The sequence below is a fragment of the Vipera ursinii genome (assembly GCF_947247035.1).
Source record: "Vipera ursinii genome assembly, chromosome: 2".
In the NCBI taxonomy this organism is placed as follows: Eukaryota; Metazoa; Chordata; class Lepidosauria; order Squamata; family Viperidae; genus Vipera; species Vipera ursinii.
The window spans coordinates 252,396,033-252,684,390 of record NC_139513.1 but is presented as its reverse complement, the minus strand read 5'-3'; the positions used below and the strand labels follow the sequence as shown (position 1 = coordinate 252,684,390).

The 288,358-nt window shown below is 38.9% G+C and overlaps 4 protein-coding genes across 12 annotated transcripts; 3 read left to right on the top strand and 1 right to left on the bottom strand.

Annotated features, from left to right (window-relative positions):
• Window positions 1-75,042: 75,042 nt before the first annotated feature.
• CAST (calpastatin) lies at window positions 75,043-152,426 on the top strand. 7 transcript variants are annotated; one of them, XR_014491443.1, is made up of 34 exons: window positions 75,043-75,483; window positions 89,809-89,868; window positions 98,047-98,118; window positions 111,898-111,951; window positions 118,340-118,405; window positions 120,167-120,217; window positions 122,303-122,359; window positions 122,448-122,564; window positions 124,020-124,127; window positions 124,206-124,268; window positions 125,577-125,675; window positions 128,268-128,348; window positions 128,436-128,489; window positions 130,117-130,215; window positions 130,455-130,547; window positions 132,181-132,282; window positions 133,002-133,085; window positions 135,404-135,451; window positions 136,377-136,481; window positions 137,317-137,418; window positions 137,888-137,989; window positions 138,936-139,037; window positions 139,666-139,749; window positions 141,524-141,571; window positions 141,775-141,858; window positions 142,765-142,872; window positions 143,405-143,506; window positions 144,593-144,685; window positions 145,393-145,446; window positions 146,219-146,311; window positions 146,856-147,022; window positions 148,773-148,847; window positions 149,993-150,053; window positions 151,078-152,426. XR_014491443.1 is itself a non-coding variant. In XM_083354555.1 (33 exons), the coding sequence occupies exons 1-32, from the start codon at window positions 75,433-75,435 to the stop codon at window positions 150,041-150,043; spliced, it is 2,562 nt and encodes an 853-aa protein (XP_083210681.1). In that variant the 5' UTR covers window positions 75,046-75,432; the 3' UTR covers window positions 150,044-150,053; window positions 151,078-152,426. The 7 variants fall into 7 exon arrangements, 6 of the variants coding, with proteins under 6 accessions (XP_083210681.1, XP_083210682.1, XP_083210684.1 ...); XM_083354555.1 differs by lacking the exon at window positions 146,856-147,022 and having other exon boundaries at window positions 75,046-75,483; XM_083354556.1 differs by lacking the exons at window positions 118,340-118,405; window positions 146,856-147,022 and having other exon boundaries at window positions 75,047-75,483.
• Window positions 148,891-192,951, bottom strand: ERAP1 (endoplasmic reticulum aminopeptidase 1). Of its 2 annotated transcripts, none has more exons than XM_083354553.1 (20): window positions 192,817-192,951; window positions 188,398-188,938; window positions 186,823-186,961; window positions 186,157-186,291; window positions 185,533-185,653; window positions 184,665-184,819; window positions 183,799-183,912; window positions 182,534-182,665; window positions 181,578-181,709; window positions 181,395-181,469; window positions 179,888-180,042; window positions 178,816-178,895; window positions 172,635-172,818; window positions 171,747-171,903; window positions 164,769-164,953; window positions 164,425-164,586; window positions 161,373-161,513; window positions 161,185-161,266; window positions 158,692-158,883; window positions 148,891-150,020 (listed from the first exon to the last, which is right to left on the bottom strand). In XM_083354553.1, exons 2-19 carry the CDS (start codon window positions 188,856-188,858, stop codon window positions 158,734-158,736), a joined length of 2,760 nt encoding a protein of 919 aa, XP_083210679.1. In that variant the 5' UTR covers window positions 188,859-188,938; window positions 192,817-192,951; the 3' UTR covers window positions 148,891-150,020; window positions 158,692-158,733. The 2 variants fall into 2 exon arrangements, with proteins under 2 accessions (XP_083210679.1, XP_083210680.1); XM_083354554.1 differs by lacking the exon at window positions 192,817-192,951 and adding an exon at window positions 191,908-192,129.
• A 7,074-nt stretch (window positions 192,952-200,025) lies between these two features.
• LNPEP (leucyl and cystinyl aminopeptidase) lies at window positions 200,026-267,029 on the top strand. 2 transcript variants are annotated; one of them, XM_083354545.1, is made up of 18 exons: window positions 200,026-200,712; window positions 225,498-226,338; window positions 228,023-228,161; window positions 231,851-231,982; window positions 232,745-232,865; window positions 235,421-235,575; window positions 236,483-236,596; window positions 238,347-238,478; window positions 239,372-239,503; window positions 243,344-243,504; window positions 245,735-245,823; window positions 249,654-249,840; window positions 251,560-251,716; window positions 252,806-252,990; window positions 256,732-256,893; window positions 258,353-258,493; window positions 259,579-259,660; window positions 260,770-267,029. In XM_083354545.1, the coding sequence occupies exons 2-18, from the start codon at window positions 225,521-225,523 to the stop codon at window positions 260,899-260,901; spliced, it is 3,039 nt and encodes a 1,012-aa protein (XP_083210671.1). In that variant the 5' UTR covers window positions 200,026-200,712; window positions 225,498-225,520; the 3' UTR covers window positions 260,902-267,029. The 2 variants fall into 2 exon arrangements, with proteins under 2 accessions (XP_083210671.1, XP_083210670.1); XM_083354544.1 differs by lacking the exon at window positions 200,026-200,712 and adding an exon at window positions 214,714-215,392.
• Window positions 267,030-278,057: 11,028 nt separating this feature from the next.
• Window positions 278,058-287,876, top strand: LOC310633463 (2'-5'-oligoadenylate synthase 1A-like; the record flags this gene model as incomplete). The annotated part of the gene is made up of 8 exons (XM_083351169.1): window positions 278,058-278,222; window positions 281,523-281,709; window positions 283,302-283,492; window positions 285,898-286,058; window positions 286,182-286,306; window positions 286,514-286,703; window positions 287,083-287,292; window positions 287,720-287,876. 8 exons carry the CDS (start codon window positions 278,058-278,060, stop codon window positions 287,874-287,876), a joined length of 1,386 nt encoding a protein of 461 aa, XP_083207295.1.
• Window positions 287,877-288,358: the final 482 nt, after the last annotated feature.

Here is a 288,358-nt window from a genome sequence, read left to right as displayed (position 1 = left end):
CCAAAGCACCAGAGGGCAGGACAAGAAACAATGGTTGGAAACTGAACAAAGAGATAAGCAACCTAGAATTAAGGAGAAGCTTCCTGACAATGAGGACAATTAACCAGTGGAACAGCTTGCCTCCAGAAATCGTGGGTGCTCCATCATTGGAGATTTTTAAGAAGAGGCTTGTGTGAGATGGTATAGATCCTCCTGCTTGAGCAGGGAGCTGGACTAGAAGACCTCCAAGATCCCTTCCAGCTCTATTCTATTCTAAATTTAAGGAAAGTTGTTGAGAAGGCAGTCAAACTGCAATTTTGAAGGTGAATGGAAAGTAAACAGTCTTAAACTCTTGCTATTGGGTTTCAGGCTGGAACATATGCTGAGACTGCACTGATTGTGTTTTTCAATAATCCTGCAATGGATTTAGGATGGAGAAGTGCATCACTTCTAGCCCTCTTTGAGCTCTCAGCCAACTTAAACATAATATTTTTGATGAAGAGGGCTGGGGCGAAGAGACATGGTGTGGCCGCCTTTCTCTATTATTTCTTCCAGTTGATATTGGGGTGTGTGTGTGTGTGTGTGTGTGTGTGAAAGCTGTAGCCCTAAGGCCCATGTTTTATGGGGACATGCCTTAGGATTCACTATTTCCTCACTTATGTTTAACATCTACATGATGCACCATTGAGGTTATCGGTTGGTAGAGAATCGAGTATCATCAGTTTACATCTCTGTATACATTTCTGCCCTTGTCTAACCAAGTAAGACTGTCTTGGTTCTCTACCAATGTGTAGATGTTCTGGAGGTCTGCATGAGGAAAGCAGACTCTCTTACTGCTAATAAGATGGAGTGCTGTAGGTTTTCATTTTCCTAGGATCCAATTCTGGAGGTTTTCATCTTTGGTTCTGGGTAGGACTGAACTCTCCTCTCAGAGCTGGTTTGTAATTTGGGGACCCTCTCGACTCCTGGCTCCTACATGAAGATCAGTGGGGCCTTTCTGCAAGTTTATATTGTACACCCATTGCATCTTCTAGTTCAGGAAATTCAGTTTGTGATTACTCATATCTTAGCCACTAACCTGTTGGATTTCTATAATGCACTCTACATAGGACTATCTTTGAAGATCAATTGGAAACTTCAGCTGGTTCAAAATATAGTGTGAGAGATAGCAATGGGTGTGTCCAATATGGAACTGGGATACTTGGGAGATTGCCTCTCCCTGGCATGTTTGCCTGTGGCACAAGGTAAATATGCTCCAGATTCCCTCTCTGAAACAATGTCACTTAATGGAATTTATGGGTCACTCTTCTCTGCCCTTTGGAATGAACTTTAGCCCCTTATGTTTGAATTGTTCTGAACTTATTGCAAAAGCTGCAAAGACTTGGCTTTTAGATTAACCAGTTCTGTGATATGTATGTTTTTATTGCCAGTCTTAATTGCATGTTGACTCTATTTTATTTTGTTGGGAATATTTTTGGTTTTTGAATTTTCCTCTTTTTTATTTTTCTTTTTGTATGCTGCTGACAGTTACAAAGTGTGAGATAAGCAGCCTTACAAATCTTATAAATAAATAAGAACAAAAGTCTGCACTGAACTAGAGCACACTTAGAAACAATGAACAGAACATACTTGATTTTCATTCCAGCTATCAACAAGCAAGTGACAACATCTGGGTGACTCTTGTCTAGATCAAAAGTCTAAACAGGTTGGGATTAGTAAGCGCTTAGATAGGTGGTCCGGGGAATATAAGTACATTAGAGGAGGGAAGGAAAGCACAGGGCAGGATACTAAACTACAGCAAGAGAACTTATAAAAATGTAGATCCAATGCAGTATCCAGATTCCATAAATATATGCTGTAGGAATTATATGGCTGGATAGAATAAGAAATTTCTGTGTTATGTATTGATTCTAACTTATAATAGTTCTCGTACACAGGATTTCTGTTTTTAGTAGTTGTAAAAGATAGTGCAGTAAGATGATCCTGATTGGGGCATGGTGGCTAAGTGGGGCCATTATCTGTAATGTTATGTAAAATGTTTGTTTTTTCAGACAAACCCATTGATAGCTTTATTACTGAAAACAGATTCTGAAGAAAATCAATGGGTACATTTAAGCTTGGTATTTAGGAAACTGGTTAAGACTATAATTTCATATAGTAAATGGGAGAAAATATCTATCCAGATATCTTGTCCAGATATTTGGCATTGTATTGGAACATGACATAGGTTTTTTTTAAAAATTGTACTTGTAATGATTTGTATTGCTTTTTCTACTTCATTGTTTTGATTGTTTGTTTCCTTCCTGCATATAATACCTTATAGCACAGGTCTGCAACCCGCGGCTCCAGAGCCGCATGCGGCTCCCAGTCCTCTGCTATGTGTAGTCCAAAAAAAAAAAAAGTGGGACTAAAAAAGTTCAACCAATCAATTCAAATATGCAGGGTAGGTGCATATCTCGCCTTGGCTCCACTCTTCAGTCAAACCCTGTTCTGCGCATGTGTGCATGTATGCGCATGCACACACATTTTTTTGCGGCTCCCAGTTTTTCCTTTTGTGAGGGAACCGGTTCCGAGTGGCTCTTTCACTGTTTCAGGTTGCTGACCCCTGCCTTATAGGGTTCAGAGTATGACAAAGGGTTAATAATAGGTATGGTTTTGTTTCTGTTTGTTCTTAAAATAAATCTCCACATATTCCTGTTTAACTTTATATTTGTGGGTACAAGCCAATGTTTATGTCCACTCCTATTCATCTAACAATCTGGAGCTCTGCAAGGAAAAAAATATCAATGCTGTTTAAAAATAAAAGATATGAAAGAATTTATCAAATAAATTCTTTAAGGTACTTAGTTTGAATATACTCAATTGATATCAGCCATTGTCTAATTATTTTATGACAATATTAGTTTGGTAACTAATAATTATAATTCTATAACTAATTATATAATATTGGTAGTGAACTCTGAGAGTTGCTATGCCAACACAACAGGAACCAGCTCAGGTGCAGCTTAAGATTTTGCTTTTGTCTGCTTGACTGATCAAGTTGGAGACATTGTAGGTTTTGTTTGTAAAATAACCTTGTTCTAATCTTGTTAAAATCTAACTTTGATCTATAAGCAGTGAAAAATCACACTGTTGTTAATATGAAAACCATTTGTCGTGTATGAGTAACAGGTATCTATTTAAGAAGTTGGTAGTATTTTAGTCCACAAGCAATATTATCTAGTTTTTTTATAGCTGGATGTAGAAACCATAATCCACATAGCAACAATGGTTAAAAGCAAGCAAAATGATTTTTATCGTATAAGCGGTATCCTCACATTTTTGGGTCTTAAGGAACAGATCAACCTATGCTGTGCCATGTGCTAAGATAGTATTGTATAGTAGAACACATTTGATTGCAGCATAATTCAGGTTGTTCTGGTCAATATCAAATGCTCATTAAAGGCCATGAAAATTCTGGAAGGTTACTTATTCTCCATCAATTATACAATGGTATAAATTGCTCAGCTCTCAATTTATATTTGAAGAAGCATTTTAGAGCCTGGGATCCATTTGGAAATGTTCTTGGAAATATGGATGGCATAAATTCTTGTACGTAATTCTTCCTTTTTTTCTCTATGCTTAAGTGAAATGACTAGATGCAATGTTTTAATTTACATTAAATGCTGTATGGAGGCTTAATTTTTGTATAGTACAAAAGCGCACAGGTTCAGTCAGCTTCAGATAGGTTTCATGCCATATGCAAGAGCTATAGTTAAAAAGCAGGCAGGCTAGAGGTAACTTTAGGAGATTGTTTTGAGAGTTTTAAAGGGAGGCTTCAGCACGTTGTCCTTCTTAGCAACTCCCCTCTTGATTCTGCTGGATGGTTTCATAAATATGATCTCTTTAGCCAGCTTTCTAGCTTGATTTCCCCCCCACCCACTTATATAAAGTGCAGCATGCACCAAGCTTTTAAGTTGCCCTGTTTCCCATCCTCTGGATTAAAAACAGCCCTTATTCTCCTCCCCCCTTCCCCCCCCACTCATGCCTACCTGTAACACAGCTTCCCCTCAGAGGCTGCACAGTGTTACAGACAATCCTAGCTGCAGCAGAAAATGACACTGTCATGCCAACATTATTGGTTTTGGTTGGAATTTATGTGCACCCTGGTACGTAGCTTTCCTAACAATTCATATTTTTGACCTTTTTCTGTGGGCAGATCAATAGACCAATGTACACAGCACATGCTGAAAGCAGGAAGGTGGGGGACAGTATTTTCTTCCTCTTTTGCATGGAGTGGGGTATCTGTGTGAAGAAATTTTCATTTCTCCCAGAGCTGTTATGCCCCCCCAGAGCTCTCCTATTGGTCATCTGAAGGGGAGCCTTAATTGGCTCCTAGCATCCCTGCTTGTCTCAAATGCTGTGCTCAGCAAGAGTGGGATGATAACCAAGCCTAACTTCAGACAGCAATCAGCCAAATGATTTTAGCATTTCCAGAGCATTCTGCAAAACCTATGATTTCTGCCACGCTTACTCCCAGAAGTATCTTGTTTGACCTTCACCCTCATCTGCTACCTACACACTCCCAATTTTGAAGAAAAATTCTTCAAGGGTACTTCCAGAACTTGTATTATGTGTAAATACTGATAATCTGACAAATGATCAATTATTTCAATTAATTATATTTATGATGTGTTACCTATCATGATCCATATCTATTGTCCTTGAGAATTCTTAGGCATATTGGCCCTCTGACCAAGGCTGAAAGAAGCTGATATTCAGCTTCTCTGGACCAACCAATACCAATTTTCTTGTCCTTAGTCTTTTTTACAGACTTATCCATGCTATATCTGCAAAGTAAACAGAAAAGTATTTCATCTTCCAATGGAGATCAGGTTAGCCTTCTCCCTGATGGCATTCAGGAACATGTTGTAGGTTTTACAGCTATATATTTCTATTAAGTTTTCAATATCTTTTATTCTTTTAAGTCTCTTTTTTTCTTTTGTTATTATTTTGTGTACTGGTTTTGTGATTTTATGATCCAGTTATTAAATGCTATTTTAAACATACCATGCATATTTTAATATTTTTTTGTATATTATTGAATTAAATTCTTAATACATTCTAGTCATAATGGTTTCAGAATTATAACGATAGAGTCACTTTTCCAAGCTAAAGGCCAATTATTAACTGAGATTTTTTTTTTTAAAAAAAAAAGTTGGTTTGATGTTTCATATTTAATAAAAAATACAACACTTTTTTTTTTCAAAAAAACCCCTTTGGTAGTGGTAATTTATGTAAATTATTTCACCATATATAGCAGAGCTTTTCAACCTGTAATATGCCTATCACTGGTGATACTTTGGCACCTGGCAGGTGGTACGCATGCAACAGGTTGAAAAGTACTGTAAAAAGCAAAAGTGTAAAAAAAGTGTAAAAGTAGATGAGCTGAAGTGGCAGCAGCACCAGAGCTGGGGGAGAGTCAGTGTGTGGCTACAGCGTGTGGCACTACAGTGCAGCTACAGTGCAGCGATAGTGTGCGGCTACAGCTGATCAGCGCTTCTGAAGGCCTTGGGGGTGGCTAGCAGCCACATGCAGTCTTCGGGCTAGAGTTTCAGCTGGAGCTGTGGTATTGCTGAGACCCCAGGATCGACACACAGCTCCAGCTGATTGGTGCTTCCAATGCACCCAGAAGAAAAAAAGGAGGAGGGGGGAGAGAAGAGAGGATATAAAAGGAGGAGAGAAGAGAGGATATAAAAGGAAGAGTAAAACCGATACTTTTTTCCTTTTTTATGTTTTGTAGCATTTTATTAGACTATAGAATAAAATACAAAAATACAAAAGGAAGCAGTAAGACATAGTGGGGAGGAAAAAGAGAAAGAAAAGTGAGGAAGAGAAGGGAAAAAGAAAAAAAAGGCATTGATTTCCGACTTCCAGTGTTGCTGTAGAATAAAGCATTAACACTGAACATCAACTTTTTACTTTTCCTTAATATTATAAAATAGCCATTTCTATAACAACAAATCAATCTAATCAGTAAGACCCAAAATTCTCCCTCCTTTTTTTTTAAGTCATCAAGTTTTTGACACCTTGCTAAGCACTGGTGGTACGTGAATATTGTCATGTCCTAAAAGTGGTACAATCTGTGAAAAGGCTGAAAAGCCCTGATCTGTAGAATCACTCCAGCTACACTTAGTTTGACTGGGTCCCTGAATAACTCTTTCCAAAGCTGAGTGCCTTTGATCAGGGACTTAGGAGAAGTCCTCACCTTCCAAATTAATTGGAGGTTAAGACAAGGAAGCTGAGATGTGTAAGCAATCACAAAGATTATAGGAAACACCTGTTTTTACTTCAATGACTACCTGCAGACTAATTGCGTGTGTTTATTTGGAAAGATAATAATTGCTCAGATAATAGTGCATAACACATTTTCACTCGTACTGCAGACAAACATTAAGAATGGCTAAGCGTACCTAAATTGATGAAACACAAACATCTCCTCCCATCTGTCCCGGCAATTGAGTAGAGATCTAATGACACCATACATTATTGCCTTTGTGCATTGCGAGCTAACAGGAAGCAGCTGGAGAGTCACCTCAAATTTTCCATTTCTAGCAATCTACAGTTGTTTACTTTAACCCCCAGATTAATTCAACTACAAGTCAGAAGCAGACTGATATGGAAAGCAGAGGAAATATGTATTCTTTTGGGAAAGGGCAATGTTCATTCAAGGGTATTGGTTATGTGATGTCTTATTATATTTCTGTCTCTCTAGCTTAAAATGCTGTTCAGGTACTGTCTAAAAATAGCAAGATTGCAAGCATCTTTTTAGAGCTCAGGCATCCTGGATGCTCTCTATATTTAGTTAGTAGTTATAGTGAACATAACCTTTTCTACTTCTGTGTTGGTTGATTGGTGGGCATAGGCCTAGACTCACAAAGGAGAGGTACAAAAAGTTTGGCTTAATTAGTTTTGAATAAGGGAGGCTATTTGTATTACAGTAAACGTGGTTCTGCTTGACTGTGATTGTTTTGGCAGGAGATTTGAGATCAGAGCAGAGTGAATGGGAAGGCATATTTCTGAGTATGGTGGAAGACACATGTTTCCTCTTAAGAAATATCTCTGTGGCTTCTTAGTTTTGGATGTCACCCCCATCCCCCCTAAGGGATTTGGACATGTGAGTTCTTTCATAACATTTTAAGGAAACAAAATTAAATCTTTCATATATCTTGGAGTGACATTTGTGACATTACATTTAGCTCTGTTCTAATTTTTATTATAAAACAAATGCCACCAGTATTGAATGAGCATAAAAGGAACTATTTTATTAGATTCCTTTATAACTCGTTTTTATTTATTCAGAATGAAAGGAAGAAGAAGTTCCTCAAGTAGCAAATTACATTCTATGATTGCCATTTTAGTTTTCCAGGAAGGTCATCCCTGTACTGGGAAATTTAAGCTCTCTGTTCTAAAGAAAGAAAACATTGTTGCAATATAGGTACCAATGTATATATTTTTAACTTTGATTTTCACTATTAATCTGTAACTTTTAATTTGTTCTTAACTCTGTTTTTAATCTGTATTTTATTCAGGTGTTTATATTATATTATAATCACAGCATCATTTAGGTAAGATAGGCAGTGAAGAAATAAATAAAATAGAATGTTGAGGCCTTACATATTTAGGAGAGATTCCACTGGTTTCTCTTTAATTAACAATTTTCATAATTGGTAGATATGTTCCCCTTATTAAAAGAAAGGATTGACTATTCTTTTATTCTACTTCAATTTCATTCATATCCAAACATAGATATTAACAGGTGAAATAAAATGGGTAGATTCATATGGTGGTGTGTCCATAGGGTGGGCTCAAAATGGGCAAAATAATAATAATAATTGTACAAGTGTTTTTTCTCAATAGCTATACCTCATCTTTCACCTCCTCACAGCTCTGGGGAGACAGCACTGCAACCCAAGCCCTGTCCTTTGGATTGGTGTGAGCCTCTGAGGCTTATAGAAAATGGTCAGGGTTTCAATAGCAATCCATTTCCCCCATTTTGCCCAGTTTGAGCCCCTTGGGGATGCCACTGAATTGATTTTCCTTATTTTACACTTCTTTGTTGCTTTGTGTCCTAACTGAAGGCCATGGCCAATTATATTATGAAATCAGCGTGGAAGGAGCTGAATTTTTTAAAAAAAGTGGAAGGGGGTAACTAGGAAGATTTTAAAGGGTAAATGCAGATATTTTAAGCCACACAGATGTTTAAAACAGTGGTTTTGTCCCTTAACTCATCAATTTTGAAAAGTCCATCTGATGTATGGGGGCTTATGTTTGAGTGCCTTAATCCTTTGCAAAGTTTTATTTTACCTTAAACCCCTTTCTCCAAACACCAAAATACTAACAAATATTAAATTATTATAAAGACAAAGGTATAGTTATTGAGAAAAAACTTAAAATGTTTGGTGTTATTTCTGAGTTAAATTACTGAAGAAAGTTTGGCTTCAGTAGGATTTACTTCAGTCAAGACTCATATGATTATGTTATTACTTGGCCATATAATTCCTACATACGTTATAAATGTAAATATATATTATACACTTATTTTTTTATAAAAATACATTTACAAAGCTATAAATTTATAAAATAAATGCACAAACCTCTAGAACTCTATATTTCTAACCAACAGTGGAAAACACTTAATATAAAACAAATTACTATAAAACAAATATATGGGAGTTCTTTATAATTGGTAATGGACTCTAAGGTCATAATCATTTTATTTAATTTGCCTTCAGTCTTTTAATTGCCCTTTTCTTCTTTGAAAATAACTTTGTTAGCCAATGAGATTTTTCTAGGCTGGTTTCCACCAATTAATTATTTGGTCTTTTGTTCAGAATGTTTGCTACCTGGCCCTTTGCAAAGAACTCTATTTAGTGTACTCTTGCATTTAGTTCCGCTACAGATGAGCCTTGATTCCTGCTCCAGGAAACAATCCTGTTCTAATGTTTACTGTTCAAATACCTTGATTATATGCTTTGAAGATGACTCCAGTTATGTTCATGTAACTTTATTTGGAAAAAAATCAGACTCAGAGTACTGTGATTTTAGAAAGTCAATGTGAAAGCATCGTGCCTATCATTTCAGGTTTTAGACATTATGTTATCTTCTTAAATAGAAAAAAACATAAATTCAAGACATCTTTAATTGCATCAGATATACTTTCTATATTTTTCTTATTCCTACCTTTGGTTTCAGAAGTAAATGTAGCTATCTTTTTAATATAAACACAAAATTAGCCTGTTGTGATTTTTAATTTGCTGTACAATGATAAGCAGATTCCTACTCAATGAGACTTATTTATATTAATTTACACTAGTTTGTTTTAAGAACAACCCTAACAGAATTTTATCATTTCAGGAAACTGCTGGCATATGTAAGATATTTGAAAGCTGTTACATATTATGCATTCCCTTCATGTGAAAGCCTACTCTGGCAAGGTACAAATAACTGATGTCATTTTCTACATGCAAGAGTTTTACATAACCCGCAGTTTACTACATATGTTCCCCAGTGAAGTAGATGTGAATGATAATATCAAACACTTTATTTCAAGTGTTTACAATAGTGCTTTCTTCATCATTAGGGTAGCCAAATATTTTAGTTGTTTAATAGAGCTGGAAGGGACTGAAATGACCATCTACACTAGAGTAACACTTTGTCCTCAGAACCTGAATTGTTATTTCATTAAGCCAAATAAAACTCTTTTTAACCCCAGTTGTCATTTTCTCACAGATCCTTGTTTCTAGACTACAGAGGGGAAAGGGGGAAAGGCAAGGGTGAATCAAAACTTAATCATTATTCCAGTTTATCCTAGTCTTTTTGATTGAGCTGTTGATTATGTCTTATCAAGTTGTTGTCAATTCTTAGTGACTTAGTGACCAATAGATTGATTTTCTCCATGAAGATCTATCTGTAACTTGGTCTTTTGAGTCTTCCAATGGTGCACTCACTGCTGTTATAATTGAGTCTATCCATCTGTTGCTGGTTGTCCTCTTCTTCTCTTTCCTTCCACTTTCCCCAGCATTACAGCCTTCTTTAGTGAGCTGTGTTTTTGTATAAAGTAGGATAATTTGAACCCAGCCATTTGTGCCTTTCATGAAAACTCTGGGTTGATTTGTTTGATAATCCATTTGTTTGTTTTCTTGGCTATCCATGGTATTCCCTGAGTTTCAGAAGCACAAATACTATTTCTATTCTGCTTCTTCAAAATCTTTGTGCACAATGGTGTACCAAGTGCACTTCACACCTAAAACAGAGACTTTTTTTTAACAGCCTCCTCCTCTGTCCTTGCTGCACATTGTTGACTACCAAATGATTGGCATGTGGACAGCAGAAATGGTCCTCCACAGGGCTTTTTTTCTAAAAAAAAAAAGGTGCCGGAACTCTCATCTCATTAATCTTTTATTTATATAATTTTATTTATATATTTATTTATATAATTAAACAATTATATATTCAATTCTTAACATACATTTAATTTATTGTATTTAAGGCAAATGTTCATAGAAAATTCCAAACTTTTGTCCAATTCTCGTCTGGCAAATCTTCTTGACTCCTTTCCTTGCTCTTAGTATCTATGGCCGAATGTCGTCCTCTGAGTAACCACAGATCAACGTACTTTGAAGGATTGAAAAGTCTCAGAGGTGGTCCGACAAGTTTGATGAACAAAAGTGCTGAAATTGTCTTAGTCTTTAACGGAGCTCTTGTTGGGGTGGCAATTAGATTCATCTGTGAAAACCCACATTCACATTCACTTGAAGAAATAGGAATGGTATTCAGAGTCCGTATCAAATGCAACAGTTTTTCTGGATATGTCTTTTCAAGAATGTATTCATGGAATCCACGAATCATTTCTCTTTCATTTAGTTGCAGTCTGATTGATAAGTTTCTAATTTCCACTTCTCCAAATGTCAGTTGAGTATTAACATCTTCAGGCCAATGTTTTTGATCAATTACGCGAGACCAATATGCCAACTCATCATCTTTGCTATCAAGTAATCTTTTTTCAATTGACTCTTTCAATTTTGTATAAAGTATACTTGGGTCAATGGGAGGATCCTTTTTTGAATCTCTTTTGTGAAGTAAAACTCCATGAAAGCGAAGATCACTTACAGCAGCAACAGCACATTTATAATAGGGCCCAAAGTTCTCTCTTCTTTCTTCAAAAACTTGTCCCAGTATTTTGATTTTCTTATTTGCCTTATACAAGTCAATGTTGTGGTCCTGTAGATCCAAACTTAAATCTGACAATTCTTGGAGAGCGTCACACATCAATCCTAGGTCCAATAAAAATTCTGTAGATGTTATTTTTCTTTTCAAGCCATCGTAAGTGCATTTATCATTTTTATCTCTTGTAGGATCACACATTGCTTGTTCAAAATGATACACAAGGGTTTCAAAATTATTCCATACAACCAAAACTGTATGCAAACTAGATGACACCCATCGGGTACTTAAAATTCTTCCAATTTTCAGGAGCTCAGTCCCCAGTAATTCTGCACATGTATGCAATTCTCTGCTATTCTTTGGTGAAGCATGGTATATGACATACCGTTTATCAATAAATGATTGGAATCTATTTATTCCTGAAGTTTCCTTGGCAGCATCACCTACTGATAATTCTAGTCTGTGATTAGCACAATGCCAAACTATAATAGAAGGAAAACGTTCTGACAGCAATTTTTTCACTCCACTTTTACATCCCATCATCACAGCGGTGCCATTGCATGCCAGAGAAATCAAATATTTTTTCAAATAATCTTCTGTCATCCCATAAAAGTAAAGACATTGGAGTAAGGAATCAAATATTCCTTCTGCTGTTACTTTTTCAAGTTCTACCAAGTCCAAAAACAAATTTACTGGTGAATTCATCCCCATACCTTCGATACAGCATCGAACAAATACTATGAGGGTAGTTTTTTTGCTTATTGTGGTTGATTCATCAATTATCAATGAAATTTTATTATTGGATCAAACAATTTCTTTAACCACAGTTTTCCTCATTTCTTCACTTATATGATTAACAATATATAATCTTAAAGGGCTTGCCATTGTGATAGAAGATTGCTACCACTGCTCCAGGAATTGGCTAACTTAAATATGCATAGCATAACTAGATTTATTATTGCTGCTAAAGCTATGGATTATGGATTGACATTTCCCATGGATTGTCTTCTGTCCATGGGAGGGAAGCTTGGTAGATTCTAAATTTCATAATTTTAGTTATTCCTTTGTGGAATAACTTGACACAGGGTATATATGAGAACAAGCAGCAAAGGTCTTTAAAAACATGTTTCTCACATATTTATATTTTTGAATCATAAATATTAAATCTTTTTTCTTTCCAATGATCCAAACTAATGCTTTAGAAATATAATTTCCAGTTTTAGCTACAGTAAACAAGCAAATTACACTAAAGCTAAATTTAATGTTACTTGTTAAAGATATTTACTATATTTTAGAATTAGTATTCTTTCAGTCACAATCTTATTCCTATTCAATTTGGCTGATTTTAAAATGTGATGTAAAATCATAAGCACATAAAAAGAAAACAGCAGAAACAGCTGCAAATTAACTCAACAGTTCTATGCTTAGCAACATTTCCATTTAATCAAAGTCCTTGCTCTTTCCAAATCTATTTCAGGGTTTACTTTCAATATACACAAACAATGGGAAATGAGTTTCTGGGCTGGTTCAAATTTTTTACACATTCCAAAAATTTCAGGTAATGTATCTGTTCCATATAAATATAAAAGCATGATAGGCTCTGTATTTGTACAATGGCCAATTATCTCAGTGTGGAGAAACGTGGATAACTACAAACAGAAGTTGCAAGCCCCCTCCTTGACTTCAGAGTCATCCTGGTGAGATAGTCAGCTTATAAATTTAATAAATAACATATTTTTTTTCAAATGCCCCTATCAGGAATTGAATTTGAATGAAGTTTCAGAAAAGCAAATGTTCTGTGCTGGTGGTACTAAGCTCCCAAAGATCTAGCATGGGATAAATGAATTCTTCCTAATAAAAATAACTTCCTGCCTTTTTCTAATCATCATTTCTTCCCTACAGCAATTTGAAAAGTAAAACAAAGTGAAACAAACCACTACTCCCCCCACGCAGGGAAAATTTCCTTCAGCCATACTTGGATATCCTATTTGCAAATAATATCTTACATACCTAGTTGAGATGGTGCAGCTGGGGAGCAGGGAGGAGTGCAAAATTCCTGTCTTCGCTGCAAATTGCCTGTGCAAAATTTGCCTGCCGGGTCTTTTGGCAAGCTCAGCAGCAATTCCTATTGGCTTCCAAAAGCCAATAGCATAGCTGACTCAGGAATTCTGGGAGTTGAAGTCCATGAGTCATAAAAGAGCAAAGCCTGCAATAGGCTTAAGCCAACAGCAGCACAGCTTGTGCAAAAGCTTTTTTTTTTTTTTTGCAAAAAAAAGGTGCCAGAACACCGTTCTGAGCGTTCTATGAGAAAAAAAGCCCTGGTCCTCCAGACAGCTGCTTCATCATTCCCAAGAAAAGGCACTCTTATTGCTTGCACCTGAGGTGGACTACCATCCCTCCTTTGGTACACACAGTGCTTTTTTTGTAAAAGAAAAAGGTGCCGGAACTCACACATGTCATACAACCCGCCTTGCCTACCCTACAAGGTTCCATTCAAAAAAGGTGCCGGAACTCCGTTCTGAGCATTCTATGAGAAAAAAAGCCCTGGGTACACAACTGCTCACACAGGAACAATCTGAGAGCAATCTAAGAACAATTGTTTAAACAATCCCATTTTTTTCATAAATAAAAAATATATTACTATATATAAAAGCTCATTTTACTGGATTAACTACTGGACAATGCTTTAGATTTGATTCTTAAAAAAGTGCTTTGAGCACATAGGGCGTACCCATAATATTTTAAGTAAACTCTTTAAAGTAGCTATGTCTTCTCCTAGACATAGGGTGGTGGTGCTGCCAGTAATTCTGGAAAAAGATATAGTTACTTTAAAACAGGGGTCTCCAACCTTGGCCACTTTAAGGCATGTGAGAATTAAAGTCCACAAGTCTTAAAGTGGTCAAGGTTGGTGATCCCTGCTTTAAAGGGTTACAGACCTGTGCTACATTTTAAGTATTAAAAATTAGGAGTCCAAAGCACCTTTTTTGGAACTGAATATAGCTGTCTAGCTCTACTAACTACTATTTTCTTACTTCATGAAGAAAGGAGTTATTTACAGGAAAAATGGCACTATTGCACAGCAAAAGGAGCCAGCAACCCCTCGCAACTTGATAGAGCCCCATTCCCTTATACTGAATGTTTCAAACAAACTCACTTTAAAGAAAGTTGCATTTGGTAAACACCATGAGTCATTTATTTTTGCATTCTTGAAAGTGCATTTGAAAAGGAGAAAATCAATTTGCTACTTCGTTATGGTTAATTTCTATAGTACATTTTAGCATTCAAATGCTTTCACAATTCTCATCCTATTAGTCTTCACAGCAACATGAGTTACAAGAAAAATAAAGGGACATTGCCAAGGTTGTTGCCTCAGCTTCATCACTTTTCTTTAGCTTTTCACTATAAGCTTAATAAATCAAATAACTAATTTTGACCCTAAGGCCAGAAGACAACAATATAAACCTAAAGAGTAATTTAATACACATATATGCATATTTTTTTTCTTCCATTCAGTCATGTCTGATTCTCAGAGACTGCCCAGATGAATCCCTGTTGTTTTCTTAGCAAGGTTATTTTCAAAAGTGCTTTGCCACTGCCTCCTTCCTAGGACTGAGAGAAAGTGACTGGCCCAAGGTCACCTAGCTGGCTTTGTGTTTAAGGCAGAGCTAGAACTCATGTCTCCCAGTTTCTAGCCTGATGCCTTAATCATGAAACCAAACTGGCTCTCATACATATACGTATACGTATACATATACATATACATATGTAGGCATACATATCAGTTAATACATTGTAATAACAATAACAATAACAACAATAGTAAGTTTTATTAGTATTATTTATTATATACCAGAACCATGGGATTATACATGTCCCTTGCTATGTTACGCTCTAGCTTTGTCTTGCAAGTGAAAATCTGAAAGATGGTATGGTTCTTCTTCATTATAACCAGGCCTATCGTTTTATTTCAGAGTCTAAAGGGTAAGTGTTTTCTTTAAATTCTAAAGTCACAACAATTGATGTGATACATACATAGAAACTCACAATTATATGTAACTCAAATTATAAGTATTAATGTTTAAAAAACAATTGCCTATTCTCACACCCCTTACAAAAGTTCAAAATAACAGCAATGAATTATGCATATACACTATAATTTTGTGTTGTCCTTGGACAGGTAATTTCATTGTATTTATCAATATATCATTGTCTGATTTGAAGAGCTGTTTGTGAACAATCCTTAGAATCCTACTTCTGGAATATAAATGTAGCTTCACTGTCAAGCCATAGAACCTCAGCAAGTAAGTTCTGATGTCCCTGACCTTTTCTGATTGCAGGTTGCATCGAGGTATGTGTTTTATATTGTGTAGGTGGAATCTCCCAGAAAACTTGAAAAGGGTTGTCAGTAGGATACATGTTCCAGCTACAGTCTTGCATAACTGGTATAATCCAAATGTTGATTAGTTTTATAAGAAGTACCATTATGAATTAGTCTAAAGACCCATCTCATCTAGCATTCTGTTTTCTATCACAGGGCTTTTCAACCAGTGGTACGGCTATCATCTGTGGTACATTGGCACCTAGCAGGTGGTACACGACCATCCTAGAAAAGTGGTAGTGGGGGAGGGGAATGAGCTGAACCGGTGGTAGCACTGCACAAGCCTGACCGAGAGATGGCTGGAGCTGCAGGGCTGTCAGGGCTCAGTGGAAACACCAAGATCAGTGCCAGGCTCCAGCTGGAGCTCGGCACTGATCCTGGCGCTTCTACTGAGCCTAGGAGAAGTGCTGATCAGCTGGAATGTTGTAGCATCTCCAGGGTCTTGTGATTTACATTCAGATGCTTGGCAACTGATTCATATTTATGATGGTCACAGTGTCCAAGCACCCAGCAGGGGGGGGAATAAAAACCAAACAACACCCCACACCCACTGCCAATCCTCAGAACAATGAAAACCTCGGATAGGAGGAAGAGCGCCGCTGGGCAGGCAGGCAGGTGTCTTGCTCGGCTGTGGCTTGGGGGGCACTTTTTTCAGTGCCATTGTAACTTCAAACAGTCACTAAGCAAACTGTTGTAAGTCAAGGACTACCTGTACTTCATAACTTTTTACCTTTTTTTTGGTCATCAAGTTTTTGACACCTTGCTAGGCGACTGGTGGTACTTGGATGTTGCCATATCCTAAAAGTGGTACAATGGGTGAAAAAGTTGAAAAGCCCTGTTCTGTCATGTCTAGACAGGTGCCTATGGAAATTTCACCAACAGATTATGACTGTTGGAGCTGAGACCCAGCATATCCAAGGGCAAATATGTTACTTGTAGTCCTCGACATATGACTGTTTTTGAGGCCAGAATTATGATGGTAAGTCATGATGGTTGTTCAGCCAGTCATGATGTGACCACACCTGATTTTACCACCTTTTTGATGATCATTAAGTAAAAGCAGTGAACATAAAACAAATGCCATGTCATTAAATGAACATTGTGATCATTAAGCAAACTCATTGCTCACTATGGGTCATTTTTTGCCAGAAATCAGAAGTAAATGCCAGTTTCTGGCTGAAATGTTATAAATCACAGTCATGTCACCATGGAAGTCTGCAAATGATTGTAAATGTGGGCCAGTTGCTGAACACACAAGATGCAGGAGGGAGGGGGCGACTGTCAGAATTTTGAAACTGGGTTATAAGTTGGAGTTCATTATAATTTTGAAAGTTTGCAAGGTGACAGGTTGTAAGCCCAGGACTACATGTACTTATGTCAATAACCAACAGATGCCCAGCTTCAAGACTCAAAGTGAAAATAACAACAATAGGAAGGAATGGGAGAAAACATATTGGAATTAAATTAGAGTGGGTATAAAAAGAAAATTGTACATTCACGTTCAACTGTTTTGTGGTCTTACTAGTGGGCATAAATATTTTTATTTTGCTTGGCCGTATTATGCAGCAGAGAGCCTAAAACCAAGTACAGGTAGCCCTTGTCTTATGACAATAGAGGTGCCTGCCCATTACAGTTGAAAGTCAGAATTGTCATTAAGCAATATAACCACATGAATGCCTCACTTAATGACCCCTACCCCTGCTCTTCTTGATGTGGTCATCAAGCAACCACACAGATTGTTAAATGGATCACAGGGTGCCTCATGGATAGGGGAGGCCCTGGGAGGCCTAGTACAGACCTATGCCCACATCTTTCAGACCTCCCAAACTCTTCCCCACCCCTGAGGCATCCCACACTGCATTTTCTGCCTCTCAGAGCCCCACAAGCCTTGGGCCTACTTTCTTACCCCAACAGTCCTACTCTAGCATGTCCTGTTTGTCCCATGGTTATGAAATGCATTGCTGGTATAGCTGATATGTGGATGTTATTGCATGTCTTGCTGGTATTATTTCCCATGTGCTATTGCATTTGGAAAAATTACGGCTCTTACGGTGTTGCTTCATATATGGAAATTATTCTATGTGATTCTTGAGAATGGGAAACCCAGAAGAAGCAAAAGAAAGCCAGAAGATAATTGTGAAGATACCCTTTAGTTGAAATACCATGGCTCTGTAATAATGACCACAATGTTAAATTTAACATAATCCTTCCTGAAGTCTGATTTGGGTTTCATCAGAAACAATTCTAAAGCTTTAAGCAAATAACACTTCACAAAAATTAATTATTTGATTTGGTGAACAATGTTGTGCGAGTTAATGAACTGAATTCCAGTCTGTTGAATGACTCAGTGGGGAAAAAAAGTGTGCTTTAATGTTGGCTACTTATTAAAGCTTTATATAAAAGCTATTCTTCCTGGTTGCTACCATGGTCTAATTTCTTTCTAAAGCAATATAATTAGCACTATAGAAGGACTGACCTTTCTGAAAATCTTTTTTTAAAAAAAAATTCATGCAAACTTTGATACTCAAAGCACACTGGAACACTGCAGAGGACTGCTGTTAAGAAAGAAATCTAGGGTAGGTGTATTGATTGTTGTTACAGAGAAGACGAAGTAGCACTTATGTCATCATCTAATGGAGGATTCTATAGAATCCATGTATTATTCTCTTACATTTGCTGAGCCTTTCGGAGGCTTATTGACTTCCGTCTTACACTGGGTAATGTAGACAGGAAATCAATCAAAGTCTATGTGATGTATCACTCACACTGAAAGCACCTCACTGAAAGTATGTCTAAGATGTACTTTTCTAAGTTTCATGGACTTTCCTTCAATAGTGGCAAACTGGGTTTCCCCAGGACAGAAATGAAAAGATCCAGAAACCTGACAGATCTACTCTGGGCTTTATTACAATCACACACAAACTCTGTGTGATTGTGTGTTTTGTGTGTGTGTGTGTGTGTGTGTGTGTGTGTGCGCGCACACACACACACACACACAAACATATATCTATACCTATATCTATCTATCTATCTATCTATCTATCTATCTATCTATCTATCTATCTATCTATCTATCTATATCAGGGATGTCAAACTGCTGGCCTGCGGGCTGGTTGCATGCAAAAAAAGTAACAATATGTCATGACACAACATGAGACGTGGCGAGTTTGACACCCATAAGAACCTCACTTTTAATCACTTTGGATATTACTTTACCCAAAGAAAAAAACAGAGAGAGCAATAAAACAACTATATACAGAACATTCTGCCTTCTCCTAATGGACTTGGGGAACCCAGGGTGATATGGAGCCTATCAAATGGTTGGTCTGATGGTTGTCACCAGGGGACTGAGGATTTATTGGGTTTTGTATTTTGGAGTTATTTTTATAAGCCCCTTGGAGTTACTGTGAATGTGTTGGACGGCTATATACATTTTCTTAATAAGTAATAATGACAATAAAGTAAACATTGGTACATATCCCCAGGCTCATTAGGAGAACCCTGTCTTCGAGGCTTTTTAAAAGAGTGTCGAAGTGGGGTCCAATCTTGTATCTGTAGGGATGATGTTCGATAGGGAGGAAGCCACCACAGAGAAGGCTTTTTTGGTCCCACTAGATGGACCTCCTTTAGAGAGGGAGGTCTTCTATTCACTTGCAGAAATGGAAGAAAAAACTGCCCGCCAAGTGGAATGGAAACAGACGCTCAGTTCTCAGCTGTCTCAGTTATATTTGTAAGTGTGTTTTCCTCCCTATATTAATGAATTGGATATTTTGCATATTTTGGACAGAACTGTAACATGACCAGAAGGACAAAGACCATTTCACACCAAGGCTCATACCACAAACATTAATATCTTCTATAATTCAATAATCTTAAAATATTTTATTTCAGTTAAAATGCAAATAAAACTTATTTTTTCAACCCCAGCATAGGTGGTTGTGAAACTGTGTCAAATAATTTGATGTATTTCTACCTCACTGAATCTCAGATCTGTTATCTTGGTGCCATCAGAAAAGCTGAAACTGTACTTATGACAGATCCACACAACTACATGAAAACAGGCAATAGAGTCAGAGCAACAACCAGTTCCTTAATCAGCATCTGCTTCCAAACTTGTTTGGTCTCCAGAATTATTCCAACTGTATAAATCCTAAATCCATATGCACCAATACATAGGCTTACCAGAGGAAAACATTGAAAAGAATTGTTAGTCATAGATAAGGCTTTGTAAAACTGCAGTGGGATAACAAAGATTCATGGAAATATGAGAATATTTATGTAAAAATCAGTGACCTTGAACACTGGTAACATTAAGATTTTGCAATGCATGAACACTCATAGAATAGTTCAATATAATCTATTATTATCTTAGCAGAAAATGTGAGCTGGGTACATGAATAATAAAGCATAATTCAATGATGGTCGGCACAGCCTGCACAATACATTTTTTGCTTTTAGGAAAACATTGAACAATGACAATATAGAGTTGGGAATTGTGACCAGTCACCTTAGACAAGAGAAGATACTTGTGTCTTGCCCTGAGCAATAAGAGCTTCAAAACAAGAATTATGAGAACATAGTCGTATCTATTGATTTTAAACACTGATGAAAATCCATATTTTTGACACAGGTAACATGGTCGGTTCTATATTGCAGTGAAACAGCATCTTCCCTCTGTGTGTAAATTCCTTAAACTAGAGAGGGATCTCTCATATCTTCCCAATGCTTCAGCCAAGCATCATCTGTAGGTTCAATTTATGTTTCAGGTGTAGCTAGATACAGCCAATACAAAATTCAAAAGCAAAATTCAAAAGCAGATATAAATATGGGGCACTTCATGTTGCATAGATAGATTAATATATAAATGTATAAATTTCAGCTTGATAGAAAGCTTCAGAGAAATAGCTGATGGGTGGCCAATAAATTTAAGTGTGTGTGTGTTTGCAATTATTAAAGACTCTTAATAAAAATACAAAGCTTCAATTAGTTCTGTTATTCTCAGAGTGCATGGGGAATCTTTGTAAAAAAAACATTGCTTCCTTATCTAGTATTACCAAAATGATTAAAGCAGAGAAGATAGCAGTTCACCTGAGAAATACAGAAGCTCTGCATCTTCAAAGAAATCTAATTCCCTTTTATTTAAGTGAAAGCTTCGTGTAGAGTTTTTTCTAACTGAAATGATGGGCGCCAATTGTCATAATAGCTATTGGCAAAGATGACCAATGTTAGTTATTAAACTGTGATCCATGTGGCATCTATATAGCAATGATTTACAGAGACTTGCATATAGATTTTCCCTTCGTAAGAATATGAAATAAACAGAGTTGCTGCCATTTGTTGCACATAGGCACTTCTGCACCTGACTTTATTTGCAATACAAAGAAATCACATCTCTCTCTCTCCACTTATTATTGTATTATAGCTATTAATGCACATTATAGTCTAATTGACTCTGTGCTACCATATTGGCACATACTGGTTTCTCTCATATTATGCAATGTTATAAAAGCGCTCTGCATAGTTTATTAGAATATAGTTATGATCCCATTTGTACTTCTATGACATCCAATGAGATTGCCAAATATTTCTATTCTCCAGGTGGCTACAGGCAGAAGTATTTTTTTTTAATTCCATTTATATCCCGCCCTTCTCCGAAGACTCAGGGCGGCTTACAAGCTTAGCAGTAGCCTTCATTCTATGTATATGCCTGCTTATTAGGGCTTTCGCGGCATTATTACAAAGTCAGCTTATTGCCCCCAACAATCTGGGTCCTCATTTTACCTACCTCGGAAGGATGGAAGGCTGAGTCAACCTTGAGCCTGGTGGGATGCGAACCTGCACTAATTGCAGGCAGCTGGTGTTACTTAAGGAAGCATTAGCCCACTGCTCCACCAAGGCTATTGATGATTACACAATTGTGCAGCATTAATTCTCTACTAATTTGTGTTGCCAATGTATGATCTGCTGTTTAAATGTCTTCCAGTAAATATGTCAGGGATAAGAGTAAGAAGGACTACTAAGAACATGAATCAGAACTATGCTGTACTCTCTTCAGTCTTCTTTTTATATGGGAGTAGAGAGGATTTAAAGCCAGCAAAGCCGAAAACTTTATTGAAATCAGAGAAGTGGTTTGGTTTGGTTTGTTTTCTTCAAATTGAACTTGAGTACTGATGATGTAATGGATATCTTCATGTACTTTCTTGGCCAAAACTGGTTTACTATTACTTTCTCCTAGGATACTTTTCCAAACTTCTAGTCCAGCTTCTGTCTTAAGACTTCCTACTGATTTTATTCCAGTGTTAACAAAATCATTCAAAACAACATTGTCATTGTCATTGTCATCATGCTCATCTTCATCGTGAACAGCACTATGCACTAAAATGCTAGTTCATTAAAGGTAAAGGTTCCCCCGCACATGCGTGCTAGTTGTTTCCGACTCCAGGGGCCGGTGCTCATCTCCGTTTCAAAGCCGAAGAGCCAGCGCTTGTCCGAGGACGTCTCCGTGGTCATGTGGCCAGCATGACTAGATGCCAAAGGCGCACGGAATGCTGTTACCTTCCCACCGTAGTGGTCCCTATTTTTCTACTTGCATTTTTACATGCTTTCGAACTGCTAGGTTGGCAGAAGCTGGGACGAGTAACAGGCGCTCACTCTGTTACGCGGCACTCAGGATTCGACCCGCCAAACTGCCAACCTTCAGATCGACAAGTTCAGCATCCTAACCCACTGAGCCACCGCGTTCATTAGGCTAATTTAAATCTTGGATTTTAATAGTACATTTTGTAGAAATGTAGAAAGAATATTATCACATTTGTAATTGGATGTGGGAGAAAACTCCTCAGAACACCATGGATAGCCATGAAAACAAACAAATGAATCATCAAACAAATCAAACCAGAATTCTCATTTAGGAAACAAATCATCAATCTTAAATTATCTTATTTTTGACACATGATGCAAAACCCCAGATCTCTGGAGAAATGCTGGGAAAAGTGGAAGGAAAGAGGAAAAGAGGATAAATAACAGCCAAGGTGGATGGAATTAGTCACAGTACTAATGAGTGCATTGTTGGAAAACATTAAAGATTAGGTTAGGGACAGACTTAATGGAGAAAATCTATGCTTGTGGTCACTAAGAAATTGACAAGAACTTGAAGGGACATAAATAATTTAAACTGAAATGTGCTATTAAATGTACAAAAGTAAGCCAGTATTTAAATAGAAATACAGTTACATTCAATACCTTTGACACTGATGTCCTGAGATCCAATGCAAACTAAAGGCTTATCTAATATATAATTGGCTTCTGTTTTTCAAAAATTTAATTGGATTGTGTATAAGATTAGTACACATTTTTGTAAGAGCATCCTGAAAGGTTCAAAAAAGTCTAGATGCTGAGTGTTCCTGAAACTACAGCTATTTTAAAATGTATGCAATGTACTTTAAAAGGGGCAAGGCTGTGTTGACATAATCACACCTGACATCTTGACTTTTTTGACACCATCGATCACACTAGCTTGCTTGCTTGCTTGCTTGCCTGCTTGCTTGGTTGCTTTCTTTCTTTCTTTCTTTCTTTCTTTCTTTCTTTCTTTCTTTCTTTCTTTCTTTCTTTCTTTCTTTTTCTCTCTCTCTCTCTCTCTTTCTCTCTCTCTCTTTCTTTCTTTCTTTCTTTCTTTCTTTCTTTCTTTCTTTCTTTCTTTCTTTCTATTAATTGGCTGTCCAACTCTGTCCATTTCTTGAATTCCCTTTTATTTATAGCCTTTTAAGTCAGTGGACACACTAAATTCTCATTTCTCATTGAAAAAATAGTCACTGAGTCTAAGGTTCAGAAGTTACTATTTAGATATCCCCTATCTTGAGTGCTATCAGTAGCACTTACAACTCAGAGTTTCTTGAATTATAGTTGATCTGTGAGAATCAATATAGTTCCTCGGATCAGCATATATTTAAGTAATAAGGTAGTTAAGTAGGTATAGTTATTTGTAAACTGCCAAGAATCACCTAAGATAGTGAGGTTGGAAATGTATAAATTGTATTTATAAATAAACATAAAGTAAAAAATAAGTGCTTGTCTAAAATCATGGCTGTCACTACTTCTGCTCCTAATAGCCGTGGAATTATTTTGTAATTTTAGAATTAAAAGTGCAGTGAAGCAACCAAAACTCCAAAAGGATAAGACAGATTTAAAAAGGTATGTTGACATCCTTTCTCTCAAGCTGATTCTCCACTTCTCTGTTGACTGAATAGCAGTCCTGCATAGAACTTCTTTGCCTCATGTTTTCCCTCTGTAATTCCTAGTATAATGATACTAACCCCTTCATGGATTACTTCCTTGTCGGGGCGAAGGGGCTTGCGTAATTCAATGAAGCTATGAGCTATGCCGTGCAGGGCCACCCAAGACGGAAAGGTCATAGCAGAGAGTTCTGACAAAACATGATCCACTGGAGAAGGAAATGGCAAACCACTCCAGTATCTTTGCCAAGAAAACCCTATGAACAGTACCAAAAGGCAAAACGATATGACGCTGGAAGATGAGCCCCTCAGGTCGGAAGGCGTCCAATATGCTACTGGGGAAGAGCAGAGGGCTAGTACTAGTAGCACCAGAAAGAATGAAGCGACTGGGCCAAAGCCGAAAGGACGCTCAGCTGTGGATGTGTCTGGTGGTGAAAGGAAAGTCCGATGCTGTAAAGATTTTTTCTCCATAGGAACCTGGAATGTAAGATCCATGAATCAAGGAAAGCTGGATGTGGTCAAACAAGAGATGACAAGACTAAACATCGACATCTTAGGTATCAGCGAACTAAAATGGACAGGAATGGGTGAATTTAATTCAGATGACCATCAGGTATACTACTGCGGGCAAGAATCCCTCAGAAGAAATGGAGTAGCCTTCACAGTCAATAAAAGAGTAGGAAAAGCAATACTGGGATACAATCCTCAAAATGACAGAATGATCTCAGTTCGAATCCAAGGCAAACCATTCAATATCACCGTAGTCCAAGTCTATGCCCCGACCACCAGTGCTGAAGAGGATGAAATTAACCAGTTCTATGAAGCCCTACAGCACCTTATAGAACTAACACCAAAAAATGATGTCCTTATCATCATGGGGGATTGGAATGCTAAAGTAGGAAGCCAAAAGATAACCAGAATAACAGGCAAGTTTGGCCTTGGAGTACAAAATGAAGCAGGGCACAGGCTGATAGAATTTTGTCAAGAGAATACGATGGTGATAACAAACACTCTTTTCCAACAACCCAAGAGACGGCTCTACACATGGACATCACCAGATGGTCAACACAGAAATCAGATTGACTATATGCTCTGCAGCCAAAGATGGAGAAGCTCTATACAGTCAGTAAAAACAAGACCAGGAGCTGACTGTGGCTCAGACCATGAGCTTCTCCTTGCAAAGTTTAGGCTTAAATTAAAGAAAGTAGGGAAAAGCACTAGGCCAGTCAGGTATGAATTAAATCATATCCCTGTTCAATATACATTAGAGGTGACAAATAGATTTAAGGAATTAGATCTGATAGACAAAGTGCCTGAAGAACTATGGACAGAGGTTTGCAACATTGTACAACAGGTAGCAACCAAAATCATCCCAAAGAAAAAGAAATGCAAGAAAGCAAAATGGCTGTCTGAGGAAGCTTTGCAAATAGCTGAGGAAAGGAGGGAAGCGAAAGGCAAGGGAGAAAAAGAAAGATATGCCCAATTAAATGTAGAATTCCAAAGAATAGCTAGAAGAGATAAGAATGCCTTCTTAAATGAACAATGCAAAGAAATAGAAGAAAACAATAGAATAGGGAGGACCAGAGATCTTTTCAAGAAAATTGGAGAGATGAAAGGAACGTTTCATGCAAAAATGGGCATGATAAAGGACCAAAATGGCAGGGACCTAACAGAGGCAGAAGAGATTAAGAAGAGGTGGCAAAATTACACAGAAGAACTATATAAGAATGAGCTTAACGTCCCTGATAATCACAATGAGGTGGTCACTGACCTCGAGCCAGACATCTTAGAATGTGAAGTGAAGTGGGCCTTAAAAAAGCTGAGCAACAACAAAGCTAGTGGAGGTGACAGTATTCCAGCTGAGCTATTCAAAATCTTAAAAGATGATGCAGTAAAAGTGCTACACTCAATTTGCCAGCAAATTTGGAAAACTCAACAGTGGCCACACGATTGGAAAAGATCAGTTTACATTCCAATTCCAAAGAAAGGCAGTGCCAAAGAATGTTCAAACTATCGCACCATTTCACTCATTTCTCATGCTAGTAAAGTTATGCTTAAAATCCTACAAGCTAGACTTCAGCAGTATGTGGATCGAGAACTACCAGAAGTACAGGCAGGATTTCGAAGAGGCAAAGGAACTAGAGATCAAATTGCCAACATACGCTGGATCATGGAGAAAGCTAGAGAGTTCTAGAAAAACATCTACTTCTGCTTCATTGACTATGCTAAAGCCTTTGATTGTGTGGATCATAACAAACTGTGGCAAGTCCTTAAAGAGATGGGTGTACCAGACCATCTTATTTGTCTCTTGAGAAACCTATATGCGGACCAAGAAGCAACAGTGAGAACTGGACACGGAACCACTGATTGGTTCAAAATTGGGAAAGGAGTCCGGCAAGGCTGTATACTGTCGCCTTGCCTATTTAACTTATATGCAGAGCACATCATGAGAAAGGCAGGGCTAGATGAATCAAAAGTTGGAATCAAGATTGCCGGAAGAAACATCAACAACCTAAGATATGCAGATGATACCACTCTAATGGCAGAAAGTGAAGAGGAACTAAAGAGCCTCTTGTTGCGAGTGAAGAAGGAGAGTGCAAAACTTGGGTTGAAACTAAACATTAAGAAAACCAAGATCATGGCATCTGGCCCTCTCAATTCCTGGCAAATAGATGGGGAAGAAATGGAGGTAGTGACAGATTTTATTTTCCTGGGCTCCAAGATCACTGCAGATGGGGACTTTAGCCAAGAAATTAAAAGACGCTTGCTCCTCGGGAGGAAAGCAATGGCAAATCTAGACAGCACACTAAAAAACAGAGACATCAACCTGTCAACAAAAATGCGTATAGTCAAGGCTATGGTCTTCCCAGTTGCAATGTATGGCAGTGAAAGTTGGACCATAAGAAAGGCTGAGCGCCAAAGAATTGAAGCCTTTGAACTATGGTGCTGGAGAAGACTCCTGCGAGTCCCTTGGACTGCAAGGCGATCAAACCGGTCAGTCCTAGAGGAGATCAACCCTGACTGCTCTTTAGAAGGCCAGATCCTGAAGCTAAAACTCAAATACTTTGGCCACCTAATGAGAAGGAAGGACTCACTGGAGAAGAGCCTAATGCTGGGAAAGATTGAGGGCAATAGAAGAAGGGGACGACAGAGAATGAGGTGTGTTGCACTGAGCGGTTGATCAGGGTTCTGGCCTCAACTCTTAGAGCCCCGTAACAGGGGTGAGAATTTAGAGGGACCCTCGCAAGGGTGAACACCTTGAATATGGAAGGATCTTGCCCTTTGCCACCGACCCAGTGTGCCGGACGTTCCGACGGTCACACTTGGGAACTGCGATGGTTTAGAGGCAGAGTCCTAGGACAAACTGAGGCACCAATACAAGTTTGGTCAAGGTGAGAGAGCACAGATTGCCCGGGGTAGATGTTTTTTTCCCCCGAACAGCTCCGGACACCCTCCTTTTATTAGGCTGTTTCATTTGGGAGGGGGAAAGTACACATGAGGAATTAACATATGTGAGGTCAAAGGAAAAACATAACTCATTGCATACATCTGCTAATGAAGAGAGCAAAGGTCATCACAGGAAACAATAAAGCATAGCTTATCATATTACAAATGCTAACAGAGAATACAAGGGTTGTCATCAGTCAAGAAGGCATATCTTAACTTGAAAGGCATGACTTGAAAGGCATGACTTGAAACATAACTTGAAACATAACTTGAAACATGGACAATTATAAAAGACAAGTCTTTGTTATAAATGAAGCAGAGGACAAAGGTTTATCACAGGAATGCAGACTTAAATGGGGGAAGGCAGAGGCCCCATCTTGAAGCAAGGACAACTATGAACAAGTGTAAAGAGATTTATCACTACAACTCAAGAATGCAAAACTGTATAACTTTTAATATAGAAATTAAAAGGGTCTTTTGGATAACTACAGAGGTGGCTGGATGGAGTCACTGAAGCAGTAGGAGTGAGCTTAAATGGACTCCAGAAGATGGTAGAGGACAGGAAGGCCTGGAGGAACGTTGTCCATAGGGTCGCGATGGGTCGGACACGACTTCGCAACTAACAACAACAATGATACTAATGTGCTTTGAGCTCTTGAAATCTAGCACTGTATTTGACATTAAATATTATAGGAAACTATTCCATTAGGTTTAATATGCACCAAATTATATACTGTGGATACTTCACTCACAAAGTTTTTGTAGGCCTGGTAATATTGGAACAGTGTGACCCTGATATGGCATTTGAGATCCTGCTGTTATTATTAATACTACAAAAATAAATATGATGGTCTCTCTATTTCAATAACGGGAAAGAGCTGAGTAATTGAATTAAGTTACGTAAAAAAACTGACATATTTAGTACTCCGGTTGTGTCACAATGGTCTCTGTCTTTGCTGATGATTAGTGCATTGATGTGAGCTGAAATGGACATCATGAACCAAGGAAGAAGCCAGTAAGACAAAAGGTGTTGTGACTCAGGGCCAGCCTGTGGGTCCGGCAGCCGGCTCAGATGTATCGGATGACTCAGATGAGGGGGAGGAGGAGTGTGTGGGAGACGAACTGGCTGATGATGGCTTGGAGGCTTGGCAGAGCTCCCAGCCGGGGCCCTCTTCTCAGCTGCGTGAGCCCGATAGTGCGGAGGATGATGACCCACAGCTGGCCCTGTTCAAGGACGCCCGACGCAGGAGGCAGTCGAGCAGGACCAAGCAGAGAAAGGCTGCGGGTCTCCTCGGGAGGAGGCAGAGGGAGGCCACGCCCTGAACTCTAAATAAAAGGAGTGTTTGGGGAAGGGCTGGTTGCTGAAAGCAACCCTTCCGTTTGAGGATTCAAGTTCCAGTGTTTTGTTTCTTGTTCTGTTGTTCGTGTAATAAATCTTGGCAGACGCTTTGCAGCCTCAGACGCTCTCCAGTCTCTACTGTTTGAACAGGGGTTTGCCTTATTACAAGGCCGGTAGTTGGCTGGTTCAGAACAGTTTGCTTTCAGCCTCCCACCCCTTACTACTACGATGGAGCAGCTTCGTGCCGAGAATGCTCAGCTCACCCAGCAACTCACTTTGCTGGCAGCTCAGGTGGCTCAACTGCAAGCTCAGGTACATGCTGCACCCCCACCCAGGAGGAAATGTCAGATAGCTATGCCGGATAAATTTGCTGGCAATCCAGAACTGTTTCCTGCCTTCCTGGGACAATGCCAGCTTTTTATCAGCGTGAGAGCAGCTGATTTCCCCACTGACCGAGATAAGGTGGGATTCGTGTTGAGCCTTCTGTCGGGGGATGCAGCTCGTTGGGGCACGCCTCTGCTGGCACAGCCTAGCCCTTTGTTGGATAACTTTGGGGGGTTTTGTGACCATATGCGCCTCATGTACGAGGACCCGATTAAGGCGCAGACTGCCACCCGACACCTGAAAGCTTTGAGGCAGGGTCAGCGCCCCCTACAGGCCTATATCAGCGATTTCCGGCTGCTTAGCCAGGATTCCGCCTGGAATGAGGCTGCGCTCGTGGATGCCTTCCAGGATGGCTTGTCGGAGGAGATGTTGGATGAGCTGGCCCGCGTGGACATTCCCTCAGACCTGAATGGGCTGATCCATCTTTGTCTGCGGATCGATGCCCGGCTGCAGCAGCGAAAGAGTCGCCGTGCCACCCCACAGACCCCTGCCGCTCCTGTTGAGCGTGAGCCCCCAGTCCAGAGGGAGGAGCCAATGGAGCTGGGTGCCGCCAGGTCCCGTCTATCGGTGACGGAAATGGACAGACGACGATCGGGGGGGTTGTGTTTTTACTGTGGGGACCCTGGACATTTGGCTGCTTCTTGCCCAAAGAAGCGTCAGCGGGCATCAGTGACCAAGCCTGCCCCGAGAAAGTCCCCTGCTTTGCTGTCGGGAAACGGCCCGAGCCCGATCTAGACGGTGTGATAGATTGGGCGACCCACAACGACCACGCCGATCGACGCCGTTCCGACGGTGCCTGTGAACCTCCACGGCATTTGATTTTGGAGGCACGTCTGATCCTTCCTGGCAAGCCAGAGGGGATTCCGGTCCATGCCTTAATTGACTCTGAGGCTACCACTAACTTTATGGACTCGGCCTTCGTGGCCAAATGGGCTGTTCCCCAGTGTCTGGTGGATCCGCCCATGCTAGTGGAGACTATTGATGGTCGAGTGCTCCTGTCCGGGCCTATTACGGCCGCCACGCAACCAGTGTGTATGGCCATCAGTTCCCATGTGGAGGCCATCCAGTTCTACATCACTTCGGATCTGCACTTCCCCGTGGTCTTGGGACTGGCGTGGCTCCGGGTGCATGATCCACAGATCTATTGGTCTCAGAACTTGGTCACCTTCCCAAGTTTGCAGTGCGTGGACCACACCCGCCATATCTGTGCCGGCCAGGTGGAGGGTTCCCCAGGGGTTTCCTTGCCTCCCGAACTGTCCGACTTTGCTGACGTGTTCAGCGAGTCAGAGGCGGACCAATTACCCCCGCACAGGCCCTACGACTGCTCCATTGATCTAGTCCCTGATGCGCCTCTCCCAGTGGGGCGTTTGTACTCCATGTCGGAGCCCGAGTTGGCTGCATTGCGGGACTTCCTGACAAAGAACTTGGCTCGTGGTTTCATCCGGCCCTCGTCCTCGCCAGTGTCTGCGCCCGTGCTCTTCATCAAAAAGAAGTCGGGCGAGTTATGGCTTTGCTGTGACTACCGGAAACTCAACACCATCACGGTGCGTAACCGTTACCCGCTGCCCCTCATCCCCGAGCTCTTGGACCGACTCCGGGAGGCTAAGATCTTCACGAAACTGGACCTGCGGGGAGCTTACAACCTCGTCAGGGTTCGGCCGGGTGATGAGTGGAAGACGGCGTTTGGTACTCGCTATGGACATTTCGAGTACACGGTGATGCCGTTTGGCCTGACCAACGCCCCCGCTGTGTTTCAGCATTTTATGAACGACATCTTTCGAGATCTGTTGGACCAGTTTGTCGTGATTTACCTGGACGACATCCTGATTTACTCCCCGTCGCGTGAAGCGCATCATCAGCATCTCCGTCAGGTCCTGCAGCGCCTCCGGAAACATCGGCTGTTTGCCAAGTTGGAGAAGTGCCAGTTCAACCAGGTGACCATCGATTTCCTGGGTCACCGCATTTCTCCTGAGGGCATCGCCATGGAGCCGAGTAAAGTCGAGTCGTTGCAGAGTTGGCAACCCCCGCGTCGCGTGAAGGATGTTCAGCGACTCCTTGGATTTGCCAACTACTATCGAACATTCATTCCTGGCTTTGCTGCCTTGACAGCCCCCCTCACCCGGCTCCTGCAGAAGAAGACTCGGTTCCAGTGGAACGCCCCCGAACAATAGGCGTTCCAGGCTTTGAAGGACGCCTTCATGAAGGAGCCCATCTTGAAACATCCTGACCCGCAGCGGCCGTTTGTCGTGGAGGCGGACGCCTCCGACATTGCCATTGGGGCCGTGTTACTCCAGGCAGCGACGCCCAACGGTACCCTTTTCCCTTGCGTGTATCACTCTCGGAAATTGAACCCCTCGGAGCGCAACTATACCATCTGGGAGAAGGAGCTGCTGGCCATCAAGGCGGCGTTCGAGGCTTGGAGGCATCATCTGGAGGGGGCGCGGCATCAAATCGAGGTCCGGACAGACCACAAGAATCTGGAAAGCCTGCAGACCGCTCGGAATTTGAACCAACGCCAGATCCGGTGGTCCCTCTTCTTTGTGAGGTTTGACTTCCGGGTGCGGTACATACCAAGCGGGCACAACCAGAGAGCGGATGCTCTGTCCAGGAAGCCCGAGTACACCCGAGTGGAAGACAAGCTTCCGCCCAGGACAGTGATCCCCGTCGAGTCTTTTGCTGCGGTGCGGGAGCCGGTGGATATACGGGCTCGGATCTGGGAGGCGCAGCAGCAGGAGGCGTGGGTGGCTCAGCGGAAGGAAGAGGTGGGGCCAGATTCACCTTGGTCGGTCACGGATGGACTCCTGTATTATCGTGACCGGCTCTATGTTCCAGGAGGGCCACTCAGGGGACTCGTCCTCAGCCAGTGTCATGATAACCCGGCTGCGGGGCATTTTGGCCTGTTCAAGACTCTGAACCTGGTCTCCCGTACCTTCTGGTGGCCCCGAGTCCGACACGACGTCCAGTCTTATGTCACCTCCTGCATTCCATGCAGGCAGTCCAAGTCAGTGACAGGGGCCCCGCCTGGTTTACTGCAGCCTTTGCCAACACCCAAGAGACCCTGGGGGGCTGTGTCCATGGACTTTCTGACAGATCTACCCCCATCCTCCGGCTTCACGACAGTGTTTGTGGTGGTGGACATGTTGACCAAGATGGCGCACTTCATCCCCTGTCGCGGCTGTTCCGGCTGCACGGCCTTCCCGATAGGGTCGTCTCCGATAGGGGGGCCCAGTTTACAGCCCGCTTTTGGCAGGAGTTGATGCGGGCGTTGGACATTAAGGTTTGCCTCTCGTCCGCGCATCATCCTCAGACCGACGGGGGTACCGAGAAGGTCATCGGCATCTTAGAGCAGTATCTGCGCTGCTACGTTAACCTGCAGCAGGACAATTGGGTGGACTATTTGGCCATAGCCGAGTTTGCCTTTAACAACTCGCAGCACACCTCCACGCAGATGACACCGTTCTTGGCCAACGTGGGTTATCACCCCCGGTTTTTCCCCCTTTCTCCCGTGGACTCACCGGAGCCGGCAGCGAACGAATTCATGGCGGAGTTACAGGCGATCCATCGGTTGGTGCGACGGCAGCTGGAGAAGGCCAAGGCCGACTACAAGAGGTTCGCCGATCGGTCGAGAAGGGATACGCCTCCACTATCGGTGGGGGATCGGGTCTGGCTGTCCACCAGGAACCTACCATCCACTCGGCCGGCGAGGAAGCTGGACCACCGTTACCTTGGACCGTTCCCAGTCGAGGCCGTCATCAATCCGGTCGCCTATCGTTTAACTCTGCCACGTTCCCTGCGCGTGCACCCCGTCTTCCATCGGTCCTTGTTGGTCCCCGAACAACCGGCTTGTCCACTTCGCCAAGCGGAACCTCCCCCATCAGGACCTCGTGATGGAGGCAGCACCCCCGAGTACGAGGTCACCAGCATCCGGGATTCCCGCTGGCTGAAAGGTCGCTTCCAGTACCTGATCGAGTGGAAAGGGTACGGGCCGGAGGACTTCACATGGGAAGACGCGACCGCCGTTCATGCCCCTGCATTGGTGACTGCTTTTCACGAACAATTCCCATCCCGACCGCATCCGGATCGGCAGCCCCGGGGGAAGGGCCCTGCGGTGCGGGATAGTGTTGTGACTCAGGGCCAGCCTGTGGGTCCGGCAGCCGGCTCAGATGTATCGGATGACTCAGATGAGGGGGAGGAGGAGTGTGTGGGAGACGAACTGGCTGATGATGGCTTGGAGGCTTGGCAGAGCTCCCAGCCGGGGCCCTCTTCTCAGCTGCGTGAGCCCGATAGTGCGGAGGATGATGACCCACAGCTGGCCCTGTTCAAGGACACCCGACGCAGGAGGCAGTCGAGCAGGACCAAGCAGAGAAAGGCTGCGGGTCTCCTCGGGAGGAGGCAGAGGGAGGCCACGCCCTGAACTCTAAATAAAAGGAGTGTTTGGGGAAGGGCTGGTTGCTGAAAGCAACCCTTCCGTTTGAGGATTCAAGTTCCAGTGTTTTGTTTCTTGTTCTGTTGTTCGTGTAATAAATCTTGGCAGACGCTTTGCAGCCTCAGACGCTCTCCAGTCTCTACTGTTTGAACAGGGGTTTGCCTTATTACAAGGCCGGTAGTTGGCTGGTTCAGAACAAAAGGTAAACATGATTTAATTGTAATGGTGGATAAGTATCAAGTTTTAACAAAGTTGGTAGAAGTTTTAACCTATGTTGATAGAAGATATATGCATTTATGCCCTCACACAAACACAGAAATATTATTGTATAGTTAGGCATTTTATCTATAAATGTCTAAATATACAATCTATAGTTTTGATTGACACAAAACCAGAGTTTGCTGTTAGTTTTTGAGTAAATAAAGTTGACTTAGAAATTATAAAACATTACCCACTGTCTTCCTTTTGGGCAGGTGGTGGTTGTCCAGCTTTTGGTTTATAATATCATATGAAATTACCAGAGTTGACTTTTCAGTTAAGGCCAGATAACAGCTAGCATTGGACTGCTTTAGATTACTTTCCCTTGATTGAGGTTTTTTCCCCTACATAAATTAATTTCGGAGTCTTTTCAGCCTTTTCCTAAAGTCAATCTCTATAAAGTTATTGGCTAATATGGATTCTAATTACAACGATATCTCAATAATACATTTGTAATCCTTCCCTTTGGACTATGATAGTGATACCATATTAGCTACATAAGGCCCACTCACTATTAATACAAAGCAATGCAGTTTTGAGTTTGAAATTAGAATGTTTATTTAAAGATTTTAAAATTAAGCCAGTTGTTGTTGTTAGCTGCGAAGTCGTGTCCGACCCATCGCGACCCTATGGACAACATTCCTCCAGGCCTTCCTGTCCTCTACCATCTTCTGGAGTCCATTTAAGCTCACGCCTACTGCTTCAGTGACTCCATCCAGCCACCTGATTCTCTGTCGTCCCATTCTTCTATTGCCCTCGATCTTTCCCAGCATTAGGCTCTTCTCCAGTGAGTCCTTCCTTCTCATTAGGTGGCCAAAGTATTTGAGTTTTAGCTTCAGGATCTGGCCTTCTAAAGAGCAGTCGGGATTGATCTCCTCTAGGACTGACCGGTTTGATCGCCTTGCAGTCCAAGGGACTCGCAGGAGTCTTCTCTAGCACCATAGGAAAAGCTAAATATATCTTACTAACTGCCAAGACAGAATGCTCCTTGACAATATTATTACAGTACATCAAGTTATAATATAACTCATAAGGCCAAAAATAATGACTACTCTTCCTGGCACTGAAGAATGTTTTTTTTAAACAATCAGCCAATTTCTACCCAATATTATTGTTTGCTATTGAAGATGACCTCCCTTGAAAAACAAACAAACACACAGACCCAAACTATTTTGTACTTACTGCTGGGAAAATGTCCTCTAGATAGGTTTTCCAGTTTTGTTTACAAAATATGGTTTTTCTGCTTCTGTTGCCTCAAGCACTTGGATGATTTTGTTTCCAGGCCTTCTCCCAAGCCAGCTCCTACATTTTGACTATTTCACAGCAGCATAAATACCCTCTCTGCTGAATCAGGGAATAGCCACAAACATTTTCCAGAATTTTCAACAGTGATTCTGCTAATGAAAATTGTTTGCCAGCCTAGGCTGCAAAATAATACAAGAAGTCCTCAACTTATGACTACAATTGGGACCATAATTTCGATCATTAAGTCAATATGGCTGTAAAGTGAGTTATTAATCGACTGAATCTGTCTTCATGACAATCTTTCTCATGGTCATTAAGTGAATCACACAGTCATTAAGCGAATCATGTGGTCATTAAACAAACCTGGCTTTCCAATTGACTTCCCTTGTCAAAAGCCAGTGGGAAGGTCATAAAATGTGATCATGCGACAACAAGACACTGCAACAGTTGTAAACGAGAGCCAGTTCCAAGCACCCAAATTGCAATCCTGTGATTGTGAGGGTGTTGTGAGGTCACAACTTTGAGGACAGGTTGTAATTCATTTTTTTAACAGCTGCCATAATTTCAAACTGAAAATGGACACAAGTCAAGGATTACTTGTATTAAAATTTCATCAAACCATCATGAGAAGCAGCTGAGGCATAAAATAATGTCGGTTTTAATTTTTAATTAGGTAAATATAGATAAATATAATTCATACAAATAAAAGCAATTTAGGGATCAACCCATAATTCTTTGTCTTAGGACCCCTTCCCACTTTTAAAAAAATAAAGAAACAGTAGTCTAGCATATAGAATTTCCTGATGTGAAACCTGGTAAAACTCCTCCTCCTCCTCCTCCTCCTCCTCCTCCTCCTCCTCCTCTTCCTCCTCCTCCTCCTCTTCCTCCTCCTCCTCCTCCTCCTCCTTCTCCTCCTCCTCCTCTCACTAAAAATAAAAGGATTTCACCCCAATTACCTTGAGAGGCCAGGGAAACGATGAAACAGTATGGCTGGACTTTTGTGAACTTTCTGAAAGAAAGGGCATACAAATTGGATAAATAAATAAATATTCCCCAGGTTTGTTTTAATAAATCTAAGAAATCCCTACCCTTTTGGATGCTCATATTGCCTTAACAGACAATTATGGAGAATTATACTAATAAAGCTTTAGGGTATTCTGTATGAATACTGATGACTGGGAAGGAACCATGAGACTAGAATTATGAATAAATTGCAGTTGTCCAACCTTATCAGACTAGAAACTCCATCATTCCCAGCCTTGCAGTTATGATTAGGATACTTGGGGGAAATGGGGCTTTTAATTCCAGACATATATACGCAGCACTAGGCAGAAAGACTGGGTTAGGTGTAAAATATTGCTTTCACAGTCAGCAGTTGAGGACGTGATCCAAGGTTTATGGCAGTGATTATCTTCCTTCTTGCTGACGTAAATTTGCCTTCTGGCAAATTCAAGTTGTGCCTCAACATGCTCTTAATGAGGCATGAGTCAGAGTAACTGATGATCTCTCTCTTTCCATAAGGGTTCACAGTAATAGGAGTGGGAAAATATGGAAGCTTCTGTTCCAAGAATTTGTGAAAATAGGAACAAAGAATATTTCATTCTTTCTCTGGAAGGTTTAACATCAAATGCTTTTCAATAAATATGGCTTCTCTTAGAGACAAGTGATTGTCTCCTTCTGATGAGTTAATGCAGGATGGCCATTCCAGTTCTTTTAAAAATTGTCTCGCGATCAGAGTGTCTGAAAGGAGCCCTGTCTGATAAAAGCTCTGTGCCTTGTTTTATGGTGTGACATCTATTACATGTTATTCTTTTAATGCAAAGTGTACTTTAATCACCAAAAAGTGCATGCATTTATAGAAAATGTAACTCTTTAACTATTCCAAATGCATTATAAATACAACCTATAGCTTCGTCCAACTCAAGAACCAAGAGCTTTGCTGGCTGAGGGATTCTGGGAGTTGAAGTCCCCAAGTCTTAAAGTTGCCAAGGTTGAGGACCCCTGGTCTAAATCTTTGGGGTGCATCAAGGTTTTTGTAATCTGTTTTTGTAACATGGTATAACCTATACACATCGGTGAGAACTGGACATGGAACCACTGATTGGTTCAAAATTGGGAAAGGAGTCTGGCAAGGCTGCATACTGTCACCCTGCCTATTTAACTTATATGCAGAGCACATCATAAGAAGGGCAGGGATAGATGAATCAAAAGTTGGAATTAAGATTGCCAGGAGAAATATCAACAACCTACAGTAAGATATGCAGATGATACCACTCTAATGGCAGAAAGTGAAGAGGAACTAAAGAGCCTTTTGATGCCGGTGAAGAAGGAGGGTGCAAAAGTGGGCTTGAAACTCAACATTAGGAAAACCAAGATCACAGCATCCAGCCCTCTCAATTCCTGGCAAATAGGGGGGGGGGGAGAAATGGAAGTAGTGACAGATTTTATTTTCTTGGGCTCCAAGATCACCGCAGATGGGGACGGCAGCCTAGAAATTGAAAGATGCTTGCTCCTGGGAAGGAAAGCTATGGCAAATCTAGACAGCATACTAAAAAGCGGAGACATCACCCTGCCAACAAAAGTGCGTATAGTCAAGGCCATGGTTTTCCCATTTGCAATGCATGGCTGTGAAAGTTGGACCATAAGAAAGGCTGAGTGACAAAGAATTGAGGACTTTGAACTATGGTGCTGGAGAAGACTCCTGTGAGTCCCTTGGACTGCAAGGCATTCAGACTGGTCGGTCCTAGAGGAGATCAACCCTGACTGCTCTTTAGAAGGCAAGATCCTGAAGTTGAAACTCAGATACTTTGGCCACCTAATGAGAAGGAAGGACTCACTGGAGAAGAGCCTAATGCTGGGAAAGATTGAGGGCAATAGAAGAAGGGGACGACAGAGAATGAGGTGGCTGGATGGAGTCACTGAAGCAGTAGGCATGAGCTTAAATGGACTCTAGAACATGGCAGAGGACAAGAAGGCCTGGAGGAACATTGTTCATGGGGTCACAATGGGTCGGACACAACTTAGCAACTGACAACAACATACACACCTTAAAATTATTTTATTTATTAGATTTTTATCCTGCCTTCATTACTTTATAATACTCTCCCCTCATCCTATTTTTCCCCTCAAAAACAACCCTGTGAGGTGGTTGGGTTGAGACAGAGTGGCTGGCTCAAAGTCACTCAGTTGGCTTTTATGTCTAAAATGGGACTAGAATTCCTGGTTTCTGGGCCAGCACTTTTAACTACTGCACTGCACCAAACTGGCTTAATGGTTGTTACAATGTTTTATTAACTGCACTGAGTATTTTAATAAAATTGGGTTTACACAAGATGGGGGCTCCTCTTTTTTCCCATATTTTCATTTGGTCACTTTTGTATGTGAGCTAAATGCTACACTTTAATATTTTTTTTAAGTTTGAAAACCACAGTTTTAATACATTTCCAATCAGTCTAGCAAGAGCCTTGTAATATGGTAGAAAATGGCGCCACCCAATGGTTACTATACTAGCAATATCACTTCTTACACTATTTTATATTTACTACAAAAATGCTAGAGTTCAAATGTGGAATCCCAGCCAATAACGTGAACAACTGTAGCCAACATGTAGCCCTTGATAGGTCCATGTCCACACGGAAAGAGATATGCAGTGGGGTACTGTGCTGGGATCAGTGCTCCTCAACATCTTCCTACATGTTTTAGCTGAGGGAATAGAAAGGATACTCACAAAATTTGTAGATATAAAACTGGGCATATTGCTAGGCAGGCTCAAAATTCAAAAGGATTTTGAGAGGCTTGAATAGTGAGCCTGACACAACAAAATGCTGTTCAGTCATGAGAAATGTAAAGTCCTGTACTTTGGAAGAAGAAAGAATCAAATGCCCAGCTGCAAGTTAGGTGGTACCTGCTTAGCAGTGGTAATTGCAAGAAGGATCTTGGTAGACCATAAATCAGGGGTGTCAAACTGCCAGGCTGCTGGCTGGATGCATCATGGCGAAACCGCGCCCACCCCATTGCCGGCAATGGAAAAAAAGTCACGATACGTTGCGACATGTCACGTGACATTGTGAGTTTGACACCCCTGCCATAGATTAAACCAATGTTCCAAAACAGCCAATGTAGCTTGGGGTGACATCAACAAAGCATCATAGGAAGTTATTGCCTCTTGCTATGATGCACTAGTCAGACCACACCTGGAAAATCTGGAATAAATCATCCTAATTGTATTTATATGTGTTGCAGTTTATTGCTTTTTAAAATGCTGTTTTCAACTATTGTTAACCACCCAGAGTTCTGAAGCTGAGACGGGTGGTCATATAAATTTAAATAATAAATATAGTTCAGTTCTGTTCACCACAGTATAAAAAAGGAAGAATACAAAAGAATGCAGAGAAAAACAACCAGGATGGTAAAGGGCTTGGAGGTGAAATCTTTGAAAGAATGGTTAAAGAAACTTGGTATATTTAGTTTCATAGAATTTTGCAGCTGGAAGAGACCTTGGAGTCCTTATGCCATTATCCTAGATAAAAAGAGGCAGCTAAGGATAGATGACAGAAATCTTCCAATAGATGTAGGGAGGTTACAGGGAAGGAAATATGGATGCATTGTCAATGGTACCTGATGGAAACACAAAAACCAAACAATGGAAGCGTTAACAGAGTCAGAACCAAACTTTAAAATAAAGAGGAATTTCCAGACTTTGGTATAGCTATTTGTTTACGATGGCATGTAGATTACTGCACTGGGCAGAGATTTAGACTGAGCTTGTCGATCCGAAGGTCAGCAGTTTGGCGGGTCGAATCCCGAGTGCCGCATAGCAGAGTGAGCGCCTGTTACTCGTCCCAGCTTCTGCCCACCTAGCAGTTCGAAAGCACGTAAAAATGCAAGTAGGAAAATAGGGACCACTACGGCGGGAAGGTAACAGCGCTCCGTGCGCCTTTGGCGTCTAGTCATGCCGGCCACATGACCACGGAGACGTCCTCGGACAAGCGCTGGCTCTTCGGCTTTGAAACGGAGATGAGCACCGCCCCCTAGAGTTGGAAACGACTAGCACGCATGTGCGGGGGAACCTTTACCTTTACCTTTAATGTCCTCCAAGATTTTATTTATTTATTTATTTATTTATTTATTTATTTTATTTGTATACTGCCCTTCTCCCGAAGGACTCAGGGCGGTGAACAGGGCAGTACATGTTAAAAGACAAAATACAAAAATTAAAAGAGATCAGTTCCAACACTATGATTCTACTATTTTTTTTTCCAAATAGATTTTGGAATATTCACTTGAAAAAAGTATTTATACCAAGCTATATACGGTCTTGTGCCCATATTAAAATATTTCTATTGCCCTTGGCAGTTATGCCAAATTACAGTTGGTTAAACTGTATTATTCCTCAGTAATATTTGATTTTTAGGGATATTATCTTACTTTGCCACTGTAATGAATTTTTAAAGGTATATTTTCTGAGATCCATTTCTGGAATCTTGTAATTTTTAACAGGAATTCTTTTTCCGTTTCCCTTCTGCTATCTTGGAATAAAACTATCTAACTTTTCAACTGTCTGGCATTTAAACTATAACATTTTTCATTGTAAATATATATTTTTATTTATTCTTTTCCTCCTTCATGCTCATTGGCAGTTTAGAATTGTACTTGTTCCCAGTGCCTTGAATAATAATAATAATAATAATAATAATAATAATAATAATAATAATAATAATAATAATAACAATAATAATAATAACAATAATAATAATAATAATAGTGATGATGATGCCTGTAAGCAAGAACTGGTGGGATCATAAAATAGAGAAAGTCATAGAAAATGATAAAGTTAAACTGCTCTGGGACTTCAGAATTCAAACAGACAATCACCTGCAACATAACACCCCAGACTTAACGATAAGAAAGACAAAAAAGTCTGGATAGTGGACGTGGCAGTGCCTGGAGACAGCAGAATAGACAAGAAAGAACTGGAGAAGATAACAAAATACAAAGACGTACAAACAGAAATAGAAAGACTGTGGCAAAGGCAAGCAAGGGTAGTACCAATAGTAATAGGTGCCTTGGGTGCAGTCCCAAAACAACTGGAGCACCACTTGAACACCATTGGCATTGACAAATTCGCCATTAGTCAATTGCAAAAGGCAGCCTTACTAGGAAGTGCTTCCATCCTACGACGATATCTATAATACCATCAAACATCGACATCTGTCTATCCCAGGTCCTTGGTAAGGACTCGATAGGTAGACAAAAATGCCAAATCCAGTCTGAACATCTGGCTGACTGTGCGATGAACAATAATAACAACAACAGCAACAACAACAACAAGTTGGAAGGGAACTTGGAGTTCATCTAGTCCAACCCCCTGCTCAGGCAGGAAACCCTATACCATTTCAGAGAAATGGCTGTCCAGTCTCTTGTTAAAAACTTCCAGTGTTGGAGCATTCACCACTTCTGGAGGCAGGTTGTTCCACTGGTTAATTGTTCTAACTGTCAGGAAGTTTCTCCTTAGTTCTAGGTTGCTTCTCTCCTTGACTAGTTTCCATCCGTTGCTTCTTGTCCTGCTTTCAGGCTCTTTGGAGAATAGCTTGACTCCCTCTTCTTTGTGGCAGCCCCTGAGACATTGGAACACTGCTATCATGTCCCCCCTCGTCCTTCTCTTAATAAACTACACATACCCAATTCCAGCAACCGTTTCTTGTAAGTTTTAGCCTCCAGTCCCCTGGTCATCTTTGTTGCTCTTCTCTGTACTCTTTATAGAGTCTCAACGTCTTTTTTACATCGTGGTGACCAAAACTGAATGTAGTATTCCAAGTGTGGCCTTACCAAGGTATTGTAAAGTGGTATTAACACTTCACGTAATCTTGATTCTATCCCTCTGTTAATGCAGCCTAGCACTGTGTTGACTTTTTCCCCAGCCACAGCATAATGCTGTAGTTCAAGTAGTTCGAACTAGTTAATTTAATTTAATTTAATTTAATTTAATTTAATAATTTGATTTCTATACCGCCCTTCTCCCGAAGGACTCAGGGCGGTGAACAGGGCAATACACAATAAAAATCGAATACAAAAATTAAAAAACCATTAAACATCATGCCCATAAGAGGTACCAAATAAACAATTGCCCCATAAATAAGAGGCACCAGCTGCACATTTAGATGTGAAGCAGAGGGCAAAGTTCACTCTAGAAAAGGAGGGAGAGCAGACAAAAAAAATTAAAGGGAAAAAAGAGGAATTTGAAAATACAGCTTATTTAGTAGAGTAGGAATGTAGTGCCGCAGGAGGAAAACCATTTCTGTTTCCAGGCGTGTTGGAGAAACACCGGAAAGAAGAGCGTCAGAGAAACACAGGAAATGTAAAAAAAAAAAAAGTTCCATAATGTCAGCAAACAAAAATGAAAATTTTATTAAATCTGGGGGATGTTTACAAATGGAAGAAATCTAATACAATTTTGCGCAAAGCTTATTTCACCAAATGAAAGACAAGTAAACATGAAAAATAGGAGCAGCAACCCAGACAGTGAGTGTTGATAGACAGGACAGGTAATTGTAAAAGGCTGTCTCCTGCAGTGAAAATCTTTTTTTCCCTGGAGATGGGGTAACAATGGGGAGAAAACTGTCATCTGCTATTCATTGTCTGAAGAGAAGACTGGGAGGGACGGTATGTTTCCAGCATTGCATCCTCCCTTAGATGGGTCCTTATATTTCCAGTAAAGAAAACTAGGGATGTGTTAATATATTGCAAATTGTTGTTCTGTACCAGCCTGCTACCGGCCCTGCAGAAAAGGCAGGGACAACCCCTTTTACAAGAAGGCAAGAGGCTGGAACTAAGCCTGCCAAATTTATTAACATAAAAACATAAAACAGAGCAAACAGAGCAAAGAGAGCAAACACAAACCATGAAACAGGAGCTATTCAAACGGTTGCCTTCAGCAAACCAGCCCTCCCACACATTCCCCTTTTAAACAGTTCAGGGTGTGGCTTCTCTCTGCCTCCTTCCGAGGTGCCCCATTGCCTTCCTCTGTTTACTCCTGATTGACTGCCTCCTGCGTCGGGCGTCCTTGAACAGGGCCAGCTGTGGGTCATCTTCATCCACGCTGTCAGGCCCACACAGCTGGGTCTGCGTCGTGACCAGATGGGAGGGGCCTGGCTGAGGGCTCTGTGGAGCCTCAATATTATTCTCAGCAAGCTCTCCAACACCCCCTCCTCCTCCTCTGAATTGTCCGACCCAACTGCCGAACCCACAGGCTGACCCTGAATCACAACAATTGTTGCCCCCTGGTCTATCACTAAAAATCTGATTGATTTTCAGACAGTTGAAGCAGAAATAAACACAGTTACCTCTTTTTTTTTTACTACAAGCCATTTTCTCATCAACAAACTCAGATTCGATGATGATGAGTTACTTTTGCCTAATAATGGGCAATAATGTTTTTTTTAATGATTTAGATAAAAGTTTCCCTGTCCAGACATATCCAACTCTTGGGAGCAGTGCTCATCTCCATTCCTTGGCTGAGGGAACTAGCATTGTCCAAAGACATTTTCAAGGGTCATGTAGGCCTATAATATTAATTATATTTTTGGAGGGGTTAGAATGTCAACAAAATTAATTTTACTAGATATCATGCACAGCAAAGACCTCAATTTATAGCTCAAAAAATCCTATACACAAGTAGTAGGGCAGCTCACTTCAATACATGGAAAGGAAATGCAAATTAATGAATGGCACACAGCAGTTCCAAATGCAAGGGCACCCTCACCCTACAGTATTACCTATAATTCTGTGACTGAAGTGGGGAAAATGAAGTGACATAATGTAATATAGCATTGTGTCAAAAATACTGTAAAGCCAGCAAAATTGCATCGCATGTTCATTGCATGGCAACCTCATTCTTTAGTTTTGCAGCTCTTGAAAGATGTCAGCACTGTGAAGTTTATCAAAGCATGTTGGGCTATTAAGAGTTACAAATTGTGTAAGCTCAACATATTTTAAAAATCCTCAAGAGAATACCACAGACAAATACCATGTTTTAGCGACATTTATATCTTAATGGCAAAAACACTGATTTTAGTAGCAAATTATGGAGAGACATTTTGGGGCTGTGAAAAGACAAGCTCAGGTGCATCGACACGCATGGGTGGCCATTGCTGCTTAAAGTTAAAAAAATATTCACACCTCATTGCCTCTTTGTTCCTGTGATTGTTGGTTGACATTTAATTATAATCACTTTTGTATGGATTGATCTTATTAATTATCAGCAATAACTAGATTTTTTCCCAGCTCAAAATTGCAACAGAGTGAAGCAATTATATGAAGAGATACTGAGAGTATAAAGGATATTTAATGGCAAAGCATACAAGAAGTCTGATATAGACTTCCAGGTGGCAAGGCTCCGTTGATGGCGGCTGTTCTGGGCGTCAGCCCCGCTGTTTTCCGTAGAGCCGCTAAAAACAGCGACGATCAGCTGTTTAGCAGCTCAGAAACCTGCTCCTTGGGAGAAGAGGAGGGGGTGAGCGCTTAGGTAGGAGTAGAGCTCCCCTAGATCACCAGAGTTTAAACTCTGGTGGTTGAAGGGTGTGAGCCCCCCCGAAGCCTGAGTTTGCTCCGGACTCTGGGACGCCTCTGCTCCAAGGCTTTGGAGCAGAGCAGGACACTGCAACCATCCCTGCCATCGATAATTAACTGTGGAATTACTTGGATGCAGGCAGAGCTGTGCAGGAGAATGCTGTAATAGCAAGTATCTGAACTTTAACTCAGAGTATTTTGAGAGAAAAAGTTGCAAGCGGTGTGGAAAGTGAAAGCACGCAATAGAAATAAATGGGTGCTAAGATGGCTTCTAAAGCGACCAAAGTTCCTAGAAGTGTGGGTGCTTCACCAGTTCAGCACTCTTCATTACAGGCTTTGATGCCTCCTCCTGTGGCACCCGCACCTGCACCCGCACCGGCTTTAACAATAAAAGATTTGCAGGATGCTTTACAGGATGCTTTAAAAATGCAATCTCAACAAATAGCTGGACTTATTGAGGAGAAGAATACTGAAATAAGGGCAGACATTTTGGCTGCATTTCAAGGGCTTGCAATTTGTATTGAGTGTCTGGATGAGCGTGTGGAAGAGCTCAGTCAAAATAATATGAGATTAGATGCTAAAATGCTGGATGCTGAAAATGTGATGGAAAAGATTGATGATGATGTAGTGATGTTACAATACCGAGACATGGAATTTGCTGTGAGGATCAGGGGTTTAAAAGAAGATCCTAAGGAAGATTTGAAAGAATTACTGGCACAGGCCCTTGAACAGGTTTTGGAGCGTCCAGCAGAAGATATTATGGGGGATATAGACAAAATATTTCATGTTAACTCTTGGATTGCAAGACAAAGAAAGCTACCTAGAGATGTGGTGGTTTACTTTACAAAGAGAGCAATTAGAAATGTGGTTATTCAAGCCTTCTACAACAATAGATTTACAGTTGCTGAGCAAGAAGTTTTAATTCTGAAAGAGATTCCTCCAAGGATTTTAAGGAAAAGAAAAGAATTTGCTTTTTTGGAAGAAGAATTAAGGAAACGGCAGATTCAGTTTACATGGGAGATTCCAGTAGGGATGGTGGTGATGTACACAGGCATGAGATATCGTCTTAATACAGTTTTGCAGGCACGAGATTTTTATGCTAATATTTTGAAGGCAGGCCCTCCGCCATCTTCAGAATTTAAAGGAAGGAATGGTGAAGGAGAACATCAGCCACGAATGGAGAGTATACAAGGAGCAGAAGGAGTTACTTTGCAGAAGGATAAAGAATCCCAGCAAACTACAGGTGTGGATCAGACCCAGGCACCAATGGAAGAGGTTAGAGAACAAAGAATGACACGGGCTGCAATCAGACGAATGAGACAAGAACAAGAACAACAGAAAGTTACAATTACATCTCAAAAACCTACTTACAGTGAAGCAGTGGGAGGAGCGAAACTGAAGAGAGTGCAGGTGGTTTTGGAAGAGGCGCTCCGAAAGCTTCAGGTCGCAAAAGATGGCGACAAAGTTTCTAACTTGGAATGTTAATGGATTAAATTCCCTGCACAAGAGAAAGAAAGTATTTCAGTATTTAAAACAATTTAGAAATGATGTTATTTGTTTACAGGAAATGCATATTCAAGCAGCTGATCAAAAGTATTTGATAAACTTTAGGCTGGGTACACAGTTTATTGCCTCTGCTCCTGACAAGAGAGTGGCTTGTCCTCCAATGATATCACTGTAGAAGGAATGGCAGAATGTGGGTGGAGTGAAAAGGGGGATCAATCTAGAATCCCTATGTAGCCATAAGAGAACTAAGTCTAATCCCCCCTTTAGTGCAATTGACCCTTATCTAACTCTAGATAAAAGCAGAAATCTAAGCAGGTGCTGAGTTAGTTGAGAAGATTTCTGCACATAGCCTTTTAGCAATAAATTAATTAACCTCCATATATGGACCTGATCTTTTATGCCTGGCAATCATTCTCTTTATGTGTGGGTAGTGAGATCTCTAGAATGTAAAGATTTATTTTATTTATTTTATTTTATTAGATTTATATACCGCCCTTTCCCGAAGGACTCAGGGCGGTTTACAGGGTATTTAAAACAAGTAATACAAAAGTTAAAAACAATTTAAAAAATTACATCAATCCCTGAAAAAAAGTAAAAACCCCAATTAAAATTAAAATTAAAATTAAAATTAAAATTCTCAGCCTGGGCCAGAGAGCTTGAAGAGCCAGGTCTTCAGGTCCCGGCGGAATGAACGGAGGTCGGGGGCAGTCCTGAGCTCCATGGGCAGCTGGTTCCAGAGGGCAGGTGCACCCACTGAGAACGCTGTCCCCCTGGGTGTTATCCGCCGGCAATCTTTTACCGGCGGCACCCTGAGCAGACCCTCCCTGTGGGAGCGCACTGGACGAAGGGAACTTGATGCTGGCAGCAGGTGTTCTTTCAAATATCCCGGACCCAAGCCATTAAGGGCTTTATAGGTCATCACCAGCACCTTGAATCTCACCCGGAGGGCAACTGGGAGCCAATGCAGCTTGCGGAGTAGAGGTGTTACATGGGAGTATCGGGAAACCCCCATCACAACTCGCACGGCCGCATTCTGCACCAGCTGAAGCCTCCGAATGGTCCTCAAGGGCAGCCCCATGTAGAGAGCGTTGCAGTAGTCTAAACGGGAGGTCACGAGCGCATGAGTGACTGTGCGTAGGGCATCTTGGTCCAGGTAGGGTCGCAACTGGCGCACCAGGCGAACCTGGGCAAAACCCCCCTGGGCACGGCTCTATTTCAGTTAGTTCCTAATGAAATGAATTCATCCATAATTACCTGTTGAAGAATTTATTTAGAAAATATCACCATATGAAAGCACTGAAAGCTATAAACACATCATAACTACTTTTACAATTTGTACTTCCATATTCAGAAGCTGTGAGGGAAACCTATATAATCAGGGTCATCTATATTTCCCTCTTAGACTACCTCTTGCTCAGACAGATAGTTTGATGGGAAAACTTTCAATGTAATGAATTTGTCATAAAATATCTTATTTCCTTTCTGCCCCTCCAATCTCTGAAGTTTTTTCAATGAGAACATCCATTGCTCATCAAAAAAGCCTTATTGATTTGCATTTAACATTGTTTGAATACCATCTTTAAAGATCAAAGGGTTTTTCCACCCCCACTTTTTAAGCTCAGAACTGAATAGAATTTACAAGATGCAGCTTAACTTCAATCCCTCTTCATAGACACTTTCCTACACATTCCTTGACAGCAAGCTATATGCCTTGTGATTGACAGGCACATTATTATAGTCAACCATAATTTGTAAATAATCCCTGATGACTCTTGTCCTCGGACCACAGGACAAATCCTTGGATCACAGCAGACCTACTTGCTTCTCTTTGGATCAAACAGTCATGCAAACATCTCTCCCTGCTCCTGTATTCTGTGACTATATAGACAGCTGTCTAATTATCTTACTATGATTGTGTGCAGTTTTGGCATAACGTCATGAGCTTCTGGCTATGTTAACTCAGAAACAATAGATCTGAGAAGGTGAGAAAAAGGAGGTGCAGAATCACAGGAAGTTTGTACCCAAATGCACTGTTGCTTCGAAAACACCCAGGATATTTCCAATGTCCTTTCCAATAATAATTTTAAAAAGTCCAACTTGTTGTCACAAAGTATATAGGAAGAAAGACATCGTGTAAGATTGAGGGGAAAAAATAAAGATAACCTTTTAGTTTGATTTTTGGTGACTACATGGACATATTTCTTGGCAACAACAGAATAAGCAAACAAGCAAATGTTTTTTGGGTCACATGTGTATTGCCATTATTAGTCCCATAGTCATGCCAAGGTATTAAACCTCCCTCTATCAAGTCTGGAAGACAGCTACAAAGAATTAAAAATATTTAATCTATTTATAAGTAGAGCTGAATAATTGGAAAACTGGAGACTAAAACATATGAAGAACAGCTGCAGGAATTGGGTTTGGCTAGTCTAAAGTAAAGAAGAAACAGGGGTGGCATGATAGCAGTATTCCAGTTTTTGAGGGCTGCCACAAAGAAGAGGGGGTCAATTCCACTGCTTCTTGCCAACCTTCAATATTTGGGATGAATATGACAACACCACAGGGATAAAGAGCAATATCCCTAAGTTATTTAAGACTAATTTTCTTGTCATAATTCAAAACTGATAAGAGATACAATCTGACAAATGTATAGCATGATTTAATACATAACCACTCTATTACCTTTCAGCAAAAGCCACAAAAATCTACTATTATGAATTAAAACATTAAGAGTGTCACAGAAGGTTAGTCCAGCTATAGATCACCTTTTCACTTTTCAGAAGTGACTCAGCTAGTAACTATGACAACAGCCCACTAGCATCATCATATTCGCTGCAGCCTAGTTTCTGCTGGAGAAGTAAACCAGTGTTTGGGCTATACTATTTCATACTGTGGGTAGGGTCTCACATACTGAGTTATTCCTTTACATAAAAAAAATTTGGAACATATTTTTATTGAATGATTGCTGTGGAAAATTCAAATTGAAAATTGTCAAGGCAGTTAAAATATTCAAATTGTAAACAGTATTTTGTAACATAAGTTCCGAAGGTGGCTATATTAAAAAGAAGGCATTCAACCAAATATTGTTTCTCCTTGAACTGTCATTCAAGCCAAGTGCCTAAAATGCAGGCTAGTTTAATGGATTTCCGATGGAACAACAGGAGAAATACACTTACTAAAGAAGGTTCACTTAGAAGCTGCCAGTTGTACTCACAGAACCTACAAATATGGACTAAGATCTCAACTTCTGAGCATGGGAAAGTTGATAGGAAAGAATACATGGAATCAAGGCAGACACAAGTGGCTATAATTAGCATCACATATATAGCGACACCATATAATATAACATCCCTATCTCTCTGTTTTGAGAGGTGAAAGGAAGGTAGATTATGCATTTGTTGTTGTTGTTGTCCGATTCTTCACGACTTCATGCATCACACCATGCCAGGCCTCCCTGTCCTCCACTGTCTACCCAAAAGCAAATAGTAGGACACAGTGGGGAGGAAAAAGGGTGGAAAAGTGAGGGAGAGAAGGGAAAAAGAACAGAGTTTCTCTGTTGCAGTAGAAGGAAGCATTAACATTGAACCTCAACTTTTTACTGTTCCATAATATTATAAACTATAGGGACGCGGTGGCTCAGTGGGTTAGGACGCTGAGCTTGTCGATCAGAAGGTCGGCAGTTTGGCGGGTCGAATCCCGAGCGCCGCGTAACAGAGTGAGCGCCTGTTACTTGTCCCAGCTTCTGCCAACCTAGCAGTTCGAAAGCACGTAAAAATGCAAGTAGAAAAATAGGGACCACACCGGTGGGAAGGTAACAGCGTTCTGTGCGCCTTTGGCGTCTAGTCATGCCGGCCTCATGACCACGGAGACGTCCTTGGACAAGCACTGGCTCTTCAGCTTTGAAACGGAGATGAGCACCGGCCCCTAGAGTCGGAAACGACTAGCACGAATGTGCGGGGGAACCTTTACCTTTACCTTTAATATTATAAACTAATCATTTCTATAGCAACAAATGAATCTAATCAGTAAAACCCAAAATCCCCCCCTTTTTTTAGTGATCAAGTTTTTGACACCTTGCTAAGCACTGGTGGTACTTGAATATTGTCATGTCCTAAAAGTGGTACAATCTGTGAAAAGTTTGAAAAGCCCTGATCTAGGGTGCAAAGTTCATTTTTCAGTAGGGGGTTTGAACTCCATTGAGGAGTCCCAATAAGGATGAAACTGATTGCATGGTGCCTCCTGGTGTTTAATATAACCTTAAGGTACTTAGTTTCTGAAATTTTTGAGCAGGAATATACAACAGAATGCCTTCTAAATGTTTTGTAAATGTTGTAAATGTTTTTCTCATAGTCCTTTGTCATTGGGCTTTTTGGTTAGAAATGGTAGAGATTATATTTAGTGCGTGGCACATAGCTTTAGGTTTTAAATGCTAGAAACAACATCTTGAATTAGATTTGGAAGCAAAACAACAAATTAAATAAAATAGGTGGAATATTTTCTAGCAACTAGGATTTGTGAACTGGGGCTGCCAAATTTGGGTTTCATCATCCAAATGACTACTAGGTGACACAAAGAGTAAGAATCATCTGGAGTTTTGTATCTCTTATAGAGTAACTCTAGAAATTTTGCATGAGTTAAGTTTCCAATGCTTTTCATCATATGCTATGTGAAGACAAACAACCCCCGAAAGCTATTAGCATTATCAACAACATAGTTTGACCAATAACAAAGTGTTCAAAAATTTGAGGAAGTATCACTAAATGTAAAGATGGTTGGGTGATTTGTCATTTAGTTATGCAACACTTTGTCTTTAGCTCAGTGACAACTTCCTTAGAAAAGAGGAATGAAGTTTTCCTGTGTTGCTACTATAAATGTCTGTGTCAGTGTAACCTGTCTGACCTTTATGTGGAAACCACAATTGTGTTGGGTTGGGTCATAAAAGTCACCATTCTAGCAGATATTTTGGATCTAATACATTATACTCAATCATTGTTTTTTAGAAACCAGAATTCTGCTAGTTAATAAAATAAATGAACAGTTTGTGTTTCAAGTAAAATGTAATAGAACCATAAAATTGCAATGAGATCATAGAAGTGATAGAGGTATGTTGAGGGTTTTTTTAAAAAAAACAACACAGTGCAATAAAATGTTGCCGTATTCAAGGAAACTGATTCATACTGTTGTAATAAAATATGTCCGAACTGCCCAGATACTTCACCAAATAAGGAATTACACAATACCAGCTCTTTGATATTCCTATTTCTGAAAATAAATATTTTACTCTTAAAAAAGCTACTCAGGGAGAATAAAAGCACACAGACACAAAAAAATCCTAGTCCTACCTTTATAGTATTGCCTTACTGGCTCGGAATTAATGAAAGCTAGACTAGATGACAAGCTAGAGGAGCCTTATATTAAACAGTCCTGAGTTCTAATGATTTTCCAAACAAAATCTCTTCCAATTCCTACAGAACTGATTTTCATCTATCCTGTTGCCAAACATTCCACCAACATAGGGAACAGACACCAAGAGGTGGTTTGTTTCCCTCCTGTGTCAGTGAGTAATAAAAAGAACTGCCACCTTTAACTTTGAATTCTTGTGTAGCATTTATTTATATTGTTAAACACCGTAGATAGACCCAGTACAGTTTAAAGTACTAAACTGCTACATGAACCAAACAACTGCTTGCAACTACTTACTTGCTTTTGTCTTCAGGGATACAATCTTTATTCTGCTTTTCTCCTCTCCAGCTCCTCCAACATCGTTGTCCTCTTGAGTTAGATCTCTAAATTGTGTCTCATCTTCATCTCACAGATAGGATATTCTTCTATTCTGCTCTGCTCTTCTCTGCCCTTCCTGCTTCCACCTTTTCTCTCCCCTGCCCCCTGTATCTTAAAGGTAAAGTTTCCCCCACACATGCATGCTAGTCATTTCCGACTCTAGGGGCCGATGCTCATCTCCGTTTCAAAGCCGAAGAGCCAGCGCTTGTCCAAGGATGTCTCCATGGTCATGTGGCGGGCATGACTAGACGCCAAAGGCACACGGAACGCTGTTACCTTCCCACCGTAGTGGTCCCTATTTTTCTACTTGCATTTTTAGGTGCTTTTGAACTGCTAGGTATCTTAAAGGCTAGGGCTAATTATGCAATAATCTGAAGCCAGTAGGTTTGGGGTGGGTTTGCTGTTGTGGCCTGGTACCCATTTTCCAATTGAAGAAATACACTACGAGAGCCACCTATTTAGCAGTTTCACAAAATTCACCAGGACTACATCTTCCACCTTTGAATTGTTGAAGAGTAATTTAAACTCTTTAAACAACAAAAAGGAACCACCAGAGGGCCTCAGAAACTATCATTTCACTTTATTAAAACAAGTTTTGGATTATCTCCTCTGGATGAAAGATTTCATTTCCTTTTCCTCTTCTTGATCCAGCTACTTCCACAATGAAGATGTTTTTTGTTATTTTTCTTTGTTATACAGTGCCATATTATTTACAGGTAGATCTACTAGACTTGCTAAAGAGGATAGGCTTTATGAAAAGGTGCTCACAGAGAAGAAAATGAAGACAAATGGGTAGTGGATTATGTAACAGCAAGAAAATGACATGAGGGACAGAAAGAATTATATTTTTTAAAATGTTAGAAATGGGGAGAGGGTGGAAGTTCTCATTCTAAATATTTCTGTTAGCACATCAGCTTAGAATATTCTAATAATTGCACAATGAACCTGTGTAACATTTGTAGTAAAGTATTTACATTTGGGAACAAAAAAGAGCAAGATTTTGGATATAATTTTCTAATGAAATGTAAATTAATACAGAGGACAATGAAATGTACAGTGAAGGGAGGCTTGTGACTAAATAAGGATATTCCCTAAGATTCAAAGATGCTGATGAGAGTAGATGAAAAGGAATAGTAGAATTCCCAGGCAAAAGGGACCGGAATTTTATCTGATTACAAAATTAGTACTTCTGTATTGCTGATCTCCAGAAGACCACTAGTGGGCAGCAAACCAACTGGAAACATAACTAGGCAAAGATACAGGAGTTTCTGATATATGCTACATTATTTAAAATAATGTAACTGTCAAAGTTATTATGAAAGCATTCTAAGGACTACTGTATGATAAATGCAAGCTCTGTTTAAAGTGAAATCAGTGTTCAAATTCTTGCACCTTTTCCTCTCACCCACATAGCTGCTCTCCACATTTTTTTTGCACAGGAGAAGTGGTTTTCATCTTTCTTTGTGTAGATAATAGCTCAATCTGGATTAGGCCTGTTTGGTTCCGATTGTATTGAGTCTTAGAAATGAGCAACTGGCTAAAGGTATGTGAAAGCGGAAGCTAAGCAAGGTCTGGGTGATATTGGGTGGCAGACCACCAAGGCACATCGGATTATTGGTTAGACTTGTGTGAGATACACAATAAATGTACATGTTGTAATTTTCCATTTCTGTTTAAGGAATAGGCATGTAGAGGCATTTAGCTAAGGTACACTGACTCGAAGCGTACTTTTAGAATAGTGCACACTATTTATGAATGTCACACAGTTGATGAATGACATATTATTCAATTTATATAAGGTTTATTCTTTATTCAAACTACCTAAAGTTAGTATTTTAAAGTATAACTATGAACTACAATGCAGCCATATTTAACCTTGCTAAAGTGATGACATACACAACTTTTGGTTTGAAGGAGGCATTAGTTACATTGTATAGATAGGCAAGGGAACAGGGTTGAAACATTTGTATTATCCAGCTTAGACAAACAGGCTGAATGTCATGAACATGTAAAGGGAAGGATAAAGGTAAAACAAAGGAGAATTATTAACTGTACAGCTGCAGTGTCTAATAATTTTACTAGGCAGTCGGAAAGCTTGTGACCAAACCAGTGATGGGATTCAAATATGTGAACAACCGGTTCTTTGTGTGGATGCCGCTTCCAGAAGTCCATTCTGGGCCTGGGCAACAAAAAATTAGCTACTGGTTCTGCTGAAGTGGTGTGAACCAACTGAATCCCACCACTGGACCAGACTGGACCTATGAACTGGGTCTGGAAAAGAAGGATTGACGTATTCTATGAGATAGGGTATAAAAGTTTATGCTGAAATGATTCAAGTGTGGCCCTTTACTTGTCCACCAGCCTTTGCAAATGCTTCAATAAAACTTGTTTTGTTTTCCAACACCCTTGGAGTTGAATTTTTATTCCTCACACGTGTAATTTGTAAAGAGTGGGCCAGACAGATGCGGTGGTGAAACAATTATGCAACATCATTTTAAAAAATTATATTTTCATAGGTGGCTGAGTGCATTGGGGGAGTATGTGGCAACATATATGATATAATGACATAACAGAAACATTCTTCATGCATGTTGGATATTTTATCCTCATTTATCAATTATATTTTTGTGGCACAGAATAAAGGAGGGATGACGCAGGCTCCACTTTCCGTCTCTATTCTTAAAAGGGCTGAGGCTAGAATAACCATGTTAATTAACCACCATATTGTTTCAGGTGACTCTGGAAAGTTTCTGCCTTTTGAAAGTCATATAGAAACTTAGATAAATGATTAAGTCCTCTTCGCTTTTTAATCCTTGCCTAATGTTTATGTTCTTCTCTGTTTTTGCCTGCCTTTTATCTTGTTTCTACCAGTTAGCTATGTTTGATCTTAATAATATTTAATGAATACACCTCAAGCTATATATTGTTTTGCTAGCTGGACTGATTGGTATAAGTGCATACTCTGATCCAGCTGAGTGGGAGTGTGTCCTCAGTGCAAAATAAATTGGAAATAATCCATGGTAATTTTCCAACAAAGTTTTTGCATGCAACATCATGATAAAAGCATGAAAGGATGGATGCTACAGCATAGTATTATGTTTCATCATTTCAGTTACTTACCCATCCATTTGGAGGAAAAATCATACTAAAAGATCTGCAGTGAGCCAATCTGACTCAGAAGTGCTGCCTATCAGATTGGGATAGATCGCTTAACTGCCTTTTTCTGTCCTGTTATCATCTTATCCTCCCCAGTCCTTTGACTACTGGGAGGAAAGGCAAAATAACACCAGAGTTCTTTGAAAAGTCACATTTTCAGTGAGCCTCTAGGCCCTGGTCTGAGAGGGGGGGAGGAAAAGAGTTCCCACTGCTAATGTGTTCAACTATAAAGGATTAACTGCTAATTGACCACAGTTTTTTTTAACTTGGACTAAAAGAATCCTCTTTGGATTAGTTGTGTGGATAAAGCTGTTCATACAACTCCCTAAATATCATACAAACAGGCCAGTGTGCAAGAGAAGAATGATTAGCCTTGCCAAAGTCTTTATCAGTCACTTGTCTCAAGATGACAGTAATCCAAAGGAGAGTTCCTTTGGCTATTCGAAATAAAAGGAAAGGTGATAGTTCATATCTGTTATCAACTATATGCCAGTTGAGGCTACTAAGAAGCATGAATGTTAATTTCTTACATTGAGTAAATATAGTCTGGAATTGTGATTTTTTTAAAAAAAAAATAATAATCACGGTCAGAAATATGGGTTTTCATGCCAGTGTAATATTAGATTGGAAGAGGATTAGAGGGCTCAGGAATTTATATCAGTGTGTTTGTGCTTCAGCAGTAATGGGAAGGAAAGACACTCATGTTACACTAAAGTGGCAAGATTCCCAGGAACTTTACACTCTGAAAAAGACCCAGGCATGCAAACAATCTCCTTCCCTCATTTTCTCCTACAGAGTTTTAACTAGTGTAACTTGGCAGTTGCTCCAAGGTTAGGATGATACTCAACCTGCATCAACGCAAGCGTCACTTGACTGGCCAAACCTCTCACAAGGGGTAGAAGCAGAGGAGAGTGGTCAGATTCATGTACTCCTTGACTTATGACCACAATCCAGCCCAAAGTTTCTGTTGTTCTGTCCTACAGACATTTGTTAAGTGAGTTTTTTCCCATTTTACAACATTTCTTGCCACAATTGTTAAGTGAATCACTGAAGTTGTTAAGTTGGTTGTTAAGTGAATCTGGCTTCCCCATTGACTTTGCTTGTCAGAAGGTTGCAAAAGGCGATCACATGACATGGCAACTGTCGTAATCAATGTGGACCAGTTGAGAAGCATCTGAATTTTGATCACATGACCATGAGGAAGCTGCAAAGCTTGTAACTGTGGAAAATGGTCCCTTTACGTAGCGCCGTTGTAACTTTGAACAGTCACTAAATGAACTGTTGTAAGTGGAGCATTACCTGTACATGCTTTGGATGCAGAAGAGCCCAGGTTTAAACCTAGCTCTCAAAGCAGTTCCCCTTTTTATAGCACAGCAACTTGATCTTCTTCTCATAACATGAAAATAAAGACTACAGTAGAGGTATTGTATAGAAACAGGGTTTTGGTTGTGGACATGTGTTTTGTTCTGGAGGAATAAAAAGGCACAAAGATCATGGGAAATTTATTTGAAAATGGGAACGATTACTGGAAATAGGAGAAACTGCTCAAAAGTGAGAGATGTCATTTAAAACTCGGTTCAAGCGGTCCAAGATGGCAGGGCACACACCTTTCACAGAGGTGGCAATATGTGTATTTAAAGTAATCCCTTATACTCCTCTGTGCTGTGACCTTCCAGCAGAAGTTATGACTGCAATACAATCAAAATTAGTAGTTATTAAAATGATGTAGTCAGTTTCATCGCTTACAGACGACCTAATATTATCTCACTAGCTCTTAAGATCACCTGATTCACTAAACTGAAAACTAGGAGTTCATTCCGGGGCTATTGACCGATCAGATGTTGTGAAAGTCACAGAAACTGGTCAGCAATGCTTTTAACCTTGATAGCATCATACAAATAGAAGGAGACATTTAGATCACTGAATCTAACTCTTTGCTCAGTTCAGGAATCTGTCTAATCTCTACCTAAAAACATGCAGTGAGTGGGGGGAGACCTCCATTCCTAGGTAACTGATTCCACAATAAACTCTTCTGGAAGATTTTCTTAACATTCATAACTGAATTTGCCTTTCTGCAATTCCTTAAGTTCATTAAGTTCAGGACCAGATGGATTACACCCCAAGGTTCTAAAGCAGGGGTGTCAAACTCAATTTCATTGAGGGCCGCATCAGCATTGCGGTTGCCCACAGGGGGCTGGGTGGGTATGGCCTGGGTGGGTGTGGCCTACTGGGTGGGCGTGGCTAGAGTGCGTATGGCCTACTGGGTGGGTGTGGCCAGCTCTACGTCATTCGCATCCAGGGTGCCTATGGGGGCCTGGGAGGAGTGGGACAGATCTGAGGGTCTCTGGCAGAAGGAGGGTCTCTGGGCCAGGGCCAAGGCAGTGGGGACCGTTCCCTCACTGTTTCCAGGATGGCTTCGCGGGCCACATGAAACCACTTCACGGGCCGGATCTGGCCCCCGGGCCTTGTGTTTGACATGTCTGTTCTAAAGGAACTGGCAGATGTGATCTCAGAACCACTGAATTATATTTTTCAAAGATCCTGAAGCACTGGGGAACTACCAGAGGACTGGAAAAGAGCTGATGTAGTTCCCATCTTCAAAAAAGGGGAAGAAAATAGATCCAGGAAACCACAGACCTATCAGCTTGACCTCAATACCTGGGAAGATTCTGGAAAAGATAATCAAGCAATGAATCAGCGAACATCTAGAGGCAAACAAAGTCATTACTAAAAGCCAACATGGGTTTGTCAAAAACAGATCATGCCAGACAAATCTTATTGCGTTCTTTGACCAAGTGACAAAATTAGTGGACCAGATGAATGCAATGGATATAATTTAATTGGACTTTAGTAAAGCATTTGATAAAGTAGACCACAACCTACTACTTGATAAGATAGAAAAATGTGGGTTAGACAGCATCACCACCAGATGGATTCATATCTGGCTGACTGGCCGTACTCAGCCTGTGGTCCTCAATGGAACTGCATCTACATGGAAGGAAGTGTGTAGTGGGGTGCCCCAGGGCTCTGATCTGGGTCCTGTGCTCTTCAACACCTTCATCAAAATTTGGATGAGGGGAAAGATGGAGAATTCAACAAATTTGCAGATGACACCAAGCTGGCAGGAATAGCCAACACTCCAGAAGATAGGCTTAAGATACAACATATAGGGAACGGTTGCTGGAATTGGGTATGTGTAGTTTAACGAAGAGAAGGGTGAGAAATGACATGATAGCAGTGTTCCAATATCTCAGGGGCTGCCACAAAGAAGAGGGAGTCAAGCTATTCTCCAAAGCACCTGAAGGCAGGACAAGAAGCAACGGATGGAAACTAGTCAAGGAGAGAAGCAACCTAGAACTAAGGAGAAACTTCCTGACAGTTAGAACAATTAACCAGTGGAACAACCTGCCTCCAGAAGCAGTGAATGCTCCAACACTGGAAGTTTTTAAGAAGAGAATGGACAGCCATTTGTCTGAAATGGTATAGTGTTTCCTGCCTGAGCAGGGGGTTGGACTAGATGACCTCTAAGGTCCCTTCCAACGTCTATTATTATTGTTATTATTGTTGTTGTTATTATTGTTATTATTATTATTATTATTATTATTATTATTATTATTATTATTATTGAAGGATCTTGACAGACTTGGGCATTGGACGCTATCTAACAAAATGAAATTTAATAGTGAAAAAAAAAGGTTCTACATTTAGGGAAGAAAAACCAAATGCACAGGTATAGTATAGGAGTATAGGTGGTACCTTCTTCAATAGTAGTAACTGTGAGTGGGATCTCAGAGTCCTAGTGGACAATCACCTAAATATGAGCCAGCAGTGTGCTGCAGCTGCCAAAAAAGCCAACACAGTGCTAGGCTGCATTAACAGAGGGATAGAATCAAGATCACGTGAAGTATTAATACCACTTTACAATGCCTTGGTAAGGCCACACTTGGAATACTGAATCCAGTTTTGGTCATCACAATGTGAAAAAGATGTTGAGACTCTAGAAAGAGTACAGAGAAGAGCAACAAAGATGATTAGGGGACTGGAGGCTAAAACATATAATAAGGAACGGTTGCTGGAATTGGGTATGTCTAGTTTAATGAAGAGAAGGACGAGGGGTGACATGATAGCAGTGTTCCAATATCTCAGAAGAGGGAGTCAAGCTATTCTCCAAAGCACCTGAAAGCAGGACAAGAAGCAACAGATGGAAACTAACCAAAGAGAGAAGCAATCTAGAACTAAGGAGTAATTTCCTGACAGTTAGAACAATTAATCAGTGGAACAACCTGCCTCGAGAAGCTGTGAATGCTCCAACACTGGATGTTTTTAAGAAGAGACTGGACAGCCCTTTGAAATGGTATAGGGTTTCCTGCCTAAGCAGGGGGTTGGACTAGATGACCTCCAAGGACCCTCCCAACATCAGCATCATCATCGTTGTCATCATCATTGTTGTTGTTGTTCCACGTCTTGCAGTTTAGACTGATGTGACTTTATTTTTTATAATATCCTCTGAGTTATTTAGAGAGTGCAATTGGATCCCTCCAGTGTTTGGTTGTTTGTTTGTTTTTTGTAAAAAAAAAGTGCTGGAACTCACACAGGTCATACAACCTGCCTTGCATGTCCTACAAGGTTCCATCCAAAAAAGGTGCTGGAACTCCGTTCTGGGTGTTCTATGAAAAAAAAAAAGCCCTGGATCCCTCCAAACTCTTCCCATCTCAAGAGTAAGCATGCCTGGTTTTTTCAGTCTTCCTTCAGAGTTGCTATGTTGCTCTTTTTCTCAATCTCTGCAATTTTCTCCAAATCCTTTTATCCTATTAGGTATACAGTGACTGTATTCTGCTGTGAACGTTTATGAATGTCAAGAAAGGGAGGAAGGGAGGAAAGATAGTTGGATGCCCTGGCTTTCCAAGACAAGAAGATTTCAATGTTGCATCTACCATACTCGGTCTGCTAAGGAGGATGAAGATAGAGACCTTAAGATAACCAGGGAAAAAAAAGACTATTTCTCTCTTCACTGATTTTGCTGTTTGGGAACAGCAGCAATAACAAATTAAAAGAGGACATTTCATTCCATCTGACAGATTAGGGACTGGTATTAAGGTGGCAAAGAGAAACATCTGCACATTTGAACTGTCAAGGCCCTGTTATCAACCCAAGGATACCCACTTTAGATCTGTTCACTTATCCTGCTTCCCAGCTGGGGTAGGTCATTGGCAGGCAGGAAATGTCAAGCAGCCCGTTGGGTTGCATTGTTTGGTGGGACATGACTCATGCTCTCATAAGTGTGTATCAAGAGATCATAACAAATACAAAAGCATGAGAAAATGATCTCATTGTAATACATCATTATTTGCTTACCAGGAACCTTCCATGTCTTGTTTCTTTAGGAAAGAAGAACAAGTAGCTGAAACCCCCTCCCCAAAATATCAAAACCTGTAGCAAAGCTGAATATTGTTTTTCCCACCTCTCATAAGGAACATGTATTTTTCCATATCTTCTTTCTCTTCTGAAAACTTACATTTATTTTTCTCACTTGGAGGTGGTAAAACATGCCAGGTAGTATATGAAACCATAACTTTAATTTCTGGTTCTTTTTGTTTTTCTTTTTGTAATTCCACCCCCCCCCCAAAAAAAATAATAAAAAAAATCAGCCAATGGCCCTTTCTAGAGGCAAGCCAAACACATTTAATCAGGCTGTTTACAGAGGATGATTCACAGCAAAGCTATGGGTGACTCATTGGTTCTGGACTCATAGCCTGCTGAATGTCTCGGGGAGGGAGAGCAGTCAGTATTTAAACCTGAACTAAAGTCAGTTACAGCTAAAAGTCTAAATTATACTGGTTGACTAATTTTGCCAGGCACATTCCTGGATTAAAAACTGACCCAAGAAAAGGCAGACTTCAGAATTGTTGATTTGTCCCATTACAGATCCACCCCCCCTTCATTACATTTATCTTTTAGAAACAATAATAAAACCCAGCGTTGTCTGTAGTTAATGTTGCCAAAAAGATTAAAAGATAGAAAAAGCCATCAAGCTTTCAGGTGGATTGTAAAAACCTAAGCATTCTAAATGCTTTATTGCATTAAACCTGAAGTAAAAAAAAATTCAAGAGACAACACACCTTCCTCTCACTGAATTGCAAAACAAATACAAAAAGAAAGGACTGGGCTGTCAAAGGCCCTGCCTGTTTGCAGAATGCTTGCTGATTCATCATTTGTGGTAGATTGCAAGAACAGATGCCATATAGGAAGCAGAGATTGCAATGCCCCTTTGACTAATGACTAGTAAATTATATTTGCAACCAAAATATGCTGTATTGTAATTTAGACTTTTGCTGGTATGTTCATATGATTGGATTACATAAATGAAATATATCTGGGGCATAGCCCAAAGAATTAAATTTGACTAGTAGTCATGAACACTCATTTGGTACAAATTCCACATATTTTAATTGAAGCACTGCTAGCTACATAGCAATGGTTTAAAATTAATTTCAGATGTTTTAATCAATTATATTTATCTTAAATGTTTAACAACACATAAACAAATACCAATATTCAGAAGTAAGATGTAATGGTTTCACTTTAAGCAAACCTACGTAACAGGGATAATATATGTTAAGTTTTACTTGGCCTTTGAGTAGAATTGTGGAAGCTCTACTCCAGAAAAGAGAAGGTGAGATGAAACAAAAATTGGATTTAGTTTAATCTTATTTTTATTTAATTAAAAGGATATAAGAGACCCAGTTTGATATTGTGGTTAAAGCACCAGGTTACAAACCAGGAGACTTTGAGTTCTAGTCCCATTTTAGGCATGAAGCCAGCAGGGTGACTGTTAAATAGCGGGTTCTTTGGCGCAGGAATGAAGACGAGGTAACTGAGTACAGGGAAACTCATATTTTATTTTGTGCAGAATCTGTCCTGGTAAATGGCTGCAACTAGCCGCAATATATAGTCTAGCCCCTAGGTGGCAGCCAATAGGTTTGAAGCAACCATTGCCGCCTAGGGATAGCCAATTATAGCACTGGAGACTTGTAGTCTGGGTTGCTGGAGAGCCGTTAGCTGCTCCAGCAACCCACGTGGTATTACTAATGAGCCCAGTACATAACAGTGACCTTAGGTCAGTCACTCTCTTTCACTCCTAGGAAGGAGGAAGGGCAAATCACTTCTAACATTTTGCCAAGAAAATTGCAGGAAGTTGTCTATGCAGTTTCCAAGAGTCAAGACTGACCCAAAGGTGTGTGAACATGCATGCATATAAACACACATATCTAAATAAAAATAATATGAACATCCCCTAGTCATGTATTTTTAAATATTTCCCTTGTGTTACATTGAAAGTTATACTAAATGACTTTCTGAGGTTATTGAGATAGTTCAGGAACTGTGCATGGACTCCTGACTCAGTTCTAAATCAATCACAAAGCTTTGTGAGATTCAAATTCTTTCTGCTTTCAAAGAGTTTCATTGAATCCCATGGACTTTCTTCTTATCCAAATTTAATTCAAATCACTGAAACTTTAGTTATTTAAACAGAGTGTCGAAAATGTCCTAAGTGGTAAGAATGCCTTCAAGCTGAACTCAACTCTTGGCGATCACACCAATGTATTTATGCAGTTTTCATCGTGACGGGATCAAAGAGGCTGCCACTGCACCCCTTGGGGATTTTTTTTTCAATTCATCCAAGTACTAACAAATCCAATTGCTTACCTTTTTGAATTTAGCCAAGGTTAGCTGTGAAATTGCAGAGCGATATACCTATTTACTAAATATATAAATAGAGCTTTTTTTCTACAAAAATGCACGCTCAGGTGCTTCTCACAATTTGAAAAGCGGTGCCTTCATTGATGTTTTCTATTTATTACACCTTTCTGATGCCATATGCACAAAGAGATGCACAAAGAGCCTGCAGTTGATCAGTTATAATATTTGCTGCATTTATTTTTATTCCAGCTTAAATAGTTCCTTGCTCTTTACATTAACTAAGGAGCCAATAAAATGGTGGAATTAAGTAGTTAAGACAGAGCAGGGATTTTGAATATTGCTTTTGTGAAACTCTTGAATCCCCTTCATGCATCTGAGTAATTGTAACATATGAAATGCCCACAGTAAATACTCCCAATTGGAGGTTACAATGCATGACTGACCATTCCAACATAACTGCTGATTAGGCCAATTGGTTAACATCTCACAGAGGCTTTGAGGCAATGGGTCTTTTGGGAAATACTCTACTATGATAACTTGATCTTGCCTGAAACAAAGCTCATTTGCCCCTGATCATTCTACACACTTCCAATTCATTGGGACAGACATGGGATTTGTAAAATTCTACATGTGGGAAAAGGGATCGTCAGCAGGGCTTTTTTTGTCATAGAACGCCCAGAATGGAGTTCCGGCACCTTTTTGGATGGAACCTTGTAGGGTAGGCACTGATTGTCAGACACAAAACTGGATCCCCAATGATGCTGAAGGCTAGGAGGTTCAGAGTAAAGAATCCTGATTCACTGACATTTAATTCTCCAACTTCACAGAGTGCAAAATATGTTTCTGCATTTATTTATTCATTCAATTTATATGCAGCTCCATTTTCAGGAACACTGATGTTCAGAACTCTTTTTATATTAGAAAGTATTCTAATACAGATTTTCTTAGGACAAGATATAACAGCATAAACGCACAACGTGAATGCCTTTCTAAGGGGATTAGATACATTTAGGGAGATTAAGGTTATCAGTGTTATTGTTTGTGATGAATATAGAATGGCTTTTATTGCATTAATTCATAAATTATGATTTACAGATTAAGGTACCTGGAGCCACATATTGTGCTAAGCCAAAATAAAGCAAATTGCATTATGGTTTAACATAGTATGGAATCACAATCTGAGAGGCCAAGCAGGAGAAAATTATTGTTCTTGCATTATTGTTAACTTCCCATAGGCATCTGATTGATATTATGAAAATAGAATGCTGCACATAGGTCTTTGGTCGGATTCAGAGTAACTTACATCATTATGTAAAGCCCATAAATTTCTATAAATTACATTCTTTGCAGTTTCGTGTTTGTCTCTTTCAAGTCACACAGATATGGGTGTGGCATGAGAATTAAGGAAGCTGACAATTGTTGTAGTTGTACATGTTAGGATTTATTGCCTTAACCTTGTGTGTTTTGGCTGGTGAAGCCAGTAGTTGATTATGTTGTTTTTACCTAGCCTGTATAATAAAAGTTACTGTTGGGAATATTATCCTTTTTTCTGTTTTCATTAGTGGGTCTCAATCTGAATTACTGAGAATAATATATTTATCTAAATTCTGTGTATTACTTTGAATATCAGTAATGAGAGATGAAGTTTAGAAATAGGTCAAAATAGTTGGGTGATTAATTATGATCACTGTTGATTGATAATTGATAATAATATCAGTTGTTTAATTATATGTCACTTATTCCTGTTAATAGAAATTACACATCTTTGTACAATTCTTAGCATTTATCTTTCTATTTATTTCTCTGTTAAAACTTGATGCAGATACACTAGGAGATAACAATTCTGCTTTATGATGGCTCCAAATCCATCTGGACAGGCACGTACAATTTCTGCAGAAAGTGGCTGGGTTCAGGCATCACACTAAGCCATTGTTTTCTTTAACCACAATTTGTAAACTACATCATGATTTTCATTATAACAGTAAGCTATCAGTCAGGGATTATATTTCAAACTGTCACATTCACTCACTGTATTAACACCAAATCCAAACCACTATATTAAATCCAGGGAGATAGTTTTAGCATATGTCATTAATCCTGAGCTGGTTAAATGTATTATGTTTACTTTAGTCTGATTCTGCCAATCATAGTTTTAGAAATATTTGAAATGATATACGGTAATATATAGTCCAACAAACAAACTCCGTGTCATAATAAATTCATTATCAGAGAACTACTCAAACTATTTCTAGCTCATAGAATTATTTTTGAAGCAGAATGTTTGTGGAATTCTTACAGATGACCTAAAGTAGGTCTTGCTAATAATATAAACTAATTACAGTATCATAAAACAATACTTGCTATATAATATTTGTATTGCATTTTTCTGTAGGGCCAGTAGGCAAACAGTTGTTTCCTTTGTAAATATGTAAATTATCTGTATCACAATGTAGGGTATTATTAGGTTTGGGCAGATCTTCACAGTTTGCTTCCAATGAGTCGTGCAGATAAGAACCAACTTCCCTGAATCCCACTCTATGTTGTGCATTATCTGCTAATAATGGTTAATGGTTATCCAAGAAATCACCTGAAATTGGCAAGTCTAGGATATAGAGGTTATCTCTGAATCTATATAGTTCATAAACCCCTCTATGAGCTGTAAGTTCCCAGGCTCAGCACATAATATTCATGGCTATAGTACATTCAAAAACCAGTAAGTTCCCTTCACTGTGTTGAAGGAAAAGTCTTCATCATGGTTCAGTCCAAGCCGGGAATAAACAACATAGTGACTGCTTTAGAAAGAAGGTTGCAGTTTATTAAAGAGGAGAGCCACACAAGAAGATGGCTCTGGAAGAAAAAGAGAGGGAGCACATGTAGGGAGTTTTTATACCCTCTGGGGCTCTTGAGGTTGTTTCCTGTTCCTGTTTGAGGCTTTGTATTTCCTGTGTCATGTATTCTGACCTGTGTCCCTTTGGCATCTGTGGGTTATTATGTCCTGTTTAAAAGTTTGGGTGGGGTATATAGATTTTAGGTGTCTTTGTCTTCTTAATCTTCTAGCTGGGGCCTCCAACCTTCCTGGATGGTTTACATCTGCATTTCTATAGAGCTGGTTTCTGCTCGGGGGAGGGAGACTTGGGGCTATTAAGAAAAACTGGGCATGCTTTTCTGCCTCTTGGCACAAACCAAACTCCTTATATCATTTTTTACTTCTAGGATATTATTTCATCCCCATGTTTATGTTTGCAGGACATGGGATCGTAAACAAAACTAATTAACCTTATAGTTAGTTTCTGTTTCAAGAAAGCCACTATAACAATAATACCTATCAATCAATATTGCATATCACAGTCATCAGAGATGACACAAATCTAATCAGTCTAAGTGGGTTAGGACACTGAGCTTGTCGATCAGATGGTCGGCAGTTTGGTGGGTCGAATCCCGAGTGCCGCATAGCAGAGTGAGCGCCTGTTACTCATCCCAGCTTCTGCCAACCTAGCAGTTCGAAAGCGCGTAAAAAATGCAAGTAGAAAAATAGGGACCACTATGGTGGGAAGGTAACAGCGTTCCATGCGCCTTTGGCATCTAGTCATGCCGGCCACATGACCACGGAGACGTCCTCAGACAAGCGCTGGCTCTTCAGCTTTGAAACGGAGATGAGCACCAGCCCCTAGAGTTGGAAACGACTAGCACGCATGTGTGGGGGAACCTTTGCCTTTACCTTTACTAATCTTCTATTGCCAGATAAGGGCCAGAAAACAGGAGGGGGGGGAAAGAGAGAGAAACCAAATACAATACTAACAAACAAGGCAAATCAAATAGAAACAGGCCTAACTATATGGTTTCCTTTATAATCAAACCCCAAATGTTTTTTTGATTAAATTTTCGTTTCAATATCCTACTCAGGCCCCACTTTTTAAAAAGAGGTAGACAGCTGAAAGTGTTTGTTACTAGCTAAAGCAAATGCAATTTATCTCAAGCCAATTAGCTTTTAGTAAATAAAAAATGTTTCCTTTCATGGTGGTGAAGACACTCCCTTCTTATACAATGTTTGGAATTCAGACTAATAACACCCAGCTAACTTGTCAAATACAGTATAACTCTCTTCTGAATTTCAAAGTGAAGTTTTCCTGTTGATTATAATTTTTACCTGTCTCACATATTACTCAGTGCTTCTTCTCATTATGTCTGCTTGTGTATAGATTGCAGAATATTTTGGCAAAAAAACATCAATGGAAAACATGATCAAACAGGTATGAAAAAAATCCCATTGCTATGACTGCTAACAAAATTGCATCAAGCAAAATAGGAATGAATATGAAAAGGAATGAAAAACAATAGCATAGAAAATAAACAAGCCTTAATCCATTCAAATTAAATCACTTTAATGGTTATTGAAGAGGTTTCTCAACAGAATTAAAAAGCAGTACAAACTGGAATCAAAGAATAAAGAAAAGTAGCAAAAAAGTAAAAAAGAAATAGAAAACAAGAAAGTGGAACAAAATATAGAAAAATAATTAAAAAGTGAAAAAGATATATAAGAAATAGAAAGGAAAAGGAAAAAGGAAAAGTAATGAGTATAAAGAAGCAGCTTCCAATCTTCTTGACAGCAATTATAGATACATTTATATTGTACTCACACTTTCTAAGGCAGGGCTTTTCAACCAGTGGTACGGGTACCACCTGTGGTACGTTGGCATCTGGCAGGTGGTACGCAACCATCCTAGAAAAGTGGTAGCAGGGGAGGGGAATGAGCTGAACCGGTGGCAGCACTGCACAAGCCTGAGCGAGAGATGCTGGAGCTGCAGGGCTGTCAGGGCTCAGTGGAAGTACCAGGATCAGTGCCAGGCTCCAGCTGGAGCTTGGCGCTGATCCTGGCGCTTCTGCTGAGCCCAGAAGAAGCACCGATCAGCTGGAATGTTGCAGCATCTCCAGGATCTTGTGATTTACATTCAGATGCTTGGCAACTGATTCATATTTATGATGGTCACAGTGTCCCAGGGTCATGTGAAGTGACCAAAACATGCTGCAACCACCCAGCAGAGGGGGAGAACAAAAATCAGACACACACCCCACCCCACCCCCGCTGCCAATCCTCAACAGATATGCTCACACCAATGAAAACCTTGGACAGGAGGAAGAGCGCCACCGGGCAGACAGGCAGGTGTCTTGCTCGGCTGTGGCTTGGGGGGGCACTTTTTTCAGTGCCATTGTAACAGTCATTAAGTAAACTGTTGTAAGTCAAGGACTACCTGTACTTCATCACTTTTTTCCTTTTTTTTTGTGGTCATCAAATTTTTGACACCTTGCTAGGCAACTGGTAGTACTCGGATGTTGCCATATACTAAAAGTGATACAATGGGTGAAAAGGTTGAAAAGCCCTGTTCTAAGTTTACATCATCATTTATTTCCTCAAGCTATACTTTCTAACCTTCAAACCCATAAATTGCAGGTTCATTTCTCTCTCTTTTTTTTCAGTAAAAGTTTTTTTCTCTCTTCCAGTCCATGCATCATTGACAGTAGAGAACTATGGTTACAGCTATTGAGAACTATAGCTGTGCATACAGTCTCAGTGCAGTAATCACATAAAAATAATATTTCATTGCTCTTTTCTAATTAACTGTCCATTAATCCCATCAAAAATATTCTAGTTTCAGTTGAATGTTTTATCTTATTTAAAAGATAACACATTCAACTAAAGCTAGAACATTTTTGTATCGTTGACCTGGTATGTATTTGAACCCCCCCAATGATTATGTTTATGAGGTAATAAATTTGAAGCATCAGATTAATAACCAAGTGCATGCTCAAAAATATGTTCCACTGTATTTGATGGAATGGATGGAAGCACACTCATGTGGAAGAACTCAAGATCAACTGAAATTTAGGATATGTAGAAATTTACTGGTGTTTTTTTGCAAATGGTTGTGGAAACTTTTTCATCACATTGCCTTGCGACAGATATCTATTAGAAGCCACAATGAAATCACCTACATCATGGCAACATCATGTGACATTAATTACAAGACATGACTAATGTAAATTACACAGTTCATATCAATTGCATGACATTACATGACATTACTTTCCTCCTCTCTGTGTGCTTTCTTGGTTATTTCTGAAATAGGGCAGACCAAAACAATTGTTCAATATATTTGATTTAGATATATGGCCTTTTTCTCTCATATTTGCATCTGATTAACATAATTGCTGGGAGCAGTGGAGCCTTGGTGGAGCAGTGGGCTAATGCCTCCTTAAGTAACACCAGCTGCCTGCAATTATTGCAGGTTTGCATCCCACCAGGCTCAAGGTTGACTCTGCCTTCCATCCTTCCGAGGTAGGTAAAATGAGGACCCAGATTGTTGGGGGCAATAAGCTGACTTTGTAAAAATGCCGCTTGGGGTGTGTGTGTGAAAGCCCTAATAAGCAGGCATATACATAGAATGAAGGCTATTGCTAAGCACATTTGATTTGTGCTTAGATTGTAAGATGCCCTGAGTCTTCGGAGAAGGGCGGGATATAAATGGGATTAAAATAAAATAAATAAATAAATAAAATAAAATTTGATTCAATTTTAGCTCATTTTATTGTATAATCTTAGTCATTGTTATTGTTTTTTTAACCCATGCTTTGTGATTTATTTTGTTTCAGTTTGTGGCTTAGCCAGTTGTGATTGGTTTAGTACCATACTTACGAAAACCCAAAATACTTTGTATTCATGATATACAAATCTGGTATGTTCTTTTTTATTCTTTTTTACTATGTTTATTTTTCCTCAAATATTGTACTATTGTAGTACCAGTTCAGATTTACTTCCAGTCTTGTGTAGTGTTGTTCAGTGTTTATTGGTATTTGTATCTGAGCTGATTTATTTTTGTTTTCTAAAAAAATGAGCAGAGATTATGGACAGACTTTTTCTCCATTAACATGAATCCACTGTACCAACAGCACATTATCCTATAGAACCTCAGCACCTTAATTCTGGTGACTGTTTGTAAACATTTTTAGAATTACAGCTTTCTCCCAGTCCATCCACCAATGACAATATGGAACTACAGTTACAGCCTTTGGGGAAATTAGCTGTTTACAAAATTGTTGACAAGCTTATTACCATCAGCACCCAATAGGGTTTTAGTGGAGAAGGACTTTATGCCCAAGCAGCCCTCTTCATAGCTCTTGCAACTTATTTTCTTTTATTTCCCACATGCACACATGTGGGAAAATGGTGGGGATTCGCTGGGACCGAGATGCCCTACCCACAGTCACCCATGCGCTCGGCTAGACTACTGCAACGCTTTCTACATGGGGCTGCCCTTGAGGACCACACGGAGGCTTCAACTGGTGCAGAATGCAGCCGCGCGAGTTGTGATGGGAGTTTCCCGATACTCCCGTGTAACACCTCTTCTCTGTGAGCTGCATTGGCTTCCGGTTGCCCTCCGGGTGAGATTCAAGGTGCTGGTAATGACCTATAAAGGTCTAAATGGCTTGGGTCCGGATTATCTAAGGGAACACCTGCTGCCGGCATCAACTTCCCATCGTCCTGTGCGCTCTCACAGGGAGGGCCTTCTCAGGGTACCGGTGGTTAAGGAGTGCCGGCGGTGATCCCCAGGGGGAGGGCATTCTCTGTGGGTGCGCCTGCCCTTTGGAATGATTTACCGGTGGAACTTCGGACCGCCTCCGATCTGCGTTCATTTCGCCGGGATCTGAAAACCTGGTTTTTTGATCTATCAGGCCTGGAATGAAGGGGTTTTAGCTTTTAATATTGTTTTAGTTGTTGGGCTTATGTAATTTAATCTATTTTAATTTATACTATTTGTATTTTATGCTGCCCTGTAAACCGTCCTGAGTCCTTCGGGAATAGGGCGGTATAAAAATTTAATTAAAAAAAATTATACTGTTTCCTTTTTGTGTGGAGTCAGAAATAATGTTTATTGCTTCAAGACCAGTGATGGCTTAGGGCAGGCCGGCAGTTTGACACCCTGGCTTAGCGAAAGGCACTAGCTGAATTGTTCTTTTCATTAGCTGGAGAGCACACAGATTGGCCCAGGATGTCTTATCATTTTAAAAATAGTCAAAATTATGGGAGTGATAACACCAAAACATCTGGATATACTTGCTTAGAGAAGGCTGATTTAACATACAGGTCACGCTATTTGGAAATAGCTGATACCAGCAAATGACTGTTCATAAACCATAGCAAGGCCTGGTCTATGTAGCTGATTGCTTTCATCTTGCTCTTCTCCAAACACCTGTTTTTATGTCAGCTGCCTAACTGATTTATGCTTATTGGGAACCCTGCCATGAGAAAAATAATTGGAAATCCTATTCACCCTATTCTAAGCTTCTAAAGTGACTGCCAGAGGCAAGACTAAAAAGGAAAGTCTACCATCCCATGCATGTATGTGTAAGTTAATGCTTGTCTGATTCCTGATGTCATCTAAAGCCAAGTGAAATATTTATTGCTATTATTTATCCATTATTGAAAAATCAAGAAATGTGCACTGGTTCTCAAGGGCTAAGCTCACAATGGCTATCACCAAAACCATTTCCACTTATCTACATTCTTATCAGATATGTTGTGGATTATGTCCCACCAATATACTTACAGTTTGTGCAATTCATTTTGGCAACGCCATTAAGGAACACGATTTCCTTTTTTTTCCTTGGCTACCACTGGACAATTGAATGATAGTATTTCTAAGCAAGATACAAAGCACTACAACAGTCCATAAAAATTGACTATTGAAAATATACCCTATGAAAAAGTGTTTTATAGTATCATAATGAGCAACTGCACCCAGAGTTAGTGCGGATCTTAACCCCCCCTTTTATATATAACTGTTAGAGCCCTTTTAATGGTGCCGCTAAATTCCTGCAGTGAAACTGCTGAAAACTGGCAGCATAGTTGCCACCCTTGAAGCAGGAAGTACATGAACATTAGTCCTAAAATAAAACTGAAACACTCCCTACAAACAAAGCTTCAGGGGGAAAAAACACAACCTACTTTCCCCAGTAATTGGAGATGCTTCTACTCACAGTATTCAGACTTGCAAATAAGCATTAAAATGTGACTTCAAAGCTACCAGAGCTTCCCCAATTCTGCTCTAGTCTGCAAAAGTGATTGAGGTTACTGTAGCATACCATAAAAGCTTTCAAAAACCACAGCCCCTAAAATAGCTATTCAGAAAATTACGTGCTTTTGAACTGCTAGGTTGGCAGAAGCTGGGACGAGTAACAGGCACTCACTCTGTTACACAGCACTCGGGATTCGACCCGCCAAACTGCTGACCTTCTGATCGACAAGCTCAGCGTCCTAACACACTGAGCCACTGCGTCCCTTAACACTATATAGAGTCTCCGAAACACAATCTGCACTTGCTTTTCTTCATGCCATAAATTTTATTCCAGCACCTGGGGCCATATCTAAATTTTCAAGTGTTCTTTATTCTGGAACCATTTAAAAATTCTATTTTTGTTCATAAAATAGAAAAAGAAACATCAATAGACGGGGCAGTTTAAAAAGGAAAAACAAAAGGAAGATACCTCTAACTTTGTAATTAGATCTCCATTGATGGCTTTAGGAGTAAGTTTTCCAGAGTTTTGGCACCTCTGTTTCCAAATATTATGAAACGTGGTTCTTGATTTAAAGAAAAATATAGGCTGTACCAACTATACAACTATATATGCAAAATATATAGACAACCTTTGTCTCAGTCATGAAAAATTTCTCATAGATAGCAATATTTTCTAAGTACGTCACATCTTGATCTACCTAAATCAGAAACTGGAACCATGCATAGGCTTTTGTGGAAATAGACTAAGGGAGGCAAAACATACACTGCAACACCACAATGCATTTTCATTGCTTACAATACAAACTTGCACAAAATGTCATGGTGCAAATACCAAGGGCTTGTATCATGACCTCATGGTACACATATTATCATTTTTGTGTTGTGTCTCTTGGCTCAATCTCCCTCCCACACAAACCTGTGTGTCTCTCTGAATGTTTCAAAGGATGTAATTTGAAAAATTGCAATTGGCTCCTGCATATATACATCGGGAAGTCTCCTTGCTTTTTAATGGGGCAACAAACTGCATAAATTTAGTGTGACTATTGTCATAGTGACCTCTATAAGTTGTATTTTTGTCATTATGCCAACAGATTCATACTGCAGCCTCAATTGGATTATTATGGGTAAGTATACCATGACTGGCACCATATGTGACCTTCTACCAAATAAGTGGTAAAGATCTGCTTATATCTATGTTCTAGCTATCAGAAAATGCTCCCCTTTGCTCCTGCTGCAATAGATTAACATAGTCACCTTCCTCAAAATGTTCAAAATTAAGAATACTACAAGACACTGGCATCAGAAGATGAATCGTGGGAATATAAATTTTTGGATAGAGTTGGTATCTTTCCCCTAATAAAGAAATGCATATGTTTTAATATCTTGATCCTTCCAGGATTTCATTCTGTTTTCCTTATCAACCTTGCAGCAGGGAGTAGTGTTTTGTGTGATGAACCCTCAGGAATGTAGCACAGTCTGTCAAACCTGTTATGTGATAAGGTTCAAGCATCGTTTAAAATTAAACATCACAAATAAAGAGAATTGCATGAAAAATAATTTGTGTTTCAAGAATGATCCCTTTTGCATTGCCGGCAATGGGGTGGGCACAGCTTCACTATGATAAAACCGGCCCACGGGCCTGCAGTTTAACACCCCTGGGCTAGAATGATGATGATGACGACGATGACTCTAAAATAACCATGGAGGGCACAACCAATAACCAATTCCAAAGGGAATTTGCTCTGTTGTGGCAGCTGTTAACATCAAGCAATAGGACAAACATAATTAGACCAAATTAAGCACAGTAGAGAAACCACACACCCAGTCTTGTGCTGATACAAATCTAAAAGCACCATTTTTCTACCAGAGCAGGAAATGAGGATTGCAGGTTGTCTTAATGAGGTAAGTGAACTAAGGCTGATGTCATTCATACAAGTCATTTCAATGTGATCATGGAAACAATGCCTGTGTTCAATTAGCAGGTCATATAGAAAAGCTCTTAATTGTGAGTAAGAGCTTACAGGAGGGTTGGAAAGCTATCTACCTAAAACAGTGTTTCTCAATCTTGGCAACTTTAAGATGTTGAACTTCAACTCCCAAAATTCCCCAGCCAGTGATGCTAGCTGGAAATTCTGGGAGTTGAAGTCCATATGTCTTAAAGTTGCTTAAGGTTGAGAAAGGTGTTTTGTATGCAGCCAATATTCCGGTGAGCCAGAATATTGGGAGCTTATTTCAGAAATGTCCAGACAGCCAAACCAGGCAGGTGCCTAGAACTGAGTCCTAATTCTCAAGAGTCTATTAGAATATATGTCCTGATAACAATTTCTCTGCTTTTAAGTTTGTCTTCCAAGCCCTTCTTTTTTATTACAAAATTTTATTAAATGTACATTTAAAAACAAAAGTGGACATGATTCAACTTCCCTGGCTACAACACTACTATTAGTATTACCTTATGCTACAGAAAGAAAAAACAAAAGCTTAAAATACATTCTATGACAGGACAGAGTATAACAAACTGTACGTATAACATCTGTAAATTTTTTGGTAAACTGTCTTTCAGTCGTCAGCGTTATATTTACATATATTTCATAAAGCCCTTCTTTATGAGCTACCATTTTCAAAATTGAGATGACAATGAAGTAAAGACTACTTTTTGCAGAGATATTGTGATTAGACAATAATTCCTAAGGAAACTTGGCCAATCAACGTTCTTTTCATTTTTATGCCAGGAAAATATTTCTGACAGTTCTTTTCACTTGAAATGTTCTTTTTAACTTGCATTTAGCTAGCATAATTATATGCCTGTTTGTAATTGTATAAATTGAGTTGGAATTTCTTTTGAGTGAGATCTATTAAGTTTTAAGCAAGGGTGGTTTTTTTTGCTTTTATTGTTCTTGACATTAATTGAACTGGGAAATGTCTATATAAGCTTTCAAATAAATTACACCAAGGTCAGTGGGAGAGGCTTCCAGATGTGTATATAAAAAAGCCTGTCTTGATTTACTTTCATCTTGCACGCACGCAGGCATATACATAGAATGAAGGCTACTGCTGAGCTTGTAAGCCGCCCTGAGTCTTCGGAGAAGGGCGGGATATAAATGGAATTAAAATAAAATAAAAAAATAAATAAATAAATGTTCGTCTCATCCAAACACTGGCCAGAATCAAGGATGGACCACACGGCTTCACATCTGGGTTTTAAAGAGGAGAGGAAGGTAATACTGACCTGCGCAGATTAAGTACTAAAATTATTATTATTATTTTTTTATTTTAGAAATTAAGGAGAGGCCTCATTTATACCAGGCCAAAACAGTCAAGAGACAGGGTCAATAAGATGGGATGGTGGTAGTGGCTGCAAGATTTTCAAAAGGAGGGCTCATTTGAAACAAGATAGAATGAAACGGCGCTCGGAGGTTGGGTTAGCAGCCTGCAACCTCGACAAGGCACAGCAGGCTCGGGGGAATACAACAACGTGCCACCCAATACTTTTGTAGCGGACCTCCTCCCCAGGAAAGCCTCCGTGACTGAAGCAACGGCGGCGGCGGCGGTGGCAGGAAGAGGAGGCGCCACAGACGTCCGATTTTGGCACGGGGTCCGTCGGAAAAGTTGTTTCGTAGCTCCCCTCCGGATCCTCCTCTGCGGCTCGCCTCTCTTCCTTGTTTTTGGAGCCACCGCAGAGTCCCTTCAACACGCCGCAAGGGGAAAAAAACAACAACAGCAAACGGCCTGCGAGGAGCCAAAGCGCCTCCTCAGCTGTCATGTCGCAGCCGACGAAGGGCAAAAAACAACCCGCCGCTGGCTCCAAAGAGGTAAGCCGAGGGCGGGCGAGCGGGCGGGCGGAAAACTAAACTGTTGCCCCCCCCCCCTTAAGAGGGCTCTCCTTCCATTTTCCCCTTTCGCGTAAGAAGGGCGAGAAAAGCGTCGCCCTGCGGCGTGCAAGGTCGGGGCTTGAAGGCTTACGCGTTCGAAGCGCAGCAGAAATGCGCCAGCGCCCAGAGCGGCGAGGAGCCCAAGATCGGCAGCGCGCAGAGGCGCGGGCGAGCCGAGGCGCGGAGCCCGGAGCTGTGAGGAAAGCGCTTGGGGTGGGGCGAAGCGGCTGCTCGAACGAGGGAACTTGGGGTGCGCGCGCGTCCTCGTTTGCCTACGCCAGGGGTCTTCAAACTTGGCCCTTTTATGACTTGTGGACTTCAACTCCCAGAATTCCTCAGCCAGCTTTGCTGGCTGAGGAATTCTGGGAGTTGAAGTCCACAAGTCATAAAAGGGCCAAGTTTGAAGACCCCTGGCCTACGCCCAGGCCGCCTCTCCGCCGCGACGGCGCATTTTGAGTCTCTCGCTGCAGAGGCGCCCGGCTACCCTGTTAATTTCTCCTGTCAGCTGCGGATAAGCTCAGTAGGGCTGTCATCTGCAGGGCGCCCGCTGGAGGAAGGCTGTCCGAGGGGACTTCAAAAGACCAGAGCCCCTCCCTGCGGTCGTGTGAAAAAACGGTGACCGTTAACGCGAATTGCCCTTTAAATATATATATATATATATATATATATATATATATATATATATATATATATATATATATATATATATATATATATATATATATATATATATATATATACAAATTATTCAAATTGCTAATAAAGAATTTGGGAGGCTAAGATGATCATTTCGAACTTTTTATGTTCTCATCAGTTAGTCATACCCTTTATCTGAGATTCAGACTAACTGATGAGAACATAAAAAGTTCGAAATGATCATCTTAGCCTCCCAAATTCTTTATTAGCAATTTGAATAATTTGCACAAATAATGAGCTGTCATAGTTGACTATATCCTGTGGATAAGCCCTGAGCCGGGCCAAAACAGGAATGAAAGAGTTAATTAGCAAGGTCCATTCAAAAAGCCTTGACAAATACTTAAACATATATATATATATATATATATATATATATATATATATATATATATATATATATATATATATATATATATATATTTTAGCAGGCGTTAAAGCCGGAGATGGAAAGCTTGAAAAGAGGGAAAAGAGACTCTGCGCGTCTCGAAGTTTGCCTCGGGGCGGTTTCTCAAGTCTGTAGGATTCAAAGCTACCTTCGACTTGGAAACTTTTACCGTTCCGGGGTTTTGTTCGCGCAAGCCGCCAAATTTTAAAACCGTGATTTACAAAGTGCTGCAAAACCCGAGTCAGACGGACGCCGTGGGGACGATTTACCGAGTAACAAATGAGCAAGCACAATGAACGCGTTCTGAAAACGTGGCTTTATGGTTATGAAACGGCGTACGGTGTGAACTCGGAAATGTGACTTCATTAGGTTTACCGTGTAGGTTGGTATACTGTGCAACAGCCCCTCATATCATGGCCTGTTGTATGTACCATGCCATTAAAACAATGAGCTTTCTCAAGACCTTCGTTATGGCTTGTTTACAACTCAGTGTGCTGTGTGAACCCAGGCTCTGGGCCTCTGTATGTTCGATGGCATTCATCTACTACACTGTCATTAAGTTTCATGTCATTTCCTGGTTTAAATGAAATCTAGTTGGTATCCTGTAATGGTTCCAATAGAAATCGGGATTTAACAGATTGCCTTCAGGATTTTGGGCATGTTCCCTCCTCTTTAAAAGAGAGAGGTTCTTACAATTTAGGCTCCTCGCCATAGAGAAGAGATGAAAGGTGGGTATGAGGTCATTTATCAAGACCTCTGTCTTATTTCTAGTACAGGAGGGTGTTCATCTTGCAGGTATTCCTGCTGTGAAATGATAGATAGTACAGTGGAACTTCACGGTTTGATTTCTACCATTAAGATACTTCATAGTGCTGGGAAAAGTAGGTTGCAGGGCGGCTGATTTTATGGCCTTCCTGTTTGTGGGATAGCAGGAGGAATGGCAGGTGGAGATTCTTTTAACACATTCACAAAAATGTGGAGCAAATTGTTCTTAGTCATACCTCCCCCCCCTTTTTTTTTTTAAAAAAAAATACTGTTTGCAAACTCTTGAGAAGTCAAGATACTGAGGAAAGGCCTTGCTTTGAAGATAAAACCTCTCTGTGTGGTCCTTGACAGTTAGTGTCCTATTAGATACCCCAAGAAGAATTAGGAGACTTTGAAATATCCTTCTCAGAATTTATAGTAGCCGACTTTCCATATTCTTCTGGCCTCTCAAGCCACTGGCAACAAAGTGTTTCAGTATTCTGTGAAAAACCAAACTAGTGTGTGGTCCATTGTCCTGGTAATTAGTAAGTCATAATTCAACTGACTCTTGGTTAGCACCTGTGGGAACATAGTGTATGAGCCCTTAATTTCTATCAGGAGCAAAGTGCGTTTCTTTATCTATGAATGCAGCCCCGGGATAAAATATGAGTTATTGGCCAGTCTTTTTTTTTTAAGATATTCTGAGAAAGGAGGAGGAATTTTAACCCGAAAATGCTAGGGATTTAGAAAGAAAGGCAACGAGCGGAGACACCTTCCCTACTTCCAGGAATTGAGTCAAAACAATGAAATCATACTTCGAAGGCTTTGGGCGGTGCAGCTGGCACCAAGGGAAGCTGGATCGAGTCATCATTCCCGTCCTTACCTCCGTCTATCCGGGGGTGGGAGGTGGGGATGCCGTTTTAGCCGATTGGACTCGCCCGTAGTTTGTCCAAAAAAGACGATTGCTTCTCGGCAAGCCTGCCTTGTTTCGCAAACTTCAAAGCAGAAAGGCGGGGCTCTAGCAAGCAGGCACCACCTTGACACGGACCCTCCTCTTCAAACGTTCCTACTCTGCTGTCTGTTTGGGGCCGGGCCGACTGAAGGACGCAGCGGCTTCTCCACGCCCCGCTCTTTGCCCGCACCTCTTCCCAAACCCTCCGGCCAGACAGTCGCAGCCAGCCGCGCATAGTTGGGGGAGTTTCGTGCGATCTCTTGGGAGGCTGAAGGCGAACTTCTTGGAAGGGAGAGCTGGGAGCGGTCCCCGCGATGGCGTTTGCGAGTTGGTGGTATGCGACGGTAAATAACGCGGGGGAGTTGATCACACGGTGATTGCTGCGGGTTTTGGAGATCTGGCATTTGAGGGAGTGTCAGTCGTTAATCCTCTCGGATTGGAAAGCCTTCCTGGTCTTTGGCCAAAGCGTACCTCTGCGCTTTTTACACCAGGGATGAATTGGCCAAGGAGAACCAGAAAGTTTACGCCCTTCTGACATGCACAGAATAGTTGGCATCTATTCTTGTGAATTGCTTGTGCCTTTTCAAACTTCCTGACGTGAAAGTTTGATTGATCAGAAAAGGAAAAAATGGGATACAGTTCTGAAGGGTAGGATTATACTCTTCGTTCCTTGAATGAATCAGTCTGAAAGAGAGCTTTTAAACAGCTGATTCGTTGGAAGGTGTACGGTAAGCCAGATTTGGGAATCAGGAAAATAGTTATTCTGATTAAAGTTTTGGAAACATTTTGAGCAATTTAATTGATGATTTAAGAAAATGGCATGCAATATTTTTTTTTCATTAAAAAAGTCCATAATTTTCAGTGCAAATTGGGTGGCTTCCATATTTACGGAGGGTGGAGCTGCAGGTCTTATGTAAATAAAATCAATATTAACTATCCTGCCAACATTTATGATTATGCTATTGTATATGATTATCACAAAGTTAAATGGCTTTTCAAAAAGACTTGTATGTTTTCCTTCTCTCCAATTTGTCATTGGGGAGAAAGAATGACCAAGATTTCTGAGATAGAGTAAAAGCTATAGAGTCTTTTTTTCCTCTCTGAATACTTCTGAACTACATTTTTGCTTTTAATGTTTCTAGCACAGTGCATTTCTGGCTTATGAGAAGCTTTCTAAAATAAATTATGACACTTATTTTGAAGTTTGGTAATTATCATTGCAGGGATGCAGTGGGTTAGGACGCTGAGCTTGTCGATCAGAAGATCGGCAGTTTGGCGGGTCGAATCCCGAGTGTTGCGTAGCAGAGTGAGTGCCTGTTACTTGTCCCAGCTTCTGCCAACCTAGCAGTTCAAAAGCACGTAAAAATGCAAGTAGAAAAATAGGGACCACTACGGTGGGAAGGTAACAGAGTTCCGTGCATCTTTGGCGTCTAGTCATGCAGGCCACATGACCATGGAGACGTCCTCGGACAAGCGCTGGCTCTTCGGCTTTGAAACGGAGATGAGCACCAGCCCCTAGAGTTGGAAACGACTAGCATGCATGTGCGGCGGAACCCTTACCTTTACCTTAATTATCATTGCAGAAGAACTTTGTGAGTTAACCTGCAATCAAGTTACAAAGAGATCATCCATTCTATTTGCTGATTTAACCAACTTTAGGGAAGTGATTTTAAACTTGCAAAAGAGATGGAATGGGTCATGTAACCATATATTTTACTACATAATGTAGTGATTAATCCACCTTAGCTATTTTAGACAACTACATTATATTATTATTCTTTTGCATTTTAGTATTCAATGACTGTGGGCCTCACAGTTTAAGGGTTGATATTATAGTGCGGGGGAACCTTTATCTTTACCTTTATTATAGTATAGCTAGGCCATGTGTGTTTTGCTCATGTGTAACTGACAGATTGGATGTCAAACTGTGAGTTTAATATATTAGATTTTATCTATTATTTATTATTTTATTTTATAATTTTTTACCGGATATTCCTTGAATGTTTTTCAGTTGTTCTTGTCTTTGGTCTTTGACTGTAATAAAGTTGACTTGAATTGACTTGACTTGAATGTAGTGGGCAGGTTGCTGAGGGAAGTACCTAGTGGTGGGATTCAGCCGCTTCGCACCAATTCGGCAGAACCGGTACCTATTTTTTTGTTGCCCAGGCCCAGAGTGGACTTCCGGAAGCAGCATCCACACAGAGAATCGGTTATTCACATATTTGAATCCCACCACTGGAAGTACCTGACAACATACTTGAGTACACCAGTATTAAAGCAATTAATAATTACTAATTATTAGTTATTCAGCCATGTCATTATGTTTAGCATATAAAGCCCCTAAAAAGTGAGAGACTAAGATAAAGATCATTTTCCTGATTGCAGACTTGCTTGATCACTAACACTGGAAAAGTGCTGGAAGGGCTTGTGCTACGATAGAGAGACTGCTGTGTTATGGGTTACTGTACTGAGAACTAGGCCTTCTCTATGCGCAGCCTATCGTCTGGAATACATCCCCCCTGATACCTGGGAGGTTTCCTTTTAAGTTTGCAAAAGGCACCTCTGTGAACATCTGGTGTGTTTTCCCTCCTTTTTAGGATATACTGTGATTTATTGCATTTTAACATTTTTTTCCTTCTTCCATGATACCTTTTAAAAACATTTTTTTCTATCAAAAGGTGGTATTAAATGGTGTTCATGCAGATCTCTCTTGTTTCCTTTAGTAATGTCTGGCTAATAAATTTGACATAGATCATATAGGTTGTAATTGGGTTGGGTACATAGATAAAACCCTATTAAATGCTTTTAAAATAGTACCAGAAAAAAGGAAAAAGTACCAAACACAAAAATCCATATATAATAAAAATACATAAGTGCTGAAAAAAATAAATGAAAAGTACAATGAAAAAAACAAAATGTAAATTAAAGTAATTGGTGAACAATTACAATTCTATATTAAATATATTAATTTATTATAACATATAATGCAAACATTATGCAAGTGTGTGTATTATACATGAAAGTATACACACATATACTTTTAACACTATTTAATTTACTAAATTATATGCCTCCTCCTTCACTGTCAAGCAACTCTGAGCAGCTACTCTTATGTAACCATCATGCTTTTTTTAACCTACTGTATTTTATATATATGAGTCCTGTATTTCATTATATTTATCTATAGTGTACAAAGTCATATATGGTGAATTTATCTTTTCAGTGTTACAGTATCAGTCTTTAGTTATATTGAGAATCTATATACATTGTCCAGTTGCCAAATTCTATGTACAATGTACATAATTCAAGAGAATAATATTCTCTGAAAAGTTTAACATTTGTTGTACAGTAACACTTATATACTAGACTTCTTTCCCCCAAAGTTTAACTGTAAAAACATATGCTTTAAAGCACCAGTGTCCTTTATTCTGTCATGGACTCTGTCTGTCTGTCTGTCTGTCTGTCTGTCTGTCTGTCTGTCTGTCTGTCTGTCTATCTATCTATCTATCTATCTATCTATCTATCTATCTATCTATCTATCTATCTATCTATCTATGTAAAACATTTATACAGCCAATTAATTAACAATGAGGGAGGATTTGGTTTTTTGAATCTCAGCCATCTGAGATACAAAGTTCTAAATTTAAGATATTATAAAACACATGGGAAGTTAACATTTTGGTTTGAATTAAATATTACACCATATTTAGTTTCTATCTTGTCCCCACTTATCGGAGCCTGGACCAAAATACTTCTCAAAGGCCCAGATCTGAAGAAGTTGTATGCTATTGGACCATGTGCACCAAACCATGCAGTATCAGAAATTGCGTGAATCAGATTCCAAGTTTTTTCAGTTAACTTCAGTGTAGCTCATGCAATTTGTTTTTGCTACTGATAATGATTATTTACAACATAATCCCTTTTGTTTTGTGGGGTTGTCTAGATGAGCAAAGTCCCAGAATTGAAGCATGTGCCCCCTAATAATTCTTTTATGGCACTTTACTGAACTTCATTAAACTAAAGTGAATAATCTGTTCTATTTCATGTGGGAATAGCTAGTTTTAATATGTGTAGGTTAAAATTTCTGTGGTTTTACAGAATAACAAATTACAATTCCAGTCCTCATACTAATATTTATAGTTGTCTATGTATAGGCCTGTTTATTTTGATACCTTCACAAAAGTGACTGTGATACAACATTGCATAAAGTCTTACTCCAGGCAAAAATATTCATAACAAGAATTGGATAAATGCCAAACTTGGATTTGTGTTATTATTCTGCATTTTTCCCTACCCAAGGAGAACTTAGTATAGATTTCATGTATGCAAACTTCTAGCCCCCACATGTATTTAGAAATATTTACATATACAGTATTTATAGCATATATTTATATTTATAAAATTATACATTTTAAATATACACTTTATATTTGTATATATAAATTTATAATATAAATTTATAAAATTCATAGGCTACCCATCTTACCTCAAGTTACTAATTGGAAGGAAGCAATAACCATTGTTTGATTCTGGAATCCAATTTAAAGCTTCTACAATGATTTCTTGCTTCCTGTGCTGGAATGTGTCTTGTGAAAGGGAATGTAATAGTATGTGGAAATGACTTTGGGAGACAGGAAGAAGAGACGCAGCCTGTGCAAGGTCTAAAAAATGAAAATTGAATCGGGAAGAGTGGCAAAAGTGTCTCAGAAGGGATCTTCTCTAGTTTTGGAGAGAATAAAAGGGAAATATGGGAGGGGTCCTTTCAGACTTGCAAGATTCTACTAATCAGTGCTTTTTTTGTAAAGGAAAAAGGTGCCGGAACTCACACATGTCATACAACGCGCCTTGCCTACGCTACAAGGTTCCATCCAAAAAAGGTTCCGGAACTCCGTTCTGAGCGTTCTGTGAGAAAAAAAGCTCTGCTACTAATATAACCTTACAATAAAGATACAGCTAGTACTCCTGATTGTGTTTCTGGTTGGAACTACCTTGCAAGACTGACAGGGATCTGCTATTTCTCTGGCTAAGTGTTTCCCTTAATTGAACCAGTGTTTCTGTGAAAGATTTTTCCCCCCCTAACATACAGCTGAAAACTGCTTTCATGTAATTTAAATCTATCATTCCTGGTCTTGCATTATGAAACAATGAAGAATAAGTTCTTGATTTTCTTCTGTGTGACATCCTTTCAGATATTTTAACCACGCAGGGTGGATATACTTGATTACAGTAGTGATGGATACAGTGTTACAAGGTCTGGGAACAGAACATCCTGGAGATCTATTTACATGGTTGCTAAGAATCAACACTGATGGTGGCAATAATCAATCAATCGCTCAATATCAAATAACTAGCAGCAATTAAGAATCAGGGCCATAAATACTCAGGCAGTTTTCAGTGATGTTTATTTAATTTATAATGAATAAATTTAATGGAGATAAATAGTTTCTCAGCCAGGCCTTTCTAAACAAATTAGAAATTAAATCATTTTACGAGAAAAGTCCTTTTTAAAGAAAAAGGGTTTCACACTGCCATGAAATGACATCTTGAATATGTCAGGTCTCTCTACAAAATGGCTTGATGGGTTCATACTGAAGATAATGTTTCAGAAGTCCTGGTATGATTTATCACTGATTGTTTCAGTTATTTCCAGAAATTAATATATTACCCAGTATATGTTTTGCTATCCTATTGAGGCATTGTGTTTTGGAAGGCATCTTCCTATTTGGTGTGGTAATGAAGGTGTTGGCCTAGAACAGGGGTCTTCAAACTTGGCCCTTATATGACTTGTGGACTAACTCCCAGAATTCCTCAGCCAGGCACACTGGCTGAGGAATTCTGGGAGTTGAAGTCCACAAGTCATAAAAAGGCCAAGTTTGAAAACCCCTGGCCTAGAAACTAGGAAACTATGAGCTTTAGTTTTGTCTTAGGCATGCCTTAGTCCTGCCTTAGACATGAAAGCTGACTGGATATGTTTAGGCAGCCCAATCCACCTCACAGAGTTGTTGTTGTTGTTGTAGGTAAAGTAGGGGGAGGAAGAAAGAGCCCTATATATGATCACTGTCTTCAGTTACTTATGAAGTTACTGCGGCTGCTTTCGTGTCGGAAGTGCCAAGGCGCTTCTGGGATGAAAGGATTAACCAGTGACATCACTGTTGCCCAGAGGATGCCTGGTTGGAGACTCCTTTCAGATCCTCTTTAATGTGTCCATTGAAGTGGTACCTATTTAGCTACTCACGTTAGCACACTTTCGAATTGCTAGGTGAGCAGCAGCTGGTACAAATGACTGGAGCTCAACCCATCACATTACTCGGCTTTTGAATGTGGGCTTGTAGATTGTCAACCCAGTGTTTTAACCATGTGAGTCTACTTATAAAGTAATAAAGGCAGAATAAAAGAATTAAATTAATGCACAGATATGAAATTATCATTATATATCAAATATTTCCTTATTTTGTAACATATTGGAGTTTTTTTTTTTTTTTTTTTTTTTTTTTTTTATTGAAAAGTTTTATAAAATACAATTTTCCTTTAAAAAACCCCCCTTCCCCCTCCCTCCTCCCCTCCCTACCTCCCCCCTACCTCCCCACGTCCCCCTCTCCCTCCTCCCTCCCCTACCTCCCCCCCTCTACTTCCCCTCCTCCCCCCCTCCCCCCCCCCGACTTCCCAGAGCAAAATACAAGGTATATATCTGAAAGGCAATCATAAACAATCATATACTAACAATTATAAACTCTAAAATCCATCACTCTCTAGCTTATATAGAGTAAACCAATCCTTAATAATACTAAATATATATAAGAAACTAAAATAAAAGAAAACTAGCATCATTCCCATCTATGTTCTTCCACAATTCACTATTACCTAGACATACACTCATTTACACATCACAAACACCTATCCCTGTTAACCTCTCTAGCCACAATAGGCTATAATAGATAGCTCTTACACAAATTAACCATTAAAAAAAAATCTGTTACCACACATAGTATCCCAAAACCTTTAAAAACACAACTACCACTTAACTATAAATGTATTGTGGAAGTTCCATAGATTTCTACTGGTCTTATTTTTTAGTCTTTTTTAAGCGTTTTAAGGCAGCACGCGTCACCCTCTGTTCTCTAAGATCATCCAAAAGAGTTGCAGCTTGATCTCCTCCTGTACCCTTCTCATCCATCTGTCCATCTTCATCCTCTTGACATTCTCCTTCTCCAGATCCCTCTACAGCTTCCAAAAGTGTTGATGGGGTTACTTCCAAAACATTGTTGTAAAAATCATGCGCTTGCTTCACATTACTCAAACAATACCTTTTACCATCATACATGAAGCTCAACCCAGCTGGGATCTCCCATCTGAACCTTATATCTCTTTGCTTAAGCTCTTGCACCAAAAATATAAAATCCTTCCTTCTCTTTAAAATCTTTGGAGGAATTTCTTTTAGAACCAAAACTTGTTGACCAGCAATCATAACTTTGGTATCATAGGCAGCTTGTATAACTTCATCTCTAATTTCCCTTTTTACAAAATAAACCACCACATCTCTAGGCAACTTTCTCTGTTTAGCAATCCACGAATTCACACGAAACACTTTGTCCATACCTTGTTTTAATTCAGATGCTGGATGGTTCAATACTCCCTCAAAAGCCTCAGAAACCAGCTGCTTTAAATCTTCCTTAATATTCTCTTTTAGGCCTCTAATTCTCACAGCAAACTGCATCTGGTAAAATTGGGCCAAACTCTGTTCACTGTCCATTTTGTCTTTTAAATCTTCCAATTCCAATACTTTTGCTTCTAATAAAACATTCTTTTGAATTAAGTCTTGCACTTGATCATCCAGCACCTCCACACATTTAGCAACTTTTTGCACTGAGGACAAAATGTCTACCTTCATCTCTCTAAGTTTCTGCTCCATCCTTTCTTCCATTCTCTGCTCCAATTTCTCCAATTTCTCCTCCATCTGTAGAAATTTAACACCCATTGACTCCAAAATTAACTGGGTATGTTTTTCCAGATCCTTCGATGTCAGTACATCAGGAGAATGCAACGCCTGCAGTAATGATTGTTGTTGCACCGGAGAATTTCCAGCACTCCGAAAGGCTCTAGGGGGAGGTTTAGCCGCCATCTTTTACTTACAATTGTGACGCACTTTCACTTTAAGTTTCAAGCAAAGTCCATCAAGCTTGAGAGTAAAACAAAATAATCCTCTTCATCTCTTTATCTTTCCTTCTTGCACTGCTCTGCCTGCTTTTTTCCTTTCATAGTCTCTCCTTCAAGCAGGGATGGTCGCAGACGCCTGGCTCTGCTCCATGAAATCCGGAGCAGAGACGCTGGTCAGCTGGGAGCAGCCCAGGCTACGGGGGAGTTCAATCCTTCAGCCGCCCAAGCTCCAAGCTCAGGCGGCCCCGGAGAACTCTACCCCTACCTGGGGGCTCACCCCCTCCTCTTCTCCCGAGGAGGGGGCTTCAATTTCGCCCGAACAGCTGATCGGCGCTGTTTCGGGCGAAAAAACAACAGCTGAGCCGCGGGCAGCCCGGGAGGGCTGTCTCCGTCGCCGCGGAGCCACCGGAAGTCCCACATATTGGAGTTTTTAATACATATTTTAACTTTATGGTTATCCGTTAGTGGAAATTCTGGTAGTTGTAAAAGAAAAACATTCATAACGCTGAGGTTTTAGGTTCTTGTGGAAAGATACAGTATTGAAAGAAAGGATCAAAAAGATGTTATTGTAATTTTTTTCCTTTAGTGTCATAACTTCAAATAGGAAAAATTGGTTTCCTTTTAGTTATCCAAGTATAATTAAGTTGAGCAATAGTCAGATAAAGCAATCAAACAATGCCTGTTGGTTTCTTCCCCTTTCTCCTATCTTACTACAGCTTTTGTGATAAGTAGGTAATCTATATGCGCCTGTTTAACATTTCAAAATTAATTTCTTTATTGGCAGAATAAAACTTACCCTGGCACAGTTAAATCTGTTCTCCATCTGTTACTACTTCTACATCCCATCTCTTTCTAGGAGCAAAATAAGTGCATGAATCAAACCTGGCTGGAGATTTATCAGGCTGGCAGGATGTTGTTTTCATTTATCTTCCTCTAGAACAAGATTCCTTGATGTCGATGATCTGTCTCACTCTGGCCTTTGGGACACAGAGATCTTCTTCCAGGTCACTCAGGGACAAAAAATGTACCTTTCAGACATTCCAAAGCTGCCTAGTTCAATCTGATTCATCAACTGTTTGTCTCTTTCCCAACTGATTTCTCAGAGTGCTAGAGTTATGTCTGGATGATCATATGACAGGATGGCAGACAACATTGTACTCACTTGCTGCATTCTGTCACACAATCTCTCATAAGGGCTTCTTGAATATTTTATCCTAGTATTGGATCATACATTTTTGGAAATACACAGTCATCAACTTACAAGTATAGTTTGGACCAGAATTTCTGTTGCTAAGCATGGAAGTTGTTGAGTGAATCTTGATTTTACATTTTTTTTGCCACAGTATTTAAGCAAATCACTATAATTGTTAAAAATGAATCATATAGTTGTTAATGAATCCAGCATCCCCCATTGACTCTGCTGTCAGAAGCTGGCTGGGAAGGTTGCAGATGGTGATCACATGACTTTGGGATACTGCAACTATTGTAAATACATGCCGGTTGCCAAGTGTCTAAATTTTGATCACGTGACTGAGGGGATGATGTGACAGTTGTAAGTATGAGGATCAGTCATAAGTCACTTTTAGTGCTGTTGTAACTTTGAATGGTTGCAAAATAAATGGATATAAGTCAAGGATTTCCTGTAAGCTGTGTAGTTGTTTATTTATTTAGCATATGGCAAAAATGTTAAAAAGCACATCACAATTACATTCTCAATGAACACTTATGAAACTATTTACAAATTCAAAGGTAAACTATTAATATAGTCAATACATGATGGACTTACATACAGAAAAATCTCTGGAGTTTCCCTGATGTGTGCTCAAAGGGCACTGTTCCTTAATATGTCACACTGTCTACTTTGGAGCACCACAATCACATTTCTAGGAGGAGGGCTTTCCCCATTTATGGAGGTGACTAGCACACCTGCTATGTTGAGTCCCAATTCTACTGAGGATTGACCAGGTCTTAAGGGGTAGATTGAATCCTTCTGATTCAGCTATAAAACAGGGAAAGTTGTGACATTCTGGATGAGCAATAGAGGACCATTCTTGTGCCCAGACCTGAAGCAGATTGAAGTTGTTATCTAGCAAGCCATAACAGATGTCTCCTATGTAGTGATAGATGGGAAGTCAAGAAACACAAGTTCAATGTTCTGGTGAATATACAGTAGAGCAACATATCCTGAGTTCCTAGGCCATGTGTGGCCTCTCTTCTCTTTACAATGGATTACATTAAAGCCACACATGTAGTTCTGCACAGGATAAAGTATATGGAGTATAATTTGTTGGTTAGTAAGATTCTATACCGTAGTTGAACCTGAATTCCAAGCTTCTAAGAACTCGTTTCTTCTGTCTGTCTTGCAACGACATCCCGGCCCATCTGAGATGAGTGTACAAAGTATATTGTGGCCAAATTTTCCATGAGAGCAATCAAGACAAGTAATCAAATAATGTATCCGTGATGAGCATGTATTTGTTTTTATATGTTGATGGATGCAGATCATTTATCATAATAAGGAACGCAAGTATATGTGGCCACTAAAATTCTATAGGCCTCTAAAATTGTCTATAGGCTATTGCAAATTTTAACATGACAAAAGCGGAAAATGATTCAGTGTAATAGTAATTGCTTTTGTTATAGTTTGGTTTAATTTAATTATATTTAAATTTAAATAAGAAATATATCTTGGGTTTTGTTTCAGACATATCTCCTAGTATGGGAGCAAAACCCCTGGTACGACAACAGGTGACACAATATGACCTACTGTGTTCCAGAAAAAGTTTGAAGCCTGTGATGTTGTGTGAGGGATTATGCTCCAGGAATTAATAAATATAGAAAAATAAAATCTACATGATATTTAATTTCATTTAAATTTAAAGTATAGGCAATGTTTTGAAGCCAATGAGAACAATTAAGATTTTTGTACTTAAATCATGCAAGCTCTTCATAAGAGGAGGAAGGGGAGCTTCTCCCTCCACAAAATGATTGCTTGGATATAAAATCCCAGTTGATAAAAGAAGGTAGATTGGAGATGAAGGTGTTTTCCTTAGTCCTAGTGCAATATTTTCTTCATTGTAACTCCTCCATCCTTTTTATTTTCTAAATAAATCTGTGCAATCTATTGTGGGAGCTGGTGGAACTTTTGTAAAGACAATACCAGAAGTCATTGGTGTGCCTTGCAGCCTACTAACTTCTTGTTTTTCTTTTTAAAATGGGGGGAAATGTCTTGTGGGTGCAAAGGGAGTAATCTGTGGACATGTTGCCTATTCCTAGTGTAGAAAATATTGTATGTTTTCAAATGCTAGTTTGATGTTTTAAAATTTTCTTACAGCATGGAGGTAAAACTGCAAGTGGAGCATCAAAAGAAAAGAAAGGAGCAGAAGCAACTGAGGTAAATTATGGCTATAAATTATAATAACAGAATGAGTCATTGTTTAACTTTTGCACATCTCTTACCATTCATAGCTTGTATAAAGAAGATGGTTAACAAATTTCATTAATTATTGTGATTTGGTTATTTCATTATTAGCCATCAGCCATAAACTGGACTGCCGTAATGAATACAAAGAAGTGTTGTTTTCATATAAGTTCTGAAACAATTCTGAATTATTTTCAGATTGCATGAATTCCTATCAAGCAGTATCGGGTAGAAGTAGGTTAAGCTCTAGTATACTACTGTCATTATTATCATTTCTGAATTTAGCTGAATTTAGAGTCCCGCTTAAGCTTTTTATCAGGAGTCTACAATCTCAGCCTGCAGACAGCATATAGTTTCCTATAATCCAGAATCTAAATATTGCTCACATCTTTCTGTTTTTAACAAGACAGAAGTTATTTAAAAACACAGGCAATGAATTGCATTGTGTTAACTACATGTTAATTCAATTAAATCAAATGTAATTTTTGTCATAGTCTTGCCCACTTTTAGGAGACTGCACTTGTTTTATAAATACATAATGTATAGTCTGTTTGAGCTGTACCATATGATCCTGATCCCTCAACATTTAAAGTATGGAAGTTGGCTTTGCTGGATGTCCATGCAAATAGGTACGAGAGGCGAGTTCATGAATATAGCTGTAAATGCAGAGGCTTCTGCATGCATAGGAACTCTCACATGGAAGATTAATAGGGTTCAAATAAGGCCCCTGATTTTCCTGGAGAAGGTCTTTCTGTGTAGTTGCTAAGTTGACATCAAGTGGATGGCATACAATCAGTCTATCCTTCAATGTAATAGAGAAAACTGGATTGATTTGAAGTGTAATGTTGAATTCTGTGTGACAGATGGGAGGAATTTGAGCCAGCATGGCTAAAGATCAAGTGCTGAGAGTTGGTCTTAACACTTTGAGAGATACAGGTTGCTTTACTCACTTGAGGAAACAGGTATAAGCTAAACACATTTTCAAAATATACCCAGTGCTATGATCATCTTGGTTCTTCATGCATGTCATTTGATTATTTCTTTATTTGTCAAATATATATGGCTGCCCATGTCACAAATAAGTGGCTCTGGGTGACATAAAACAAGGCTAAAAAATCATTGTTACACAGAACAATTGCTATTATTATGGTTGGTCACACAGTCAGCCAGATGTTTAGATTAGATTTGATATTTCTATTTAAATTGATCAAAGTGGTCCTTGATCCTTGAGTTCTTCCATGAACCTGGTATTGGCAGATGTTGTTGTTTTAAATTTCCCCTCCCTCAAGTTCTTTCTCTTCTCTCCTGCTGGCTTTAGATACTGCAGCATTCACTATTTATATTTTTTTTTGTCTTTCATATCAACGATGATTAAATCTGGGGTGTCATGTGTCAGGTGCCTGTCTGTTTGAATTCTAAAGTTCCAGAGCATTTTAGTGCCCTTGTTGTCTAGTACTTTGTATATTTTGTGATCGCACCAGTTATGGCTTATAGGCAAATGGTATTTCTTGCAGCTACTCCACTGCAACATTGTTGCTACTTTGTCATGCAATTGTTTATTGTCAGTCTATACTATCTTCTTGCAGCAGCTTACTAGATGATTCACTGTTTTGTCAGTTTCTTTGCAGAGGTGGCATTTGCTGTTCCTTACTGTCTTCTCAATTCTGGCTTTATATGCTTTTGATCTTAAGGCTTGTTCTTGTGTAGCCAGAATTCCTCTATCTCAGACATGTCAAACACAAGGCCCGGGGGCTAGATCCGGCCCATAAAGTGGTTTCATGTCACCCGCGAAGCCATCCTGGAAACAGTGAGGGAACGGCCCCCACTGCCTTGGCCCTGGGCCAGAGACCCTCCTTCTGCCAGAGACCCTCAGATCTGTCCCACTCCTGCCCAGGCACCCATAGGCACCCTTGATGCGAACGATGTAGAGCTGACCATGCCCACCCAGTAGGCCAAATGCATTCTAGCCACGCCCACCCAGTAGGCCATGCCCACCCTGGCCATACCCACCCGGCCCCCTGAGGGCAACCGCAATCCTGATGTGGCCCTCAAGGAAATTGAGTTTGACACCCCTGTTCTATCTCTTTCTTCAACTTTCCTGTTCTTAGCCATTGTCAGGTCTTGTTGTTATCTGCTTTGCCTGCTAGGTTTGTGTGTGTGCGTGTGCGTGTGTGTGTGTGTGCGTGTGTGTGCGTGCTGGCCATGCACTACTTTTTTATTTTTCCTTTGGTCTTTCTTGTAGGCCAGTTTGGTCTCTCTTGTATTCAATAATCCTTTGTTTACTAACTTCAGTGCATCTTCTTCATTGTCCTTCAGATATTAGGATATTATTCCAATGCCTGTTTTTCTTCTTCAGCTGTCTGGTGTATTTGCATCACTCCACAGTCAATGGGATGGCAGTGTCTTTTTTATTGACAATTATTGAATCTGGAATGATATTATTAACTTTGAAAACTTTAAAAACTACAAAACTCAATGTTAAAATAGAATAAGTATTAGGTGAAGAGTAGGTATTAATAATAATAATGGAGTCACCTCAGTATTTTATCTGATGGCCCAACCAAGTTACTAGAGTGAAAAAAATATTCCATAAGGTGGCACTTTGGCAACAAAAAAAATCTGCTGCTTAGGACTTGCCAGATATAGTTCCATAGTTAACAGGACACATAACATGCTTTTCCTGTTGGTTCTGGTGGGACAGGCAGTTGTAATTGGGGAGAGGCAGTCCCTCAGATAATAAGGCCCCATGCTATGTAGGGCTTCAAAAGTCAAAGCCAGCATCTTGAACTGGACCAATGCAGATTGTGGAGCAGAGGCGTAATGTGTTGTTCTGGAAACATACATTACTTCTTACATTGTTGCGGTTTGTAACAGCCGAAGCCTTCAGATGCACTTCAAGGGAAGTTCCACGTAGAACACATTACAATGGTCCAACTGAGAGGTGACTAGGGTTTGAGTGGCCATGAGTACAGCCCTTCAATTTAACAATGGGTGCAACCAGCACCCAATACAAAGTTGTGCAAACGCCTTCTACCCATGACTGTCACTTCCTCTTTAAGCAGGAGGGGTGAGTTAGGAGACTCTCCAGGTTGTGCATGGGCACTACAGCCCCATCCAGCATCAAAGATGGCATAGTCCTAGAATCAGCAGCTCCCAATACCTAAAGCCACTCAGTATTGCCAGGGTTAATTCATATTGTAAGTTAGGTAGTAAAGCTCTAATTTATTTATCATACCAGGGCTTCTTTATTGAGTCAGCATGAATAAAGTTCTGCATTTAAAGTAGCATTCCTAAGCTATCTATCTGGACAATTTGGATATACAGATAGTCTTTGCTTAGCGATCTATCTGATTTAGCAACCATTCACAATTATAACAGTGATGAAAAAGTAACTTTACCACCAATCCTCACATCTGCAATCTTCATACTTGTGTAAAGCAAAGGAAAGCTGAAGTAAGATCATAAGCGAACAGTAGTTGCAGTGTTACCTAGCAACCATTTCGCTTAACAACTGAGCTGTAATTGCTCAACAAGAATCTCCTGTAATCACCATCTGACTAATCCCTGTAATACAATGAACAATGACAGATATTGTTCAAAATGGGTAGTCACCAGTTTATCGTGCCACCTCTGCAATATTCCAAGAGATGGGTTTTATGTAACCCCCATAGCTTTAGTAGTGAATCAATTGGTGGTATTCAAAGTGTTATGTTCTTGCCTAGGTGTAAGAAGACATCCAGATGTTATACTGATACTGTCATCAGAATGGGAATCATTACTAGGCAGCAACTTTGGGCTAAAGTGACTTCATTTGCTATCTCTGGACTTGGCTGGATTTGCAAGCTGGAGGTCTTGGTCAGGATGTACTCTTGGTATAGCAATTTTCTTTTTTTTTTAATAAATGAATCTTTATTTACATTTCGTGTTAAAAACACACCATACACCAACAAAGACAAAAAAAAACATTTAGAATATACAAAAAACGAAGAAATCAAAAAATTGAAAACCATTTCAAAATTTTCACATTATATCTACTTCTAAACTAACAATTATATTCCACTCATTAAGTCTCTTATAACCATTCAACTCCAAAGCTTATTCATTAACAAAGACTATATCACTTCATTTTTGACCAACCTCCAAGCCACCCTCATTTCTTTAATCTTTTATCCATCCAAATATACCATTTATTCCATGATAGAAATGCTGGTGTCTCTTCTTTACCCTTCAACTTCTTGGTCAATGTGTCTGCTTCTGCACAATCAAGTATTCTCCTAGTTATAACTTCATCCGGCGGGGTATAATTTGCCTTCCAAAATTGGGCATACCCCATCCTTGCTGCCGTTAAGATATGAGCCAAGCAGATACGTCTCTGGTATAGCAATTTTCTTTCATCCTCTTTCCTGATCAAGACCCTAAGGTAAAACAGAATGAAGCAGATCATCATTATCTGAAACTGAACAAGATGGAACCAATTTGGGCTGTTTCAGGCTGGAAGGACGTTTGGCTTCCTGAACTATGGATTGTTTTCTTTTTTGATTGCAGGACTCAGAGCGTTTATAATGATTTTCTTTAGGGTTGCTCTTAGATGACAAGTCCAAAGATATCAGGTCAATTAAAGGTTTGGCTGCTGTTTGTGTTAACAGCTGTGTTTATTTAAATTCATCAAATTATTGTTCACTGATAAGGCCTCAACAGAGTTAATCCTGTTTCTAGAGTTTCCTTAGTGCCAGGGTTTTTTTTTCTTGTAAAATCTCAGTATGGTTATTTGAACATTGTCTTGTCAAGTATGCTAAAAGTACTTGGATGCTTATGGTTTTGGCTTTTTTTTTTAAAAAAAATATCATGGCTGCCTATAGCATGAGGCAGGGCAGTCTGCCTGAGACATTAAACCCAAGAGTGCAGTTCTTTTTCCATCTTGGAAAACAGCCAGTGGTATATTTGAAAAGTGAAAAGAACGGATATCGTTTGGAACAGCATGCAGGGGACAGTGGAATTCCTAAAAGGCAACAGAATTGGTTTATGTCCTCTCATGTTAGGGAGCCATTTGAAAGCACTTAGATCAATAATATGACATGGGCATCAAAGAAGTAAGCTAAGTGATAGAAGGTTAGCTCTTCTGATAGAACAACATCCAGTACTATTTCTGTTAACTGTAATTGTTAAAGCACCTTGATATGTTTGGAGTATATGGTTCTACTTTTTGATGGAAAGTGAGACTGTAAACTCTGCCTGTATTTGGTTGTCATTTCTAACCTTCATTTGTTCTCCAGAGCAATTCTATTTCATATGGTTATCCATAAACAGATCGAAGTTAGTGCTAACATTTTGAATTACTGCTAGCTTATCTGCATAATTTTGCACAAAAGTTTCAAAGGCTGTTTTTAAAGAGTCCACATTTGTATTTATAGAGGTAAACACAGTCTCTAAAAATTGAAATTACAATTTGTAGTTAGTAGACATTGTCTAGCAGCAAAGCCTGTTTTGAATTCCTTTGCTAAATTGCTTGGCTTGCTTTCCCCACTTCAGAGTTACATTCATGGCAGTCAGAAAGTTTGATTCCTCATGCAAAGTATAGAAGAGTTCTAATAGATGTTGTTTTTCAATTTCTGTTTCCAAATCCCAATTCACTATAGCTTTGGGAGGAAGGGATGGAATGGAGAAGATTTATTTTTTATTATTTTTATTTACAGTTTTCTTATCATGTAGTCATCCATTTTTGGCTACTTGGTTGATTTAGGTAGAGTCTACGAGCCTTGTCTTGATGTGTTTCTTTTTCTTCCTCAATGCCTTGGTGTCATTGTACCATATCAGAAGCCTTTACAATGCTTTAGGGACTTGGTACTCATATTTAGAATATCCCCTGCAGATAATTATTAAATAAAAGTAGATAACAAAATGGGTTGCTAAGCTATTTATAAAAATGGATAAAACAAATAAAATATAAGGAGCTCAAGCAGGAAAGCTGCTGCTTTGTTGCCATTAATTCTACTGTAAGCACATTTACTAGTATATATGTTCTATAATGAGACTTATTCATGTCTAACATTATATTTTAAGGCAGTGGCCCCCAACCTTTTGGGCACCAGTGATTGGTCCCATGGAGAGAGGTTTTTCCGTGGGCTGGAGTGGGCAATGTTTCGCATGCTGTCTGCCCCATGGAGTGGGCTTCGCTTATTTGCATGGCCCAATTTCTGGCATGCTGCAGCCTAGTGCTGGTCCATGGACCAGGGGTTGGGGACCCCTATTTTAAGGAATATAGGCTATCATGTTTGTAACTATAGCACTTGAATAATTTCACTCCACGTACTGCTCAGGTTACCTTTGATTAAGAATGGCAAAATGTGATAGCTTCCAGGTTTCCATCATCATTCTTTTATAAATTTTAGTATGATTATGTGCCTTTTGCTAGGTGTAATCTCGCACCAAACTGTAGTTGAACAAATCACAGTGATTACCTTTACACAAGGCCAAATCCAAACAAAATTATAGTATGTGTGGATCGAACCATCTTAGTGGCAGTTTTAAGGGTATCAGACTTTGTCTGTCCCTATCCCAAGAAACTTAATCTAAATGGCCGTCATGTTGGAAGGCAGCAGAAAGTGGGAAAGAAATGCAAATACAAAGACAGGAATGCTGAATGATCCAGTGAAACTCAGCTTCATTTCATGATAACAGAGAATTGTATTCTGAGTTCAAAAGAATAGCTTTCAGTCAGACTAGCTGACATTTGTACTAAAACTTGGTTGACTTTTGAATTGTCTTGGATGATGGCAATTTGCTTGTAACATTATCTGCTCTGCTTTATTTATTAGATAAATAAGAATGTATCACATTTCCTGAAGAATAAGTGCTGCTGCAATTTTATCTTCTCTGACTTTGTCAGTTCATTGTCTAAAGTTCTTTTTCATCCTAGCCTAATGACATAAAGGAGGGTATTGTGTTCACTTGCAGGTCCCCAAACATTCAGAGAACAGAATGCATGAATGAGTGTCAGTTTACGATGCTGGGTTATCACATCAGCAAAATAGAATAGTTTTTGTTAATTATATAAATGTATCCAAATATACATGTGCATATGTATTCTTGGGATGCATTTCAGTGCTCAGTACACATGGTTAATTTGTTCTTAGATCCTACCTTGCTACACTTTGCATTCTGGAAAAGTAGATAGGTTTCTGATAGGAATGGGTGTGCAATATAGAGTACTGTAAATGATATATTTACAGTAACTATTCTCTTTCCTGTACCGTTTTCACGACTTTCATTTTAGAATCCTTGTTACATTTTTAGTATGAGTTGTACAATGACAAAAATATATACACATAACCACATAACATTTGAATATTCTGGGCATTTTTAAACTTTTCAACTTGTATTTCCTATTTTGTGCCAACTGTTGTTCCTTGATTTGGAAAGTAAACACTATGAGCAAAGGCATCAATTTTCGTTAGGTCATTCTAAAAATAATAATAAAAAAGGTTATCATTAGCACTATTGTTTTTAAAGAAGTTGGTTTTTTTTAAAAAAAGAAACTTTATAATTTTATAATGCACTTTAGTCTTCTATTTTTTTTAAATAAAAAATCCACATCTTTTATTTTGGTATGGTATTTCTAAAACACCAGTTATCAAGTTTATATATTTGTTAATATTTTTGGCCTTGTGGCAAGTTTTAGAATTAAGCTATGTTAAATTAAAATAACTGTATAATATTGTTATACACACACACACACACACACACACACATTGTTGTAAGATGTAAGTTAGATAAATTTTTAATTTTGTCTTCGCTACATTCTGTTCTAATGGGAAGATGGCAGACAAGTACTTACAGTTAATTCATAATCTCAAAATAAACCTGTGATTCATCTGTGATAGGAATATGATAGAATATCATAATGTGTTCATACATTTTGCATCCCCAAAATATTATTGCCTGAGAAATTTATATTCATGATTCCAAATGGTGCTCCAAGCGTTTTTTGGAACACTGTTTAATTTAATTTCATGAAGATATTGCTTATAGAAGGGCATTTTTGTAATATATAAGGGAAATAAAATTTGGAAATAGAATTCAATGTCTCTAGTGAAGGATTTCTCCCATGATGTTAAAATGCTAAGATTTAATTCTTTATTTTTTTCTTCACAGAAGAGATCTGTAAATACTAGCAATATTGATTTGCCTAAAAGCCAGACGAGTGGAGTTTCTTCAGTCAGTAAGGTAATTTACCTGTCTGTCAATCTTCCCAAAAGCAAAATATCTCCCTATTGTTGTAAATGCTTATGATGCTGCTACTCTAACATTTTGTTGCTTTTGTAAAGAGGTAGAGAGCGTCTAAGACAGGGGTAGGCAACCTCGGCTCTTTTATGACTCATGGACTTCAACTCCCAGAATTCCTGAGTCAGCTGACTCAGGAATTCTGGGAGTTGAAGTCCATGAGTCATAAAAGAGCCGAGGTTGCCTACCCCTGGTCTAAGATCATGAAAATTAAGAAAAATATTTAATGTATTGAAATTTCTAAATTAAACTACGGTAGTTAGAAGGATTAATATGCACAGATTCTAAATGCAAGGCTTTAGTATTGATTTTTGGTGATAATTTAGGATTTGTAAACGAGGCTTTGTGCTGGTCATATTTTCTGCCCCAGTGTATTGCTTCATCTCAGATACATCTCAGATACATATCTCCAAATATTTCTTTTGTTGCAATCGTCCTGTCTTTTTCCACATGGTTCTTTTATTCTGGAGTGCTTCTTAAAATTTAAATGATTTTGGTCTAATTTCAGTTTATTCTAAGATTTAATGTTCTGCTTTTTAAAATCAATTATAGCATATTAAATACTGTACCTAAGGAGATGTAATTCAGATAGTATAATGTAATATTATGTATTTACCTATTTTATATCTATTGCTATAGAGCAGAGTTCCCCAACCTTTCCAGCTTTGTGGACTGGCTACAGGGGGGAAATGGTTCTGTGCGAGTGGTGGGCAAGTGTGTACGAGCATGTGCAGCTCCATTTGTGGGAATGGTGAGCACGCATGCCCGCCACTCGTGCAAATGGAGCACATGTCCCTGCGCTTGCCTGCTGCCTGTGCATGAGGCGATGCGCTCATGTGCACGCTCCCCACTGCTTCCATGGCCCAGTTCCGAAGGGCTCAAGGCCCAGGGGTGGGCTGCAGACTGGGCAACCTGCTTTATAGAAAGCATGAAGGATGAGTGCTTGGATATAGCCTCTTCGATCTTTTCTGCCTCTACAGTAACAAAAAGCAGAACTCTGGCGTTTTATATGGCATGCTTTCACTTTCGATAGAAAGGCAGGAAATAAATTCAGTGAATACATAATACTTATATTTACTTTAAGCAGAGATGTTTGGAATCTTTTGTGTTCTGAGACTTGGACGTAATCCCTTCCTGAATTGCATGTTACCAAACCATGATTTGTCATAGTGAAAATGAACCAAAGCTGAGCTCTGAGCTTGCTCTTGTAGAGAGATCTTAGCCTCCCAATTGCCATTATTCACAGTTAAATATGCTATTGAAGCCCTAAATAGTGTTGAATACTGGTTATGTTTAAAGAAGGGTTGGACATTCTAGTTTTGAAGCTGGTTCAGTTTTGTAGAGAATTGGCAGCAGGTTATTGTTTGTTATTATACTTTACTGCTAAGAAGGTAAAAATTTGCTTGTGAGAAGTTCTGGCTCAGATGCCAAAATAATTTGGCTGGCTCTGATAGTGCTGTGAAGCTTGAAGATCTGCAGAAAGGAGATTAACATTTGCTGCTTGGCTTCAGTATTTTGAGACAGCCTATAAACAAATCATAATTCATATTAACCATAGATCCTGTATGGATAATATGTCAAGCTATAGCTGTTGTAAAGAAAGGAAAAATTCTTATTTCTTTTTGTAACTCAGCCACTAGCTGGGTGGATATATTTAACCCTTCTTGCTGAATAACTATACAGTGGCTGGACCCACATAGTATACTGAACCAAAACAACCACAAAAAAGCCACATTATTTATTTATTTATTTATTTATTATCAAATTTATATAGTTCCCCATTTCCCGAGAACACGATTCTTTGTGTTGTGGCTTAATGCAATGTGTGAAGGTAATTTAAACTCATTTTTTATAATCTGAACAATAATTTAGCTCAAAAATCATCAGTGGTTGAAGTTAGCATTGTCCAATCCTACAAATTTGTTGGGCCAGAAGGACTGTTATAAAAAACCCATATTATTCACAACTTACTGCTTAGGCATGAGCTTAAATGGACTCCAGAAGATGGAGGACTCCAGAAGGCCTGGAGGAATGATGTCCATGGGGTCACGATGGGTCGGACATCTAACAACAACAACTAACAAGAACAACTGCTTAACATGCATTTAGTTTTATTGTATTTCTAAAGTGAAATGATCTTGTGTGCTCTGGATTAGCATAAATGTCTGATCAAATTCAAAATATCCAGATGTTTTTGTTTAAATATCTATAATATTTGTTTTAAAAGGCACTTAATAATGGTGTATTCTATATACACTATTAAGAACATCTCACTTTAAATAAGAAGTGAGGAAGAATCATAACGACAAAATGGCAAGATTTTTGAGTTTATTGCTTTTTCTGATGAATAAGAATTGCTGAGAACTGTTTTGTGCCTTTATAAATGCTATGGGGTAGAGGGGAGAGCAGAATTTAGATGTGTATAGGACAGAGTTGGAAATAATTTATTAATACTCCCACTTTGAACACTTCTGGTAATTCTGCTATGTTTGAAAATTACAATGGCTTCTATAAATCCTACAAGCTAAGCCAGGGGGTAGGCAACCTTGGCTCTTTGATGACTCGTGGACTTCAACTCCCAGAATTCCTGAGCCAGCTGGCTCAGGAATTCTGGGAGTTGAAGTCCACGAGTCATCAAAGAGCCAAGGTTGCCTACCCCTGAGCTAAGCAATAGTAATATCTAGAGATAACTGCAGTCTTTTGCACTAAAATTACTGATGGGAGTAAGCATATTTGACTTAGGCAGTGCTTTCTATTTGACTGCGCTAATAGTTGGGTCTATTTTTGTCCTCAGTGGCTGCTGTCAATCACACAGCTTTTTAGCATATTCATAGAGGGGTGGAGCAGAACGGCTGTAGGCAGAGGGAGTTTGGAAACTCTTCGTTTGGCTTCGTTGTACTATTCTGAAATGCCACAGACTATGTTGAAACTGTAGTCATAGGCAGACCTGATAAGCACTGTAACAAAAACCAAATTGTGCTAAGGATCTGAGCAGGCTACATCAGAAATTTGGAGCAGAATTGTTGAGCTGTACAGCGTGAGTACTCTTTTTCCGGAATGTCTGTGTGATTGTCAATTTTCTGGGCTAGTTCTACGCACTTCCTCCTTCCTTCTCCGAGTCTGCATTTTTCTATATTATAGAAACATGATCTTACAATTTGTAGGTTTGAGACTCACTTAGTAAATGAGTGCTTTCCCAGGATTTGTAACAAACTGGGTTTCTTATTTTACTCACAGAGTAAACCTTTTCAAGAGTTGCTTGACAGTTGTTTCCTGAGCCCACCCAGGAAGGATATTATGAAAACAGTGACATGAAAGTTCTTTAAAGCAGAACAAAAGCTCTACAGATCTAAATATTATTACTAATAAATTTATAAGACCGGCAGAATTGACTTAAAAATTCATTTCTGGTTCTCAATATTTAGGCTGCATTTTTCAGGGTGTGGCCATCTGAGTGGCAGGATATGTTTGTTGAGACATGCCTAACTATTGTCCTTATAATAACCCATAGGTAGCATTTATTGCAATGCTATTTGCTGTTGTTTCTTAACAAAACAAGTTGTTGCTAAGCAACCTATAATATTCTCTGTCCCCCTTAATTTAATAAATGTTTGTCATTTCATATTTTAGGAAATGATTTTGTTTGATTATGAGGTTTGGAGTTTAGTTTACCTGCATTGGGATTTAGTCCTGAGAATACTTATGAAAAAGTCCATCTATTAAATATAGTGGCAATAGTACTACTTAGATATAACTTTAGAAATTTGAGCCCCTGGTTGCCAAGTAAACGGTATTTATTGAAATAAGATATTTTATATTTTTGTTCTTCACACCATGCATTTATGCTAAACAAGAAAATGCTTTAAATAGTGTTTAAGGAGGAGTTGTTTTGTTTATGAATTGCAGGCAATTTTGTAGAATTATTCCAAAGAAAATTATGTAGAAATGAATGTGAATGAAGTTGAAAGCAAACTTTCATTAGAGGAAGATTTGTGTCTTTTTTCAGATTAAGGATTAAAATTATTTTCTTCTAAAATGTTATATTTAACCAGTACAGCAAGCATGGGAAACCTATAGCCCTTGAAATGTTCATGAACCAGTTCTGTACAACTCTAGATATTGTTGCCAATGGTGAGATCAAGCTCCATTAAGAGAATACTAACTTTAATAAAGGCCCAGTTTGAATGCCAGAGTAATGTCCTGAACAACTTAATGATGCAAAACTTGGGTTTTCAGTGGGACCCCACTTCCAACATCATGTGGCTCTGGAGCTCAGGGTTGTATACTCATTGGATGGTTTTTATTTATTTATTATTTATTAATTCAGTTTATATACCGCCCTACTCCCGAGGGACTCAGGGTGGTTTACAAGGCAAAATTTAAAAACAATACAATATTGGTGGAGCAGTGGGCTAATGCCTCCTTAAGTAACACCAGCTGCCTGCAATTAGTGCAGGTTCGCATCCCACCAGGCTCAAGGTTGACTCAGCCTTCCATCCTTCTGAGGTAGGTAAAATGAGGAGCCAGATTGTTGGGGGCAATTAAGCTGACTTTGTAATAATGTTGCTTGGGGGGGGCGAAAGCCCTAATCAGCAGGCATATACATAGAATGAAGGCTACTGCTAAGCTTGTAAGCCGCCCTGAGTCTTCGGAGAGGGGCGGGATATAAATGGAAATATATATATATATATATATATATATATATATATATATATATATATATATATATATATATATATATATATATATATATATATATATGTTTCAAATGTTAACTATTTAGATTACCTTGCTAGGCCCCAAATATGGGGCAAATCTTTATTTCCTGTTTTCAGCCTATCTTGAAGGCTATCAAACAGGCAGTAGTCACACCGGACAATTCATATATTTGTGTAAATTACTAACAAAGAATTAAAATTTAATTCTTTGTTAGTAATTTACACACACACACACACACACACACACACACACATATATATATATATATATATATATATATATATATATATATATATATATATATATGTTTTCGTAGATTCTCGCGGGTGTCTGTATGTGTAGGTCTAGAGTCTCGGGTTTCTTCCCGCGTTCCTTTCATCTTCAGAAAGTTGTGGCGACACCCCCACCCAATCAGAAAGCAGCCACGCCTCCACCCAGTCGGAACACAGCCCCACCGGCAGTTGGAAGGAAAGGAACAGACAGACCACACATTGCTCCTGAAAGCAGCAGGAGGAATACTCTGGCCTGATGATGACGGATGGGATTTCGTCGAAACGTCGCCACAACTTTCTGAAGATGAAAGGAACGCGGGAAGAAACCCGAGACTCTAGACCTACATATATATATATATATATATATATATATATATATATATATATATATATATATATATAAAATTAAAATAAAATAAAATTAAGTCTAGCCCCAAAAAATTAAAATCACAATTTAAAAACATTAAAACCCCTCAGTCCAGACCAGATAGCTCAAAGAGCCAGGTTTTTAGGTCCTGGCGAAATGAACGAAGGTCGGGGGCAGTCCGGAGTTCCGTTGGCAGTTGATTCCACAGGGCAGGCACGCCCACAGAGAACGCCCTCCCCCTGTGGATCGCCCATCAGCAATCCTTGACCGGCGGTACCCTGAGGAGGCCCTACCTGTGGGAGCGCACAGGAGGATGGGAAATTGACGCTGGGAGCTGGTGCTCCCTCAGATAATCTGGGCCCATGCCATTTAGGGCTTTATAGGTCATCACCAGCACCTTGAATCTCACCCGGAGGGCAACTGGAATCCAATGCAGCTCGCGGAGAAGAGGTGTTACATGGGAGTATCGGGAGACCCCCATTACAACTCGCGCGGCTGCATTCTGCACCAGCTGAAGCCTCCGAGTGGTCCTCAGGGGCAGCCCCATGTAGACAGCATTGCAGTAGTCTAGCCGGGAGGTCACGAGCGCATGGGTGACTGTGCATAGGGCATCTTGGTCCAGATAGGGCCGTAACTGGCGCACCAGGCGAACCTGGGCAAAAGCCCCCCTGGCCATGGCTCCTATATGATCTTCCAAACTGAGCCGTGAATCCAGGAGGACGCCGAAGTTGCGGGCCCTATCAGCGGGGGGTAACACCTCACCCCCCATAGTTAATGATGGAAAAGATTGGTTAGTCTGAGATGCCGGTATGCACAGCCACTCAGTCTTGGCAGAATTGAGACGAAGCCTGTTTCTTCCCATCCAAACCCGAACCGCCTCCAGGCAACGGGACATCACATCGAGGGCATCACTGGGTTGGTTTGGGGTGGAAAGAAAAAGCTGGGTATCATCAGCGTACTGATGATACCCCACCCCGAAACCACAAATGAGTTCATGCAGCGGCTTCATATAGATGTTGAACAAGAGGGGAGAGAGGACCGGCCCCTGAGGAACTCCTCAAACGAGAGGCCTCAGGGCGGACCTCTGCCCTCCCATCAACACCAACTGCAAGCAGCCCAGGAGGTAGGAGGAGAACTACTGTAAAACAGTGCCCCTACTCCCAACCCCCTGAGACGCCGCAGTAGGATACCATGGTCGATGGTATCAAAAGCCGCTGAGAGGTCTAATAGGACTAGGACAGAGGAACAACCCCTGTCCTGAGCCCGGCAGAGATCATTCACCAGCGCAACCAATGCCATCTCCGTGCTGTACCCGGGCCTGAAATCCGATTGTTACGGGTCCAGATAATCAGTTTCCTCCAGGAACAGAGGGAGCTGAAGTGCCACCACGCTCTCAACCACCTTCGCAAGAAAGCGAAGGTTGGAGACCGGACGATAGTTGTTCAAAATAGCCAGGTCCAGGGCAGGCTTCTTGAGGAGGAGCCTCACCACTGCCTCCTTCAAGGCGGCAGGGATCTGCGCCGGGTCAGGGGTCGCAAGGGTACAATACGGTCGAGCGCCTCGGTGGCAGCCCTTTCCCAGGCATCCAGCAAGGCGTCGGCCGGGCTGTGAGCCTTTTAGTTTCATTATATACAATTTGGGAATATTTTTACGACTGTGCAAAATTCCTTCCCTGGCTGTATGTGTCACTGGTAAGATGAGTTGTACAGTTTTGTTCTAGGTTAGTTTAAACAAAAGGTTTATTTAATTAGAATTATTTTCTCATATCCTATGGCAATTGATAGTTTGATAATATTTCTTCTCTAATTATTTTAATCATGAACTAATAAAAAAAATTGGGTCCAGTTACATTGAAGTTATATTTCTATGTAAATGCAACAATGAAAACCGTTTGAACGCAACACAATTATGTTGCAAATTTGAGGCACTATGAAATTGTTCTACTGATTCATTGGGATCAGACTATCACTCTCTGTGTAGTTGGACTGGGTCTCGTAATTATTTTGAAGTTGTAGCTCTGATCTGAATTTACTCTAGGTGACACAGTTTTTACTGCTCTGCCTTTTTCTTTGCAGACTTTGTCTTGAGGGTTACGAAGCCCAAGTATGGTGTGGGAAAAGGTGCTGTACATTCAACCTTTGTATTAGCTTTTAAAAAATCTCATATCTACGAGTTTCAGAATTACCAGTAAGGTTGGATTATTATCCCAGTGTGTCTGGATACATGTGGAGGATAGTGTATATTCTTAAAATATGGAATAAGACATCAGTAAGAGGTCTTCAACTGTATGTAATAGAAAAATAAGATATTTAGTTGATATGTATGACATGAGCTGGAGAAAGCTAGGAAATTCCTGTGATTTCAAATTTCCTTGTACTGAACATATTCCATGAAAGGAAGATTAATTGATAAATTTTAAAAATGCAGAATATTATATTTCTCTTTCTTTTGGCACTGCTGGTTGATGTGGAATAGTAAATAGAGCTTGCAACTCTGTGACACGGCAGGAAAGAGCAACATTTTTTTAAAAAAAATATAGAAGTTTACCTGCCCATGACAAAATGAGTAGTAGGATATAATTTATATTTACTCCTCACCATAAATTACAGTGACTATATCATATAAGGAGTTGCCAAATCTCATGTGGTAGTAACTTTAATACTTACCCGCTCTACTTTTCACAGAAATAAATGAAAAGTATTCTTGCTGCTATCAGTGGTAGTTCCGAGGTATTCCTAGTAATTTTCTTTATGGAAACCACAAACTCTTTGCTTTCCCCACGTTCCACCCTTAAAATATCCTTTGCATGTGACAGTAGGCCACAAATTCTATTTAGGATTGTCCTTTTCCATGCTAAAATTTAAAATGTAGAAGGAATTTTTTCCTTTTTTATTTATTAACTTGAATCTAAGAAAAAGTATATTTCTCAAGTTAATTCTTAAGATTGACGTTTCCTGAAGCAAAGAAAGGATGTTTCAGTTTGAGCAAAAATGGAAAAGTGAAATTTCAACCCAGAATTCTCAATGTAGGAGGGGCAATTTTAGGAATGGTACCAGTTCATGAGGAAAAGATTGGTTTGGAACATGACGTCTTACATGTAGGAGGGTGCATTCTTTTGAGCACAGTTACAGTCATTTCCTTTGTCATTAAGGTTTCTTTGGGACAGATCCTTAAAAAGCTTAGTCAACCGCTTTGGGGATTCATTTTCCTTATTTATCTCAGAAGGGATATGTATAGAGTTATGTAAAATGTTCCAAGGTCACAACTTTTGTATCTTAGGACACCTATTCAAATATTTTAATTTCAGGACAAAACACCCCACGTTTTTTTAAAAATTTTATTCTGAATATAGAACAAAACTATTAGAATACTTGTTAAGATGTTCAGTATTAGCCAGTTGGAACATAACTTACCTGACGTGTTTTAATGGAACAATCTAAGGAAGGCTGTTGAACCGGACTCCATTTAAAACTTCTCTTTCTTTCACACATCCTGATAGTGATATACGCAGAAGCTAAAGAGGTCTGGGGAGAAGCATTTTTATTTGTTTATTTTGGGGCTTTTTCCTTTTCTTTTTACAATGCAAGGAGACTACCTGACCTGTCTCCTATTTTCCCCCACAACATAAATCCTATGATATGGGTTGAACTGAGAGAATGGCTGTTCCAAGTCATGCAGCTGACTTTCATTGCTGTAAGGACAAAGTCTCCTAGCCTCCTGATTTCTAGTAAATCCAGCAGCTTGCCTGTGAGCGGATAGACGTTTAGCCTTTCTGACTGTCCTCACTATCTGTGTGTCATTAGCTAATGCAAAAATGAGCAGATTGTATTAGTATGCAGTTTTTAACCTTTGGACACTCCTGCATTTCATAAAGTGCTGGTTCCTACAGTATACACGAAATGCCTCTGTTTTTTCAATGCAGTCAGGAAGGTGTTTTTCCCCCTCTTATATCTGGGTGTGCCTTCCTCAAAACATGCCAGAGTCTCTCCAAATTCTATTTAGCTATGAATCATTCAGCTATTGTTGATTACCAGGCAGTAGTTTCATATTTGCTTCTTAGTTTCAGTATGTGGTCCTCAAGGGTCAGTGCTGTGCTTTCTTCTGCTTATTTAATTTATGGCATAACAAAAACAAGAACAACAACATAGTCAAAGTGGACAGCATTAAGTTTGCTGCAAGATGATTTGTTTCACTTTGGAATTTTATGTAGCTGGGGTTCAGTCACATTATTTTTCTGTTATTTTGGTATTCAATAAAGCTGGAATATCAAGATCTGCTAACTTGCATAGTGAGATTCCCATGCCTATCACTTCAGAAACAGCGATTTGCAGAACATGCACAATCCCCAAACATATTAATAATGTAAAATATTTCAGTAATCCTTTTTACAATCTTGCTATCATAAAATCAATGTTTTGATGGATTTATTTGAAAAACTTGTATCTTACGTGAAGAATTGTATATTTAGTAAGAAGCAAAAAAAAAAGAGTTCTTCTCCCAGATTTTCAGTCTTGAAATGTTTTTGCAAACGGGTTCTCTTTCAACATTATTTCATGTGACTAGTGTTTAACAATACGTTTAAAAATTAGGCTGGATTATTTCCTGTATATAATGGTTATAATGCCACCTTGCATTCATGAAAATGATAGCCAGCTTTTTAGACTACTCATTCATACTCATGTCTTCATCACAAACAGAGTAAACATTGGGAGAAGCATAATGTCTGTCATTAAAAGCCCTCCAACTCTCAGGAAAAAAAAACTTTGTTCTTTTAAAATCAGTGTTTAAATTTGTATAGTTTTTATTATATAAAAATACCTTCAATAAAAATTAATTAGAAATAAAATCAGAGGCAGAACTGTGGCAACAAGAAAAAGAGGATGCTTATGTCCTCTCCTAACTTGCCTTGATAAACAACTGGAAATATCAGAAACCAAGACAGATCCAGAAAAAAAGAAGTACTGTAGGTATCTTTACTTCAGAATTCAGAAATAGAGGACATTTTGCTCCAGATTTTTATTTCTATAATGTAGATAAGTATGTTTGGTAGAAAGGACATTCAATTTTAATTTGTTTGGTTTGTCTGTACTTAAATCCAATGTTCTTTGTATTTCTGTACAAACTGTACAAAGTAACCATATATACTTACGTATTTATCAGGTTGTTCAAGATGATACTTTCTTCTAAATGTTTGAGATTACATTTTTTTTCTGATAAATCCTTTAAAATCTGTAAAACTTAAAGAGTTTAGGGGATTTATGACAATGTGCTTTCTGTGAATTCAATGTGCCAGCTGCTCTGTATTGTAGCTTTGGCAGCTGTAGTAGCTCATGCAGGAATGCATGATTATAATTTTAAAATTAGAAAGTAATTTCTTCTGAAATTCTCTTAAAATTTGATTTTTTATCATGTGTCCAGTTGCAAGGTGATCACAGCATGAATGGCCACAGCTGCCATCTGTGCTCACGTAGGAGCTGAGAATTCCAGGAAGACTCCCCACGACTCGGGAATGGGGGAATGCCACTGCATTTAGAGCCAAGGATGGAAAGTCCCCAGAACGAGGAGATCCAAAAATCCATAGCCACTCAATCCTACTATGTGAACATGTGCTCCTCCCCCTGCAGACCCCAACAGCATTGCTTGATTAGCCAGGTGTCGAGATTTATTTATATAATTTGTATGGCTGCCCTCTCAACAATTGACTTTGAATGATGAACAATATTAAAGTAAAAAAAAACTGCAGTAGTACAATTATTTAAATATACAGCAGCTGCAAAAATATATCCATAATCACTAATACAAATGAAAAATGGGTCCTTGCATACATTTGTAGCAACTGGCCCAGGGAAAGAGCCAGGCCTTTAGAACTTTATAAAAGAACAGCAAAGTATATACTGTATAACTGAAGAACATTCATGGACTAAGGATACTTGATTCTAAAACTGATGAATGACCTGTACCAATAGCCAGATGTAGGTATTAAACCATGGGTGAGAGTATTGGGTTCTCTGACACACACACCCCAAAGCAGGGGTTTCAGAGTCAACCTCTCCTCCCACCATTCTTACTGGAACCAGCCAACAGAAAGGAGGAGAAGCCCTACAATGCTGTAGTATCCACTGTTACTCCCTGTAATCAGTCCAGAAGAATCCATGGCTGAATCATCAGAATCAAGGATGGTCAGGGTGTCTGCATTACCCATAACTTAGGTTTCCCACAAATCATCAATAGGCACCACCGAGGGTGTCTTAATTCTATATTCTGGCCTGAATTCTGATTGAAAATTATCCAGATAATCCATTTCCTCTAGAGTCATCTTTAATATGTAATATGTGGCTCAGTGGGTTAGGACGCTGAGCTTGTCAATCAGAAGGTGGGCAGTTTGGCGGGTCGAATCCCGAGTGCCCCATAACAGAGTGAGCACCTGTTACTCATCCCAGCTTCTGCCAACCTAGCAGTTCGAAAGCACGTAAAAATGCAAGTAGAAAAATAGGGACCACTATGGTGGGAAGGTAACAATGTTCCGAGCGCCTTTGGCGTCTAGTCATGCCGGCCACATGACCATGGAGACCTCCTCGGACAAGCTCTTTGGCCCCTAGAGTTGGAAACTACTAGCATGCATGTGTGGGGGAACCTTTACCTTTTACCTAGCATTATATGCTTTTAATTTTTTTTTAGTTGTTCACTGTTTACCCTGGCCTTCCAAACAAAGATTAGATTTACACATAACATTAAGTGGTTAAATACGTAAGTGGTTTGGTGCAGTGCATGAATTCATCTTCTATTTAGTATAGACTTGTTTAATGTATTAATAATAAAATCTATCTGGGATTGTTGAAATGATGTGCAGAATTTCCCAAATCTAGTTTCCTTTCAGTTTGTCATGTAATCAAATGACAATCTGTTCTTCAAATTTTATGGAAGTATTTAAGTTGCGTATTTAAAAAAATAGGTGCCATATGTGTTATTGTATTTTATTTTATTTTATTTTTATTTATAAAAATAAAAATTATTCTATTATGTATGCTTCAACTTTCCTTTAGAAATGGGCAGCGAAATAAACATTAGCAGAGTTTAATTGCACATGTATTGCATGGTGATGGATTCTTTTCTGGCAGATCATGCTATTCCTTTTGCAAAGTAATCTATGTATACATTCCAGCAAGAATGTCTAATCTTCTCCTTGCAAATGCAATATTTTGAGTTTTACTATTTTGGAATCCAGCCAATTGAAAATGTTCTGGTGGAATTTTTCAAGTTAGGCTGGGGTGTTTTTTTCTGAGCTCAGTGCAAAAATATGGTTTCTGATTCATTCAGACCCCAATAGATCAATGTTTGTTGCACAACAACAAACTTGGTGGAGCAGTGGACTAATGCCTCATTAAGTAACACCAGCTGCCTGCAATTAGTGCGGGTTCGCATCCCACCAGGCTCAAGGTTGACTCAGCCTTCCATCCTTCCGAGGTAGGTAAAATGAGGACCCAGATTGTTGGGGGCAATAAGCTGACTTTGTAATAATGCTGCTGGGGGGGGGGCGAAAGCCCTAATAAGCAGGCATATACATAGAATGAAGGCTATTGCTAAGCACATTGATTTGTGCTTTAAATTGTAAGCCGCCCTGAGTCTTCGGAGAAGGGTGGGATATAAATGGGATTTTAAAAAAAGTGACTTGTGTAAGATAGGCATGGTACAGGATACTTATGGTCCTTGTTTGAGCTTGATTGTTTTGTTGCAGCCCTTTCATTATCAAATTAGGTAACATCATAAGTGCTAGAATAGAGTGAGGTTTGTGATGCATCCTCTTCTAAAAAGGTGACAATTATCAGCTGGTCTCTAAGCTTCCCTTTTGGATTGCTAATGAGACAGTCATTGGTGAACAACTATAGAGCGCTGTAGGGAAAATACCTTATCTGGACTCTTTTCAAGCAGGATTCAGGCCTTGGTATCCAATGGAGAGGACTCTGTTTTGTTTTTATTAACTTTGTCAGAATATAGGGGAGAGAGCAACTGTTCTGGTCCTAATAGAACTCTCAGGGGCCTCCCATGTCATCAGTCATAATGCTGTTCTGGATTGCTTGTGAGAGTTGAGGATTAGGGGCCCTATGTTGCAATGGCTCCACTCCTATCTGAGTACCATTGGTATAATATGTGTCTATGATTATGCAACTTGTTGGAACAAACTGAACTTGGCATACTTATCTGTCATTGCATAAATCTATCATTACAGTACATTTCTATCTGTTATGGGGTCCAGCATAGTCTGAAATACAGTGTGTTATATTGAGGTATTAATGTTCATCATTTTTTTTAAAAAAAAGATCTAGGATGGATAATTAATTCACACATTTTTGTACCTTAATGCAGGCCCAGACTTCTGTTGCATCAAAGGCACCAACTATGAAACCTGCTGAAACAAAGGTATGTCTTCTTAAAAAGGTGAACAAGTCATTCTTGCAATGTCATCTATTCAAGTGGGATTTTTCTTATCAAGTCTTATAGTTGAAGCTATCAATTTTTCCAAATTTTTAATAAAGAGTGATGTTGTTGAGTGGTGTTGGGAACAAATATGAAACTGTTGTTGTTAGTTGCGAAGTCGTGTCCGACCCATCGTGACCCCATGTACAACGTCCCTCCAGGCCTTCTTGTCCTCTACCATCTTCTGGAGTCCATTTAGGCTGCTTCAGTGACTCCATCCAGCCACCTCATTCTCTGTCATCCCTTTCTTCTCTTGCCCTCAACCTTTACCAGCATTAGGCTCTTCTCCAGTGATTCCTCATAAGGTGGCCAAAGTATTTGAGTTTCAACTTCAGGATTTGTCCTTCTAAAGAGCAGTCAGGGTTGATCTCCTCTAGGACTGATCAGTTTCAGGGACTCGCGGGAGTCTTCTACAGCACCATAGTTCAAAGGCTTCAATTCTTTGGTACTCAGCCCTTCTTATGGTCCAACTTTCACTGCCATACATTGCAACTGGGAAGACCATAGCCTTTACTATATGCACTTTTATTGGCATGGTGATGTCTCCTTTTTAGTGTGCTGTCTAGATTTGCCATGGCTTTCCTCCCCAAGAGCAAGCATCTTTTAATTTCTTGGCTGCAGTCCCCATCTGCGGTGATCTTGGAGCCCAGGAAAATAAAATCTGTCACTACCTCCATTTCTTCCCCATCTATTTGCCAGGCATTGAGAGGGCCGGATGCCATGATCTTGGTTTTCTTAATGTTCAGTTTCAACCCAACTTTTGCACTCTCCTTCTTCACTCGCAACAAGAGGCTCTTTAGTTCCTCTTCACTTTCTGCCATTAGAGTGGTATCATCTGCATATCTTAATATGAAACTAGTCTATCATTATTATATTTTTGCATAGATTAATGTAATTGTTTTGCATATTATTAATAAGATCTTTGACATGATTTCTGCATTTAACTCATGAATGTGTTTGGTGTAAGTTTCCAGCTGTATTATTTTGGATTCACTATCACATTAATTCCTTTTAGGAAGGTTTATATGAGAGGATATTGCTATTAGCATTATTTAAGAATTATTCTGGTTTATGGGACAGCATTTTTGCCATTACCTATCACTGACATATCACTCTTCCCACTGCCAACCCTAAATTAAAGAAGAAATAATTTCATATAGTGACATATGAGAAAAACTGATCAATTTTTCAGAGCCTTTGTAACCATTTAGGAGTTTATCTGGAGAAAAATACTTATTTTATTTTTTAAAAAAATAATTCTATTTATAATAGCAAAATCATTTTAACTGATTTTGCTTTTAACATTTGTTGATCTTTATCAGATTGGTGCTCAAGTGGTCATCATATAAATAGACCAAGTGGCTGCTCTATTTGTAGACTTAACGTGATAACCACAGAGGTTTAAAAAGATTGGGAGAGCCATCTACATTGTAGGATTGCTAAATAGTTAAAACGTGGACCTGCAGATATGTTCTTTCATTTATAGAAATAGATTTAGTGTTTTAATTGGCTCTTTGTGAAATATGTTTAACATAGGAGCAAATGGAGCCACTGAGAAATACAAGGAATAGTCAAGTTGATCAAGCCAACTTTCAGAAGGCTATTCTTCGTAGAGCTTGAAGTTGAATCTGTTGTCACTGAAACTAGAGTTGAGTTCCTTGTTTTACAAAGGACTTCTATTTTGCGTTCTTATAATGCTTGGAGAAATAAATGAAGATTAACATAAATGTATGTTAATCTTAGGCTTCATAATGCTTGGTTTACCTGTTCAGGAGCTTTCTTATAAAAGGGCAGCATGTTTGTTGGGGGAACAATTATCCTTTTCCTACATTACTGTAATTACTGAAGCTATTCTATTTTCGGGAAGCAGAAGTTAATATAATTTCCCAATGGCATCTGTTCCCATACATGCTTTGTTGTTTAATTAGGAATCACTCACATTTTTATACAATAGGCATCGATATTGCGAGTTCCTTAAATAGCATGAAGAAAGTTTACAGGAAGATGCTACTAATATTTCTCCAAAACATAGTCAATAAGGTTAATCTTCTAGATACTTATATCATTAATTCTATCCCATGTGCATTGAATACCAATTATTCAAACAAACATATAATTATTGTGTAGATAATACTGGACTTACAGCCACAATCGGGACTGGAACTTTTGTGCTAAGTGATGCTATCATTAAATGAATGGCACCTGATTTTACAACCTTTTTACTGTGATTGTTAAGGAAATATGAATTCTCCCATTGACTTTGTTGAGAGCCCCATGGGAAGGTTGTGGATGGGGATCACGTGGCCCCCAAGAATGCTGCAACTGTTGGCAATACACGCTGCCAAGCATCTGAATATTGATCACATGGCTGTGAGGACACTGTGACAGTTGCAAGTGTGAGGGAAGTGTCATGTCATTTTTTGACAGTGTCATAACTTTAAATGGTCATTTAAATGAATGGTTGTAAATGAGGTCTACCTGTATATGTTTGCAAGTATGTTTAGAGCTTTAGGTACTAATGTACACCCCAAAATTGGGTTCAACTTATCCACAAATCAAAGCTCAAATTTTTTTAAAGCCTGCCACAAACTTAAACTTATGCTGTTTTATAGATAATGATGTAACAGTTTGCCATTTCCCGTCAGTCATTGTTAAAAATTCAAGGGTCAGCTAATCTGCAGGTGACGCATTTTTCATGTTTGACTGAAATTTTGAAGGTTGATGTATTTGCATTTGGCCTTATCCACAATTGTGTATAGTTATTCTCAGTGCCCAGTAGTGTTGTCAGTTTGTGTTTCCCAAACCACAGCTAGCTATGCAATATAATCATGTAAAAATAAGTGCTGTAGCTGGCACCTGTAAAATTCCAAGTAAGCAATAAAATTTAACAAATTACCCCATCTTAATATGTCTGCATCCAAGGATAGTCTTCTGACTGTCTTATAAACAGGCAACTATAATTGGAATATGTGATCTGGAAGAGTTGCACAATAGTGGCATGTAAAATGATGGGGCTGAAATATATTTGTGCGGCAATACAGGAGCCTGGAAAATTACTGCACTATATTATTTCCAAAGAAAATAATCAGGACTGAGATAGCATGATGGCTGCAAAATTCCAGAAGGAGATGGCACTAACAAAAAGAAAGTACCTCTGTAATGGCATTTCTCAAAGAATAATCTTGGATTGAGAATAATTCTCAAACAGCATTGCCAATAGCAAATAATCGCTATTTTCAAACCTGAACTCCCATCCAAATTAACCCAAATTGTTCCATCACCCAGCCTGCTACAATGAACTGTGCTTTGTTCTGCATACTCCTAAATTTTAAGATTGCTTGAATCTAGAATGGTATTGAGACTATTGCATTATCTGTATTAAGGGCAAAAAAGAAATAAGATATTTGTGTTTACTCATCTCCAGCCACAGCAAAGAGAATAAAAAGTTAAGTCCCCTCTCAAATAAATACAGTTGTTATACACATAACACTTTGATGTTAAAAACGATGTTTTGGATTGGCTGAGATTTACTTTCTCAGCTGTTACATAGATTTGGTATTAAGCTGCAAGGGAACTTTCAGATGTTGCTGAACTACTATTTTTTATCATCCATCACTATTGTCATTATCGCTGGGGCTGCTGGGAATTGTGATCAGCTAGATGTACAATAAGATAACTTTCAGGTCTGCATGATGAAGGTAGAGTTTTGTTGAAAAGTAAAGTGCTTGTTCCAGCTGAGCTTAGAAATGGCCAAATATGAAAAAAGTCTTGCTAGTCGAAGAGTAATCTATCAACTTGCTTTCTACAGCTCAAATTATGAAATGCTAAATATTAAATAAAGCAAGCATATTGAATGTGACCTGTTAATGCAATTCTCCACACAATAATTTATGTGACTTTAGCTGAGCTGACTGCGTTTTCTCTAGTAAATGTTCGTTGAAACCCAGTATAAATTCAAGGGAAATCATCAAGATAGAAACTAAAGAAAATAAACATTTCCCAGAATTGAACCAACAGAACCATGAGGCAGTATTAAACTGAAATGTTCAATGAACCTCAGTATCTTGGTAACAAGTTCTTTTGGTTTTTTGGGGGAGGGAAACCAGCATGCTTATAAGCAACATTTATAATCCAAAGCTATGCAGGGTTTGGGATGTGCTTCAGCAGTTTATTTCATCCTTTGTTTTGAATTGTGGGGATACAATGAGCTAATATAAAAGAAAAGGACCATGTCCTCTTGCAATACAGAAGTAGTTTAATACGATTACAGGCCTGAAATTCCCCACTTTTATTTGAGGATGGAAATAAAATGACGTGTAATAATTGTAATAATCCATTTTTTGAAATATTTTAGCCTTTCATTTTTTAAAATCAAGATGTTACTATGTATGTCTCTACTCTCTTATACTTTTGTATAATTATTATCAGTCTGCTGTGCTGAATGTTGTGCTTTCTATTATCATAAAAACATGTGGTAAAAAGATAAAAAAAACCTTTTACTATGGCTATGGAATAAAAATTGAAACATTAAAACAAAAGAGAGCAGGACACCATAATTGCTACAGGGAGTGTTATAACAGACTAGAGTTAGTGCCCTCTGAAATTTAGAGGTTACTGGTTAGTGAAGGGAGATCTGGTTGTTCAAGAAAATGGTCCTGGGTAGAGGAACATTGATGCTGTTGGATTTCCTGATATTTAATACAGTATGTTGTTTAAATGCACTAAGTGTACACTCATAGGCCATAAGGGATTTCTTCCTTGGAGAGGCCAAAATGTTGGAGTTTTTGTGAAATAGTTCTAACCCATGTTGATTTATAATTTATCCTCCGTAAGGAGAGTCCCAAACCTGTGGGAAAGAACATTAATTTCAGCCAGCGTGCTATAATACAACCTCATGCACCTGTTTTGACCTTGGACATACTGTCTCTGTGTTTGTGCATAGTCAGGGGTGCTGTGCACATTCAGCTATTTCACTGGATCCCTGTGTCTCTTTAATTGAGGTATTGTCATTCTACATTTTCGACAATGGCCTCACACACACTATCATGTCAGAGTTGGCAAATAAACACTTCCAAGATGGTCCATGATGTCATTGGCAAGTAGGCAAAACCTTTCATTCATTAACTCAGGGAAGATGTTGCATCTCATAGAATAAAATGATTTAAGAGTATTAATTATGTTTACTTTATACTCATGTACTCAGTAGAATTCCAGATTATCTAGATCTTTTATGTATCAATCTAGGGAATAAATGCACTTCTTTCAGTTGAAAGGACTTTCTTAGGAATCTTTGTACTCAGAAATAGAAAAATCACCTCATTTACCTAATCTGTAGTCCATACATACATTAGGATTATTTCTAAAACTTGGGATCAAGTCTGATTTATTCCAAGTTATAGAGTGAGCAGATTATGACACAGAGTTATACATTTCTGGAATGAAATTAGGAATAGAATGAAAGATTTTTATCCTCTGCCTCCCCTTTTGCATCCACTATTTTTTTAGAATTTCTAATTACCCAGAAAAGAGAGCCTAAAACTTTTTTTTAAGGACAAACTTGACATTTATATGTATATATTGAAAAATACAAATTGTACCATTACAAATAATATACAATAATGTTTAAAGATAATTGGAGAATAGAAATTGAGAAAACTCAGTGTGAGTTCTAATTCTGTTTCAGTCACTCCAGGAAACCATATCAGAAACCAGTCGTAATGTTGTAGTTGGAACCAGTTGATAAATCAAAATAGTTATCTTAGCATCCACATTTGTCAAGGGAACAAGTCTATAATTTGTGCAGTGCTATGGATTTGAAGGGAAAAAGGTGCTTCAGAACTTCAGAAACCCTCATTGGTCAAATTCCTTAATACAATCATTTTTTTATGGGAGACAATATGTTTACATTAAGGAGTTGCAACAAGTGGTACAAATGCCACCACATCTCTTTCAAAAGATCTTTTCAGTTTCAAAGTGCTTCATGGCCCTAGTCAATAACTAGAAGACATAATATGATCTTTGTCCAGCTTGGGAAGAATTATAATCTTTGGCTAAATGACACATAGGAATAAGAATATTTTAGTTAAAAAAACTTCATTACATACTTCATAAGAATAAGAAATATACTTCATACTTTATAAGAATAAGAAATAGGAATCCTAGATATTTTTATATCAACCAACAGGGATATTTTGCTAGCACACTTCCATTATTTTATCAATATAATTGTGTTCACCATTTCTAGAGGATAGAAAGTTGAGGTTAATAAGAAGTTTCCTTATACTTTGAGCAATTTCTTTCCAAGATCCTGAGTTTGTACTCCCAATACTAGGCTTCCTCAAGCCAACAACAGACACATGGAGTGGAATCCCAGAAAAGGAAGAGAAACAAGAAGAAGGTGATACAGACCCTGGGTTGTGTGTTTTTATGCTTGATAATAACAGCTGTCACATTGCCAGCATGTGCTCATTCATTAATCCTTAACTAATACATTCTAGTTTATGTCTACCTTTTCTTTTATATGATCATGTTGCAATCACTTCTCATGGCACAGCACAGTTTGAAAATGTGTCATATAAATGCAGTCTAATAGTATTTCTTACCATTTAGTCTAATGTGCACCATACACTGTGTTAATATTTATGTCCTGGAGAATGATATAGCTGTGCTTTGGCAAATTTCTTCTTATCTAAAAGACAAGAAAGCTAAGAGGTTTCTGCATTTTTGCTTGTTTTTGATAACTGCTGTACAATATTAAAATGTGTGGAAGCATCAGAGAAAAGCTTTTATTCAAATTACAAAGAGGCTAGTTAATTGAAAGTATAGTATTACATAGAGTTTGAAGTGGGCAGTTTAACCTGTTGCTTATATAGATGCTTATATATATGCTTAATATTTGATATAAAAGCAATCCTCTAGTAATTGCTCTAAATCCCACTTTCTGATTTGAATTTCTATTTTCCTTCTAATCCATGATTTAAATTATTCTCATAAATGCCACCCTAACATTGCATCATTCATTACCTGATATATTTAGATTTCATTTCTTCATTCTGTTCGTCGCAGATGGTAAAAATTTTGCCTATGCACCATACAGTTGTTTTTGTACCATGCAGTTTTATTGTTTTTGACTTTTATTATGTATTTGTTATGTATATTTATAATGTACATATGATTATGTGTATGTTGTTTTATTCTTGATTGTCAGTCATCCATAATTTGGTTAAGATGGATGGCTATAGAAATGTTTTTAATAAATAAATAAAAATAAACACAGGTTTGTCTAAGTCAATTAAATAATTTAATAATAATAATAATAATAATAATTTTATTTATATACCGCCCTTCTCCCGAAGGACTCAGGGCGGTGAACAGGGCAAATGTATAAAATACAAAAAATACAAAAGTTAAAAAGGAATTAAACATAATGCCCAAATAAAAACGATAAATACAAATGTTAAGAGCAATAAAAAAAACCAACCCACCCCCTATCAGGCCAAGCCGGCTTGTTCAAACAAATGCGTTTTCAGATCGCGTCGGAAGGAGCGGAGGTCAGGCGCCATCCGGAGCTCAACTGGCAACCGATTCCATAGCTCCGGGGCGCCCACAGAGAAGGACCTCCCCCCGGGGGCCACCAATCGACATTCTCTGATCGGTGGCACCCTGAGGAGGCCCTCTCTGTGGGAACGCACAGGGCGGAGGGAAGTTGATGCCGGCAGCAGGTGCTCCCTAAGGTACTCCGGACCCCTGCCATGTAGGGCCTTGAACACCATTACCAGTACCTTGAATCTCACTCAGAAGACAATTAGTAGCCAATGCAGCTCACGGAGTAGAGGTGTAACATGGGAGTATCGGGAAACTCCCAACACGACTCTCGCGGCTGCATTCTGTACCAGCTGGAGCCTCCGAGTGGTCCTCAAGGGCAGCCCCATGTAGAGAGCGTTGCAGTAGTCCAAACGAGAGGTCACGAGCGCATGAGTGACCATACACAGGGCATGATGCTAAATGATGCTCAAAGTCATAGAAATAGTTTTTGGGCTTCTTAGTTGAAGCCCAAAGAGTTTAAGTTATACACAGCTTGCAGAATATCTTCCTGCAGTAGCCAGTGAAAAATGTAAATCAAGTAATTATTTTTTTATTATTATTATTTGTACTGCAGGCAACACAGAAATCAAAGACAGAACCTGGAAAAGCACTACAGGACAAAAAGGTAGGACGAAAAGCCTTTACTCTGAATGTGCATTAAATACATACAATATGATTTTTTCCTTTAAAAAAAACACTCCTTTGGTTTGTTCCTATGTGTTTACCTGACTTTATTTTGTTCTTTTAACCTTCTCTTAGTCATACTAAAGATATTTTCTCAACAGCATGCAAACCAGTTAGGATTAGAATTAGAAAAACCAGTGCTGTGGCCTTTTCTAAGCTTTCCATGGTAGCTCTGTGGGCCCATGAAAATACGTTTTTTCCAGTGTTGGAGCATTCACAGCTTCTTCTCTTTCTCAGTACAGTCCACCTGACAGGGTTATTGATGTGGGGGAAATATGGGGAGAAAGAAGTCTTAGGTATGTTCACCTCCTTGAGTTATTTACAAAGATAATAAAGGTGGGACTAAAAAAATTAAATAGTTAGAATTGTTTGAAAATATTTCTGTTATAGTTTTAAAAAACTGTTTTCAAGAGAATGTTAATGTGTATTTGCAGACTTAATTGTTCTCTCCAGATGTACATATCTGTACTTCACAACAGTGTCCAAATAAAGTAATTTTAAAGTTCACTGCTCTGAAATCAGCAAAATGTGGACCAAATAATATTAAACTATACAAGCATCTCTCTCTCTCTCTCTCTCTCTCTCTCTCTCTCTCTCTCTCTCTCCCCCCTCTCTCTCTCTCTTTCTTTCCCCGCCCACACACCCTCATTAAGAGGGCCGGTCAGAATTAAATATAATTTAATATAATTATAACATAATTTTAATATAATTATATAGTATAGTATAGTATAAATTAGGGTTTTACTTGATTGTCCTCAACTGTACAGTAGTCTTAATCTAGTTTAGGTCTGGAAGTCATTAACAGTTTATAGAACAGTAAAAAGGTTTCGTTCAGATTTCAGTATATGGTTAAAAACTCACTGATTCCATATACAATGGTCCAATCTTCTAAATAAAATAGAAGAATAAAAAGAAATGAAAAAAAAAATCAGTTGCCAGGTAGGTCTTTAGTACAAAATTTCTTTGTTGCTATTTAATAATCATATGGATTTTTTGCTACATGAATATAGCAACTTTATATCATTTAATGGAAGGCCTGGAGGAATGTTGTCCATAGGGTCACGATGGGTCGGACACGACTTCGCAGCTAACAGCAACAACAAGAGCCTTGGTAGAGCAGTGGGCTAATGCCTCCTTAAGTAACACCAGCTGCCTGCAATTAGTGCAGGTTCGCATCCCACCAGGCTCAAGGTTGACTCAGCCTTCCATCCTTCCGAGGTAGGTAAAATGAGGACCCAGATTGTTGGGGGCAATAAGCTGACTTTGTAATAATGCCGCTTGGGGTGTGTGTGAAAGCCCTAACAAGCAGGCATATACATAGAATGAAGGCTACTGCTAAGCTTGTAAGCCACCCTGAGTCTTCGGAGAAGGGCGGTATATAAATGTAATAAAAATAAAAAAATAAAAAATAAAGCTCTTAACAAAGGATTAAATAGCAGAATAAATAATTTCAGTTTTGAATTGAAGCCTGTATGAACAATGTTATTTTAAACTATATTAAACTATATAAAAATGAATGAGCTTATATTAATTTAACACATTTGTTTATTCAGTTTTTAAGTATTTATTTTCTTTAGAGGAATCTGATAATAGTGGAAAGATAGAATGTAAATTATTACCCTACCCTTGAAGGACTATGTCTATCTTAATGGTGGGATTTATATTTTAATAATCAGGCAGGGGTACATGACTGTTTGAATATATCAGTTATCAGGGCTTTTTTGTCATAGAACACCCAGAACGGAGTTCCAGCACCTTTTTTGGATGGAATCTTGTAGGGTAGGCAAGGCGGGTTGTATGACGTGTGTGAGTTCCGGCACCTTTTTTTTTTTTACAAAAAAAGTACTGTAAGTTATAATGTAATTATGTTAGAAGATTTATGTCTACACAGTGTTGAAATTTGTACTTTGTAGGGAAAGTAATAATATTGACGATTATTTTGTTCATCATGCAGATCATTCTGTTTTAGAATAAAAATCATTAAAAGAGGTTTGATTAAGTTTTCATATTACTGTGTGTACTACAGGCAGATGAATCTCAACCTGTCAGTCCAATTGAAGGGAAGCAGAAAGATCCTGGAGGGGTAATTGATTTACATATTATGATAAAAATATTTTAAATAGAAATTAGTATAAACAGATGCATAAAAATTCAAAAATATATTTGTGCAGGCTAAAAGTCCAAGCAAAGAGTCTTTAGGGAAGGAGCCTAAACAACCAAGTTTGGGAAAAGAAGCTTCTGGTCAAAATGCCAAATCAACACAGCTGGCATCAACTAAAGAAGCAAAGGTAAGGTGATCTTTCTAATAAAAATATTCAGGTAGCATTTCTTGTTAAATTTATGATAGCCTACTCCAAAATGACACACTCCAGAAATGCTAAGACTTGTTACTAGGATTCCTAACCATAGGCCATGTTAAGTGGGAATTCTACGAACTGAATTTTGTTAATTTGGAGAGCAACATAATGAAAAAAAAACTGGTAGAAAAGGAATCCCAAAGACTAAGAAGGACAAGTGAGGGGAAATGTATTACTAAATAAATCACTTTGGTAAATAACCTTCACCCTTTATGCATTCTTAAAAACAGATAAGAATATATTCCAGATGTGTAATTATGACCTGTTATAATTATGGTTGTGTTTGTGGGGTGGTTCTTGTCGTACAAATGTTTGCAGAATAATAAGGCAATTTCAAGTACTTGTGTAATTTAGATTGAAACCTCACAGTTGGTCACTTTATTATATTACAGAATTGGCCAAAGCTCACTAGCGGGACATACTAGCCACTCTTTGATCCTGCCATAATAGCAGCATTTTGCAATAACTCAGTTTGGTTGTTTAAAAATGTACTTAAAAAGCTTTACTGTGGTAGTTTCAGAACAGTTTCCATTTAGTAATCATTGGTTAATATAAAAGCATTTTGTAAGGTTAATGTATTAAATTGGGTTAGATCACATCCCTACTATGAGATTATTGAATTATTTAAGAAATGTTACTTTCCTTAACACCTCAGTTTTAATGAGGAACTATATAGAATAGCATTGTGCATTGCTAATAAAATATTTTTTCCTCTCAAATTTTTATTTGCATGGCTAGAATTACACCGTTGATCCTTTTATTTGACAGTGCTCTAGTGTCACTGCATCTCATAAACAATAAATTATTAATCAGAAATGAAAATACAAATAGTCCTTGACTTACAAGCACAATTAAGCCCAAAATTTCTGTTGTTAAGCGAAACATTTGTTAAGTGAATTTTGCCGCATTTCATGACCTTTCTTGCCCCCAATTTATAAGTGAATCACTGCAGTTGTTAAGTTAGTGACACAGCTTCCCCATTGACTTTGCTTGTCAGAAAGTTGCAAAAGGTGATCACATGACCCCAGGACACTGCAATTGTCATAAACATGAACCTGTTGGCAAGTGTCGGAATTTTGATCACATGACCTTTGGGACGCTGCAATGGGTGTAAATGTGAAAAATTGTCTTACGTCACTTTATTCAATGCCGTTGTAACTTTGAATGATCACTAAATGAACTGTCGTAAGTCAAGGACTACCTTTATACGTAAGTTACATTTTTACAGTAATTCTGAATTATGCTTGTAGTAAATGATTTCATATTACGCTTTTTATTTAAGACCAGTGTAAAATCATACTTGAATGACAATTTTTGCTTAGAATTTGGGCTGCTCTAAATATGAGTGTACTTTGCATGGGCTGATCTTACCTTTTTCTACCTTAGGCTAACACCGACAAGAAACCATTGGCTTCCAAGGTAGCTGTTGGCAAGGTAGCTGTTGGCACAGCTGGAGCAGTCACAGCTGCTGGCTTGACTGCTGCATCTGCAGAGGTGAGTTTAGTGTGGTGGTTAGTGGTATGTGTATGTTTAATTATGTACTAGCTCTGAGAAATACATTCTTGTTTTCAGACTAAAGAACATAAACTGGCATCTCCTGTTCCAGTTACTGCAGGCAGTAAACCAGCAGAAAAGGTAAATAAAGGGTTTACTAGCTATGTATTCTACTGCTGTATTATTATCTTTTTAAAGAACCATTTTAAAAGTAGCTAGCCAGCATGGATATTCATTGATATTCTTTTAAATATGCACAATCAGCTTTATTTCAAACTGTAATTTCCCCATCATTACTATGGTGGCTCCTGACTCCTGAGAAAATAAAATGTAGAGCTATGTTGTACTACGTATACAAATGTTCAGCAAGCATTGTGGGCCCAGTTGGCAAAGGAAAACTCAGGACTAAGTATAGGTTGGAAACATGCGGAAGAGTCCTTCATCCTACAGTGGATAGAAAATGGCTAAAATGATGATGATGATAATGATGATGGATGATGATGATGGCGATGGCGATGATAATGATGATACAAATGTGCACTTGTATATGTGCCACATGCACACTTGAATAATCAAGTGTCTATGTGGCACATATAATCTCTTACTGCCCTGATTGGAAGGCTTTGTCCATCCTTTTGTTTTTTAAGCTGCTTGACGCATGAATAATCTTTCTCTCACTTTAAATCTCTGCCGTTTTGCTTGCTTGCATTTGAGTAATTTTTCTGTTTGTCTATAAATCTCTCCCTGAGTCCTTTTTACGCTTCACGTTCTTTACTAAACTATCCACTTCCTTTTCTTTTTTCTAGTCATTTCTTCTAGGTGTGGCTTCTCTGAGTCAAGCTTACTGTTATATCAAGCAGACTCCCTATGCTTGTATTATCTTTCTAGACATCTTTCTTCCTGTACTCATAACACCACACCTTTTATATATTTTCAAATTCAACATTTGTTTCTTCCTCTTACCTCTTCAGGGCGATCTTCCTCCTCCTTCATTCCAATTTTCCTAAAGTTTTCCTTTTTTGTATACTAAAGAGCTCCTTATTTGATCCTGTGATCCAACTGTTTTATTTTCTAAGTTATCCCAGCATTTACCTGCATTTTCAAGTCCTATTTCCTACATTCTGCTAATTTCAATACCTAGATATCTGGATTTCTAGCAGCTAAGTTATTTATTTCTCTTATTTGCAAGTCTCTATCATATTGCCCAGATTATTTCTCCAGTGTTAAAATATCTCCTGGGTTACATAACTATAATTTTAGATACTAATATTTCACAAAAACCTTTTAGAATTTAGATAATATGTTGTTAGATTTTACTGCATTGGTTTTATATATTTGATTATAATAACTTTAAGCTGTATTTACTAAATAACATCTTAACATAGAACATTATAGTAGTCACCTACTTCATGTCAGTGCTAGATATTATTAACAAAAATGTCTCCCCAGTCTGATTTAGATACTGCCTTAGATGATTTAATAGATACCCTTGGAAGTCCTGAAGAAAATGAACCACCTGCTCCAATATATCTTGGACCAGAAGTTTCGGTATGGGATTTCTTCTATAAAAACCTTATGCATGAAACCTGCATTTTTATAATTACATTTTATAAATTTGCATGTAAGGAAAATAATGATAAGTTTATCCAAGTTTTGTTTTCCCATGTGACATCCTTGAACATTAGTGTATGCCTCTCTGTTATGCATTTTTCAAGTTTTTAACTCACAATGAAGCCTGGATTTGTTTAACTGTGGTGTTTTCTTTCCTATCTCTATTACGGGAGGGATTACCCTTTCATTTTTTTATTTTGTGTTGCTTGCCAGTATATGGTGATCATTGTGTTTCAATTCAGTTGTTAACTCCAAATGAATTTAGGACAGCTTGCTTCCATGGGAATAGGTCTAGGTCAGGGGTAGGCAACCTCGGCTCTTTTATGACTCATGGACTTCAACTCCCAGAATTCCTGAGCCAGCTTGGCTGGCTCAGGAATTCTGGGAGTTGAAGTCCATGAGTCATAAAAGAGCCGAGGTTGCCTACCCCTGGTGTAGGTGAAGTGACTGAAAAGAATTTTCAGAAGGTAGAACTTTCTCATGCAACTTGCTCTAAAAAATTAAAAACAGCTAGCATCCGCAATCTTTTTCCTTTCTTAAATATGCTTTCATTTTATGTCATTGAATGGTAATCTGGTCTACAGACCATTAGAAGTAGCATTACAGTGTTGTGAATGAATTATATGCTCTTTAAAATTTACATATTAGAGAACAGGGAGGTTGAATGACAGTCTAGTCTTTTTGCTTTTTCTGAGTAGAATAAAGTTATAGAACAGCAAAAGAGAGAGAACTATTTCAGACAATAATGTTTGGAAATATGTCTATGCTTAGGGAACTTTTCTCCCTCTGTAATCAAAATGCAGGAGAAAGAAGGTTTGGGTATTTACAAACTCTGTACTATGAATTAATCTAACCATCATTGATATATAACTGGGTAGGTTAATGATTTTTATTATTCACATAGTCAGATAAAAAGAAGCTAATAATGGCATCTCAAGTATGGAAGAAGAATAATCATTTTCTGACCTCTAAGTAAGGGATTTTTTTTAAAAAAAACACACTGTAGTGAGTTTATTTCCATTTCCAATTATTAATCCTAATCATTAAATTATCCTGATAATTATCACCCAGAATTGAACCAACAGAACCATGAGGCAATATTAAATCTAACTGTTCAATGAACCTCTATATCTTGATAACAAGTTCTTTTGATTTTTTTTGGAAACCAGCGTGCTTATAAGCAACATTTATAATCCAAAGCTATGCAGGGTTTCGGATATGATTCAGCAGTTTATTTCATCCTTTATTTTGAATGGTGAGGATACGATGAGCTCATGTAAAAGAAAAGAACCATGTCCTCTTGCCATACAAAAGTAGTTTAATATGATTAGAGAGCTGAGTTTCCGGTTATATTTGAGGATGGAAATAAAATGATACATGTATCCAAATAATATTCCATTTTTTAAAAAAAAATCTTTTAGCCCTTCATTTTTTAAAATCAAGATATTACTACCTCCACTTCTACTCTCTTATATTTTTGAATAATTATCAGTCTGCTGTGCTGAATGTTGTGCTTTCGTATATTTTTCTATTATCATAGAAACATGCGGTAAAAAGGTAAAAAAAAGTCAAAAAGTAAAAAAAAAACACCTTTTCCCATATTGTCAATCGAATTCAATCTTTTACTATGACCATCGAATAAAAATTAAAACATTAAAACAAAATAGAACAAGACATAATAGGGTATTACAATTAATGATGGGATCATGAATGGGTCACCAGAATCTGCCTAATTTTACAGACAATATAGCAGAATTTAGGTAAAGATAAACTGTATCCTACTGATTTGATAGTAAAAGCTGTTCATAAAAGAGATCAGATTTTCCTTGTAAGGCAAGGAGTTATAAAATGAGTCTGTGGGTCCTTATATAGGGTGCAATATAATAGGGCCTGAGCTGTGGTTTCAATGGCCCCTTGTCCACAGGGCACAATCTCAATTCATATGGGACTTTTTTAAAATCAGCTCACCAGAACTGCTACAGGGAGAGTGTTATAACAGGCTAGAGTTAGTGCCCTCTGAAATTTAGAGACAGTTACATGATATAACTCTCTCACTGGTTAGTGAAGGGAGATCTGATTGTTCAAGAAAATGTTCCTGATAATTATCACCTCCTACCAGATGGTATGTTATTTTAAAACCCAGCATGTTTTAAGTATTAGGTAAAATATTATCTAATTTGTCTTATTAAAATGAACTGCTGTTCTCAATTATTAGGTAATTGAGGTAAACAGATGTGTTCTATACAATAGTGGTAGAATAAGAGAACAGAAAAGACATTTGCAGATGTAGACATCAGCTTGTATTGATTTTTAATTCATTATTATTTTTATTATTATTTTTCCTTCCATAAGCATAGATTTTTACCAAATATTAGGGATAACTGCTTTCCGTAGATAACTAACTAGTGTTAAAATGAAATTAAAATTATTTTTTTCTTAATAAATTGGAATCTTATGGAAATAGCTTTTATGTAACTATGAATTAATTGTTTAGCTCAAGAATAAAATGTAACTTTTCCTTTGATGTAGGACCCAATATCGTCCTTAAATATAGAAGAGTTGGGCAAGTGGGAGAGCACAATTCCTCCAGAATACAGGAAATTATTGGAGGTATAAACTACTCAGTGTTATGTTTCAGCCATTTCCTATAAGGCATATTGCTTAAAATATCATCACAAACACACTTTTCTTTTTCAGAGTAAAGGTGATGATAAAATAACTTCTCCATCAGTTGCAGTGGGAGAATCACAGGTATGGTTAATTTGTTCAGTACAAAATGTGAACAGAGGAAACTATTACTGTTCTTTACATATAAAGTTATCCATGCTTTTTTCAGACACAAAACAAATAAATAAATAGGTTTAGACACATATAATAGGACCATGCAGTATTTAATCTCTAATTGGTGATCTGGAGCACACAGTATTTGCAACACCTTAAAAATTTTGGGTGATTCTGAGAAAAGATGCTTCTGTTTTAGGATGTTGCAGTCAGCTACTCCAAAACACCTGAAAATTGAATGTAATATTTAATCACAGAGAAAACTTATTAGTTGGGATGCAACCAATTTACTATATATAAGTAGTCATGTTCTTATACAAGTGACTAACTCAAACTACTAGAAATGTGCAGGTTTAAATGATTTGTTTGACACATAAAAGTGGATAGTATTATGTTTGTTGAATTCATTGAATAATCTCTAGAATTTGATACAGAATGTTATATAGAAAAGGTTTTGTACTTTGTGTGGTATAAATACAGTGATTTTTGTTATAGACAAGAATTGTGGATTCAGACTAAGGTGTGCCTTTTTCATTTCTAATATAAAGTATATGGGGCATAGTCGTTAAATAAAATTAAGAATTCCTTTTAATTCTGTAATTATATTTCAAAATCTTTTGCTAAGTTAAGGCATGTTGGTGACTAATTCCAGGAAAAAAAAATCAGTCAAGGCAATTAACGTCACATGAAGTGTTAATACCACTCTACAATGCCTTGGTAAGGCCACACTTGGAATACTGCATTCAGTTTTGGTCACCACGATGTAAAAAAGATGTTGAGACTCTAGAAAGAGCACAGAGAAAAGCAACTGGAAGCTAAAACATACAAGGAATGGTTGCTGGAATTGGGTATGTCTAGTTTAATGAAGAGAAGGATGAGGGGTGACATGATAGCAGTGTTCCAATATCTCAGGGGCTGTCACAAATAAGAGGGAGTCAAGCTATTCTCCAAAGGGCCTGAAGGCAAGATAAGAAGCAATGGATGGAAACTAACCAAAGAGAGAAGCAACCTAGAATTAAGGAGAAATTTCCTGACAGTTAGAACAGTTAATCAGTGGAACAACCTGTCTCCAGAAACTGTGAATGCTCCAACACAGGAAGTTTTTAAGAAGAGACTGGACAGCCATTTGTCAGTGTAGGGTTTCCTGCCTGAGCAGGGGATTGGACTAGAATAGATGACCTCCAAGGTCCTTTCCATCATCATCATCATCGTCATCATCATCATCATCATCATCATCATCATCATCATCATTATTGTCATTAAACAAATGATCTTAAGGCAAGGACTATCTGTATTTTATTTGAATCATGCCATTAAATAAAACACTCGATATTATGTGTGAATGTAACCACTGAACAGCAAAGAACTGCTAGAAAAGCAAGCTGTTGTAAAACTTGATTGCAAATCATCTTTTTTCCCCTTCTTGTCTTCCCTTTTGATGTTAGTGCTTCTATTAATAGAGAATGATGGGTGTTTCTAGATTAGAAATTGGCTAATTTAGCTATGTAGTATTTGCATTAAAAATATGGTGCCCATAACCTGTAAAGAGCTGTTGGGTAACTTGTATAAGTCTAACCCAGTTTATGTTTTCATTTAGCCAACAATGACAGACGATGATCTTGCAGATGCTCTGGCATCTGATTTCACTTGCACTACTATACCATCTTCTGGAGAAAAGGAAGTCAGGCCAAAAGAGGTACTGGTTTACTGTCTTTTAAAGGAATATTGCCAAGCATGAAATATCCATTTACAAAGGTAGTTTTAATATATTGCTTTAGCAATAGCAGTACATTTAAATTAATATATTTCTTTCAATACATTACAATACACTAATTAATACATTCATATTAATTTAATGCTTTGCTTTTATAATTTATGCCAATACATTTTGTGTTTATATTTATTTATTATATATTTATATTTTTGTGCTGTAAGCCTGCAACAAAAGATGACCTTTTACAAGCCCATACTACAACATCAGTCAGCAGTTCAGCTCCTCCCAAACAGAAAAAACCGAAATTGGAAGAGGTAGATATGTTACTGTTCTATATTAAATGCTCTGATACTTAAAAATAGATGCACAAAATTATTATGGCCAAGGATTTTGGAAGGCTGCTACAAAGGTTAAGTAACAAAATCTTTTCCAGTCCTTATTATACATGTTTAAACTATATCATGAGAATTTGTACTGAAATATATCAATAGAACTGAATTTAAACTTCAGTCATTGAATGAGTCTTTCCAACTGAAGAAAATATTTTCATTTTTGCAGCTTTTTTCATTCAGCATTTTTCAAAATGCTTTTAAAATGAGGACTTTATTGTGTTTCATCTTAGTGGGGTCCATCCAACAGAAGGGTGACTGTGGCTTTAGGTGAGAAAATTTCAGTAGTCTACAGCACATTATGAGCCTTTGAACAGTTTGAGGTATATAGCCCTAATCTGTAGCTGATAGTTAAAGGAGGTTGAGATTTTATTTGAAAATACAAATAATGCACACTATATCCTTTAGTTGCCGCAAGATCTCAAACACATGTACGCTTGAATTTCAGATGTGAAATCAGAACGTGATTTCATTCTCTGCCAAAATGATCAGTTTTTTTCCACTGTGGCTTTTATTGGGCATGACTTTTATTTTTCCTTTCTACCTGTGTTAAATGTTGCACTATAATTATCCTGAATGTTTATTGAGGCACAGGATCACAAGCAATTATAAAAGCACATTAGGATCCCATTAATCTACTATCTAATGTTGAATAATAATAAGTATAGCTGGAGAGAACATGTTTGTCACTTTACCTAGAACAGTGGTGGCGAACCTATGGCACGCGTGCCAGAGGTGGCACTCAGAGCCCTCTCTGTGGGCACACGCGCCGTTGCCCCAGCAGAGTTCGCCAGAGTAGCGAGCACATGGCTTTTGGAAGCAACAGGGCAGGAAGTGAGCAAGCAAGCAAGCGGCGTTGCCCCCCTGGGGATGCCCCGGAGACGGCAAGGGGCTGGCCCCGGCCACACTCACCCAGTCTGCCATGACCACTGCAGCCATGCCCACCCAGTGGGCCATGCTTCCCTACCCGCACCTGAGGGCACCACAATGCTGATGCAGCCCTGGCACTTTGCGATAAATAAGTGGGTTTTGGGTTGCAGTTTGGGCACTCGGTCTCTAAAAGGTTCGCCATTACTGACCTAGAATGTGGCAATAATTACTCAATTCATGGATTTCCCCCCCCCCCTTTTTATTGAAATAAACAAGGATTAATTTTCCTGAGATTTCTCGTAATTGTTTCTTGTATAAATCACTCTACTTTCCTGAGCTCACAATTGTTATACTACAACTAAGTCTTCAGCTAAGTTTCAAGATTCATGGTGGATTTATTATTATTATGGCTGATGAGCCTGTATTATTATAGATTACTTGAAATTCAATATTAACTACAAAAAAAGAGACTGTGCAATCCAGCCCAAGGCAATTGCCCTGTAATGGAAATGTGCATAATTTGCCATCCTGCATTCAAATGTTTTAGCTATCAGGTCTAGATTATACTATAAAACAATTGCTGAAAAATCTGAATTGTCAATACAGCATTATGTCCAATAATTCCAGTATATGTGCAGATGTAAGGAATCGCCTGTATTATTATTTGCATTTTGGCTTTACAATTTAGGTGACAGTTAGTGATAGTGCCCTGGATGCACTTGTGGATACACTTGGTATGCCAGAACCTGAACCTGAAGAAGATACCAGTTCCTTCATTGAAGTTGAAGAGGTAAATCTGTGCTGCAAACATTTTGAGAAACTAGCCCAAAATAGAGCCACTTTGATCTAGTGATCAAGACACCTGGGTAGTAACCAGGAGATTGAGAATACTGGTCCTACCTCAGACATGAAAACCAACTGGGTGATGTTCAGCCAGGCACTCACTCTCAACATTGCCTACCTCACAGGGTTCTTGCTGTGGGGAAAATGGGAGAAAGAAGAAATATTAGGTATCACTGCCTTGAGTTATTTATAAAATAACAAAGGCAATACTTTTTTTAAAAAAGTCTAATCAACTAATGTACAAATAATCAAACAGAACAATTTTTGCTTGTTGGTAAAAGAGTTGGAAAGCTTAAGAATGACTAGGAAGATTTGTGCAATAAAATAGACAGGGGTTTTTTTTTTTTTGCATTTGTACTCCTAAATTTAGAGTAAGCACAATTAAATACATTAAGAGGTATTTGTGAATAAAAATTAAGATTAGGTTGCAGCTGTGGGGGAATAAAGTACTATTTAATTACATAATATATGTTCAATAGTCATGAAATACTTAGGTGTATATAATTCGATCAATGAATTATGAATAATATACACCAATAAGTATTAAATCGATTCAATCAGTTTAAATTTAGGCAGTTTTAAATCCCACTGATTTTGGAGTATGTATTTAGATTTCCGAAGAATCATCTTTTATACTGATAAATTGTTTTTTCTCCCCTCCTTTAGCCAAAAGCCACAGAAAGGAAAGAAAAGAAACCTGGTGAACATGATGATACAATTCCTCCTGAATACAGATTAAAACCAACCTTGGTAACTAATAATCACCAGCCTTCAGTAACATGCAATACATTATTTTATTAGTTTAGCAATTGCATTGGAATATTAAATTATTCAGTTATTTAGTTGATGTTGTAGTTTTACTTTAAAGCCACTTGTTCCTAAATTTTGCCGTATCATTTCCAGGTTAAGAGGGATAATTGCAGTTTGAGCACTGGGAATCTTGACCTGGGTGCACTTTCATCTTTCACTGCTTTGATGTGCCATAAAAGGCAAGAATAGGGAAATGCTTATTTGATCCCTTTGCAACCGTCTGATGAAAAGGGCACACTATAATGATTCCACGCAGAATCTGGGTAGTGATTGATAGCAAGGGGGTGATATGGTCTTTTAGCTTTTTGATTGTCTCTTTTGAACAGTATGTAGAAGTTGTTTGTCTCTATGTGCCTGTTGATGGCTGGTCTTCAAAACCTGGAGCTATATCATCAAGCTTACCAATTGTCAAATGTTAAATACTGGAAGCCAACAATTGGTGTTGTTTTTCTTAGGGATATACAAATACAGCAGTGTTGGCCAAATGGATAGTATTAAGATCTAAATATAATAGAACTAGTATCTCTAGAAACAATTATATCAGTTAGGAAGCAATGTTATATAATGACTAAACGTAAAGATCCTATGCTTTTTTCCCTGCTAAATTGTATTTATGGGGAAATCCAACATTAATGGGGAAAAAGGCAGTGATATGGGAAAATTGGTTGAAAGTGGTGATACTGATTTTGGACCAAGTGATAGATAATGAGGATGTGTTTTTAATATGCATTCTGCTAAGAACAAATATTTATCAGATACAACTCAGTGGCAATATTTGCTGGTACAATATTTGTTAATAACATTGTTTAGACAGCAGTATTTCCAACATCTGAGACACCTGAGAAATTAGATCATCTGGTTTAATGTTTTATACAATGAAAATAATATTTAGAGCTTATTGAACTCCATTAAGTCTGTGTAGAAAAGGATTGTCGAGGACAGAATTTACAGGTTGTCCTTGACTTTCGACCATTCATTTAATGATTGTTTGAAGTTATGATGGCACTGAAAAAGTGATTTACAACCAGTCCTTGCACTTATGACCAGTGCATCATGTGTAGTCATGTGACCAGAAACCAGGTACTTGGTATCCAGCATGTATTTACAATGGTTGCCACTTTATGACCTTCTTAGGGGACTTCTGACAAGCAAAGTCAATAAGGGAAGCAAGATTCACTTAATGATGACAGCAGTTTCCTTATCATCTGTGGCAAAAGAAGTTGTAAAATTGGGCATGACTCACTTAGAAACTATATGGAGGTTCCAGTCTCAAATGTAGACATAAGTCAAGGATGGCCTATAAGGCCTATATTAAGGATGATGTTTTTACAGTGTGCTGTGCTTACTAAGTTTGGGAGAAAACTAGACTATATAAATTGGATATGCAAGAAAACCTAAAATTTTCAGAGTATAACATTCTGTTGAATTACATACCTAGTATATGGAATTTGACAACTGGACAGCATGGCCAAAGGTGAGGAATGGTGGAAAATGAAGTTCATAAAAATGTGATGACCATAGGCTTCTACATCTGCCGTAGATTTTAATTTAATTTAATTTTAATTTTATTAAATTTATATACCGCCCTTTCCCGAAGGACTCAGGGCTGTTTACAGGGTATTTAAAATCAAACAGTACAAAATACAAAAGTTAAAAAACAATTTAAAAAGATTAAATTATCCCTGAACTAAAAACCTCAGTTAAAAATTCTTATCCTGGCCCGGAGAGCTCAAAGAGCCAGGTCTTCAGGTCCCGGTGGAATGAACGAAGGTCAGGGGCGGTCCTAAGCTCCACGGGCAGCTGGTTCCAGAGGGCAGGCGCACCCACAGAGAAGGCCCTCCCCCTGGGTGTTATCCGCCGAAGACCCTCCCTGTGTGAGCGCACTGGACGAAGGGAGTTTGATGCTGGCAGGAGGTGTTCCCTCAAATATCCCGGACCCAAGCCATTTAGGGCTTTATAGGTCATTACCAGCACCTTGAATCTCACCTGAAGGGCAACCGGAAGCCAATGCAGCTCGCGGAGTAGAGGTGTTACATGGGAGTATCGGGAGGCCCCCATCACAACTCGCGCGGCCGCATTGATCCACCTCAATAATCAACTTGGTGTCTTAATTATTGTTATTATATAGAATTATTAAACTTTGGGGAAAATGGGGAAAATATTTCTATTCCAGTTTGGACTTCTTTTGTATCTTTACTATTTTTATATTGCTTGAATATGAATTGCATTTTTATCACTAGTTTCTTTTAAAATATTAGGACAAAGATGGGAAGCCGCTGTTGCCAACACCCGAAGAGAAACCAAAGGTTATTTAACAATTTTTAAAATATTTATTTCCTATTACTTCTATTGAAAAAGAACCAGTTGAGTGAAAATTTTATCAGTTCTTTTTTCAAAATATATTGTGAATACATTCAACATTCTCTTTGGAGGAAAGTAGTGTATTACAAAGAGAAGTTCTGAATAAAGATTTTTCTTTTCTTTCTATTATTCTTTTCCTTTCTATTTTTGCAATAGCAAATACAATATCAAAACAAAGGACTGTTTGGTCCAGAGCTGCAAGTCACAGATTCCAGTTCTGTATTTGCAGGGAAAGTCAGAAAGAAGACAGGAAATCAAAAGCGTGCTTTCATTGTTGATACCCAGCAACTAATGCTTTGGGTGTGAACTTTTTTTTTTCTGATACCAATATAACAAGAAATCTAAATGAATAGCCTTATTCTTATATCAATTTGTCTTCATACATTGGTTGCCATTATCACATTTGATGGCAATGATTTAATCACATGTAGTTGAAGAAATTACCTCCTTTTAGCATTCAAGAATCTCCTTGTATCTTACTTCAACAGATGTCTATATTCTAATACCATGGAGGGATGAGAATCTTCTACTGAATTTTTTCTTACATGATTTTATAAGCATTTATTATCCCGCAGTTGTGGTCCACCTTTTTACTTTAAGAACTCAAAAGATAATGTCTTCCTCCTGCATTTCTTATATTAGTTTCTCTCTTACAGTGCAAGTGATATAATTTGTTGCCAATGTGTAGTGGGGGTGGGCATGGCTTCCACATGACTCATCTGGTCCGCGGGTTGGCAGTTTGACACCCCTGACTTAGGGAGTGCTGTAAAGCACTATGAAGAGATATATAAATGCTATTGCTATCGTGGCTGTCGTTTTTCTCTGTTTTTTTGTTTTGTTTACTCTATCTATTTTTTCTCTTTTTTACAGCCAATTAATGAGACTGAACTCATTGATGAATTTTCAAAAGACTTTGTCTGTCCTGCTTCTTCCACAAAAAATTCAAAACCAACTGAACTTGTTGATACATCTAAGGTATGTTTCTTTTTCCCAGTAAAATCCAAAATCCTGTAATGAATTAGATTACTGTTTCTACTGATTCTACCCCAATATGGTGAGAAGGACACGCACCGGGTATTGTCAGCTAATAAGTGTTGGCTAGTGGAGCCCAGAAGGAGAGCTTTTTGGGAGCATCATCCTTTGGAACATCATTCTTCTCCCCACCTGCCCCCCCCCCGAGATTTGATTGGCCTGTCCCTGCTGACCTTTTGTAAGGCCTAAAAACTTGATTATGTGCCTGTTCATGGATTAAAAACTGTCTCTTGGTAGTTGATTAGATTATGCCTGGCTGTTACATTTTATTATTTTTACTTGTTTTTAAATATTGTCTGTCTTATGCATTTTATTTGTTTTATTGTAAGCGTATTGTGTTGAGATGAGCAGCAATATAAATCAAACAAACTCCTCAACCAGGAAGCTGTTTTGAGAAATCTGAGAGTAGTATTTCTCAATGCATCAGTACAATTTCAGATCGAGAAAGACTGCATTGAATGGAAGCAGATGAAAACGTGTAAATCCATCCATAGCATAACCTCCTCTCATGCTCTGCTCTTATATAACTCACCATTTGTTAAGGTTTAGGTATTTCACATGTGGAAGAGAATAAGGGGAAATCCCTACAAAGCAGACTGCAGCTATTACTTTGGGATTTTATTTGAGCAAAGTACTGAGCAAGCCATCCACACAGAAGGATGTATGTAAAGACAAGTCACATGCTGGGAAATAGAGATTTAGGCACAACTCCTTTTAATGGTGCTCAGACAGTCATATATTTTAATGATTAAAATTCTTTCATCATTTTTTCCCCAAGACACCTGTGGTAGAGGAGCCCCCCCAAGTTCCCAAAGTAAAAGTAGCTGCATCTCCTGTAGCTCTTCCTGTGCAACCTTTGGCTTCACCAGAAGTTTCAACAGTGAGTATCTTCTTAGAGACCACAGAAATGAGATCACATTTGAGAGGGCAGTAGCTGCTTGTCTGTGTGTGTGTGTGTGAGTGTGTGTGTGTGTGTGTGTGTGTGTGTGTGAGAGAGAGAGAGAGAGAGAGAGAGAGAGAGAGAGAGAGAGAGAGAGAGAGAGAGAGAGAGAGAGAGAGAGAGAGAGAGAAGATATTGTATGTGTGGTATGTATATATTATCTAAAAAGAGATCCAAACTGAACAAAAAGATTCATTTGATTCTAATATCATGTGACAGAAATGGATTTATTCCTTGAATGTAACGTAAAGATGAAATGTTCAAATGTTTTCTAAATCAAATATTTTAATTGTGCTAAGATTGACAGGAATGTGGTCATATCTGTCTGTCAAACACAAAAAGCCTCCTGAACTATGTTGTGCAAAGGCAAATCCTCTAATTGATATCTGTTCTTGTCTTCTTGCTTTAGAAACCTGAGTCAACTAAGCCCCAGAACACATCTGGAGAAGAAGCTATCTCAGCTTCAGCTGTGTCTTCTGTAAAATCTTCAGCTCCTATAGTCACTTCTCCAGTGAGTAACCAAGTTATAGAAAATAATATAAAATTAATATAAAACTTCCCAAGATGCACTTGATCAAATCCAATAATTGATTTTATGGCAAAGCTGTAGTGGCCCAGTGGTTAAAATGTAGTATTGCAGGCTGACTCTGCCCACTGCCAAGAATTTGATCCTGACCGACTCAAGGTTGATTCAGCCTTCCATTCTTACGAGGTCGGTAAAATGAGCACCCATATATTGTGGGAATATACTGACATTGTAAGCTGCTCAGAGAGTGCTATATAATAGCGGTTCCCAAACCCAGGTCCATGGCCTGATGCCAAATGCCATGTGAGTATGCGAAGCTGCATTTGTGCAAGAGGCGCGTGTGTGCAAAACCATTCCTTCTCCCCTCCTTGTCACTGCTATCACCATTGCCGCCAATCTATACAGCCGGAAAAGTTGGGGACTGCTGCTGTAAAGCACTATGTAGCGGTATATAAGTCTATTGCTATCCTTAGCAGCCTTATAAAACATCCTTATACTGTATACTTTCAATATAGATCGCCCAGAAGTAGCAATTCACACATTTTAAAGTTTTGAAGGTTGAGAAATGCTGGTATAAATGATTTGGGAGCTGAGATAATCTGGTTTTCTTCCTCTTTTTAATATTTGGGATTATTACATTGAAATTTTTCCCCTGATTCAGGGAATGACTAAGTCCACTTTAATTAAGGCTTTTGGCAAAGTAAAATCTTTAATTAATCTAGATGAAAATTCCATTTAATTTTTGTCTATACCTACTACTATTTTTTTACTTAGCCTAACCAATTGTACATTACTGTACTATCATAACAGTAACAAGTTTTCTTGACTGTTATTTCGTATTAAATTTGAGATCAGTAATGTTGTATTTCTCATTTTTCAATCACAGTTTTTAAAAATACCTCTTAACTGATTTTACTTATGTTATTTATAGAGCACAGAAGCAACTAGTGAAGCACTAGATGCCTTATCTGGAAGCCTAGGAAAAAGAGATCCTGCTCCAGAAGAAAAAAAACCTGCTGTGGATAAAGTGAAAGTAATAAAATATCTAATTTGCTGATTATAATGGAGGGGGCCTCTCTTACTTTCTGAATGTACCAAAATAGTTTGTTATAAAGTGTAGTTTTTCTGTTTTTTAATTAATTGCTAGCATTTAATTCTCAATTTTTAAAACTATTTCTCCAATGATGGAGCAGTGCCATGACAGCAGGCAGATTTCAACACTGAATGTTATATATTCATAATTATCTTTGTTTGTGGCTTCATGCATTGTGTGAAGCCAACCATTCTGGTTTGTGGCTGAGCCTGATGCATGAACTCAGCCAATTATGACGTGTTGAACAAACTATGCTTAAGAATTTCAAAGTCACAATCAGAGATATTCTAAAATAGTATTTTGAAAGTGGCACGAGAGAGGAAGAACATGGATGTTGCAGTGGATTTAAGGAATATATCTCAAAATGGCCACACATTGAATTCTTCTTCTCATGCTCTTCCATAGTTCATGTGGCAGAGAGTTGGTTGGAAGAATTTCTGTGATAGTCAGCAATAGATTTAGTTTTTGTTTTATAAAGATAGTAGAAAGTAATGGGACAATCCTAATAAACTATACTGAGATTGTCTTGTTGTTGGAACTTTCTGTTTCTTGTATTTCTGTTGTCTAGGAAAAAACAAAAAAAGACAAGCATGAGAAACTTGGGGAAAATGAGGAAACAATCCCTCCTGATTACAGATTAACTGAAGTAAAGGTAATATTTTTCTTCTATGCTTCATTCACTTTTTTGTTAAAAATAGTTTTTATGTTTTAATAAACTTTCTGCAGAATTGTAGTATAAAGTTCAGTATAGCAAATCAGGAATTTTAGATATATGTATTTGCACACTTTAGATACAATATGCAGCAGTTGTGTAAAGAGTTCAGTTAAATATACAAATTACTCTGAACCATTTTCCTCATGTTTTTCTTCTCATATAGTAATATATTTGCTAGGTCTGTGATGGCAAGGTCCCAACCCTATTTTGGTTAATTTGTTAATTCTGTTCATTAATAACCAGACCAAATATGTGTCCTGAAATGATAGGATAGGATAGGATAGGATAGGATAGGATAGGATAGGATAGGATAGGATAGGATAGAATAGAATAGAATAGAATAGAATAGAATAGAATAGAATAGAATAGAATAGAATATCTTGTCATTGTGTAACTCACAACGAAATTAAGTAATTAAATTCTGAAATTGGGGAAATCTGCAAGAAAGGGGGGTCAAAAAAGAGAGAAAATAGCCATGACAATATTACAGTAATGTTACCACTTTTTGTATATATTGTGAGGCTTCAATTTAGTGATTGTGGTAGCTCTCTTGAGGGTTTTTTTTTAACACCCCAATAACCCTGCCTGATGCCTTTTCAGGATCTTATTTGCAATATTTCCGTACTATACACTTAATATTGTAAATATCACAGCTATGAGACATTGCTATGCACCTTGTATGACAAAAATCACAGATTAAATTCTTAAAAGCTTCCAGTTTTATCTCACAAATGAGGTGGCTTCAGAAATTGGCTTGCAGATGTAATATAGGAATGCAAAAATCACCTTGAGATTTACTCCAGAAGTGGATACGGCCAGTGTTTGTTTAATGGCCCTTCAACCTCTTCTCTTCCCCTCCATCCCTGGAGTTGCTTATTTTAGGCATCAGCAAGGGGAGATTACATATTAATGAAAATTATGGGTCTAGAAGGTATTGGGTGCCTGCTATGACAAAACAGGAAAATAATTGTACTAATTGGGTCTACAGCAGAAAATTTGTTATGTTGCGAGAGAAAATAGAAAGAGCTAGCTTGTCTTTTTAACTTAAAAATGAAGATTACAGGACTCTTTTTATGTCATCATAAATTAATAAACATTAAAACTGAATAAAGTATTCCTAAAGTCCCAAAAGCAAAATTAATTGACAGAAAATCCCCCCCTTGGAACCTGTAACAGCTGGCCAGCAAAATGCAGATAAGAATGTTCTTTCTGCAATTATTCCTGCTTTTTATGTTGAATTATGATAGTATAGTTGGGGAGTGCTGGAAGCTGTATTGTTCACCTGAATCTCTAGATAGTAGCATTTTAAATTGCATGTGGATCCTTGACCATGAACGCCTTGTACAATATAGTCAAGATCAATATCCTGAATTAGTATGAATTGTGTAACTTGATTGCATGTTGACAGCTCTCAAAATTTCTAAGTTGGTGGAAAGATATATCCTGCAGTAGCTAAATATTGCAGCTCATCTTTCAGCACAGGCAACATCTTTTTCACAAACATATTTGAGGAAGGAGCAGAAACTAATTAAAAGATGCAGTTGATAAAAGCAGCCACAGGCATTTCTTACTGTGGTCTCTTTGGAAACATATATACTGGATTCTATGAGATAGCTGATCTCCTAAATTTGTGACAGAATTATGTATAATATTAAGTAATTGCCATCGTGTATTAATTGCTAGACTCCTTTTTTTTTCTTCCCCTCCACAGGATAAAGATGGGAAGCCACTTTTGCCAAAACCTGAAAAAAAGCCTCAGGTGTGTGTACAGATTGGTCAGAAAACTTTAATATATTCTAGTTTGAATTTGAAAGCCTTTGTTATGACTTAATATCTTCCAACTGGATACTTACTTAATTACTTAATTCTTTGATAAGAATTAATTCAGTTACCTTATGAAGGAAAAAAGGGGACATTTAGATATGTATTAAAACATTTTTAATGATTTATTCTGATTTCTAGCCCCTGAGTGAAAGTGAACTTCTTGATGCTTTGTCTGAAGGATTTTCTTGTTCTGCACCAGCATCAACAACAGAAACACCTGCGGTAAGGATTGGGGGGGGAGGGAGGGAGAGGGACAGGGATGGAGAGTGAGAGAGAAAGAGAGAGAGAGAAAACACTTTGCGTCTAGATTTTAAAAAAATATTCTATTAACTGTGGTAGAACTGTATACTTTATATTGCATTGCATTCAGTAGATCTGTACAATAACATTGTATTTATAGGGTCATTTTTACATCCCTTCTAATAAATTTGGACACAATTTTGCATTTTTTTCATAGTTAGTACAAGTTAGGGACGCGGTGGCTCAGTGGGTTAGAACGCTGAGCTTGTCGATCAGAAGGTTGGCAGTTTGGCGGGTCAAATCCCGAGTGCCGCGTAACAGAGTGAGCGCCTGTTACTCGTCCCAGCTTCTGCCAACCTAGCAGTTCAAAAGCACGTAAAAATGCAAGTAGAAAAATAGGGATCACTATGGTGGGAAGGTAACAGCGTTCTGTGCGCCTTTGGCGTCTAGTCATGCCGGCCACATGACCACGGAGATGTCCTCGGACAAACGCTGGCTCTTCGGCTTTGAAACGGAGATGTGCACCGGCCCCTAGAGTTGGAAACGACTAGCACGTATGTGCAGGGGAACCTTTACTTTTACTTTACATCCCAAGTTAATTTTTTAATGGACATTTTCAGAATATTTCTGGATAAGCCAGAACATTTTAACCCAAGGGATTTTTTTGCAGAAGGCAGTCAGCATTCAGAGTTTTCTCTTTTATTAGCTGGCTAGGATTTCAGCTCTCAGTAATTACTGGAGGAAAAATTTGTTGCATTTTCTGTAAATTCTTTAGTTTTAGAAAAGCATTCAGGAAGCATTAAGGGACAGGTCAGAAACAACTCTCTTTGTTAACTTTTTTTTTCCTCGCTTTTACATGTATTGATGAATCCTTTCCTTTCCTTGTAGAAATCTACAGGTCCTCCTAGCAAGCCAGCTGTTCCTACTGAAGAGGTGATTTCTTCTGCTGCCACTTCTGCCGTGCATTCATCTGTTCCAAAACAAGCAGCCCTCCCAGTAAGCAGAGCAATGCTTCTCGATAACTGTACTCATGGCCAAAATTTCAAATATTAGCAACTTTCACTAACCCAAGGGTAGGCAACCTCGGCTCTTTTATGACTCATGGACTTCAACTCCCAGAATTCCTGAGTCAGCTAACCTATTGATATCCAGTTACAGTGACATTCCAATTCAGTTTTATTAGCCCATTTGATGTTTTAGGAATGTTGATGATGTTTAAATCCAGGTTCTTGAAGTTTGGTACAAACTAAATTATGTAAAAGAAAAAGTGTGCAAATGCATTTGCTTTTTTATGCAGATAGTTATTTGTTGGAACAACCTAGTAGTGTTCTTGAGTTCCATTGGAAGGACTTTTATTGATGCTAAAGCATTGTTTGAGTTAAATTTGATTTACAACTACTTTTTTTTTAAAAAAAAATAAAGCATTCAGAAATATTGGAAGCTGAATTCCCTTGCTTGTGGTCAGAGGTGCAAAAAATAAAATGCTGACTGTATAAATGTCTTTTTTGTTTTTTCTTAAATCTGTCAGGGTAGGAAAGAACTTGATGCTGCTGCAGACCTTCTTGCAGACTCACTAGGACAAAGACAGCCTGACCCAGATGAAAACAAACCAGTTTTGGATAAAGTAAAGGTGAGAAAATAGCAGAGACCTTTCTCCCCAAACTGCTAATTAGTACTATACTTGGTTTCCAAAGTTGCAAAGAAAACTAAATGCCCTGAGCCAGTTTTGGCAGACGTATGGATGGACTGAGCCAGGGAAGTTTGCTAAAACACTAGGGAAATAGAGATGTTTTCTATGTCAGTTCTCTAAAGTCATCGTTTGCTTCACTAAAGGTAAAGGTAAAGGTTCCCCCACACATGCGTGCTAGTCGTTTCCGACTCTAGGGGCCGGTGCTCATCTCCGTTTCAAAGCCGAAGAGCAAGCGCTTGTCCGAGGATGTCTCCGTGGTCATGTGGCCGGCATGACTAGATGCCAAAGGCACACGGAACACTGTTACCTTCCCACTGTAGTGGTCCCTATTTTTCTACTTGCATTTTTACATGCTTTCGAACTGCTAGGTTGGCAGAAGCTGGGACGAGTAACAGGCGCTCACTCTGTTACGCGGCACTCGGGATTCGACCCACCAAACTGCCGACCTTCTGATCAACAAGCTCAGCGTCCTAACCCACTGAGCCACCAGGTGGCTTCACTACACATTGTTTTATTGCTTTATTCCTGCTAGGAACCCTTTTTCTCCCTTTATTTGCCTCTTGAAATACTGAAAATCAAAATAAAATATTTATTTTATCTCTCTAATCTTTATTAGACTGCAAAATTATACCTGTGGAACAAAAAATGTTACTCAAAAATTACAAATTTGTGTTTTTTTGCGTACCAGTGAATTTAATTTTCACAAAACACTGCACCAAAAAACTGAAAATTCACAGAAGCTTGACTTAAATATGTTTAAAAGGTTCTAGTATTTCTTGAATTCATTTACAAAAAATGTTGCTTTGTATTTAGATGACATTATAAAATATTTCATATAAGGATATTTGAATCTGCAATGTTTTAGGGCATTCATTATTTTAATGCTTTGTGACATCACTTTTTTTAAAACATTTTCATTCTGAGGAGGTTATCAAGGTGAGACTGTCATCTATAAATCATGGTTGGGATTAGTTAGACTCCTCTAAAAGAATAAGTATCTTTTAAAGAAACCCCACTTTTTTACAGGAAAAAGTCAAAGCAGAGCATAAAGACAAACTTGGAGAAAGAGATGATACAATCCCTCCTGAATATAGACATCTTCTTGACTCTGATGAAAAGGTAAATGTATACTTTTAAAGTCAAACGTACAACATATTTTTTAAAGAAGTAAATGTACTGATGCAGCACTAGACTTTTGAATAACATTGATAAAGAACTAATAAATAAGGGGGTGTCCCTAGTGTTTAAATGCATATGTTACCTTATAAATAACACTATTGCCCAGACTAGGGTCTTCTAAATGTGTTGAAGTTGAACATCCTTTAGCATTAGTCAGGATGGTTTCTGTTAATCAAGAATCATGGGAGTTGTTGTCTAAAAGAATGAAAGTTAGGGAAGGCTGCTTTAGAGCAACTATGACAAATTACTTGACATTGAAAATAAAAGTATCTTGATCCTTTCATGTATTTTGAAACCGTGTTTACATACATGCAAACATAAGACTGGAAAAGATCTTGGAGGTCTTCTTGTCCAGCCCACAGCCCAAGGCAGGAATCATTATATCATTCCAGACAAATGGTTGTCCAATCTTTTCTTGAGAAACTCCAGTGATGGAACATCCATAACTCTTATTTTGTATTGGAGATACGATTTTAGCATGCAGAACGCTACTTTTGAAGGACATGAAGGTAGTTTTGAAGCAACCGAATTAGGAAAAGTTGAACAATCCAACAAGCACTCTAGATTATTTAAAATAGAAGACTAGATTAGACTTGAATAGGCTGGTGAATGACACTAATATTTAATCATGTTTATCTTTGTCAAAGGGTAAGCCTGTAAAGCCAACAGATAAAGATGGTGAGAAACCCAAAGAACAAACGGTAAGGAAGTATTACTTTCAATTCTGTGCTGGGTTTGCTTGTCAGTAAATTGGCTTAGTTTATTGAAATATGAATCTACCTCCAGGACCAAAATGATGGATATGAATCCTTTAACATTGCATTAAGTAGCGTGAATTTTAATACTGTTCAGATGAAAAGGTGTCTTGATTAGTTTGTATAAGACCAACGAGAAATAAGATGGCTTCTATCTGGAATAATATTGGAAAGAACAACAATTCTTATGTATTAAATTTCTACACCATCCATCTCACTTAGATGACCCTGGGTGGTTTATCTCAAGAAACTTTAGGTCAAGAAACTGATCAAATTCTTAAAAAGATGCAGGATTCTTATGACAAACATGAATTAGAAACCAAATAGAGCTGAGCTGTGGTAGTGATAATGGAGTGTTTTTAATTACTTTTGCTGCTGTAGCTGGGTGGGCTTTTGTTCCCAGCCATTTGTTTACCGTTTCATATCAGTTAACGCCATGTACCAGTGAGGAGCCTCAGGGAGTAGGACCCAGTGGTGAGCTTTAAAGAGAGGATGGTTTTAATTTTAATAACTTAAGACCTATGACACCTGGAAACATTTCTGCATTTTGAAAGTTCCGTTTCACTTGCCCTGTATCTTTGTACCAAATATGCTTGAAACATGAACAGATGTTTGATAACAAAAAATTTTGATTTCGGTTTAGAGCTTATCTTTTAAGATGATCTTTGAAAAGTACTTATTTCGCAGTTCTTTAAAATGGTAATTATTCTTATCTCAGAAGCCCGACAGTGACTCAGCAGCCATTGATGCTCTCTCTGGGGATTTTGACCATTGTGGCAAATCTGCTGTTTCACAGCCACCTTCAACAAAGGTAGGTCTCTTTTTTGGCAAGGAGACCAGGTGCTCTTTATCTCAAGTCTTAACGTCCTGCCATTAAAGGAGCAAAGGTAAGAAAAGGTAGTTTGCAAAATGGCCTTGCTTCTGTTTTGTTAAACAGCAAGTCAAATCTGCTGTTGAGCAAAATTTGCTTTGTTATGTGGTCCCGAATTAATATTTTTTTTAAAAAGTATACAATATTTACATCCTATTTGTGAATATAAGCCGTATTTAAGAAAGAATCCCACTCGAAGAGTGCAAGTTGACCCAAATCTGAGTTTTATACCACCAGCTATTTTTATCCTGCCCTTCAGGTGGCAAGCATACATAGTACTTCTGCCTCTTATTTTCTTTCCAACCTTGAGTTTGGTTGGGCTGAAAAAGAGGGACTGGCCCAAGGTCACCCAACCAGCTTTCATGCCTAAGGAGGGCATAGAAATCTGTCTCTTTGTTTCTAGGCCTGCAATTTCACTATTGTGTAAATGTGTATAATGGATGTTTATTTCTATTGTGCATGAAAATCCCTATTGATGAGTCAGAAGAAATCCAACATCTTCAGTTCAACAATTCTTATTAGACTTTAAATATGTCCAAGTTTGAGTTTCAAGAATTCTTCAGTAAAGAAGACGACCAGGAAAAAGAGGGAGAAAAATACATCGGCTAATTTGAAAACTATGTGTTCTTAAATCAGATAGCAAAATATATTGTAAGAGTTTTTGAAACTTGAAAGCTTATTCTCTTTTGTGTCATTTGGTTGACTGTAATCAACAGGGTTAGCTCTGGCTTTTTATCATGGATATACTGTTTAAAACACATATTCATGTTTTCTGTCCTCTTGCTGTTATCCAGTGAACAACATTTAATAGAAAAAGTTTTTAAATAGATGTTTTCTCAGTTTAAAGCCACTCCTCAAAATAAGTAAACATCCCCGTTAAGGACTGGATTCATTTAAATAATCTTCAAAAAGATGGATTTCATGGCTTTCCTATTCACAATTATTTGCCTATGGCTTTTATCAAAACTTCTTCCTTTGGGAGGTTTGTCAAGTTTTTAGGTAACCTGACTTTTAGGTAACTAAAAATTCTATCCAGTATGAGAATGTAGCTGAGGTTAATCTCACATTGGCTTCTAAGGCTAAGAATAGACTTGTTAAACAAATGCTTTTTAGGAGTGGCATTTTATTTCTAGTCTTTGGATGAACATGCATTAATTAACTCAAATAATGGAACAAAGAGTTGGCTGTTTTAAATGCTAATTCAGGTTTCTTAGAGTCAAATGGAATGAGGGAACAAGTATTAAATGTCCATTCTTGCTTTTATTTCTTAGTTGTAAATCTGAGTTTTATTCATTCTCAAGAACGTCTCCAATGTAAACGCTGCCTAAATTATCCAAAGAAACTCTTCTTCCCTCATCAAAAATAAGTTGTTTTGAATGTGTTCCTGCTAATAAACGTTTTTCTCACATTAAAGTGTGCTACGTATAGGCTTCTTTTTGTTTGTTTTCATCTCCAGGAAAATACAAATAGGACACAGTTTTCCCATGTGCATGTTTATACGCGCTCAATGAAATGCAAGAATTTATTCTTACAGCATAAATAAAATATGTATGAACCTGCATATTTAAACATTAAACTTTAGAAAACTTACGTCTTCCTCAGGAGAGATAAAGCAGAACCAGAAAAGGGGGTGCTTGGCAGGAGCTAAGCAGCTTATTATTCTCCTTAGTCAAGTATATACTTAACTGAAGTCTCATAATGCCTCTTAAAATTATATTATGGAATTATATGGTGTTCTACCTTTTCAACAACTAGTTTTAGCTTCTCCGTGGTGCAGTGGTTAGAATGCAGTATTACAGGCTAATTCTGCTGACTGCCAGAGTTCGAGTCTCACTGGCTCAAGGTTGACTCAGCCTTCCATCCTTATGAGGTCGGTAAAATGAGGACCCAGATTGTTCGGGGCAGTAGGCTATGTAAACCACTTAGGGCTGTAAAGAGCTGTGAAGTAGCATACAGGTCTAAGTGCTACTGCTATTCTGCATACGCCTGAACTCTTGGGTCAGATCACCATCACATGAATTTCAGTTTTTCTGTATAGATAATGCTTGACTTAACGTTCATTCATTTAATGATGGTTGAAATAGGGAAAAGTGATTTTTTTTGGCCTGTCTTCAAAATTAGGACCACCATAGTCATGTGATTAAAATTCAGGCACATTTACGATCGATAGCAACATCCTGTGGTCACCTAATCATGATTAGTGACCTTGCCAACTGGTTTTTGACAAACAATGTCAATTGGGAGAAGCTGGATTCACATAACAAAGGTGATTTGCTTTAACAACTGATTCTGGTCCCAATTATCATAAGTCAAGGACTACTTGTATGTATCACAAGCAACTACTTTCTGAAAAGATGCATTTCTTGAAAAATGAACAAGAATTTTTCTCTGTTGGGCATAGGAGGATAAATCAAAAGGTGCAGCCTCATCTAAACCACCAAGGAAGGAGGAAAAGAAATCCAAAACGCCCAAGAAGGTAAGAGATTGTTTAGCACAGGGGTGTCAAACTCGCAACGTCATGTGACACTTTTTTTCCATTGCCGGCAGTGGGTGGGCGCGGTTTCACCATGATGTATCCAGCCCAGGGGCCAGCAGATTGACACCCCTGGTTTAGCATAACAATTCTACCTAGTGTGATTAGTTCCACTTTCATCTCTTTTATGAGCAGGATGATTTCTGAAGCATCTTATGTGCAATTTTTAAGCTTATTCCCTTACCCTCTATTATTAGTCAGGAAGCCTGATTTATTTATTTTTTAATCTTTCATTTCTATCACCTATTACTAGAAAAGAAACTATGAACCTGTTGTACTCAGATGGAGCAATGTGAAATTGTGGGGATATAAAGAGTGACTATAATAAATTAAAATTATACTTTAGCATGAAACATACTTATGAGAATGTTATTCCTAAATTTAATGCAAAAGCTAATGAGCCTCTGGAGATTTTATAGAATCTTTGTACATTATTTGCCTAAATTCATAGGCATATTTAATACTAGCTTCTACTGTAGTTACGTAAACGTGTAAATGATACCCTTTTTGCTGTTTTATATGCTTGTATTGGGGCTGGGAGGGATCAAGTCTGGAATAACTTGGATTGGGGTGTCGCCTTAGCTAACAACCACAGGAAATGCTAGTCACTAAGTTATGTGGTCATGTGTCATGCTTTATGACCGTGCAACAGAAATTTCATCCCAGTAGTGGTCACATCAAGGATAACCTATGTGGTAAAGAAATAAGTACACTTATCATTGGGTGCTACTGCTGTGATCAAATGTTGGATCTCTAGATGCATGAAAGTACCAATTAACTTTAGGAGAGAGAGTTTTAAGATATGAAAAGCTTTTTACCCCAGTTTCTAGTTTTTGATAATTCTGTTTATTTCAAACTGTTCCCCCCCCAATCTTTATTTTCCATTATTTTTTTAAAATGAGCTAGTTAACATATCACACTTTACTATGGTTTGATTAACCATGTCTTATTGACTCGCTTCACAGAACATGCTAAGCCAAAATCAGGCCCCCCCTCCCAACATATAATTCATCACTTGGTATCTGAACTCAGTGTTTACTACATGGATACAGTAATTAATGTCATCATTCCTTTTTCTCTCCTTTAAGGCAAAGGAGCAATCTTCTGCCGCAAAATCTGCAAAACAAAAAAAAAGTTAAATGTCATCAGGTAAGCAGTCCTAAGTTATCTATCACGCATCTATAATATGCAGGTGATTCAGAATGAATTAACATTTAGAAAATCTGTGGTTCTAAATCCTGACGTTAGGTTTTCACTATCTCAGAAATTAGTTTGACTCATAGCACATATTCTGATGTCCTAAAAAGTCTTTCCCAACATGGTGCCTTCTTTGTAAGATGCCCTCTTACATCTTTCCCATTAGCGATCTATTGCTGTACACTTGAAGTAACAGATGGATAATCTACACGATGCATCGGCCCCTTTTTGCAGCCCCAGGAAGCCTCTCCCGCAAATATCAGCACCAAAATAGAGAGGCGGATTTTCTCCCTTGTTTCTTACAAATAAGAAGTAAAGTCAGATCATTGCTTCCTCTGGCGACAATAGATCACTGCCATAATCCTTGAAGTTGGAATAAAATAATTTAAAAAAACCTCCATATTCTCCCTGTGACTGTTGTTGGCTGTACCTGGGCTAATTTTTTTTCTACAGACCTCTGGTTAATTGAGGCATACTGCAAAAGATGGGTTCACGACTACAGTAAGATCATTTCCCAGCCGCTTGGGAAGAATGAGAGAATGAGCGTGCCCACTGCCACCATCCAGCCTTTAAGCCCCATCTGGCTCCCTGACAAAAAGAGAACCTTTGATATTTATTTATTTATTTATTTATTTAAAAAAGCCTTAATGGAACACTAGTTTTTATTCTTGGGAACAAAGCAAATTTCATTAAACAAAGAAATTATGTTCAGTAAGAGGATTCTGCTTACGTGAAGCATCAGAGATGCAATGTTATGTTCCTATATCCTGATTTTTTTTTCTATCGAGTCACAAAGTTGAAAAGAACAGCTCTATACATTCTATGAATAACATTATCGGTTAGTTTAAGTTTAAGTCAACCCTGTTTATCCTGCTAATCTGGATATTTTAGTTTTCTATTTTAAAATTCCTGCCTCAGCTGTTGAATGTTACGACACACTTCCTTTTAAGAATAGAATATATTTTTGTCTTTTCAGAATGTTTATCACCAGTGCGAAAATTCTTTATTTTGATGGACAGCTGCATTTGAACAAAAGCAGTTTTGCAAAAAGATAGCATCTTGGACATTTTATGGTATTGGGCTGTTTTGGCTTGCAAAGCATTTATTTTGCTATTTTCAAGGATGAACTCACATTTTCTAGACACATACTTTATTGTCTATATTATTGTCATTTTCTTAATTTTTGAAAAGAAAAGAATGCTTTATATTTGTAAGAAAAATATTTCTTATGGATTTAATAGGAGTGAAATATGCAAAAGTTTGCACATAATCTACCCACAGTGCCTGTAAATCTCAGTGAATCTATGCTAGTTTTGGCATAAAAAGGAATGCTTTAAACATGGTTGCCTTCTTTTTTAAGCCAATTGCCTATGAGTACTTTTGCTGGAGAATACTTAGGGGGAAATGAGTAAATAGTTGCAAACTTTTCAGAGTTGGGGCAGAGTAGAAGCTAGTATGTTGCAGCCTTGGCTTCTTATCAAATAATGAACAGTGTCATCCTTTAAAACTTGCATTGCATACAATGTATTTGTGCTACATCTGTCATTGGCTTCCTGGAAGGATATAATACTACATCCAAACTTATAGAGACAGGTAACTGGTATTTCTTCCACCAACCCCCTCCCCCAAAACTCTTCTATACTATCTGCTTTACTCTGAGCAATAAGTAACACAAGAGGTGAATACATAGGATGGCATAGTGCCCATCCTAGGAATTGAGAACATGCAAAGAATCCTTATCCTAGTGCAGTGTTTTTCAAACTTAGCAACTTTTGAGTTGTGTGCATTTCAATTTCTTTAATTCCCCAGCCAGCCATTCTGGGATTTGAAGTCCACACATCTTAAAGTTGCCAAGTTGAAGAAACACTGTCCTAGTGTATACATATATGGCATAGCTGATTTCAGAATAATTCTTGATAGGATTTCAGTGCTGTTTTTTCTTTAAGTATTCCATGCAGGATATGTGAGAGATGGATACAGTTCCAGATTCAGATGTGCTTTGAAATCTCTCAACTGACTTCCATCTTAAAATGATTACACCTGTTCTTAGGTAGCTGGTTCCATAAACTAAACCAACATTAGTTATTCCAGGAATCTTAGCTGTGTGATTTCTTTTCACCTGCATAGGAACTAAAAGGAAGAGCATGGTGTTTTCTATCACAATGTTTACTTTTTTTCAAATGTATTTCATGAGAGATTTCCTTGTGGATTACATCTTTCATATTGAAGACAATGAGACTGTCCTTAATTACATGCAATGTCAATACTGAACTGTATTTGACATTTTACTATGTCACACTAATAAACATTTTGTGTATTACTTTATATTTGTTATTTTGTATTCTATTGCAATCTGACTCCTATCAAAAATACCTTAAATATGTTTTGTTATATCTTATCAATTCTTATTACCTAATCCTTAGGCATACACATTTCCCAGTCCAGTCCAACCTTGCTTTTAAGTACTGCTGTGGATTATGGACTTTTCACATATTTTGCCACTAGGAATTGTGTCTTAATTATTGAAATTCAATTCTACTCGGACTTCCGGTTTGCCGTTGTGGCGCTGCAGAGACAGAAAGGCAAGCTCCGTCTTCCGTGTCCAAATTCATTGTGCTGGGGGACCCTGGAAAGGGTCGAAAGTCGCCCTGTAGAGTGATGAGTAAGGAGGAGATCCCTGCTTGATTGTGGGAGGGGGTGGCCCTTCCGTTTGATCTGGGGAAGCCCTCCAAAATGGCATGGGAAAGACCGGCCATACCAATATGGCTCATCACTAAGCTGCTGACAGCCGAAGTCAAAATTATCACCAAGCAACTTTAAAGCAACGTGGATGAAACTGGGTGAGACCTGATCCTCTCTTTAAGATTTTAAGTATTTTTTCCTGTAAAAGCTGCCCAAAGTAATTTTCCCCCTGTGAGGAGAGAGGGAAGGGAATTTTTACCCCATCCTCTAAGAAAAGCGGTGACTAACTACCCAGGGGAAACAGAGCAACTATAAGAACAATTTTAATCTAATTGGATGTATATTCTTTTGATACTTGGGGACTAAAAGTGTTCCTTTTCTCATTGGAGATGTTTGTTTTTATTTTTTAAAAAAATACTTGAAAAACTACCATATAAACTTTGGATTTAAAAAGCTTAAAATGGCGTCGGTGACATCTTGTGGCAAAGTATGGTATTACAATTTGTTATTGCTTAAAAGAGACTTGGCTTGAATCCCAGACTTTAGATAAAATTTCTTTGACCTTAACAGCTACCACCTGTGAAATACTCAGCTGCAAAGAAGGAACTTCTGGGCAGCATATGTAACCTGCTGGAACTATGAATGTAAAGTTTTACTGACTCTCAGAGCTATACTTGGGGAATTGCTTTCCTATTTCTTTACATGAGAAACATATGTTATTATATGAGATGATGGAACACCTTGGACTATAAACTTTTATTTGACAAACAACTTCTACTATAAAGATCACATATAACACATGAAATAATGTCCCATAACTAGCTACAAAAGAGAAAAAAACTATTTTTAATGTTTGATTCTAAAGTCTGCAACTTAACATACTATTAAGAGAATATGGATGAAGACCAGGAAAAAATCCTTTCCATGTTGAAATCAATACATGAAACCATCCTTTCAGCTTGTGATGAAATAAGAAGCAACATAAATGAATGAGATGCCAGCTTAAATATACAAGCCCAGATCTTGACTACAACCAAAGAACTAACAATGCAGGAAATAACAGCAAAATTGGAACAACTAAGAACTAAGACAAGAGGACCCAACTGATCAACAGACCCAGCCAACGGAAAAATCAGAAAAGGGAGTGACAACACTGAAACTGGAAAAGACTTTTTACAAAACTCAGAAGAAATTTGAGGAAAAGGAAGAAGAACAGACTGAATGGAAGATAAACGTATCAGGACAATTGTGGGAAATTGGAATAATAGAGAGGGGATCTAATGAATACAAATGGGCTCGTTCTTCCAAAAAACTTCAAACAAAGGGTCTTTCTTATTCCAAATAATATATATATAATATATATATATATATATATATATAATAGAGGAAGAACTATTTGATGATTCAAAGGCACTGACATGGAAGGTTAACTGACAAAGGAAGAAAGCCAGAGTAAGGCTGAAGAAAATAATGGCTTTGATTTATTAGAGGGGATATTATATTACTAATTAGAGGGTTGAATATAGTGGAAAATAGATAACTTTTAGAAAATAAAGTAACATTATAACTGAATAGCTAAGATATGTAACAAGACTATTAGGCTTTGGTGTGAAAAGGGAAAAGCTGAGATAAGAGAAATTTTGATCACAACATAAAATATTTGGAAATCATAAATAACTGGTTTTTTAATATTGATGGGAAAATAAAATTTATGTATAGGCTAAAAAGTATTGATAAATGTAACAAGAATGTTTTACTTAGTTGAAAATAAGAATTTTGTTTGCCCAATATGAGATATTTATATATATATTACTGAATTATTGGTTAACCCAGATAACACACATAATGGTTTTGACTTATTAGAGGGGATATGGTATTAATTAGATGGTTTAACACAGGGGAAAATAGATAACTTTTAAAAAACAGAACAAGACTATAATCAAATAGATAAAATGTGTATTTAGAATATTAGAATTTGTTATGAAAAGGGAAAAAGGAAGAAGTTGAGATAAGAGAAACTTTGGTAACCTAAATATAAAACACTTGGAAATCATAAATAACAAATGTTAATTTGAATATTGATGGGAAATTAAAGCTTGGGGGGAAAAAAGCAATAACAGGACATTGTATATAAGGATCGAATGCAAATGCAATTAAGGTATGTATAAGCTAAACATTATTGATAATTGTAACAAAGATATTCTTATTTAGTTGATAATAATAAAAACCTGTATTAGCTTAATACAGGGACGCGGTGGCTCAGTGGGTTAGGACGCTAAGCTTGTCGATCAGAAGGTCGGCAGTTTGGCGGGTCGAATCCCGAGTGCCGCGTAGCAGAGTGAGCGCCTGTTACTAGTCCTAGCTTCTGCCAACCTAGCAGTTCAAAAGCACGTAAAAATGCAAGTAGAAAAATAGGGACCACTCCGGTGGGAAGGTAACAGTGTTCCGTGTGCCTTTGGCATCTAGTCATGCCGGCCACATGACCCCGGAGACGTCCTCGGACAAGCGCTGGCTCTTTGGCTTTGAAACAGAGATGAGCACCGGCCCCTAGAGTCGGAAACGACTAGCACACATGTGCGGGGGAACCTTTACCTTTACCTATTAGCTTAATATGAGACAGTAAATATTAAGGGAAAAGGAGATGAAATATCTGATGTTGTAACTTGAGGTTTATAATAAAGATTTATGTATGCTATTGAATTATTGGTTAACCTAGTCATCACGTTGCTTTTTAAATACTCAATTGTAAAATGAGAAAATGAATAAAATATTATTTTTCAAAAAAGAAATTCAATGCTACTCAACTATAAATGACATTTAAGACAGTGGAACCTATTTTGGAGATTAATACTCTGTTATTTTGTTGCACTGAGAATACTAATATTTTAGCATATTTTAACAATGCAGAGAGGATTTTAGAAATGATACATTCCAAGGCAAAGATTCATCTCTCAACTTTATTCCCAGAAATCGGAAATACTGTAGTTTATTGCAACAGGGTTGTTGTGAAATCCACCAAAATGTTTAATAAAAGCCTTTCGCCATAACACAAATGTATGACTTGTGGATAAGTAGAAAAATGAATGAGGGTGAAACAAGAACATTAATGAAGGAATGACATTCTTGAGGCACAGATACCTCCCGTTTATATTTTTTATTTTTTTATTTTAATCCCATTTATATCCCGCCCTTCTCGGAAGACTCAGGGCGGCTTACAATTTAAGCACAAACCAATGTGCTTAGCAATAGCCTTCATTCTATGTATATGCCAGCTTATTAGAGCTTTTGCCCCGCCCCAAGCGGCATTATTACACAGTCAGCTTATTGCCCCCAACAGTCTGGGTCCTCATTTTACCTACCTCGGAAGGATGGAAGGCTGAGTCAACCTTGAGCCTGGTGGGACTCGAACCTGCACTAATTGCAGGCAGCTGGTGTTACTTAAGGAGGCATTAGCCCACTGCTCCACCAAGGCTCTTTTATATGACTTTTATACTATTATTCCAAAAATAAAATTGTAGCAGTGTGCACCAATATACCTAATTAAAATTTCTTCACTGAATAATTAAGCTGGTGGAAAGTGATGGTTTTTTTGCCAGGTGCCATCAAAGAAAGAATTACACAAGAATCTTCATGCACACAATCCTCGCTTAACAATAGTAATTGTGACCAGAATTTCCATCACTATGCAATATAGTTGCAAGGACGCTGAGCCTGTCGATAGGATGGTCGGCAGTTTGGCGGGTCGAATCCTGAGTGTCGCGTAACAGAGTGAGTTATTCGTCCCAGCTTCTGCCAACCTAGCAGTTTGAAAGCATGTAGAAATGCAAGTAGAAAAATAGGGACCACGACGGTGGGAAGGTAACAGCGTTCCGTGCGCCTTTGGCATCTAGTCCATGGAGATGTCCTCGGACAAGCGTTGGCTCTTCGGCTTTGAAGCGGAGATGAGCACTGGCCCCTAGAGTTGGAAACGACTAGCACACATGTGCGGGGGAACCTTTACCTATAGTTCCAAAAGATGCTTAATGACGGCAGTCCCATTGGTATCATTGAGGACTACCTCACAACTTCCTGCTGACTTCCAAAAAGCAAGGTCAGTGGAGAAGCTGGCAGGAAGTTGCAAGTCTCAGGCAGCTCTCAACCAGGCTGGCAAGTGGGTAAGTGGCTGGTGTAAGCATGGTGGGCCAGCTGTTGCTGGGTGGGGAAGAGGGTCTATGAAACGGGTGCCAAACTCGATAATGTCACGTGATATATCATGACGTATCGTGATTTTTTTTGTCTTTGCGGAGCCAGGGTGGGCGTGGCCTGCACGTGGCGCATCTGCCCTATGGGCCACCAGTTTGACACCTCTGGTCTATGACAACTCGCCATGGCTAACTTGCTGCAGGCCAACTTGCTGCGGTACAAGAGCTACACTAATACTAAAGAAATAGTGGACTAGAAGCATGAAAGGATGCCAAAATGAAATGTGAATGACAAAAATTCAAATCTTTTTAAAAATTATTTTGAACAATTGAATTGTTGAATTGTCCTGCAGCGAATTGTCCCGTGGCGAGTTGGCCATGGCAAGTTGGCTGCGGCAAGTTGTCCCATTCCGGGGGGAAGATGTGTAGGCAGCTGCATTGGCATGGCATTCCAGGATTGGGGGTGGCTGCTACCAGGTGAGTGTGCATGCGCAAAGGGCAGTTGTGGGTGGTAGAGTGTTATAGGCATAGGCAAGGAAGTACAACATTTCCAGGATCCATGCCCAGGACCTTGTACTCCATAGCCAGGCTATTCAAGAGAAAAAACTGTAGGAATGAGAGTAATTTAGAGCAGTCTCTTGTAACATTTCCTGCCAGCTTCCCCACTGACTTTGCTTGCAGGCAGCTGGCAGAGAAGGTCACAAATGGAGATCATGTGACCGCAGAATGCTGCAAACATCATAAGCTGATTGCCAAGCACCCAGAGCATGATCATGTGACCAGAATGCTAGGAAAGGTGAAGGTTCAAGGATCGGTTGTCAGTACCACTTATTCAATGCTGTTGTAACTTTGAACAGCTGATGAGTGAGTGGTCATTAACTGCGAATTACATTGGAATGGCCACAATTGTATACATAACTGTGTATAGTTTTGAGATGCAACAAAATGAACTTTTCCCCTCGATCTCCTTGAAACTGTGCCAGAACAGGCAAGACAAAAATGGTATATAAGTGAAGTTTACCCATTACTTATACACTGTCTTAATTTTTATAGCTGCCCTGAGTAGCTCATTTTAACATTCAATTACTGGTAAGTACTATTTAATTCTAGCCTGCAGAGTCTGTAGAGTTATTTTAAAGAAATGAAAAAATAATGGCCATTACGGGTAGTCCTTGACTTAACCATTCATTTAGTAATCGAAGTTACAATGGCACTGAAAAAAGTGACCCTTGCAGCATCCCCAATTGCTTGCCAACTGGTTCGAATTTATGATGGTTGCAGAATCTCGGGGTTATGTGAAAACCTTTTGCAACCTTCTGACAAGCAAAGTCAATGGGGGAAAGCCAGAATCACTTAACAGCCATGTTACTAACTCAACAACTGCAGTGATTCAGTTAACAACTGTGGCAAGAAAGGTCATAAAATGGAGCAATATTCTCACTTCTTCTTGTAAGTCAAGGATTACCTTGTTGTATAAACTTGTTTGAAGCTAATTATTAAAGCTATTATTATAAAAAATACTTGTGTAGGGCATTGCAGTTATAGTAGTAAAAAACTGGGCTTATCATATACACATAGATCTGCAATACTGTTTTTCTTGCCTTTAATTTGTTTCCCACAATCCCCAACGTAGTCCAAGTGGAATAATTTTAAATATATTAAGGAACAATCCTGTTGCAGAGATTCCTATCGATTTATAAGCAGTATGGATAGGCTTGAGAACTTACTTCTGTCAATTCTTCTGTCAATTCTGAAGTTCACGTACAACTTCACACTTTGCTATTAATCTGTAACCATGCCTTGATTTTTTCAAGGTTCTTATCCATCCACTGGATATTTTCCTCAATTGTTTCTATTGCTTGTTGAACAGCACGGAGCTCTGAAGTTTTTTTGTCCATTGAGCTGAAATAATTTTTAACCTGTTGAGGAAATACACAGAGAAACACAACTGATTTAATAATACTAATACTATAACAACAACAATAATCCATTCCTTACGTTAAACATAAGAAAGGTGACAATTGTACAAAGTGGAAGAGGAAGTTTTTAAGAAGAGACTGGACAACCATTTGTCTGAAATGGTATAGGTTCTCCTGTAGTACCAATAGTAATAGGTGCCTTGGGTGCAATCTCAAAACAACTGGAGCACCACTTGAACACCACTGGCATTGACAAATTCACCATTAGTCAATTGCAAAAGGTGGCCTTACTAGGAACTGCTTCCATCCTGCGATGGTATCTATAATATCATCAAACATCCACATCTGCCTATCCCAGGTCCTTGGTAAGGACTTGATAGGTAAACAAAAATGCCAAATCCAGTCTGACTGTGCGGTGATCAATAATAATAACAAAACAACAACAATAATAATCCATTCCTTACGTTAAACACAAGAAAGGTGACAATTGTACAAAGTGGAAGAGGTTGATTACATCTATCTTTATGTGCTGGGCTCATTAATAGAATAGAGTTGGAAGGGACTTTGGAGGTTTTCTAGTCCAACCCCCTGCTCAGGCAGGAGAACCTATACCATTTCAGTCAAATGGTTGTCCAGTCTCTTCTTAAAGTGTTGGAGCATTCACAACTTCTGGAGGCAAGTAGTTCCACTGATTAATTGTTCTGTCAGGAAATTTCTTCTCAGTTCTAGGTTGCTTCTCTCCTTGATTAGTTTCCATCCATTGCTTCTTGTCCTGCCTTCAGATGCTTTGGAGAATAGCTTGATTCCCTCTTCTTTGTGGCAAGCTCTTAGATATTGGAACACTGCTATCATGTCACCCCTCGTCCTTCTCTTCATACCCAATTACAGCAACCGTTCTTTATATTTTAGCCTCCAGTCCCCTAATCATCTTTGTTGCTCTTCTCTGTACTCTTTCTAGAGTCTCAACATCTTTTTTACATCGTGATGACCAAAACTGGATGCAGTATTCTAAGTGTGGCATAATCAAGGCATTGTAAAGTGGTATTAACACTTCACGTGATCTTGACTCAATCCCTTTGTTAATGCAGCCTAGCACTGTGTTGGCTTTTTTGGCAGCTGCAGCACACTGCTGGCTCTTATTTGAGTGATTGTCCACTAGGACTCCAAGATCCCTCTCACAGTTACTACTATTGATTTCTGCAGGATTCTTATTTCTAAAAGGATTTGAAAAATAATATTTTAGAAATCATTCCATCCAACTATTTGGGGCCTACCATGGTAGCAACAGAAAACTAGTTTTCTCAAAATACTTTACTGAATACACTGTGCCATGGGATGGCATTCAAAACTATTTGATTATGCTTATCTCTCCTTCTTCACTATGCCTTCCACCAGAAAGGAATTGAAAATAAAAAATCTATTCCAGTTGACAAGAAGAGCCAGTTAGCAATGAGACACTCTCTTAAGAGATATGGATCATCTTCATATGCTTCCATTCTCTGGATGGACATGAATAGTTGCAAATTTTTTCCTCCCTTCTGACAGAGGCCGCAGCTATCTCAGAAGTACTCATTCTCAAGCCCTACACATTTCCAAATGAAAAATGTAGGAAGATACAAACAAAAGAGCCTTGGTGGAGCAGTGGGCTAATGCCTCCTTAAGTAACACCAGCTGCCTGCAATTAGTGCAGGTTCGCATCCCACCAGGCTCAAAGTTGACTCAGCCTTCCATTCTTCCGAGGTAGGTAAAATGAGGACCCAGATTGTTGGGGGCAATAAGCTGACTTTGTAATAATGCCGCTTGGGGGGGAACGAAAGCCCCAATAAGCAGGCATATACATAGAATGAAGGCTATTGCTAAGCACATTGATTTGTGCTTAGATTGTAAGCCGCCCTGAGTCTTCGGAAAAGGGCGGGATATAAATGGGATTAAAAAAAAACCTCAGATAAGTGTATATGCATGTGTAGATGGGTATTTATTAGAATCAGTTTAGTGTAATGATTAAAAGCAGTGGAGCAGAAACTAAAGTTCTAAAATAGGGCAGCCAGCTGGATGACCTTGAGCCAGTTACTCTTTCAGCACTAGAAGTCACACATCACAAAATGTTGCAAAAAAAAGCATGAACTTGTCTATATAAGATGCCATAAGTAAAAACTAACTTGAAAGCACGAACATATGTCTCTATATATACACAAACACAAAACTAAACATTATTATATATCCTTACCAATTTGAGTCTATAAGATATAAATATCGTGTCACAGTTACTTATGTAATACAGACTGTCAAAGCTATATTTACCTCAGCAAGCTGCTCCTTTGTGGAATACTGATTTGTTATGCCAGTAATCATTTGTGCAAGTGAGTGTGAGCCAAAGTCAAATCTACAGGAAAAACAAACAAAACCAATAACAAACATCAACAAAGTAAACAGTTTTGTAGGCTTCCTCAAAACAAAATAAAATGCAAGAACATGAAGGTCATACATACTTTTTTACAAGTTTCTGCCAGTTTTGTTTTAAAAACTTCCAAGCTAATTGATATCCATAAGGATTCCTTCCAACACTAACAAGTATAGAAGGAAGTTCCTGGGTCTTTATTATGTCACCTTGCAATGCTTGATCCATTAACCTAAAAAGAACATGATTAAACAAGTATTTCAATTAAGCTTGGATACATGAAATATATGCAGGTTTGTTAAGAAAAGACATCCCTTATTAAAGGGAGCAAGGAGTACAATAAATAATGCAGCTTTTTAATTTTTTTCTCTCATTGATTTGCTCAATGAGTGGATATCTAGCACTGCCCCAAAGTAATGATGATCTAATTTTCTTGTCTAAGTCCCATTAGGCATTCTTGACAATATTGTTTCACAAAAAAGTATTTTATTTATCCCGTGTTTCTAAGTTACCCACATGCAAATGAATAAATTAAAAACACTAATTTTTTTGGAAGTTTCTTCTTCTGTCTCTTAATATATGTATAGTACAATATATGCCAAACATAAAAGAAATTCATGTTTTGGAAAAGCTGATTGTGAATGTGGGTTAACATATAAAGACTTGCTAGCACAGGAAAATAGGGAGCTTAGGATGAAATCAAGAAAATAATTGACTGCAGAGGGATTTAGTTTTCAATAGTTCTAATATGTGCAATTAAAATATTTAATATAGATTTTAAATGACCAGGAATAGAAGAGATAAAATAGAATTTAAAAATGAATTATGTACAAAAGATGAATATATTATTGCTAAAATGTAAAAAAAAACATTGAGATTTGAAATGGAGGAAAAGCAAGTTAAAGGGTCTGAAAGTCTTAAAGTTCAATGCAAACTTTTTAATAAATGATGTACCATTGTTACATGACCCCAGAAAAATTGTCTAAGGCGGTGGCCCCCAACCTTTTGGACACCAGGGACAGGTTACATGGAGAGAGGTTTTTCCCCAGACTGGAAGAGGTGTGGTTTTGTGTGCTGCCTGCATCCTCTGGATAAGGCTTCACCTGTTCATGCGGTCTGGTTTCTGACATGCCAGACTGGTGCCGGTCCATGGACCGGGGGTTGGGGACCCTTGATCTAAGGTGTGTAAATATACTTCTAATCACTGTTAGAAATGTGAAAAATGTGAAGAAACATTTTCTTATGCATAATGGACTTGTCAAAGAGCAAAAAGATGCTGGACACAAATGCATAAGCAGTACAGATGGTGATGCATAGAGTTTTAAAAATTAATCTTCAGATAATACTGGAACTTTTCTTATTAGTTTTATGAACACTCAACTAGAAGAGGCTTGTGGACAATTGGTCTTTAAGGCTATTATATGCACAAGGGTGGAAGGCTACAGGTAGTCCTCGACTTACAACAGTTAATTTTGTGACCATTCAGTTACAACAGCAGTGAAAACAGTGATTCATAACTATTTTTTACACGACTGTCACAGCATCCCCATGGTCACATGATCGAAATTCAGATGCTTGACAACTGGCTTGTATTTATGATGGTTGCAGTGTCCTGGAGTCATGTGATCACCTTTTGCAATCTTCTGATAAGCAAAATCAATAGAGAAGCCAGATTCACTTAACTGCGTTGCTAACTTAACTGCAGTGATTCACTTAGCAACTGGGGCAAGAAAGGTTTAAGATGGGGCAAAACTCAATAACTATCTCGCTTACAACAGAAATTTTGGGCTCAATTATGGTCATAAGTCAAAAACATCAGTAATGGTTGAATGGATTGTAAAGATGGCTGAGTTTACAGAAACAGCTAAACCAGGGGTGTGAAACTCAATTTCATTGAGGGCTGCATCAGCATTGCGGTTGCCCTCAGGGGGCTGGGTGGGTATGGCCAGCGTGGGCATGGCCTACTGGGTGGCGTGGCTAGAGTGCATATGGCCTACTGGGTGGGCGTGGCCAGCTCTACATCGTTCGCATCAAGGGTGCCTATGGGGGCTTGGGCAGGAGTGGGACAGATCTGAGGGTCTCTGGCAGAAGGAGGGTCTCTGGCCCAGGGCCAAGGCAGTGGGGGCCGTTCCCTCACTGTTTCCAGGATGGCTTTGCGGGCCACAAGAAACCACTTCGCGGGCCAGATCCGGCCCCCGGGTCTTGTGTTTGACATGTCTGAGCTAAACTGACTTATTTGATTAAGGAGGGAGCTACAACTACTTTTTTTAAAAGACTGTATAGACTTTTTGCTGAAAAAGAATCAAAATGAACTGGTGTTTGTGGGAAAAAAGGAACTATGATATACAATATGGGAGGTTAGAGATGGTAATAGCCATGTTTATAACTACTGCAAAGATTTTAGTTATTTTAGACATCTTTTTCTTGCTTTTTATTTATTCATATTTTTACCCTTTTATAGTATTTTTCTGTTCTATGTTTCTGTAGTTTTTAAAATCTTTGTAAACACTTTTACTAAAAAAAAACATTTATAAAAAAGCTGATTGTGAATGTAGCATGGTTTTTAATAAAATAAAATTCTACTGAGCAGGGCAAAAGATAAAGATGAAGAAAATATAGTCTGGAACAGAAGATTAAAAGCTATTGTTCAGCTGTTTCCTACTCGGTATTAAAAAAAATTGTCAATTGTTCCTTGTTCCATTCAAGCTTGAGCTTCTCATTGACCTCAAAGGAATAGTAATATAAAACTGCATTTCTGTCTAGCATATGTTAACATGTGCAACTAATGTATAATTAAACAATTATAATTTGGTTATAATTGTTCCTCAGAAACAGTTATTGCATAACTATTAAGTCAATGTCCCAACTTGTGCATTTTGGACCGGTTCCATGGAGAGTTTTTTCCGTGGATTGGAGGGGGCATGGTTTCACATGCTCCTGGTGGGATAAGGCTTCACTTGTTTGCACGGCCCAGTTTCTGGCATGCCACAAACCAATGCCAGGCCACGTACCAGAGGTTGGGGACCCCTGTATTAACTGATCATGTAAAAGTTAAGAAATGGGTATTGAAAGAGCTGTAAAGTTAATATATGAACCAGTTCCTTTGAATTTAAAATTACCCATGTTATTTGAAGAATACGTACCACTGAAGCTTTTCTTTGTTTTGGCTCAAACACAGCACAACTTCAATCTGGTTCTTTTCAGTATCGAATTCAGGTAACTGATACTTGCTAAAAAGGAAATCCCAGTTTTCATCTGTTTGTATTCCAACAGCATATACTGCCATCTTAATGTTATTTGGCAATCTGTAACAAATTGTGCTCATATTATTCTCTGAGAAAAAAAAATATTAAATCACTATTTTTTATTTGATTCAATTTGCAAAGTACATCTCCCACCAAACAGGATTACAGACCCCTGAATGGTTGTCTCCTTCCTGAATACAGAAGGATATTGTTTAAGCACCCTTAAAAAGTGAAATACATACTTCAGAGTTCCATCTGAGTTCTTCCATTTCATGAAGTACTCTTGTGCCTTGTCTACACATGGTTTGTATTTGCGTACACATGCAAACATAAGTAGGGAGTTTCGAAGCATTTGTTCAGACACGGTACCTTCATCATCCCAAGACTGTTTGTCAATCATATTTTTAAATAGATTTACGATGTATGCCTAGAGCGATTTGTGAAATTAAAAAATCAAGTTGTAATAAATGTAAATCAATTATTGAAAGCAGCAACTAACAATTTTGTTATTCAATCAAATATCATATTCCTTGTATCTTTCATAAATCAGAAACAGAAGCTGGATAGGATGTATACTTCCTGTGATTTAAGGAATAATTTCTTTTAATAATAACACAGAAATTATTTCATATATGTGAACTTGTTTATAAAATTGTTTTATAAAATTGTAATGCATGCCTATACATTATTCATTAGGGTAGCCATAACGTCACTGTAGTCTATACAAAGAAAAGAGATTCCAACAAAAGAAAACATCTGTAACTCAGGGTTGAAGTATGGAATCCTTGCAACAGTTTGAGCTTGTTGTTTGTTTGGAAACATTTCATTACATTCATTACATTATCAATGAAAATGAAGTTACCTATTTGGGCAATGAAAATCAGTATCTTCTCAACTCCATAGAGAAGGAAGGACCTGTGAAAATTACCACTTATTTCAACAATGAAAGTCTCTGCCTAACTGAAATATTTTCCATAAATGGAAGGATTATGCTAGTTTACTGAAAAGACAGTTTGGGGTTAAAGACTGTAGGTTGATGTGCAATAAATGCACCCTCCACATTCAATTTCCACAGTGCTTAACAACTTCATTAATATTCCGAGGTCTATTTAGATCAGCAATACATTTGCCCCTCCTCAATATAATAATGTTATAGTTATCTTATTCTGCTGGAATCCATCTACGAAAAGTGTTATAGGTAGTTCTTGACCTATGCTTGGTTGCTTAGCGACCATTTAAACTTCTGATGGACCAGATTTGGGGTACATTCATATTTCTTACCCTTTTATAGTATTTTTCTGTTCAATGTTTCTGTAGTTTTTAAAATCTGTCTAAAAACTTTTAATAAAAAATATTTATTAAAAAGCTGATTGTGAATGTAGAATGGCTTCTAATAAAATAAAATTCTACTGAGAAAAATATATATATTAAGCAGGGCAAAAGATAAAGATGAAGAAAATATAGTCATGTGGCTACATTTTTAGACATTTGGCAACTGGCCCGCATTTATGGCCATTTAAGGTATCCTATAAGTCACATGGCTACATTTTACAATGTTTTTGCCAAAAAAACAGGATTTACTTCTGTTTTTTTGTCAAAACTGTCCTATGGCAAAACACTGGTTTGCTTAACAACCATGGCATTCATGACCACTACAAAAAAGGTAGTAAAATCAGATCAGTCATGTGGGAGATCCATTTTACAATTATTGTGATTTACGACCATGATGGGCAAGCTCCATTACTGTTGTATGAGAGAACTATCTGCATTCTACAAAGAATTTATCTTTAATATTCCATTTTGGAATTCTTAAGTTTAAAAAGAAACAAAATAAAATTCATTTCAGATAGTGTTCTGAACCAGCCCTCTTCTCGCACCCCTAATCAAAGGAAGAGTCTGGAAAGCGTCCAAGATCAAAAGGCTTCTGCCAAGTTTTAATTACACTGTTACAAAAATACAAGAGCTTGACTTCTCAAACGAAAAAGTTGCTTCAGCAACTAGCCCCTCCCCAAACACTTCTTTTATAGAGAGCTCAGGGCGTGGTCTCCCTGTGCCTCCTCCCGAGGAGTCCCATAGCCTTCCTTTGTTTGTCCCTGCTCGTCTGCCTCCTGCGTCGGGCGTCCTTGAACAGGGCCAGCTGTGGGTCATCATCCTCCGCACTCTCGGGCTCACACAGCTGAGAAGAGGTTCCCGGCTGAGGACTCTGCAAAGTCTCCAAATCATCATCAGCCGGTTCGTTTCCCTCCTCCCCCACATCTGAGTCCTCCGATACATCGGACCCGGCTGTCGGACCCACAGGCTGGCCCTGAGTCACAACACTATCCCGCACCGCAGGGCCCTTCCCCCGGGTCTGCCGATCCGGATGCGGTCGGGATGGGAACTGTTCGTGAAAAGCAGTCACCAACGCAGGGGCATGAACGGCGGTCGCGTCTTCCCATGTGAAGTCCTCCGGCCCGTACCCTTTCCACTCGATCAGGTACTGGAAGCGACCTTTCAGCCAGCGGGAATCCCTGATGCTGGCGACCTCGTACTCGGGGGTGCTGTCGCCATCACGAGGTCCTGATGGGGTAGGTTCCGCTTGGCGAAGTGGACAAGCCGGTTGTTCGGGGACCAACAAGGACCGATGGAAGACGGGGTGCACGCGCAGGGAACGTGGCAGAGTTAAACGATAGGCGACCGGGTTGATGACGGCCTCGACTGGGAACGGTCCAAGGTAACGGTGGTCCAGCTTCCTCGCCGGCCGAGTGGATGGTAGGTTCCTGGTGGACAGCCAGACCCGATCCCCCACCGATAATGGAGGCGTATCCCTTCTCGACCGATCGGCGAACCTCTTGTAGTCGGCCTTGGCCTTCTCCAGCTGCCGTCGCACCAACCGATGGATCGCCTGTAACTCCGCCATGAATTCGTTCGCTGCCGGCTCCGGTGAGTCCACGGGAGAAAGGGGGAAAAACCGAGGGTGATAACCCACATTGGCCAAGAACGGTGTCATCTGCGTGGAGGTGTGCTGCGAGTTGTTAAAGGCAAACTCGGCTATGGCCAAATAGTCCACCCAATTGTCCTGCTGCAGGTTAACGTAGCAGCGCAGATACTGCTCCAAAATGCCGATGACCTTCTCGGTACCCCCGTCGGTCTGAGGATGATGCGCGGACGAGAGGCAAACCTTAATGTCCAACGCCCGCATCAACTCCTGCCAGAAGCGGGCTGTAAACTGGGCCCCCCTATCGGAGACGACTCTATCGGGAAGGCCGTGCAGCCGGAACACCTGTTGGATGAACATGCGACTAGTGGCGCGAGCTGACGGTAAGCCGCGACAGGGGATGAAGTGCGCCATCTTGGTCAACATGTCCACCACCACAAACACTGTCGTGAAGCCGGAGGATGGGGGTAGATCCGTCAGAAAGTCCATGGACACAGCCCCCCAGGGTCTCTTGGGCGTTGGCAAAGGCTGCAGTAAACCAGGCGGGGCCCCTGTCGCTGACTTGGCCTGCCTGCATGGGACGCAGGAGGTGACATAAGACTGGACATCGTGTCGGACTCGGGGCCACCAGAATGTACGGGAGACCAGGTTCAGAGTCTTGAACAGGCCAAAATGCCCCGCAGCCGGGTTATCATGACATTGGCTGAGGACGAGTCCCCTGAGTGGCCCTCCTGGAACATAGAGCCGGTCACGATAATACAGGAGTCCATCCGTGACCGACCAAGGCGAATCTGGCCCCACCTCTTCCTTCCGCTGAGCCACCCACGCCTCCTGCTGCTGCGCCTCCCGGATCCAAGCCCGTATATCCACCGGCTCCCGCACCGCAGCAAAAGACTCGACGGGGATCACGGTCCTGGGCGGAAGCTTGTCTTCCACTCGGGTGTACTCGGGCTTCCTGGACAGAGCATCCGCTCTCTGGTTGTGCCCGCTTGGTATGTACCGCACCCGGAAGTCAAACCTCGCAAAGAAGAGGGACCACCGGATCTGGCGTTGGTTCAAATTCCGAGCGGTCTGCAGGCTTTCCAGATTCTTGTGGTCCGTCCGGACCTCGATTTGATGCCGCGCCCCCTCCAGATGATGCCTCCAAGCCTCGAACGCCGCCTTGATGGCCAGCAGCTCCTTCTCCCAGATGGTATAGTTGCGCTCCGAGGGATTCAATTTCCGTGAGTGATACGCGCAAGGGAAAAGGGTACCGTTGGGCGTCGCTGCCTGAAGTAACACGGCCCCAATGGCAATGTCGGAGGCGTCCGCCTCCACGACAAACGGCCGTTGCGGGTCAGGATGCTTCAAGATGGGCTCCTTCATGAAGGCGTCCTTCAGAGCTTGGAACGCCTGTTGTTCGGGGGCGTTCCACTGGAACCGAGTCTTCTTCTGCAGGAGCCGGGTGAGGGGGGCTGTCAAGGCAGCAAAGCCAGGGATGAATGTCCGATAGTAGTTGGCAAATCCAAGAAGTCGCTGAATATCCTTCACGCGACGCGGGGGTTGCCAACTCTGCAACGACTCAACTTTACTCGGTTCCATGGCGATGCCCTCAGGAGAAATGCGGTGACCCAAGAAATCAATGGTCACCTGGTAGAACTGGCACTTCTCCAACTTGGCAAACAGCCGATGATTCCGGAGGCGCTGCAGGACCTGACGGAGATGCTGATGATGCGCTTCACGCGACGGGGAGTAAATCAGGATGTCGTCCAGGTAAATCACAACAAACTGGTCCAACAGATCCCGAAAGACGTCATTCATAAAATGCTGAAACACAGCGGGGGCGTTGGTCAGGCCAAACGGCATCACCGTGTACTCGAAATGTCCATAGCGAGTACCAAACGCCGTCTTCCACTCATCACCCGGCCGAACCCTGACGAGGTTGTAAGCTCCACGCAGGTCCAGTTTCGTGAAGATCTTAGCCTCCCGGAGTCGGTCCAAGAGCTCGGGGATGAGGGGCAGCGGGTAGCGGTTACGCACCGTGATAGCGTTGAGTTTCCGGTAGTCACAGCAAAGCCGTAACTCGCCCGACTTCTTTTTGACGAAGAGCACGGGCGCAGACACTGGCGAGGACGAGGGCCGGATGAAACCACGAGCCAAGTTCTTCGTCAGGAAGTCCCGCAATGCAGCCAACTCGGGCTCCGACATGGAGTACAAACGCCCCACTGGGAGAGGCGCATCAGGGACTAGGTCAATGGAGCAGTCGTAGGGCCTGTGCGGGGGTAATTGGTCCGCCTCTGACTCGCTGAACACGTCAGCAAAGTCGGACAGTTCGGGAGGCAAGGAAACCCCTGAGGAACCCTCCACCTGGCCGGCACAGATATGGCGGGTGTGGTCCACGCACTGCAAACTTGGGAAGGTGACCAAGTTCTGAGACCAATAGATCTGTGGATCATGCGCCCGGAGCCACGCCAGTCCCAAGACCACGGGGAAGTGCAGATCCGAAGTGACGTAGAACTGAATGGCCTCCACATGGGTACTGATGGCCATACACACGGGTTGCGTGGCGGCCGTGATAGGCCCGGACAGGAGCACTCGACCATCGATGGTCTCCACAAGCATGGGCGGATCCACTGGACACTGGGGAACAGCCCATTTGGCCACAAAGGCCGAATCCATAAAGTTAGTGGTAGCCCCAGAGTCAATTAAGGCATGGACTGGAATCCCCTCTGACTTGCCAGGGAGGATCAGACGTGCCTCCAAAATCAAATGCCGTGGAGGTTCACAGGCACCGTCGGAACGGCGTCGCTCGGTGTGGATGTTGTGGGTCGCCCGATCTTTCACACCGTCTAGATCGGGCTCGGGCCGTTTCCCGATAACAAAGCAGGGGACTTTCTCGGGGCAGGCTTGGTCACTGACGCCCGCTGACGCTTCTTCGGGCAAGAAGCAGCCAAATGTCCAGGGTCCCCACAGTAAAAACACAACCCCTCCGATCGTCGTCTGTCCATTTCCGTCACCGATAGACGGGACCTGGCGGCACCCAGCTCCATTGGCTCCTCCCTCTGGACTGGGGGCTCACGCACAACAGGGGCGGCAGGGGTCTGTGGGGTGGCACGGCGACTCTTACGCTGCTGCAGCCGGGCATCGATCCGCAGACAAAGATGGATCAGCCCATTCAGGTCTGAGGGAATGTCCACGCGGGCCAGCTCATCCAACATCTCCTCTGACAAGCCATCCTGAAAGGCATCCACGAGCGCAGCCTCATTCCAGGCGGAATCCTGGCTAAGCAGCCGGAAATCGCTGATATAGGCCTGTAGAGGGCGCTGACCCTGCCTCAAAGCTTTCAGGCGTCGGGTGGCCGTCTGTGCCTTAATCGGGTCCTCGTACATGAGGCGCATATGGTCACAAAACCCCCCAAAGTTATCCAACAAAGGGCTAGGCTGTGCCAACAGAGGCGTGCCCCAACGAGCTGCATCTCCCGACAGAAGGCTCAACACGAATCCCACCTTATCTCGGTCAGTGGGGAAATCAGCTGCTCTCACGCTGATATAAAGCTGGCATTGTCCCAGGAAGGCAGGAAACAGTTCTGGATTACCAGCGAATTTATCCGGCATAGCTATCTGACATTTCCTCCTGGGTGGGGGGGCAGCATGTACCTGAGCCTGCAGTTGTGCCACCTGAGTGGCCAGCAAGGTGAGTTGCTGGTTGAGCTGGACATTCTCGGCAAGAAGCTGCTCCATCGTAGTATTAAGGGGTGGGTGGCTGAAGCAAACTGTTCTGAACCAGCCCTCTTCTCGCACCCCTAATCAAAGGAAGAGTCTGGAAAGCGTCCAAGATCAAAAGGCTTCTGCCAAGTTTTAATTACACTGTTACAAAAATACAAGAGCTTGACTTCTCAAACGAAAAAGTTGCTTCAGCAACTAGCCCCTCCCCAAACACTTCTTTTATAGAGAGCTCAGGGCGTGGTCTCCCTGTGCCTCCTCCCGAGGAGTCCCATAGCCTTCCTTTGTTTGTCCCTGCTCGTCTGCCTCCTGCGTCGGGCGTCCTTGAACAGGGCCAGCTGTGGGTCATCATCCTCCGCACTCTCGGGCTCACACAGCTGAGAAGAGGTTCCCGGCTGAGGACTCTGCAAAGTCTCCAAATCATCATCAGCCGGTTCGTTTCCCTCCTCCCCCACATCTGAGTCCTCCGATACATCGGACCCGGCTGTCGGACCCACAGGCTGGCCCTGAGTCACAACAGATAGCATAGAATATATCCATTGATTATTTTATAAAATCTATGTAAGTTTTCAGTTTTATTCTGCCATAAATCTTTATTTTACCTTTAATTGTTGTTCTGTGTCACTTATGTTTGTCTTCTCCAACAGTTTGTACAAAGGGATTAGCTCATTCAGTCCTTGATATACAGGAGCAATTTCAGATTCATGTTTTAAGTATAATGTTAAATCAAGAGCTTTTTCAATTGACAGCTTTCCAGCACTGAGGAAATAGAAAATGTCTGTTTTAACAAATAATTTTTTTGAAGGATCTGAATCATCTTCCCTATGATTTTTTCTAATTTAACAATGTACTTGTATATTAACCAAATACGTTTTAGCTTTTTTCTTTTTACTGTGGTTAAACACAAATTTGTTATCAGATGAAACAAATCTTTTTTTTGTAATAAAAAAAATAAAATATAAGAAAGCAAACTATTGTGTTGTAGATAGTAAATGTACTGAAACTTAGCAATATGCTAGTTTTGACAGCTGATAAATTCTTGAACAATAACTGCACTGGAACAGCTCTGTGGCTTTCAGCATACTTTCAGTTCAGTTTTCATGTATATGGCTTTTTATATAATATTTTATATGGCCTTGGATTATCTTTAAATCCTTTGGCACAATTCTCAGCTAGGGATACCAGAACAGTACAAGGATGCGTAAGTTGTCTGACATTCTAACTGTATTTCTCAATATACAAGAGTTATTTCTTTTCTTAGCTCATGATGTATCCTGCCTTTAGATACATTTAGATATTCTGTGTACTTCAACCAGTGTCTCCTGCACAAATGTAGAATATGCTTGTTTCTCAGAGACAAACCCATCTTTCTTTTAAAGAAGTATCTCCTAAATGAGGTGCTTCTTACCGCAGGTATCCATGCCTGCTTATTTAATTCCTTCCTTCTCAGACCTCAAATGTTAGGCATGTGCAAATGTTTTAACTCTTACCTCACCAGCTGGAATGCATTGTTAATGAGGCTTGCTCGATCATTGCTGCTTATTGTTTCATGATTGTCTTTTAACAGGCGAATTAGAGAATCCCAGCCATGATCTCCATAATGCACAATATAATAACCATTCATTCCTACATTGAATTTTATCCACTCCACTTCTTCTGGGAGGACTATATTATCTAAAATCAAAATATATCACAATTCACAGAAACACCTGATTTATTTACATTCATTACATCATTAAAAATAAGGATTTCCTGCTTTAATACTCTTTCGAAAACATACCTTCAACGTGTACTATATACCGTATATACTTGAGTATAAGCCGAATTTTTCAGCCCACTTTTTGGGCTGAAAAAATCCACTTCGGCTTATACTCCAGTCAACAAAAAAAAAGAACTTACCGAGGACTTGCGCGCGGCCGAGCTACTTTGCCTGACGCTGCTGGGGTCGCCCGGGTGCCTCTGCTCGCCCTCAGCAGCACCTGGCCCGGAATCACATGCGAAACAAGCCCGGCAGAGGAGCCGGAGCGGCGAGCAGAGGCGCCCGGCCCAGATCCTGCAAGGCCCGGCCGAGACGCGCCCCCAGCAGCGGAGCTGCTCCGGCTCCTCTGCCGGGCTTGTTTTGCATGTGAGCTACTTTGCCTGATGCTGAGAAGACCCGCTTGGGCACTCGGGTTGTTGTCAGTCTCCGCAGGCCCTTCTCGTTTCCAGGAACGTCAAGCGCGCTTGGCTCTCCACCCCCACGGCAGGGCAGGGCAGGGCAGAGACTTGCTCGCCCTTTTGACGGCCCTGAAGAGAAACGAAGGGCTTGCAAACTCCCCGCGAGAAGCTGGGCGAAGCGCGCGGCTGGGCGAGTGTGTGCCTGCGCGCGTATTTACGAAAGAAACGCTCCGAGAGTTCTTCTTTCTCCGCCCCCTTGGGGGGAACTCTAGCGACTGCTGTAGCCGCGCTTCTCTTCTCGGCTCCAAAAATAGGGATTTCTACTCTCTCTCTCTCTCTCTCTCCCCTCCCCACCCCGCATTCTCCTGTCTCTTCGATTGCGACAATAAAAGGGCGAAGGGTGCGCTGGTTTCTTCCTCCTTCCTCCCCCCTCCCCTCCCCTCCCCGATTGTCAGGTGAGGCAGCTGGAGGTCTGGCCGGGAGATTGTAGCCGTTTTGAAATGCCGCGTCTTGAAACGCCCGATCAGCTGATTTTCGGGTGGAAGAGCCGCGGCTTGAATCTGTTTGCATCTGCCTGAATTAGACCGAAACGGCCTGAATTTGACCAGAGTTGCTTTGTAATGGCTGGAGGAACTGCAGAGGAGGTCTTGCCGGGAGATTGTGGCCGTTTTGAAACGCCACGGCTTGAAACGCCCGATCAGCTGATTTTCGGGGCGGAAAGAGCCACGGCTTGAATCTGCTTGTATTTGTTTGAACTTAACCAGAAACGGCTCGTAATGGCTGGAGGAACTGCGGAGGGAGTGAATGCTCCAGCCTGGAATATTTGGAAAGGCTGGGGGAACCGGATGAACTGCAGCTTAAGCGACTGTTGCCGGAGGAGCCATGGCTTGAAACGCCCCAGTTTTGGGGCAGCGTTTGCTTGTTCCCTCCCTCCCTCCCTCCCTCCCCTTTCCCTCCTCTCTAAATCCTTCCTTCCTTCCTTCCTTCCTTCCTTCCTCCCTCCCTCCCTCCCTCCCTCCCCTTTCCCTCCTCTCTAAATCCTTCCTTCCTTCCTTCCTTCCTTCCTTCCTTCCTTCCTTCCTTCCTTCCTTCCCCAGCCCTAATCCGGAAAGTGGAAGGAAAGAAGAGTAAAGGCTGGGCGGAGGAGGAGGGGAAGTTTAAAAAGGGGGCAGCGTTCCCTTTAAAAAGCCGCCCGCCACGCCGCGCTCCCTCGCAGCACTCGCGGCGGCTGGCTTCTTGGCTCCCGGTCTCCCCCAGGCTTCCCGGCTGTGATTGGCGAGCGAGCCTCCCGAGCTCCGGCGGCCGTGACATCAGCAGAAGCGGAGCAAGCAAAAGCGAAGGGGGAAGGAAGTTCACCAGCAGCACCTCGAGCCCGCTCCGAGCGCTGGCAGACGCGGAGCCGAAAGAGAAGCAGCATCTCTGCGCCCCCGGGCTGCTGGGGTGAAGTTGCAGCCGCCGCACCAACCAGCCGAGGAGACTCTCGCTTCCCCCCACCCCCCACCCCCCACCCTCCCTACATCCCGAGCCTTCCAGATCTTCACCTGCCTACTCGCGAGCAGGCATGTTTTCCAGCCAATCCGGGCCTGGGAGCAGGGCGCCGGCGGCACGTCCACTTTCCCCGCACTCTCCGTTCAGACGGCGCCCTTTGAGCCTGGAGTGATGCGGACGTCGGAAAAGGGCGCCGGGCGAAAGCAGCGAAGCGGGATCGCCGCGTGCCCCCCACTCCTCCTCCTCCTCCTCTTCTTCTTCTTCCTCCTCCTGGTCGGCTTGACACCCCCATTTCGGCTGCTTCGCAAACTGCTTCCTCCACCCCACCCCACCCCACCTCACCCCTCCCCGCAAAAGTTGCCGGGGTCGACAGCGTTTTTTCTACCCGGAACAAGCAAACACGCAGGCAACCCTGCACTATTCAGCTCAGTGAAGTCACGCTTGAAACGGCTTGAAACGCCCGATCAGCTGATTTTCGGGGCGGAAAGCGTGCGGTGTTGTTGTGTTTTTTTTCCTCCCCCCGAAAGTGAACGGCAGCTTTCCGTACTAGTGTATTGGCATGTCAAGACACCAGCACAAAGACCAAGGTACAAGCAGCTCTCCTTCAGTCATTATTGAAACATTTGATCAGCCCAACTTCTTCTTCTTATTATTATTATTATTAAATCTGTTTTTTAACCAAGCGTGACTTCACTGAGCTGAATAGTGCAGGGTTGCCTGCGTGTTTGCTTGTTCCGGGTAGAAAAAACGCTGTCGACCCCGGCATCTTTTGCGGGGAGGGGTGAGGTGGGGTGGGGTGGGGTGGAGAAAGCAGTTTGCGAAGCAGCCGAAATGGGGGTATATAGAGGATGGGAGGTTCCCACCGAGAGAGCCAGCAGAGTTGTTGTCGAAGCGCGTCACACGCCTTTCCAACCACCAGAGAAGGGAGGAATAAGAAAGAAACACACACACACACACACACACACACCAGGAAATCGAGGAAGCTTGCGTAAGATCTGAAGGAGACACGATCGTGGGAAAGGCACCGAGCGTGCCGTGGAAAAAAAAGAAAGGGTGGACTTGGGCTCGGCTGGTTTCGCAACGGGAAATGGGAAATCCCCGCAAAAGATGCCGGGGTCGACAGCATTTTTTCTACCCGGAACAAGCAAACACGCAGGCAACCCTGCACTATTCAGCTCAGTGAAGTCACGCTTGGTTAAAAAACAGATTTAATAATAATAAGAAGAAGAAGAAGAAGTTGGGCTGATCAAATGTTTCAATAATGACTGAAGGAGAGCTGCTTGTACCTTGGTCTTTGTGCTGGTGTCTTGACATGCCAATACACTAGTACGGAAAGCTGCCGTTCACTTTCGGGGGGAGGAAAAAAAACACAACAACACCGCACGCTTTCCGCCCCGAAAATCAGCTGATCGGGCGTTTCAAGCCGTTTCAAGCGTGACTTCACTGAGCTGAATAGTGCAGGGTTGCCTGCGTGTTTGCTTGTTCCGGGTAGAAAAAACGCTGTCGACCCCGGCATCTTTTGCGGGGAGGGGTGAGGTGGGGTGGGGTGGGGTGGAGGAAGCAGTTTGCGAAGCAGCCGAAATGGGGGTGTCAAGCCGACCAGGAGGAGGAAGAAGAAGAAGAGGAGGAGGAGGAGGAGTGGGGGGCACGCGGCGATCCCGCTTCGCTGCTTTCGCCCGGCGCCCTTTTCCGACGTCCGCATCACTCCAGGCTCAAAGGGCGCCGTCTGAACGGAGAGTGCGGGGAAAGTGGACGTGCCGCCGGCGCCCTGCTCCCAGGCCCGGATTGGCTGGAAAACATGCCTGCTCGCGAGTAGGCAGGTGAAGATCTGGAAGGCTCGGGATGTAGGGAGGGTGGGGGGTGGGGGGTGGGGGGAAGCGAGAGTCTCCTCGGCTGGTTGGTGCGGCGGCTGCAACTTCACCCCAGCAGCCCGGGGGCGCAGAGATGCTGCTTCTCTTTCAGCTCCGCGTCTGCCAGCGCTCGGAGCGGGCTCGAGGTGCTGCTGGTGAACTTCCTTCCCCCTTCGCTTTTGCTTGCTCCGCTTCTGCTGATGTCACGGCCGCCGGAGCTCGGGAGGCTCGCTCGCCAATCACAGCCGGGAAGCCTGGGGGAGACCGGGAGCCAAGAAGCCAGCCGCCGCGAGTGCTGCGAGGGAGCGCGGCATGGCGGGCGGCTTTTTAAAGGGAACGCCGCCCCCTTTTTAAACTTCCCCTCCTCCTCCGCCCAGCCTTTACTCTTCTTTCCTTCCACTTTCCGGATTAGGGCTGGGGAAGGAAGGAAGGAAGGAAGGAAGGAAGGAAGGAAGGAAGGAAGGAAGGAAGGAAGGATTTAGAGAGGAGGGAAAGGGGAGGGAGGGAGGGAGGGAGGGAGGGAGGAAGGAAGGAAGGAAGGAAGGAAGGAAGGAAGGATTTAGAGAGGAGGGAAAGGGGAGGGAGGGAGGGAGGGAGGGAACAAGCAAACGCTGCCCCAAAACTGGGGCGTTTCAAGCCATGGCTCCTCCGGCAACAGTCGCTTAAGCTGCAGTTCATCCGGTTCCCCCAGCCTTTCCAAATATTCCAGGCTGGAGCATTCACTCCCTCCGCAGTTCCTCCAGCCATTACGAGCCGTTTCTGGTTAAGTTCAAACAAATACAAGCAGATTCAAGCCGTGGCTCTTTCCGCCCCGAAAATCAGCTGATCGGGCGTTTCAAGCCGTGGCGTTTCAAAATGGCCACAATCTCCCGGCAAGACCTCCTCTGCAGTTCCTCCAGCCATTACAAAGCAACTCTGGTCAAATTCAGGCCGTTTCGGTCTAATTCAGGCAGATGCAAACAGATTCAAGCCGCGGCTCTTCCACCCGAAAATCAGCTGATCGGGCGTTTCAAGACGCGGCGTTTCAAAACGGCTACAATCTCCCGGCCAGACCTCCAGCTGCCTCACCTGACAATCGGGGAGGGGAGGGGAGGGGGGAGGAAGGAGGAAGAAACCAGCGCACCCTTCGCCTTTTTATTGTCGCAATCGAAGAGACAGGAGAATGCGGGGTGGGGAGGGGAGAGAGAGAGAGAGAGAGAGTAGAAATCCCTATTTTCGGAGCCGAGAAGAGAAGCGCGGCTACAGCAGTCGCTAGAGTTCCCCCCAAGGGGGCGGAGAAAGAAGAACTCTCGGAGCGTTTCTTTCGTAAATACGCGCGCAGGCACACACTCGCCCAGCCACGCGCTTCGCCCAGCTTCTCGCGGGGAGTTTGCAAGCCCTTCGTTTCTCTTCAGGGCCGTCAGAAGGGCGAGCAAGTCTCTGCCCTGCCCTGCCCTGCCGTGGGGGTGGAGAGCCAAGCGCGCTTGACGTTCCTGGAAACGAGAAGGGCCTGCGGAGACTGACAACAACCCGAGTGCCCAAGCGGGTCTTCTCAGCATCAGGCAAAGTAGCTCACATGCAAAACAAGCCCGGCAGAGGAGCCGGAGCAGCTCCGCTGCTGGGGGCGCGTCTCGGCTGGGCCTTGCAGGATCTGGGCCGGGCGCCTCTGCTCGCCGCTCCGGCTCCTCTGCCGGGCTTGTTTCGCGTGCGAGCTACTTTGCCGGCCGCTGCTGAGGGAAGATCTCTGGAGAGGAGCATAAGGTGAGCTGCTGCATTTCCCAGCCTCGGCTTATACTCGAGTCACCAACTTTTTCCATTTTTGGGGGGTAAAATTAGGGGTCTCGGCTTATATTCGAGTCGGCTTATATTCAAGTATATACGGTAACTGCTTTGTGGATATGCATCTGATTTTCCTAAAATACAATATTCCCTAAATTTTAAACTTTTCCAAAAATGTTTCAATAACTGACTGAAATTTATTATTATTTAATAGAGTTAAGCAAAATGCTTTGTGAGAAAAAAATGCAACCTCACAACCTCATTTGCCATTCCAGTCTCTGTTCCAAGTCAAAATCGTACATTTCAGGGTTGGGCCAACATTTGTACAGTAATGTTTTCACTATAAAAAATTTTGTACACTTCTGTTGTTTAATGTTTGTAATCTTATGTAGGCCTCCACCATTTGAGTTAAACTTACTTGTTTTGGTTGTCAGCAAGAATCTCCGAACATCATTACATTTATTGGTAATATATGTCAATGGGATGTGCCACAGACTCCTAAAAAACAAAATCAACACTGTGATTTTTGATACAGGATGAATTGTTTTGAAACAGATAAAATGAATGCATTTTTTAAAAAACTAAGGTGCATCACTTTGCAGGATAAAGTATATAAACATTAACTTGGGGAGCAGTGTGGTATAACAAGGACACATTTATGAAGCTGAAAATAAGGTTGTGTACCTAAAAAGAATTTAAATGGTTGACTCAACCTTCCTCCCATGTTAATGGCAATTATTACTGTTTTAACAATTATCTGCTGTTTACTCTGGAAAAAATTGAACGAGTAGTTTTCTGTAAGAAAGGGATATATGCATAAATTTGTCTGCTTAGCATCCTAAGAATTAAAACCATCAAGCAGGTTCCTGGAGAGAAAGCAGATTCATCAAGTAGATTCCTAGAGAGGAAGCAGGGAGAATTTAACACAGCATCAGCCAGACTTTTGCAAAAGGTAACCCCTCCAATTGTTTTTTTGCTGAGAGACAAGGCTCTTTCGCAAACTTGTTTCAGCAATTCCTGTCATTCTTAAGCAACTGCATGCTTGGATTTCAGCAGGTGCCAGAGCAGAGGGGCAGCAGTAATGTAAGCTGAGTGGACTGTCTCTGGCAAGTGGGAAGACCCAGGGTGGGCCATGCATGAGTATCTCTCCAGTCTGGGGGTGAAAATCCTGCAAGCAGGGAGGACTTTCAGTGTCAGAGTGAAGCTTCACAGGTCCTCCCTTACCTTGCAGAGGCATCCATGTTGGATGGATAAGGCATGTTGCCTTATCCTGAATTCCATCTACTTAATGGCACATGAGATCGCTTCACAACTGCAAGTGGGAGCGTCAGAATTGCAGTCGTTGAGCAAAGCAGTCAAATGGTATCTTACTTAATGACTGCTTTGCTCAACAAACCAAATTCCAGTGTCAACTGTGGTGCTAAGTATCCATATCATAAGGTAGAATCAGGAGAAAATATAATCATAAAGTTGCATTTGTTCATCATTACCCAGCTGATGACAAAGTAGCTTTTTTTGAATAATGTTCTTGTTGTAGATGGATATTTTTTCCTTTAATAGTAACGGTCACTAGAGGAAATCCTTTCTGGAGTGTCCAAGTATTCATCACTGCCTGTACATCTTGAAGCACAGCTTTGGTCCAGTGCTACATAAAAATTACAAAAATATTAACAAAAATATAGGCATGTGCATTGATAAAGTAGTAGTCATAGAAATTAAAAAATTCAAGTGTGCCGTTTTTTAATAATTTTCAAAATCAACAATGTAATGTCCTCAGCTGTGATATTCTTTTCAGCATAAGAAAGCAATGCTTTAAGGATAGTTTCTTAAGGTTTCTTTTAACAATCAAGTAATACCCCTAATAAGTTGCAAATTCTTCATTTTTATTTCCAATTATCTATGTACCAGAGGAACAAGACCTCTTTTGATTTATTTTCTGTAGCTATGCAGTTCTAAACAATATCCAACTCAGTTGATATAAGAAATTATTTGCTATATTTTCTTCCCCTTCCACATCAGCAAAGTAATGAAGCTTGGTAATTTATATTTTAATCGGCTGTAATTTTCCAAACAAGATGATGAAATTTTAAAAATTCAATTTAAACAATACTTTATTTAAATTATGGTTTGAGAACAAAACCAGGGCATTCTTTTTTTTTAAACTCAACATGTGGTCATTAAAGAAATCTTAAGGTTCACCATATTTCTTTCATTGGAAATTTTTAATTTATATTAGAAAAAAACTAGAACAATAAGTAACTGAAAAAAATCATAACTATTAGGGGACCTATAGCATTTGTTATGTTTTGCCTACATGCTAAATAATTATTTGTGAAAGCAACCTGATAAAACTACAAGCTTTTTGAGAGAAAAGCTTGTCATTAATACAATCCAAAACAAATATCTGTGATTTTTTGAAATATTTCAGAACATTTCATCTAAAATATCTTAATTCAAAGATTGGTGGTGCTTCACTTAGGCATTAGTTTTTGTCAAAATGACTGCATAATAGCAATCAATTTTATTGATTTAAAATTTTGGTTTCAAAATATCAAGTTATTGTACAATGCACTTTTTTAGTGTTATTGTAAACAATTTAAATCCATGTTTGAACTTGAAAGCTTCTGTTTTGAGTTGGAAACTATTCTGACCTCAAAACAGTCACTTTGAGTTCAGACTTTTTCAGAATGGTTGGAACAGTACTCAAAAGATCCAGTAGATAATATTTAAACAATTTATTTCAATTGCATACCTTACAAATGAAAAGATTGTATCACAACTTCATGACATAATATGGATAGCCACCCAGATTTGCTGGTCAATGAGATAGGCAGCATATATATTAAATAAAGGAAGGAAGGAAGGAAGGAAGGAAGGAAGGAAGGAAGGAAGGAAGGAAGGAAGGAAGGAAGGAAGAAAGTAGGGAGGGATGGAGAAAGAAAAAGAGAGAAAAAGAAAGAAAAAGAAAATGAAAGAAAAGATAAAAATTTATCTCACTGAGTTTAAGACTTTCTCCTTGTTTCTGATACAAACTCCATTTTGTATGGGACTTCCATCAGCATATGGACAAACCTAACCAATAAACAGTTATTAAAGATATCACAAGATGAACATCAATGCTGCTCAAGAACATTTTGAAATTAGATATTTTGAAAGAAGAAATACTTCTCAAATACTTGCATCTGATAAGCTGTCCCACAGATCTTTGTTTTTTGTGTTCTGATAACTGAATCGCAACAAATATTTTGCAAGACCAGCTTGAAAAACTTCTGGGCTGAGATAGTCCTGTAGCATATTGAGAATACAAGCACCCTGTAAAGAGAATGAAATAATATGGAATACATCTTTTTTTTCATGTTTAGGGATTTGGACTAATATATGTCCATATAAAAGGGACGCGGTGGCTCAGTGGGTTAGAACGCTGAGCTTGTCGATCAGGTCGGCAGTTTGGCGGGTCAAATCCCAAGTGCCGCGTAACAGAGTGAGTGCCTGTTACTCATCCCAGCTTCTGCCAACCTAGCAGTTTGAAAGCACATAAAAATGCAAGTAGAAAAATAGGGACCACCACGGTGGGAAGGTAACAGTGTTCCATGCGACTTTGGCATCTAGTCATGCTGGCCACGACCACAGAGACGTCCTCAGACAAGCGCTGGCTCTTTGGCTTTGAAACGGAGATGAGCACCGGCCCCTGGAGTTGGAAACGACTAGCACGCATGTGCGGGGGAACCTTTACCTATATGTCCATATAATCACTGATTATGGTACTAAATTCTATTTTTTATCTCTGCAGATTGAAATTAATGACCCTAAAAATGTTTCTGACATAGAAACATTGATTTCTGGTTTTAATGACTAGAAAGAAATGGATAATGGATAATAAAAACAAGAGAGGGTGAGGTTTATTTATAATCACAAAGTGAGAATTTTGTAAATGTATTTTATATTATATACAGAGGAATTCTGAACCTTCTTTTTTCTGTTTTTTCCATTCAAATCTTTCAGCGCTTTTTCTTTTTCTTTACTGTTTCTGCACTTTATTAGTTTGCATTAGTTTTTGTGTTTATATCTGAAATTCACTTTCAGATATAAACGCAGTATCCAGATTTATTAAACTTGGCCAAAATTTCTTACTTTACCTTATCATAGGAAACTTCATCAAACATTTCTAGAATCTGAGCTGGATCTTCAACAGGAGTCGATATAGGATGTGAAGAATTTAAAGCATCTACCTCCATGGCATTAAAATACTTGTTTAAAAAATGATCTTCCTAAACAAAAGAAAAAGAAGCCAAAAGTAGTCGTCTGAAATTTTGGAGTTTATTTTTAAATGACACATAGAGATGAACTTACATTTAATTATTTATACAGAATTAATACTTTATTGCTTCATTTATGACTACAAGCTGCTTTATACATATTTTGAGTAACATTACTTTTGGTAAGAGTGGAGAATTAAAATATGTAAGTGGTCAAAGTGAAATTAAACTTTAATTCCCCCCCAAATTGGCCTCCAAATCTAAACTGTGGTTAATTTCACCAAAAATTAATTATGTAAAATAATTACTAAATCTATTTATAAAATACTTTTGCTGATAAAATGATTATCTTTAATATTACTGGGATTAAATCTCATTATTCCAATTCCAGCATTGAATTAAATATTGATAGGCTAATATTTCATCCAATGGATGAAGCGAATTCTAGTCCAAAAAAATCTTATGCCATAATAAATTAGTATTTAAGATGTTTCGTATTATTTGTCTGAAAATATTGGTCTCAGCAGAAAAAAGATAATTTGTTTTCTTTATGGGCTGAGAACAAATGGAATGTTGGCAGACTCCAATCAAACACCCCACTTCCCAAAAGACAAAAAGGGACAACGGGAAATAGTAGGAAATAACTCCCTTAAGTCTTAAGTAACTTAGAAAGTAATAGCATTAGTATTATGGGAAAATGTATACAATTCACTATTTTTTTTTCTTTTAATAACCCTATAATCCCTTCATCAGGGTGAAGTCAGGGTGACAGATCAGAGCTTGAGCATTTACTGGATGGATGCCCTTCCTGATGCTTAAGCAGTTTCACAACAGACAATTACTCATTGTGCCCAGAGAGAAAAATATCTTCCACTACCTAGGATTGAACTCACAGCTTCCAAATTATGAGCAAGAAGTTCACTTCTAGGCATATCATGCCGCTAACACAATTTACTGTATAATTATTTTCATTAATTATAAAGTTTCATGCTGTGCTACACAATCATGCCTACAGTCTAAAAACATTGCTGAGGCTGCCTTAGTGCAAATCTACAAGGGGAAGAAGGTGTCTGTTTCCAGTCCTGGTATTTTCTTGGCTTATTATTAAAAATGGGAAGAACCCCCCCCCCCGGTCCAATACTTACAACTTTCAGTTCTGGATGGGTCTTTCTTACTGACACAAATTCCATAAACTTGGCAAAACCTTCATTAAGCCAAAGATCATTCCACCATTCCATTGTAACCAAATTTCCAAACCACTATAAAACAGAACATGTAGCAAGATTGAGAACAATTCATAAGACGCTAATCAACTTGAAAGTGTCCATTTTATAAAGAGGGAACAAAGTAAAGGTATAGGTTGGCACTGCTCTGTACCTACTCAACAGTCTCTTGTTTATGAACAAAAAAGAACTGTTTTGTGTGGCAACAGCTAGTGCCTTTCATGAGAAGACCACCTAATGTTTATGAAAACTGAGCATTCACAACAACTCCAGTATAAATACCAGTAGCAAATTTAGCATTATGACCCTTTAGACTGATTATTTGGCATTGACTGGGTAGTAGTTCTTAAGACAAACTGAGTTTCTGCAGGAATGTACTTAGAAAAACCAACACTCTTACTGAATTTCTATAGGATGGACAGTCCAACTATCTCACACAAAACAAGTGACTTTGGATGGCTTACAACAAAGCTTATGTGGTATTGCTAAAACTATATGCAGCACATTCACTGGTGAATGCAAAGTAGGTACTCACACTCTCTGTAAAGCTTCAGTGAAGAAACTATAGACCAGAAGATATCCTTTCTAAACTATATACAGAAAACATACTGTAAATTCTGTTAGCTTTATGAGGGGAAAAAATCTTATATGCTGGCTTGAGTCATTTATATAAATGTCACAACGCAACAATCAACTGATGTTACTTTTCTGATTTCACAGGGAATTGTTCTCCAGATAATTAAAATATAACCTGCAATTTCATACATGAAAAACAGGCCAAAATTTACCTGATGAGCAAGTTCATGGGCTACCGTCATAGTAATTACAAGTTTCTTTGATACTGAGGATTTTTCAGAATCATATAACAAAGCAGATTCCCTGTACGTGGTCAATCCCCAATTTTCCATTGCACCAGACTGAAAATCTGGAATAGCTGCTAGATCTGTAATGAAATGTTATTTTCTTAAAATCTGTTTACACCCTATCATACACCTGGAAAAAAGTACATGCATGTGCACACACAGACAACTAATATAAGTTCAAATATTTAGTGATATGGTAATTTTTCAAAAGTAACCATAAATCTTTTTGGCCTTTAAAAAAACATTCTTCGGGAGATTTTTTTTTAAAAAAACATTAACATTTGCATTACTCTGTGTAATGTACACTGAAAAAGAACATGCAATTAAAAATGATTCAATGAAAAAAGATGATAGCAGCATCTAGATACAAGTAATGCTTGAGACTACATATGAAATGTTCCCACAAAAGACTGTTTACATGTATGAATTTTATCTAGAACTCTTTTTTTGGGTGATTTTTCGGACAGAACTTCATATTAAACTCAATAACACTCAATAGGACTGTAATTCTATTTTTCAGTGAGTTGGTTTATATCTTAGCAACATTATCAGTAATAAAAAGATTAAAAAAACGACTGTCCAACTTTCTAGTAGGAAACTTAACACAAATTGGAAGGAACTTTGAATTGAATAAGAATTTATTTTGTATATATATATATAAAACACATCTTTTTAAAAAATCTAACTCTAAACGATTTTTTTAAATATTAAAAAATGACTTTAAATTAAGAGAATTAATCTGGCTGGTTAATATACTTTTCAGCTCTTAACTGTATCTCAGAATAATACATACCTTGTTTTGGCAAAGGATATGCAATGCCAAAATATCCCTCGAAGAAGTCTAAAAGTTTCACTGCTGCGTCCAAAGCATATTCTGCTTGTTTGATTTTGTGTGGCACAGTGTATACTGAAACCTAAAAAACACAAGCATGAATGGATTTTGACGCATCAACATAGGTTTCTCATAACGTAGTCCCAAGTATCACAATCAGCACCCGGAATTGTATTGGGCAGATCAAGATATAGTTTTGTTGTATTTGCTTCCAAATCTGTCTTGTTTAGGATGGGAACAAGCCAAAGCTTCTATGTTTCTTGTCATGCTAAACAATAGAATATTTGTTCAGTTACTCAGCAGAAGCCTAAACAACCAAGAACAGTTCTGAATATGTAGAATTACTTTACTACTCTATAAACAAATATTTTTTTTTTAAAAAAATCCTATGTTCAACAGTGTGAAATCAACTGTGCAAGTCTAAGCATTTAATTATTATATTCAATCAATAGACTTGGGAATTTCTGAAAAATTAGTTAAAATTAGACTGTTCTCATTTTCAGAACTCATTTTATAACTGCAATCTTGTGCTTGAATCTGTATAAATGTTTATACAGATAAAATCAGCTGATGCTAAATGATTACCTTAATTCCACGTAATGTCCTCTTGGTAACTGATTTAAAGTCTGAAATAATGAAGGCTACTAAGTAAGTGCTCATCTTTACACTGATGTCAAACTGGTCCTCAATAAGCCATTCATTAATGTTTACTGATTTCACCTAAAATTTAAAAAAATACAATTACATTTTGCTTGTAGTTGACAACTTTAAGACTGTTTGGAATTAAGTCTTTTATATTTCTGTTCAAACTCTCTCACTGCACAAAGATTACAAAAACGCTGTGTTAATGTTACAAAACCTTTTGCAGCAAAGGCTATACTTGCCTTTTTGAAGGGTCACTAAAATATAAATGTATGCCTATGCAATTCATTAACAGTTATGGATTAGCATGTTGTACAGTGCAGTTTGATCCAAATCTACCCATAAGATAGTCTCATTAAGTTTAACTGGACATCTTTCAAGGAAAAAAATAAAGTATTGCAGCTCACAATAGCAAAGAATACCACTTTTGAGGATATAAGTAATCTGGATTTCAAGTTTTTCTTACTTTTTAAAATATATTAACAATGAATTTTCTATTTTGATTTCATGTGAACATTCTTTGCATAATATATGCACTAATTGTGTATACTATTTTTTAAAAAAAAATTCTTTTATCTGCTTTCTAAAATATTCAAAAAATACATATACCAAAGGCATATTAGATAGTGCTAGGTGCTTTGGGCTTCTTCTGATCTTAATAGAAAATGTTGCTTTTAGTGCAGGTTCATCAAAGCAAGGAAAGGCCATACGCGCAGCTGTTGCCTCAAACTGGGTTGATGCAAGCACCCTGGAATTAAGACAAAAACAAGTAAATTTAAACTGATTAGGCAGACATACATTTACTAGTCCACATTTAACTTCAACAATATTACTTACCGTACCTTATATTTATAGATCAGGAAAAAATATGAAGCATAGTCATTAATAAGGCAAGCCTACACATGTTTTTTGGAAGTAGGTTTCTCTGCTTCATGGGCTGTATTCTCAGATATGTGCACAGAAGGTTAGTCTGTACCACAACTGCTTTTCTAGAATTTACAACTTGAAAAGTTCTCTGATTGCCTGTCTAATAATGGATTTGTTTTTTTTAATGGATTCCATGATGAAAGATATTCCAAAGATTCATTTTGGCAGGGAAAAGAAATGCATGAAATTAAATAACCAATTCTAGAATACTTATAAATTACCATTAAGAGGAAAGATGAAGAATGAACTCTCTACCAGAATAAGTTTGCCACCTGTACGACAATTTGTTAGAATGGAGCAACAAAATTAATGTCCCAAATCTATTTCAGGAACCACCCCAGTTGTCTTAATTAACTGAATCCTATGGTAATGAGATGAAGCAATTTTCTGCCAGCTTCCCACAATCAAAGCCAGTGAAGAAAGCAGTAGCAAGTTGCAAGTCCCAGGCCAGAAAGCAGGTAAGTGGCTGCTGCCAGCTGTTGGAGAGATAAAGAGGGTGATCAGAGAGGATGTGTGGGATGTGCAAAAGTCACAGCATGTGTTGGGGAAGAGGTGTGAGGGGGCAAGGAAGTTCAGAAAAGGTTGTGAGGGTGCGAATGGATGAGTGGAGGGAGACAAAGTGGGGAGAGGGTCAAGTGCATGAGGCAGCAAGAGGCTGTGTCAGAAGTGCATTGTGGGTCTCAAGACTATGCGAGAGGTATGATATGGTTTTAGCGCACACAATTTGAGACAGATAAGGTGTGGATTCGGGAGGATGCACAAAGGTGTGAGGCATGGCATGGGTCGGGGAGGGTGAGTAAGGGCTGGGGAGATTAGAGTGTGGGTTGGGGAAGATTCAAGAGAGATAGCAAGGGGCAGGGAGGGTGCATAAGAGTGTGTAAGTAGCCAGCGCAAAGTGAGTGCAGAAGGGTAAGGGGAGAGTCCACAGGTAGGGAAGATTTACCCCAGTGATTTATGACCGTCTCTGCTGGCTTTCCCACTGGCTTTTTAGGGAAACCAGCAATGAAGGTTGTAAATGGAGACTGCATGATTTTGGCAACCAGCCATAAGTGTGAACTGACTGCCAAGTGCCCGGATTACAATCACATGATCACAGGGGTGCTAGGACAGGTGGAACTTCAAGGAGCCGTTGTAATCACCATTCATTCAGTGCTATCATAACTTCACACAGTTGCTGAATGAATGATCATACTTGTAAATATAAAATAAGAAGAAAAGTTATATAGTCAAATAATAAATAGTTAATACAGGGCTTACCTTGTTTCCCCTTCCAGAGTTCTATACGTGCTTTTATAAAAACCATGAAAACTCTCAGATAAATTGGCAGAGTACTCAATGCTAATAATGTAGCTCTGTCCATCTTGTAGAGGTTCAGTAGAAACAAGTGCTATCTGCTCAAATGGTGGATGTTCTAAAACCATCATTCCTTTAGCTGTATCAGCGCTGTCCTTGGTGTTGTGGATAGTAGCTTTGGTTATCTGAAGATATTTGCTGTGAAGGATGATTGAACTAGTTTGTTCTGTTATTAAAATCTCTATTTTGGATAATCCAGTAAAAGACAGAGTTGTGAGATTCGGATGAATAAGAAGATCATAATGAACTGGAACAACATACTTTGGAAGTCTAATTTTATCCCAAGGAAAGGGATTCCTTTCATCTCTAGCAAATGAACATGATGTCGCACATAGAAAACTTAGAATGTTTAGCAATAAGAACATTTTACTCTTCTTCAAAATAAAAATCTGATCAGGAAGCAGCAATCTGATGCCAGGTTACTGTGGGATCCAGAATTAGAAATCTAATAAAGAAAAATAAATTCAGACAATATAACCATATTTTATGAAATGTTGGCTATAATTTATATGGTATAGTTTTAAAGGTGTTATTCTATATATTCTTTTTTATCTAGCAGGCTGTCTTAAAAGAGTATACAATTTTGGTGAACTGTAGATTTTCAGAATTACACCTTAATATTAAAATAAGGGTAACTAATTTTAAGGCAAACTGTACTTATTTACTCCTGTTAAAGTGTAAATGACACATTTTTACTTGTTTAAATACGGCAATATATACTTCTAACTATGGGAAAAGAAAATTATCTTCAAAATGAAGCTTGAAAATAATATGGTCAAACAACACCTAGAATACTGTGTGCACTTCTAGTCATTATAACACAGACATGTCAAACACAAGGCCCGGGGGCCGGATGCGGCCCGCGAAGTGGTTTCATGTGGCCCGCAAAGCCATCCTGGAAATGGTGAGGGAACGGCCCCCACTGCCTTGGCCCTGGCCCAGAGACCCTCCTTCTGCCAGAGACCCTCAGATCTGTCCCACTCCTGCCCGGGCCCCCATAGGCACCCTTGATGCGAACGATGTAGAGCTGGCCACGCCCACCCAGTAGGCCATATGCACTCTAGCCACGCCCACCCAGTAGGCCACGCCCACCCTGGCCATACCCACACGGCCCCCTGAGGGCAACCGCAATACTGATGCGGCCCTCAATGAAATTGAGTTTGACACCCCTGTTATAACAGGATACTCAGGAACTGGGATAAGTTTATAAAAGAGCAACAGAGATAGTAAAAGGATTGGAGGCTAAATCCTACAAAAAATGGTTAAAGGAACTTGGTACTGTTTAGCCTAAAGAAGAGAAGACTATAAGGAGACATGATAACAATCTTCCAATGCGTGAAAGGATGTCAGACTTGTCTTACATGCCAGACTGATTTCACATTCATATTAACATATTCATAAGGAAAATAAAGATAAAAATATCTCTTAACATAAAAAAAAACTTTTTAAAATCAAGCTTACAAAGCAATATGTATGTTGGTCAGTGTTTCCATTCAGTATGTTAAGATAGATCACCTAGATCAGGGGTGTCAAACTGCCTGCTCGTGGGCTGGTTGCATCATGAGGAGGCCGCGCCCACCCCAGCTCTGGCAATGCAAAAAAAGTCACAATGTCGCGACACGTCATGTGATGTGGCGAGTTTGACACTCATGGTGTAGATTTATTCTCCCTTAGCTCTTAAGGGTAAGACAAAGACTAGCTTTACAGAGAGAGATTCAAACTTCAAATAAGGAGGCATTTCCTGACCAAGAACCATTAAGCAGTAGAACAGCCTGCTTCTTAAAGTTGCTCATTTCCTCTGATCTGGACATCACACTATGTTGATGTAGTCTCAAACTACATTGGCTGTTTTGGCAGTTGTGGTACATTGTTGGTTCATGCTTAATCTGTGATCTATCAAGACACCCAGAACCTTCTCACAAGTTTTATTAAACCAGGTATTGCCTACCTGTGTATTTGGTTTCTTCTGCCTAACTGAAGAACCTTACATTTCTTATAACTAAAACATGGTCTAATGTTTTAGTCTATCAACATCCTTTTCAATCTTATCTCTTTCAGTCCATTTTGTGTTATCTGCAAATATTATGAGCCTCTCTTCTGTTCCCTCACTGAAATCATTTATCAAATTTATGTGGCCACTGATCTTACACAAGGCGATTCTGGTTGGCATACAATGAAACCCAACAATTCTAAAAACCACTTAAAGCAATTAAATAAACATACATAAAAACGGGATGGTTAGAAGATTAAAATCAGAATGTTGTATGTTGTGAAGCCAACACATGGGCTTCCTGCTGCCAAGGTGATCCCCACCCCCTAATGCAGGGGTAGGCAACCTTGGCTCTTTTATGACTCGTGGACTTCAACTCCCAGAATTCCTAAGCCAGCTGGAATATGCAGAAGATTTTCAAGCAAAGGATAAAGTTTTGTCCGCAACTTTTTTTGTTGGGTATAATTACAGATGCTACAGTTGTGGACACTAAGTTGATGTTGAATTTAATTACTGCAGCAAGACTTTTAATAGGTCAATATTGGAAGAAGGAGGAATTGCCGACTATAGAAGAATGGACTTTAAAGGTTTCTGACCTGGCAGAGATGGCAAAGATCTCGGCTTATTTGAAAGATCATTCGCAAGAACGTTATATTATGGAGTGGAGAAAATGGATTGAATATATCCAGAACAAATATGGGACTAAAAAGTTTCATGTAGCATTTGAATAAGTCTTCCTTTCTATTTCTTTATTTTTTTATATGTAATATTAGTATTGTTTGTAGTTATCTTATATGAGCTAGAGAGTGATAGATCTAAGAATTTATTGTTGGTAGCATATGGATGTTTATGATTGTTATTTGTTTTTATACCCTGTACTTAGCTCTGGGAAGTGGGGGGGAGGGGGGAAAGGGGGGGAGGGGAAGGAAGGGATAGGTAGGGGGGATTGTCAAAGATAAAATGTATTTTAAAACTTTTCAATAAAAAAGAGCCAAGGTTGCCTACCCCTCCCCTAATGAAACAAACCACATTTTGAGGAACTTTTTGAAAGGCTGTAAGGGTTGGGATGCTGTTTCAAAGAGTAGGTGTTGCAACAGAAAAGGCTCATCTCCTAGGTCCTGCCAAATGGAACTCCTCAGCAGATGGGACTCAAAACATCCCTCTCCTGCTAGAGAGGCAGGATTTTACACAGATTTATAAAGATGTTTATACAGATTCTGAAGAGTACTGGGCCCATTGATACCACACAGAATGCCTCTCCATGTAGACATAAACCCATGAATGATCAGATGGTGGCTACCTGGCAGTTGAGACCATCCATCTCACATTGCTTCAATTTATGAAGAAAGAGGCTATACTCTACTTAGAAACAGCACATAGTACTAAAAAGGATCCAAAACATTCAGGGTGAAGATATTCTGTACCTTCTCAGTGCAAAAGTACCAATTTCTTTTTAACCAGTTTAATGATCTTTCCTTCAGAATAACATCAGCAGTGGTGTTAAGTCCTCTCTTGCCAGTGAATCAGTGAATTCCCTAAACTACCTTTTTATGTCGATAATCTGATTTCATTCTTCCTGATTTGCAGCTGGTAAACTGAACTTCAAACATTATCGAAAGCAAAGCTGTTCATTCGTTTCCTTCATCTTGTCTTGCAAGTTTATCTGTGAGCCAAAGGAGATCTTCTGTAGGGACTCCCCAGACGCAGACGACACTATAAGCCAGGGGTCTTCAAACTCGGCCCTTTTGTGACTTATGGACTTCAACTCCCAGAATTCCTCAGCCAGGCACGCTGGCTGAGGAATTCTGGGAGTTGAAGTCCACAAGTCACAAAAGGGCCGAGTTTGAAGACCCCCTGCTATAAGCTAAAACGCGGTTGGCTACCTGGTAGTTCAGTGTGCTGCGAGAACGCAATCACAGGGAGAGGGGAAAAGGGAAGTGCCGTTTTTAACCCACGTAGAATAACCAGAAGCCACTGCCGTTTTTTCGTCGGTTCCTGTACCGTTACGGAATTGTATCGGTTTAACGACGACGCACGGCGGCGGGGCAAGCCTCGCCCATTAGGGACTATCTGACCTCAGCCTTCAGACTCGGGATCAATTCGGCCCAGCGCAAGGGCGCTGAAAAACCTTCGCGGAGGGCTGCTTTCAAAGGCTCCAAAACTGAGCGTGCGCAAATGGAGTCGTCACTTTCAGTATTGAAACCTGACAGTTAAACGGAGGGAAATGTGGCCTCTTCTCTTCCTTTCCCTTCCACGAATGTAATGTCCCTCTTCCTGCCTACCTTCTTATGTCTTAGGACAAGCCTTTAGTAGGGATGCCCTTTTTTTTTTACCTGCTCGAACCAAGACAGCCGCCGGCACCACCGCTGCTGCTCCCCTTGGTTTAACGACGAAAAGCGAAAGCGAAACGGCCAGGAAAGTGCTTGCCCTACTCAGCCTCCTGAGGCGCCCTATGCCAGGGGTCTTCAAACTTGGCCCTTTTATGACTTGTGGACTTCAACTCCCAGAATTCCTCAGCCAGCAAAGCTGGCTGAGGAATTCTGGGAGTTGAAGTCCACAAGTCATAAAAGGGCCAAGTTTGAAGACCCCTGGCCATATGCGAAGGGCAACAAAACGTTACCGCTGAGTATTCTTACTCTGTGTTACTACGGTACGTACGCTGCCAAGGGAGTCCTCAGAACGCCGGTTTTATTTATTGGATTAGTGTTTCTCTACCTTGGCCACTTGAAGATGTGGGGGACTTAAGTTCTCAGAACTCCTCAGCCGGCATCTCACATTTTCAAGTGGGCAAGATTGAGAAACGCTGCATGAAACAGGGCCTGCTTCAGAGCACGTTAAATCAGTTTTCTCCTGCGTCACCGGCACGGTATTCATTGGATTGACACTTTTATTCTTTCACCCCCCACCAGAATGTTGGAAAGAAATTGTGTAAAGTGGCTCGGAATTTTACCCCATCTCTCTCTCTGGGCAGGAAAACTAGGAGAAAAATAGAACTGGATGTGACTGAACTTGGTACGGAGAAAAAGAACGATTAGCTTATAAAACTGGCTGGATATCCAGCCGAACCAGACCAAAGCTAAGAGGAAAATGAATAAAGACATTTTTTTAAAAAAAAAAAAAGGTGTAATTTCCCCATTTGGAGAAGGCAGTATTTATTTATTTATTTATTTATTTATTTAATTTTTATACCGCCCTTCTCCAGAAGGACTCAGGGCGGTGTACAGGGCAATACAATAAAATACAATATATAAAAATTAAAAGAAATATTAAATACTACAGCCCAATTCAATAGATTAATACAAAGCGTTAAAATACCCCTAAACCCATCAGACCAAGCCGGCTTGTTCAAATAAATATGTTTTTAGGTCATGTCGGAAGGAGCGAAGGTTGGGAGCCGTCCGGAGCTCCATCGGTAAGCGGTTCCAAAGGTCTGGCGTGCCCACAGAGAACACCCTCCCCCTGGGGGCCGCCAGTCAACACTCTTTGACTGATGGCACCCTAAGGAGGCCCTCTCTGTGGGAGCCCACTGGACGAAGGGAAGTTGATGCCGGCAGCAGGTGCTCCCGTAAGTAATCCAGACCCATGCCATTTAGAGCTTTATAGGTCGTAACCAGCACCTTGAATCAGTAGGGTGACAATTAGAAGTACAGCTTCCAGCCTAAGTCTCTTCCCTCCCACTCACTGACCCAAAACAAAGACAGGATTAAGTGGTTAGAAAAACTTGTGCTGGGCATCTATGCCCTCCTTTAAAAAAAAACAACACTGTCTCTGGTGGGGCTATTTTAGACCACTAAACAACAGCAAAGAATTATAGGAGCTTTAATCAATACTCTGGTTTTGGTTCATTAGAAACTCATATATGTACAACTGCCACATATTTATCTATTTTTTGCAGATATTAAAATACCTAATGTTTGTTTTTATATTTGCAATGTTTTTTTATAAAAAAAAAGTATTTTAAAAAACTTACAGTAACTTCGTGCTTACTGTCACAAGGGGTAGCTGTTTTGCTACTTTCATTTAGTCAAGTACTGAAGTTAATAAAAAGAATATTTCAGTAAAATAAAATAGAAGCAGAAAACAATGGTTTTATATTCAGTATTTGATTTGGAAGAGTGTACAAGTTAAACATTTTGTGTAATTACTTTTCAAAAATTAAGCAATTGCATTAATTGAAAAATACTAACAGGCATCCATAAGTTCAGTACTACTCAGTATTGTAGTCCAAACTATATATATGTCATAAAAAACTAGTCAACATACTGTTACCAAAAATTAATATTTATTATTTGTCTGGGAAACAGTACATTCTCTTTACAGACCCAGAATTAAAGAGCTGCTTTGTGCAAATAAAATTATGCCACAGAAGTTAATCTCAACATTCCCCCACACACACACACATTTTATGTTCATCTGCTATTGCAAATCCTGTGGCTGCTCTTCTAGGAATATCTTTTATTCTGGCAATAGATTTCAATAGGTTTGATTATAACGAATGTGCTGCAAATGTTTCTAAGCCCCATTTATTTCAGAAGCAGTTTTAATTCAACTTATGTCATAAAATGTGCATTATAAAAGATTGCCAGGAGCATTCACCAAGAATAGCACGTATTAAAAGGAAGGATAGTCTGATGAAATTGTATCTACAACTAAGTCATGTGCATTGGCTATTGCCATTATTAGTAATAACAATACAACTTAGACCTATATACTGCTTCACAGTGCTCTACAGCCCTCTCTAAGTGGCTTACAGAGTCAGCATATTTCCCCCAACAATCTGGGTCCTCATTTTACCAACCCAGAAGGATGGAAGGCTGAGTCAACCTTGAGCTAATAAGACTTGAACTGTTGGCAGCCAGCAGTCAGCAGAAGTAGCCTGCAGTACTGCATTCTAACCACTGCGCCACCATGGCTCTAAGCATGGCATTACTATCATGAATAAAATACAGTTTGCGTGCAAATGTATGCACACTCCATACTTTCCTGCATGAGGATTGCTATAACAGGACAAATAGTCATGACATTTAGAGGGCGATAAAAAACATTTTCTGTCATTTCAAGAAAATCTTCATTTTGTTCACTTACACAGAGTATATACCTCTGGGAGGCCAAGATCCGAGTTCAACAGAGTTTGAAAAGTTTAGGAATATTGTCCTTTTCTCTGTATGGCTGTTTTTCATTTAGGATATGTACAGTGAAGCAAAGAGATGAAAGTTTCTTTTCCACAGAACTATTTCCTGAAGTGAGAAGGTCACAACATTCATGAATTTCAAAAGAGATCATTCAAACACTAAGGTATCATTAAACATTATTATTCTGAAATGTTTTTATGCTGTGGTCTTGTCAATTACCTGACATTAATCTTTTCCAGGGAAGAAAGCAAAGTCAGTTCAGAGTTCATAAAAACTGTTCATCTGGGAGTTGTCTGTCACTGCCTGAAAGTAATTATGATTTTTCCCAAGGAATGAAGAGATTCAGTATATTCTGAACTTAAAAACAATAGAACCATTTGGACTTCAGTATTGATATAAATACTTTCATCTCTGGCTATCTGGCTAGAGTATATTTGGAAGGTTCAAAAATGCCTTCTTAGGAGTGAAATGTGATTAACATATGGAACTAATAAAAATGTATAATTTTACACTTGTCTGCATGAATACATATACTGTTCCTGTGTCCATGATTCATCTGTAGTTTTGATACAAATAGATAATCTTTTTTATGGACTGCTATTGAAATGAATGACATTTTCTATAATCCTAAATAATGTCCATTTTGGTAAGATACTCTGAGACATCACCATATATCTCTTGAATATATCACTGAAGAAACACTGTAGTTGAATTCTGAAGCTTTAGATTGGATTAGGTCTATGAATCAGATATTCCCCCATTTCTCCATCTCTGGGCTTTTTGTTGGGAATTCGCAACACAGCAGTTGCAAGTACTACCCCATTTATTCTAACTAAGATAGTGCTCTGTGACTTAACATTGTATATCATAAAGAAACTGTCCTAGTGTAGAGTGTTATTTTGCATTTAACATTTTTGTTCATTTAATGACTAATTTCTTAAGACATTTTTTCTGTAGTAATTTTGTTCTACAGTTACAACTACGAAAGTTGAAAAGTATACAATATTTACAAGATTGCTGTTTTTTTTAAAAAAAGTTTTAAAATCATCATCTAATAGTTCTAATGAAATTTTATCCATTTTTATTTTATATTTAAATTATTTTCATCCTGTTCATGAAATCTTCAAAATTGCATGGTGCTTAACTATAGAGACGTGGTGGCTCAGTGGGTTAGGACGCTGAGCTTGTCGATCAGAAGGTCGGCAGTTTGGCAGGTCGAATCCCGAGTGCCACTTAATAGAGTGAGCACCTGTTACTCGTCCCAGCTTCTGCCAACCTAGCAGTTCGAAAGCACGTAAAAATGCAAGTAGAAAAATAGGGACCACTACGGTGGGAAGGTAACAGTGTTCCGTGCGCCTTTGGCGTCTAGTCATGCTGGCCACATGACCACGGAGACATCCTCGGACAAGCGCTGGCTCTTTGGCTTTGAAATGGTGATGAGCACTGGCCCCTAGAGTTGGAAACGACTAGCACGCATGTGCGGGGGAGCCTTTACCTTTTACCTTACCTACTGTCTGAAAAGCTGACTGAAGCCTGGTATATTTACATGGTAAAATGAAGCATGAAAACTAAAGAAAGAAAAGCCTGAAGTTAGATTTATCAATAATTTCTATGTGGTTTAAGATACAAGCATGCCCTAATTTTTGGAAATATCTGCAATCAACAGTAAGTAAAATGACACGAAGAAAGAAAGGATTGTCTAGTAGCTTTTATTTTGGCTGTTCATGTCAGTATCTTGTAAATTTCATATAATTTTCAAAATTCATATGGGTAACTGTAGACCAAGATTACTACATAAAAATTACTGTCTTAAAAAATTAGTCATAAAATGAACATAAATATTAAATGCAAAATAACAGTCTACACTAGGACAGCTTCTTTGTGGTATACAATGTTAAGTGCCAATTTTACTTTTATATGTTATATCCACATTGTCCGTTATTCTGAATGAAATACTACTGTCTCTTGCATGTTCCTACCATGTCTGCATTGAAAATATCTTACAAGGCTTAATGACTACGGTATTTAAATCAGAAAAAACCCCACCTCTAATATTCTCCTTTCAGGAAAACTGTCTAATTAAATACTGAAACCTGGAAACTTCCAGAAAAATGCAATAGTTCTTAGACTTCCAAAGATTCTTTTTCATGCAGAGAGCGGATTGGTTCAACAGAATGGATTAAGTATCTTTTTTCCAGCAAAATGGGATTTGGAGCTGCATCTTACATGAAATTTTCTGGCTGTACATACAAGATACCACTGTCTTGATCCCAACCTTAATAAAAATATGTTTAAGCAGTCTTAAGGAAAAGAAGGAAATCATAAAATCTATAATTAGATGCTTATAATATTTGTTGAACAAACAGTATCATTCCTATAAATGTTACTGTAATTTCTGTCCTAAGTATGTACCAACTCTTGTTACATCTTCTTATTTTTCATCTTCATTAAACATTTTAAAAATATAGATAAATTTTTTGATGTACAGATATTTTTTTAGCTTTAGTAAAACAAGTCTGTGCCTTTGGGAAAATGGAATTACCACTGAGATCATTATATTATAGAAAACTCAGATGTTTTTATTTTGAAATTTTAAACTACTTTCATTGTAAAAAAGGTAAAGGTTCCTCCGCACATGTGTGCTAGTTGTTTCCGACTCTAGGGGCCAGTGCTCATCTCCGTTTCAAAGCCGAAGAGCCAGCACTTGTCCGAGGACGTCTCTGTGGTCATGTGGCCGGCATGACTGGACGCCAAAGGCGCCCGGAATGCTGTTACCTTCCCACCGTAGTGGTCCCTATTTTTCTACTTGCATTTTTACTTGCTTTTGAACTGCTGGGTTGGCAGAAGCTGGGACGAGTAACAGGTGCTCACTCTGTTAAGTGGCACTCGGGATTCAACCCGTCAAACTGCCGACCTTCTGATCGACAGGCTCAAGTAACTAATCCGTGTTACATACTTTACATGGGAATAAGTTCTACTGTATTGTAAACAATGAGATTAACCGTTTGGGTAAAATTTCATTGGAAAGCTGCTTTTTGAAATACCCTTAGTTGGTAACCTGAAGATACATTTGGAATAATAATTCCCATATTTTCCTTCATAAACCATATTTTTAGACAATCTGCTAGCTACAATCTCAACCCCCTCTAGAGGGCACCAGGTTGGAAAAGGTGGCTATTTAATGGGACATAGAAATACATATATCTGAATATATTTGAATCCTGAAAATAACTATGAGACTCCTATGTGCAGGAGCATGTTATACATAAGAAACAGCATGTGCACAGATGCCTGACAGATGGTTTGTGCTGTCAGATCCAATAGTGCCACTTAGCTATTAAGAAAGTGGAGGGAAGTATGGGCTCTGCATTTACTCTGTGTAACACTTCCAAACAGATGGTCAAAGCTGCCAGCAAAAAGACTGCCCTTTCAGTACTGCAAATATGATCCAACTCCCAAATCTAATATTTATCAGATACATAAATTAAGGCATTTCTAACCATGACCAAGGCAACAAAGAGATAAGAGAACTTTAAAAATAATATCAAATAAACCTCTAAAAAAGCATTTTAGCAGCAACAAACAGACCAAAGAGATACAGTAAGTTAACTAGGTCCATGTGCACACATGGAAGTGGGGATGAGAGTGTCAGGTTTCATAAGAACATTTTAAAATAAACTCCTGTGCATATGGCACTCTTAGCACATAATGGGGAAGTAGCTGTAAGGGTATTATGAAGGACATCTGCATGCTCTTTTTATGCTCATGGTTACTAAGCAATATTTACCCTCACAGGTAAAATAGTTTTCCTTTTGAATATAGGGGCTTTTAGATCCACTTGAAAAAGAGTTATTCTTGCTATGGGGTTCCTTGTTCATTTCCTCCTAGTATTTTTCTGCAAAGACCATCTCTGCTGTTTTTTTTTTGTTATCCTAGAAAAAGGTGGACAACTGACATACTGACTGCTCTACCCTCTCCCCATATTGTGGAGCATCTCCAGATTGCATTTGTGAAATTACAAGGGAGAACATCTTCACTCAACATAATAGAGTTTACTTACAATTATGGCTATGCTTTTAATTAAGTCATCATCCTTCAAAGTAATCTAGGCTTCCATTCATGGACAGAATATATTTATGTAATTAATAAGATTTGACACTGACTTGGTGACACATAATTACGGTAATCAGTCAGATAGCTACCATCCTCACTTTGTCTCCCGGAATTTTTATGTCCCAGAAATCTTTTGTTTCATTCCAGAGATTCAGGAAGCTCAAACGTCTTCAAGAACAACCGAGACTATACAAGGCAGCCTGAAGGCAGAGGCTGGGAGTTCAGTAATTGATGGGGGGAAATATAAGAGTAGACTATCCCATTGCCCTTACATTTCTGCACTGAAAGACACTTTATTGCTAGAAGAAGAGAGGGAGAGTTTTGCAATCCCAAGGGTCTTTTGTTCACTTTGGACAAAGAGGAAAAGGCGTTTGAAGACAGTGAGACAATAAAGAGAAGCTTCACCTATTCCTGACACTTTAAATCTAGCCAAAGAGGAGTGCTTAGCTACAGTGATAGAGGAATGGAACATACTCCTTTCCTGCTGCTCTGAAGGAGGAGGGAAAAGAACTGTTCCTGATCCTTCTAGACTTTTCAACCGGTGGTACGCGTACCACTTGTGGTACTTTGCCACGTGGCAGGTGGTACGCAACTGCTAGCCAAGTGTAGCAGGGGAGGGGAATGAGCTGAAGTGAGCCGAGCCTGAGGGAGAGGCAGCTGCAGCTGCAGGACTGTCTGGGCTCAGCAGAAGCCCCAGAAGCTGGCAGGGCTCCAGCTGATTGGTGCTTTCGGAAGCAGCAGAGCTGGAGGTGAACTGAAGGAAAAAAGTGGGGAGCAGAGGAGAGGCTATAAAAGGAGGTGGTTTGGGCAGGAAAGGGGAAAAAAAGAACAGTGAAAGAGAAGGAGATGTCAGCCGGCAGGGAGGAAACAGGGACAGAGAAGCAGCATTTGTTGCTGGAAGAAAAGGTCCCCTGGTTCGTTTTCTCCACCCAGGAGAATGCAAATAGCACTGGTGAAATGAAAAGTCGGCATGTAAGAAAGGAGGTGAGTTTATTTAGTTTTGGATCAGCTGGCAGCTTGATTGGGTTACCATAAGGAATTTTGTATAGTTTTTACAGTGTTTTGTAATTCAGAGGCTCCTTTGTGTGCTTTGGTTATTGGAATATGTTAGTCTGTATTTTAGGCTAGCAATGAGTCCAAAGTGTTGACTTCCATAGGTTTAATCCCTTTAAACAAATGTAATTAGTTTTACCCCCTTATCTTGAGTCTGTCTATGGCTTTTAGAAAGTTTTCTTTGAAGGTGAACAGGTTTAATTTTAAGCTTTTCACAATTGCCGGAACCTTTCAGTCTTGGATTGCAACATTGTGACACGTGACATCCCTGAGGGAGCTTAAAGGAAAAAAATGGAGTTTATGCGTTTATTTTGTGAGCCTTTCTTGCTTTGCACTTGATTCCTGTGTCTTTAAGGATACAGGGAAGGGATTGGAGGGGGGTGCATACTTACTACACTGTGGAAGGAGAGCTAAGAAGGGCCAACCAGCTAGCTCAGGGGTCTATAAACTTAGCAACTTTAAGACCTGTGGACTTCAACTCCCAGAATACCTCATCCAGCCATGATGACTGAGGAATTCTGGGAGTTGAAGTCCACAAGTCTTAAAAGTGCCACGTTTGAAGACCCCTGAGCTAGCTGGTAGTGGTGCATATTAATAAATTCATCATACATTTGACAGTACAAAGGGAAAATGATTCAGCAAAGGAACAACCACCAAAGAAATTAAAACTGGTACTTTTTTCTTTTTTTCCCTACAGTTTGTAACATTTTATTAGATTATAGAATAAAATACAAAAATACAAAAGCAAATAGTAGGACACAGTGGGGAGGAAAAAGGGGAGGAAAGTGAGGGGGAGAAGAGAAAAAGAACACATTTCCTCTGTTGCAGTAGAAGGAAGCATCAACATTGAACCTCAACGTTTTACTTTTCCATAATATTATAAACTATCCATTTCTATAACAACAAATGAATCTAATCAGTAAAACCCCAAATCCCCCCCCTTTTTTTAGTCAAGTTTTTGACACCTTGCTAAGCACTGGTGGTACTCAAATATTGTCATGTCCGAAAAGTGGTACAATCTATGATAAGGTTGAAAAGCCCTGTTCTAGACAATTGGAAGGAGAAAGATAAAAGAGATTGAAAATGATGGTAGGACAAATAAAATAGGATTTTACAAGGAGGAATACCAATTATCTAAATAACCAATTGCCAGTAATAGGAGAATTGGGAAAAAAGTGGGCTGTGGAAAAGGCAGGGAAAAGCACCATATTTAAATTGCAATGTCTATAAGAAAGAATATCGTAATGTTTATAGAGGACAATCAACTGATTTAATTTTTTTTCATTTTATATGCAGTCAAAGTACTGTATTTATCTAGCAAGAACCAGTTTGATGCAATTGTTAAGGTATCCAGATGGAAACCAGGAGACCTAATTCTGCCTTAGGCACAAAGCCTAAGCTGGGTCAGTCATTCTCTTTCAGTCTTAGGAAGGAGGCAATGACAAACCACTTCTCAAATCTTGCCAGGAAAACTGCAAAGACTTATCTAGGCAATTGCCAGGATTCAGGATTGACTAGAAGACATGAAAAAACAATGCATCAAATATCTGGTAGTTTTGCTGCATTTAAGCCATAAAAGGAAAATGTGTGATACAAGAGTTCCTATATTTGAAAACTTAACTGTCTTTGCTTAATTAGATTACAGCGAACTGCATTGTCATGGAGGCAACTAAACCTATCCATCTCTTAATGGTTTAATTTAGGGCTAAATTTATTTTCCCTGACCAACCCTATCATACAAATAGGCATAACAGGGTTCAGAGGGCTAGAATACAAAGATAAGAGCCCTTTGCAAAAATAGGACACCATTAGACAGTCCATGTCTATTTTATTGTTCAATTCTCTTTTTTGATTTCACATAGAAGCAGGGCTTTTTTTCTCATAGAACGCTCAGAACGGAGTTCCGGCACCTTTTTTGGATGGAACCTTGTAGGGTAGGCAAGGCGGGTTGTATGACGTGTGTGAGTTCTGGCACCTTTTTCTTTTACAAAAAAAGCACTGCATAGAAGTGAAACAAGGGTAGAAAGAATGGGTAAGCTTCCCCTAATGTGGCAGTGCAGACGTATTATTATTATTTATTTTATTTTTTTTTTTATTTTAATCCCATTTATATCCCGCCCTTCTCCGAAGACTCAGGGCGGCTTACAAGCTTAGCAGTAGCCTTCATTCTATGTATATGCCTGCTTATTAGGGCTTTCACACACACACCCCAAGTGGCATTATTACAAAGTCAGCTTAATTGCCCCCAACAATCTGGGTCCTCATTTTACCTACCTCGGAAGGATGGAAGGCTGAGTCAACCTTGAGCCTGGTTGGTCACACAGTCAGCCAGATGTTTAGATTGGATTTTGCATTTTTGTTCATTTATCCAGTATTTCTCAAGGATCTGGGGTAGGCAGCTATTGTTGCTTATTAATATTTATGGTATCGTCACAGGATGTAAGCTATTCCATGTAAAATTGCCTTTTGCTATTGGCTAATAATGATTTTGTCAATGCTGTTGGTGTTCAAATAGTGCTTCAGATATTTTGGGACTGCACCCAAGGCCCCCATTACTATTGGTACTATTTTTACTTTCTTTTTCCACAGTTCTACTTCTGTTTTCAGATCTTTATATTTTGTTATTTTCTCCAGTTCTTTCTTTTCTATTCTGCTGTCTCCAGATATTGTGATGTCCATTATCCAAAAATTTTTTTGTCTTTCTTAACAACAGTTGTTATATCTGTTTATGTGGTCAGATAATTATCCAACATGGGATATTAAAAAAAGAGTAGAATGACAGCTTTGGTGAAAGGGAAACCAACTTTGTTTGGTCTGGGCTACATTTTATTTTTACCTTTGGTAAAAAATTTCTACCTTATGGTGGGATTGTTGAGTGGATAGGATTGAAAGACATTATTATTATTATTATTATTATTATTATTATTATTATTATTATTATTTCCATTGTAAACAATGGCTCACACGGATATTTGCTCTGTATGGTCCGATTACAATATTCTAGGTCGGACTTGTACGCCCTTAGGGGGGTTTCTCCCTCCTGGTCACGACCAGCCTTTCTGTTTACCATCTCCCTTGATGACGGGCCCAATTGTTGGGATCCTGAGAGGTGGTTGGGTTTACCTAGCGGCCTCTGGGGGAGACGCACTAAGAGGCCCCTGGTATGTTTTTTAGCCGGTTATTTTAAAGGGTTAGGGAGGGGGAGGAATAGTGGGGAGGGGAGGGAACTATTAATCGGCACTCAGTCTGGGCCTGTGATGGGCTCTGGTGGGATGGGGTTGGGGGTGGAGGCTGCTGGCTCTGCGTGTGCTGGGGTGGGGTGTCAAATCCCCACGACGATAGGGAATGGCAGCAGGTGGTTGCACGGAGGGCCACATCAATATCTGGGATCGCGCCCTTGCTACCTTCGAGCGGTGGCACGCTCCAACCCTCCGGTTAGCACCCTTTTGCCTGGGGATGAGGGTGATCAGGTCCCTGAGCTTAGGCTGGTGTATTTCAATGCCAGATCCGTTGTTAATAAGGCTCCCCTCGTTTGCAACTTGATCGAGGAGGAATATGCGGATCTGGCATGCATTACCGAAACCTGGTTGGGCTCGGAGGGAGGGGTCCCTCTGACTGAGCTATGCCCCCCAGGTTTCTGTGTGCTACACCGGCCACGGGCTCAGGGTAGGGGCGGGGGGTAGCGATGGTTATTTGGGAGACTTTATGTCCGCGGGAGACCACCATTGTCCAGATAGGCGGGAGTGAGTCCCTCCTCCTGAGATTTGGCCCTCGGGTACAGATGGGCTTGTTGCTCACATACCTGGCACCCAGCTGTGTGGCAACAGCCCTGCCTGGGCTGCTCGACACCCTCTCAGGGTTGGCGGTGGAGTTCCCCAGGCTTATAGTGCTGGGTGACTTCAACCTGCCTTCCCTGGGAGGGTTGTCAGAGTTAGCTCGGGAGTTCATGGCTTCCATGGCAGCCATGGACCTGACCCAGGTAATTCAGGGCCCGACTCATGTGGGGGGGTCACACTCTCGACCTGGTGTTTTTATCTGGGCAGTGGTTGGATGATCTGGGAGGGGGTTTGCCAGCCATTTTCCCCCTGTCATGGTCCGATCATTATCTCCTGCGGCTGGTCTTCCGTTATGCCACCCCCCGCCGCTGGGCTGCGGAACCGACCAGGTGGTTCCACCCCAGGTGCCTAATGGACCCAGAACGGTTCCAGATGGTGCTTGGGTCTATACCCATTGCCCTCATTCACAGCCCGGCCGATGCCTTGGTGGATGTCTGGGAAAGGGCGGCCACGGAGGCACTCGACCGTGTTGTACACTTGCGACCCCTGACCCGGCGCAGATCCCATTGGGCTCCATGGTTTTCTGTGGAGCTCCGGGAGATGAAGCGTCGGAGACGGTGTCTGGAGATCGGTTGGAGGTCCAGCTGATCCGAATTTGACCGATTGCAGTTAAGAACCTTCATAAGGTCTTATCTTGCGGCGATGAGGACAGCGAAGGCTAATTATTTCACTGCCCTCATCGCGTCCGCAGATAATCGCCCGGCCGCCCTGTTTAGGGTGACTCGCTCCCTTCTTAACCAGGAGGTGAGGGAGGATCCCTTGCAGGGTCGGGCTGAGGAGTTTAGTCATCATCTGACTGACAAAATCGCTCTGATACGGACCGGTTTGGACTCGGACTGGGCAGAGTCTGACGTGGAGGAATCGGACGGTCTTGAGCATGTTATCTGAGGCCTCTCCTCAAGAAGCCTGCCTTGGACCCAGCTATATTGAACAACTTTCGTCCTGTCTCCAACCTTCGCTTTCTTGCGAAGGTTGTTGAGAGTGTGGTGGCACATCAGCTCCCTCTGGTCCTGGATGAAGCGGATTATCTAGACCCGTACCAATCGGGTTTCAGGCCCGGGTACAGCACGGAGACGGCATTGGTCGTGCTGGTGAATGATCTCTGGAGGGCTCGGGACAGGGGGCATTCCTCTGTCCTGGTCCTATTAGACCTCTCAGCGGCTTTCGATACCATCGACCATGGTATCTTGCTGCGGCGTCTCAGGGGATTGGGAGTGGGAGGCACGGTTTTGCAGTGGTTCTCCTCCTATCTCCAGGGACGCTCGCAGTCGGTGTTGGCAGGAGGGCAGAGGTTGACCGCGAGGTCTCTCATTTGTGGAGTTCCTCAGGGGTCGGTCCTCTCGCCTCTCCTGTTCAACATCTATATGAAACCGCTGGGTGAGATCATTCGTGGTTTTGGAGTTGGGTATCATCAGTATGCTGATGATACCCAGCTTTTCTTTTCGACCCCAAACCACCCCAGTGATGCCCTCACCGTGATGTCCCGCTGCCTGGAGGCGGTTCGGGTCTGGATGGGGAGGAACAGACTTCAACTCAACCCCGACAAGACCGAGTGGCTTTGCATACCTTCATCCCGGGTTTATTCGGACATTCCACCTCTCGCTATGGGGGGCGAATTATTACCCCCCGTAGATAGGGCTCGCAACTTGGGAGTCCTCCTAGATTCACGGCTCACCCTGGAAGACCATATAGGAGCTGTGACTAAGGGGGCTTTCGCCCAGGTTCGCCTGGTGCGCCAGTTGCGGCCCTATCTAAGCCGGGATGATCTATGCACGGTCACTCACGCGCTCGTGACCTCTCGACTAGACTACTGCAACGCTCTCTACATGGGGCTGCCCTTGAGGACCACCCGGAAGCTCCAACTGGCACAGAATGCAGCCGCGAGAGTTGTGTTGGGAGTTTCCCGATACTCCCATGTCACACCTCTGCTCCGTGAGCTGCATTGGCTGCCAGTTGTCTTCCGGGTGAGATTCAAGGTACTAGTTATGGTATTTAAAGCCCTACATGGCAGGGGGCCGGAGTACCTTAGGGAACACCTGCTGCCGGCGTCAACTTCCCTCCGCCCTGTGCGTTCCCACAGAGAGGGACTCCTCAGGGTGCCACCGGTCAGAGAATGTAGATTGGTGGCCCCCAGGGGGAGATCTTTCTCTGTGGGCGCCCCGGAGTTATGGAACCAGTTACCGGTTGAGCTCCGGACGGCGCCCGATCTTCGCTCCTTTCGCCGCGATCTGAAAACATACTTGTTCGAACAAGCTGGCCTGGCCTGAGGGTGGGATTGGTGGGGTTTTTTATTATCATTTTATTGGGGGTTTTATTAATGTATTTATTGTTTTTTATGGGCATGTATTTAATTACTTTTTAATTTTTGTAACTTTATGCTTTTTATTCTTGCCCTGTACACGGCCCTGAGTCCTTCGGGAGAAGGGCGGTATAGAAATATTAATAAATTAAATTAAATTAAATTATCTGGACTGAGTTCGATCCTGTTTCCCCTAATGATGTGGACAGGATTATGGGGAGGCTGAGCTCCACCACCTGTTTATTGGACCCGTGCCCCTCCTGGCTGGTTTTTGCGGCCCGGGAGGAGACACGAGGCTGGTTCCAGGCAGTAATAACTGCTTCCTTGATGCCCTCGACGTGATGTCCCACTGCCTGGAGGCGGTCCGGGTTTGGATGGGGAGAAACAGGCTTGAGGTCCACTCGGAGGCTTCAGCTGGTGCAAAATGCAGCCGTGTGAGTTGTGATGGGGGTTTCCCGTTACTCCCATGTAACACCTCTGCTCCTTGAGCTGCATTGGCTTCCAGTTGCCCTCCGGGTGAGATTCAAGGTGCTGGTGATGACCTATAAAGCCCTAAATGGCTTGGGTCCAGGATATCTGAGGGAACACCTGCTGCCGGCATCAAGCTCCCTTCGTCCTGTGTATTCCCACAGGGAGGGCCTTCTCAGGGTGCCGCTGGTAAAAGAATGCCGGCGGATAACATCCAGGGGGAGGGCCTTCTCTGTGGGGGCGCGTGCCCTTTGGAACCAGCTGCCCGTGGAGCTTAGGACTGCCCCCAACCTTCGATCATTTTGCCGAGACCTGAAGACCTGGCTCTTCGAGGTTTTCCAGCCCAGGCTGAGTTTTAATTGGGGTTTTAACTGGGGTTTTATATTTTTTCAGGGATTTAGTTTAATCTTTTTAAATTGTTCTTAATTTTTGTATTGATGTTTTATATACCCTGTAAACCGCCCTGAGTCCTACGGGAAAGGGCGGTATATAAATTCAATAAAATTCAAATTCAAATTAATAATAATAATAATAATAATAATAATAATAATAATAATAATAGTTATTGTTTTGTTGTTGTTGTTGTTGTTATTATTATTATTATTATTATTATTATTATTATTATTATTATTATTATTATTATTATTATTATTATTATTATTATTGGAGTTTGTATTAAATGTAGGAATAGTTACATCTAGCTCCAAATAGGCTAAGTGCATCAATTCTGAACTTGATTTCTATGACAAACAAGACAGTGACAAAACATGTTACATCTTCCATGTCTTAAGATCAAGCAGATTTCTCCAGCATTGCACATCAGGGAAGTATGCATCTGCTGTTCAGGAATGGTTGCATAGGTGTTTCATTTATATTACTGCAAATGTTTGTTCTGGCTAGGGGGCACTCAAATAGCAAAGCACAGAACAGGAAGTTGAATCAACCAATCAGCACGCAGGACATACACCTCCACACAATGCACAGTTGGGATTTGGGAGCTGTTTGCATAGCGTGTCTGCAGCCATCTACAACCTATGCTTATCCAGCAACCCCATCGATAAGTATGCAGCAATGGCTACAGGCAGTTGCAGGCAACTTTAAATCAGCCTACCTTAATCTGTAACATAGTAAGTTAAACATTTTGATTTCAATAGCTTTACTGGTAAGAACACACAGACTCAGGATTCTAGCCTCAGAGTAATAAGGGTGGTATCTCTTACCTTTAAACACAGTTTATTGTCTTGGTAATAGTTGACTTTAAAAGTATGATTTATACTCAATAAGAGGCAAGCTTTAGATACTCCTATTTCACTACGTATACATTTCTAAATTATTTGATGTCAAACAGTTCTCTGTTTTTTTATTTTTTTAAAATCTCTCCTTTATGTAATCCATTTGCTACTTCTTAATGGAGGTACTATTACATGCAGTGTTATTAGATGAAATATGATAACAGAAATGATATGACTATACACATAACACAGCTTAGGTTTAAAGTAATGCTTCCTACAAGTCAAAGATGGGGCATATGTTTGCAGTATACTTAATTTTCACTTAATCAGGAATGGTGTTTGTTGTGTAGTGAGTTTGTTGTGCAGGAATGAAGACGAGGCGAGTGAGTTCAGCAATGAACATGTTTATTTGCTTGCAGAATCTAAACTGAGGAGCTGAGCTGCAGCCTGCAGCAATTTATAGCCTGGCCCCTAGGCGGCAGCCAATAGGTTTAAAGCAACCCATTGCCGCCTAGGGGCAGCCAATAGCAGCCCCGGAGACGGGGTGTCTGAGTTCCTTGGAGCAGTTAGCTAGCTCCAGCTTACCATGTGGTGTTACACTTAAGTCCAATACATAACAGTGTTATCTGAGATGAGCTTACAGTATTATTCCAGACATTGGATTGTATACTAAAATATCACAGAATCATAGCAGCCTTTTAGTGTGCAGTGTAAACTGTTATTTAACCACAAACTAGTGTAACTTTTTTCAAGCTAGGGGCTGTAAATGTATTAAACTTCAATTTCCAGGATTATTAGCCAGCATTTGGCATGAGAGAAGAATGTCTTTCATTTAAATGTGCCTGCAGCACAATGGTATGATGGGCTGGTTTTATAACTTGTTTGAGATTCAGTTTACATCTCAGGATAATCAATTATTTTAAAATGATGGTTTGCGGAATAAGCCACAATCACTTGTGGATACTTTCTTTGATATCTACAAGCTTTAAAGTTCCACATGACTTTATATAGGTGGATAGATAGGGAGAGGGAGATAGGGAGGGAGGGAGGGAGGGAGAGAGGGAGGGAACGGGAGCTAGAATATTATAATGAAATACACCAGCTTCAAGTATAATCTATTTCTAAAAATACTTCAGGTATTGCATGTGCCTTATATGTTGCAGCATTCTTAAAAAAATAAAAAGGGGGTGCAATGTACTGCTGCTTTTTATGGAAAGTTGAGACAAAAGGCAGGACTTCAGGTGGTTGAAAGCATCCAGGGAAACAAGAAGGAAGAATGCAAATTCACCTACGGTATTTGTTTTCCAATAAATGCATGTTTCTCTTTTAACTTTGTATTTTATATTGATATGATTTTAAAATGCCCTGTAAACCTCCCTGAGTCCTTCGGGAAAGGGTGGTATATAAATCTAATAAAATCTAAATCTAAATCTAAATGTTTTGTTTCTTGCCATCTCCTCCACTGTAGCCATTTTATTGAAGTTTCTATAACACAATATACTTCTAAAATTTGTGCGTCTGTAACCTTTAACTGGGTTAAACAGTGCAACATAGGGCAACAATTTTTGAACCAAGGTACCTCAAATGTACTAACTTACAGAATGCATCCAAAAACTGGAACTCATGACTGCTGGGAGATTGAAATTTGGCAAAATTGTGGTCCCTTCAATGGCTCTGCCTGCAGGTACAGTAGACCAGTCTGACCCTAGCCCTTCAGAGACTAGGTAGAGGGTGGTGATGACCCTCACCTTTGGCTGCTAGAGAGTGGTCAGCTGTTGTCAGGCTGTCAGGATATTGGAAGTTGCTCCTGCTTCCATTGCTTTTTTGCCCTTTGTCGCTGTGTTTTTCTGTTTAGGTAAGAAAATATTTCTGAAATGATGACCCAATGAGTCATAGGCTGTTATATTCTAAATTCTAATATTGTGGATTTGGTTTTTGTATCATAAGAGCTATTTTACTGAATAGATTTATTTGCAGGGTTATAAATCCCTTTGCTTCACTAGCATGTTTTCCAACTGATTTTTTTAAAAAAAATCTTGAATTTTGCTGGATTACAATTTAAACTATCCTTAAACAGCATGGGAATGATAGGAAGTAGTTATCATCCAATATTTAGAGTATACAAGGAAGATTGATCAAATCCAAATAACAGTTCCTAGTCTTCCCTAGAGATGGGCATGAAATAATTAACAGGACAAAATCAATTGATTAATAGTACTGTTTATGATACAAATATATGTCAAATACCACCTAAATGCATTGCCCATCTTCAGATTTTAAGATAAATACTGTATATGGATGAACTACTCAGTCATATACATTACATAGGATTATTTGATAGTGGGAGAGGATACCACATCTGGCCTTCAGATGAATTTTGTTATAAATTTTTAAATATGTAAAAGTCACAATTATGTTACTTTGCTATCAGACAGTTCAGTATTGGACAAAGTGTTTAGCATTATACCAGCATGCAATCACTGTCTAGTGGTTTTTCCTCAGTATTTGTGAAGGGACCAGAATATAGTCTTTTGTGTATGGCCCAGCTATTGATCATTCTTTCCTGCTTGCTTTCTGTAACTCGCTTTGATGTAACTTAAAATTGTGCTGACCAAAGAGAAAAAGTTTAACTATAACTTTAAGTGTACTGCTCAAGGAGAACCTGCCCCCCTGCATGCCAGCAATTGTGTATTCGCAGTGTAGAGTTGTAACAAGCTGTGCTTGATAGATAAGGAAATGTGTATTCGGGCGAAAAAAAATCTTTAGCTGCGCAGAAACTATTAGCGTGAAAAAGTATGTTAGCTATAAAAGGGAAAAAAACTTTTTGATTAATGTGTGTGTGCCTTTTCTCCTCTGTCTTGCTGTGTCAGGGACAGGAAACGTATTTATTGTACATATGTGCTTATTTAATGATTCAATACAATTCTGTGAAAATTTGCATACAATATCTCGTTTCTTAGAGTACAAATGAATTAGAAAAAACTTCATGTAGTCTAAGAATAGTTTTCCAAATTTATAATAAGACACTTTATAGCAAGAAGAGGAAGCTTGGTATCTATGGATTTAACAATTGTATCATTGGCAGGGACCTCTGCATGAACTCTTCCAAATAACTGATTGATAAACTTAAACACCTACAGTCAGTCCATCAGCTCACCAATCAAGTGATGTGTCAAGGGAATTGTCTTAGTGCCTGAAGGCTGTTTGGGTCTGAATGGGAAGGAACAGGTTTAAATTAAACCATAAGTTGACTAAGTGCCTTTTTGGATGCATGAGTCTTCCCGTGCTAGAGAATCTCCATAATTAATTCTGAATGGGGTGGCAATAACATACATTGTGCACAATTTGGGGGTTCTCCTTTCTGAAGAGCAGATGGCAGCTAGCCAGAAAGGCCTTTTCACAGATTAATCTGTGTGTTCTTTCCTGAATTGAGAGTCCCTTTTTAATAAAATTCATAATAATGCTGTACATGGATTACTGTAACATGCTCAATACATGGCTGTCCTTGAGGACCACATGGAAGCTACAGCTGGTCCAGAATGCAATGGCGTGAACACTTATTTGGACATACTAAGTTGTGCTCATAACACCTGCTACATGAGTTGCACTGGTTACAGCGAGCTTTTCAGTGCAATTCATAGTGTCAGGAATAATTTACAAAGCCCTCATGCTATAGAGCCTGGTTATGTGAGGGAGGATCTCTCTACCATTTCTGCCCACTTCTTAAGATTTAACAACATGAATTAAGCACTCTAAAACCTAGGAAACACACCTTCTTTGTCAGAATGCCTCTCCTCTGGAATGGTATTTCCTTAAATGTAAGCTTGTAAGCCGCCCTGAGTCTTCGGAGAAGGGTGGGATATAAATGGAATTAAATAAATAAAAAATAAAAGTTGGCCCAACTCACAACGGTTTTAAATGATCTTTGAAACCTGGTCTGTTCCTGAACTTCTAGGATAGGTCAGGGTGGGTTCATCTGACATTCTGTTGGGTATGTATGTTTTCCTCTGTTATGTTTGCTATTGTCTAATTTTTAAGTATTGTATCTGTTTTTAATCTGTATGCCTCCCAAAGATAATTAAAGCAGCCTTATAACTCTAAATAAATTTGTCTATGTGGTATGGTTAATTATGGTGTATGTGCATGTCAGACATACACTTATAGACAAAGAAGATCTAATGAGGGTGAGTACTTGCATATTGCATCTGCTAGTATGTACAGGGTCACTCAGAAGGCTGCATACTGGTTATTCTTGGCCACATGACTAAAAGGAAGAGGATTTAGAATGTTTTCAATATTGAGTTAAAAATCTAATTGCCTCTCCCATTGAAAAGACTAGGGCAGGGGTGTCAAACTCAGAACGTCACGTGGCATGTCGTGACATATCACAACTTTTTTCCATTACCAGCAATGACGCATCTGGCTCGCAGGCCGGCAGTTTGGCACCCCTGGATTAGGGGAGACTTTTTCTAGATTTTTTTTTTACAGGCCCTGGCCAGGTGTGGCGCATTTTTAACAAAATCTCTCTTTTGCCAGTTTCTCTCCCAATACCAAATTTGGTCATATACTGTTCTGTTTTTTTAAATATTCCTATTGATAGTGTAGAGCCCCACATTGCATAATTTCTTTTGAATATTATGTTGGTTTAGAAAAAAAAAAGTGGTAGCTGCATCTCCATGTCTGTCTAGACAAGAACAGAAAAAGGAGCAGTGGCAGCATCAGCAGGAGCAACAAACTGAAATAGCAAAGAACATCTTGTGATGCCACAGAATGATAATTCATTAGTTTTTTAGTAATTAGACATTTTGTGATTTTCCATACCCATTATGGCAGCCATTTCATTAGAATGAATTTAATTTGCTCATAAAATGCAAACCAGGAAGATCTAGAGAAAAAAAAGTGTAACAAGCAAGCATCACTTTAGTACTCTGAATTTTTCATTGCCAGTAACATATAGCTAGTCAAAAGAAAAGAAATTACATACTGTAGTCAAATAACTAGATAACTGGAGTTGTTCTCATTATCTTTTCCAAAAACATATATTTCAGTAGAAAGAGTCAGATTGATACTGGACCTATCCTGGCAACATCAATGGAATTAGATATAGTCCTGAACATTCATGTGGCAGGATTCATATTGAGGCTCTATGGTAGTTATGACTTTATTCTGGAATTTACTTCAGGGAATCTTGTCCCACTGTTGCATTGGTGAAGACCTTCCTTTTGGGAGGGAGCATCCAGACAGAATTACTTTTTTGCTGCTATAATGGTTGGATTATATTTTCTCATTTTGACTGATGATGTGAGCTTCCTAGAACTGCAAGAGGATAGTAAAATATGTTTTAAATTACAAGAAGAGATGAAGGTGGTTGTCTATAAATCTTTTATATCTAAGGAGCCTGTAACTAAGAACTATAATTGAGAATTTTGACAGCTAAGTTCAAGCAAATTGACATTACTAATTCTGAAGCATTTTCAGTGCCATCAGGTTACAATTAGGTAGCAAACTGTAAAAAGAATCATTTCAGGAACAGATTTATCTATAAACAAAGAGCAAGTCTAGGAATTTTTTTAAAAAAGGATTCTGTGTCCTGGCAGATTCCCTTGTGTCTCAGCAACTATGAAAAAAAGTTAGCAGGATGACAGTTTATTTATGCATATTTCAGGTTTTTGTTTTTGTTTATGTTACTCCTTACACAACTTTGAGACACCACAGCACTGCTGAAACCCAGCAAGCAACAAACCTTTTACGGCCTGTCTATATACCATCTATTATTTGGTTGTGTGATGTTGCAACTTTATGAGAATTTTACTGGCTTTAAATTCAAGGGGTTAAAAAAGGCAGAGGAGGCCAACATCTTAAAACACGGAAGAGAAAAAGAAGAATCTGGCGAAACACGTTCACGTTAAACTATTCGGGCCTGAGCCTGAAATCAAGACTTTCTAAGGCAGGAGTCTTCAAACTTGGTCCTTTTATGACTTGTGGACTTCAACTCCCAGAATTCCTCAGCCAGCGTAGCTGGCTGAGGAATTCTGGGAGTTGAAGTCCACAAGTCATAAAAGGGCCAAGTTTGAAGACCCCTGTTCTAAGGTGTAACTTCAGATCTCGGCTCGACTTGTTTTCAATCGTATTATTAAGACAGCGGGGGGCTCTAAACGATGGAGGGCCGTGATTCATCCTGAAAAGGAAAAAAAAACAAAACAAAAACGCCCCAAGGCTCTCTGGATCGGGCGCAGCTGCCCCTGGATTCAGCCAATAACGTAGGCCTCCCTCAGCGGGTACCGGTAAGCGTTGAGAGGAGGTAGCCTAGGCGGCCGGTAAACAGCCCGTCCCTGACAGGGGAGGGGTCGGAGAAGCTGAGCAGCAGAAAATGGTTGAGGGCTGCGCCTGCCCTCCACATCAAGCCGTCAGAGCCGTTTGGCTGGGAGGGGAAGCGAGACGAGCGGGCAGCGGACCAGCGCTCCCTCCCGGGACTGTCCTCCTGCTCCCGTCATAGGGCTTGTTATTCTGTAGGCAAGCGGCGACTGAAGCTGCCCGAAGCCTCCCTAAGACGTCAGAGCCGGCGGCCGAGTCCGCCTCGGGTAAGATGCAGCTGCGGGAGGAGGAAGAGGAGGAGCAGGCCAAGGTGTGAGGAGGAGCCGCGGCGGGTTCTGCTTTTTTTTTTTTTGTTTTGTTGGTTTGTTTTGGTTTCGGACGTGTTTGTCTTTTTCCGCCCTTTTCGTGCTTCGGCTCGCCTGGCAGGAGGAGGAGGAAAATGGAGTCCTTCCCTAGTAGCGGTGAGTGAAAAGCAGTACTTCTTTCTGGCCTTCCTGCGCGCCAGCGGTAACCCGACTCCTCCAAGCGGCTGCTGGAGGACCTCGAGTTACGGCACGAACGGCCCTCAGGCGGCCGTTCGAGAGAGGCCACGGCCCGGCTCTAAACTTCCTGAAACCTCAAGGCCGCGCAGAGTCTCCCTGACTCTCCTCCCCCGTTCGGTTGGGACGAAGGTGGCCGCGCCGCCCCGTACCAACGCGACCCTGCACCATAGAAAACCTTGAAGGTAAGGTTGCTCTATAGCAGGGGTAGGCAACCTCGGCTCTTTTATGACTCATGGACTTCAACTCCCAGAATTCCTGAGCCAGCTATGCTGGCTCAGGAATTCTGGGAGTTGAAGTCCATGAGTCATAAAAGAGCCGAGGTTGCCTACCCCTGCTCTATACGGTGACAGCCTGGGAGTCGCCGGTGGAAAGCTTGGGGGGAAGGACGTCTCCTGCTTGCCTTCCAAAAAGGTCTCGCAGGTCGAGCAATAAGTTTTCAACCCATCTCATTTGGCTTCCTGAGAGACAGGGAGAATAAACCCGACCCGTAAAGTGGATACACCAGTTCGGTGGTGCGGGGCACAGCAAAGAGGGAACTACCGTGTAAAAAAGAGCACATGCTGATAATTGCATCCAGATAGTAGCCCTTTTACAAGCGCTCTTAGAATTGGAGTGACTTTGAAATGCAGGGAAAGTCTCCTCCTTTGGAGAGGAGGAGGAGGAGGAGGAGGAGGAGGAGGGAATCTCTGTCAACACCTGTCTTTGGCTGGCAGCCAACTGCATGCATCTAAAGTGATGTAAATTCTTTCTGACTTACTGGGGATTTTTCCTTAAATATTTTCTTTCCTATTTATTGGGTTCCACAGGTAGGCTTTTCTATCTAGGTCTGACTAGATGTGTCCTTAAGCCGATTGGAAAATGAATTTGCCTCTTGAAACTGGGCCAAGTAGAAGGTTCTCCATTCCCAAGCATAGGTTTTGATTCAAAGATGATGGGTACTGTTGCTTAGGAAATATCAGCAGAGCAATTCTCATTTGGCTCATCATGATGATAGAAATAACAAGAACAGTTTGAATTCTTTGTGCAAGGTTTTGAACTTATATTTATTTTATGTTTAGTGAAGATTTCGTAGGGATTCAGTTCAGTATTTAGAACATGTAAGGCTTCTTTTACATGATTAGGTATGAGGATGGATTTACAATCCATGTTATTTCATGTAGAGTTTAATTACCATATATAATTCAAGGTTGAGGGCAAGAGAAGAAGGGGACGACACAGAATGAAGTGGTTGGATGGAGTCACTGAAGCAGTAGGCGTGAGCCTAAATGGACTCCAGAAGATGGTAGAGGACAGGAAGGCCTGGAGGAACGTTCGTTGTCCATGGGGTCGTGATGGGTCGGACACGACTTTGCAACTAACAACAACAACAATTCAATTATACAATGCAACTGATACTTCAAAATGCCAGCAGCTTAGAGTGAAAAAAATAACTGGAACCTTGAAACTGGAAACATGGAAATACCATTCAGTACTAATCAAAGAACCAAAGCTTTTGTTCATAAAGGAGAGGTTCTCCTATAGGATATTTTAGAGGAGATATTCCAGTAAGAAAACAACCAAGCTCAGCACCAAGAACCTCTAATTTCAACCCAGAGCTACAAATATCCCCTTTTATTGATAATTTACTAAGACATTTTTCAGAAATCTCATTTTTGAGTGATCAGAAAAGATTGAAGAAAGAGGTAGTGAGAAAAATACTACTATTGTCCTATTTACAATTTATTTATGAAATTGTTTAAAATTATATGTACTTTTTATTTTTGTTTCTTACAGTGAACAGCGAATATTGGTTGGATTATTAACAAAATCTCTGTTGCATATCTTTTTTTTGTTGCCAAGTACATCCTTAACTACATTTTTTGATTGTTTACTCATTTCTAGATTTTAAGAAGCTTCAGTTGATGTCAGCATCTGGCTAATCACTTGGATTAGAAACTAAGCAGGGTTGGTTGGCTAAACACTTGGATTAGAAACTAAGTAGGGTTGAGTGAAGTATTTATTAGGATGGGAGTCTTCATGGGAATTCTGGTCTATATACTAGATTGGGAAATCTGGGGGGAAAAGCTAGGAAAAGAAAAAAGGCAAACTGGAAATACTGATGAACACACCTCAAGGAAGGTGCAGTGATCTTTACTATGAAGCATTAAAGTTTGATTAATTATATCCAGATTTTCAGTAGTGCTTGAATTAGAAGAGGAGATTTAGAGAACAGACTATTCTTCTTTGGATAAAATTGTAATCCATAAATAGTTTTTTTATTTGTTGATTGTAAAGGATGTCTAGGTCTTTATCTCTGAGAAACAAGTAAGTTCTGATCTCCAGCCAGGGCTGAGTAATCAACTTTTCACTACTACTTTGTGATATATTCTGTAAACCTATTGAGCCTGAGGAAAAACATTGCAATATTTTTTAATGAGTCATACAACTTGAAATCATTTATTGTAACTGTTGCAAAAATAGTGTATATGTTAATTCAAGAACAATGAAGTTATCTGGGATTAAAGGGTTTGGTATATGTTGAGGTAAGAATCAGGATTTTCATGAAATAAATTTTGCATGAAATAAAATTTATATAGATAATATTCTTGCAAAGTTATACATTGATCTGATTAGATCAGAGCAGCAAACTTTTCTCTTGTCCAGAATTACAATCAGAGGATTGGGTGTAATTTTATAAACCATTCAATTCAACCATCTGCCCCAGTATTCCTGAGAGGTAGCCATATAAGCCCCTGTCTGAAATTTCCTGGGTGGGAAAGACTATTATGTTCCTGGCAAATTTACCTATGGAAATCTGCCTAATATTCAACCCGAGCCTTACTTCTTTTAATTTTACCCTGTTATCTTTTTGTCCTTATTTTCAACTGAGAATAGCCTTTGAATGTGATAGTCTTTTAGGCACTATATATTCACTGTCATATGTTCCTTGTTGTTTTAATGACTTCTTGTTAGCCTTTCAGGGCCCTTAACATCTTAGTAGCTCTACACTGAATCTGTTTCAGCTTTTCCCTATTCCTTTTAAATTGTGATGTCCTGAACTTATTACACAATACAGTACTCCAAGTATACTTGAGATTCTTCTTCTAGGACAGGGGTGTCAAACTGCCGGCCCACGGGCCAGATGTGTCATAGTGAAACCGCGCCTACCCCATTGCTGGCAATGGAAAAAAAGTCATGATAAGTCGCAACACATCATGTGACATTGCAAGTTTGACACCCCTGTTCTAGAATCTAGAGTAATTTATTAAGCATGTGTTCTGTTTCTCTAAATATTTGGCTTTATCAAAGGATATTTGATCAAAGTGATAAAGAATAGCTTTATTTTGATTATTTCCACTTCTGAGGAAGCCATGAGAACTATATTTAAAATATTCCAAAGATTTGAATAAATTGCTGTAAAGTTTTCTTCCCAATCCATTTGTATAAAAATACCTCTTAATTCAAATATTGATGAAGTCCTTGCTGCAGATATTTTATATTGTACAGTAACTATTTTGGCTAGTATTATTTGTGAAAAGTTTACAATTCTTGATAACTTGACCGATCCCAAATATTGAGGTTATAGCTAAGCAGAACATGTGTCTTTCATAAGTCACTTAGTGTAAAATAGTGTTACTCAAGTTTTATATTTTTAAGATGTGTGGACTTCAACCACTAGAATTCCCTAGCAGCCTGTTGGCTGGGGAATTCAGGAAGTTGAAGTCCACACATGATAAAGTTGCCAAGGTTGAGAAGCACTGGTCTAAAATATGGGTAGTAGCTAAAGAGCTAGGCTAAGATTGGTGAGATCCAGGTTTGTCCACTTCAGCACTGGAATAACTTGGCCAATTACTCTTAGCCCAATCTACCTCAGCGGGTTGTTGCGAAGAAATATTGGAAAAAGTGGTTTGTATATTCCCCTGAGTTCCTGGCAGAGAACTGAAATACACATCAGCAATTTTGTCCCATTTGAGCCTTAAAAATGTTAACAATTGGGCATATTTTTTAGAATAGCTAGCATACAAATGTTAGTAAATAAGATTTGTACCGTTATCTATTAACATTCTGCAAGTAATACTTTCTGGCATTTCATATATATTGGAGGTGCTCAATGTATATGAAATATATCTTTCATTGCATAAAGCTCATTTTAAAATACAGCAAAAAGCTCACTTCACAGTCTTAAATGACATTCCACGGATTTATCAAGACAACATTCAAACTCCTCATTCAAAAGTTCATGTAAATAACTGTTATGCCAAATTGCTATTCTAATTTGAAGATTTCAGATTTTGTGGTACTTAGAGAAGACCCTTTTGTTCTTAGAAGCACTAAGGGAACGCTATTTTTTCTGTTCCTGATATTTTTCTGTCTTCTGTCCCCTTATGGCAAAAATGTGGATCAAAATACTTCCCAAACTTGGTAAATAAACTCATGAAAAAACTGATTAGTGTGAATATATATCTGTATTGAGCTCTTGGAAATAGATTTGTAATTTGGCAAATGCTTCTTTTCAGAGCTCTTCTGGGTATTCATAATCCTACTTAAATTTTCAAATCTTGTTTGTAAAATGTATGTCAAAGCTGAACTCTTAGACTGTGTCTAGACAAATACTTTAACTTACAAGCTCCACTTACAATGAAGCTTGTAGTTTTAAAAATAAAACCAATGCTGACTTTTTTCCACTAAGTAAATATGTGTCGGTTTAGGGACCCATAAAGCTATATTTAAAGGCCCACAGAAAGAAGAGTTGGTGAAGAAATAGTTTTAGCATCAGGTTTCTTTGATAAATATTTTCTAAAAATCATGCTGGATTTCTTCTTAGCCTTTTTTAAAAGATCCCTTTGGCATTTTCTGAAAGCTAGTCTTAAAGAAGCTTTTATCCATAATTGATTTTTTAATGCTATGTGTCAAGAGGCTGATGATTGGATCCTCTGCCTTCTGCTTACTCAGGATATGATTATTGCCCTTTGAGTGCAGTATTATTAATGAGTTTTGAAGATGAACTCCCAGGACTTCCTTGCTCACTATATGTTCACAGAATTTCAAAGAATAGATGTAAGATATAGAGAATATTTCTGAATGTTTCCTATTAACATATATTGTAAGATATATATAAAACAATTTTTCCATCTGCCCCCTCCCCACAAATCAATTCAGTTAGTTCAGGTAATTGGTTCTTTCTAATAAAAGTAAAGGTAAAGGTTCCCCCACACATGCTTGCTAGTCGTTTCCAACTCTAGGGGCTGGTGCTCATCTCCGTTTCAAAGCTGAAGAGCCAGCGCTTGTCCGAGGACTTCTCCGTGGTCATGTGGCCGGTATGACTAGACGCCAAAGGCGCACGGAACGCTGTTACCTTCCCACCGTAGTGCTCCCTATTTTTCTACTTGCATTTTTACATGCTTTCGAACTGCTAGGTTGGCAGAAGCTGGGACAAGTAACAGGCGCTCACTCTGTTACGCGGCACTCGGGATTCGACCCGCCAAACTGCCGACCTTCTGATCGACAAGCTCAGCGTCCTAACCCACTGAGCCACCGCGTCCCTTTTTCTTTCTAATATCTTGCTACAATTCTCCATAAGCAATCCATCAGCACATATGCACAGAGAATGCAATGAGCACTTAGATCAGGGGTTTCAAACTGCCAGCCTGCGTGCCGGATGCATCATGCAGAAGCCGTGCCCACCCCATTGCCGGCAATGGCAAAATCATCCCGATACATTGTTCGACGTCACGTGATGTTGCGAGTTTGATATGGTTGACTTAGATAATTACAGGCATCTAAGTTCACTGAGCTTTTGGGATGAAATGCAAATAAAATAGTTTCATAAATGCAAACTGAAGTTTGTTTTTATGCTTGTTTAAAAGGATGAACCATATTATCTATTGAAAGGATGGTGTAACAACTGATTTATTTGTTAGATTTCTATCCAAACTTGTGAGTGAAAGGAAACCAAAATATGGGTTGTTTGTTAAGTTGCAGATAATTAAATGTGCAACCTTGCTTTCATGCAATTGCTGCTTGACATATTAAATATTTAAATTGAAAATATAATTTTTCTATTCATGTCTCAGTTTCTGGCACAGTAGAACTTTGTTTCTAGAGGTACAGAAAAATATTCTGGAAGTTGGCTTCTCAATTGGGATATAAGAAAATTTATTTTTTCATTTGATGGTCAGAAAAGCAGATGTGAAAAACCAAAGTGATGCAAAAATTTAAACTTTTTAAAAAATGTCTAATAAAAATGTATTTTTATTGTGAACTTGTTTAAAACATCATCCTTTGTTTGTTGCAAATTAAGCAAAGTTGGATATTTGAGCTGAACAAATTGGGCAACATATGACAGGCTTCTTAGCATGTGTATAGAAATTCTATAATGGAAAATTGCTGCATTCCCTCACTTTTTTAAAAAAAACCATGATCTGATTTGCCAAAAACCTGTTGAGATACTTAGAAAAGTATGCCACTAAAGCTGGCCATGCATATCCCCCATATCTTTGTATATGTTATTTCTTAAATCTTGATTTTGCTGTATTGAATAGCATGGAATGCAATATGATTGTGTATTTATTTTCTCACATCTGAGTTGAACTCTTACAATTGCAACCTCTGATTTTAGCTGTCATAGGTAGGTGCTCAGATGATTATGTGATGGATGTACAGCTGCATTTGTATCCCACCAATTTTATTAGTATTCTTGAATCATTCCCTTAACATTAGGGAATTTTGATGTCAGATATGAAAGACCAATTCCACATGTGAAAATCCAATTAAGCTGATTTATTGTTAAATGACATATACACAGGAATCTTCTCAACTAACGGTTAGTACCTGCTTAGATAAGGGTCCACAGAAATCAAGGGCGACAGGATGCACTTAGTCCAATTGTGGCTACGTAAGAATTCTAGGCAGATCCCTCTTTTACCTCTACTCTACCCCCAGGTTCTGTCATTTCGCTTAACATTTGATTTCAAATAAAAAAGGTATGTTTTAGACAATATAAATTAAAAGCTTGCATTTAAATAAGAGAAATAGGTGATTTTGTCATACTGTGTCCAATTCTAAAAATAAATTAAGCATTCACAGATTTGAGCACATTGGAGAAGATATTTGTATAAGGAACAACTGAAAGATTGAAGATTGTTCAGCCTTAAAAAGAGGAGCTGAAAGTGAGATATGTTAGTGTCCTCTAAATATTTAAAAAGTTATCAAGATAATGAAGCAAAATCGTTTTCAAGGTCAGGATTAGAATCCCGGAGGGGAACTGCAAAAGAAACAGATTTTGGTGAAACATTAAGGGAAATGTCTTAAAGGTCAGAACAAGTATCAGGGAAACAGACTACTATTCTGTATTTATTTATTTATTTATTCATTCATTCATTCATTCATTCATTCATTCATTTATTTATTTATTTTAATTCCATTTATATCCCGCCCTTCTCCGAAGACTCAGGGCGGCTTACAAGCTTAGCATGATGGGTTTTTGCTGTCTAGTAGTCTTAAGCAGATGTTGAATGAAAAACAGGACCGAATTAAAAAAAAGATACCTTTTTACTACAATTGTCTTATTTTATAAAGTTATAATGTGTGCTTATTTCTGATAGGAAACCAGAAATACTCCTGTGATTCAAGGAAAGTAATTGGTCATTGATACTCTGGTATGGGCTTTCACAGTCAACATTTGTTGAGTAGCGTTGGGCTTTTGGGTTTAGTGAATGTGGTGGTCTAGACCAGGGGTCCCCAACCCCCGGTCTGTGGACCGGTATCAGTCCATGGCATGCCAGCAACCGGTCCGCACAAACAAGCAAAGTCCCATCTGTGGGATGCAGGTAGCACATACAACCATGCACTCTCCGGTCTGTGGAAAAATCTTTCTCCACGGAACTGGTTCCTGATGCCCAAAAGGTTGGGGACCTCTGGTCTAGGCAATAGATTTTCTGATATTTTGTTGACAACTGTGGCTAGTTTCTGCTCAGTAGCCATGGTCTGTGTAGCAAATAACCTTGCCTATGAAGATCCTCAACCATGGTTGCCAGCTAAATGTCAGGAAATCTGTTGTTTAGACATAATCACTTAATCTTGAAGCCTAACTCTACACAAAAATGGCGATTGTTTCAATTTGGAATTAAAAATTTGGTTTCACATTAAATTTCCAATGCTTAACCAGTTGGTAATCCATATGTTGTCCTTCCTTTCTCAGAATAAAATTAGTCCATCAAGAACTGAGATTAAGTCTCCATGAAAGTGCCATCCCAAACCTTCCTGATGGTCAGGTTGCTTGAAGACATTTTTATAATCTTAAAGTTTTGAAAAGAGATTTAGCATTTTCAGCTTTACTATGACTGCAGGCAATAACCACATCAAGCAGTGTGTGGGAAGGTTAGAGGGGATAGTAGAATGTGTGCCCATTTCCCTTGTTTCATTTTCACTCACATGTAGTGACCCACTTGTACAAGGCTTATATTTCCTGTTTTGTACTAAACTGTTTTTCATTTCTTTTAAAAATCCATTATTTACAATCTTGCATAAGGAATTGTTGGAATTTTATATGTACTGTATTTGTTTGTATTTAAATTGCTATTATATATACCATTGAGTGGTACATATGCTACTCAAAGTCTGTCATTATTGGAGAAGTCTATGAGCCCAGTTAGTAAGGAGGGGGGGAGGAGGGGAAGTAAGGAATGAAGCAATTTAGTCACAGTCCTCTAATCATGAACCTATAGGAAGTGAGCCATATCTTTATCCAGAATTTTTTAAGCAAATTTAATCTAGTTATTTTCAGTGAATTGAATAATTTTTTTGACATGTACACGGAACTTGTTTTAGTTGTGATGGTCGTTTCATCTTACAACAGGATTATGCAGATTTCACCACTAGTGTTTCTGCCATGCTTGTGAAGAATGTTGTAAGTTGTTATTCCAAAACATCTGGAGAGTACTACTGGTATGTTTAGGAAAATTGTTCTAGTCTGCTACTGGAAGTATTGCATTCTAATACATATTGATTTTTTTTAAATAATTCATACTTATAAATATGACAGACTGCTTAATGCATAATTGAAGCAGATATCTTAGCAATTGCCTGCAGTGAAGTTATCTGGTGATATTAATGCTATGGGGAAAATCCATATGTCATTCTTAATAAAGTTGAAAGAGTTCAGATGTATAAATACAAATGTAATCCAGTACTGTATTTAATGAATACTTGCTGTTTGTTATTCTTATTTTTAAATTGTACATTAAAGCACTATACTTATTAAAGACAGAAAACTCCAATGAAATTTAGAAGGTATTTATATTTAGAGGGGAATAGAAAATCATTTTTTGTCAACTTGATAAGGCCAAAACTCCTTCAGCATGAGCTAAATCAATGCATTTTGGAGTGAGGACATTCATGAAAAATGTCAATAGTTACAGAGTTTTTATGACCAGAATTTGCTTATGTATTTCTAGTGATTGCAGTTTCTTAGTTTTATCTGACCTTAATGATATATTTTAAAAGAAAATATATTGTGTTTTAGTGAGGCTATTTGAGCTGTACTGAATTGGGAATATGTTTTCTGCAATTTCCTTAAAGCCAGAGAAGTATGGTGAAGGAAGAGACTTTTGGCATTGGTGAAATTCAGTGATCCACTTATCTTTTTGCTAGCTCTTCTTTAAAAATTATTCTTAAGGAAGTTTATAAATCTGTATGTGAGGGAACATTAACGGGTGGCTCTAGACTAGAAAACCCCCATTTTGCAAATAGATTTCCATTCACATAATGTTAGGTCCATTCCAGATTGTATGATCTCTAATCTCATCTCTGATCATTCATTTTGATTATGAAGAAATCACCAAAGCATTTTGATTCCTCCATTCGTTCAGCAGCTATTGCAGCAGCTATATGAGTTGTTATTTTACAGAGACGTTGCAAATAGTTTCTTACACGAGAACTATAATAGGAACCCCAATTTTTATCAGCCATGTGTAAAATAATCAAAAACGCAACCACAACTATTTCAGATACTTTTTGTGTAACATGTTGCTTTTGTGTTTCTTAGATCGAGTTCAGTTACCTAGAAACATGATTGAAAACAGCATGTTTGAGGAAGAGCCTGATGTGGTTGACTTGGCAAAAGAGCCCAGCATGCATCCTTTGGAGCCCGATGAAGTAGAATACGAGCCAAGAAGTTCTCGTCTTCTTGTACGTGGCCTTGGAGATCATGAAATGGATGAGGATGAAGAGGATTATGAATCGTCATCAGCCAAACTTCTGGGAATGTCTTTCATGAATAGAAGTACTGGTCTGCGAAGTAATATGGCTGGTTACAGGCAACGTTCAGATGGATCATGTTCTGCTCCATCCGTAAGGACTACAATAATCTGTGCAGTTGTTCTTGTGATTGCTGTCTCCGTAATAATGGCGATCTATCTTCTCCCCAAGTGCACTTTTACCAAAGAAGGTTGTCACAACAAAAACCACACAATGGAAGATATATATCCTTTGGCAACTAACGGAAAACCTTTTCCATGGGCTCATTTTAGGCTTCCCAGTGCTGTTGTTCCAAAACATTATGATATTGTTCTGCAGCCAAATTTAACCACAATGAGATTAACAGGTTCTGTTCAAATAACTGTGGAGGTTATCCAGATTACTATGCATATTATACTTCATAGCTCAAAGCTTAATATTACCAAGGTAACACTTGCTTCAGTGGGTTCAAGCCTGCCCAAACCAGCCAATTTCCTGGAATACCCAATGAATGACCAGATTGCAATTATAGCTCCGGAAGCTCTTCTTGCAGGACATAAATATAAGATCGGCATAGAGTATTCCTCTAATTTATCAGACACTTACTCTGGCTTTTACAAAATTGCCTTTAAGAATAACAGTGCAACAAGGTAAGCTTAGAACTAATTTATTTATATCTTAACTGAATATATATATATATGAGCATGTATTGAGGGGTATACAACCGGAGGCCTTGGGGCTGCACGCAACTTTTGAAAGCCTTATAACTAAATCATGGAGACGTTTGCTGCTAAAATTTAAATTTTAGGTTTGGAATTTATTAAAACAAGGAGAAGAATCAAATTCAGAAGCAGCTTTTGTTAACGCCTCTGTTTTTGTTTTGGAATTGCTAATTTTTTTTTTTACCTCCACCCTTGGCATACCACTTAACAATCAACCGAAGAACCCAGCTGGAAAAAGGTTGCACATCTCTGATGTACTGTAGCCCCATTTTCTTCCTGTTGATTTGTTTTCAGATTTCAGATTTCCCTAGCAAAGTATCTGGCTTCCTGATTAGCACATTAAATAGCTAAAATAATTATATTCATCTTTATAGATTAGTTTAATATCTATATTTCTGAATATTACAGAACCCTATTGTAGAAATAAAGCACTATTCTTTATTTAGAATCAGAACATCATCCTGGTATCTAAAATGCTCACTTGGCATGCAAAAAAGCCCCCAATTTGTGTATTTTCATGGAAGCTCCTTGCTTTAAATCCAGAAAGACGGTCGCCAATCAGTACTAATAGTATTGTACTAAATTGGACAAAGTACAGCATGTTTATGGCTGGACCCTATGGCCAAGTGATATTGGGCCATTGATTTGGATGATATTGGCAATGTGTGAGTCTGATGAATAATAAAGAATGAAGCGTATATACAATGTAATTGACTGAAAGGAGGCATTAAATGCTTCATTTTTCTTTCACCAACCTATTTGGCATTCCACCTGACTGAGAATAAGTGAATCCCCTTACTCCTTGGTTAGTATTGGCATAAAGCAGCTTGGCAAATGGAGAAATGGCTCCGATCTAGCCTGTGTTTTACTTTGATAGGAATTCTGTACCTTTGTCTGCAGTACTTATGAACATGAGCAACAACTACACCAGGCAGACTGAAAATGGGAGCACATGTACATAATGATACGAATGTAATGGTAAATTTTGAACACAATGGATTGAATAAAAGTACCAGGCCTAATTTTCAGATAATTATATGCAAAAGTACCTGAATAATAATAAATTATTTTTTTTGTTTTTTGCTAATGTAAACATTGTTTTGTTGAACACATGGATTGCCTTGTAAAATGTCAGGACTACAGGAAATAAGGATAAATATTGTTTTCCTAGTTGTAGATGTTATACAGAAAACTTAATTTTAAAATGTAGCTATATATGTAATTGTTACTATCAGTATGGCTAATGCCAAATCCAATTTGCTTATCTTAATTGGGAAATCCAATGCATCATAAAATGGATTAAGTTATAGCAGGTAAAAGGTTAAAATGTAAGTATAAAGGTGACTTGGGAAGATACTTTTAAATCTTGGATGAACTGTTATGAAGGTCACATCTTTGTAAAACTTCCCTGTTCACTACATAACTTAATATTCATATGGATTCAGTATCCTTGAAATCTTTCAAGATTCTTGATGGGGTAGCATTTTACTTTTTTTAAATAATCAAAGTAATATGCTTAGGATTATATTTTTCTCTCTATATTTTGTTTCTCAATTATGTAATGTATTTAAATTAAAAAGAAATAAGATTTGAATGTATTTCTTTTTATCAGTTGGCTTGCAGCAACTCAGTTTGAGCCCCTGTCAGCAAGAGCAGCATTCCCTTGCTTTGATGAACCAGCATTCAAAGCCAATTTTCAAGTCAAAATCAACAGAGAACATCAACACATTGCTCTGTCAAATATGCCGAAGGTATATAGCTATCCATATACTTTGTTGTTTGATGTTTATATGGTTACATGCTCATAGCGTGTTACTTGGTAAAGAACCATTGTATGAATTTATGTATCTGTTATGCATTGCCACAATAAAAAAAGATAAATGTAGCTTTAGAAGATAAGAAAAACTAAAAAATTGAATTAGTCTACTTTCCACTTTCCCTTGGAGGCTAGCTTGATTGCAGTGGGAATCCCACACATCAGATACAAAGGCAGTATGCATCTTCTTTCTGTCAACAGAAACAGAAACTGCATTTTGTAACTGACTATGCATTTCAGGGGACTGATTTTTAATTACTGCAAGGCCTAGAAGAAATGGTAGTGTGGTTGCAGAGATATTCTGCTTAAATGGAAGGACATGGTAATATTTTTTCCCCAAAAGGTGAGTGGCAGATCTCGAAAATTGGTTTTCAGGATCAGAGAGAAGATGCGTGAGCAATAAAAGGGTGAGTTTTGACTATTGTGACCTTTTTCCCCAAGCCTGACATCTGTTCATGTTAGCTGAGCCATATAAGGTCCCACTAAACTTAAAAGAATGAAGAAGTAGGTTGGATGCTGGTGGCCAGCTATTGAAGAGTGAAAATGTGAGAGCAAACGGAAGAAAGAGAAACTGGCTGAGGAAAAAAATATCAAGTATTGCTTGTTGCTGAATGAAAGTCAGTTGAACTGGTATGATGAGATTTTTTTAAAAAAAAATGAAGGCATGGTGAAACTGGTTGAAGTAGGATTGGGACTAGACAGAAGGTTGAAAGCATTGTAATGGTGGCAATTGATTATAAAATGAAAGAAAAAAAATGAGAAGATGGGAAAAGATAAGAACAGGATTCACTAAAATCCATGCCAGTGTGGTTCAGAAGTTAACAATGACTAACAAAAATAGCTGTTCAGTTTGAGGGGAGGAAAAAAAAAGCTGGGGAAAAAATAGCTGAAGAATCTTTTCATTAACAACATCTGGCCTAGGTAACTGAGAAGGCTTGCAAGAAGAATGAGTGTTCAGCTGGTTGAAAGGCCAAACTACTGATCACCTGTATTAAGTGAGCTCAGTTGGTGGTGCCAAGAGATGCAGACTGTAGGTATGGGTCCTGCATTGAGCAGCTTAGACACCAGGAACATAAAGCAGATTGTCATTGGGGGCACGGTCGCTAAGGAAGTGCCACATATGATTGGGTAGCTTATTTAACGTTATATTCAAAAAAGAGACCCCTCTGGAGGCAGAAGGGGAGATTCCTACTTGATCGGTTTAGTAAGAGTGGTGGTGTGGGAAGGGATCAACAGGAAAGTTTTGAGGATAGAAGAGTTTGATGTGAAAGTGAAAAAAATGTAATGTGAATTTGTACAGATTAAGTGAAATCTGACTCAATAGCAGTAACTGAGAGGCATCTTTGAGTGCAAGTGGATAATCACTTAAATATAAGCCAGCAGTGTGCGGCAGTTGCCAAAAAAGGTAATGCAATCCTAGGCTGCTTAACAGAGGGAACGAATCAAGATCACGTGAAGTGTTAATATTGCTTTATGAGGCCTTAATAAGACCGTACATCCAGTTTTGGTCACCAAATGTAAAAAAGATGTTGAGACTCTGGAAAGAGTGCAGAGAAGAGTAACGAAGATTAATAGGGAGCTGGAGGCTAAAACATAAGAAGAAGGGTTTCAGGAATTGGTTATGTCTAGTCTAGTGAAAAGAAGGACTAGGGGCGACTTGATAGCGGTGTTCCAATATTTGAGGGGCTGCCACAAAGAAGAGGGGGGTCAGCCTATTTTCCAAAGCACCAGTAGGCAAGACAAGAACCAATGGATGGGAACTAATCAAGGAGAGAAGCAACCTGGAATTAAGGAGAAATTTTCCGACGGTGAGAACAATAAACCAGTGGAAAAAGTTGTGGGTGCTTCATCATGGAGGCATTTAAAAAGAGATTGGACAGCCATTTGTCTGAAATGGTGTAGTCTGCTCCTTGAGCAGGGTTTGGAAAAGAAGATCTCTCTTCCAATTCTATTATTCTATTATTCATTTGGTGGATGAGGCCACAGTACCATATGTTATATATCTCCACCCTGAGCCAAGCAGTAATGCAGTAGGAATCCTGACTTGGTGCTTGGGAGGCTATAGTGATTTGTTTAATGTGTATGTATGTGTGTGTGTTTTTTTGGTGGGGGGAAGGTGGACTTTGAACCAAGCTGAATCCCATCATGGTTTAATTAATGGTTGTCCAGACTTACATGTCTTGGAACTTGGCCTCTTAAGGAGCAATTTCTTTAAGTGGAGTGTATGCATACAGTACACATGTTGCAATGTGGGATGAAGAGTTCTTCCTTCCCCATATGGGATCAAAGGGGAAACAAGGACATTTTGTTTCTCAACATTGGCACATATGTAGTTGACTTTCATCAGAAATCTGGGCGACTCCATCACTTCTGACCTCTATAGAAATGTTAGAAACTGAGATGTTCAGAAGAACATTTAATTTATAATATATCTCTGGGATCATATTATTCATTTTATTTTAGTAATTTATGAAATATTTTGATAATTCTAGATTCTTAGTTTTTGCATTACATACATTTGATTTTTATTGTACACGATTGTGAATCATTGTAGAGTGTACCACTATAGAAATCTAGCTGATTATAGACGATTATTGGATTCATGGTATTTCTGATGATAGAGAGCCTGAAATATGAAAAAAAATAAAGCAAAAGAGTTTTGGTAAGATGTTTAGATTGTTTTCTTTTGCTAATTTGTATGTATTTATTTGAATTCAGAAATAATTACTATAAAAGCAAAATACAGTGTATCCTAAGGCTTTTTTTGCTTCTTTTATTTGAGTATCAAAGCTTAATAATTGTGAGAATGCAGTGCTGGCTGATTAGTAGCTGATTAGTAGTGGGATTAGCCGTTCTCTTTGGAAATTTTATTATGCAATTATTTGGCACCCTAACAAATGTTCTCTAGTGTGTCTTTTTAACTTCTTTGCCATCATGTAGTATCATTTTGTGCATAATAAGCCTTAGTATGGGCTACCCTGATCTTTTCAAGTGAAATTGACATAAAAGCAAAAATTGGGAGACTAATAGTTCTTCATTAAATTGCTTGCACAATTTGCTTTCATGCTATGAGTTCCTGTTTTTCATTGATGCTTTGCAAATTTGGCATCATTGCTCTTAATAAACTGTATATTAAGTTAATTTAATGTACTGTTACAGCAGCCTTTTGAAGAAACCCTAGTCAGACTAAGATCATATCATGAAGTAAATTGTGTTTGTATAAAAGCATCCTGCAAGCAAAAGTCAAGCTTAGTATTAGCAGTGGTTCCTGCTAATACTCTGGATGAATGCTTCTTTCTCAGTTAACACATTCATGAAGCATATTACATACAGAGCAAATATCTTTATAAAATCAATGCTTATTATTTTTGGTTCAATCCTGGCAGATGAACCTGTTTTATACTGAACTTATTTTTGCTTCTTAGATTTATTGATAAAATTTTAATTTGCTGACTGTTGCGTAGTGCACTCATAGGAAATAACAATGTTCTGTACATTATGTTTTGCGTCTTAGCTATTCTCCAAGTATCTCAACATAGAACAGATGGCTTCTATGACTTATATTCCAGGACCTGCAGCTTCTGTTTACATAATTGAATTCTGATCTCCAGTTTATATTTCCAGAAAGCAACCAATCTTTTGGCTAATGGATTATTTCAAGATGAATTCTCTGTGAGCTTGAAAATGAGCACTTACCTAGTAGCTGTCATTGTTGGAAACTTGGAATATATCAGCAAGGAAATAAATAAGATTCTGGTATGTGGGCTTTTTGCTCCTGTAACCTCCCCCCCTCCAAAAAAAACCCCTTGTTTCCCAGTGTATTAAGCTACACTTCTTAGATTTGAATTAGTAATGTTCACTGGCTTGTGTCATTGCACTACTGAGAGTAGATTGTAGTTTTTTGACTCGACAATTGACTTGGTAGTTGCTTTGTTTTGACCATATCAAATTATTACAGCATTCAGTAGTGTATGTTAATCTATTTGCCTATTTGTCAGGGCTGGAGGAGAAATGTTAGGAATCATTTTGAAGAAAGATCCATTTGCTGGCCTAAATCTGAAGACAGAGTAGTGTAAAGCTTTTCTTTAGTTCTTATTTTACTCACCACTTCCTTTTATTTCCACCTGATGAGATATATTTTTATCTGGGGGAAATGTCAGCCACTCCTGTTTTGAGGGAAGGAGAGAAATACCAAACTTGTGGTTCAGACTTGAACTATGAACATGTATGTATTGACATCATAGAAGTGGCTCCCCTGGTATCAGGATATAAGTCTTTAGAAATGAGAAAACATCTTGCATTTAGTTTTGTAATATGCTATACAAATGGAACTAAGACAACCATAACCTTTTTATCATAAATAATGAAAAATGGTTATTGGTGGATCCTCTCATTAATGCTGCCTTATCAACAAGCATAGAAAATCTTTGGTTCTTTTCATTAAGTAATGTAGACAATGAAAAACTGAATTCCATTGAAACTTTCCTCTGACTTATTCTCTCTTTCCTATTGTGCCAGGTATCTGTTTATGCTGTACCACAAAAGCTGGGGCAGACTGAATATGCCTTGAACACAGCTGTGAAGCTTCTTGAATTTTATCAGAATTATTTTAACATAACATACCCATTTAACAAAATAGGTGAGAGATTGTTTATACTTATGAGATTATTGATCAAATCAGCAACTTTGTGGGCTTTTCTTATAAAAAAATATTTTTAAAGACGGGCAAGTTGAACTTTGGGATTTTTAGACACGTTGTTTAGTAATCCATGGAAAAATAAATTAAAACATTTATTTCAATCTGGAGGCCATACAGCTCTGATTAATGTTGCAAAAAGATTTAAAAAGCTGGTATGCAAAGTCTCCAAATGATGTCACACTTCTGTTACTTCAAAAACTGTGACGTGCTCTCCTATTGCCTTTTTTTTTTTAAAAAAAGCAAAGGTATTTGGAAATAATAATTGAGTCAGATCGGTTAAAATAATTAATAAGCTGAAGAAGTAGTTGCACCCAGTTGAAAATTATGAGGGAAATAATTTTACCTTTCTGCATAAAGAAATAAAGGTTAATTCTTCCTGCTGTACTCTGAACTATGTGAATCTTCTAAATAATTTCAAATGTCAGTCCCGCACATGATATATTTATTGATGTATTGATTTAATGCCACTTATAAACCATTTCACGTGCTAAAGTATCTAAAGGCAATTTATAATAAACAGATGATAAAACAATATAAAACAGTAACATAAAAACAATATGCCATAAAACATTCATTAAAGGGCTGGAAAAGGGTATTCCAACATTCATGTCAGGAAGTCCTGGAGGAAGAGCACATTTTTAGTAGGTGGCTAAATATTTTATAGTATTTTTCCCCCTTTTGTGCCTTTGAGTCAGTGCTGATTTCTGGTGACTATCTGGATTAGTCCCTACAGTTTCCTTGGCAATGTTTTTGAGTAGTAGTTTGTCATAGCCTTCTTCCTAGGTCTGTGAGTGACTGGTCTAAAATTAACAGGTGGCTTTGTGCCCAAGGCAGGAATAGAATTTCACAGTCTCCCAGTTTCTAGCCTGGTGCCTTAACCACTACACCAAACTGAATGTTACAATAATTGCCTTCTAAATTTCAAAGGGGAAAAGGCATTCCAGAGTATGGGTACCAACACGAAAACCACACATGAGCACCTGCCAAATGGCACTCAGCAGCTCTTGGTACATGTAGTGGTATCTCCTAGTGATTTCAGTTGACGGTGCAGTTCAATAACACAATGAGGTGATTGTTTATCTAAAAGTTACAATAGCATTGATTCAGGCAGACAGTAGTAGGGTAACTTTTGGGGGGGGGGTTGTGGGGAGGAGCTTGTGCCTAATGCCAAATATAAACTTAGTTAAAGAGAATGCCTAAAGAGCACAACTGGTTTATATCTAATCTCAATAAAACTATCCAGAATTAATGGCAATCGATGTGTAGGTATAACAAGAGTAATCGGGAACAAGTCTAGAAGAAGAAGAAAGAGCTGTCTTAGTTTTTTGTCTTTCTTTTTCTAACTGGATTATTAATGTTATTGCTGTTAACAACTCTTTGTTTAACCATGAGGTAGGGTTAAGCCTGCCAATACTTATGTTTATTGGCTAGGAAACAAAAGAGGAGAGTGCTTTTACTCTCACTTCACTTGCCTATAGGCATCTTATAGGTTGGCCATTTTGGGAATGCTTAGATTAAATAAATCTTCAGTTTGATCTCATTTTAATCAAATTTCTTTTATCATAGCATGATATTATACTCTAAGAGAGCATATTCTCAGGAAGCAAAAATGCCTTTTAGAAGTCATAGCTAATATTAAGGTGGGAAATACGATGAGATATGATGCTAACAGTCAGCAAAAGTAGTAGATAGGCAAAATAAATTACTACATAAAATTGTATGGTTTTAAGTATAATATGATAGAAAGATACATCCATTTATAAAGTTAAATACAATTGAGTTATTATATTTTAGTTTCTGGTATGTGTATACACACTAGTTGAATGTACATAATAATGTAATACTGTAACAGCTTTTAATGAACGGGAATGCAATAGGCAAAATGTGTAATATTTATTTATTTATTTTATTAAATTTGCTGTTCATCTATCAAGCATGTTTGAATGTCTAATTAGTTTACAGTCATGACAAGTGCAGTCTATGCTATTTTGGCATTTTGTAAACAAGAGAGACTGTTTCACTGCATTATTGTATGATTAGAAATGGGGAATGCTCACATTACCTTTTTGAGAATACACATTTAAGTGCCTGCAAAAGTTTAAGAATTTAAAAAAATCTTTTAGTTTATAAAAGATGTGGGACAGATTAAATATTTAGACAAATTGATCATATGTTGTTTAAAAGTGACAAGAAGTTCAGCAGTAGATATGTTCATTAAATTAAATATTTTATTTATATTCCACCTTTATTATTTTTATAAACAACTCAAAATGGCGAATGCACATAATATTCCTTCCTCCTAGTTTCCCCATAACAACAACACTGTGTGATGGATTGGGCTAAAAAAGAATAACTGGCCCAACGTCACCCAGCTGGCTGTTATACTGTATATATTGATATATATAGGCATATATTGGATTGAAAGATTCAGTAGGCTTAGTAAATAGTGAATGCTTGGCTAGTGTATTGAAAATAATTCTTCCTTCTTTCTCCAGATCTAGTTGCTCTTCCAGATTTCCAGGCTGCAGGTATGGAAAATTGGGGTTTGATCACTTTTCGAGAGACAGCACTCCTTTATGATGATAATACCTCTTCAGCAATTGATAAAAAGAGAGTGACAGCAGTAATTGCACATGAGATAGCCCACCAGGTATGGAATATACTGTTCTTTGTACTATAGACATTTTTCTTTTTAAATAATTGAAATTCCAAAACTGATAGTCTACAAGCAAACTTATCTTTTGCAATTTTTAATCTGTTGTTTTAATAAGCCAATTCTGCAACTAACACATTTAAATGGGAGGTGATTTCTTTATTTTTTTCCCGTGCCATACCATTTCTAGCAAAAGTACATGGCATACAATCTGGGAGCAGTAGAATTGTGAATCCTGGAGTTACCTTATTTTAGTCTTCCTCCTTTCCTGTTATATAGTCAAAATATATGAAAGACTTAAGGAAAGAGAAGATGTTTAAAAAATACATACTCATTTTTGCACAAAAAACCATAAGAAGAAATCCTAAGCAATAACAAAGTGGAAATACATGTGAGCTCTCAAGTTAGGTGGTTAATGTGGCTTTTCCTGTATATATTGTTATAGTATTCTAATCCTCTGCAACCAATATTGTGATATAGTTAGAACAATTTGCAGCAGGGTGTCCTGCAAGTAAGATATTTCTGAATATTTTGCTTAATTGAACATTAACACACCATAAGCTATCACCACAGGGACTTATTAAACAGTCATATAATCAATTATGTGGCTTTTTTTAGCAGAGGAAGTGTATATAGCCCCAGTGCAAGCTGTTCTATTTCCTGTTGTAATGATTAATGTTATTTTGTGTAGCTGATACACTGTTTTTTGAGAATGTTTCTTTGTTTTTAAGATAACATATGGTAGTCCCCTAGATGTCTTGAGCCGAATTCTTGGTATCTCTGGCTAGAACCAATAGACTGGAATAGATCTGAAAGTCCTTGTATACAGCTCAGCCTAGTAGTGGTCCTTCTTTTGACAGAAAATGTAACAAACAGAGTTACAATGTGTACTTTATATTTGCAGTGGTTTGGTAATCTGGTAACAATGGAGTGGTGGAATGACTTGTGGCTGAATGAAGGATTTGCTACTTTTATGGAAAATCTTGCCATGAAGATTGTCTTTCCGGATTTATATACTGTAAGTACATGGAGAATTGGTGGGTTTGCATATTTCTCATGTATTATTCTATGGGTCTAAAATCTTTTGACATGATCTGCCTTCCTATTTAGTTTCAGAAACTGGACTTATTTGTATAATTGAAGGTGTGGATGACCTTGGGAGAACAAAGGAAAGATTCTAGGAAACAATCAGATGAGAGGCAGGAGCCCCCAAGAACTTAACAGTCAGAGAAAGAAACTTAGAAAAGGCCTACCCTAATTGAATAGATGGCTAAAAGTGGCAGTGGGCATTAGTACTTTCAGACTTGCAAGATTGATACTAATTTTCCGAGGTAAACCAGACAAGAAATACAAGTAGATGAGCTAAATGTAGTTTACGGTAAGTTTCAGTAATAAAATCTTGCAACTCTAAACATACAAACTTCCCACATCAGCAGGCTAGGCCCAGCTGTGCACAGGCCTCCTGTTTTCCCACCACTACTCCCAAGTAGCCTGGCCTTCTTCCTCTCACCCTCCCCCCCCCGCCTTCCCCACATCAGGCTAGAGAGGCAATCCTTCTATAGGCTGGCCAGGAACAGGAACTTTGCTGGCTGACTTCCTGTTGCTGGCCAGCCTCGAAGAAGATTGCCCTTCATAGCTTTTTAGCTGAGTCTCTCATCAACTAGGTATGCCTATCAATAGCTGCAGGGAAAGGGAAAGGTAAATGGTTCTGAGCATGGTGAGGCAGAGAGAAGGCCAGTGGTTTGGGGAAAGAAGCCAGGCTTCTTGGGAGTGGTAGCTGGTTGAGGCCTTCCAGCTAATGTCAAGTTTCTGCACACCACTGGGCATCGCCATCTGAGGCCTTCAGGGAGTGATGCAAGAATGGGAAGAAAGCCAGACTTCTTGGACTGATGGAGGGGAGGCAGGAAGCTTGCGCGCTGCTGGGCCTAGCTGGTTGAGGCCTTTCAGCCTGTAGCAGGTTGCCTTAGAGTTGTGGGGAGTGTGGGAGAGTGCCAGGCTTCTTGGGTAGGAGGAGTAAGGAGGCCTGTGTGTCACTGGCATTCTGAATGTGGTGGGGCAGTAAAAAAGCTTCTTGAGAGTGGGGCGATGTTCTTGGGCCTAGCTAGCGGAAGCTTTTCAGCCCATAGCAGGTTTCATGTGCCAGGGAGTGCCCCTCAAGGGATGGGGGAACTCATCCCTTGCTTAACCACCACAACGGGAAGAGCTGGGATTGTGGTCATTGAGTATCCACGTGGGTATCTTACTTAACAATCACAATAACCTACAACCAAAATTCCAGGTTGAATAGTGGTCGTGGGTTGAGGACCACCTGTTTCAGCTGGTTTTGCCTCTTCTCAGGCTCATTATTTTCAGGAATGCATAATCACTTGGATGTACTCTTTATCAGATGATTGGACCTCTGTATTATTTGCCTAGTATAACTTAAAAGAAGCAGATCCAATAGTGCAATTGTTTATCCATTTTCAAATATAAAACTGACCAAGTGACTGAGCCAGATGATATTTTTCATCCTAACCTATTCAACAAAGTTGATGAAGAATATAATGAGAAATATAATGGGTGTTTTGTCCTGAACTCCCAGAGAAAAGGCAAGTTATAAATGTAATAATACAATAAGAACAAGAATCTTTGTGATAAATACAATAATTAAAAAAAAATTCTCACAGGACCCATCGATAATTAGAAAAAAAAATCTTCTGATCTTTATTGACTGGTGAAATTTATAATGTTAATGTTCATTTTAACTTAAATGTCTTTCAATTCCTCAGGATGACATTTTTTTAAATCTGCAATTTAAGACCATGGAGAAAGATTCCATGAATTCATCTCACCCAGTTTCTCTTCCTGTCAATTCATCAGCAGAGATTGAACAAATGTTTGATGTAGTCTCCTACATCAAGGTAACTTCAGATGTCCTGTAAATATGATTTTTATAAAACTAAATGCATTTGCAAAGTTGACACAGATCTATTTCAAATCACATTCTTAGTATGGGCAACAAAAGGTCAGAAGCTGAAGGAAAAAAATATTTCAAGAATATTGAATTATGAGGAAGGTGTTGAGAGGAGAATATAATGGAAAATATATACCCTATTGGGAACTATTTTTAATCTGATTTTTTTTAACAGGCAAATGCTTGGTTTTAGAAATACCTCTCTAAAAACAAAAGAGTTAGAATAATTTCATTCTCTCTTCACTGATGGCATCCTAAATAATTTCTAATTCCAGCTCTTTTGAATGTTTTTGAATATAACATTAAATCATGGATGGGAAATCTATAGAATTTAAATAATTCCTGTGATTTAATTTTGCAAAATAATTTTTGTGTTTTCCATTCTCTGCCCCCCTGCCAAATTAAATTCCAAAATAAGGGCCAAGCCTCAGGGAGTCATTAATTTTTATAATGCCCCTTCTTCTCATTGTAGTAAACCTGCCACGATCAGTATCTTTTTAAAGGCCAGAAAACATTATAAAAGTTGTTTGTAAATTACAGTGTCTCTTAAAAAAGCTTCCTGCTCTAAACCATGTTTGGCATTATGAGAAGAAACCCAGTTTTATTCTATACTTGCATCTTTCTAGTTCACTTTAGTTATCACTAATTGGTGTCACTAAATTCAAAACAAATCAAGTTTGTTTCCCTTTTTTCTTTGTTTTTAAAACCAACTCTTGCATTTTCAAGTATAACCATTTGTGTATAACCATATGTTTTAAGTTCATCATCATGTTTTTATGTAAATTGAAATTAGAACTGTAGTTTTGCATTTAACTTTATAATTTATTTTTCTTCCTACAGGGATCTTCTCTCTTGTTTATGTTAAAAAACTATCTTCATAAAGATGTTTTCCAAGCTGGCATTCAGACTTATTTGCATGACTACAGCTATGGTTCCACGTGCAGTGATAACTTATGGGACAGTATGAATAAGGTAAATCTCTATGGATGCATTCTAAAGAAGAAGATATATCAATCAGCTAATATCAGCAATCAGTTATCCATATATTTTAAGTTTGCCTTATAGGATAAACTAATCACTATTTTCTTTAAAGGGACTACTGTTGTTCCCTCCATTAAGGAGAAATTTATAGCCTCATTGTTACAGATGGAGATACCCTCGTTCTTGAATATAAGAAGCTATGAAAAGTAAAGGTGAAGCAGACTGGCGTGTAAACATTCAGTTCCCCAGGACTGGTTGGCTGAATGATCTGTATTCATGAACTAGCTGTGGAATAAAAACTTTTTCTGTCATGATTTAATTTCACACATATTCACTTGTATTTTAGCCATCTCCATTATCATTGTCTTCAGCTTAGGTATAGACCACAGGTCTGCAACCCACGGCTCCAGAGCCTCATGCGGCTCTTTCAGCTGTCTCCTGTGGCTCCCAGTCCTCTGCCATGTGCAGTTCAAAAAAAAAAAGTGGGACTAAAAAAATTCAACCAATCAATTCAAATATGCAGGGTAGGTGCATATCTCGCCTTGGCCGCCACTCTTCAGTCAAACCCTGTTCTGCGCATGTACGCACATGCACACACATTTTTTGCAGCTCCTAGTTTTTCCTTTTGTGAGGGAACTGGTTCCGAGTGGCTCTTTCACTGTTTCAGGTTGCTGACTCCTGGTATAGACTGTGGAGCTGCCTTCTTCAGAGGAAAAGACATTTTGGTCATCAATCATATTGCTGAATTAATTTCTTTATTCTATAAAGTAATCAGAACCGTGGCACAAATGCTTACCAGACAGTCACACATAAGTAAGAATAGATTAGAATTTGATAGACCATTTTCTTAGATTCCAGATCTCTCCAAAGGGGAAAAGTCATTTTAAGTTTCAACTTTAGCAGGAGAAATTGAATGGGAAAAAGAGATATAGTATAGATGCTTCCTTTCTCAAGTATTTTTACCATCCTTCTCCTGTGTGGATGTGTTTATATTCAGAGTGTTAAACATTACAGAGCCAATGTTTGTCTTTTATAAAAAAGAAAGTTCCATATCAACTGTCTTGCCCTGATTGTTTTCCCTCTGCAGGAGGTTTCCTCAGATTCTGCTTCTAACTTTTGAGAAATTGTTTGCCATTTGGTTAATTTGCTTTGTGGATTAGAAGATTCTTCTTTAGTACTGCTCTAATTCTAGCCACTAATCAGGAAGAAATCCACCTCCAAGAGCTTAGTCTTTGTTCCTTGAGTGGTGGTTTAATTATAACTAGTAATTTAAAACAGGCTTCTTCAACTTAACACCCCACAGATATTCTGGACTTTCAGCCTTCAGAATTAGCCACCAACATGGCAATTGGCGTACTCCAACTAATTGGTAGAGTGTCAAGTTAGAGAAGGCTGGTTGGCATATTACTCAGGCAGGGCCCATTTCAGAAAACTAAATTAAACCCCTTTCCAAAACAGAAATGATAAAAACTCCTTAAAAATCATTTTTTCATTCGATGACCCTGTATCTATAGTTCCTCTGTATTCTCTGTTATTACAGTCATGGCCGAAATTGTTGGCACCCCAGAAATTTTTCCAGAAAATCAAGTATTTCTCACAGAAAAGTATTGCAGGAACACATGTTTTGCTATACACAGGTTTATTCCCTTTGTGTGTATTGGAACACAACAAAAAAGGGAGGAAAAAAAGCAAATTGGACATAATGTCAAACAAAACTCCAAAAATGGGCCGGACAAAATTATTGGCACCCTTTCAAAATTGTGGGTAAACAAGATTGTTTCAAGCATGTAATGCTCCTTGAAACTCACCTGGGGCAAGTAACAGGTGTGGGCAATATAAAAATCATACCTGAAAGCAGATAAAAAGGAGAGAAGTTCACTTAGTCTTTGCATTGTGTGTCTGTGTGTGCCACACTAAGCATGGACAACAGAAAGAGGAGAAGAGAACTGTCTGAGGACTTGAGAACCAAAACTGTGGACAAATATCACCAATCTCAAGGTTACAAGTCCATCTCCAGAGATCTAGATTTGCCTTTGTCCACAGTGCGCAACATTATCAAGAAGTTTGCAACCCATTGCACTGTAGCGAATCTCCCGGGTCGTGGACGGAAGAGAAAAAATGATGAAAGTTTGCAACGCAGGATAGTCCGGATGGTGGATAAGCGGCCCCAAACAAGTTCCAAAGGAATGCAAGCTGTCCTGCAGGCTCAGGGCGCATCAGTGTCAGCGTGAACTATCCGTCGACATTTAAATGAAATGAAACGCTATGGCAGGAGACCCAGGAGGACCCCACTGCTGACACAGAGACATAAAAAAGCAAGATTACAGTTTGCCAAAATGTACTCGAGTAAGCCAAAATCCTTCTGGGAAAATGTCTTGTGGACAGATGAGACCAAGATAAAGCTTTTTGGTAAAGCACATCATTCTACTGTTTACCGAAAACGAAATGAGGCCTACAAAGAAAAGAACACAGTACCTACAGTGAAATATGGTGGAGGTTCAATGATGTTTTGGGGTTGTTTTGCTGCCTCTGGCACTGGGTGCCTTGAATGTGTGCAAGGCATCATGAAATCTGAGGATTACCAAAGGATTTTGGGTCGCACTATAGAGCCCAGTGCCAGAAAGCTGGGTTTGCGTCCGAGATCTTGGGTCTTCCAGCAGGACAATGACCCCAAACATACGTCAAAAAGCACCCAGAAATGGATGGCAAGAAACCGCTGGAGAGTTCTGAAGTGGCCAGCAATGAGTCCAGATCTGAATCCCATTGAACACCTGTGGAGAGATCTTAAAATTGCTGTTGGGAAAAGGCGCCCTTCCAAAAAGAGAGACCTGGAGCAGTTTGCAAAGGAAGAGTGGTCCAAAATTCCGGGTGAGAGGTGTAAGAAGCTTATTGATGGTTATAGGAAGCAACTGATTTCAGTTATTTTTTCCAAAGGGTGTGCAACCAAATATTAAGTTAAGGGTGCCAATAATTTTGTCCGGCCCATTTTTGGAGTTTTGTTTGACATTATGTCCAATTTGCTTTTTTTCCTCCCTTTTTTTGTTGTGTTCCAATACACACAAAGGGAATAAACCTGTGTATAGCAAAACATGTGTTCCTGCATACTTTTCTGTGAGAAATACTTGATTTTCTGGAAAAATTTCTGGGGTGCCAACAATTTCGGCCATGACTGTATAAAAATGGAGTCTATTGAGGCTATTTTGCTATTAAGAGCTATATTGCTCCTATTGCTTCTAGCTATATTGCTATATTGCTTCTAGCTATATTGCTCCTATTGCTTCTTGGAGAGATGATAGTTGAAGGAATGCTTAAAGTAGCATCTACTGTATACTGGGTAGCATTTCAGTTTTGACTTCTAAAAATGGGTGATCTTGGGCCAGCTATGGTCTCAGCCCAACCCACCTCACAGGGTTGTTGTAGGGAAAATAGAAGAAAGGAGTATTATATGTTTGTTGCCTTGAGTTCCCTAAGAAGTAATAAAGGCAGGATAAAAATCTAATAAAAATTGTTGGAAACACAGTAATTATGTTAAATCAGCCATGATCTTTCCAAGGATTGTATGACTGCTGAAATGGCAGCAGCAATTTCTGCAAATAGATGAAGCTGCATTAAGGTGTTGGAGACAATTGTTTGCACTTCGGCATAATGTGTTTTTAAAGCAGTATAGAAATAAGGCAGAAAGTCTTAAAAAATAGAACCTATAGTATTAAACTATGATTGACAAGCTTTTATTGAGAATTATATTTCAACTATTTAGCTCTTTATTTAATAACATGAAGCTATTGATTATGTTGCTACCACTATTTTTTGCATGTGTATCTATTTCCTAAGGTGACACATGGAACAGATGATGTAAAAGCAATTATGAACACTTGGACAAATCAGAAGGGATTTCCATTGGTGACCGTCAAAAGAGAAGGAAAAACAATCCATTTGAAGCAGGAAAGATTTGTGCATAATACAGAATTGAATGATCAGATTTTACCTTCAAGGTTTGTTTTTCCTTTTTAATTTGCATAGTTTAATTTTTCAGCCTGTGTTTTGGATTTTAAAAAGTTAAAAGGACTGATACATAGAATAACTATTAAATTGTGTCTATATGAGGGAACAATAGTTAGGTGGAAATCTAATGAAGACTTTGTTACCTTTCTTAAAGGTAGTTATTTGTAAATTGAGCTGAGTTCCTGGTGACTCCATGGACACGGCTATATGGTTTTCTTGGTAATTATATCAAAGTAGTTTACAGTTGCCTTCTGCATTTTTTTAAAAAAATATCAGTATGGCATACAATCCTGAGATTTCCTGGTAGCCTCCCACCCAAGTGCTAATCTAATTATTATTATTATTATTATTATTATTATTATTATTATTATTATTATTATTATTATTATTATTATTTATTTATATACCGCCCTTCTCCCGGAGGACTCAGGGCGGTGAACAGGGCAAGCATAAAAAATACAGAGATACAAAACTTAAAAGAGATTAAATATATGCCCAACTAAAAACAGTAAATACAAATATTAAAATAACAATAAAAAACCCCACCCATCAGGCCAGGCCGGCTTGTTCCAATAAGAATGTCTTTAGATCGCGACGGAAGGAGCGAAGGTCGGGCGCCATCCGGAGCTCAACCGGTAACCGATTCCATAGCTCTGTTTAGCTTTTTGAGATCAGTGAAGGTCAGGTCAGGTAAGTGCCACTACCAGGCTAGGCCTTACCTTTGCACTACTTGCAAAAATCATCAAGCATATGGATCAGGCAGGCAATAACACTTGTCACGTATAATGTCACATTAAATTGATAAGGCAGACATATTGTGAAGACAGGAGTTCATTCTTTACATGATAGAAACCATTATTCTTTGTAAACTGCATTTTTTTTAAATATCTGCCCATGGGTCTTTGTCAGTATAGATTTTTTCATATTGAGAAAATACTTTAACTTGAAGAAGAATAAATTTCATCTAGAAAATGCCTACAGCCTTGACTCTGATAAGAAGAAATATAATATATAAATATTACATAAGGGAATCTTAAGATTTTTTGAAATAAAAAATAAAATTAAAGTAGAAATATTTTGTATATGACAAGTGTCAAAAACAGGAACACGTGTCAAAAATAGAGAATCAAATAATTCAACCTCAGGTTGCCTACAAAAACACAGCTGTGATTTTGTATGCAACTTGAGGTTGAATTACTTGATTTTTTTCTGTACCAAACCATGAATTCCACCAACTACAGAATATCAGGAGCAACACAAGAATCTGCATGTAACTATATTGCCATTAACTTCCAATCCTCATTTTTCTCCATGGTGTCCTGTTTGGGACTCTCTCCTGAAATACCACCTCAATAAATCTTCAGTAAGTTTTATGTTCTTATTTTCTTTAAAAAGAGGCAAGGCAAAACAAAAACAAAACCCCGTCTCTGATAATGTCATTGGGTCACTATGACCTAGTTTTTGCCCGGAGGCAAAAAAAAATTTTTTTTTAAAGGACAATCTCTGGCAGAAAAAAAATTATCTGTTCCTGGATTGATGTGACCAGATTTAAATTAAAGAGGATAATTGTTTTGCAGAAAGCATGGGAGTACAGGTAGTCCTCAACTTACGATCACAGTTAAGCCAAAAATTTCAGTTGCCAGGAGACACAGTTGTTAAGTGAGTTTTGTCCCATTTTACAACCGTTCTCACCATAGTTGTTAAGTGAATCACCGCAGTTAAGTTAGGAACACAGTTATTAAGTGAATCTGGCCTCCCCGTGTGATCCCAGGACACTGCAACTGTCATAAATATGAGTCAATTGCCAAGTGTCTAAATTTTCATCACATGACCATGGATGTGCTGCAGTGGTTATAAGTGTGAAAAATGGTCATCAGCCATTCTTTTTAGTGCCATTGTAACTTCAAGCGATCACTAAATGAACTGTTGTAAGTCAATTACCAGTAATACAAAAAAGCAATTAGTTTGTACTCCTGAAATCACCTGGTTGCTTGAATATTTAAAGTCTGAATAGGCAGGGTCAGCTACTGGGATAGAGAAAGGAACTCTGGATACTTGAAGAATTTGCTGTTTGATTTCTGTCATTGCACATTTGTTTTATAAATGTATATTAATTTAGGCGTAATCTCATAAACATGTAATGCAGTAGCTTCTGTAGTATAGTTTCATCAGTCTTATAAAACGTTGTGCTCTAAGAGTGTGTACCTTTTTTCCCCCCAGTTATCTGTGGCAGATCCCTCTTTCTTACATCACGAACAATGAAAACTCATCCCTCCCTTTGCAGACATACTTATTGGATAAAAAGACAGGTATGATGTTTGTCTTTTGAAAATTAGAAAATGCTGCGCTAAGGGCAAATTTCAGTGGTTCTAACGTGGTCCAGTCATGATAAAACCATATTCCAGTCATCACAAAGAACTAACACTTCTGAAGACACCTAGCAACTCTGCCCTATAACATTTTGTATTCTCTTGGGGTTAGTCTTTGGTATCTAGTCTAATACTATGGAACAAATAGGGTCCTTATATTTTACATTTGAACAGTGTCAGTCTCACTTCTTCAGATGCTCTCAAGCAAAGCCTTGTTCATTCGGGTTTTTCCCCACGTAGAATTGGAGGTATCAGGGCAACGTTTCAATGAAATCTCATCCATCATCCTCAGGCTGGTGACTTCAGCTTCGTTCTTCTGGGAGAAGTGTGTGGTAGTGGCTGTTTTTTCTTCTTTTTTAAACTGCCAGAGGGGGTGTGTTCTGTGGGTGGAGGCTTGGCTGTGTTCTGATGGGGTGGAGGTGTGCTCTGATTGGGTGGGGGTTAGCTGTGTTCTGATTGGGTGGGAGTGTGTTTTGAATGGGGGCTGTGTTCTGATTGGGTGGGGATGTGTTTTGAGTGGATGGGCTGGTCTCAGCTGCCAGCCTTAGACCTGAGCTGGTGAGTTGTGCTGCTTTTGTTCGGCTCTGTGTTTGTGGTGGTGCCATGTTTTTATAGTGGGTGTCAGTTTGCTTATTGTGTGGTTTGGAGGGGTTTAAAGTGGCTGATGTTGCAGCTGTAGTTAGGTTTCTGTTTTGTGGTTGTGTGTCGTTATCGTGGGTTCGGATTTGCTTTTTGAATGGTTGTGTGGTGGTGATGTCATGTGATATTATCATGAGTTTGGGTCTGGTATCATTCTTGGTGGTTGGGACTCATCTGTCAATCAAGGCGGGTTTCCAAATGGCTGGTAGGCGAGAGGTATCATCTCGTTTGTTCATGCTGTGGGGGCATTTTTCTATCTCGATGGCTTCTCTGATTATTTTGTTGTTAAAATGTTCAATTTTGGCGATAGTTCTGGTTTTTTTTAAATCAATTTCATGTCCTGTGTCTTTAAAGTGTTGGAACAGGGATGAAGTTTGTTCTCCCTTTCTGAGTGAGTTCCTGTGCTCTTCAATGCGTGCACTTATTCTTCTGTTGGTCTGTCCGATGTATGTGGTGGGGCAGGTGGGGCATGGGATTTCGTATACTCCTTGGTTTTCTAACCCAATTATGTCTTTGGGGTTTCTTAGGATGGTGGATATTTTTCTGTCTGTGCAGAATGCTGTTTTGATGTTGTGTTTTTGGAGGATCTTGCTGATTCTGTCTGTGGTCCCTTTTAAGTATGGGAGGAGGGCTTTGCCATTTTCTTGTTCTCTGTCTTGGATTTTTGTGGGTGTCTCTCTTCGGATTAAGTTGGTAATCGTGTTTCTTTGGAATCCGTTGGCTGTTAGTACATTAGTGAGAGTGTGTAGTTCGGTTTTTAGGTGTTCGTCAGCTAGGTGTTTTGTTCTGGAGATGAGTGTCTTGGCTACGGAGTTGATCTGTGCTGGGTGGTGGTGTGAGAGTGCGTTCAGGTAGCGGTTTGTGTGTGTTTTTTTATGGTAGATAGTGTGTTCTAGGGACACACAGAACACACCCCCTCTGGCAGTTTAAAAAAGAAGAAAAAACCGCCACTACCACACACTTCTCCCAGAAGAACGAAGCTGAAGTCACCAGCCTGAGGATGATGGATGATATATATATATCTTGGCGTATTCGGGTCTTTTCCCATGTAGGATTGAGGGTGTCTTGGTGACGTTTCGACGAGGTCCCACTTGTCATCTTCAGGCTGGTGTCTTCGGTTTCGTACTTGTGCGAGCGAAGCGTGATTGGAGCTGCTGTCTCTATAAATACTGGTGGGGATGTGAGGGGTGCTGGCTTTGTTGCTCTAATTAATCTCCAAAACTGAACACTACAACGAGAATAAATAGAGAAACATCCCCATAACATAAATATACGTGACGATACCTCCCGCCTACCAGACATCTGGAAACTAGCCCTAGTCAACAAACGAGTCCCAGCCACGAAAACCGACACCGGACCCACAACAACACAGGACACCACCACTAATCACCCTCACCAGACTCAAACCCAAACCCACCCCATAGACGAAATGCAGCCACCATCCAGAAGCCAAACCTCGGCGGCATCTCCAGCTGCTGCACCCCCTCTGACCCCCACACAAAGCAAACTGACATACGCCATGAACACAGGGCCAGACCGCAAACCCGAAGCCAAACCAAAGCCCAGGATGTTACACCACAGCCTTCTGCTCAGGACATTACATCACAGAATTCAGGCGGTTACAATGCTAAAACCCGGGATATCACAACACAGCAAACCACCCAGGATATTTCAACACAGAACTCAGGAAGTCACTACAATAGAGCTCAGGATGTCATCACACAGGCCATTACCCAGGTCGTTACAATACAAAGGACTAACGAGCACACAGCCAGCACCTCAGCCACACGGGATGTTACAAATCAGTCAACTAATCCCCTAACAATACATCAACCAATCATGATGTAACATCACAGCCAACCAATCCGCTTACAGCAACAAAGCCAGCATCCCACACATCCCCACCAGTATTTATAGAGAGAGGGCAGCTCCGATCACGCTTCGCTTGCACAAGCACGAAACCGAAGACACGAGCCTGAAGATGATGAGTGGGACCTCGTCAAAACGTCGCCAAGACACCCTCAATCCTACACAGGAAAAGACCTGAATACGCCAAGACATATATACATGTATGTATGTATGTATGTATGTATGTATGTATGTATAAAATCTTCGAACACCGGGATGGATAAAAAAACAGTTGTTTATTTTATAGTTTAAGTAAATATGCCTAGGATTTGCATTTTTAAGATTATTAAGAATATATATATGTATTCCTTGATAAGATTAAAAATGCTTAGTTTGTTAATATTTATTTGTGTGTGTGTGTATTCATTCTCTGTACTGTTTAGATTTAGGAATAAAACTCATAGCAATTCTGTTGCCAGTGAGAACTGGTAATGAATACCAGGTGTCTTCTGTAACTTTTCAAAGAATATAGGTAGTTATGGCTGTCTGACTTAAAAGAGAACCCCTAGATACAAACAGGCTGCCTGTTACTAAAAATGGTAGATAGTGGTGCCCTTCCTCAAGCTGACGAACTACTAAGGCCATGTGTTTTAATAGCCTATTTTCAGAAAATCCCTAAAGTATTGCACAGTTTCAGTGCTTTGTCAGCTAAAGAAGGACAGTGACATCCATCATTTTTAGTAGAAGCTGCTAAATGAATTCTGACATACAGTAAATACAAATTTGGGTAAAAGCAGAGTTAAGGAATTGAACTTGTTCTTAACACAGGGACTGTCTGAAGCCAAATAACCACTCAGAAAGGGAGTGTTCAAAGCTTAGACCTGATGCTGTGAGAATAAATGAAATAAATAACCATACTGCACAAAGTTTAACTGCGATATTGAAAGTTGCATGTGCACAAGATTTATGATGCTGTAGTGTGCTTATATATTATCAAGCAAATTTGGCTTGTATTGCTTTTGGAGGAAGGTATCTGTATTAGGGACTGATCTATGAAAACTCAGTTTGTGCAACTTACTACTCTACAAAATGTCTCTTATAGCACTGAACACAAACTGTTTGTCATTGCAAGTACCCCTGACCTTCTGGAAGAAATACAAAGACAAATGGCTGCCCAGGTTTTATCAGTAAATAATGTTTATCCTTGTGAATGCTTAGCAATTAGCATTAATTTAAACTGATGTTTTTTTTCTTTTCTTTTTCTCCTTTTCTTTTTTGCTTAGGTGTAATTGAGTACCCTCATGAAATAGAGTGGGTAAAGTTCAATGTGAAGGGAAATGGTTACTATATTGTGCATTATGCTGCTGATAATGACTGGATTGCTCTAATTGAACTACTGAAGACAAATCCCAATATTTTTGATGCCAAAGACAGAGCCAATTTGATTCATAATATATTTATTCTGGCTGGGTAATTATCCAAAATGAAAATTTCCTTTTGTCAAATAAAAACTTAAATATGAAATATTCAACTATCACAGAGAATGGGATATACGTGATATTACAATGTTTTAGAGATTCAGGAACTTGGTGAAGCAGAAAAATAGCAGTTCTAATTTAGAATAGTTTTGGGGGGAGTTAAATGAATCTGGAATTTAACACAAAATAGTTTAGCAGATGTCAATAGCACTATATTTATACCACTGTGGATGTTCTTCCTCCAAGTAGCAGCTCCAGTCATATGAATTCATAAAAACCATGAAAAGATTAGAAACAACATTATTTTTAGAAGAGCTTTGTGCTAGGAGAGTTCAGTTTTAAATAGACAAACAAATGTAAAAAAGAGATGGGTATGTGATTATACAATTATGCAGCCATCTTGATTTTTTTGACATCCCTGGTGCAGATGTCTCCGTCTGATTGTTTTCCAGGATGAAATAGATAGCTTCTGATTTGATCTAAATTGAAGAAAACTAGGGATCTGGCTCCACATTTTGTGAGTGGTGCCCATTCAAGCTTAATGTAGATAATGAATGAAAGCACATAAATGTGTCCCTAGATAATGTTGCAAGATCCAGTCTGGGTTGCTCACCAGGACCAGAGGTTTAGTCTTCCAAGATTTCAGACACATGCTGGAGCCCATCCTCAAGAACTACTCTCTCCCCTGTAGATAATAAATAAATCTTACAAGTTAATTACAAGATGCCTGTGCATCTGGCAGGGGAAAGAAAGGAAGAAAGAAGGTACAAGATCAGCTATATGACACACCCTGCCATACATCAAAAACATTTTGGAAGTAGTAAAACGCAGCTTCTGAGATCTGCAAGTTGGCTACCATACAAGGACAAATCATTCATTGCAAAAATTGATTGAAGTTGGGGGATACTTCTAATGTAATCTGGATCCCCTGCATTTGACTAGGACAGATGGGGAGGAAGCCAACCACTACATTGCAAGAACAGAAGCGAGTGTCAGATGAGGAGACTCAAACTCATTGGTAGCCTCACATTGAATGGACAAGGACATACATTCAGTTTCTCAGCTACTAAAATTGTTGGCCCAGCAGGCACAAAATTAGCCTGGGAAATAGCCCTTTTAAGACAACAGGAGTGCTGATTTACTACCAGCTTATCAGGTACTTAGGTGCTTGAGGATTTGGTAGCACAAGAAAACAACAGCCAGCAACTTAATAATCAGCTATCAAAAACCAAATCTACAACTAAAACGCCACACACACAACCAGGCACCACGTAAATACTATGCATAACATAGCCCAAAGCACACATTCTGGTGAGAGAGAAATTCCCTGAGGATGGGCTCCAGTACGAGTCTCAGAGCTTGGGTCCTGGTGACTGACCCAGATTGGATTCTGCTAAATGTAGCTCAGAATGTTTTAACAGTATAAAAAAGTTCATAATATTAAACTTCAGAAAGGGAACAATTCTATTGTTTCATCATAGCTTCATTTTAAAAGGAAAAATCTTAAATGAATTGCTTCAGTTATCCATAATTTCTTTCTGCCTCCCCAATCAATAATACTAGATAGTTTCTGCAATGAAGCTAGCTCAGAATTTATTTGGAGCAATATATTTCAGTTTTAAAAATACAAATTTCCACAAGTTTTCAAAGTACAAACCTTTATAATATTAAACTTAGAATACTGGTCTTAACTTTTTTCTGATCTTTTTAGGGTAGGAAAAGTCTCTTTGACCATGGCTTTCAATCTAACGGACTATATAGCGAAAGAAAGCAGCACAGCTCCAATCATGCAAGCTTTATACCAAATCAGTCGTATCTTCAATTTAGTTGAGAAAAGGGGAATGCTGGAACTCTCCTCCAGAGTGTTGGTAAGTTCTTGAAAATAGGAAAGTAACAATTGTGTGATAACTAGAAAGTTATACAGGTAGTCCTCCAGTTACAACCATTCGTTTAGTGAGTGTTCAAATTTACAACGGCACTAAAAGAAGTGACTTAAGACTGGCTTTCACAGCATCCCCATAGTCATGTGATCAGAATTTAGGTGCTTGGCAACTGGCATATATTTATGACAGTTGCAGTGTCCCAGGGTTGTGTGATTGCCATTTGTAACCTTCCAACAAACAAAGTCAGTGTGTTTGTGTGTGTGGGAAGCCAAATTCACTTAACCGCATGATTCTCTTAACTGCAGTGATTTTGTTTAATAACTGACAAAAAAGTCTAAAATGGGGTGCAATTCACTTAACCATCTTGTTTAGTAACAGAAAATTTGGGCTTAATTGTGGTTGTAAGTCGAGGACTACCTGTATTATGTAGTAGGATAATGTCTGAACTGATATGTCTTTATATGGCATTTGTTTTATTTTTGTTTAAAAATGCTATGCTTTTAATAGTTTATAATTTAATCTACAGGCATTGTCATTTAAAAGCGCGTTGTAATGACAAAACCTGCTCGTAACTGCATCTTTTTCTCTTGTGCATAAATAAATATGGATACTTAGAATGAAGAAACAGCATATGGTTGCTTTCATTTCTTCATGGTCTCAATATTTATAACTGCTGGCTCTTCTAGTGCTATGATAGTGAGGGAATACTATAAATATTACTTCCAATAAAAAATAGGGTTCTATGATATTTTTTTCTACTTACATCATTCTGGATTTCTACTACAAATTCATTCACCTTCACATCATATCATCAAACTAACATTGTGCAATAAATTCTGAGTATCTAGCAGATCTCTCTCACACATGGGATCTTTGATGCTCACTTTGGAGTTGGTATAGTTCTGAATAGATCAGGCTGTGTAATAGTCGACAGAAGTGAAGAAGAATTAGTCAGGTTTTGCTCAGATCTGTGTTCTACATCATTTTGGTAAATTTTGAAGTTAGTCATAGCACAATTGTAACAAAGCTTTTTTTATTGACCAGTGGTAATCTTTTTCCTTTGCTATTTTCTAGTATAGGATTGAAAAATTATTTGGAGAGAAGATTGACCAACAAACATGGAACAGTAATAAGACCCTCTCAGAACTAGAGCTACAGTCAAGTCTACTAAATTTTGCCTGTTCCTATGATTTAAGAAACTGTAGTTCAGATGCTTCTAATCTGTTTAACACGTGGAAGGACTCCAATGGGACAGAAAGGTAAACAATAAAAAAAAACCTGGGCACTTCATATGACAACAAACCCAATTTTTGATGCTAATTACAGGTGGTCCTCAACTTACGACCACAATTGAGCCCAACATTTCTGTTGTTAAATGAGACATTTGTTAAGTGAGTTTTGCCAAATTTAAGACGTTTCTTGCAGCAGTTGTTAAGTGAATCAATGCAATTGATAAGTTAGTAACCCAGTTGTTAAATGAATGGCTTCCCCACTGACTTTGCTTGAGAGAAGTTCACAAAAGGTGATCACATGTCCTGGAACACAGCTACGGTCATAAATATGAACCAGTTGTCAATTCACAAATCATGTGAATTTTAATCACATGATCATGGGGATGCTGTAAAGATCGTAACTCTGAAAAATGGTCATAAGTCACATTTTTCAGTGCCGCTATAACCTTGAATAGTCACTAAATGAACTGTTGTAAGTCGAGGACTATTTGTATTTGAATTAGTCACAGACCTGCTTATCTCTTTATGCAATGCCGTATAATCTGATTGACTTTGTGCTACCATGTACTTTGTACCATAAACTACAGTAGACACCGTAAAGCTATCTACCACAGTGTATAAACCACGCTGTGTAATTCAGTGTATTTTGTGAGCACAACCAATTTTTGAAATTTCAGTAAGCCATTCTTAGGCAAAACTTGACTGAATAAGATGTCTCAACACAGTTCACTGAAAGTTGTTCTCCCTACACTGCTTGGGAAGTAAGGCTCATTTTGGCATGCTACAAAACATGAAGAACAAATTATGTGCTCATTTACTAATACAGTATATAATTTATTTATTTATTTATTTATTTATTTATTGCATTTTTATACCGCCCTTCTCCTGAAGGACTCAGGGCGGTGTACAGGGCAATAAATACAAAAACAGGATACAAAAATTAAAAGTGAATTAAATAAATGCCCAAGGTTAAAACAATAATTAAGATGTATTAAAACCCCAACCCTAACCCATCAGACCAGGTCAGACTGCTCAAATAGATACGTTTTTAGATCCCGCCGGAAGGAGCGAAGGTCGGGGGCCGTCCGGAGCTCAACCGGCAAGCGGTTCCATAGGTCTGGCACGCCCATAGAGAACACCCTCCCCCTGGGGGCCACCAATCGACATTCTTTGATCGGAGGCACCCTGAGGAGGCCCTCTCTGTGGGAGCGCACTGGACGAAGGGAAGTTGACGCCGAAAATGAGAGCATTTTCTTGAACTTGTAGGGATAGGTAAGACTCTTCATATTTTAAAGTCTTCCTTTTCATCCTGAAGAACATTTCTTTCCAGTTCCATCAGAGTTTATAAACTTCATGAGTACTTTCTTTACTAGGAATCTTTACTGTCTTTCAGAGAGGATTGTATTCCCATTACTGCTATATTAATCCAATGCTGATTGGATAAACATATAAGACAACACAGACCACTAATAGGGACTAAAACAGGATTGAGCAGTGGGTGGCCTTTTTGGTCTCGGGTGCTCAACTAAGTCCACTGACTTTCTAGAGGCTACAGGAAGCCTCGCAATATGGTGACCAATGAGAGGGGCAAGGATATTTTTTCTGCCTTTATTTTTTATTGGATGTTTGAGTTTTAAAAGGTAAGAATGGGAAAAACTTTATTTATTCTTCCAAAAATTGGAAGAAAATAATTTGACACCGATTTTAAGATCTAGTGCAGGGGTAGGCAACCTCGGCTCTTTTATGACTCATGGACTTCAACTCCCAGAATTCCTGAGTCAGCTATGCTGACTCAGGAATTCTGGGAGTTGAAGTCCATGAGTCATAAAAGAGCCGAGGTTGCCTACCCATGATCTAGTGGCTGGTCATGTATGAATGAGAGCTGAAGACTGCATGTGATCAACAGGCTACCCATCCCTTTATTTCTGTTTTGAACACCATTCTTAATAGGGCAAGTAGCCATATTAAGACATTTTTGTATATTTCAGAACACAACATGAAATGGAAAGGTTTTGGTGCAAGAATACCCCTCCCCCCAAAAAAAATGTTCTTCACAATGAAGAAGGGAAGAGCCAGGAAACAAAAGAAAGCCAGTTTGGTGTAGTGGTTAAGATACCAGGCAAGAAACCAGGAGATTGTGATTTGTAGTCTCACCTTAGGCCACAGGCGTCAAACTTGCCACAGCATGTGACGTGTTGTGACGTAGCATGACTCTTTTTGCATTGCTGGCAATGGGATGGGCGCGGCTTTGGTATGATAAAACCGGCCTGTGGGCCGGCAGTTTGACACCCCTGCCTTAGGCCAAAGCTAGGTGGGCTAGTTATTCTCAGCCCTAGGAAGAATTTAGTGGCAAATCATTTCTTTAAAAATGCCAAAAACTGGAAAGGCAAATCCAGGCAGTTGCAAGGAGTCAACATTGACTCAAAAGCATGCAGACGTATAAAAGGCTATGTAAGAAGAATATGTTGCCCTTCTGAAGACAGGTACCTTGGAAGTTCTCCGTTGTGCTTGTATTTCAGCAGCATAGCAAAGAATGGGAGCAGGCTGATATCCACCTAATATTTAATTAATTTATTTGATCACTGTTATAATCATTTGAGTATTGCACTATTATTGTTTATCCCTTTGCCCTCTTCTCTGATGCTGATGAACTGTCAGACTTGTCACAGCACTTGGAAGAACAAAAAAGCAGGGTCCAGCTCAATGTCTGTTAGAAATGACTCTTGCTGAAAGAAAGACATTTATAGTGTCAAATATAAGGCATGAAGCTGAGAGATAGGATTCACCTATTCCCAGGCCTGTTAGACCTTTTATGGCAGGGGTGTCAAACTCAATTTCATTGAGGGCCGCATCAGCATTGCGGTTGCCCTCAAGGGGCCGGGTGGGTATGGCTAGGGTGGGTATGGCCTACTGGGTGGGCATGGCTAAAGTGCATATGGCCTACTGGGTGGGCATGGCCAGCTCTACATCGTTGGCATCGTTGGTGCCTATGGAGGCCTGGGCAGGAGTGGGACAGATCTGAGGGTCTCTGGCAGGCGGAGGGTCTCTGGGCCAGGGCCAAGGCAGTGGGGGCCGTTCCCTCACTGTTTCCAGGATGGCTTCGCGGGCCACATGAAACCACTTCACGGGCTGGATCTGGCCCCCGGGCCTTGTGTTTGACATGTCTGTTTTATGGCATCTCAGTCTCGAGACCATTAAGAAAATGTCTAAATAGCCATGACTCGAAAAGACCTAGAATTTTAAAAAAATCTAATCTAGCTGAGCTGTGTTTGTGAGAAATTACTGAATAACCAGTTCCTGAACAGAGGATTATTATTGGGAGCAATTGACAGCTTTGCCTCAGTGAAGCCTGAAATCAGAAGATTCAATTTTGCTGGTAGTTGCAGTTGTTCTTGCTTGGTTCTATCTGGGCCAGAAGCCAATACTTGAACCTTCTGTGAGCAACAAGTGTGTGCCATTAGATAAATGTGACTCAGCCCAGTATTAGTTTTAGGGTCTTTTTTTCCATTTGGCATAACAAAATCAAATTCTGAGTATTAAATAACTTTAATTCTTCATTCCCAACTGAGAACAAGAAGAGAAGACTGAGAACAAATGGCAAAGAAAAAATGACTTGAGAACATGAAAAAGACTAACTACATGGGGGAATATCCGTGTCCTATTACACACTGCTCTATCAGTTAGTATTCATACTGTTTTTATGTTTAACATGGATGTTTATATGAGATTCTAAGAATACATATGCATTCTTTTTTTATATCTCTGCAGCCTGCCGCCAAATGTTATGAAGATCATATTCACAGCTGGAGCAAAAACTGAAGCTGGCTGGGAATTCCTTTTAAAAATGTATTCCTTTGTGGGTTCTGAACCAGAAAAACTCAAAATTCTTGAATCACTGGCCAGCACAAGTGATGTTAAAAAACTCATCTGGTACAATTCCTTTCTCCTATTCCCATACGCAGTATTTTTTAAAATTGAAGATTTTAAATCTTAAATAAAAGTTAGTTTTCTAGTTATGGTCAGTAATCATTGGTTTAACTTATTTAAATTTGATTGATTCCTCTACATCATTGTACAAAGAAGTTAAGAAAGTACCTGAACATTTAGCATGCTTTCTGTGATCTTTCAAATCTTTTACATTCAATGAGAGAAATGCACTGACATCTGGATTAATGAACAGATGTTTTGGCTTATAAACACCTGTATCTGGGGAACATAGTTTCTTCCCTTAATTATGTAACTCAATTGCTTTAAAGTTGGTAAAACAGATTATGTTTTCTATAGCTTTATTGTCTTATAATTAAAATATTCAGTGAGGTGCAATTGCAAAGTTTTAGATAACTAGCATCATCAAAGTGGCTCTAAATTTAATAAAATCAGTCAAGTTTTTAATATTCAACTGAAACTAAAAAGTATGTTTTTATTAAACAAACATAAGAGGTTCTCAACTATGCAATGGTTTTTGGTGAACTAATTCTTAAATTCAGGTTCTTGCTCACATTTGACCTCCATCACCAAGGATACCTCTCAGACTAACCCACTTCAGTTTCCTTCTTTAGGAGCTCAAGGATATTTTATACTATTATGGTCTATGGATTAAGTAATTTACTGCATTGATCTCAGTATATTGAGAACTTTGTCAGCTAAGGGCATGCTCATGTTATAAGACACACACACATACACTTTAACTTGAGTTTATTAATACCAGAGTGTTGTGCATTCATTCACATGACTCCAAAATGAGCATTTCTTTTCAAATTGTTAAAGCAGCAGTAGTGTCTTTAGAAGCTGTTCCTGGCTTTTTCTGTGTGCTTCGCAAAAGGGCTAGGCCTATGCTTGTATGTGCATGCATTTTCATGCATCTTCTATATTTTACTATATATTAGGCTGCTAGGAGATTTGTGATCTGAAACATTTTGTTTTGGATGTCCATGAAATGTCTTTTCTTTAATCATCTAAATGGTGGGCTGTGAATTGGAATCCATATATGTATCCCTCCACCCCAAAAATGTCAAAAGGAGCACTTTTTCATGTTTTAATCTGAAGTACTACAGCTGATATTTGTCATAATAGTTTATTAAACTTGTATGGCACTTGACTCTCAGAACTCAGGGCAGTTCACAATAATAATAAAAATACAATAAAATCAATAAAACAATAAAAATAAAAGATGGCAGGCATGATAATATCTAATCAAATAGTGTGTACATGTGTTTACACACACACACACACACACACACACACACACACACACACACACAAATAATCTTCCATTCGTTTAGCAACTATCCAAAGTTATGGCAGTGCTGAAATTATAGATGATATAGTTCTCTGGAAAAAGTCTACATACATGCCTAAAAATGTGATTTTCTTGTTTTTTGTTTCATAGGTTAATGCAAACAAGCCTTCAAGGAGTTGTAATCAGATCACAGGATCTTCCAACGGTCATAAAAACTATCAGTCAGAATTTGCCTGGACATTTATTGGCATGGGATTTTGTCAAAGAAAATTGGGATCAGCTTATCAAAAAGTAATACTTTGCTTGAATTCTCATTATAATAATTCCTTGTCCCCCTATATGAGTGAGCTATGAAACAGGTAGTTGCTAACCTCTGACATGAGTAATTATTCTCTTGGGACTCACATTAGTTTCTTATATCATCCACTGTGCCCTTATCACTGTCTATAATTTATACTAGTCAGAGGGAGGTACTTCAATACTGAGTTATTTAAAGACAGTTTGATTTAGTGCGTGGAGATCTGGTACCTTGTGACAAACATGACATTTAAGAGCCTTTACTATGGTCCTCTCAATTTGGTACCTTCCAAATGAAGACTACCCAGCATGCTTATTTTAATTATTTTTTAAAATTATTATTTATTTAATTATTTTAATTGTAAGTTGGATGAGTTTGATTTAGATTCTTCTGTACTCCAGATACAGTATAATTCAGCTGCTGCTGTCTGTAAAATGCATGAATGGGAGAGCATATGTTTGATAGCCTGTATTTTCTGGAATTGTGAAAAGTATTGAGCATATTAATGATTTTACCAAAGTTTATTTTGTGTGGCTGATGATGAATGTAAGATAATTGATTCTGGAATTTCTGTGATCCTCAAAATTGGTTAGTATCATACGAAATGCTTTAGATTAATACAGGTAGTCCTTGACTTAACAACCATTCATTTAGCGACCTTTCAAAATTACAACAACACTGAAAAAAGGAATTTATGACTGATTGTGGTATTTACGACTATCACAGCATCCCCCCCTTCACTTGTCACCCAGGATTTATGATGGCATCCCAAGTCATGTGGCTACCATTTGTCATCTTCCCAGCTGGCTTCCAATAAGCAAAGTAATGGGAAAGCTGGATTCAGTTAACCATTGCTTGGTTCACTTAACAATTGCAGTGATTTGCTTAGCAAGTAGGGCAAAAAAGTGATAAAATTGGATGTGAGTCATTTAACAACTGCCTTGCTTAGCAATGGAAATTCTAGCCCCAACTGTAGTCAGAGGTTGAGGACTACCTGTGTAGCTAGTGAAATATATATCAGATTAGCATAGATTAATGAAACAGATTACTCTTCTTCCATTTTTTTTCTAAATTTCAGGTTTCATCGTGGATCATACACTATTCAAAGCATTGTAACTTCAACAACGAGTCAGTTCTCAACAGTAGAACATCTGCTAGAGGTTAGTTGGATAAATTGTTCTGAAAGTATTTTGGAATAATACTGCCACTGAAGTAGAAAGAAGGCAATATGTAATACAGATTACGATTCTATATTATAACATTGCTTCACAGTAGTAATAATTGTGTCAGGCATGAAAGACCAGGTCCACACGTGAAGGGCTAATTTAACTGATTTATTTCTAAAAGCCTATGCACAAGAATCAACTAATGGCCACCCCTGATTAGAGTTAGATAAGGGTCAACAAAAGTGAAGGAAAGATTGGACTTAGTTCCTTTGTGGACTTACAGTCATTTTAGGGTGATCCCTCTTTTTATTCCTTCTCCTGGCTGTGCTAGTCCTTCTCCTACAATCTCAATTTCTTTCTTTCTTTCTTTCTTTCTTTCTTTCTTTCTTTCTTTCTTTCTTTCTTTCTTTCTTTCTTTCTTTCTTTCTTTCTTTCTTCTTTCTATCTATCTATCTATCTATCTATCTATCTATCTATCTATCTATCTATCTATCTATCTATCTATCATTTTCTATACTGCCCATCTCACCAGATAGTTGGTCGTATAATTAAAATACAATGTAAAACCTTAAAACACTAAATAACAGCCATACATTTTAAGTTGAAATTCAATAAACCAAAGTGGGAGGAAGGAAACAAAGTATGCATGGGGATGAGGTGGACTCTGTCTAATCTATTAACTACCCCCAAGATGCCACTCCCTCATTGGGATTCCAGGCCAGCTGGCAGAGCCAGGCTTTCAAGCTCTTATGGAACACAAGAAATTTTCATAAGAGATCCTGGGGATAGAATAATGTGAAAAATCTTTTTTCAAAATCAGAGAAGCTGTTTCTAATAGGAAATCATTAAGATAATTATTTGAATTGGGTTAGGGATAGGGTGAAATACTCTGGATTTCAAAAATTACCATTTCTATAATGTAATTAGGGCTGAACTATAAAGCACAAATAGTTAATATGTAATGAAATTTTCATTTCCTATTTCATTTGCTGATACATTTAGATAACAGCTGGTTGGACTATTTAAAATGTTTAAGGGATTATTTCTTTTCATTGCCCTGAGATCTTTTTCTTTCTCTTTTTTCATGTGTTACTTTTCTTTAGGTTAAGTCATTCTTTGAATCAAAGTCAGAGGAAACTGCTCAATTGCAATATGTCCAAGAAGCTATTGAGACAATTCAACTGAATATGCAGTGGATGGAGCAAAACTTGGCACTCCTTGAAAAATTGCTATAGTAATCACAATTCTCTTACAACTTGTATTAATCACTAGGAATGCTGCAACTCTTGGTCTTTTGCTTTTGCAAAAAAAGAAAAAAAATTTAAACATGAGCAATGCAATTTTTGTTTTTTGCACTGTGAGAGAGGGTTGTAATTAGCTCAGGGTTAATCTCTTCTGAATTGGCTCTCTTTGGAGTATTTGTGGACTGGACATAATTGCTAATTAAGGGAAAAGCTCATTTTGACCAGATATTTACATGAAACAAGGATACTGTAATAACTTTTAAAATTTAATTACAGGTCCCTTTCATTATACAAATATGGAATTCCATTTCTACATATACAGTACATTTTTACTAAATGAAGAGACAAGAGAGCAAGACAAACACTCCTGAGACCTGTTTTTTCTTTGCAAATTTAGTTTGGTCTTTCTCATTACGCATAGTTTTTTGAAATGTAAATAATGTCTCTGTTGTAAAGCATTTTTATCACCATTATATGCAGTGGCTAAAACACAATAAGGTGAATAGGTGAAGTAAAAAGTAAGGTTCGTTGAGTTCTGGATTTTGATTTATCTAGGTATTTTCTAGAAATTATGCAAATATCATAATTTTTTAATTTGTGTACAACATGGCTAGATGTTACTAGTACTGTGTACTGAATAAGTTAAATTACCTTTTGTAAACATAAGTAAAGTGTTAAGAGAGATATACTGAACTTGACCATAGAGGTTTTCAAAAAAATTAAAAATTATAGGTTGACGAATGTTTTATACAGTTTTCAGATTTGTTTCTCCCTTTGATATAGCTTCCTAAAAGTATGTAGTACACTGATTGACCAATCTCAGAATTATTGGTTTGGTTTCAATTCCTTTCAATACTGCCCTGATGTTTCACATTTTTCTGTAAATAGCTATTTCTGAGAGTGGATCATGCCTATGCTTTGACCAAAGTCACTATCTGTTAAATCGTGAGACATGCTGTTTATGTCACCCATCCCTGTTTTAAAACTTTTCACTAAAAATAAAGTATGCCATATTATTATAACAAATTAACCTATACTTGTGAAACTCTTCTACCCTGTGCTGACCTTTATAGTAAAGTAAGAAATTGGCATTTGAGACATTATTGTCAACAATTTTATATGTTGTTCAATATAATTCTAAAATCCCCCAATAAAATGTTACATTATAGAAGAATTGAGAGGAATAAAAACAGATTAAAAAAATGAAATGTGTTGATTTAGGCCAGCTTCCCCAACATGTTGTTTTTTGTTTTAGAAGTATAAATTCCGAAATGCTTAGCTATCATGTTGAGATTTTCAGTTCTGGGAATTGCAGTTCCAACACATCTGAAAGGGTGCCAGGTGGGTAGTGCTTTCAATAATTTGAACAGCTATAGAGTACTTTCTACTTGGAAAGATATGGATCCAATTTGACGCTGCTTTTGAGACATGTCTTTTTCTCAGGTTTGGGGGGCAGAAATCCCATTTTTTCTTGAAATTTATATAGATTCTACTATAGAAACAATCAGGAGTTGGTTCTTTGGTTCAATATTTTACTACTGATTTTACTTCATTTTTCATGGAGGATTACATACCCTGGAACATTTTAGATCTGTGCCATAAAATCCAATGTTTCATAAATCAGTATTAGGCAGTGTGTTTTCTTTCTTTATAGATACTCCAGAAATTGAAATATAAGTGGGGAAAAGCTGATATGTCCTTTGTGTTACAAATAATTCAAAGTGAGAGTCATTGCTGAAGAATATACAAAATTCAGTGTTTGAAGCACCTTGGGGTCAATAAGAAAAATTCAGTTTTCTAGATTAAGAGAATCATTTCAAACAAACAATTTGTTATGAATTTAACGTAAAAACATAAACTAGATAAGTTGTTTTAATTTAATAATAGCTCAACTCTTAATTTTGGTTTAAAATAACTTATTTTGATAACCCCAAAATGAAAATTGTCTGACTTCACAATGTGAAGAACATCTAACCTGGTTGTTACACAAGGTTTGCTATATTTCTTTCATATGTTTTGTATATTTCCTTCCTTCCTTTCTTCCTCCCTCCCTCCCTCCCTCCCTCTCTCCCTCCCTCTCTGCTTTTTTGTTGGCTCATTCGACACTTAAAATCATATATAGTTGTACTTGCTACTGGAAATGTGAAGTGGATTTGAAAATGTAGTACACATATGTTCTAAATTAGAATATTTTAAATGAAGCACTGATATTTTGAGAATACTTTCAATTATTTATATTTTTTAAAATGATTGTGGCTTGATTTTGATTTACATCTGATTAATTGTGCTTAAATGGAGAAACTATTTAAAAATAATAATGTCTGGATTTGGTCTTTATCAAAATAGTTAATACAACTATTTGTTTCCAACAAAGTTTGATTTCCAACAATGGATAATCTGGAAGAGTTGGACTTTCTGTGCATGTGCATTTGTACATATATTGTAACCATAAATGATAGGTATTATACTTTAAATATAATTGTCTTGAGTCCATTGAGAAGAAGAATTTTCTGTAATAGTATGAAATGCTTTTATCCAGTTCAATTATTAGGGATGACTTTAATGGAATAGAGAATTTTCTACTACATCAAGGATTAATTAAAGTAATTTGAATGTCCTCATTTTTCTTTATGGCTTTTTAGCTTAGAAATGCCTGATTCTAAAATCTTGATCAAAGCTTTTGTGCTGCTTTGAAATCTTAACATTTTCTACATGTATGCTGTCGGAAGCAGTAGTGTATTTTGTTTTGAATTTTTCCCCTCCTAAAATCACTTACTTTACTACAGAAATACAGCATAGAGTGATACAAACTGTACATTGTACCTCCAGTCCCCCAATTAGGTTCAAAGCTTTCTGTAATAGATGAGATTGGTATTGGAGGAAAAAAATGAACAAGATCAGTTGGTTGTGTTTTCAATCTGTTTGAAAATATAGTTCATGTGCCTTAAAGTATATTATAAGTATTGTAAAAATATATATAATGAAAGTCTATTTTTCTTAAAAGCCCTTCATAGTTATGAATCTCCATAACTTTGAAGATTATTGAGAGCTATAATGTTAGCACTTAATCAGTGAAGGAAAATCTTTTTGTTCAATTTATCAACATGTCAGTTTGAATGTCTAAAAAACCAAACGACAATTTTGGTCTTTGTAGCCATGAGTCCCATAGAACTTTAAATATCCAAGGGCATTGTATATGAATGGCTAGTTTGTTCTCTGTAGCGTTAAGAAGTGTGTATACTTAAACTGCACATGGAGCATTGTGTGTTTCTATAAAAGTTTGCATTGAAGCATTTTATTAAAGACATAATTAAATAGGGCTTAGTCCCAATAATCTGGCTTTGTGAATAAAATGTATGGCTCTATATATTTAAAGCACATCTTTTAAGTCTACAAATTTTGGAGAAATACTCAATTATTTGCATCTTAAATATGTTTATATATACATGCCTAGCAATATATGTATGTATCACAGATAACTTTTCTGCCTATTTTATTTCACATTGAAATCATAATCACCCCAAAGTTTTAGTTGTGGTTCTCAAAAACCAAATTATTTTCAACATGTTTGGGGAGAGAGAAAATTACTAGATACGTATAACTGAAGAGTCATTATAGTAGCTATATTTAATTTTTTAAAATGTAAAGGAAAATACCATTTTTATCCTGTCTCCACCTATTTGATTTTGGAGGCCCCAGGCGTGCTACCCAAAGACTAAATTAACTCTTGGTCCAAAAAATAGCCCAGATCTATTGCTTTACACAGGTATGTGCCTCTTTCTCAAAAGTTGCACTGGATATGGGGAAGTCATACACTAAGAATAGGATTGGTATGTTTGCTCTCTACATATTTGGCTGAATGCATGGAGTTCAGTGTAAAGTATACCTACTCCAATATTTAGAATCAGTTTTTATTCTCTTTGAAATAGGTGCCAGACATAACCCCAAAATTTGTATTCAACCTAGAATTCACTTATCAAGTTTGAGCATTAAAGTTTATTTTCTTCCAGCAAAGCATTGGGAGACAAAATTTTCCTGTGCCATTTTGTGATCTCTACAGAATTTTGGAAAAAAATGCGATGCATAGTAAACTATCATTTAACTTCTGGTTTTAGAATAGGTGAGAGTATTACAAATAGTGTTTTTGGAAAGATATTACATGATGGTTGTTGTAGGTGAGTGTAAAAGGGCCTTAAAAGTGCAAGTTTCAGCTATAAATGTGTACATCTATAGCCATATTATGGCTGCAATTCTATCAAAATGTACACAAAGCAATCTAGCCATTTAAAATTGCCCATCCCCAAAGTAATTATTTTTTTTTACTTCAAATAATGAAACTGTTTTATTTTGAATGCTCTCAAAGCTACTACATTTTAACTGTAATGTTAGTATCTTTATACAGCTGTGGGAGATGGAATTCATGTAATAGATCCTGCTGCTTTTAAAAACGGCCTGCTCCATTACAGGTGAAATTGGACATGCACTGTGAGGCTAATACTTGAAAGAATGTGGCCTTATTTTTTTTAATAACATCATGTTATAGCATGCTGACTCTTATATGTTTATATGACTGTCTTCCACCTGTTCTGTGTTAGAACAATTCTCCCTCTGATGATAGATTGGCTTTTAAAAATCCTTCTGGAAGATGTTATCTTTTACTGCACTCTGAACTTTTAAAGATTGCTTCATTTAAGGATACATTTTTGTACATATTTCACAAATGGTCCTCCCAACCAATGTTTAGATAGATACATGTTACTTAATTTCCATTTCAAATGCTAGTTGCTAATCCTCCAAACGTGCATAGTTTGTTTGTTTTTTAAAAAAAGTTTGCTGATGTTTTGTCCATTGTATGTTTATAATGTTTTATCCACAATAAAATATTTAAAATTTTAGCTAATTAAAAATGTTGTTTTGCCATACTCTCAGGTCTTTATATTTAAGAACTTAAGCCTCCTAAAATGTTACTAAAACCTGCAATTTACAGAAGAAATTTAGATCTTTACCCATGAAATCGCCGCTTTGATCAAAGCAATGGTTGGGCATCTTTTTTAAGTTAGTCATGGCACATGTAACAAATTATTGTTGAAATCTAAGAGTTACCTTGATAAAACGTGCAAGAGTGTGAGGAAGTTGGAATGAATGATTGAAAGCCACTGAACACTTTTAATTTACAAGGCCTTAGAAAAAAAATGGATTTAAGAGTAAATTTGCACCAGATCTGTGGAGAGATTGTTGTTCTGTTGATAACAGGAAGCTGAATAATAGTAATATCAAAGTATTAGACACTGAATGGGATTAAACTTAACAGAATAACAGCATTGGAAGGGACCTTGGAGGTCTTCTAGTCCAACCCCTGCTCAAGCAGGAAACCCTATAGCATTCCAGACAAATGGGTGCCCAATCTCTTATAGACAATGTCCCATGATGGAGCACCCACAACTTCTGGTGGCAAGCTGTTCCACTGATTAATTGCTCTCACTGTCAGGAAATTTCTCCTTAGTTCTAGGTTGCTTCTCTCCTTAATTAATTTCCATCCGTTGCTTCTAGTCCTGCCTTCACCTGCTTTGGAGAAGAGGTGGACCCCCCCCTCTTCTTCGTGGCAGCCCCTCAAATATTAGAATACTGCTATCATGTCACCCCAGTCCTTCTTTTCATTAAACTAAACATACTCAATTCCTGCCACCGTTTTTCGTATGTTTTAGCCTCCAGGTCGCTAGTCCTCTTTGTTGCTCTTCTCTTCCCTCTTTCTAGAGTCTCAACATCTTTTTCATAGCAACGTAACCAGAATTGATACAGAATTGGACTCAACAGACTTCCTTGTTATCTTTATAGAAAACAGAGCATACATTTTTATCAAAAGAGTAACTCCAAGTTGTAGAATATTTGCTTTCAGGAGGAGTATTTTAGAAAACAAGATGTGTGTTTGTGTCTGTATATAGATATACACATTATATGAAAATCTGTGGGTTTCCTTAATATGTAAAGGACAAATGAAAGCCTATTTTCTTATACTTTGAATAAAATGGTATGTGTATAACCAGCACTGGCTGAATGGCATATATATTGCGAATACAATTGCTTTTTTGTGAAATAAAAATAAAACTCTTTAAATATTATGACTTTCTTGTATTTTTGTGACTATCGTGTATCTTTACATAAATAGAGGTAGTTCAAATTCATTGCATGAGCCTTCATTTTTTTTTAATTAAATTCTCTCTTTAGAAAAAGAGACTTTCTAAGTCACAGATTTAATGCATTCATTGGTTTATGGACAATTCTCTTTCACTATAGTTTTTTGTAACCATTTCTTTCTCTCTTGGTAGTTCTGCCAAGTATTAAAATGAGTCCCATGAAGCATTTTTTCCCCTTTAAGTTCTTAAAATACTGCTTCATTCCTTCACTGATGTTGGGGAGGGGGTTGCAAGTTTATTGTGGTTCCAGTTGGTGGCTTGGCATCTGTTCCTCTTCACCAGCCTAAAGGATCTTTCTGCTTGTTCTAAATAACTCTTAAACCACCTCTGATTGGCCTTTTGCTTTTTATTTAATTTTATTGAAAACGCATATAACAGCTTTCCCCTACTTGGGACTTTGGATGAGCAGGTATTGCAACATTGGATTTCAGGCAGCATGGTCAAATGTGAGAGGTTTGGAAGTTCTTAGACTTAACAGCATGAGGAAGGATGCTAAAACTGAAGTGTTTGCTGTAGTTTCATTCCAGAAGAAGCATTGAGCATTCTGTGGTGTACAATTTTTCTCTCCCCCCCCCATAAGATAAAATTCCTTGTTGTTGTTAGTTGCGAAGTCGTGTCCGGCCCATCGCGACCCTATGAACAATGTTCCTCCAGGCCTACACCCACGTTTATCTAAAAACTCACAGCTTGTGCTTCCATTACATTTGAGAAGGAAGTATCAGTAACAATATCTTAAGATCTTTCTGTTAGTGAACTTAGTTACAACAAAGTCATTTATATTATTATTATTATTATTATTAATTTAATTTGTATACCGCCCTTCTCCCGAAGGACTCAGGGCGGTGAACAGGGCAATACATAAAAACAAGATACAAAAATTAAAAATTATTAAAAAGTAATTAAACAATGCCCGTAATAAATTAATACAAATTAAAAGTTAAGATCCATTTATAAAATCCAACCCCGTCCCATCAGGCCAGGCCAGCTTGTTCAAAAAGATGTGTTTTAAGATCGCGCCGGAAGGAGCAGAGATTGGGCGCCATCCGGAGCTCGACCGGAAGATGGTTCCATAGATCCGGTGCACCCACAGAGAACGCCCTCCCCCTGGGGGCCACCAGTCGGCATTCTTTGACTGGTGGCACCCTGAGGAGGCCCTCTCTGTGGGAGCGTACTGGGCGGAGGGAAGTTGACGCCGGCCGCAGGTGCTCCCCAAGGTATTCCGGACCCATGCCATGTAGGGCTTTGTAGGTCATTACTAACACCTTGAACCTCACCCGGAAGACAACTGGAAGCCAATGCAGCTCGCAGAGCAAAGGTGTGACATGGGAGTTTATATTTATATGCGTTATCAGTCCAGGTTTTAGACTTTTCATGTTCTCTATACTCTGAACATGTATTATCTAGCCTATCTAGGGATAGAGCTGAAAACCTGGGTATGTGTTAGGCAGCAGAAAGTTAGCTCTGCTGACATTTTGAGGGTACCTGACAAGGGATGTGATCTGGTATATTTTCCTTTTTCTTCAATAATTCCATTAATCTAAACGCAACAAGATCTCTGACATTCAGCCTGATGTGAGTTTATTGTCTTCAAATCCCAGAACATATTGACTAAGGACTGCTAGTATCCATTTTCCAAATGGCTGGAAAACAAAGCTGGAACAGCAAAGAACGTTCCTTCGCACCAAATTTTTCTTGTGTAAAGTGAGGCTGACATAATTATTACTGCTTTGAGAAATATAGTATATAAATTGAATAATAAAATTGAGGTCAAAAGGTAGAGAATCTTACCTCTCATCCTGGAAGTAAGCCTTTGTAAAGGCAAATTTGCTGCCTTTTCAGGTGATCCAAAATAATTGATCTCATTTTACCTAAGGACAGATGACCTCATCTAGGAGAATTGTATGACTGGACTTTCCAGATCCACAAATAGTGATAAGAAAAATAATATTTGTGAGGAGGAGGGGACACACAGTTCCTAAATTCTTTTTCCCCAGCTCCTTGCATTAGCAAATACAGGTTGAGAGTTTCTCAACATAATTTAATATAGTTTTAAAAAGTGATTCGGTTCAATAAATCCCAAAAAAGAAAATCCTAGCTTTTCCCTCTTAGCATCTCTTCTATCTCCGGTGAACTCTTTGCACTCCCAAAAGGTTGAATCTCTGACCTACATTTTTAGTAGATTAAAGTTCATGATCTTTGAAATAAAAACACAAGAGCTGTGTTTATACATGACATACTTCTCCAACAGTCAACTGAATTATGGTATGTTAGATTTTGGGGAGTTACTATCATCAACTATTCTCTTAGGTTCAATGTGCACATTACAGTCTAAAAAGTGATTGCCAGGATCATATTTAATACGCTCAACAAATCCCGTTGCAGCTTTGCAGAGGTAAATGAAAAGATCTACAGTATTCCTGTTTTATATATTCTGTCACTTTGGATATGTGGGTGGTAGATTTGTTTTCTCTACACTTTTCTTGCTGTTTTATAATCATGACAAAATGAGGACAAAAAGGATTTGACATCCTGTGTGGCCATGTGAACCACACAGGAAGAAAATCCACATTTTATAGCCTTGTTCTACCAAGATCTGATAACTGTGTTTAATTATTGTTATAGCATTCAAACCAGCATCACTGAACCTAAATGTAAAAATAAATAAAAGTTCTTTTTTTCCCCTTTCAAGTGCTCCCACCTGGAAATGATAGCCAACCTCACTTCTATTTCTTACATTACTCTCCTCAAAGCAAGTCATTTTCTGCACCTGGAAGAGATGATGTAGTGACTGGATGACTGATGGGAAAACGTTAAAACATGAAATGCTTACACTGCAGTTATGCTAGTCAATCTGAAATAAACAGAACTGCTTTCTGCAGGGAGAGCCCCCCTTCAACTATCTGAAATCTCTTACCTCAATATTCTTTTTCTGAGTGTGGGTGTGTGGGTGTGTGTGGTTTTCAGATGTGACTTGAATAGCAGATCTATTAACTGTACGCTGCAGTTAACCTACATGGCTTTTCAAACTTGCAATGTGAGTTTTCCAAAGTTACTCAGATTTGCACAAGAAAATACATTGCTTAATAAACTTAAAGCAAAAGAAACTATGTTAGGGATGGGGGGTTTTTTTTGGGGGGGAAGGAACCCTTCAGTGTTATTGAATGAGATCAGGAGCTCGGTTACAAATTGTTAACATCTGCATTTCAGCACTCCTAAGCTTAAAAACAAGATTATTCAGTAGCAGCATAAAAGTTTAATATTTTTCAACTCCCAAAGCTCACTGTGCATTCTCCCAGCATTAACTCTGTAATCAAGATATGTTTGACAAGCTTAAAGGCAATTTTTTGTTCTGAATCTGAAGTTTTCTCCTTTCACTCAAGAGTAAGCATGGTCAGCTGAGCCTCTGGTTAAAAAAATAGTTCTAAGAGAAACTGTTAAGTTTGCAGCTACCTCTTGACGGGAATGGGGAGATCTGGTGACTCAGAAAAAACAAAATTCTTACTGTGAGTCTTATTTCTGAACTTATTAAGTTATCACTTGAGAAGTTACATTAGTACCTTGTTTTTCTTACATTTCTTTCACTTTTACATGCTCAAGCAGTATATATTCCATTTATGATTTATAAACTCTGTGATTTTACTAATTTTTATTCTTTCAGCATCTCTTAGTCTCAGTTTAATCCTTGAGTATAAATAACAAGAGACGTGGTTCAGTTCCATTATCTGATTTACAGCAAAACTCTAGTAAAACTGAGAAAATGGCTTGAACGTAAGTTCTCAGACCAGTTTCTTGATCAGTCAGCAGCATGGACACATGTAAACCAATCGTTTACAATGTTTCTTTTCAGTCACTTGCATGTTCTCCCACACTACGTACATATCTTATATGAAGATAGGTATGTACAGTGCTTTTTTGTAAAAGAAATAGGTACCGGAACTCACACATGTCATACAGCCTGCCTTGCCTACCCTACAAGGTTCCATCCAAAAAAGGTGCCGGAACTCCGTTCTGAGCGTTCTATGAGAAAAAAAGCCCTGGGTATGTAGATATAAGATATGCAACACATAAATGTACAGTTTAGTACAGTGTGTAAATCCAAGCGTTGTGATTGTGGCTTCTAACGCCTTAGTGTGGGATGATAATCCAGGCATTCTAATTTATAAACAATATATTTGTTGTCTTAGCAGATTATGTGAACTCCACTAATGGGCTTTGAATAATGTGTGAACAGACTATTCTTGTTTCTAGAGCCTTCCAATTGATGGTACTGATCAAGTTGATTTAAACTAGGCCTGAGGAATTTGAACCATCCCTAATTTTTGCTGAGTATCAACCTCTTGCCAGGATGCCTAATGATAAGAGTTGGTAGGAACTGTAACTCACTAACATCTGAAAGAACACCTATACTTCTTTGAAAGAATGATGGTCTGTTTGTCAAAAGATACCTACAGGATGCAAAAAACTATCCCATATTTAAGTTATTAAATTTGTTACCCCACTTCTTCCAAAAAGGTTAATATAAAGCAGGTAGACTTTCTCCTTTATTTTAACCTCCATTGACACTCTGATTGGAAAATACTATCTAGTTTTTAATTAGTTTATGCCCTAATGCATATTTGACCCCAGATCCTATTCCAACACTAACTCCTGCCAGATTGTTATTCATTGTCTTATGCAACTAATTTTGCATATAGCTAGAACAAATACAACCTCTCATTAAAACCAAATGTTTCCCCGTTCTGATTGATTGCTTTTTCAGACAAATCCAGCAAGGTTAAATTAATGTGCCTTTCAAATGTTAAATAAAATACAATAAAGTGCCTTTCAAATGCGAGATAAAATACAGTATAAGAATTAACTTAAATAGATTCACTTTCACTTGTGCTTCAAGAAGCAAAATTTGAGGTATGGGTACATGTTTATATGGACCTATTTTGCTTGATCCCTATTAAAAAGGGAACACATTTTTTTCACTGTTTCTTTCTTTCCTGATGCTATCATTCATTCCACTCTGAAACATAAAACCACAATGCCTCATCTAGCCATATACTTTTGTATGCATTTATGTATCCGGATGTATATGTTAACTCCTGGACCTTCAATATCACATTTCATGGAGCTGTTTTACTCCTCCACATGGTACACATTTCTATTTCAACATCTGACTATATTGTGTATGTTTAAAATAACAAACCATGGGGCAATTTTTTTCCAAAAAAAAATGAAATAGCAGGGTTTTTTTTAATTTAAATGCTGGCAGATTTGTAGCAGATTATTTTGTTTGTGCTCTTGGGTAACAGTAAAATAGTTGCTATCCAGGTTTATTTTAGATGAATGATTGTCCCTTACAATGTTTATTGTCTGAGTACAACAGGAATAGAACTGTCACGTGCCTTCCCAGCAAGTTGCTGAAATGCATAGCCAGTTAGCTACATAGATAAATACTGTAGATAGGTCTAGTTAACTTATGTTGGCTAAAATGCTTCTAAATAGTCACAAATGCTCATGTTCTTAAATTGAAAAATATATTCTTTAAGATATTTAATATTATTAGATTTTTATCCTGCCTTTTAATGTATATTTTGGTCAATTCAAGGCAGCAAGCACACCTAATGCTCCTGCCTCCTATTTTCCCAACAACAACCCTGTTTGATGAATAGGCGCTGAGAGGGAATGACTGCTCCAAACTCATCCAGCTACTTTTTCATGCTCAAGATAAAACTAGAACTCACAGTCTCCTGGTTTCTAGCCCAACACCTTAACAACTACACTAAATTCTTCATCTTCTTTGTCTTCTTTTAAACTGCTGGAATGAAGTCACCTTCTTGGCTTTGCTGTTGGCCAAAATACGTCATTATCTGGTAGTAGCTGACATACTAATAGAGGGGCTGGACTCTGTGACTCTCCACATTTACATAGCATGTTGTTATCTGCTAAGAGCCTCCATTTAAACATATTGGTTTTACATTTAGGCATTCCAACCCTCAACCTATTCATGTTCCTCCAAGTAGTATTAGGGAGGTTGGATCTTTCAGCCACATCCTCCTTTAATGACATTCCTTCTCAATGGTCTCCTTCCTCCATCTTTTAATCCAATTTTGTTCTTGTGTATCCTCAAGAACATTTGTTCTTGCCATAAAACTAAACTACACTCAAATATGTGATAGTATTTCCAATCAACACATATTACTGTCTATGATGGGATTCTAGCAAGCTCATTGAATCCAGATGGTATGGATTTATATGGGTAAATCTGATGAAGAATTGCATAATTTTGAAAGTTTTTTCCTTAGTAGTTGTTAAGGAATTTATTGTGCAGAGGTCTCCTTGTGCTACCAAAGAGTTGCACAGACAAGGAATGGTACTGAGAGCAGCAAAAGTCACACAAGAATACACTGAGTTATAAAAGTAAAAAGTAGTTTACTTTGAGATGGTGTAAAGACAAAAATGCACAGTCAAAAACAAACAGTCCAAGGTCATAAACAATAGCAACAGTCCAAGCTACAAAGTCTTCTTACCGGTCCAGAGGTCAATACACAGTTTAGGTTACAACAGTAGTAAACCAACAGCAGAGCAAAAACAGTAACAGTAGAGATCAGTGAATTCAGAGAGAGAGAGAAGCTACGTTCCTAGCTTCCTCTTATGGCCATGAGAACACTTACACACCCATTGGCCAATTAACTTCTTAAAGACATAACAACATCATGGTTAATATATTTTCAACCCAACATTGTAGGCTAACACCATATGCCTAACAGTAGTCATTGCTCAATGCCAAATCTGGGCTATGGGGGGGGAGTGATCAAAAACATCCCAACGGAACTGCTTCAAAGGTTCTTGGGCATGTCTAGCGGTGCGTGGGTGAGCATTATTGTGAACCAACACCACACTGGAAGTGGTGCCATAGAAAGTCCCAGCAAATGTGAAGATGCCAAAGGAGTACTTCTAGTAAAGTACATGGAGCATGGTTCGACCATCAATTCAGAAGTCCATAACAAGCATCGGAGCATGCTGACTTCCAGTGTGGTGTTGGTTCACGATAATGCTCGCCCACACACCGCTAGATGCACCCAAGAACATTTGAAGCAGTTCCGTTAGGATGTTTTTGATCACCCCCCATAGCCCAGATTTGGCGCTGAGCAACTACTACTAAAGAATTTCAAACCTTTTAAGACGTTATGACAAGTGCCTCAATTTGAATGGTGATTATGTCAAAAAGTTAATATAATTTGTAAGTTTCTAATGTGTATAATAAAAGTTCTGTATCTGCGAGTGTCTGCCATTGATAACCAAACAGGTTTATTTCTGAATTGCGTTCGTAAATATCCCACCTTTTATTCAGGAACTCAAGGCAGTATAGCAATACTCCTTTATTTTTTTGTCTACAGTCACAATAGTACAACATAGGTTGGCCCCAAATCCCCTATTAAGCTTTCAAAACTGACCATGCTCTTGAAACTATTTAGTCCAAAGGCTTAACATCACAGGACAATTTATCCCCAGTGAAAGGTGGTGTGCAGAAGAAAAAAGAACATCGATCACATGATTGTGGCTACCATCTTGACTTTCTTCCCACACTCTTCCTATGCTTCTTCCTAGTTTTGATACCAAATTATGTTCTCTTTCTAATGCAGGACTGTCTGCCCACACATGTTTCCAAAGAGTTATCTTTCTTTTTACCTTGTTATGTTTCAAGGATCTTGATTTGAATAGCAGGTCATCTGAATAACATAATATTCATGTTTATTGTGTCCTTGCTTCAAACAAGGCAGAAAACATATATACTGGTTGGACTTTCTTTAGAAATGAAGATAGAGGGAGGTAGAGCAGAATGAAATGCAGAGTTGTAGTGATTATGTTATTATTTCATCATGAGTGCCCTGTGCCTAATGCAAATAGAATAAATCTAGTATGTGTGTGGGTCTTTTACCTTGTGGAAGAGATCACTTTCTAATTGTATGCAATCATGCTCCTTTCTGGCCTTCCAGCTTTTAACCCCTACCAATTTCCTTCCACTTCTTTAGAGATTTTTTTCCCAATAGCCATTAGCTGATATAAATAATTTATCAACAAGGATATATACTTGCGGTGGGGAGCTCTTACAGTAAGCTAGATCTTTTAAAATTATTTTGCATTTCTATATGGTTTTTACTTACAGCTTTGTAAGCTTTGCATGTTTTGGGCTATGTCACTAAGTATTTGGTAAAGTGAACATTTTTGAAAAATATTCCTTAGAATCTGTGCTGGAATGTGTGTCTACCCAATGGTTCTTTCTCAAAACCATTCTGGGAAAACTGGCTTTGATTAGCAGTGCTTCATCTCGTTTCATTAGATACAAATCATTATCCCTTCTGATATCAACCTTAAATATGCGTCGTTCACACTCTTTGCGCATGTGCCCCAAAATGTTCTCTTCAGACATAGCAAATATTTACTAAATTAGCTGCCAGGATTTATGAATGGAAAGTGAAGACAGAGACAAAAGGTAAATTGAAAAGACTTGTAATGGGTCTGTATAGACAATTGTGATTGTTTATTATTGGCAGGGTGGGTAGATCTGGTCTCCATTTCACACATCATAATTGACATATTATGAGACTGGCAGAGATGGCAAGCAGCCAACCTTGAGAGTGTTGGAAAACTGAGACCAGAGGGAATACTTTGAAGAGAGCTTGAATGGCCTAGGTAAGAGGATTATTTTTTAACATAACTAAACTATCTGGGCTAAAAGAATAGATACATAAAAAAGGTAAAGGTCCCCCCGCACATGCATGCTAGTCGTTTCCGACTCTAGGGGCCGGTGCTCATCTCCGTTTCAAAGCCGAAGAGCCAGCGCTTGTCCGAGGACGTCTCCGTGGTCATGTGGCCAGCATGACTAGAAAGACATACGGTAGTAAAAAATGCTCTGCCCAAAAGGCCATAAAAATAGTAGTTCTCTTTTCTTTAATGTAATTATTACATTACATTACATTCTGATATACTTGCATAGATAATTGAAAAATCCAAAAAAATCAAATAAAAACACTTTCATACACAAGTGTCAAAATATATATACCGTATTTTCCGGCATATAAGATGACTTTTTATCCCATGAAAATCATCTCAAAAGTTGGGGGGTCGTCTTATACGCCCAGTTGTCTTATACGCCAGAAAATACGGTATATCAAGTCTTCCTATTCTGGGCAAGACTGACCAGAATTCCTTCTTTTGATGTTTTCTTACAATGAAAGACATTAGTATTCACATTAGTCTGGGGAATATGAAAATAATAAATATACTTGTTATCCCAAGCAGCTGAATTCAAGAATCAAAGAGATGTGACTTCTATGCTCCCTTGTTCTTATGCTTCTGGTTCTGGTTCTGATTCTGTCACCAACCTTTCTCCAGCCCAGCATTCTAGGGTCTGAGAATTCCCAGCTGACCAGGGTTCTGTATTCAATGACAGCTTGACATCAGAAGGTTCAGCCTATTTTCCTGACTTAAAAGAAAGCAGGACATAAAAGCCTGAGGTTGTCCGAATACCTGAAATTTTAACAAAACCCTCTCAGATTAATGTTTAATATACTCATTCAGCCTATCAGAAGTCCTGGAGGGCAGTCCTGAAACCATACAGGCCATGATGAACGAGATAATGGAATGATCTGACTTGGCAATAAGGCAGTGATTGGGTTGGTGCATCAAATTTAATGTATAATATGGCTTGCTTTATTTGGACTTAGCCTGTTGTGTGAACTAGGCCATATGGAACACTGAAAACCATATTTTTATTAATTATTAATATTCGCTGAAAATATTAATAGCCTCTGTATAATTCTAGGCAGCTCATACCATCAATAAGAAAACCTGAAATAACAGCTCAGAGAATCCCAATAGTAGCAAGCAACATAAATATTGGAGATAACAAAATTGCAATTTAATGCAAAAAACATATGTATATCCAGTGAAATGATTTGTTCATCAGACCATAAATTAACCGAACTATGGCTTAGTTAGCATACATTCTTTAAGCATGCAGAAGTAGACTAACAGAAAGAGATCACATTCCTGCCTTCTTTTTATCTTAATTTACAGAATCAATTCTTTACCTGTAATCTGCCCAGTACGTGAATTTTAGAATTTTATCATTCAATAAACCCCCACCAGGAAACCTTGCAGATTTCAGATCTTCAATCCTGCCAGTTGTTTCTCTGCTAATAAAGCAAAAGGAGCTGCCAGCTTCTTCACTGTAATCAAACAGTTCATGTGATGGGAAATATGGGAGAAAAACACATCCAATAATTGGTTATAAAGCATTGCCCCACATTGTCACAACTTCCACTTATACTTTATTCAAAATATCAGGAATTTGACAATAAATAAATAATATGGATTAAGGTCTCATATTAAACCCTTCTTCCAGGCACTGTAAAAATGCACAAGAGCTGCAGTGCATACTGCTTGTTTACAGCTATTATTCCAATGCTATTAGAGCCGAGTTTGTTATGAAGTGAAATTTCCAAGTCTCTTATTAAGGTAGCATAAACTACAACACCCACAATTCCAAGCCAGTGGGGGTGGTACAGAAATGATTTGGCCAGCTGGCAGGGTAACTGGGCAATAATGAAACAAACAGACTTGCGTGAAATAAGGACACAATGGCTTTGGCAAGTAAGATTTCTTTTTGGCAGAAAATGACTCCTTTCTAATTAAACTAGGGAGATGGAAATGAATGTGAAAAAGGAATCAGCACTCTTAAAATAAATTAGATAGTTTTAGGATCTAGATGGTTTCTCTGTTTCCAGGCTGATTAGAACTGAATCAGGTGATTCTAAATATGGAGACTATCTGATATCTGTGGCAATTTTTTTCAGATTTGATTGCTCTTATGTACATAGCAGTTATATTATTGTACTGTATTATGATCAAAAGGCTTAAAAAGTACTTTTTAAGAGCCTGGTTCTGTGTTTTTACAGGATGTGGGGTATAAAGCAGAAGTCATATAACTGTGAGAGATGTGGGAATGACTTTGTTAGCCGTGCGGCTCTGAGATATCATTTTCATGCTAAGCATCTTGGGAGGGTTCATTGTGAAACATGCAGTACAGAGTTTTTGTGTGAGGCTCCTTCACATGACTCAGAGGTAAGCTGGAAGATGTAACTTTATTCATTCTTAGCTAAGTTCTGTTGCTGTTGTTGTCACTGAATGACTTTATTAAGTACCTGGAAGTGCTTTTTTGAAAAAAAGGGGGGAGTAAAGGCCATATGAGAATACTATTGTAGTAGGAACAAATTATACCCAAACTGAAAAATCAGGATTGATTTGATTGCTTTCTAAACATGATTGATTTAATGCTGGGCAATCTGGGAGGCTGCCTATGAAAATATGAACCACTAGACCAGCATTTCCCAACCTTTAGGAACTTGAAGATGCGTGGACTTCAACTCCCAGAATTCCCCAGCCAGCTATGCTGGCTGGGGAATTCTGGGAGTTGAAGTCCACGCATCTTCAAGTTCCTAAAGGTTGGGAAACGCTGCACTAGACAACCTGTGACTCATTGAGATATTTTCTTACCTAAACAGAGAGGCAGAATGGTCAAGGGCAAAACAAACAGTGGGAACAGGAACAGCTTCTGACTTCCTGCTGTCTTGATTGCAATTGATCACCCTCTGGCATGGGACCAACCTACCGGGCCTCTGGAGGGCTAGGATAGGACTGGTCTACCCAAATTCCAATGGTCAGAGGGGCCAGTCTACCTGGAAGGCTAGGATGGGATCAGTCTACTGAAAATTCAGGTGACGGTGAAGCTCAATTTCAATCTCATTAGAGTCATGGGTCCCAGATTTTGGATGCATACTCTTAAGTTAGCTTATTTGAGGTATTTTAGTTCAAAAAAGGTTGCTCTATGATGCTGTTTCACCCAGTTAAAGGTTACAGACAAGAAAGTTTTAGTAGTATATAGATTCAGACATTAAGGTCAACACAAGAAGCTGTTTAGAAATTCCCTTATTTTCTGAGAGTCATTTTTAGGTATACAAGAGACAAGGTTCCCGCAAGCTTCCTATTTCCATCTGCACTCTCCTCCCCTCTTTTGCAGTAGCATTCTAAGTATATTTATTACTTTTACCTACTTTGAGGAACAAAAGAAAAAGGATGGAATGTTATTGGTATGAATTAAGGAGTGAACGAATCAATGAATAATGGAGGATGCTACAATCACCCAATAATCTTTGTGGCTAGGAATGTATATTTATGTCCTTTGGTTATATATTTATGTCCTTTATGCCCTTTCCTGAATAGAAATAGCATAGCTGTAATTGTTCATGAAATAGTTACTCCACTTTCATTTTATTGTACATATGGGGATATCCTTGTGCTTCCTCCAAACCTGCAGATGGCACGGAATGAGGTGGCCAAGTGACTGAGCAAGGCATTTGTCAGTGTACAAATTGCATGCCGTTGAAGCATAGCATTCTCAGGATGGAAATGCACCACAGTCCCCAACAATGGCCATTTAGCCTTAGATTTCCAGTGAAGCATCCATCATCCATCATCCTGAGGCAGCTTGCTGGATTGCTGAATAGCTATTACAATTAGGAGGGGTTTTTTCCCCCCCTGATGCCCAACTGACATCTGCTTCCTTGTAATTTAGACCCATTTTTAATTCTCTTGTCCTCTAGAACAACTCTGGCTTATCTCCTGCAAGGCACTACATCAGAAACTTGAAAACAATTACGATATATCCAATTATGATATATATGCAGTCTTAGGCTTTTTCAGACTAAATATACTCAACAGCTTCACCTGCTCCTGATACATTTTTCCTTCCAGGCCCCTAATCACTTTTGGTTCATCTCTTCTAACTACACTCCAATTTAACAATGTCCTTCATAAAATGTGATTTCAATATTCTAGGTTTGGACATTGCAGAATAGAAAGGAATAATGATTTCTTGTCATATTGGCACTATGCTTATTATTACTATTATTACTATTCTTATTTGCACCTGTGTCAAAGTTTTGGCTCATGTTCATCTTGTGATATAGCTAGACACCCAGAACTTTTTTGTGTGCACTATTACCAATAGAATTCCCCCATCCTATACTCAGACCTTTGATTTTTCCTAATGCACTTTTGAAGATAGGAACAATTTTTCCTCTCAGTATAACCATTTAAGAAATCATGGGCATTATAGTCATTCTCCATGATTCCTCAAAGGCTGAAGCAACGAATTTTGAGACATCTGCAAGTCCCTTAGCAATCTCTTTGTTTACCTTGAGTTATCATTCTTGAGCTATTGCACTACTAAGATCTGTTTGAATACAGATCCCCTACAACATAGAAGTATCTTTTTTTTTTCCTGGCTACCAGCTGCAGAGACATACATTGTAAGAACATAATATTCTCAGATGTTCAAGGCTATTGGTTTCCCCCTCTTTGAAGAGGAAGATGTTTTAAGGGATGAAATACTATGTTAAGTCTTACAAAAACTTAAAGCATTCATTGCATGCTGAAAATTCTAAATCTGGGTCAAAATTAGGGAATTTGCCTTCCTGGGGGGAGATTTAAATACAAAATGTGTGTCTTAAACATTGTGATGTTCTGATTACAGTGTAGTACAAGTATATTGTAGAACAGAAAAAAGACAGAAAAGAACAACCAAAATGATCAAAGGTCTTTCCTGTGAGATAGTATTACAACATTTTCAGGGGCTTGGGGAATAAATAAAGTTACATAATATTGTATGCCATATGGAGAAAGTAGATGGAAAAATGGAGCTTTCTTCCCTCCTAATGACTAAAGACATCCATGGAAGTTATATGGTGGAAAATTTGGAACAGATTGAAAGACATATTTCTCCATATTAAATGATGGACCTACTCTTTGTCCACAAATAAAGTGATGGGACTATTTTGGAGGACTGCAAAAACCAGCAGATTCATGGAACAATTTCAAGGAGTATAAAGCTTCATAAAGTCATGATAAACATTTACTACAGGTAGTCTTTGTTGAACAACTGCCTCCAACAGCAACTATGTACTGATACAATAGTGAAGAAAATGTAACTTTGCAACCAATTCTTGTATTTACAACTTACATCGTCTCTAAAGCAAAAGAAAGCTGCAGTTTCACTTAACAGATTTGCTTAATGACTGAGCAAATGCTCCAAATTGTGGTCAATAAATGAGGACTAGCTGTAATTCCAGTTAATACTTGCTGCATAGGTGGAGAAGATGATGCCTCTGTGTAAAATTTGCAGGGTTTCCAATGAGTGTCTGATTGGCTATGGTAGAAACAGAATGTTAGCTTCCCATGGTTTTCAATCTACCTCAATAAAATTTAAATTTGTGTTATGTTTTCTCTTCCTCCAGTTATTAATTTCTTTCACCCCGATCCAGGTGATTCAGTATTAATTCACTCATATAGATCACTGTTTAACAGGATGAGCATGAAGTGTTACTGGCGAACAATCAAAGGAGTTGTTGGAATATGACACTGAAAAGGGAAACAACATTTGTAGCCATGGGAACAGCCATATCTTGCAGAATGTGCTGCAAGCAGTTTGGATCAGTCCATGCCAGGGAACACCATGAGAAACAGAAGCACCACTTTACAGCCAATAAAAGAGGTGATTTTTTTATTTTGAACTTTAGCTCTGAAGTCTTTCATTGCTGAGGATCTGTGTGATTTCAGTTTTACTTTTTAAAACTGCCCCATATGTTGTGTTTTCCTGCGACGAGCTATGCAAATTATGGCCTTCCAAAACCAGTATAAAAGTTGCCATGAAATTATAATATTTAGTACAACAACAGGGCAAGCTATTAAACATATGGTGATCATGTTCTATCAGGCCCAAAGACCAGGAAAGGCAAACAAAGTTTTTTCTAAGCCAAGTGTCCCCAGCCCCTGGGCCACGGACCACTACCGGGCAGCAGCCTGTTGGGAACTGGGCTGCTGAAGTGGCAGGCAAGCATGTAAAGCTTCATTTGTGCGTGCATGGGATTTAAGTCGCGTGCACAAAACCATTCCCCTCTGCCACCAAAACTGCCAAAGCCACCACCGCCACTGCCACCAGTCCATGGAATCAAAAAGGTTGGGGACACCTGTTCTAAGCAGTTTCCTTTGTTATTCCTCACCTACAAACAGAATCTTGCCAAACTAAAGCAAATTAGTTGCACTATACTCTGAGAACTTCTGGGAAGGAGCTGTTTTGATCCTGTTCCTCCAAACCAAACTATCTAAACTTTGCTTTCTTTTGATCCTCTGGAATGCAGCCTTCCCTCCTGGAATCCAGGCTACATTCCACCACATGTTCGATATATTGGTTATGGACACAACTCTGTACATTGGCTGTGTAACAATTTCCAATGATCATCAACTAATGAGTGACCATTTTCTCATAAGTAGTCTGACATATCTCAGAAGCAAGTGGGGGACTTTTATTTTCCAGAATTTTTACTCATTGAACTATGGAGAATCATGTAGGAATCAAAATTAAAATGAAACATAGACAAACGTCTTAAAGCTGGTCTGTTTTTGGAAAGCTTTTCTAGATTTTAATTTCTATCTCAGAATGGAGAAGGGGCAGTTATCAACCAGATCAGTTGTTCATACAGTATGGCATGCCTGACAGAATGGCGTTGTTTTAGTTGTGAAAGTTTCAGATTAAAACATCTAATTTGCATGTTGCCTCACTCTTTTTTGACTGACTAAAGTATGCTGAATAAATAGGAATGGGTTAAGGTTAGGAACATCTTGGGAATACAAGGATTTGAGGGGAAGACATCCTGGCCTTAACAGCATTTGGGATATTTACTCTGATATGAAAGGTTGTGCTTTCTCTCCACAGTTGCACAAAACCTTGGTGCTGTAAGGAGCTGAGATAAGTGGCTGATCAAATTGGCTCCTTTCAACATGGGGAAAAAGAACTGCCATTCTGGCCACAACTCTAAAGCCACCCAGCTCAAATGGCATCATCCATTTCACACAGAGTTATCTTGGCTTGCAGAACATTCAAAAATTTAAGAGAAATTTCTTGCAAAGAGCCCCACATTTTTTTCTTAGAAATCTATGTTAGGGTACTAATGATAGCAGTAAGCTCCAAAGGAGTTACTAATTTAGTGCAGAATAGCCATGAATCATAATTTAAGAAAACCTGTAATTTGTCTTTATTTTTATTTATTTATTTATTTATTTATTTATTTATTTATTTTGGTACAGCTCAAATGGCCACTAAATTTAAGCCTGAAAGCTTCTTGGAGTATACAACATCAATGGAGATAAATGCATTTGTGGAAGAAAAACTCAGACCCATTTTGGGTCCTCTAAGGCTAGCCTGTACCTCAGATGTTGAAGGCATTATTGCATTTATCAAAGAAATTTTTCCATTGCCAATAACCTCCATTATCAAGGTATTTATATTTGCTATGCATCTGTCTTGAGACTGATCACAAAAGTACATTCTCATTCCCTATTAAAAAGTTACTCTTTTTTTAATCTGACATTTCATATTTTACTAACTGTCCACATAATTGGATTAGCGAGTTTGTGTGCACATTAGCTTCTCATCAGTATCATCCATTTCATATTTTCTCTCAAGAGTAATGCTTTGCAGTGAGATTGATCTGTTATAGGAGCGCTCAATTTACTTAGAGAAATATATGCATTTTTCCCTTGGCTAGAGATTTTGCCAGGATATTTTACTATGATATTATTATCTGATGGAATATCTGGATATTCTGTAAATTACCAATCTGTGGCCCTTTGATCAAATTCTATTGCAGTGACCTGTCTCTTTCAATCTCATGAGTTTGAAACAAGGACAATCTTGCCTGTGTCAGTGTGACTGTTACTGAAGTGAATATGGGACCTGAATAATTCCTCCTTTAACATTCAGATATCACCAAAAGCTGGATATGATTTACCATGACCAAAGTTAAGAATTAGGCAATATCTCATGGGAAGCAGTATATACATTTTTGAATAAAGTATAATTCCTTTGAATCACTGTCGCTTTCTGAACTTTTGAGGTCTCTGGTGTCTAATTAAATCAAGTGTTTTAAGATTTCTTCATGCATTATATTCTTCATCTTAATCTCTATTTAAGGAAAAGAGCATGTGGAATTGATTTGAACAAATGTGTTCCATTCACATGTATGGCAGTGAGCTATTATGCATATGGAAGCAAAATGAACGCATGGATGGGCATTATGCAAGACAGCTATATTGTATGTATTATCTGTAAGAAGCAATGCAACTGATAAAGCAGATGATAGTCTTGCATCCCCAGGCAATTAATTTTATGGATCAATGATGCATGAGATATGTGTTGGAAATATGCCATATTTCATTAAGGAATTTTTCTGTAAAGCTTCATAGTTAATTATCCTGTTCTAAGGTGGTAAAGCCCATGCATAACTAATGCATCTAGCCAACACTCAGTGGTAAAATCAAGATTCAGAAGATGGCAAAAGGCCAGATTGATAGGAACAGGGAGACCTAGTCATCCAATACAGATCCAGAATTCAGGAGAATGGGGCTAACAGGATCATTTCCAGATCATTGGGCTCAAGGAACTTTCTTTAAGTTCTAACCATAACCCCAAAATCCATTCCATAGTAATACCTTGATTAGATTAGACCTTCTAGCAAGCTTCCACATTTCAAAGAATTCTTCATCAAGGAAAATTGTTAGAAATTCAGGCGAAATGGGGGAGGGCTAAAGAAAAAAAAGTGTGGCAATATGAGGTAAATCGTAATGCATCCAACTGTAATGTTAGACTAAACTACTGAAGTATCTCCAGACATGTACATTGAGATTTATCAAGTGTATGAGTAGTGTTGGATTACACAAGGAAAAGCAAATAGTAACTGCTCCCTTTCAAAAAGCAAAGAAAAATTGGCTGTTCAAACCAAAATTGTTTTTCAACCTCCATAAGATACTCAGATGCTTTGATAGATGAATCACAAAGAAATTTATATAAACAAGATTTATATAATTTAGGATGTTGCTCTAAATTAAAAATTAATCAAGAGTATTATGAGAGCATATGTCTTCTTAATGACAATACAAATCCAGTATAAAGGATAGAAAATGGTCCTTTTCTATAGTATTTGTTGAACAGGTTAAATTCGTCATTTTCCAAATCATGTAAAAAGCAGAAGTAACTGTATTAATCAACAGGGACAAAAATCCATATTGAAATGATACTATCAATTGAAGAATTTCAAATAATTGCAAACAAAACTTGATAGTCTCTGGATATCCTGGGCTATGACTAAGGCAATTGTCAAAAAGCTAGGCAATAAGCCTGTATATGGCTTATTCACTTATAGTCATTCACACGACTTACAAGGATTGCCTTTGTGACAGGAGCCTAGTTCTTTTATTTGGCTTCCTCTTTGTGCTAGTGAGTAAATCTTTGGGATTACAAGATAGTCTGCATGATGCGCCATAGTGGTTTGCACTGGTCTAATGTGGATATCTCCAGTTCTCAGTTGTCTATTTTAGAGCTGAGATGAGATAAAGTTCCTTTGCTGGGGATAATAGTAAAGAAAAACAATCCCCCTCATATTTGATCCCTGTTTTTAGAGTAAGCATGTTCTTAAAGACACTTGGATACATGGCGCGATCTATTTTTGTGAAGGTCCAGTAATGCTTTCTATAAGCAGTTAGTGTGATGTACCTGTTTTCCGCTAATAGCCTAAAATACTGCATGTGTGCAGCTGGTATTTCTGTTTTGCTGTTAAAGTATTCAAGACTTTGTGGATTAAAATCAAGTGTTAACCATCTTTTGGGGAAATATTCCACGCAACAGGGTGGTTCATATGTAAAAGGAACGGACACCCAAGACTTTTCTGATGTGGACATAGTTCTTTTTAGCAAAGCTTTTGCCTGTTTAGAAGACTGCCAAAGGACAACTCCAGGGATCCTAGAAGAGTTAGGAAATGCCCTGATAAAATCCTCGTGGACAGCCAGGTATGAACTTTTATTTGTTTCATGTTCTTTTCTCTTCTACTTTCATCTCCCCCCAGCTCCTAACTACATTAAAGCTGTTACATTAAAGCGTCATTATATCTTTTACTTTCTTCCTCTTTTAAGGTTAGTCATGCAGAAAAGGACAAAATTTTCCTTGAGGTTCTATTTTAAGTGTTATAAAAATCATCATGGTCACTCATTTGATGTCATGCCTTGCTGTGACATGTTTGCATCTGTGTTATCAACAGGTAAGATGTGGCTATTATTTACAAAAGCGGTTCTTCTTCCTCTCACCAAAACATCACTACTGGGATGTTCTACATTAGTATTTAGATTTAGATTGATGCAATATTTCCAGGCGCTCACAATTTGTAAGGTTTGGTTTTTGTTAAGATCTAAAGATACAGTAGGTCAAAGAAGCACCATTAGTCTTATAGATTGCTTGGTGTTAACAGGTCCAAAAGAGAGCTTTTATCATAAGCTGTACCGTTGCAATGATGATGATAAGATCCAGATGTACACCATGGTGTTATTGAAGCACCAAGCTGAATTTGTTAAAGCATCAACAGAAATGGTGAAGGATTTCATACGTTTAATGAAGCACTGGTTCAAAACTTCATTTGCTGAACCAACTAAAGAAAATAAGTAAGTTGCTAGCATCTAAACCTCTCCTTTTTTAATCTTCATATTTTCATGTTTCCCAGCTTTATAACGGGAAACACTTCTAACACAGTAGAGGTGTGATTTATAGATTTTTATAATTTTTTCCCGTCTTTTTCATCTCCATTTGATGGCTAATTTGTAAATTAGAAAATATAAATCAAAAGCTTGATGTCAACAGGAGAACTATGAAAAATGCTAAGCCCACAGCTGCTCCTATGCAAGGAACAGTTAACAAATTGAAAATTAAAAACAAAATGACATTTTGTTGTTCTTTTTTAGCATTTAGGGGTTTTGACTTTTGCTCTTAACAATTTCTTGCAATTGAAACTTCACTGACTGAATATCTTTTCTCTGCCTTTAGGTTTCGCAGGCTTCCCTCCTCCTATACAATTGAATTGATCACCATTTATGTCTGGGAACTGGCTGGAAAGCCCATCTTTTTCAGCTTTGTACAGGGGATGAGAGCTGTCCTGAAGCTTTTGACTCAGTATCAAGAGATATGCATCACATGGCACAGACACTACAGACCAAATTTTTCAATTTTCCAGAAAATGTTTTTGAAGCAACGCAGGTAAGTAAAACTTCTGTACATTTGACTGTTCTTCACTTATAGACCCAGTCTAGCAAGCAGGAAGAAGGACTGGGCTTGTGATATTTTATCAATGTTCTATGTTGTTCTTAGTGAATGGCTGTTAGACTTATAGAGCACATGTTTGCTTGCTCTATATTTCTGGGTTTTGTTCCAGACATATTTTAATAGCCATCTGAAGGATTAAATTGCTACTGCAGAAGGCAATACTGTACCAAAGCAATGGTCCACGGAAATAAAGATGATTTGTGAAAAGGATGAACAGGTAGAACTGGAACTGTACAATGGATGAAAGGGGATGTATGCATATCTGATCATCAAGTGTCATCCAAGTGTCTTGTCGCATGGCATATTTGAATGTCCAATAAATCATCACCTGTCAACATGGGATATTTTCTCTCTCTCTTAGGCCATTTGTGCTGGATCCTGTTAACCCAACCTTCAATTTGTGTGAAAATAGCAATGCTTGGGATGAAGTAGCCCACGTGGCCAGGCAGAGCCTCCTCAAGCCCCTCTTCAATGGCAGAGCAGCAAAGGAGCCTTGGCTTTTTACAAACAAGTGGTGAACTCAAGTAGGTCTTTGTTACAATCAGCAAGGTCTCCTACCGCTAGGAGAAAGCCACCTGTGGAAATGAAATTACCAGACAAAGAGTCATGGCACATGTATTTTACTTGCAACTTCTTCCCCTTTTCAAAAATACAATAGGAAGGCATCTAGTGAATCAGAGAAGCTGACATAAACTATGACCTCTTCTTCTACTCCGCTCCTCATATCCACAACAGATGCACACAGCTTTTGTTTCCACAATATTTCACCCCATGTTTCCAAGGTAAACATAGGTTTAGATTTGGTAAGATAAGAAATGGCAAGAGGAGAACATTTAGGTTGAAATCAACCGGCCACACTGAATGCAAATCAATGGGCCTGACTGCTTAGAGATTTCAGAATACTCATATTTTTGTTGAAAATAAAATCAGATGAACTTCTGTCCTCCTCTATCTTCTCCTGCCTTGCAAGAGGCAGATTAGTTTTCTCCCTCGGCAAACT

Coding starts and splice junctions, on each gene's coding strand:
- CAST (XM_083354555.1), top strand. CDS start 75,433: ATGTCGCAGCCGACGAAGGGCAAAAAACAACCCGCCGCTGGCTCCAAA. Junction 128,349..128,435: donor AATACAGGAAATTATTGGAG/GTATAAACTACT, acceptor TTTCTTTTTCAG/AGTAAAGGTGATGATAAAAT. Junction 130,548..132,180: donor AAAAACCGAAATTGGAAGAG/GTAGATATGTTA, acceptor TTTACAATTTAG/GTGACAGTTAGTGATAGTGC.
- LNPEP (XM_083354544.1), top strand. CDS start 215,371: ATGGAGTCCTTCCCTAGTAGCG. Junction 228,162..231,850: donor CTCTGTCAAATATGCCGAAG/GTATATAGCTAT, acceptor TTATATTTCCAG/AAAGCAACCAATCTTTTGGC. Junction 245,824..249,653: donor CTTATTGGATAAAAAGACAG/GTATGATGTTTG, acceptor TTTTTTGCTTAG/GTGTAATTGAGTACCCTCAT.
- ERAP1 (XM_083354553.1), bottom strand. CDS start 188,858: ATGTTCTTATTGCTAAACATTCTAAGTTTTCTATGTGCGACATCATGT. Junction 181,470..181,577: donor TGTGGGACAGCTTATCAGAT/GCAAGTATTTGA, acceptor TTTATTGGTTAG/GTTTGTCCATATGCTGATGG. Junction 158,884..161,184: donor CAAAGGAGCAGCTTGCTGAG/GTAAATATAGCT, acceptor TTTCCTCAACAG/GTTAAAAATTATTTCAGCTC.